The sequence below is a fragment of the Capricornis sumatraensis genome, chromosome 7 (genome assembly GCF_032405125.1).
Source record: "Capricornis sumatraensis isolate serow.1 chromosome 7, serow.2, whole genome shotgun sequence".
In the NCBI taxonomy this organism is placed as follows: domain Eukaryota; kingdom Metazoa; phylum Chordata; class Mammalia; order Artiodactyla; family Bovidae; genus Capricornis; species Capricornis sumatraensis.
The window spans coordinates 44740296-45028653 of NC_091075.1; the positions used below are offsets into that span (position 1 = coordinate 44740296).

The 288358-nt window shown below is 40.5% G+C and overlaps 1 protein-coding gene across 1 annotated transcript; it reads left to right on the forward strand.

Moving 5' to 3' along the window:
- Window positions 1-13105: 13105 nt before the first annotated feature.
- On the forward strand, window positions 13106-135343 carry LOC138082019 (cytosolic beta-glucosidase). Its single transcript, XM_068975230.1, has 5 exons — window positions 13106-13218; window positions 59347-59574; window positions 72711-73507; window positions 74749-74872; window positions 134351-135343. Exons 1-5 carry the CDS (start codon window positions 13161-13163, stop codon window positions 134551-134553), a joined length of 1410 nt encoding a protein of 469 aa, XP_068831331.1. The 5' UTR covers window positions 13106-13160; the 3' UTR covers window positions 134554-135343.
- The last annotated feature ends 153015 nt before the right edge of the window (window positions 135344-288358 follow it).

The following is a 288358-nucleotide window of genomic DNA, read 5'->3' on the forward strand; positions in this document are numbered from 1 at the left end:
GATCGTATATACACACACCTGATCCAGTTCCTGGTACAGAGCTCCTAAAGCCCTTGTAATTTCCTGAGTTTCAGGACCATCTTTTATTCTAAAGGAGTGACTCTTGGGGGGCTTCTGGGTGGGGGTTGATCATAAGAAAAACCCAATCATGAGTAGCAGCTTGGAATTTTCAGCCCCACCTCTCATCCTCTGGAGAGGAAATGGCCTGGAAGTGGAGATAATAATCGATCATGCTGGTGAGATGAAGCTTCCATAGAATCCCAACAAGTTTGGGGGCTTCCCTGGTGGCTCAGAAAATAAAGAATCTGCCTGCAATGCGGGAGACCCAGGTTTAATCCCTGGGTTGGGAAGATCCCCTGGAGAAGGGAATGGCTACCCACTCCAATATTCTTGTTTGGAGAATTCCGTGGACAGAGATGCCTGCTGGGCTATGGTCCATGAGGTCACACAGAGTCAGACATGACTGAGTGACTAACATGAAGTTTGGAGAGCTTCCAGGTTGGTGAGCACATCCTAGCTGGGGTGGTGACATGCCAAACTTCACGGGCACAGAAATTCCTGTACTTGAGACCCTTCTGAACCTTACTCTACATGTCTCTTCATTTGGCTGCTCATTTCTACTCTTGATCATACTCTTTATTATAGAGTACACTGACATAAAGAAAGTTTCTCTGAGTCTGTCACCTGCTCTAATAAACAATTAAGCACAAGGAAGGGGGTGTGGGAACCCCAACTTAGTCAGGAGTATGGGTAACAACTTGGGGCTTGCAACTGACCTCTGAAGTGGAGGTGGTCGGTGGGACTGAGCACTTGGCTCATGGGTCTGATGTTAACTCTAGGCAGATTGTCAGAACTGATTCATATTGGCAGCCACCCAGCTGGCATCAGAGAATTAGTCAATGAGGGAAAACCTCGCTTCTGATGTCAGAAGTCTTGTAAGAATCAAGGAAAAGTACATTTTTCCTAGACAAGTGAGACATTCATTTTCATAGTATTTCTTGGACTACACAGGGATTTGATTGGAATAACAAATGGCAAAAGGCCACAAGTCCAGTGAGAGAGGGGCCCCTAAGGTCCCATGCTAACTGGAGTTAGTGGAGGACATTTTCCCGTATGCCCATGTGACTTCTGTTCTGGCTCAATTCTTTGGTCGAATTTGTATAAACAAAAGCTGCTGCTGCTGCTAAGTTACTTCAGTTATGTCTGACTCTGTGCGACCCCATAGAAGGCAGCCTTCCAGGCTCCCCTGTCCCTGGGATTCTCCAGGCAAGAACACTGGAGTGGGTTGCCATTTCCTTCTCCAATGCATGAAAGTGAAAAGTGAAAGTGAAGTTGCTCAGTTGTGTCTGACTCTTAACAGGCCCATGGACTGCAACCCACCAGGTTCCTCCGTCCATGATAATTTCCAGGCAAGAGTACTGGAGTGGGGTGCCATTGCCTTCTCCAATAAACAAGAGCAGGTACTTGTAAAGCTGGGAGAATCCATTTCATAGAGGCCATGACTAATGAGAGAAGCCATTCATTCACAAGTGTGAGCCGTGGAAACAAATTGCTCCTATGCATCTCATAATTGTACATCTTCACACTTTCTTTAAGTCTGGAGGCTGGCCCCACCCCTCAGCCCCCTCCCACTGCCAAGTTTAATTGACAGAGGGAATTAGCTTCTTTAATACAGTATATCTGAAAAGATCCCTGCCCAACCCAGCTTGTTGCTATCTTTATGGCCTTCTGAAAGTCAAACTTTTACCTTTTTTTTTTTTTAACATTTTATTTTGAAATAGTTGTTAAGATCCATAGAAAGTTGCTCAGAGATGTACAAGTTATTCCTGTGCCCTCTTCACCAAGTATACTCCAATGTTACATCAGACATTATGGTACAATATTAAAACTAGGGAACTGACATCGTACAAATTCCATGTCATCAGTTAACACACGTGCTCTTCCTGAGTATGTGTGTAACTCTGTGCAGTAAACACCACCATAATTAGCTACTCTACCTTTACCCCAAGGATCCCTTCCGCTGTCCCTTTATAGCCAGCCTCCCATCCCTAATCCCAGGCAGCCCTTAGTCTCTTCTGCAATGTATAATTGTTATTTCACAGATGTGAAATAAGAATGGAGTTATATACTATTCAAATTGCTACCTTGAATATATATCAATGTGTTACCCATGACTGTTCTTGATGAAGCATCAGCTGTGGGCCTGGCACTTCTCACATATGTTGTCTCACATATGCTCTCCCCTCACAACAGGGTTATACTGAGAACCATCACTAGTTTACAGATGAGGAAAGTGTTATTCAGAGAGGTAAGTGCATCCAAGCCTACACACCTATGAAACAGCCAGGTCATCCTCACAGGGGGCCCTGTGGTTGACACCCAAGCTCACATACCTTTACTACTCACTGTTCTAGAAAAGAGAGGTCTGCCATGGTTTGAAAATACTCAATACTCCAATTTCCTTCCCAATAAAAACCACCAAAGGGAAAGCTAATCAGTATCTTCCTTATTGTCAGAGGTAAAATTATTGTTTGGGCATGGGTTTAAAATGGATGAAAATAATGGCCTAAGACAGAGCTACACAAATTTCAGACCTTTGGATATCACTTTTAACACTGCTTCCATTATTTTGCTGTAGCTTTGTGATTCTTGAGTTACCACTTAATTTATATGGACTCTGTGTTTTACTTAAAATTTTTATTAAGTTTAAAATTTATTAAAAAAACCTTATACCATGGTGGTATGTAGAAAACTAGACCATGTGTTACAAGAAACATCATGTAGAAGGTACCTAGAAAAGTATATAATGAAAGCATGGCGATTTTATTAAGTTTTAGCTCCCTCCTTTTTCAGATATCCTCCCTTCCAGCTCCTCTTCTCCCTCAAGTTCCATTCACTCCCACCAAGCTGCAAGGACAGAGAGATTTTTTGCTTGTTTTCCAAGGAGTGTCCTCAGGGTAAACATCTTTAAAAATGAGTGGCCCTGTGGTTCACTTCTGTCTTTCATGGTTTGAATCTTCCCCAGTTTCCACCTGGAGAAGGCAATAGAACCCCACTCCAGTACTCTTGCCTGGAAAATCCCATGGACGGAGGAGCCTGGTGGGCTGCAGTCCACGCGGTCGCTAAGAGTCGGATACGACTGAGCGACCTCACTTTCACTTTTCACTTTCCTGCATTGGAGAAGGAAATGGCAACCCACTCCAGTGTTCTTACCTGGAGAATCGCAGGGACGGGGGAGCCTGGTGGGCAGCTGTCTATGGGGTCGCACAGAGTCGGACACAACTGAAGTGACTTAGCAGCAGCAGCAGTTTCCACCCACTTTTGCATCATCTTCAGTTTCTTTAAAAAGTTGTCTCTGGTGTTACGTTAAGACTTTGCAATTGGAATTTGCAAAAGGATAATTCTGACAAGTGCTAGTCTGGCATGATCGGAGGCTAGAATTTTTGCTGTATCACAGTTAGAAATAGATTTTTGTGTTTTTGCTTGCTGGTTTGTGTGTATATTGTTTGTCTCTTCCATGAATCTCTAAGCACAGGGAATAAATGTTATAAAAAGGGGTCCCCAGGAAAAATTCTCATTTGTCACAAGCTCCTTCTCACTGACCTTAACTATTTTGGCATGTTTTAACAGGCTCACCCTGATTTCAAGAGTATTATTAATATATTGCTCACACTTTATGCATTTTGATTATATATGAAGGTTACAATGCAAGAAATCATTAGTCAGAATGAAACAACATGGAACACAGGAAATGAGAATAGAATAATAATATTTTATAATCATTTAAAATGAGCAGAGTACATTTTAACTCTAAACGTTATGAACAGAAATGTAAGTTGAGGGCTGGTATTCCCCAAGGAAGGGGATCCCAAATAAAAGGAATGTGAGTTCTGTATAGTGTTGCCTTTTGGAAGGCAGTGGGGAAGGCTCCCTGGCTTGTTCAGAGATGCCCCATACTGTTAGTGTATCACACTCACTGGAGGATCTTTGTGCCAGCTACTCTAAGACCCAGAAGTTTCACAGGCAACTTTTTGGATGGAGTTCTCTAAGGAGTAGCCTTACTGTCTGCTCCTTGAAACTAAATCCTAAACCTACTTCAGCCAGTGGTCCCAGAGGACCACTTCCTTTCTCCCTTGATGACCTCACAGGCAAACGGAGCAAAAGTGTCAGGTTATACTCTTTCCTCCTCCGTATCCATCTCCTTTCTCTTCTCTGAATCTATAAGGCATGCGGGTGGGGTTTGGGGTGAGTGTGTGTGTGTAAGTCACTTAGTCGTGTCCGACTCTTTGCGATTCCATGGACTGTAGCCCGCCAGGCTCCTCTGTCCATGGGATTTTCCAGGCAAGGATACTGGAGTGGATTGCCATTCCCTTCTCCAGAATAATACACCTAGGGAAACTACAAGTAACTCTCTACTTACTTTTTGATTCTTCTCTGAGTAATGTGGGATCAAAATCAGATGCTATTAAAATAAAGTTGGGAGCTTTAATTGCTAGATTGAAAGATGATTCAAACCTTGATGGCATATTCAGGAACTGATTTGGTTGGACTGGTTCTCTGCTTTCCACATAGGGTTTAGCATGATTCCTGGCTCACTGTAAATAACGACTCTACATTTGGTGAAGAGTCACTGAGTTTAGGGGAAAAATATACCAAATGAGCTTTGGTATATTAGCTTGCCTGATTAAGGCAATTCCTGCTCTCAGAGAAGTTATAAACTGATGGAGAAGCCAGGCAGCTAAACACATTTTACAAGGAAATAACTATGAGTGTTATGATTAAGAGGTGCACAAAGTGCAAGGAACACAGGGCAGGCAGACCTAGCGTGTTCTGGGGATTGTAAATTTCAACTTGCCAATTGAAGAGGAGGAAGAGGTGGTTTTTAAATAAAGGGAGAAAAAGTTCCAGCAGAGAAAGCACCGTTTTCCAAGAATCGCTGTGGAGAAAGAGCAAGAAGCATGGTCGACTTGGAAAGCTGAACAAAGTTAAAAGAGCTTATGTGTGGAACAGTGATGTGACTGTATGGGAAAGGGAGGTGGGAAGCAGGTCATGCGGGCTTTGCATAGATCAACAAGTTTGTACTTCTGGGACAGAGTATAATCTCCGAACAATTAATGTTTTAGAAAGATGGCTCAGGCTGCAGTAGAATCTGTTGGTAGGGAGCCCATTTGGAGGTTTCCAGGCTAGAGAGGATTTCCACTGACTTTGCACAAAGAGGCTGGAGGGATGAAGGGAATTTTACACATGTCAGACATGTCAAGGAATTAGAGTCAACAATGTTTGGATGTGGGCTGCACGTGACAGAAAGGAGGAGGACAAGAGGAAAGAATAGTGTCCAGGCTCTGCAGTGGTGCTTGGTTGAGGATCCAAGAGAGAGGTGTGGGCAGGTTCCTTTTGACCATCCATTACATGCCACAGAGAAAGCTGTGCTTGCTCTCCAGCATAGCTTGTCTAAAATAACTTGATGATCACTGAAATTATTGTTTCCACTCTGATTTTACATTTTATTTGGCTAGATTCCACCCTTTGATGTCTCCTTTCCAGACTGTGGGCCTCCAATGCATCATTCTTTTCACTTTGGGAAGAAAATCCTTTTGAAGTTCCAAACAAATCCCTGAAGCAAGACAGACAATCAAAGATGCTCTCAAACATGCAGACACTCGGGATTTAGGTGGATTAGCTATAGTCTAGTCCTGAGGCATATGGCACACCTGGGCATTGCCACAGTTTAGTAATAAAGCCTGTTGGTAATCATGGGGCTTCCCAGGTGGCTCAGTGGTAAAGAATCTGCCTGCCAATGCAAGAGATGCAGGAGACACGGGTTCGCTCCCTCAGTCAGAAAGATCCCCTAGAGGAGGAAATGGTTACCCGCTCCAGTATTCTTGCCTGGAGAATCCCATGGACAGAGGAGCCTGGTGGGTATGGTCCATGAGGTTGCAGAGTTGGACACGACTGGGCACACACTGCACACACACACACATGTGATCTTGAGCAAGGCCTTATGACCTGAATGTTCTCTTTCTGGTACTTAACACCAGAGCCCAGGTTGAGAGCGAGCACCTCCTTGAATTTTGCATCCTGGGCACTTCACTTGCTTCATGCTAATTCCAGCTTTAACACATCTCCAAATAGTCCCTAAGAAGGTAAGTGCAGTTTAGATTATTTTGATGGAGAGGTGTTTTTAGGAAGATAATCTGAATGGCTAAATCCAAGTTGATGGAATAACAATTCTGGTGAACTTAAATCATGTTGATGGACAGACAGACTCCCTGGCAGCTGGGCTATGAATGATGTCCCAAGTAGTGCAGCTAATAGAATCTGACACCACAGCTGTGGGTGTGCGCTGGAAGGCTCCCAAAAGGCCTTCTAAGGGCTCTGCCTCTACTGATTGCCTTTTGTTCTTAGTACTTCTAAGCTCAATGGTTGAGCTCTGAGTGATATTGAGTGGTTCCTGCGATTACTTGTATGCTGTTGCTAGTACCAGCCTGTCAGCACCTTGATGGGCAGACCATGTTTTTTTGATTTGTTTTGAAAATTACTCAATAGTAAATCCTTAATTATATAGCAGTATGGCTTTTCGAAATGTTGAGAGATCCACTGCTGCTGTTTCATATTGCTTTCGTGCTAAATCTAATGGCGTGTATGGCCTTCAATAAGTAAATGCAAATGATGTAATTGGATCCCATTTGAGCCTGCCATTAACTATCTCACAGATCTCTTCACTGCAGCACTGGTGACATGGGCCAACATTAAAAACAGGAGGAAAAAAATCCTGCAAAGTTCCTTTATTTGGAGGGGATTTATGATATACAAGAGGTACATATGAATCGCGTATGTATGTAAGGACATAATATACGTATATCGTGTCCCTGTATATAGGGACTTTCATGTCACTATGTCTACATTCACTGATACACATCTACATAAAACCACACATGTAGACAGACATAAACATGAAAATAAATATTATAGATATGGACACATATACATATATAGATACAGATACAAGCACACACACAGTGGAAATATATACATATACTGTACCTGAATCTTTTGGTTGCAATAACAGGAAACTCAACCCAATAGGCCTAAACCATAAAGGGAATTTATTGGTTCTCAAAGGTTCAGTTTCTTCCATCTTTCCTCCAGATCCCAAAGCTAGCCTTCTTTATGTTATTGAAATGGTTGCCAAGGCCTTCCAAATTAGCAGGAAGAGCATGTCTTTTTAAATACCTTCTATGAAAGAGTGAGACACTTCTTTCTCAGAAACCCTAACATACGTTTTCTTATGTCTCATTGTTTGATTGGATTTCAAGCCCAACTCAGATCTAATCCCTGTAACCAATGAGATGTGAAGATGGCCTTAAATTAATCCCTGGAAATGGTGGGTTGTTGGGTGCGGTGCAGTGCCAGTGTCTCCACAAGCAGACTGGCTGCATAGGGGAAAGATTCACTTACTGAGAGCACCCCGAGAACTGGCTGAGTTCTAGGTGGCCCAGATCAACAAACTGCCTCAACTGTAGGTGCACACACACACACGTCATAATTGTCAGAATCTTCACAATTGAAGATTTCTTTTATAACTGATTTGCTTTCTGCACCTCATGTTTTGACAGATTCTATCTGTGAAGAAACTGAGAGCATTGTTATAACTAATTCATTTTTGCATTTTCATGCATGAGAAGCTGGTATTACCACAATGAGTTTACGCAATTCCAGCCTAAAGCAATAAAGTGGATGTTTTAGATAGCCTGAGAGACGCGCTAGAAAGTAAATGTACAATTGCAATTAGACATACTGAAATATTAAAATAGCTTGCTGACTCTCAGGAGTCCAGGGCCCTGTTTGGGATGCACTTTTGTAAAATATGCACCCTTAGATCAAGATTTAAGATCTTTCTTGACAAAGGCAGAAAATCAAGATGCATAATCCACTGCACACACAACTGCGCATACACTTGCCCTGTGGTGTGCCTCATCCCACCCTGTCCTCCTTCAGTTTCTGTCTCACCTGCTTTTTCCTCCCATGATAGGATATCACAACAGAATCCCCTCCTGGAAAAGAGTATTTTGAAGTCACCAGACTTTTTCCTTGGGCTTTTGTTGTTGTTTAAAACATAGTCACTATTCAGTATTCAGAGAGTGTATTTATCAGTTTGTGTCTGATCTCAGTGGTTTAGCAAACATTTATTTCCAATTCACACCATAGTGCAGAGTGGATTGCTTGTGGGGTTGGCATTGAGACCTGCTTCCCTTGATGATACAGGGAACCAGGCATCTTCTATTGAAGGAATACCTAGGACATCGAAGTTTTTCAGTGGAGCCTCCATATCCGGTGGCTGGATGAAGGATGATAATGACATATGGATAAAACGTGGATGGTTATGTGGGCAGATTTCCTCCACCTAGTTTGGAAGCGATGCATGTTCTTTCTGCCCACATTCCACTGGCCAGGCCATGGTCATATAGCCACGTTTAACTGCAAGGGAGCCAACAAATATGGTCTAATTGTGTGCCCAGATGGAAAAGGAACCAGGATTCGGCTAACTCGTAGCAATCTCTGCTGCAGATAGAAAAATGCTTATGTAGAACCTCACTTTTCTCCTGACACAGCTACACAGGCACATGGTGAATGCCAGGGTTTTTGAATCTTGGTCTTGCAGATTGGGAGGGTCAAAGTCTGACTGATGGTGCTGAATCTCTACTGAGTAACAGCTTGTTAGCAAAGAATTTCTGTGAGATCTACTTTTACCTCAGAAGGTACAGCATTTATAGTCTTTGAGCACTCCAGGATTTTTAGAAAGAGCACAGCTGCAGACAAACCCATAATGCAAGTCATTTATTCATTTCTCTTCAGTTTTGAATGTGGACAGAGGTCAGTGGCTGCCCTGAATGGCAGGATTTGGTGTGCTGTTGTTCCAAGGTGGGACACTGGGATGGTGGTAGGATCTCAAAGGGATTATTGTGTGGTTTTGAAAGTGAGTTGAACCTGAGGGCTCAGATTTACACCCTTAAAGGGTTCCTATGTCTCAAAAGCTGAGAGTAGTGGACTGAAGGGGGCAATGACAGGTGTAGAGACTAGACAGTCGACGTATTAGCATCAACTGCTGCTACTGCTAAGTCACTTCAGTCATGTTCGACTCTGTGCAACCCCATAGACGGCAGCCCACCAGGCTCCCCCATCCCTGGGATTCTCCAGGCAAGAACACTGGAGTGGGTTGCCATTTCCTTCTCCAATGCATGAAAGTGAAAAGTGAAAGTGAAGTCGCTCAGTTGTATCTGACTCTTAGCGACCCCATGGACTGCAGCCCACCAGGCTCCTCCATCCATGGGATTTTCCAGGCAAGAGTACTGGAGTGGGATGCCATTGCCTTCTCTGTAGCATCAACTAGTAGGGATTAAAATTTGGAGGTGGGAGGATAGGGACATCAAGCATTTAAAAAAATCATCTTCATAAGACCTGAATTTTCTTATTTGGCCCTAAAACGGAGTGGAGGGGACTCTAACAAGTTAAATTACTAGACAGTCTTGCTAGATGGGGCCATGAAATCAGAATTCTCTCGTATAAAGAAAACTAAGAAATAACTTTTTTTCTTACTGAAGATGGGGGCTGCAAATTCACAGGTCTTATAGCCAGGAGGGTTTTAGTGTGGGAAGTGTTAGTGGAATGAGCTCTCTCTAAGGCAAGAATACAGAGAGATTGTGGGAAGCAAAGGGAGGTATTAAAGAGGGTGCCAGTAGAGCAAAGGTACCCCTGGGGCCTGAAGACCCCTTTGGGGGGCCCATACGTATACTGAGACATGATTTGTCTTTTCCACTCTCATCTTTCTTTCCTCCATGAGTGTATAGAGGAGTTTTCCAGAGGCAACAGATCAAATGAAAGCAGATATAAACATCCAGCTGTCTTCTCTTAAGCCAGGCCTAAAAGAGATTTGCAAAGATGCAAAACACTCTTCTCACTAAATACTCTTTGTTTATATGATTACTTTTCAGAAAATCTTTATGCTCACATGCTTTTTATTGCTATTTAGATGAATTCATCAGTAAATATTTAAAAAATCTCAGTGTTAATTTCAAATAGAATAAATATTAATAAATACAAATCATATGTAAAAAAAGGCTCTTTAGGGCTTCAGTTCTTTTTAAGGATGTAAAGAGGTTCTGACACCAAGATACTTAAGAATGCTAGCTTTGCAGAATGCCACCAGAGCTGAGAAAAATTAGATTCCGCCATTTGTGTCTAATAATTTCAGAGAATGTGAAGCACTGAGAAGGTAGATTTTTCTTTCTGGAGAAAAATCATTAGAAGCTAGGGGTTATGGTGTAGATGGCCATTGGTGGGATAAGTAAATGTTAGTAACACTTCACACAGCAATTTGTAAACCTAAAAAATTGCAATACTGCCATCTAGTGTTCTATAGTGAAAATATTTTAATATATATATATTTTTCATTCAGCTTATGATTGCTTCAGACTGAAAGACTAGAGAGACTTTAATAGCACGCCCTGTGTTTTTTATGTTTATTTCACCAAACACATACCCTTTAAAAGTCTTCCCTCATTTCCTTTGATAGTTAAACTCTTCTTTTTTCCCAGGATTAGGATAACTAGAGAGGGTAGGATTTCAACCTAGCTATACTTTGATCCAATCTTATGTTCCTGTCTTACGCAGTGTAGGATGCATTATTGCTGTCTTGGAGGAACTGTGGGCTTCCCTGGTGACTCAGATGGTAAAGAATCTGCCTGCAATGCGAGAGACCCAGGTTTGATCCCCGGTTTGGGAAGATCTCCTGGAGAAGGGAATGGCTACCTACTCCAGTATTCTTGCCTGGAGAAGCCCAGGGATAGAGGAGCCTGGCGGCCTACAGTCCTTGGGGTTGCAAAGAGTCAGACATGACTGTGCGACTAATACTTGAACTGAAGAAATAACTTTCCTCACTTTGATTTTTCCTAACTCCTCTCTTCCCAGGCATTAAAAAACCCAACTTAATTTTGGATCCCTTTTAGATGTACAGGAAAGGTGCCTAGATAGTAGAGAATGTCCCTGGGTACGCTTCGCCCAGCTTCCCCTATTGTCAGCACCCTCGTGACTGCGGGCCACACGCTGTCTCTGGCACAGTGGGTGAGAAGTTCCACAGGAGGCATGTGACTGTGATATTCCAGAAACAGAAGCTCGGGGAGCAGTGAGAGTGAGCTGAGGCACAAAATGGGTGATGTATGAAAGATTAGGACTTGGCTTGTCATCAGACTTCTCAATCGCCACACCAGAAGCTAGAAAGCCATAAACTGATGCTTTCCAAAAAAAAAAGTGAAAATTATCTGTGTCATAAAATTCCAGAGTAGCCAAACTACATATCAGGTGTGACATTAGAATGAAGATAATTGTAGGACTATGGGGTTTCAAAAAATATGTCTCCTATGCCCTTTGTTGGAGAAGGAAATGGCAACCCACTCCAGTATTCTTGCCTGGAGAATCCCAGAGACAGAGGGGCCTGGTAGGCTGCTGTCTATGGGGTTGCACAGAGTTGGACACGACTGAATCGACTTAGCAGCAGCAGCAGCAGCATGCCCTTTGCATCAGAGTTATTCAGGGGCTTGCTTCTCTAACAAGGGAAAAGAAACAAAGAGGGAGAAATCCTAGAGCTGATGAAGGGGGCTGCAGACCAGGTACATCTGGGGCTGCCTAAGAAATAAACAGTGCAGCGTGGAGCAGGAAAACAGCAGTGTCTGAACATAGATTCATAGCCCGGGCAGACTGTTTGGGGATACATTAGTGACAAGTAAAGGGAAATTAAATATCAAAACCAGACAGTTAATGAACCCTAGAGAAAATAAAAACTTTCACACAAGTGTGGTATGCTACATGGTTTAGCTTTGAGCCATACTTGGTCAAATTCATGTAAATAGTGAATATTTATTTAAACAGAAATAGCAATCTAACCACATTGGGGGGAATGGAGGAAGGGGAGAGAAAGAGAGAACACACACATGCTGAAATCTTCCACCCTTCTATCCAGAAGTCAATAGTTACTATGGAAAAGTGAAAAACAAATTAAGAAGCACCAGCATCAGCCTATTGCTTAGACATATATATATATATGCTGGGCAGGCTTCAGTCGTGTGGCCTGAATCCCAGGCTCCTCTGTCCATGGGATTCTCCAGGCAAGAATCCTGGAGTGGGTTGCCATGCTTCCTCCAGGGGATCATCCATACCCAGGGATCGAACCGCCTTCCTTATGCCTCTTGCCTTGGCAGGCAGGTTCTTTACCACTAGCGCCACCTGGGAAGCAACATGAAAATAAAAACCAGCAGAAACAGCTGAGAATAGTTACCCCTAGGGCATGGGGATAAGGAATTGTGAGGAAATGGTCAAGGGAAAGTTCTAGGAGGATTAAAGAAAGAAAGTGAAGTCGCTCAGTCGTGTCTGACTCTTTGTGACCCTAAGGACTGTAGCCTACTAGGCTCCTCCGTCTATGGAATTTTCCAGGCAAGAGTACTGGAGTGGGTTGCCATTTCCTTCGCCAGGGGATCTTCTGGACTCGGGGATCGAACCTGGATCTCCCGCATTGCAGGCAGACGCTTTATCGACTAAGCCACCAGGAAAGCCCAAAGTGAAAGTGAAAGTCGCTCAGTCGTGTCTGACTCTTTGTGACCCCATGGACTATTACAGTCCATGGAATTCTCTAGGCCAGAATACTGGGGTAAGTAGCCTTTCCCTTCTCCAGGGGATCTTCCCAACCCAGGGATCAAACCCTGGTCTCTCGCATTGCAGGCGAATTCTTTACCAGCTGAGCCACAAGGGTTTACGTGACTTTTAAAAGCAATGTCCATGTATTTCATTAAAAGGGGAAAGATTAGAAGGACGGGTACCCTGCCAAAGTAGGGACTAGGTCTGTGCCCAGGCTGGCCCAACTCTGTTAAGAATCAGGGAGTGTCCGCAGAAGAAACTATAGACACTCCCCCTGAACCCAGTGACTTGACTTCCTATCAAGGCTGTGGCCATTCAAGCAGAGCCGTTTAATCAGGCTCCCTTCTTGTTTGCATATTCGCTCACGATCCGAGATTTCAGTCAGGATGAGAGTTCACTCACTGTTTGCGCAACCGCGGGACTTTGCCTGAAAGGTGCCTCTCCGTTGTCCGGGCCGGCTGTCTCTGAAACACATGGCGTTCCCTGCAGGATTTGGATGGGGGGCAGCCACCTCAGCTTATCAAGTGGAAGGTAGGAGAAACTCCTTGCCCTTCTCTAGGGCTGGGCTGGATGCCTTCTCATAGATTCTGTATGTTTGCGGAAGAAGGTGGGGATAAGGAGGCAAAAAAAAAAAAAAAAAAAAAGAAGAAGAAGGAGAAGAAGGGAAAGCAGTGTGCTTGCGTGCTAAGTCGCTGCAGTTGTGTCCGACTCTGTGCGACCCCATGGACTATAGCCCGCCAGGCTCCTCTGTCCGTGGGAATTCTCCCGGCAAGAATACTGGAGTGGGTTGCCATGCCCTCCTCCAGAGGATCTTCCCAACTCAGGAATCGAACCTGCATCTCTTACGCCTTTTGCATGGGCAGGCGGGTTCTTACCACTAGCGCCACCTGGGAAGCCCCAGAAAAGCACTGAAGAGGCCATAACTGTTTAAATGAAACTACCCCTTTGCTCATTGAAGAGGCTCGCTTCCCATGTCCCTTTCCTTAGGCACAAAGGTGGGAGAGGTGACGGGCTGAAGACCCAGCAACAGCTGTATTTTTGGTCGGTTTCAGCTTATCTGAGACATCAGTGTACATTGAACGTGTTGCTTTCATCGTTTGTTTCTTGAACACATTGGCCATAACCTCCCTAAAAATGAAAACAGTTGCTCCTATTGGTTGGAAAATATTGACTAAGTACCTTCAAAGATTTCAAGAGACGTTGAAATTTGAAAGAACATTTCAAGGGATGTTCTTCAGTTGGGAGAGGTGCCCTGTTCTATTTCTATTGAGCACACCCCATCTCCCCCATTTCCTGGGTGGCTGAGAAGTAAAGGGAAGCAACTGTGAGAGGTCAAAGAAGATCCAGAATGAAGTTGGTCTCCATTCACATCCATGGAACTGTCAGGTAGAAGCCATCTTCCATGGGGCCTCTGTTTTGACACATATATGCTCTGCTGGCTCAGATGGTAAAGAGTCAGCGTGCAATGTGGGAGACCCGGCTTCGATCCCTGGGTTGGGAAGATCCCCTGGAGGAGGGCATGGCAACTAACTCCATTATTCTTGCCTGGAGAATCCCATGGACAGAGGAGCCTGGCAGGGCTGCAGTGCATGGGGTTGCAAAGAGTCGGACACAACTGAGCAACCAATACTTTCATACTTTCATACTCTGATACAAGGCATGCTCAAAAGGTCTGGGAATGTCCAGTTCAGCAAGATCCCCCATCACTTTTCTCTCTCTCTCTGCAGTACCATCTTCACATTTTGGGTGACTTGACAGGGATGACCCTCGGAGTAAAAATGAGAAATACCACATTGGCTACTTTCCTTCTCAGAAGAGAGGTCAGACAGAACTGAGAGGGGGTTGCAGAGTGCTGGAATGGAGTGAACAGAATCAGGTTCTAGAAGGAGCATAGCATGGAGACTAGGAAATCAGGCTGTCGAGCCAGACTCCCTGGACCTGGGGTCCATCTCTACTTTTTCCTAACTCTGTGTGACTTTGGGCAAGTTACTCAACTTCTCTGTGTCTTCTCATGTAAATGGGGATAATGATGGTACTATCAACCTTATATTGTTGCTGTGAGGTTTAAATATGATATATGTTAAATGCTGAATGATTAGTAAGTGATCCCTGAATGGTACTTATATTTAGATGGGGGTCAGTCACAAAGGGATTACTGAGAATGACTTGCTTTAGAACTCTACAGTAAACTTGGCTGAAACATGCAATCAGTTACCCAAGACAGCACAGTGGATTTCAGTTCCCAGCTCCAGATCCTGCTCACTCAGGTGCCGGGGGTAAGCATACGGCTCCCTTCTGAGCTTCTCCCTTCACAGGGCTTCCTCATGGCCAGACCTCTTCTGTCTACACCTGGCTTGCTGCTGCCTTACTGTAAGCTCTTTATTTGTGATCCCTAGCCCGCTATTGGAGAAGGAAATGGCAACCCACTCCGGTGTTCTTGCCTGGAGAATCCCAGGGACGGAGGAGCCTGGTGGGCTGCCATCTATGGGATCGCACAGAGTCGGACACGACTGAAGTGACTTAGCTGCAGCAGCAGCAGCCCGCTGTTGTGCTGTTCACTGTCTAATAACAGCTTTCAGAAGGGAAATTGATCTTCCCTTCTCTTTCTGTCAATGCACAGATGCCTTTTATCTGTTTTTTTTTTTTCTTTTCATACTGTTCATGGTGACCTGCCTCTTGAGAAACCTGTATGCAGGTCAGGAAGCAACAGTTAGAACTGGACATGGAACAACAGACTGGTTCCAAATAGGAAAAGGAGTACGTCAAGGCTGTATATTGTCACCCTGCTTATTTAACTTATATTCAGAGTACGTCATGAGAAATGCTGGGCTAGAAGAAGCACAAGCTGGAATCAAGATTGCTGGGAGAAATATCAGTAACCTCAGATATGCTAATGACACTACCCTTATGGCAGAAAGTGAAGAGGAACTAAAAAGCCTCTTGATGAAAGTGAAAGAGGAAAGTGAAAAAGTTGGCTTAACGCTCAACATTCAGCAAACGAAGATCATGGCATCCAGACCCATCACTTCATGGCAAATAGATGGGGAAACAGTGGAAACAGTGTCAGACTTTATTTTTTTGGGCTCCAAAATCACTGCAGATGGTGACTGCAGCCGTGAAATTAAAAGACACTTACCCCTTGGAAGGAAAGTTATGACCAACCTAGATAGCATATTAAAAAGCAGAGACATTACTTTGTCAACAAAGGTCTGTCTAGTCAAGGCTATGGTTTTTTCCAGCAGTCATGTATGGATGTGAAAGTTGGACTATAAAGAAAGCTAAGTGCCAGAGAATTGATGCTTTTGGACTGTGGTGTTGGAGAAGACTCTTGAGAGTCCCTTGGACTGCAAGGAGGTCCAACTAGTCCATTCTAAAGGAGATCAGTCCTGGCTGTTCATTGGAAGGGCTGATGTTAAAGCTGAAACTCCAATACATTGGCCACCTGATGTGAAGGGCTGACTCATTTGAAGAGACCCTGATACTGGGGAAGATTGAGGGCAGGAGGAGAAGGGGACAACAGTGGGTAAGATGGTTGGATGGCGTCATTGACTCAGTGGACATGAGTTTGGGTGGACTCCGGGAGTTGGTGATGGACAGGGAGGCCTGGCGTGCTGTGGTGCATGGGGTCACAAAGAGTTGGACATGACTGAGTGACTGAACTGACTGCCTGACTTTCTTTTCTTACCTATCCGTTTATGCTGGGTTTGAATCCTAGCTTGAGCACTTACTAGGTGAGTGACTTTGGACAAATAACTTGTTTAAGTCTCAGGTTCCTTATTTGTAAAATTAAGAAAATGGTCATACCCACCCTGTAGCTTTGTTCTGAGAATTAAAGAGGTCTGCATATATGACTGGAGCACAAGAATACCTGGTGCATAGTATCCACTAAATAAAAATAGCACTACTATGCTACTACTGCTGGTAATGATGATGAATGTTATTCTTTCTCCTGGTTTGATTCTGTCTCACTATGTCATCTGCTCCATTTACTGGGAATGGTCCTTTCTTCTTTGGACCCTAAATAAGAATACACTCTGTTCTTGCTCGTTCTTGTGCAGTTACTGGGAGAGTTACTGTTTAGCTACCCCTTCCACCGTTGTAGGGATCACACGTGCAGGATGTCAGCATGTGGCTTTGTCAGATCAATGTGGCCTGGAATTTAAAAGCTGAAGTCACCTCGTCACTTTCTAATTTTGATAATCTTTGAACTTTTGAGCTTCCCTGGCCTCTGAAAGTTCACAGAGTCTTTGGAAGTCACTGAGGACTGAGCAGCAACTGTATTTGTAAAAACAAAAAATCTAGCTTGGTCATTTATTCTAAAACATCATGATGTTTCTTTTTATATTGATTTTCAAAACACATTGTCTGTGTAGGTATCTTTGTTTTCAGACACCCTCTCCTGAGTCTGGAGAGACAGCCATCATACTCCATGGCCCCCGCCATGCTCTACAGATCCATGCCCACCCCCACACAGAAACAGTGATATTTTGGCTCTGTTACTTGGAATGAAAGTCACTGTCAGGGTCTTTGCAAGTAGAGTAACCAGAAAGGGCAAAACAGGCCTTTCAGTCACTGGGCTTCCTAAGGTACTGCTTGCTTGTGCATTTCACCAGACCTGTGGCTCTTCCTTCTTTCTGTCCTTGTCCGCGTCTCTCTCACCTTCATGTTGGCCACTTCCTTGGCTATGGTTTTTAAGAAGAGTTTAATGTTTGTTATACCAGAGTTGGCTTCATGGTGCCTAGAGCTTTTTGGAGGAAAGCACCATATAAATCTAATAAATAAATAATAAACAAGTGATATAAGCAGGAGGAAAATTATGTGTTTTAGGTGAGTTGTAAATAACACTGTAAAACCTGTAAAAATGTATTCGTTAGACAAAGAGGCAGGGAAGAAAATGAAGATGATCATCATTTGTACAGAAGTGAATCTCATGCAATATTTTAAAGCACGAAAAAATCCCCATGATTTTTAACCCTTTATGAATCTCTTTGCCTGTGTTTCTGGCTTGGGAACATGAGGCACAAAACAGCAGATAGCTCAGTGCCACTGTTTACTTCGTTGGTAAGCCATGAGGGCCTTTGAAAATAACTTTTAGGACCTGATTCTACAGCTCTTATGAGCTTGTAACTCCCAGTAATTTCAGGGAAGGCTCTACAGGGGTGAATGTACTCTGCAAAAATCCTACGGGTCCTAAGTGAAGTCTAAACTACTCCACTAAGGCCTCCTGGTGGAATCCAAGTTTGTGGTTTTTAAGGAGGTGAAACCCTCAGTTTTACGAATGCGATTACCAACCCTCCATGATACACTGGATATCAGTGTGATGTTCAGACTGTGATTTAACTTGGACTTTGACTTTATGTTGGCAGATATTGAGGCTGGCCTCAACATTTGGCCCTCTGTTTGCCTTGGTGTATCAAAGGTGAACTCCTGTAGTTGAGAAACTTGGGTTTCTTTTGTGCTTACAGAAGTGGGAGAATGCATGAATTCTTTGGTTTTAGGTCCAGTTTTAAGTGATTCGATTTTTTTTTTTTTTCAATTGATCAGTGTTTGGCTGCTCTGGGTCTTTGTTGCTGTGAGCAGGCTTTCTCTGGCTACAGTGAGCTGAGCGGGGGCTTACTCTCTAGTTTGCAGTGCATGGGCTTTCCATGTGACCTCTCCTGTTGCAGAGCCTGGGCTCTGCGGTACAGGGGCTTCCGTAGTTGCAGCACATGGACTCAGTGGTTGCCGCTCTCAGGCTCTGGAGTGGGGGCTCAGTAGTTTCGATGCCCCAGCTTAGTTGTTCCCAGGCCTGTGGGATCTTCCTGGCGCAGGAATCAAACCCATGTTTCCTGCAGTTCTTAAACACTGGGCCACCAGGGAGGGCCTGTAGTGATTCTATCCAGGCTGTTTCTTCTCTGTACCTTTTAAAAACTGAACTCAACTATACAAACTCAGCTAGATGCCCATTTTATCTACCTGCTGTAGATGTCAGCACAGGCCCCATATTTCTTTAGACCACTTCCTGTTTGCTTCCTCCACTCAACCAGTTTTGGCTGTGTGTCTGGCTTTCTAATTTCTACTAAACTCCTTGGCGCAAACATTTCAGCTGGGGATTTGATCTTCTGGCTACCCTTGGTAGTCTTCTGGTACAGTGTTCACCAAACTGATCTGCCCTTTGTATGAACCATCTAAGAAAGGAGTGGAAGCAGACTTAAAAGCATGGACATTTGTAAAAAGGAGGAGAGAGGTGAGAATTTGTCCATGAAATTTCTCATACCTTGAGGTTGAGGTGGGAGAAACCACGCTTATTTTTTTCCCCCAGTTTCAAATTTGAGATCCACAAAAACTCAGTAGTTGCCCCCCGCTTTTGATTGTACCATGAAATTATGTAGGCATCATCAAACAAGTATGGGCTTTGGCCGGGATGGTATTCAGATATTCATCAGCTGATACACTGACCAATCAGATGCTAACTGTAAAAAAAAATTGGCATAGACTGGACTCGCACCTACATTGACTAATGAGAGGGAATTCCAACCATCAGCCGCTGGTATGGGACAGACTACTGGCAGCATCTTCATTGACCATTAAGAGTCGGCCAGCTGTCAACAACTGACTTGACTAGCCTGGCACTCACTTAACTAATCAGAGTGGGTACCAGCTGTAATCAACCACTGAGGCCACAATTTCATGTACTGATTGATTTTTAGCTTTAGGCTTATGAGTGGGACATATGAAGACTATATCAGACTATTTGAGAACTACTGGACAGTTAAATCTCTTAATTTCTCCAAGCCTCAGATTTTTCACCTGCAAAATCCCATATGTTCATTGCTCTCTCTCTTTTTAAATTAAATTTCACTGGGTAAGTATTGGAGAGCTCTTTTTTACATTGTGTGCTTCTCTGGATCTGGGTTGATTTCCCCAATTTTTTCTTTCAGATTACTGATTTGGGCATTAGCTTTGTTCATTCTATCTTTCAACCTCTCTATGAAGTATTTAATTATGGCAATCATATTTTTAAGTTTTAGGAACACATTCTTATTCTTTGATTGTCTAATTTCCAGGAAGTCATGTTTTGTTTTTTGGATGTAGTCATTCTTTAAATCTTTGTAAGAATGCTAGTTTTAAAATTGTCTTTTTTTCCCTTTTTTGTATCACTTTCAAATCTTTGGGTTATTTATTTATTTGGGTCCTCATCTTTCATGCTATTTGTCTTTGTCAAGTGGTTTGGTGATCCTGGAATACCCATTTATGATTTTGAATGAAAGAATACATTGATATGAGTAGCTGAGTTAGGCTTCCTTTGAAGTTAAGTGGTTTTGTTCAACTGAAACAGTCCTGACCCTGTAAGAAGCAGGGTTCTATGTGAGTGAGTGGGACCCATTGACGGTCAGTCTACTCATAAAGGACTATGTGTGTGAGGGAAGGAAGCCAACGTTTAGACCTCAATAATGGCCAGATAATGAGGACTTTAAAAAAGAATGTTTTCGTTTGCCTTTTAAAAGTGTTTTTATCAAGTCTTTCTTTTTTCATCAGTTTAACTGAGGTATAATTGTCATACAGCACTGTATAAGTTTAAAGGGTACAGCTTAATGACTTGACTTACATATATTGTCAATTGATTACCACAATAAGAAAAAAAGCAAATTTCTAGGATCTATTCTCTTAGCAATTTTCAAATATGGCATACAACAAAGTTTACTCTAGTCATCATGTTGTACATTACCTCCTCAGTACTAATTTATCTTATAACCAGTGTTTGTACCTTCTGACCATTTTCATCCAATTTGTCCTCCCCTCACCCCCCATCTCTGGAGGATATAGATCTGATTATTTTTTCTCTATGAGTTTGTTTTTTTCTGTTTCCTTAGATTCCACTGTGAGATCATGCCATGTTCATCTTTCTCTGTCTGATTGTTCACTTTTGACTTTTGTTTCCCATCTGTACTACCCTTCAAGTTCATATTTAGTTCTAGAGTTTAGTTTGCCTTTCTGGACTGTCTCAGTACCCTTGATAGCAATCTTTTCCTGTCACATATCTCACTTTTATTAAGCATATCTTGTAACTTCGAGGTGGGGTAAAGGCAGCACCAACTGCTCTGTTTGAAGGAACCAAATTGCTCTGTGGGAGAGGAACCAGTCAGGCCGGCAGCATGTTAGATAATCCTTTAGTTAATTACTCTGATGATTGCTCTGAGTCTGTTCTGCTCTCTGCAGTGGCTGACCCGTAGATTCTCTAGGGCAACCCCTCTTAATCCTTACCAGCCGTCGTGTGAGTGTGTGTGTCTGTGTGTGTGTGTCTCTGTGTGTTGTAATCCTTTGCTTTAGTTTCTCAGACAATTCCATTCTAGTTACTTTCTGTTTTCCACAAATACTTTAGTCAATGTGGCATTCTTTAGGGGCTTTTTTGGTTTTCAGTAATGTCATGGATTTTTTTTTTTTTTTAATTGGTTGTCATTTCAGTGGGGTTGTGAGAGGAGAGGAATTAAATATGTCCATTCCACTCTCCATCCTTAACTGGAAGTCCTTATTAACATGCCTTTATAGAACAAAAGTGTCTTATAAACCATACAGGATTATTCAAAGTTTAGCAAATGAATTCCCCCATCTTCTTTTTACCCTTATCTTCCTCCTCTCTATCACTAACACATCCAAGCTCTGGAAATTTTCTAGGCTTATGCTTTTAGAAAGAGGATGAGATAACATGGGATTGATGGCATTTCAGGCAATGAGAGGAAGTGAAATATTGAGAGAATGTGAGGAAACGCATAGTGGAGGATGGGTGCTATGACCAAGAAAAGTGCCTGCTTCTGGGGTCAGCTGCTCTTAGCCGCTTGTACTTTTCATCCTTCCTTACATCCCTTCGTTCTGGACACAGATTCCCCATGTACCCAGTTTCCTGATAACGAGTTGGCTTCATGGGCAGTGATGAAAGGTATCCGTTGCCTTCGCTGTTGGTATGTGTCGGGTATTTGCTGCTAACAGTCTGCCTAATTATGTATTCTTTTCTATCAATGATGTTCTTCATATAGAATGAATGCTTATCACATATGTTTAGGAAAAAGCATTTTTATCTGTATGATGAAATTACTACAAAATAATTGTAGAGTCTTTAAAGTATACAAACAAGCAAACAAAAAATCAGCCAGAGAGGTGTCTTCCAATTTTGAGTACGTACTTCAGTCTCTTTGTATACATTCACAGATTTTCATGCACTCATCTATTTTGTTCACCCTAATAGGAGCATTCTATAGATGGTTTTGGTTTCTGTAAGATACTTAAAAATATCCTGATAGACTGTAACACATTTGCCTCTTTTTCTCCCCTCTCTCTCTATACACATGGATGTTGCATAGAAAGCAAAGGTGATCTGTCTATCTTTTTCGATTACGGTTTCCTCGGGGTATATACCAAATTGTGGGTTTGCTGGATCATATTCTAGTTTCATTCCTAATTTTTTCAGGAATCTCCATGTTGTTCTCCATAGTGGCTATATCAGTTTGCATTCCCACCAACAGTGCCAGAAGGTTTCCTTTTCTCCACACCTTCAGCATTTACTGTTTGTGTACTTTTTGATGGTGGCCAGTCTGACTGGTGTGAGATGATACCTCATTGTGGTTTTGATGTGCATTTCTCTAATAATGAGTGATGTTGAACATCTTTTCATGTGTTTATTAGCCATCTGTATATCTTCTTTGGAGAAATGTCTGTTTAGGTCTTCTGCCCACTTTTTGATTGGGTTGTTTGTTTTTCTGCTGTTGAACTGCACGAGCTGCTTGTATTGCAGAAACCATCACAATATTGTAATTATCCCCTAATTAAAAATAAAAAGAAGCAAAAAAAAAAACCAAAACAAAACAAATGTGAATCAATATGCATCTTTGAAACTAAAAGAAAATTTGCTGTATCTCAGTAAATCTGCTACATCTCCTGTTTGGAGTAGAGTTCTATATCGTGTCCTACATATCTGTACATAAATTAATTTGTCACCACCAAATTCATCAGTTAAGCTGGGACATTTGTTTATTTGGATGAATGTGTGCCAGCATCATACTGAAAAAAAGACTGTTCTTTCTGAGGCCTGCCCATCTGGCAGGGGTTGCTTTCCAGGTAAGTTCACTGGTGCAAAGCTTAAGCGATTCTTCAAGAATTATTGGGTCATCACATAGTGTCCCAGACAGAAATATGGGACTCATGCTAGACTGTTCCTCTTGCCCTTCTTTATTTCATTAATTATTTTTTGTTCTATCTCTTTTAAACCCCTTGATTACACCCATCTTCCCCATTACTGCTTCCTTTCTTTTAGTTCCAGAACTCATCATCTTTTGTTTTAAATTCTTCTTGCCTCCCTCCACTTTCCTCCAATCTCTCTAACACCCTGCTTCTAGCATGGTCTTCAAATTCTGACCACTTCATTCCATTTCTTTTCTTTTTTTTTTTTTTAATGATTTTCTTTTTTTTTTGGTAAGAGAAGCTAAGTGGTCCTCAGTTTTTAGTTTTTACTTTTTGGTTGCCTTGTGCAGCGTATAGGATCTTAGTTCCCCAATCAGGGATCAAACCTGAGCCCCCTGCATCGGAAGTATAGAGTCTTAACCACTGGACCTCCAGGGGAATCCCTCCATTTCTTGAGAGATAGCATGAGCTCTGAAATCAAACAGACCAAGTTTGAACTCTAACTTCATCTGTTACCAGTTGTGTGACCTTCAGAGACAACTAAGCTTTATACCTCATTTCCTCATGTGTAAAATGGGAATAGTAGGGGTACGTGTCTTGGTTGTTGTAAATATGTTTTTGAACATCAGCTGTTTAGATTTGCATTGGGCAAACTGCATGTGTTCAATAAAATTTAACAATTATTTAATTGTCTTCTTGCCTTCTATAGAACTATTTCTGAATCCATGCATGGCATTAAAAAAAAAAAACAAAACTGTTTGTAATTTTACCTCTTACTACATCCCCAGTTTCATCTCTTGTTTTCTTTTCATTTGTATCTTATTCTTTGACCAAAATGAAGCACAAGTAATTCTTTAAATGTGCCATGACCTTCATGTACTGTTGCACGCACTGTTCCTCTGCTTGAATGCATACCTGACTTCTGGCATGTGCAGAGACCAACAAAGGACAAAGATCCAGGCTTCTTAACTTCCAGCCTGGGTCTCCTTTCCTACTGCAGCATACTGCCTCTTTCGCCTTCATCCTTTTTGCTACTCATCTGAGTATATTATGGGAGCTTGGTAGAGATAGTAAGGAGCTGGGAATGGCATATGGCAAAGGAAGCCTCCCAAAGAAGTTTTTAGTACCTATAACAATCTATTGTATTAACTCTTTGGAACGACATGGATAATATGTCTTTTTCCCTGAGAGCATTTGGACATAACTCCATGCTTTTAAGAATTTTTAATATCATGAGAGGGGCTTCTCCAGTGGCTCAGCAGTAAAGAATCCGCCTGCAATGCAGAAGCTGCAGGAGACGCGGGTTTCATCCCTGGGTGCGAAAGATCCCCTGGAGGGGAACATGGCAACCCACCTCAGTATTCTTGCTTGGAGGATCCCATGGACAGAGGAGCCTGGTGGGCAACAGTCCAAAAGGTTGCAAAAAGTCAGACATGACTGAAGCAACTTAGCATGCATGCAATATCATGAGAAGTATTGATATGGATTGATATGATATTAACATGGCTATTACACTGAGTGCTGGTATTTCAGATGGCAAGGCAGCGGTTGCAGCCCTGTTATTTTCCTTCTCCTGTGCTGTGTGGTGTGCTGCCTTGAGCTGAGCAGATCTGTATTGGCTTTGGATCTGTCTCAAGGTGCCTGCTCTTCCTTTCATTAGTGTGGATAATCAGAGTTTGATTGTAAAGTATGCCTAGGCCAAGTGCAAGGGCTTTTAAAATTGTCTGCTGTTTTAGATTATCCAGGCCACTGATCCTCCTTCCTTAGCATGGATAATTGAGAGTGGACTGGGCTGCAGAGTGCTAAGCAGAACCAATTGACAAAATAAATGAGATTTTAAAAATCCTTTACATTTTAATAATAGAAAAAAAACCAAGCTAGAATTTCTTCTCCTTTTTTTAATCAAAAAGAGCCTATTTTATATTTTGAAACAGTAACTGTTGATATATTTGGCTTTAAGTTGATTCAAAATAGGAGACTATTTCCTATGATGCACCAATTTAAAATGTATACTAATCATAATAGGTACTTAATGGAGTTAGGGGAAAAATTGAAAATATAGGCAAGAGTTTGGATGGTTTCATATTCAATGTCAGATTCACTTATAACCCTGTTTATGTTTCAACGTAGCAAGGAGTGGGTGGGAGTTACTTCAGAGTCTGAAAAGCTTTCTCTTGAAAATGGAAGCTATAGTTCCTTGTCCCTAATGAGCAGTAACCATGTGGAGAAAGGCATTTCATGAATGTTTGTGTAAGATTAACAGGATTCTGTTTTCTGGAAATATCTGATCTCATTTGCTTCTCAGTTTCATCCTTTCATCCTTCCCCATGCATGTCCACATGCAGAGAGAAATGTATTTACATGTCACTTGACTGGGAATTTAGAGGACGTGTTCGCAAAGGAATGATGTTGTAAATAGGGATTGGTGTCACTGAATGCCCTTCAGGTGTGTAATGATATAAATAGATTTTGGGGGTTGACCTGGGATTTGGAATGTAATGTAAGAAGCAATGGTGAGTTTCTGGGCAGGTGACTCATAAAGATGGTTTTTGAAACATGACCCATTTTTATGTTGGGAATTGCCAAGCTAAGGCTTAAAGACTCCCATAATACCCATGAATAATCATTTAAATGCAGGCTTTGAGACTTGGGGAAAAAAGTGCATTATTTACTCTAAAGACAATAATCTTCCTTCAGAGTTATTGTAGTCCATCATACAGATGCATACTGGGGGATCTTTGAAAGAGCAGCATTTTCTCTTGATGGTCCATTCCTTCATATATCTTGCAAATTATTATCCAGGTTTGGGTGGCAGGCTCTGGTTAGGGAAGCACGGCAGCCATTCTGCACCAGAGTATAAGAGACTAAGGCTCTTTCACAGAATGAAATATTACAAAAGGCCTTTGGTCACTGTCTATTGTGTTTATGTGAAGAGCAAGACATGGGGATGGAGGTGCTGTATCCTCTGGTTCTTTTTTTTTTTTTTTTTAAATGCAACATGATTATATTTTAATATACAAGCAGGGAGGGAGGTGGGAGGAGGGTTCAGGATGGGGAACACGTGTACACCTGTGGTGGATTCATGTTGATGTATGGCAAAACCAATACAATATTGTAAAGTAATTAGCCTCCAATTAAAATAAATAAGTTTAAATTAAAAAAATATACAAGCAAAATAGAAAACACCATAGTAAATTACTGACAATAAAATACAGTATTTCATTTGCATTGCATGACAAACACTTAATATCCTTAACCATAAATGAATTCTTAGAAACTAGTAACAAAGACATTGCTATAACAAGGGAAATGAAGAAAAAAAAAACACACACACAACAGAAGACATGAAATAACACAAGTGACTCATAAGGGTTAAGCATGTATAAAAATGACTGAGCTGAACAACAACAGAAGAAAAGCAATTTTTTTGTAATATTTTATTACCAAAGATTAAAAATCTAACATTCGTACACTTTTAGGAAACATATCCACTTAAACACTAGGGAACAAGATTGATGAAGTCCCATTTATGTAATAGGGGAAAATTTGGTTTGGACCCAAACTATAAATTTTGGATATTTTTAGTCCTAGCAGTTCCAATTCATTGGAATTATTTCAACAAATTAGTTGGCTAAATTTACAATGTACATATAAACCATGTTTACTGCATAGAAAATTTGTAACTAGTACATAGATCTCCCTACCTCCCTCCCCCATCCTCTGATTCTTTGTGGTGGCAAGAGCCTGTCAAATGTAGGCACACAATATACTCTTGTGGCTCAACTGATTAGATGAAGGGAAAACAGAAGAGTTCTCAGCATAGAAACAATACAGCTGGGCCAGACATCCCCTAGGGCCATGCTAGTACATGCTGTGTGGCTCAAAGAAAGATCAGCTACAACTATACTAAGCCTACAATATGATTGACTTAGATGATGATTTTTCTCTTGGTTGTAGAGAAATTAGGCAAGAAGATTCCAAAGATTCCAAAGAAGTCTATCTCCAGGTTGTACTTGGAGGGTTCCTGGGGATGAATTAGTAATTAAAGTAAACTGAATGAATGTTTACTTGAATTACTATTGCATAGTTCTTCCTAGATATTTATTTACTGTAGGTACTAGAGTCTGGAGTTTAAAAGTTCAGTAGAATGATCATTTGAATCCAAGATTCTAGTGAGGTAGAGGCAAACACATGACTATGATAGCATATGACAACTCTAAACCAGAAGAAACAAAACGCTAATGCTTTAGAATGTACGAGCATCACTTGAAGTTCTTGTTTCAAGATTTGGGGGCCTATACCAGGTTAGTTAATAGTGATATTTATAGATGGGGCCCAGGAATTTATATTTTTAAAAAATAAATGCTCTGTGTGGTTGTGTTGTAGATGGCTGATGATTCAAGAAATTCTGCCATAGGCTATGTTTTCTGATGACAGAGTAAATGGTAGGACCTAAAGCCAGAGAGGGCTTCCCTGGTGGCTCAGGGGTTAAAGCGTCTGCCTCCAATGCGGGAGACCTGGGTTCAATCCCTGGGTCGGGAAGATCCCATGGAGAAGAAATGATAACCCACTCCAGTATTCTTGCCCGGAAAATCCCATGGATGGAGAAGCCTGGTAGGCTACAGTCCACGGGGTCGCAAAGAGTCAGACATGACTGAGTGACTTCACCTTCACCTTCACCTTCAAAGCCAGAGAGGTAGGTAGGGGCTCGTCATGATGTATATAAGGTGCCAAGCTAGGGAGTTGGTGTCAGGATCTTGTGCTCTGGTTCTTGGGACCCACAAAATATTAAGCACAGGAAGTGCTACAGTCAAGTCCATGTACTAGAAGAGTTTTGACATCAGAGTGGAGGAGGAACTGAAGGAAGAAAACATGGAAGCAAAGGAACAGTTATTCGGCTGTTGCAATAGATGAGGAAGATGGTAACAGGGGCCTGAATTTGGGTAGAGGGGACAAGATGGAGAAAAAAACAGAAAGAGGCGTCACTGAGAGAGAACCAAAAGGAAATGTCCATGAACATAATGTAGTGAAAGTCGCTCAGCCGTGTACGACTCTTTGTGACCCCACGGGCTATACAGTCCATGGAATTCTCCAGGCCAGAATACCGAAGTGGGTAGCCTTTCCCTTCTCCAGGGGATCTTCCCAACCCAGGGATAGAATCCAGGTCTCCCACATTGTAGGTGATTCTTCACGAACTGAGCCACAAGGGGAGCCCAAGAATACTGGACTGGGTAGCCTATCCCTTCTCCAGCGGATCTTCCTGACCCAGGAATTGAATCAAGGTCTCTTGCATTGCAGGCAGATTCTTTACCAACTGAGCTATCAGGGAAGCCCATGAATATAATGTATGGTGTGAAGGAAATAGAAGGAAGACTAAGGTGACTCTTGTGATAACAGTTTAGGTAACTTTCTGGCTGATGATTCTATGAACAGAAATACAATACACTGGAGAAGGAGAGGGATTGGAATTTGCTTGGTAGATATGTAATTTGGTAGATTCAATTTGGGGTTGAAATTTCCTTAAGGTGTTTAAATGGAAATGCCTAGGAAGTAACTGGAAATTCATATCTCCATTTTGGATGGGATTTGCTGATAGTTATCAGTGTGTAGCTGATAGTTCAAGTCATAAAAGAAGAGAATCTTTGAGTTAGGATTATAGAGGGAAAAAGAAAATGAGCAGGTTGCAAAGTCTGGATTAAGTGCTGTAAAAGAGTTCAGAAGATTCAGAAGAGCCCACAAGAATGTGGCATTCTTCCAGAAGATGAGAATGATTAGAAAGAACTTGAGGCATCGTCTAGACCAGTGATTTTATAACAGTTTTTAATGCAGCAGAACTCGGTTTTCAAGGGAAATCTAACTTAGAACTTTAATAAAACAGATCCAGATAGAGCATCTCTAGTTGAAGGGAAGAGAGGGAAAATGTGTGCCTATCCACCCATGTTCCTTTCTTTACTGCTTCTTCCCCACTTGGCAACTCCTGACTCCTCTCCAGGGAACAGGGCTTTTAAAACATCCATGTGTATTCCTTATTTTATAGAGGCTGGGTGATGGATTACATGATCATTGTCATGAAACTCATTTGTGACTGAGGGACAACATGATGTGATAAAGCCCACAAGAAACAAAGCAACAAAAGGCAGCATGGAACTTGGAGCCTGCCCAATGGTGAAGACAACGCAGGGTTTTAAGGAACAGATGAGGGGTGTGTGTGTGTGTGTGTGTGTGAACATTCTAAGTTGTAACATTCCGGGAAGGAGTTGCAAAGGTGGTAGATTTGTGAGTCCATGAAGACATTCAGGGATTCAGTTTCTTGCCCATTTAAGAGTCAGAGCTAAAGGTTTGTGCTGGGTTGGAGAAACAAAGAGAGTCTTTCCAGTTTCTATGAAATTGAGGCAGTTGTCATGGACATTGCATTGCAATTATAGTCCAGACTCCATCCAAATTCTGGTAGAAGTGGAACCTTAATGGTAAGATGAACTAGAGAGTCAGTGAAGGGTAGCCGTAGCTTTCCTTTACGTAAGAGGGTCTTTGGGAGAGACGATCTATTTGGGCAGTGAATTCTTGAAAATTTGTCAGAGTGAAATCTTGATGACTTGTCTTAAAATTCTATTTGCAGGAGAAGTGTGCTTTCCTTATTAAAATGCATAGTTATTTAAGAAGACCCTTTTGGAAGGTTACTGATGAAATACCACTTTATGCTGCCAACTGGAATACAGTAGAAACTATTTATAGCAACTGCAATCATTCTTTAACATGCAAACTCCAGAATACTCAGTATGAAGGGAGTTATTTTGAGGTATCAGTGGAAATCTGCCAAGACTGAAGACTGACCCAGTGATTCCTAGGTGACCTTGAGGAAATTCAATTAGTTTATGAGTCAAAGGAACCTCAAATTATTCTAGATGGCATCTACCGCCATTGGAAAGTTCTGTTCTGGAATTGGCAACCTGCAACAAGTTCCAAGCTGGTCTTTCTTCTTAGGAAGACACTTATGGGATATAAATCCTCTTAAGTACATTTTATTGTACCAATTGTTTTCTTCAGAAAAAGCCTATTGGTTTGTTATTTAAAGTGGTCTATTTAATAGCGTTAATAAATTCTAAAATTGGAGACTGGGTATTGTTATTTTGGATGTTCTAACAATCTTGGTTGTCTGAGTTACTTGACCTTGGCTTGTTTGCTTGAGCTTTGTTTTCATAACTTGGGGAAAATTCCTCCACCGCACAGAGTTGATACAGTGGTTCTACATATATGTGGTGCAAATATGGAAAATATGCGAATATGTTAACAGTATTTGAATAATTGGATCAGGTCTATGTAACCCAGTGAAACAGATTAACAGTGAAAATTTTAGGCGAATCAGAAAGTTCAAGTGGAAATTCAATTTCTTATAAAAAAAGACTTAACTTCTTATATTTATTATTTTGAGTATAATTATAACTGTGTAATAACTATCCAGAAGAAGGACTGGAAGATTGTACTGCAAAATTTTAATACAGAGAAGTAATATAACGTAGTAGTTACTGGCAACAGTGCTTCTATACTCCACTAGCTTAGGAAAAACAAGAGTTCAAATTTAATTTTCTTAAGAAATGTGGTCTTTGTTATTTAACCTTTTTAAGACTTACTTCCCTCAGGTGAGTAATATCTATGTTTTGGAGGTTATTGGGAGTAGTACGTGAAATAATTTAGGCAATTTCTTGGGCACAGGACCTGATATTTTTAAATGGCTCACTAAATGCTGATAATTGTCATCATCTTCATTACCATCGTGACTACCACCACCATCATCACCATCATCACCATCAGATGATGGGGTTAGTCTGGGTCCTCCAAGAAGCAGATGCCAGGATGGCACTGAACATGCAAGAAATTGATTAGGGGAAATGCCCATGAGAGAAACTGGAGTAGGAGCCCAGAGAGTCTGGGATGCAGGAGTGAAGGAGTAAGGGAAGAAAGAAAGGAAGATTGTGTGAATCACTTAAACATAAGTGCAGTTCCAAGAAAGTTCACCAGGATCTTTGGGAGTCCTGGATCCAAAGCCACCTGTCAGAAGATCCCCACATCTTCTGTGCACACGTGCTAAGTCACTTCAGTTGTGTCCAACTCTTTGCGACCCTTTGGACTATAGCCAGCCAGGCTCCTCTGTCCATGGGGTTTCTCCAGTGAGAATACTGGAGTGGGTTGCCATGCCCTCCCCCAGGGGATCTTCCTAACCCAGGGATGGAACTGTGTCTCCTGCACTGCAGGTGGATTCTTTACCGCTGAGCAGCCAGGGAAGCCCTCCCACATCTTCCAAGTCCAGGATTTTCATAATAGCCTTTCCATGCTCATCAGTGGCTGGGACCAACCTGGAGAAGAGTGCCTCAGTGCCAATTCCAGCACAGATGATGGATTTCAGAGCTCAGTCCTCAGTCACGTATACTCCCTGAAGTTAGGGGTTTGTAAAATGTGTTCTTATGGTGGTCACAGTGGTGATTGATTTAAAAAAATTTCCCATTTTTTTTGGTATTTTATTTTTTAATATTTAGCATGCATTACTTAACATTTGGGAGAAGAAGTAAAAAAAAAGAAAAATTAAATTATTTCCTTTTGCTTAGGTAACCTGAACCCTGAGATTTGCCCAGATCTCACAGTAATTCCCACCTTTTTACTTTGCTTGACTATTTTGGTACAGTTATGTTATTACTTCAACTGGATCTTTTCATGAAAAGTTTTATTTTTGTGCTCCAACTTTAATTTCTGTTTAGAAAACTGATTTGATTAAAGAGTTAAAGTGTAAGTGTTTGTAACAGGATTCAATTAAAATAGGTCATTCTTGGGGCTCTGAAAATGGTAACTGGCCTTGGGCAAATTGGAAGAAGAGTTATAAAATTCAGTTGGATGCATCACAACATTTAACATCTTTAAGGAGGATGTTTTTGCCTAATAGATTCAATTTAGAAATATTTAGTGTAGGTCATCAGCTTAAGCATCTAAAAAATGTGTTTATCTGTTTTTTTTTTTTTTCCTTTTAGTTATAGGTAGGAACAGGATACCTGGACTCTATAAAATAAACAATTTCTGGTGGGACCTTGAAGAAAGTCAGTTAGTTTCTGTGACTTTACCAGTAGGTTAAAAAGGAGATTGTAATATTGGTGAATAATGTGCTTAGAGATGTTTGCATAAAAGATGCTTTGTCATTGTAAAGTATTATTGAATATTTATGCTCTACCAGACTGAGCCAAATGGCCCAGAGGAAAAAACAGTCAGATTTATGTAAACCTTGTTCAGTGTCCCAGATACTTCAGGATGGGTGCTCTATATATGAATGAATAAGTAAATGGTATAAACATTATTTTAAATTTTGAAAGTACATCAATATTATCTGGGGTGTTAGCCAATGTGCCTGACCTTTGACATTGAAATGAAAAGTCTGTCTCCAGGTAACTATTTCAATCTCATAAATATTTTTAAAGCCAGAGGAATTGACAGCAAGTAATGTTTTCTTAGAATTTTGTGTCTGCAAATAAAGGTAAATTATATCTTTACCTAAAACCTACAAGAAATGATTGTCTCTCACCCACAGAGTTGCTCTGAGGATTCCCAGACTGAAATTGCATATCTTATACTTCTTTTCTTTCCTTTCTTTTAAAAAGTGTTGTACTCACTGTCTGCACTGTAGATTTCTATCACTTTATTGTGATAAATTTGAGCCTCAAAGAAAAAAAAAAAATTAGCCGTAAACACTGCCCAAGGACTTAATGGATCTTACTGAGCTACGCAATGCAGATGTATTGGGACATAAATAGGTAATAGGAGATAAGAGGCACAGAAGCAATTTGTTTGGATTGGGTCACTGCTTAATCCAAATGGGTTCAGCACAAGAATTCATGAAACGTGACAGTGGGCCAAAAGGAACTTGCTGTGACATTTCAGACTCCCCTACCTTTCCTAATTAACCATTTCAAGTATAACAAAACTTAGATCACATAAAGATTTAGTAACACTCACCAGTACCAAGTATAGACCTGTCTGTGGGGGATGAATGGTTTTACTCATCTCAGGCAATGGACTATAACTCAACCATACCTCAAGCCGGGCTTTTAATTTCTATGATACATTGACTCTGAACAGCATTTTTCTAAAAGACAGAAACCATAGCAGAGTTAGCTTATGACATATTCTGTCATTAAATGCATCTGAATATATTGCATGGATCTAAATATACCTTTGCAAGTTTAATGAGATATTTGAAAACATAAAATCACCTGTAGAAAGAGCTTCCTAGGATGGGAATGATAATAATAATAATAAAAAATGCCTTTTTAAAATAACTGTTATTTGTCACCATGCCAGACATTTTGTACATTTCCTATATAATCAATAGCTTTTTAAAGATGAGGACACAGATTCAAAGAAACTGAATTGTCCAGGGTAAATTATTATGTGGGAATTTGATATATATATATATTTTAATGTAGACAAAAAGTAATAAACCCACATTCCTATTTAGACAGGTTGTCAGGAATTCTTGCCTCATCTGTTTGTGGGCTTGGCATTCTTTAGGTGGTACTATCTGGATATGCAGAGAAGGCAATGGCACCCCACTCCAGTACTCTTGCCTGGAAAATCCCATGGATGGAGGAGCCGCGTGGGCTGCAGTCCATGGAGTCACTAAGAGTCGGACACGACTGAGCAACATCACTTTCACTTTTCGCTTTCATGCACTGGAGAAGGAAATGGCAACCCACTCCAGTGTTCTTGCCTGGAGAATCCCAGGGACAGGGGAGCCTGGTGGGCTGCCGTCTATGGGGTTGCACAGAGTCGTTCACGACTGAAGTGACTTAGCAGCAGCAGCAGCATCTGGATATGATCTACCTCTCTTTGGGTTAAGCTCTCCAAGTCTACGTACCCCCAGCTCTTCTCTCTTCTCCTGGGAAACAGGAACTAGGATTGAAACCCCAGAGTCATGTGTCAGTATTTACAGCATTGTACGATTCATAAATAGTTGTTAATATGGTGAAAAAAGAGGCAGCTGACTCCGAAGCTTGTGACTTTTTTTTCACTAGTTAAAAAAGGATACCTATAGCCCATTTTCATGAATGCCAGGTTTATATAGGTATTCTTAAAACATAAATCAAAATGGAATTCATCGAAATAAGACATTTTTGAATTTAACTGACAAGCAGAATTGATTTACTTGGCTCAATTTATGGAATCAATTTAAGGAGCCCATTATTTTGATTAGTTATGTTGTACAATGAAACCCTTTAATTCATGGTTGATAAGAAAATAATGAAAATCAAATGACTGTTTCTACAATACTTGGGTTGATTTGCTTCTGGAATTTGGCCAGAATTCCCAGGAGTTGAGGCTTCTTGGGGTATTTTATGTCTCCCTTGATGTCGCTAGGAAACCACAGATAAAGACACAGTGCTTTTTGTAATTTTCATGCATCAGAGGCAGGTAAGAGTTAAAGGGTTTATTTAAGTCTTGCAAAGGGTGTTTCTTCTGGGCAACAGTGGTTTGAATGTAGGGCACTTTTTGCATTTTAAGCACTGTCTGATCCCTTGTCCCGTAGTTATATAATAAGAGAACTTTATTAAAGGGAAACAGAAAGAGGGCCACTGGAAAAAAAATGCTTGCCTCTAGGGGGGCAGCTTTTATAGTGCATTGTGTCCAGGAGCCATTCAGCTCTGTAGTTGTCAAGGAGGGCAGGAAGTCAAGGTGGGTTCCTAAAAGGACTAGTTACTCTGAGATCTTTTCTTAGGTGAGAGTGTAGCCTGGAGTCTTAGGTATAAAAACTGTTTATCAACAGCAACAGGAAACACTGCCTCCCAACAAGTTTAAATGCCTCAACTCCCATAATGCATCCAAGAAATTTTCTCAACAGCGTTGTTAAATAGGAAGACCCAGGTGTTATTATCTTTCTTATTTTGATTTAAAAAACTGGGCATAGAGAGGCAAAGAAAGGTTGAATGAATTATCAAGAAAGGTTGTTATTTAATTACTTCAGTCATGTTCAACTCTGTGTGCCCTATGAACTGTGGCCTGCCAGGCTCCTCTGTCCATGGGATTCTCCAGGCAAGAATACTGGAGTGGGTTGCCACTTCCTTCTCCAGGGCACCTTCCCGATCTAGGGATTGAACCCGAATCTCTTTCTTGGGAGGCAGATTCTTTACCACTGAGCCAGTTGGGGTGAGGTGCAGAGATGAGTTAGTCTATAGAAAATATGAATTGAAGAACCATTCAATGTAGCAGGAGCACGGTCTTTGATGAGTTTCGGCTGGCTTACAGTTTTAGCTTCACTCAGTGCCAGCTCTCTGATTGTCTCCAAATCCTTCAACTCAAGGAAACCTCAGATTCTTCATGTCTAAAAGGGGTAGAATCAGAAGGTAGAGAGGATGTGATGGGGCTCAGGACACATTCTCACTCTCCCAAAACATGGCAGCTTGGAAACTGAAGCCGTTTGAGAAACTGGCAGAAATAAGAAGGTCTCTCTGATCATCTGCCCCTGAGACAGGTCATAAAAGCTTCATGTGAGAGGTGCTCTCCCCATATATGGAGGAAAGGAACACCCTTATCTCAGAAGACAGAGAGACACTGAGAAGAATCTGAATAAGCAGACCTTGCTAAGTTTCCCTCAACTTAGCACATACCCATTGACATATTTTACTCCTTCACAACTGTCCACTCTTCATCGATCCATCATAAAAATGCTCAGGTTCAACCATTTCGTCTGGTCTCCATTTCCTTATGGTGGCTCCTATGTCATGTCAGACTTAGATAAATTCATATGCTTTTCTCCTATTAATCTGTCTTTGTCAGTTTAATTTTCAGGCCCAGCCAGGGAACCTTAGAGGGTCAAGGAAGATTTTTTTCCTTCCCTACACATGTAAAGTGCTTAGCAGAGTGCCTACCCCCTGCGAAGTCTTAATACATGATAGCCATTATTATCATCATGATGCTTTCTCCGGTACACCATTCCTGTCCTCCCAAATAGGGCTCAGATTAGCATAGTGACAATCAGAAGCTGAAGTCAGCCTAGATGAATGCAGGACTCTGATGGATGAAAAGAAGGGGAGGGGTTTTCTTTCAAAGACTGAGAAAAGTGTCTTTCACTAGATGGAAGAATTCTGTGCACAAGTGGCTGAATGCAAAGAGACTTAATTGAAAGATAAAAGAGTAATTGCGGTAGAATAGCAGAGGCAAAGGCAGTTAAGACAAAAAGCACATGTGTTAAACAGGACTACAGTGAATGAAGAGGGTCTCAGGAGTCTTTGCAGCTGAAGACATTGGGATCATCAGGAAATAAGCAACACAAGCCCAGCGTTGGAGCCCAGAAGGTCGAGTCCCAGAGCCAGGGTTAAATTTCCTCTCACTCTTTCTTCCTAGAAGAATTTATCACTTTCCTGAATTACTAAATCAGAAATTAACTTATAATCATGTTCTGTTATACATTATATTTGTGTAGCCTGAAAGTACATCTCTCAGGGCACACTCATAAAAGTGACTTCTTTTTTCCCCTCACTGTCCCTTTACACTTAGCATAGTGGGGGTGTTCTTCCTTTCTCTTTAGAAGAAAGCACAGGTGGGCTCTGTTTGTCTGTTGGTCTTAAGGTTTTTTGTTTTGACCATGCCACACAACACTTGGGGTCTCAGCTCCCTGACCAGGAGCTTCCCCTGCAGTGGAAGCACAGAGTCTTAAGCACTGGACCAACAGGGAAGTCTTTTAAATCTTACTGTGTAGCAGAAATTTTCTTTTTTAAAAAATTGAAGTATAGTTAATTTACAATGTTGTCTTAGTTTCTGGTGCACAGCAAACTGATTTGGTTCTACATGTGCATACAGGCATTCCCTTTCATATTCTTTTCCATTAGCGTTTATTACAAGATATTGAATATAGTTTCCTGTGCTCTACAGTAGGCCCTTGCTGTTTATCTATTGTACTGGACATTTTCTAGGTGTCCATTGAGATCTACTCTTCACCTTTCCCTGCTCTTGGCTCTGGGAACCAACCTATATGTAAGGTGCTGTCCTTTGGCTTCAGTTTGGACTTGATCAACAAGAAGCATTAGCAGGAGATGGTAGAGTCTGCATGGGAGGAGTGAGAAGGCAAAATATTTATTCTTCCTGTTCCCCCCTCTGCTGGGTTGCATTGAGTTGGCTCTACCAAAGGCCTCGTCTCTTGCCAGAGGCCCTCAGCAAATCACTACTCTCTTCAGGCTTTGGAGGCCCTTCTGCCCCCAGGTCCTTCCGGGGCACTGACAATAGGGAGGGAGCCTGGAGGCACTGCTCCCTCCGTGGCGCTTTCCCCAAACTCTGCTCACATACAGTAAACAGCCATTGTAGGAAACTCTCCTCTTTCACCCAGTTTGAGTGCCATCTGTTTCTTGCTAGGACCTTGGCTAATTCCTGTGCCCATTTGCAATACATAGTCTCATTTTGGTATTTGGCATAATTAATCTATGAAATAGTTAAAAGTCCAAATGGGATTTAAGGTTAAGGCTCTCTCTTAGCTCTATTGGAAGAGAGGTTGTGGTCATCTACTTTTTTTGCCTGCTTCTCTTCTGAATCAATCAAACAATTGATTTTCAATTGTTTACCAAAGCTGCTGACCGGGTTGAGCCCAGTTGACCTGATTGAAGGCAAGGCAATGAAAAGGAAAGTTCTTAAGTTGGTTTCGCAACATCTGATTTTAGCAGATACTTAGAGCTGAGTCTTTTTCTCATGGATGCGTCTGTGGCTTCCAGAGACCCTATGCCAGGCAGTATCTGAGCACCCCAGATGCATGTGAAACTGTCTCCCCAGCCCATCACTTTCTCTATTCAGCCTCAGCTCCCATCTGTTGAGGAAAAGTCTGTTTGAAAGCACTTAGCTACATTAAAGATGTTTGTTTTCAGGTTTTTCCCTTTTCTTAAGATAATTTTAATAACACATTTTCCCTCAAAAATCATTCTGCTTTAGTTTCTGTTTACTCCAAGATTTAGTTAGAATTTTAAATAAAGTCCAAGTGGATAGATTGGCTTATTCTTTGGTTGTTAACAACTTTCCTCCCTTCCTTCCTCTCTCCTTCCCTCCCTCCCTCCCTTCCGTCCTTTCCTTTTTTTTTTTTTTAAATTGTTAGAGAATGTAGCCTTCATGAGTTCTGTTATTTGTGAGTACTTCAAGGGTATTTGAAAATATTTTCTATTGTTGAGTATCAGTCTTTGAAATACCCTTGAAGTAGTCACAAATAATAGAATTCAGTGGCTCAGGGGGTAAAGCATCTGCCTGTAGTACGGGAGACATGGGTTTGATCCCTGGGTTGGGAAGATCCCCTGGAGAAGGAAATGGCAACCCACTCCAGTACTCTTGCCTGGAAAATTCCATGGACTGAGAAGCCCTGTAGGCTATAGTCTATGGGGTCGCAAAGAGTCGACATGACTGAGTGTCTTTACTTACTTACTTTACACATATGATATATACCTATATGTGTAAGGTCATATATAGATGTCTATCCATAAGAGAATAAGCTTATAAACTATGTTAACCAAATTCTAGCTTTGTCAATTTCTGAGGGAGTTTCTCACTCTCTTAATTAAGTTTTCAGCATATCCTTGCATTTGTAGTAGATTTTTTTCTTGTATATTTAAAAAAAAATCTATATTAGATGCACAGAGGTTCATAATTGCTATACAGTTTTGGTAGGCTACATAAGTTTTATTAACATGCGCTTATTATTCTTAGTCTTATTTGACTTTTTAATTTATATTCATTTTTATTATATTAATATTACTATATATGTTTTATTTTTATCAGTACTTTCATGTGAATATGTGTTTCCACTTAATCTTTACCTTTGTTGAAACAGGACTATTTTAATGGATGTATAATTTTTATAAATCCCAGTTATTGAAAATCCTAAAAGATGATGGTGTTAAAGTGCTGCCCTCAATATGTCCGCAAATTTGGAAAACTCAGCAGGGGCCACAGGACTGGAAAAGGTCAGTTTTTCTTCCAGTTCCAAAGAAGGGCAAGATTTGTTGGATCATGGAAAAAGCAAATGTGTTCCAGAAAAACATCTACTTCTGCTTCATTGACCACACTAAAGCCCTTGATTCTGTGGATCACAACAAACTGTGGAAAATTCTTGAAGAGATGGGACTACCAGACCATCTTACCTGTCTCCTGAGAAACTGGTGTGTGGGTCAAGAAGCAACAGTTAGAACTGGACATGGAACAATGGACTGGTTCAAAATCAGGAAAGGAGTATGATAAGGCGATATATTGTTACCCTGCTCTTTAACTGATATGCTGAGTGCATCATGTGAAATGCCAGACTGGATGAATCACAAGCTGGAATGAAGATTGCTGGGAGAAATATCAAGCACCTCAGATATGCAGATGATACCACTCTAAGGGTAGAAAGTGAAGAGGAGCTAAAGAGACTGTTGATGAAGGTGAAAGAAGAGAGTGAAAAAGCTGGCTTGAAACTCAACATTCGGAAAACTAACTCATGGGATCCAGTACCATTACTTCATGGCAAAAAGAAGGGGAAAAATTGGAAACAGTGACAGATTTTCTTTTCGTGGACTCCAAAATCACTATGGATAGTAACTGCAGCCATGAAATTAAAAGATGCTTGCTTCTTGGAAGGAAACCCCTGACAAACCTAGACAGCATGTTAAAAAGCAGAGACATCACTTTGCTGACAAAGGTCCATATAGTGACAGCTATGGTGGTTTTTCTAGTAGTCATGTACGGATGTAAGGATTGAACAATTGCCAATACATTTCAACTTTTTCCTGCCATTTTATTATTTTATATATTCTAATGTGATAGTTCCTTTTTGCTCTGTACTCCCTCTCTTCCCTTCTCAGTATAATTTTCTTCACTATTTTCCCCATCTCTGTGTGTGTGGGTGTGCGTACATGCTCAATTGCTTAGGCGTCATGACTCTGTGGCCCCCATGAACTGTAGCCTGCCAGGCTCCTCTGCCTGTGGAATTTTCCAGGCGAGAACACTAGAGTGAGGTGCCATTTCCTCCGTGGATCTTCCCGACCCAGGGATTGAACCTGCATCTCTTGTGTCTCCTGTATTAGCAGGCGGGTTCTTTACCACCAGTGCCATCTGGGAAACCCCTTTTCCCATCTACTGCAGTGTATCCCAGCGGAGGTGCTGTTGGCAGTTGGTCTGGCCATTCCTTAGCATGTGTGGCTACTCTGTATTTGGCAGAACCTCTTACTGGTCTTGTCACTAAATATTAGCAGCATCCTAGTCCCTGGGACAATCAAAAACACGCATGCATGTTTCTGCCTGCTTCCTTCTGTTGTACACCCTCCTACCTGCGAACCAGTGCTGACTAGTTTGGGACCTAGGTCTACCATTTTCCTTCTCTTGTGGTTATCTTTATTTCTAACATTACTTTTAGATTTATCTTAGTAAAATATATGCATAGTACAGAAACAATACTGTGAGCGTTATAACGTGCTTGTGCTTAGACCCTCCGTTGTGTCTGACTCTTCGTGACCCCATGGACAGTAGCTTGCCAGGCTCCTCTGTCCATGGACTTCTCCAGGCCAGAATACCGGAGTGGGTTGCCATGCACTCCTCCAGGGGATCTTCCCGACCCAGAGATGGAACCCACGTGTCCTGCAACCCCTGCATTGGAAGACGGATTCTTTACCACTGAGCCATCTGGAAAGCCTGAAGAGTTATAATATTCAAACAACAAAAAAGCTGTTTTATATCACTTCTCTTTGCTTCTTGTTTGTTGTTGTTCAGATACTAAGTTGTGTTTAACTCTTTGAAACCCTGTGAGCTCCATCATGCCAGGCTTCTTTGTCCTTTGCTATCTCCCTGAATTTGTTCAAATGCATGTCCACTGAGTCAGTGATGCTATCCAACCATTAGATTCTCTGTTGCCCCCTTCTTTTGGCCTCAATCTTTCCCAACATCAGGGTCTTTTCTGATGAGTCAGCTCTTCACATCAGGTGGCCAAAGTATTGGAACTTCAGCTTCAGCATCAGTCCTTCCAATGAATTTCAGGATTGATTTCCTTTAGCATTGACTGGTTTGATCTCCTTGCTGTCCAAGGGACTCTCAAGAGTCTTCTCCAACACCACATTTCGAGAGCATCAATTCTTTGGTGTTCAGCCTTCTTTATGGTCCAACTCTGACAGCCATACATGACTACTGGAAAAACTGAAGCTTTGACTAAACAGACCTTTGTTGGCAAAGTGATGTCTCTGCTTTTTAATATGTTATCTAGGTTTGTCACAGCTTTTCTTCCAAGGAGAAAATGTCTTTTAATTTAGTGGCTGCAGTCATGGTTTGCATTGATTTTGGAGCCCAAGAAAATGAAATCTGACACTGTTTCCACATTTTCCCCATCTATTTGCCATGAAGTGATAGGACCAGATGTCACGATCTTAGTTTTTTGAATCTTGAGTTTTAAGTTGGCTTTTTCACTCTCCTCTTTCACCTTCATCAAGAGGTTCTTTAGTTCCTCTTCACTTTCAGCCATTAAATTAGTATCATCTACACATCTGAGGTTGTTGATATTTCTCCCAGCAATTTTGATTCTAGCTTGTGCTTTGTCCAGCCCAGCATTTCACATTATCTACTCTGCATGTAAGTTCAATCAGCAGGGTGACAATAAACAGCTTTGATGTACTCCTTTCCAAATTTTGAACCAGTCTGTTGTTCTGTGTCCAGTTCTAACTATTGCTTCTTGTTCTGCATACAGGTTTCTCAGGAAGCAGGTAATGTGGTCTTGTATTCCCATCTCTTTAAGAATATTCCACAGTTTGTTGTGATCCACACAGTCAAAGGCTTTAGTGTAGTCAATAAAGCAGAAGTAGATTTTTTTTTTTGAATTCCCTTGCTTTTCCTATGATCCAGCATATGCTGGCAATTTGATCTCTGATTTCTTTGCCTTTTCTAAATCCAGCTTGTACATCTGAAAGTTCTCGGTTCACATATTCTTGAAGCCTAGCTTGAAGGATTTTGAGCATAATCTTGCTGGCATGTGAAATGAGTACAATCGTATAGTAATTTGAACATTCCTTGGTATTACCTTTCTTTGAGATTGGAATGAAAATTGACCTTTTCCAGTCCTATGGCCACTGCTGAGTTTTCCAAATTTGATGGCATAATGAATGCAGCACTTTAACAGCATCATCTTTTAAGATTTGAAATAGCTAAGCTGGAATTTCATCATCTCCACTAGCTTTGTTTGTAGTGATGCTTCCTAAGGCCCACTTGACTTCGCACTCTAGGATGTCTGGTCTAGGTGAATGATTACAGCATCGTGGTTATCTGGGTTATCAAGAGCTTTTTTTAAAATACAGTTCTTCTATGTATTCTTAACACCTTTACTTAATCTTTTCTGTTTTTTTAGGTCCTTGCCATTTTTCTTCTTTATCGAGCCCATCTTTGCATGAAATGTTCCCTTGGTATCTCTAATTTTCTTGAAGAGATCTCTATTCCTTCCCATCCTTTGTTTTCCTCTATTCCTTTGGATTGGTCTCTTAAGAAGGCTTTCTTACCTCTCCTTGCTATTCTCTGTAACTCTGTGTCCAATTGGGTATATCTTTCCCTTTCTCCATTGCCTTTCGCTTCTTTTCTTTTCTCAGTTATTTGTAAGGCCTCCTCAAACAACCACTTTGCCTTCTTGCACTTCTTTTTCTTGGGTATGGTTTTGGTCATCACCTCCTGTACAATGTTATAAACCACCAACCCTAGTCCTTCAGGCACGGTGTCTACCAGATCTAGTTCCTTGAATCTATTCATCACCTCTACTGTATAATCATAATGGGTTTGATTTAGGTCATACCTGAATGGCTTATATAACTTATATGCAGAGTGCATCATGTGAAATGCCAGGCTGGATGAAGCACAAGCTGGAATCAAGATTTCCAGGAGAAATATCAATAACCTCAGATATGCAGATGACACCACCCTTATGGCAGAAAGTGAAGAGGAACTGAAGAGCTTCTTGATGAAGGTGAAAGAGGAGTGTGAAAAAGTTGGCTTAAAACTCAACATTAAGAAAACTAAGATCATGGTATCAGGTCCCATCACTTCATGGCAAATAGATGGGGAAACAGTGGAAACAGTGTCACACTTTATTTTGGGGGGCTTCAAAATCACTGCAGATGGTGATTGCACCCATGAAATAAAAAGACACTCCTTGGAAGAAAAGCTATGACCCACCTAGACAGCATATTAAAAAGCAGAGACATTACTTTACCAACACAAGTCCATCTAGTCAAAGCTATGGTTTTTCCAGTAGTCATGTATGGATGTAAGAGTTGAGAAAGCTGAGCACAGAATTGATGCTTTTGAACTGTGATGTTGGAGAAGACTCTTGAGAGTCCCTTGGACTGCAAGGAGATCCAACCAGTCAATCCTAAAGGAAATTAGTCCTGAATGTTCATTGGAAGGACTGATATTGAAGCTGAAACTCCAATACTTTGGCCACCTGATGCAAAAACTGACTCTTTGGAAAAGACCCTGATGCTGGGAATGATTGAAGGTGGGAGGAGAAGGGATCAACAGAAGATGAGATGATTGGATGGAATCACCGACTCAATGGACATGAGTTTGAATAGGCTCTGGAAGTTGGTGATGGACAGGGGAGCCTGGCATGCTGCAGTCCATGGGGTCACAAAGAGTCAGACACAACTGAGTGTTTGAACTGAACTGAATGACCTACTGGTTTTCTCTACTTTCTTCAATTTGAGTCTGAGTTTTGCAATAAGGAGCTGATGATCTGAGCCACAGTCAGCTCCAGGTCTTGTTTTTGTTGACTATATAGAGCTTCTCCATCTTCGGCTGCAAAGAATATAATCAATCTAATTTCAGTACCGACCATCTGGTGATGTCCATGTATAGAGGAAGACGGTGTTTGCTATGACTAGTGCGTTCTCTTGGAAAAAACTCTGTAAGCCTTTGCCCTGCTTCATTTTGTATTCCAAGGCCAAACTTGCCTATTATTCCATGTATCTCTTGACTCCCTGCTTTTGCATTCCAGTCCCCTGTGATGGAAAGGACATCATTTTTTGGTGTTAGTTCTAGGAGATCTTGTTTATTTTACCCAAATCCAACACTTTTGAGACTTTTTAGTCTTTCTAGGTTTTACTTCTGTGTTTCTAAAGAGCATACCATTATGGCTGTTATTTGATGTTCTAGTTGAAAATATAATGTATTGACATCTGTTATGTTAGGTTAGATTTTTTTTTTTCAGCCTTCTTTATGGTATCTGCTCACAAAGCAAACTTTCTCTTCCCCATTTTCCAATGTGGGTATTTGGATATTTAATAAATTTTGTTTAAATTATCATTTAATTTTTGTATTACAAAAAAAGTATTTACAGAGTTTTATGTAAATATTGTGCACAAGTGAGTCTAACACCTTATGATTGTCTTTTCTTGCATGGTTTTTATTTTGCTTGAGAGTTAATACTTGTCTTTGTTGTTGTTGGTTTCCTTTTTGTGGTTCTTTCATGAATTCATCTTCACACTCCCTACTAAAAATGTAAATTACTTCTTGATACGTTCAAGCACATCACATACTTCCTCGATTTCTTTTATTTTGTTGTTTTGAAGACACCCCTTCTGGATTGCTCCATCCTCCTGTGCTATGATAGTGAAATGTGGTATGGTGGTTTTTCTTATCGCTTTTGGGGCCCTCATCCCTTCTGGATTAGTTTCTGGCACAGGGCACTGTTTGTAGGTCAAGGAATGTTTGCTCTTCACAACCTCAGTGTTTCACATAGAATAGTTACATCTAATATGCTTAATGAATGTTAGCTGTAAAAATAAATGTTTTCATTTGAAAATACATCAGATCATATTTTATAAATGGCAATTACTTGAATTTTTTCCTCTTTCAAGTAAAGAATTTACAGTCATTTACAAACATGGAGACAGCTTTTCTGTATTTCTGTGAAGCAATGACACAGCAGACGTCAGTATTCTTATTTTATGTTACCCATATCACACAAAATCATTTTACTTAATACATACTGTTTCCATGTCCCGTTCTTGCTACCCAAGAAACACAGATAAGGGAGTGAAACCTATGGACTCTGCCTTGACAAATTGGAGGATAATTGCTTTACAATGTTGTGTTGGTTTCTGCCATACACGAATGTGAATCAACCATAAATATACATATGCCCGCTTCCCTCTTAAGCCTCCTTTCCCCCTCCCATCCCACCCCTTTAGGTCATTACCGGGTACCAGGCTGGGCTTCCTGTGCTATACAGCAGCTTCCCACTAGCTAGCTATTTTATACATGGTAGTGTATATACATATAGGGCTGCTTTCTCAATTCATCCTTCCCTCTCCTTCCCCTGCTGTGTCCACGAGCCCATTTTCTATGTCTGTGTCTCCATTCCTTCCCTACAAATAGGTTCAGCAGTACCATTTTTCTAGATTCCGTATACATGCATATACTGGCAGCAACCCAGAAGTCCATCAGCATATGGAATGGATAAAGATGTGGTTCATATATACAATGGAATATCAGTCAGAAAGAGAAAAGCTACTTTTAATGACTCTATGCTTTGAGTTATTTATCCAGTGTGTACACTGAGGAGGGTGTGGTCATGGTGGAGAGTTAGAGAGTGCTACTGAGAAGCGGTTGTAAAGTAACATCATTTGGGCGTTTTAAAGGAGAAGTATATATACATACACACACATTCACACTCTTACTTAGCATTTACTTGCCATGATTTCCTTTGTGTAGAAACTGAGGCCTATAGATCTGTGCCCTCACAAAGGGCACTGTCATGGTGAAAGTGAAACTGACATGATACTGTTTATAATGATAACTTCTAAACCAGGAAGCTAAAGACCCTGTAGGCCCAAGCATGTAGGTCCAGACACTGAATCTTCATCACCGGCAAGTTTACAAATAGTATGAGTTAGACTGCTTCCTACATGTGCACTCTGGCGTCAAGAGACGGTCACAGAAAGAAGGAAAGAGAGCAACTGGTCACCTTTTGTGTAACGTTTTAGTTAGCATTTATGGTTTCTCGGGTGGCTCAGTGGTAAGGAATCTGCCTGCAATGCAGGAGACCCAGGATTGATGCCTGGGTCTGGAAGAACCGCTGGAGAAGGGAGCGATTACCTACTCTAGTATTCTTGCCTAGAAAATTCCATGGACAGAGGAAGCTGGAGGGCTACAGGCCATGGGGTTGCAAAGAGTTAGACTCTTTCACTTTGTCAGACTAACACTTTGACTTTTTTTCCCTTGCTATTGCATTCAGCCTCGAAGAGGAGGAAACTAACACTGGCTGGATACATACTGTCTGCCACATGCCCTGCTAGACATGTTTGCTTTGGCTCAGTTGACTTTGTGAGAACCCTACAAAGTGGATATTATCCTCTGATTTTTACATATAGAGAAGTCAAGTAACGGGTAGAGATGGAACTGAAATTCTTCTATGCCAGCTTTAGAAACCTGTGCTCTTTCCATAATCCCTTGCAGCCTTAGAAGTTTCTGATGTTTAGTTTTTGTAGGTAATATTAATATTTTACATTTTTATGGGATTCCCTTCTATGTCCTCATATGGTAAGAATTTCAGAAACATTGTTATTTTCTTCCAAATTACTAAAAAAATACAGGAATTTATAATTTCTTACCAAAAACGTTGCAGTAAACTGCTAACTGGTTTATGGAATTCTGGTGCCTTCTGTCTTCAATTCACCCTGGATTCAATTCCACTGAATTACGCATTTGCTTTTCCCTTATCAGAGCCACTGCCATAACTCCTACTCATCTTTCAACACCTGCCTTGAAAATGGTTTCTCATGGGCAAGTCTATCTGCCTCCCAGTGATGGAGTAACTCTTGAGTGCGTGTTTCTTGGTTCTCTTGTAGTGTTTTCCATGATTTTAATGCAGCGTTTACCTTAACATAGTCTAAGACTTTACTTGTCTGATATCACTCAGACTGTGACATCCTCAAAGGAGAGTGGATACTGCAATTATTATTTGGGAAATTAGAGAGGTGGAATGAAACATGACTTCATAAAAAAAGATTTCCTTTTGTGAAAGACTCATCTAAGTTGATTTTTATAATGGTAGGACTGGGGTATCATGTTTGATAGTCACAGTCATTAATTAAATGATCTTGGAAAGTTATTCAATCTTTGTACATTTATTCTTATTAATAATCATAGTACACCTAAGGGTTATTGTGAGGGTAAGAATAGGTTGGTTGATGTAAGTTGCCGGTATAGGAGAGAGACAGAGAGCAATGCTCAGTAAATGGCCTGCCTTTACTATAAACAATAAAATGTATTGCAAACTTTAAAAACAATAGATAAAACATTTATAATTTACCTATTGAATAAAAATCAAAATAGCTATATACTGACCATATTTCTAGGACCCCTTTCCAGTACTGTCTCCTTATCTCTTTTCCCAAAGGTACCCACTAAGATGAATTTTGCATTTGTCCATTTCCTGCTTTTCTTTATGACTCTAGCACGTGGCACTATATAGCTAAACAGTTTCTTACTTAACTTTACATATTTTAGACATTATATAAATGGAAATAACATTGTGTGTATTTTTCTTTTTTTAAACAATTCGCTTCTTCCCTCTCAGTGTTATATTTGGGAAATTTATGCATGTGCGTCCATACAGAATTAGTTCGTTTGTTTTCACTCTCGTGAAACATTGTATGACTATTCTGTGGTTTATTTTATTCCTTCATTGATTTATTGTCCTGACAGAGGAAATTTAGGCTGTTTCCAGTGAGAGGTTTTGTTGTTGCAATCATGATTATATACGTACCCAGCTCTATGTTTGTAGAAACAGGGTATACGATGGTATGTAAATTATGGGATTTTGATTTTCACACTTCTTCAGCTTTGCTAGATATTTCCTTGTTGTTGTCCTACCAGCAGTGTATAAACATTTCTGCTTTGTAACAATTTCTCTGATGCTTGATATTATCCAGCTTTTAAATTTGAGCCACTTGTGTGGTTGTAGAATGGTATCTCATTGTGGCTTTTATTTGCATTTCCCTATTTTGTTTTTTAATGATCCCCTATGTGTTTTTAAATGTTTACTAGCACTGCTTCTCCTTCTGTGAATGAACTATTCATACATTTTGTCCATTTTTTATAGTCTTGTTGGCCTTTTATTAATAATTGGAATATCCAAAAACAAATGTGGATTTGTCTTTTTTTTGCAATTTTTTGCCTATTTTTTTGCAGTCTATCTTCTGTCAGTTTTTGCTGCATGTATTTTGAATCTGTTATTGGGTAAATAAATATTTACAGTTATAAATCCTCTGGATAGATTGGCCCCCTTTTATGTATGAAATGTCTTTCCTTATACTTGGTAATGTTCTTGCTCTGAAATCTACAGTTATTTGTAAAGCTACTTTGGTTTTCTTTGATTAGTGTTAGCATGGTACCTCTTTTCCATTCTGTCACTTTTAAGCTTCTTTGTTTTCATATTTAAAAAGGGTTTCTTTTAGGTACTATATAGCTGAGTCTGGTGTTTTTACCATTCTGATAATATCCGCCATTCAACTGGGTCATTTAGACTCATTTACATTTAATGATATTGATATAGTTAGGTTTAAATATACCATTGTGCTATTTGTTTTCTCTTTGTTCCATCTGTCTTTATTCTCTTTCTCCTCTTTTTCTGTCTTTTTCAGATTAATTATTTAAAAAATAATTCTATTATATATTCTTTTGGCTTATTAGCTATGTCTTATATTAATTTATTAGCTGTAACTCTTGCTTTTTCTTCATTAAGGCTTTTTCTCTAAATACCACTTAAGCTAGATATCAATGTTTTGATTTTTTTGTTATTTAGTCTCTAATATTTTCTGGTGACCACCATTATACCTTCTTTACTCCCAAACTATTGAGATGTTCCTTTTCAGATTTCTGAAAGAATGTATTAATGTACTGTAGTTCAATCATTCTAACATGATTGATCAGGGATTTCTGTCTGTATCTCTCCAGTCCTTTGGGATTTATGGTCACTTTATTTATGAACCAATTTGGGCTCAACTTTTATGTTTCTGTCTGCATTAAAAAAATGTGTATTTTTAAAATTGAAGCATTTATTATTATGCAGTGTCATATATATCAATCAGATCAAGCTTGTTAATATCTGCTATCCTTACTTTCTCTTGTTTCAATTGCTGAGAGAGGTTTTGGTGTTAAGGTTATTCTAGGCACATAAAATGAGTTGAGTAATTTTTTCTTATTTTTGGAATAATTCCTATGTGTGGAGTCTTTTGGTTTTATTTGTTAAATGTTTGGTAAGACTTGGGTAACTAAAATCTCTTATTATGGAGGTGGATTTGTCAACTTTACCTTTCAGTTGTATCAATTTTTGCTTCACATATTTTGAAACTAGATTCTTAGATGCATGCAACAGTGTTGTCACTATGTGGTGACCCATGGTATCTCAAGTAATGCTGTTTTTCCCTCCTTGAAATCCTCTGCTTTTTTTTTTTTTTTTTTTTAGGGGAAAGAGGAATCTCTCCCTCTATATTTTGACTTTCTATTTTTAACAGTCTTAGGTGTGTTGGTAAACAGTGTACCCCAGGATTAAAAAGAAAATTACAGTCTGACAATTTTTGTCTTTTGTCTGGGGAATTTAGTCCATTGACATATTGTTATAAGTAATCATTTATATCTTGTCATGCCACTTAACTTTATGTTTTTTTCCTTTATCACTTTTATGTATTAAAAAAATTATTTTCCTGCCCTCTTTTAAATTTATTTAGTTTTTCCTATTTAGTACAATGATTAAGAGCATGGGCTCTGGAATTCATCTCTCAGCTTTAGTACAAACTGAAATGGGGAATTTAATTAACCTCTTAATTTCTCAGTTTCCTTTTCTGAAAATGAGGCTAATAATGGCAGTTACTTAATAATTTTATTGTGAGGAGTTAATATATATAAACTGATTAGAGTAGAGCCTGGCACAGACTTGCTATAGATGTGTTGGACTCATCTTTAAAACTATAAATTACATTTTTTCCTTAAGTGCTTACCTTAGAAATTTTAATTTGAATATTATATATATATATAGTGGTGGTTTAGTGGCTAAGTCGTGTCTGACTCTTGCAACCCCATGGACTGGCAGGCTCCTCTGTCCATGGAATTTTCCAGGGAAGAATACTGGAATGGGTTGCCATGTCCTTCTCGAATATATATCTATACATACATATATTTATAGTCTTTGGTCCAGGATTTTAATTCTATCTAGTTAGTCTTTTTAATTCTCACGAAACAGACATTTTGTTATTGTTCTTCATGTTAATAGCTTGTTTAGATTATCCACATAGTCTGTATTTAAAATATCCATATTTAATAGTATATTTGCAATGCCATATTTTCTCATGTTTACTAGTACTTAAATTCATTTTCAAGCTAATCAAAGTTAATATAATAAAATAATTTAAAGAGTCAAAACAAAACTGTTTTAGAAACTATCGACCCCCTGTTGTCTTCTATGTACTTCTTTAGAGGAAACCTCTTTAAATTCTGTTGGTTAATCCTTTTGGCATTGACTTCTGTATCTTAAATGGTATGCTTATATTCCTAGGTTTTGAGTTTTTTGCCTGTTGTAGGCATAACCTACATGACCTCCCCATGAAAGATGAAGATTTACCCATTTGTCCACTTTCTCTCCCTCTTCCTTCTCAATTTCACCACCCCCCAACACAATTCCAGCACTGTGGAGAATGGGAATTATTGCTGAGTTGGTACAAAGTTTCACTTTGGCACAATAAAGGGAGTTCTAGAGATGGATGTTAATGATTACACAACAATGTGAGTGCACTCTATGCCACTGAACTGTACTCCTTAAACATAGTTAAGGTGGCAAGCTTTATATTATGTGTATTTTACCCCAATTTAAAATACTATCAGAGAGTATACTGAAATGTTTACAGATTAAATGAAAAAGCATGGGTGGGATAGATATGAAATAAGATTAGTAAAAGGTGGGAAACTGTGAAGCCCCATGTACATGTGTGGGACTTCGACGTACTATTCTGCCTACTTTTGTGCATGTTGGCAATTCAGTAGGAAATATTTTAAAATTTGAAGAATATCAAACTAAATATTCTAGTAGATTGATATTTTTAAAGAAGTATTTCCCATAGCCTATGACATGTGCAAATTGTCCAGTTACTCCTTGAATTTGCTGCACAGCTACATCATTCTGGAGATTTATCCTGCTGAATTTTTCATTTCCTGAATCCTAGATCTTTCTCTTTCTTGGTTAACTTCATTGTTTTAGAGAAATTTATCCTCTAGTAATATCCAATGAGAGATAAATTTTTTCCAATATCCTGTGAGAGCTTATATGTCTGCTAAAATCTTTCTCCATTCTCTTAATTAATGGAGAGATGAGTTGTGGTTACAAATGTGCACATGTTCAGTCTCTCAATTGAGGAGTAATTTCTCCCCCACAGGCTAGTTGCTTTGTTGTCTGTTTCTTAGGCAGAACTTGTTTCTTGTTTATTCTGGCTCAGTAGTGGAGTCCTTGCATCATCAGACTTGTGTGAACATCTTATCATCAGTTTCCCATCGTTGGTGAGCTTTAGAACTTTTTTTATTCCCTTGTCCCACAGGCCATTAAAATGGAAGCTCACAACATCTGGGCTTCTCAGATGCTCTGAAGATAAAATCCTGCATCACTACTCATTTATGCTTCAGAATTTCTCTTGCTTTGATTTTGGGTTGCCTAACATCTTGCAAGATGGATGGCACATTTAACAATACATTTTCCATATTCTATCAGGCACTTGTTGTTTGAAGGAGAGCTCAATATGTAATCTGCCTGGAAACAGTAGTCTTGTTCCTCATACAGAATGGTCAGAACTTTTAAAGAGTAGGCATAATCACATCTTGAGAAAATGCCTGATGAGGAAATGAATTATTAATATCATTCATTCAGGAAAATTTACATTCAAGTACTAGTGAGTGGGCTTCCCAGGTGGCTCAGTGGTAAAGAATCCACCTGCCAGTGCAGGAGATGCAGGTTTGATCCCTGGGTCAGAAAGGTCCCCTGGAATAGCAAATGGCAACCCACTCTAATATTCTTGCCTGGAAAATTCCATGGACAGAGGAACCTAGTGAGCTATGGTCCATGGGGTAACAAAGAGTTGGACATGACTGAGTGACTGAACACTGAGCACACTAATGAATACTGGCTACTATATATATTTTTTTTTTCTTTTTTTTTTATTGAAGGATAATTGCTTTACAGAATTTTGTTGTTTTCTGTCAAACCTCAACATGAATCAGCCATAGGTATACATATATCCCCTCCCGTTTGAACCTCCCTCCCATCTCCCGCCCCATCCCACCCCTCTAGATGGATACAGAGCCCCTGTTTGAGTTTCCTGAGCCATACAGCAAATTCCTGTTGGCAATCTATTTTACATATGGTAATGTAAGTTTCCGTGTTACTCTTTCCATACATCTCACCCTCTCCTCCCCTCTCCCCATGTCCATAAGTCTGTTCTCTGTCTGTTTCTCCATTGCTGCCCTGTAAATAAATTCTTCAGTACCATTTTTCTAGATTCCGTATATATGCATTAGAATACAATACTTACCTTTCTCTTTGTGACTCCCTTCACTCTGTATAATAGGTTCTAGGTTCATCCACCTCATCAGAACTGGACTCAAATGTGTTCCTTTTTATAGCTGAGTAATATTCTATTGCATATATGTACCACAGCTTCTTTATCCATTCATCTGTCTGTGGACATCTAGGTTGCTTCCATGTTCTAGCTATTGTAAATAGTGGTGCAGTGAACAATTAGATACATGTATCTTTTTCAGTTTTGGTTTCCCCCAGGGTATATGCCTAGGAGTGGGATTGCTGGGTCATATGGTGGTTTAGCATATTCAAAAGCAGAGACATTACTTTGCCGACTAAGGTCCGTCTAGTCAAGGCTATGGTTTTTCCTGTGGTCATGTATGGATGTGAGAGTTGGACTGTGAAGAAGGCTAAACGCCGAAGAATTGATGCTTTTGAACTGTGGTGTTGGAGAAGACTCTAGAGAGTCCCTTGGACTGCAAGGAGATCCAACCAGTCCATTCTAAAGGAGATAAGCCCTGGGATTCCTTTGGAAGGAATGATGCTAAAGCTGAAACTCCAGTACTTTGGCCACCTCATACGAAGAGTTGACTCACTGGAAAAGACTCTGATGCTGGGAGGGATTGGGGGCAGGAGGAGAAGGGGATGACAGAGGATAAGATGGCTGGATGGCATCACTGACTTAATGGACGTGAGTCTGAGTGAACTCCAGGAGTTGGTGATGGACAGGGAAGCCTGGTGTGCTGCAATTCATGGGGTCACAAAGAGTCGGACACGACTGAGCGACTGAACTGAACTGAACTGATGGTGGTTTTATTCCTAGTTTTTTAAGGAATCTCCATACCGTCTTCAATAGGGGCTGTATCAATTTACATTCCCACCAACAGTGCAAGAGTTCCCTTTTTTCCACACCCTCTCCAGCATTTATTGTTTGTAAACTTTTTGATGATGGCTGTTCTGACCAGTGTGAGGTGATATCTCACTGTAGTTTTAATTTGCATTTCTTTAATAATGAGCGATGTTGAGGATCTTTTCATGTGTTTGTTAGCCATCTGTATGTCTTCATTGGATAAATGTCTGTTTAGATCTTTTTCCCACTTTTTGATTGGGTTGTTTGTTTTTCTGGCATTGAGTTGTATGAGCTGCTTACATATTTTGGAAATTAATCCTTTGTCAGTTGTTTCATTTGCTATTATTTTCTCCCATTTTAATGGTTGTCTTTCCTTATAGTTTCCTTTGCTATGTAAAAGGTTTTAAGTTTAATCAGGTCCCACTTGTATATTTCTGTTTTTATTTCCATTACTCTAGGAGGTGGGTCATAGAGGATCTTGCTTTGATTTACGTCATCAAGTGTTCTGCATATGTTTTCCTCTAAGACTTTTATAGTTTCTGGTCTTACATTTAGGTCTTTAATCCATTTTGAGTTTATCTTTGTGTATGATATTAGGAAGTGTTCTAATTTCATTCTTTTACATGTAGTTGTCCAATTTTCCCAGCACCATTTACTGAACAGGCTGTCTTTCCCCCATTGTATATTCTTGCCTCCTTTGTCAAAAGTAAGCTACCCATAGGTGCATGGGTTTATTTCTGGGCTTTCTATCTTGTTCCATTGGTCTATATTTTTGTTTTTGTGCCAGTACCATAATGTCTTGATGTCTGTAGTATACTCTGAAATCAGGAAGGTTGATTCCTCCAGCGCCATTCTTCTTTCTCAAGACTGCTTTGGCTGTTTGGGGTCTTTTGTGTTTCCATATGAATTGTGAAATTTTTTGTTCTAGTTCTGTGAAAAATGCCATTGGTAATTTGATAGGGATCACATTGAATCTGTATATTGCATTTGGTAGTATAGTCATTTTCACAATATTGATTCTTCCTACTCAGGAACATGGAATATCTCTCCATCTGTTTATGTTGTCTTTTATTTCTTTCATCAGTATCTTATAATTTTCTATGTACAGTTCTTTTGTCTCCTTAGGTGAGCTTATTCCTAGATATTTAATTCTTTTTGTTGCAATGATGAATGGAAAGTGAAAGAAAGTGAAGTTGCTCAGTCATGTCCGACTCTTTGTGACCGCAAGGATGGTAGCCTACGAGGCTCCTCTGTACATGGAATTTTCCAGGCAAGAGTACTAGAGTGGGTTGATATTTCCTTCACCAGGCGATCTTCCGGACCCGGGGATCAAACCTGAGTCTCCTGTATTGCAGGCAGATGCATGGTGAATGGAATTGATTCCTTAATTTGTCTTTCTGATTTTTCATTGTTTGTATACTATATATATTTTTAAAAGGCCACTATACATATTTTCTTTTATCAAAATTTCAACTATAATGGTTAAGTTTTGATTCATGTTCTGGTTCTCATAGGAACAATGTTGCTTATACATGCTTCATCTAGTATACACCTAGAATAAACTACTCCACATAAGTGCATTTTCCTGCTGACGTTGACCTCTTAAAATTGTCAAAATTTATTGCAAGCACTTAAGAAGGACTGTGTTCCAAAATGCATGTCAAGTTATTCACATCTAATGCTTCTTACATTGAGTATTATGGGTGTCAGTTGACTCATCAGTCAGGCTTTATTACTAACAGCAGTGTGGTCCAGTGGAAGGACTTGAACTTCAGTATCAGGCAGATCTGAAACACATCTTGGTTCTGCGCATGATGAGTTGCCTCAGTCATGTCCAACTCTTTGCAACCCTCTGGACTGTAGCCCGCCAGGCTCCTCTGTCTGTGGGATTCTCCAGGCAAGAATACTGGAGTGAGTTGCCATGCCCTCCTCCAGGGGATCTTCCCAACCTAGGGATCAAACCTGCATCTCCTGCGGCTCCTGCATTGCAGGTGGATTCTTTATCAATGAGCCACCAGAGAAGTCCCCATATCTTGGTTCTACCACTTAATGAAAAAAGTGTTGTCTTAGGGAAGTCACTTATTGGTGATATGTGAGGCCAGCTTGTACTGGCTCACCAGTGCCTACTAGTAAATGTTCATTAATTTTACAAGCTGATTCTTTTTTAGTGTCTGTTTATTTGGCTGCATGAGGTCTTAGTTGCAGCACGTAGGATTTTTGTTGTGGCATGTAGGATCTTTTGTTGCAGTGTGTGGGTTCTTCATTGTGGTGCTTGGGCTTCTCGCCAGTGGCTCTGGGCCTCTAGAATACACAGGCTAAGCAGTTGCAGTGCTCAGGTTTAGTTGCCTTGCGGCATGTGGAATCTTATTTCCCTGACCAAGGATTGAACCTGTGTCCCTTACGTTGAAAAGTGGATTCTTAACGGCTGGACGACCAGGAAAATCCCCTATGAGCTGATTCTTAAATATATAGCCAGTATTAAAGATTCAATTATATAAACATAAATAAATAATTTACATTAAAAACAAAGATAATAAATATTCAAATCCTTATCTCCTAGTTATTTTAACACATTTTATTATTAGCTATACCCTTGAGGCTACTTGTTCCTGTATAGAACAAATACTGTCTAATGATGGGCCATTGTTCCTCTTGCAACTCTGCCTTCAGTGCTGTCCTATGGGGGGCTTGAAATTGGTCATGTGTAAGTATTTACACCACAGAAATTGACAAGTGCTACAAGTCAGCATTTGATTTATTGTTTTGTTGGTTGCCTGGACTCAAGAAAGTGACAGATAAAATATAAATAATGCAGAGTAAATGAATGTGTAGAATGCCTGCAACTGTTACATTGTGAGTAGGACCAAAAAAAAAAAAAAAAAAAATCAAGGAAATATTCTTCCAGAGTTTGAAAACTATTACCAATTTAGCAAGAAAATTGCTCATGTCACTGATGAACAAGTGAAATTCTGATATATTATCATTTTCCTTTCATTGTACATGTTAATTTAAGCAAAGATACCGGTCAACAGTCACATGAGATCTTCTCCCATTTGTCAGGTTGTGTATTGTAGATCGGCTCCCCATATAAGAGTTTGGCAAACATCTAAACAAGTATTCTATGAGAATCAATGGGCTATAAGGAATATGCAGTAAAGAGCATTGCATATTGTTATTTGGAAATTGTGTATTATACGTCCTTTATCCCAATATACCTCTATGCCAATATAATTTGTAATAAATATGTATACCCAATGGTATATATGTTTTTAAATATACAACCAATTGTTAATATTTACCAGCACACAACTGCCTAAACTCTCTGAGATTAAGCTCTTTCATTTATTGTAAATCAATTATTCAAACTATGAATACCATGCTTGACTGAAGTTGTATTTTAGTATTCATACCTATTTCATTCTAAGATTGAATATCAGTATTCTTTTTCTTTTTCCCTCCAAACCCCATATATAGACATAACTTGAGAGCCATTGGGATGTATAAAGCTTTTTGCCTGTATATGATATGGCCCCAAAGTATAATAATTCGTAATATTCATAATTTCTTTGTATAGATCTTTACTACCCTGCCTTGATATCAGAGCTCCTCCTTTAAGTAGTCTTCCTGTGTCCCCATGGTTCTCTCTTATAAATTATAGCGCTTGTTGTCTTTTTGTTGGTCTGGAGACTATGTCTAATCCTATCAGAATTGTGCACGAAATATGAGAAAATTAATGCTAGATGTAGACCTAAAAAACTTTCCTATAATTGCTTTAGTCTATTTACTCTAGCTGTGACTTCCTTTCTTGAGTGAAAGTCGTTTTGAACTATTTCAGGTATATAAAAATGGTAGTGGATAATGTAATCAATAGCCTCTTAGATACCTGTTAGCCAGCTTAAGGAGTGAAATATAAGAGATGCAAAGGGCCCTCAGGCTCCTGCTTGTTCCCATTTCCCTCCCTGTCTACCCAAAGGCAGCCACCAGCTTGAACTGACCATCTCCAGGCATGCAGTTATGTGTTTACCTCAAAGGTATATGTTCAGAAAATCCATCTTTGGTTTTATATATTTTGTATAAAACATGATACAGTACTGTATATAATCTTTTTAAAATTAATAACCTTTATATTTTAGAGCAATTTTAGAGTTATAGAAAAATTGAGCACAAAGTACAGAATTCTCATGTATCCCATTCCCCCAATTTCCCCTACCTAGCATTAGTGTGGGTCGTTGGTTACAAAGGGTGGGTGAATATTGATACATTATTATTCAATAAAGTTTGCAGTGTGTGGGTTTTGACAAATGTGTAATGTCAGGTATCCACTATTATAGTATCACACAGAATAGAGTCCACCCTTGAACAACATGGGGTTAGGGGAACAGACTCACTGCCCAGAGGAAAAGGCACGCACAATTTTAGTAGTCTCACTGCCATAAAAATCTGCGGTGCTCCATGTATTCATTCCTTTATATATATTTCAAATCTTGATTTTTTCTTTAGTTTAACTTTATAGTTTTGAGGGTGTCTTAGCCTATTTGGACTGCTCTAACAAAAGACCTTACACTAGGGGATTTGTAAGTAACACGCGTCTATTCCTCACAGTTCTGGGTGCTGTAAGTTGGGGTTAGGGCACCAGCGCGGCCAGGTGAGGACCTTCTTCCTCATCACAGGCTTCTTGTATCCTCACTGGCAGAGGAGGTAGGGAGTGCTGTGGGGTCTCCTTTTAGAATCAGTAATCTCATTCATGAACGCTCCACTATCCTAACTTAAGCTCCTCCCCAAATCATCACATTGGGTGTTAGGATTTCCACCTCTGAATTTGGCGGGGGGGGGGGGGGGGGGGCGGGGCACAAACAGTCAGAGCAGAGTAGAGGGTTATCTATGCTCTGATGCATTCACTGTAACAACTTATCTGTGTTTCTTCTCTATGAATATGCCTAAAGTTAATTATCTGTTCTGTTGTTAGGACATAGGTTGTTTCCAGGATTTTGCTGTGACAGAAAACTCTGCCTCAATAATCTCATATAATCTTTTTTGTGAAAATATATGAGCACACGTTCAGGGTATGCCCTTAGAAGTGGAATTAAAGAGTCATGAGATTTTAAAAAATTAATCATTTGTACCATAAAATGGATTCTAACTACCATTTTAGACAAAATTTCTGTATGAACAGATATTTCAAATCTAATGTGATTTTTGCTTTCTGTCCCTCTAATGTGTGATGTTCTTTCTTACCTCTGGGCTTATTCTGATTCTAGCTCCTCTTTTTTTTTTCTATTTTCTCTCACCCCTACCTCCTAGCATTTCACTTTGGTGAGTCAACATCTCCTCTAGAATTCAGTCTAGGAGTGTCTTCTCCAAGAATTTTCTGACTCTTGCCCACATCTGGATAAACACCTCTTCCTGGCTTTCTTGCAGGAACCATTATGTTGGCTGTTTTATAATCTCATGTAATTGACAAGGACAAGAATTGCAGCAGAGTTCACCCTGGTATCCACTAAGCTTAGCTTGGAGCCTGATACAGAGCATGTGTTGAAATAAGGGATGAGTGAATGAATGAATGTAGGATACTTTTATCATCTCAACAATGGCAGGAACTAACACCCTTCCCACAATCACTGACTGGACCATCTCAGGCTCCATGGTTAGATGACAGGAAGATAGGGTTCAGGTGTCAAGGGTCAAAGATAGAGTCCCGAGACTGCTTTATGCACAGTGAGGACAAGGTGTGTCTGTCAGGGCCAGGAGAAATGTTCACAAGAAGGAGATGTTTTCAACTCAGACGCTCATAAGCTGAGCCCTGCCTCTGTCTACCAGCTGGGAGATCTTCAGATAATGAACCGTGAAAGCCTGCTATGCAGTGGCATTATGCAATAATTTTTCATTTGCCACCAGTCAGCTTCAGGGATCAAGGACAGCTGAACACATAACCCGCTCATGCATGTTATTTTAAAGACATATTTCAAAGTTATCAATATGGTACACTGAGTTAATGAGGGATGTTCTTTTGGTGACAAATATTTACATTCCACATATGCCTCTTGATGTCAAGAGTGTAACGGTTTCATTTTCTTCTTTTTCTCAGGAGGCTGGGATGCAGATGGAAAAGGCCCTTGTGTCTGGGACACATTCACCCATCAGGGAGGAGAGAGAGTTTTCAAGAACCAGACTGGCGATGTAGCTTGTGGCAGCTACACTCTGTGGGAGGAAGATTTGAAATGTATCAAACAGCTTGGATTGACTCATTACCGCTTCTCTCTTTCCTGGTCACGTCTGTTACCTGATGGGACGACAGGTTTCATCAACCAGAAAGGCAAGTGTTTCTTAAAAATAGAAGGTTGCAGCTTTAATTCAAGGTTATTGCTGCAGTCTGGCATAATTAATCCAGGATGCTATTCTGCAGCATAGCTTCGAGATTGCAAGTTTTTAGAGTGATTATAGGATAAATTTTTTGAAATGGGTTTCCATTAACTTTTCCAGTATTATTCTGGTTTCCCTCAACTGGAGATTTTTGTTGGGAGGGGTGGAAATAGATGGGCAGGAAGTGGGTTGGAAAAAGTGTTTTATTTATGTAAAATGTTACTTGAGTATTGACCTGAAGGTGAATTTCCAAAGGTTATGTATAACCTATTTTCAGTTGTGTTATGCTATGGTAAGTCATGAGAAGCCCTGCAGAACTTGAGAAGATTCCGAGTATTTCAACTGGAACTGAATTAGTGGAGTTAATTAGCTAGCACAGAGGTTGGCCCCAGAGGCCCTGGAATCTGTTCGCTTTGGAGTAAGTGCCAGAGATTTCACTTACTATCTTTGTGAGCATCTTGTGGACCTCGCTTGGTGCCTCAGTTTCCCCACGAGGAGAGAGGGATACTGTAATAGCTTCTACTTCCAAGTGTTGGAAGAGTTAATGCAACAGTCTTTTAAAGTACTTTACACAGTAGCTGGTATAGCATAAAAGCATTCAATATGTGTTAGTTATTATTCGTCTTATGCCTTGTAATGAAAAAGACTGTTGCCCTATTTGAAAGCCTATTATTTATGAAGCATTTTGCATACATTTTCTCTAAACCCCACAAATCAACGAGGAAGGTATAAGTATCACATTTTACATAGGTGCATGTTCAAATCCAGATATTTTGTAAATTTGTATTTTTGGGTGGATCTGGAATTTAAGCCTAAGGTTTGGCTAACTCCTTCCACACAACAGGAGTTGGCAAACTATGACTTGAGACCCAAACTTGCCATGATCCCTATTTTTATACATAAAGTTTTATTTGTAATACAACTGTACCCCTTCATTATGTGTAGTCTGAGGTTGCTTTCCCACTACTATGGTAGCATTGAATAGTTGGGGCAAAGACTGTACAGCCTGCAAAGCCTGAAATGTTTACCACATGGTCCTTTATGGAAAAAGTTTTGTAACCCCTGCATGACAATGTAACGACTTCTTCATAAAGAACCTTTATTGCTCCTTTGTTCTGGGTAAGATTTCCCAAGACTCCTAGGGTTGGGACAGGGTGAGGCAAGGGGGTGCTTAATGTGCAGGATTTGGGAGGCATGTTCTCTCAGCATCTCACAACTGTGAGGTTGCCTCACCACACCTGTGCTTCAAAGAGACAGCACTGAAACTGAGAGGTTCTCCTTGATTAAGTTATCTGCTTTCCTGTGTACAGCAACAACAAACGTAGTGAGAACAGCCTGTGCTAACAGCTCCTAGGAGGACCTGTGCACTTGCTTTCAGTGTAGAGGTGGGCGGAAACCTGTGCCTTGTGAAATGGAAGCACAATTTATGGAGGCACCACACCGTGGCTTTCAAGTGGCTTCCCCCAGATAAGGAAAATACAAGTTTAGCAGGCCCATGACTTGATTCTAAAGACATTAGGCCCTGTTTTTAACTGTGCTTGGTTAAAGGTCTCCTTTCTAGGCATCAGCGGCCAGTTTTACTTTTTGACTTTGAACAGGAGGTAATTTGTGGCTCAGTTTAAAAATTAACTTGTAATTTTCCACCATCTTAATCCATCATCTGTACCCTCTCTTTTCTTTGGCACCCTCATAACCTTCAAGGTTTAAAAGCTACGAGTAATCTCTGAATCTTCTCTTTTCTTTTCTTCTTACATCTAACTAGTTGCCAAATCTGATCCATTCTTCTCATGCCTCTTTAACTTCTTCCCCCTGCCCGCTCCAGTCATCTTCTCTCTCCCTTCCCTGGTTCAGATGTTTATCATCCTCATCAAGGGCCTTTTGATATGCCCTTGATGGATATACCTACTCTCACTCTCTTTCTTTGTCCTTTAATCCTTCGTTCAAAATGCCACCACAGCAATTTTCTGAAAGCTTGGCCCAAGACATGCTGGCTTGCATCATCTCCTGCTAAAACAAAGCAACATAAAATTTTTTTAGTCATCTAAACTCCTTCATATATCATTTCAGGTTTTACTTGACTTAGTCTTGACTCACCTCTGAGGCATTCCGGGCTGAAATTCCCCCATGCATGTGGTCTATGCAGTTCCTCCACACAATGCCCTAAGCACATAACCTACTACGTATTGAACATGCTATGTAATTTTCCACTTTTGAAGAAAAACTTTTAAGTTTTTCCTCCTGCCTGGAATGGCTTTTTAGAAAAAGTTCCCAACTATACCTGTGAAATGTTTTGTATACTTTTAAGGTCTAGCATTGGTGGTTCAGATGATAAAGAATCTGCATGCAGTGCGGGAGACCTGGGTTTGATCCCTGGGTTGGGAAGATCCCCGGAGGAGAACATGGCAACCCACTCCAATATTCTTGCCTGGAGAATCCCCATGGACAGAGGAGCCTGGTGGGCTACAGTCCATGGAATTGTAAGGAGTCGGACGTGACTAAAGGACTAAGCACAGCACACAGTGCAAGCTCCAGCACAAACGTGTTCTCTTCTTTAGAGTCCCTACTTCAGGACAAAAAATATTTTTTTTTCTTTAAATTCTCATAGTGCTTTGAAAACCTCTTAAAATGTTTCGTACATTCTTCACTCTTGGCATTATTAAACCCCCTGCTTGATTGTGAGCACTTTGTGTTTAATTCAACCCAGCAAACATACATCAAGTGTCTACTTTGTATCAGGGACAGTGCTCCATACTCTTAACAGAAATATGAGAGAATCCCTGAAATTGTTTACAGGGTAATGGGCAGATATGTCCGCCTTGTTTGTGATCTAGTACAGTTCCCTGCAGGGAAGAATTCAGTAAACACTTAACTGAACTAGACCAATAACCATCATAAAGATCACTCTAAGGGTAGTTAGTTAGTTGCACAGCCGTGTCTGACTCTTTGTGATCCCATGGACTGTAGCCCGCCAGGCTCCTCTGTCTTTGGGATTCTACAAGCAAGAGTCCTGGAGTGGGTTGCCGTGGTAGCGGTTGATTTTTATCGAGTATATAGTATGTGCAGCTCCGTGTACCAAGCACTGCACCTGCCTTTGCTGAGTCAATGCTTCTAACAGCCCTGTGAGTGAGGAGGACTTTCCCTGAACAGAGGGGATCATGGCAATCTGAGGTGTAAGGCTGGGCATAAATTTGCCAAGACAACACATTGAGTTAGAGCTGAGTTCAACCTAGTTCTGTCTCATGTCAAAAACGTAAGGTTCCAGAGACATTTACAACATGAAACCACATGCTGGGCTTCCCTGTGGCTGTGCTGGGCTTCCCTGGTGGCTGAGATGGTAAAGAATCTCCCTGCAATGCAGGAGACCTGGGTTCAATCCCTGGGTCGGGAAGATCCCCTGGAGAAGGGAATGGCAACCCACTCTAGTATTCTTGCTTGGAGAATCCCATGGGCAGAGGAACGTGGAAGGCTACAGTCCATGGGGTCGCAAATAGTCGGATACGACTGAGTGACTAACACACACACACACACACACACACACACACACTCTCACACATGCTTTGTGCTACACTATCCCTGATAGTAACATGAGGTGGAGGCCCTACATTACTAAAACTCATGCCACTGCTCTAGCCTATGATTCTAGGAGTTTGGAGTTTTTACTAAGTTTCCATTTGGGTGGTAAACAACAACAACAAAAAACCCACCACCTTGTAATGTGGGTCCATAATTCTTTATCTGAAATTCTAAAATCCAAAAGGTTCTAATATTGAATCCTTTTTTTTACTAGTTAAATTCTAAAACAAAGTAGGCAGCAAAAGCTGACCTGAGTTGATAACAAAGTTTTAATGTTATCTTAGTTCATTTTGCTTAGAATATTTATCTGTTTTACTACAGAAATATTAAGGGATACTGACCCACCCCCAGTGGGGGTATTAAACTTAATATACAATATTTACTGTGTTTCTTTTCTAAAAATCCTCAAATTCTGAAAACATGGCTGCCAAGATTTTCAGATAAAGGATTATGGACCGGTGGCAATACCTCAACATGTCTAGGTACTTAACACCAACTCCAGATACACAGAGGTTCATGGAACTCACTGTAGGTTAGACGTCTAAGAACAGGGCAGCAGAGAAGGTAGAGAGTGGTGGTGGAAGGAGGCTGGAGTCACTGAGGCCACCCAGACAATGTGAGGGACTCACTGGTGCAGTTCTCACGTGGGGATCACACTGTCTCAGCACTGAGCTTTTTATGTTTGGCACTAGCTTTTGTAAAGCCAAAGCTGATTAATATTACAGACTTTTCCATGAGCAAGAGGGCACTGGAGGTGCTTCCAGTAGGCAGAATTTCAATAAGTGGTTGCTCATTCTTGTGCAGTGATCTGTTGAAGCAGTTGGAACTGTTTTAACTCAGAAAGGCCATCATTTGTTTTTTCTCTTTAAACATTTTCTCAAAGAGCATGTAAAGAATTAGAGAATCCTTGTCACTGTCTTTTCCAAGAAACTCAAGTTTTTTTATTCGACTTCCTATTTTAAAGCTTGATAAGAGGACATTTGGAAATGTGTAAATAAAATCCCATGTTCCCAAACTGGAAGAATATTTTACAAAGTGGAATTGTTACACAGCTTTTCTCTTTCAAATGTCAAGTTTTTGAGGCTTAACAAGAAGAGATTGAGCTGACAACTGAAATCACATATTTCTGTATTTCTCAACTGTTCAAGTGCGTTTTCATATCTGTCTCAAATGTAAGTTTCAAGTGATTAGCAAAAGACCCAATTATTGGAAATAGAAAGGGAAAAGGAAAAGAAATGGTTATGCAGAATTTCTTTCACACTTTAAGATTTAAAATATTAGCACACTTAGAGGAATGTTAGCTAAGTAAACTAAAGGCGCACTTATTAATCTCCTACTCTATATTGGGCAGCGTGGTAGACTGAATAATGCCCCCTCAAAGATGTCCATGTCTTCATTCTTAGAAACTGAATACATTATCTTACATGATAAAAGGGACTTTATAGATGTGCTTAAGTTAAGGATCTTTAGATGGGGAGATTATCCTGGTTTATCTGGATGGATGTCATCATACAGATCCTTAAAAAAGGTAAGTAAGAGGATCACAGTCAGAGAGAGAAGGTATAAGAACTGAAGCAGAGGTCAGACAGGAGACAGGAGTTTCAGTGCTGGCTCTGATGATGGAGGAAGGGGTCATGATCCTCTAGAAGCTGGGAAAGGCAAGGAAATGGATTCTCTTTGGGAAATCCCAGAAGGAATGAAGCTCTGCTGACATCTTGATTTTAGCTCAGTGAGAACCATTTTGGACATCTGATGCCTAGAATGCTAAGATAATAACTTGGTATTGGTTTAAGCCACTAAGTTTGTAGTAATTTGTTACTGCAGCAATTGGAAACTAGCACAGGAAGTATGCCATCAGAAATTGGTGGTTGGGTCTAAGGAGGAGTGAACCTAGAGAATTATACGTATGACACAAGTAGGCACTAGGTCAAAGTTCATTCTTCATTAAGACATTTACAGTTTGACTAGAAGAATTCCAGTATAGTTATTTTATGAACTGAGACATTATCTTTGAAAGTTTCAGCCAGATGCTCTTTTAAGGGAATTTTCCCATTTCTTTGTTCAATATAACCCTGCTCCGCTCTTGGCCACAGCTGACTGGATGGGGGAAAACTTATTTCCTTGTGACATATAAATTTTGTAACTTCATTAGAAAAGATAATCCTTTTCAACTGCCTCCCTGTCTCAGGGATGTTTGGAATTGAGGAGTTGAAGCCTGTTTTGGTGGGTGGTTGGCACTAGGGTTGTGAGGTAGTCTTGGCAGATAGGATGCCCATTTTGAGACCATAACAAATTGGCTACACAAAGGAAACTGGTTTTTTGAGCAGGAGAGGAATGGAGTGGATGTGTTGAGGGAAGTTAGGGTAGGAGACATCAGTCTTTTCGAGAGGTTAAGATTTTCTCAGCTCCCAGCTTTAAGTTCCAGTTGTGATTATTTCCTGTCGTTTGGTATCTGATATCTCTCTGTCATTTCAAATAATGCTCACTGCATTCCCTACCAGTCAGCCTCCTGCCTCTAGTGCCACCTTTACATTTGAGTTAATCTGAGTGGGCTTTTCCCTATTTCCAAAAGACCTTTGACTTAAACATGCTTCATATTTTCAAAGATCAAATAAGAAGGAATGGGTTTAATTAAAACAAAGGTGATGATAGTAACTGTGAAAGAAGGTTATGAAAGTTTTAATACTTACAATAACCCTGCCCTAAATATCAAGACAGAACAGAGTCCATATGACTTCTTGGGGTTTCAGGCTCCCTAGGTTGGTAACTGATGATCATTTAAAAATACATATTTATGGGGACTTCTCTGGCAGTCCAGTGGTTAAGACTTCTGCTTTCAATGCAGAGGGTTCAGTCCCTGGTTTGGGAACTAAGAGCCTACATGCCATGCGACCAGGAAATAATAATAATAATAAAAAGTATTTATGGATAGAATGAGTTACCCTGAATTGTATGAGTTTGGTAAAGCTAGAGAACTCTCTGACTATTTGCTCTCAATGCTTAAATACTCCTGAGGTGACGCTATTACTGTTCCTCTTTTAGAGATGAGGAAATGTGGGTGTAGAGAGGCAGTCATGTAATTTGTCCATGATCCCTGTCTGAATTGTCCGACTCTGGAGCTCTGCTCTTCATTGCCTCACTCCATTGCATCATGGAAAGATTTCACTGGAGGACTGAATAAACCAGAGGTAGAGTTCTGGAAAGATAAATATTAAGTATGCAATGCTTTGTTGCTCTGCCATGTTGATGAGTTAGAAAAAATTTTACTTAAATTTTTGAAATCTTCAATTCAATTGCACATCATCATGTTGTTTGAATTATATTGATTGCCATCATTAATGAGTGCATCATATTAAATGATGCTTATAAATCACTGATTCCTCCAGAAATAAGAAAAAACCATGATATTATGAATCAGATCCAAAGTAGGTGATTATTAAGGCTAGGAAAACAGTATCACTCTGATTTTGTTTCAGAAACATTAGTGTAAGAAGGGGAATGTCACAGTGGGAACAGCTCAGTCTTTACAGTGAGACAAACTGGCTTTAAATGTTGGCTTTGCTATCTGAAAGCATTGTCACTTGAAGTCTGGAAGTCACTTTCTGAATCTCTGTTTTTTCATATATTTACTGAAACTAAAAATGCCTACCTCTTGGACTTAGTGCAGGGATTAAACAAAATGTGTGACATCATGTACATATAGTATGAATACAAAAAACAAAAACTGATATTATTTTTATATTCAAAGCCAGTGGAAGGCATTGACTATGAAAACCTTAACACAGTCCAATATCAAGATGATTCCATCATACAGATCTTTAAGGAGGAAATATGGGCTTACAGAGGCCCAGAGATGGAATGGTGGAATGATCTTTTACAGAGAGAGCAAAGCTTTATAAACTTTGGTGAGTGGATTAGTATTCCATGGCTGCTACAACAAATTATTACAAGCTTACTTGCCTAAAGTCACACAAATTTACTACCTTAGAATTATGTGGGTTAGAAGTCTGACACAGTTCTCTCCAGAATAAAAACCTCTGTGCTTACAGGCTGCATGTCTTTTACAAAGATCTAAGGGAGACTCTGTTTCTCGGTTCATTCATGTTGTTAGAAGAAGTCAGTTTCTTGGGGTTGTAGGACTGGAGTCTCCTTTTCTTGGATGACTGAGCCGAGGGCTGTTTTCAGCCTCTGTAGGCCACCTGCACTTCTCAGATGCTGGCTCCCTTCTTCCATCTTCAAAACCAGCAATAGTTGGCTGAATCTCTCTCATGCTGCCACCTCTTGTGCCTCTTTTTTCTGTTGTTGCATCTTTTTGACCCATTCTTCTGCCATCCTCTTTCACTTCTAAGGACTCATGTGGCAGAGTGGGTCCACCTGAACAATCTAGAAACATCTTCCCAACTCAGGATCCTTAATCAGAATGATATCTGCAAAGTCCCTTGAAGTAACATAAGAAGTAAAGTAACATATTCACATGATCTGTGGATTACAACTTGGACATCTTCTGGGTGGTGTAACTTATTATGTCTACCCAGTGAGTAATGGCATGCAAAAGGGGCTTCCAAGTATGGAGTTGCTATGCATGACCCACATGATGTTCATGCTTGCAAAATAAGTGAGCTGTTGTTAAAAATTACCCATTCTTACAGACAGACAGATAACCCGTGACCTTGCATAATCTGGCTTCTGCTTATGCTGCTTACCTCTCAGTATTCTTATTTCCCTTCTGCTGAGCTATACATTCTCCTTATTGTGAGCTTTCAGTTACCAGAAAGAGCCATATTGTCCTAAGAGAAAGAATTTACAAATAAAGGCCATGCCATATATGATGGTAAAACTCTGACCCTCATAAAAAGTCCAGGCAGCCAAACCACAATTTCTGTATCAGTTGACCCAGAAAAGTCAGAATATGGTCAACAACTGCCCCTTCTTTGTTTCTGTTCCTCTGTCCTCTTTGAACTTAGGACCAATCAGAAAAAGGCAAATTTGCTCCCCAACCCAATTACCCAAGATGCCCTGGTTCCAGTTAGCCCACCTCCAGCCTCCCTGTGCCAACAGCTTTCAATCAAAAGGTACCTGGATCCTCCCCTCATTGTTTTTATTGTGAAACTTTCCTGCCTCCCTGATAGCCTTTGAGTATATGCCAAGTGCTAGTGATAATGGCTGGCTCCTTGTTGCAAACTTGGAATAAGCAGACTATTCACATTTGGGAGGTCTTTGTTGATTTCCATTCTTCTTTTGGCCTTTTGCACAGTTATTTCCCTTTTTTCTCTTCCTGGATCTCTCCTCCTTGCCTTATGTGGGTCATTTGTATCCATCTTTTAAGGATCAGTTTAGAAGTCACTCAGGACAACAATAACAATAATAATCATTATTAGAATCATAGTTATCTGTGCCAAGAACTGTACTAAGCATGTTCAACTTATCAACTCATTAAACTCTCAGAACAATTATTGGAATAGGTTTCTATTATTGCCTACATTTTACAGACAAGAAAAGATAACTCAGAGAGATAAAGTAACTCTCCTGAGGTCACTGAACTAGTAGGTGAAGGTTTGGGGATAGAACTTAGGTAGCCTGTCACCATAGTTCACTTTTGAAACCATGCTGCTACTCTGCTTTCAGAGTAGATTTTCATATGCCCTCAGTTTGGGATGGGGACTTACCTTTAATAATAATACTGTATGATAATTATTTATGAATTTATTTGTAGTCCCTACTAACATTTACGGGGCTTCCCTGATAGCTCAGTGAGTAAAGAATCTGCCTGCAATGCAGGAGGCATAGGAGATGCAGGTTTTATCCCTGGGTTGGGAAGATCCCTGGAGAAGCAAATGGCAACCCACTCCAGTATTCTTGATTGGGAAATCCCATGGAGAGAGGAGCATTGGCAGGCTGCAGTCCAAAGAGTAAAGGGTCGGGCACTACTGAGCAACTAAACATGCCTGGTTACTACTACAATTAAAGTTTTCTTAGTACAAGAAGAGTGTTTATAATGTTTGTAATCAAGCATATAGTAGTGTCTCTCTAAAGGCATATTTGAGGAATGAACAAATTAATGATTGAATAAGTGAAATGTACACAAAAATCTCAATTATTATTTAAAATTGGAAGATAATAACTTCAAGAAGAGATAAAGGGACCCTGCTTCTATGCAAACTTTGAATGCAACACAAGTTCTGCGTATGAATTTACAATTATTATTCAGGAAATCATCTCTTAAAACAGGAATGCTTCTCTCCTCTTTGCTTAGTTTCTTTCCAAACTCTTATTTTTTTTTTAATTAAAAAAATTTTTTTTATTGTTTTAAGTGTTTACTGGAGTGTAAGTGTGAAAACATTAGTTGCTCAGTCATGTGTGACTCTTTGTGACCCCATGGACTGTAGCCCAACAGGCTCCTCTGTCCGTTGGTATTCTCCAGGCAAGTATATGGGAGTAAGTAGCCTCCTCCAGGGGATCTTCGCAACCCAGTCATTGAACCTGGATCTCCTGCACTGCAGGCACAGCCATCAGGAAATAGTTGCTTTGCAGTGTTTTCTTAGTTTCTACTGTACAGGAAAGTGCATCAGCTATACATATACGTATATCTCCTCTTTTTCCCTCCATACTCTTAAACATATAATCATGTGCTGTGCTGTGCTTAGTCACTCAATGATGTCTGACTCTTTGTGACCCCATGGACTGTAGCCCACCAGTCTCCTCTGTTCATGGAATTCTCCAGGCAAGAATACTGGAGTGGGTTGCCATTCTCTTCTCCAGGGGATCTTCCCAACCCAAGGATCGAACCTGGGTGTCCTGCATTGTAGCCAGATTCCTTACCATCTGAGCCAACAGAGAAGCCCAGGTATTCCAATGGATTATGTCAGAAATTTACAGCAAACTCTCCAGTGGAAAGTTCTTTAATGTGTCAAGGCCCTGGCTTTCTGTCTTTGTACCTCACATCCTGGGACTGATGCTGAGCCCTTGTCCATGCTCAGTGAGTCTCTTTTCTTAGACTTGTAAGACTGACCTGTCTGGAGAAGCACCAAGGCAGTCATTGCATTCATCTTCTTTACTTTATGTTGACTATTGTTGAAATTTATTCATTCACTCAAGAGCTATTTATTGAGTCTCTACTAGGTTTCTGCTATTGTCCCAGGATTTGGGGGATCCAGAGGTAAATTAGACAAGTCTCATGACCTAACCGAAGCAGAAGATATTAAGAAGAGATGGCAAGAATACACAGAAGAACTATATAAAAAAGATTTTAATGACCCAGATAATGATGGGTCATACGATCACATGACTGTGTGATCACTCACCTAGAGCCAGACGTCTTGGAGTGCAGTCAAGTGGGCCTTAGGAAGCATCACTGCCAACAAAGCTAGTGGAGGTGATGGAATTCCAGCTGAGCTATTTCAAATCCTAAAAGATGATGCTGTTAAAGTGCTGCACTCAATAGGCCAGCAAATTTGGAAAACTCAGCAGTGGCCACAGAACTGGAAAAGGTCAGTTTTCATTCCAGCCCCAAAGAAAGGCAGTGCCAAAGAATATTCAAACTGTCACGCAATTGCACTCATTTTGCATGGTAGCAAAGTAATGCTCAAAAGTTTCCAAGCTAGGCTTCTATAGTACGTGAATTGAGAACTTCCAGATGTTCAAGCTGGATTTAGAAAAGGCAGATGAACCAGAGATCAAATTGCCAACATCTGTTGGATCATTGAAAATGCAAGAGATTTCCAGAAAAACATCTACTTTTGCTTCATTGACTATGCTAAAGCCTTTGTGTGGATCACAACAGACTGAAAAATTCTTCAAGTGATGGGAATGCCAGACCACCTTATCTGTTTCCTGAGGAACCTGTATGCAGATCAAGAAACAACAGTTAGAACAGGACATAAAACAATGGACTGGTTCAAAATTGGGAAAGGAGTACATCAAGAGTCTTTATTGTAACCCTGCTTATTTAACTTTAATGCAGAGTACATCATGTGAAATGCCGGGCTAGGTGAAGCACAAGCCGGAATCAAGATTGTTGGGAGAAGTGTCAATAACCTTATATATGCAGATGATACCGCTCTTATGGCAGAAAGCTAAGAGGAACTAAAGAGCCTCTTGATGAAGGTGAAAAGAAAAGGAGAAAGCTACCTTAAAACTCAACATTCAAAAATTGAAGATCACAGCATCTGGTCCTATCGCTTCATGGCAAACAGATGGGGAAACAGTGGAAACAGTGACAGACTTTATTTTTTTGGTCTCCAAAATAACTGCAGATGGTGACTGCAGTCATGAAATTAAAAGACACTTGCTCCTTGGAAGAAAAGCTATGACCAACCTAGACAGTGTATTAAAAAGCAGAGGCATCACTTTGCCAATTAAAGCTCATCTAGTCAAAGCTATGGCTTTTCCAGTAGTCATGTATGGATGTGAGAGTTGGACCATAAAGAAGGTTGAGCACCACTGAAGAACTGATGCTTTCAAACAGTGGTGTTGGAGAAGACTCTTGAGAGTCACTTGTACTGCAAGGAGATCAAACCAGCAATCCTAAAGGAAATCAATCCTGAATATTCATTTTAAGGAGTGAGGCTGAAGCTGAAGCCCCAGTACTTTGGCTACCTGATGCAAAGAGCTTACTCACTGGAATAGATGCTGATGCTGGGGAAGATTGAAGGCAGAAGGAGAAGGGTATGACAGAGGATGCGATGGTTGGATGGCATCACACACTTGATAGACAAGAGTTTGAGCAAGTTCCAGGAGATGGTGAAGGAAATGGAAGCCTGGTGTGCTGCAGTCCATGTGGTGGCAAAGAGTTGGACATGACCGAGTGAGTGAACAACAGCAACAACCACAACAGCAATTCTAGTGGAACTGAGTAAAAAGTCAAACATGCAAACAAGCAAAGAATAATTTCTTTTTAAAATGTGAATATGTAAATTTAAAATGTTAATTTAAGTATAGTTGATTTACAATGCAATGTTAGTTTCAGATGTATGGCAAAGTGATTCAGTTATATATACATATATGTATTATATATGTATATAGGAATATATATATGTATTTTATATATATATAAGAATATGTATATTCTTTTTCAGATTCTTTTTCCTTAGAGACTATTGTTTCCTGGACTCTACAATAGGTCCTTTCTGGTTATCTGTTTTATATAGAGTAGTATGTATATGTTAATCCCAAACTCCAAATTTATCCCCCCACCCAACAAATAAAATAATTTCAGTAAGTGTCCCATTGGGACAAAGTTACATGATAGCAATCTGTCCAAATGAATCCCTTTCAGAATGTAACAGCTTCCGTAATTGTGTTACCCCATCACATTCTCTTGTCTCTGATCAGCCAGTCTTCCTTGGACTTCATGTTTTCTTCCAACCTTTAATTGATTATAGGTAGGAAGTTATGAACATTATTTTGGATTAAAGTTTTTTAGGAAATTGTTATTCCCGATCCTCTCCCAACCCTTATTTATTGTCAGCATAATGAAGATGACTTTTATTCTCATACTTTCTTTTCTTTTTCTCCTAGGAATCGGCTATTATAATAAGATCATTGACGATTTGTTAGCAAATGGGGTCACACCCATCGTGACCCTCTACCACTTTGATTTGCCTCAGGCCTTGGAAGACCAAGGAGGTTGGCTCTCAGAGGCAATCATCGAATCCTTCGACAAATATGCCCGTTTTTGCTTCAGTACGTTTGGGGATCGAGTCAAGCAGTGGATCACCATAAATGAGCCTAATATTTTTGCTGTGATGGCATATGAGCTTGGTGTATTTCCTCCTGGTGTGCCTCATGTTGGAACTAAGGCTTATCAGGCAGCTCATAATTTGATTAAAGCTCATGCCAGATCCTGGCACAGCTATGATTCCTTATTCCGAAAAGAGCAGAAGGGCATGGTATCTCTATCAATTTTTGCTGGCTGGGCAGAACCAGCAGAGCCCTCCTCAGTGTCTGACCAGGAAGCAGTTAAAAGAGCCATGGCATTCCAGTTGGACTTCTTTGCTAAACCCATATTTATTGATGGCGATTATCCTGAAGTTGTCAAGTCTCAGGTTGCCCTCATGAGTAAAAAGCAGGGCTACTCATCATCACGGCTTCCAGAATTTACAGAAGAAGAGAAGAGGATGATCAAAGGCACTGCTGATTTCTTTGCTGTGCAGTATTACACAACTCGCTTAGTCAAGAACCAGGAGAACAGGAAAGGAGAACTGGGTTTACTCCAGGATGTGGAGGTTGAAGTTTTTCCAGACCCATCTTGGATAAGTTTGAATTGGGTCTGTGTGGTGCCATGGGGAATACGTAAGCTACTGAAATACATTAAGGTAAATGCACTATTTGTTTGCATCCATGTGTACCCAAACGTGGAAAGAGGGGAAGATGGGCCTATGACCATGTGTAGAAAGACCTGAACAATGAATGCTTTAGGTAATAGCATATACATTTTTTGGCCTGGGAAGAGGTGGTTAGGATTTACGTCAATGAAGGATAATTAGCTGATAGTAGTGTTAGTTGCTCAGTTGCCAACTCTGTGACCCCATGGGCTGTATGTAGCCTGCTGGGCTTCTCTGTCCATAGAATTCTCCAGGCAAGAATACTGGAGTGGGGTTGCCATTCCCTTCTCCAGGGATTCTTCCTGACCCAGGGATCAAACCTGGGTCTCCTGAATTGCAGGCAGATTCTTCATGGTCTGAGCCACTAGGGATAAAGGACTTCAAAGCCATAATTAGACTTAGGATTTGCTGTTAAATTCAATTGTAGCTATAGTAGTACCTTGGACATATTTTTCAGGCTGGGGTCACAATTGAGTTACTAAAAGGCATAATAGGGATTTGAAATAGCTGAATCCTTTCTGGGTCTCTGTTACACTGAATGGCATCTAGGTAGCTGAAATGAAAATTTTAAGTTATCAGTTTTTTAGGATTCCCGCTATCAGGCAGGGGGTGGGGAGAGGGCAATGGCACCCCACTCCAGTACTCTTGCCTGGAAAATCCCATGGATGGAGGAGCCTTGTGGGCTGCGGTCCATTGGGTCACTAGGAATTGGACACGATTGAGTGACTTCACTTTCACTTTTCACTTTCATGCATTGGAGAAGGAAATGGCAACCCACTCCAATGATCTTGCCTGGAGAATCCCAGGGACAGGGGAGCCTGGTGGGCTGCTGTCTATGAGGTCACACAGAGTCGGACACGACTGAAGCGACTTAGCAGCAGCAGCAGCTATCAGGGGAATAGAGAATACAGCTACTGGGGAGGGGAGTACCAAGGGGTTAAGGAGCAATGACAATCAGCAGATGCTGATGGAAGAAAGATATTTCTGTCTTCTCATTATAACAAGAGTCATTTGACTGTCTTCATGGATATTTGCACAGTTTTTCTTTTCCATTGTTCGTTATAAAAGGTCAGTGCGCGGAAAATTAAGTTAATAGGGTCAGTGCAATTTGATGAAAACTAGTTTTGGGGTTGTATCTTAGAGAAGATAGAGGGTAATGCACCTGATTTTATGAGATTTTTTTTTTTTCTCTTATATCTGTTTGGAATAAAACTTCTGCTTTCTCATTCCAGGATACGTATAATAACCCTGTAATTTACATCACTGAGAATGGGTTTCCCCAGGGTGACCCCTCATCTTTTGATGACACTCAGCGCTGGGAGTATTTCAGACAGACATTTCAGGAACTGTTCAAAGGTACCATTTGAAATGATGAAAGATCAATTGTGCAAACTTGATATGGTTTTCCCATGTGCCTATTTGCATTCAGCAAAGACCAATGATTTTGAAAGCTGAAATTCATGTAAATCAGTGTAAAGCTATGTAATTAACAGAGGGGGGAGAAAAAAGTATTTAGGAAAGAGGAAGGTGAAAATTTTGGCCTAGCTTCAACCTGCTGAAATTTAATCAAGTAAAAAGCGACAGTCTTCAGCATTTTGTGACTCCTGGGTGAAGGTGACATGAATAGAAGGAGTGGTGGCTGTTGGGAGAGAGCATTAGTTATTACACGTAGATCAGCATTGACCAACTAGAGCCTGCTTATTTGCATATTTCAATATCCTAACTATCAAGAAATGAATTGGCAGAATTCTTAAAGGACCGAAATCAAGCATTTGTGTAATAAACTTTCAAGTGGTATGTGTCTTCAATCAATGCATGTTTCATCTAAAGGGTAACCAAACAGCAGACATTCTTTTTGCCATATAGAATCTGTGGATTTTATTTCAAGACAATATTGATATTCTGGTAACTCCTTTTACCCAAAGGAATTCTTTTCATATTTGAAAACAAATGTGAAGGAATAATCTTTAGCTGGTAACACATATTTCTGCCTCAGTTAATTTCTCCCTTTTAGCTACCACTTGGAACACTGTTGCTTCATAAATTTAATTTCTCCTCCCTATAAAGAAATCATATCATAGCAACAAAATTCAATGAAAATGAGACTTTCAATTTCCTTTTTTTCAAAACCATGATAGGCAGTTATTTCTCCTCATTCTGTTTGAGAGGTCCAGGAATTATTCTTTCCAAACTAAATCAGTAATATACTGGAATCAGTGCGAAGGAATTCTGGAAAGTGACACAAAGTGGTTTCTTTCCAAAACCTCAAATATATTGACTCAATTCCTCACCCAGCCCTGGGGTTTATTGACAGAGGGCAATTGGATTTCTACAATTTTACACGGCAAAATCATTCTTTTGTGTTACACACAAAAAAGATTCATCCTTTGTGTGGGAATTCACCTTCTGATAAGAAAAGAAAATCTCTAGTTTTCTGAGATTCTTCCCCATTTCTCCCTGTAAATGACCCTGCTGTTGCTATTTAATCATTAAGTCATGTCTGACTTTTTGCGACCCCCGTGGACTATAGTGCACCAAACTCTACTGTTCATGGAATTTCCCAGGCAAGAATACTGGAATGGGTTATAAATGACCCTGGTCATAGTTAACACACCGATGTTCCCAACTTCACCTCAAGAGACAAGTAGGCTAGTTATGATCATCAGATTTATGGATGCCCTAGGGACCACAAAGGACTTGTTCAAAACTGTTCAGTGTATTTTAGCGAAAAAAGAGAAAAAGTAGAAATTGTCTTTCTTCATTCCCATCTTGGTGCTCTGTTTAGTGCTAACATATAAGGACATTTCTTTGTTCTCTGAAGTCATTTTTAGTACTTTGTACAGTGCCTTAGATCTGAAACACTAAAAATTCACCAGTGGATCCTCAAACTAAGATAACTTAAAGATAGAAAAGTAATTGAAGGCAAGAGAAGAAAATGTGAGAAGATTTGGGTTTGTGATGGATAGGAGAGAAGATAAAGTTAGGAACAAAATCCTGCTTTTGAACTTATTGAATTTCTATTGTACTGTTGAATTAATGTAAAAAGTGTGAACTGACACCATTAGTTATTCACAGCATCTACATTCTCCTCTGATTCTTAACATTATGATTTCTATTCTTGGTAATTAACAAATAATATTGTATTTTTTGAAAATATAGTTTTTCAAAATGTGTAGAAATCTACACATTGACCAAAAATGCTGTAGTAAGTGTATCTATTCTGGACTGGATATAGTGATAGCTGTTTTTTTCATATGTTGTTGTAGTGAACACCAGTTCTCTCTTCTGCAGTGCAACTCTTTTCTAATAACTAGTCCCTTTTCTTTCTAGGAAATACCCACCTTGCCCCTATTCTTAGACTTACCATAGGGATAGCTACGTAAGCAGAATAAACAACTGCTCTTTGTCAACAGATAATTGATTGATCTAGACGTAGGCACATGACGTGAGGTGGATCAACCCCAATTCTTCCCTGGGATTTAGAATTTGGACCAATCAGTTTGCTTGTCTCACAGCATGGATTGGCAAGGTGATGTAACTTTGTGGGCCCTTGGTGGCTATGCTTTTCGATGTAAAGCTTACGGGTAGTAAGAAGGTGGGTGGGGAACAGCTACCAGTGCACCCAGGGAAATGGAGACAAGAAACCAGGGAGAGATCAGGGGGACAGTTGTGCTTCTAATTCCAGTTTGTCTCAGACTCAGCTGCAAACATGTTTTTGAGAGACATTACTTTTACTTATAGTTAAGTGCTCTTTCTGGTTCACCTGATTCTGATTGGATTTCTATCACTTGGAACAAAAAGAGTCTTAATTGATGCCATCACATTATTTTATTTTCAAGACAGTGAGATGAGGTCATTGCTCCTATCTTACAGATGAGAAAACTGAGTTTCAAAGAGGCTAAGTCATTTGCTCGCGATCACAAAGTTACTAAGTAGTATTTGCTGGAACAAGGCAGAATGTGTATAGTATTATTATTACTACCACTATTTTGGTGTTTGATAGGATCCCTGAGTCCAGGGCTTTCTGACTCAGAGCACTTGCTTGTCCCACCACACTTTTAGAAACTTTGCCTCACGTTTGGGGGTCCTGGGCTTGCATAAATTCTTTGAAAGGGTTTCATGCTACCTCTGCAGGAGCCAGCAGGTCCTATGACCTTGGACAAAGCTCAGATGCCGCATATCCTGCCTCTCAGCAGAGGAAGGGAGCTGAAGTAACTGATCAATTTCCTGAGACTCCTCCAAGGTAATGCCGATGATCTTGACTGGCGAGCACTTTACTGGGAAGAACCACCCTGTGAGCGATTAAAAGCAATAACAAGCCGAGGAAGGTATTTGTGGGAAGCTCGGCAGGTGAGAGGCCACCAGAACCCAGGGAGTCAGATGGATGATGGCTTTGTGATTCTCAGGAACAAAGCCTTCCCTCCCACATCATGTGTATGGACAGGCACATAATGACGCTATAGTTGGATCAATGGTGTCTGCCTGAAGGTCTTACTAATCTCATCAGGTAAAATCCCACAGCAATTAATTGAGCTGTAAAAAGAAAGCTAATGTTTCTATTTCCTTATGAGAAAAGGAGAGAAAAAAAAAAGAGGAAAATGTCATTTCAGGGAAAAAAAGGGAGAAATCAGTGAATGCCTTTTTAATCACTGCATTATTTAAATGCCTTTAAACAGGTTTTGTTTTAATTAATGTAGATATGGATAAGAGAAAAGCAACACAGTAGAAACACAAAAACTTGAAATGATATATAACTGGGCTTGTAGTCCAGGTCCAGTTATTCAACTAGGGGCACATGATTCAACCTCCCAAACTCTCAGTTTGTTCATCAAAGAAATGGGATAATGCTTTCCCTGGCAGAGTTGTAAAAATTTCATTTAATAAGCTATTGTGCTAAACACCCCAAGCAATTGCCTGGCACATAGTAAGCCCTCAACCAATGGTAATAACTGTTATCATTGCCAAATGTGCACTTTTAAGAATATATCTATCAACGCAAGTTATTTTCCTTATTATTTAAAAAACAGAATCTCAGGACACTGAAAAAAAATTTCTATCCCCCTTCATGTCTCTAAGTTATGACAGAACATCCCCTGCCATGTCTGCAATTTTTCCATTAGTTTTTCTGGGAAACTTCCTGATGAATGCTGGTAGCATTGGCCCTCTGGCTATTTATGATTGAATCTTATGGAGGACCTAGCTGCCAGGACCTCCCTCCATTCATTACTTCCTTTGGAGAGGTTGCCACATTAAGTGAAATATCAAATAATTGGCAACAGAAACAACTATTAAATAACTGGGTAGTTGGAATTGTTCTGTCAGGGATTTTTGTAAAAACTCAAGAAGCAGTGATCTTCAAAGCGTTAGGCTATGATCACATGATTTGAATCTATTATATTCATAAAATTTATACCAGTCTTGGCTGCTCTGGTGCCAGCAGGCAAGTTTAAGTCTATATATTGTTATTGTTCAGTTACTCAGTTGTGTCTGACCCTTTGTGACCCCATGAACTGCAGCACACCAGTCTTCCGTGTCCTTCACTATCTCCCAGAATTTGCTCAAACTCATGTCCATTGAGTCAGTGATGCCATCCAATCATCTCATCCTCTGTGTACCTTTCTCCTCCTGCCTTCAATCTTTCCCAGCATCAGGGTCTTTTCCAATGGGTTGGCTCTTTGCATCAGTTAGCCAAAGTAGTAGAGCTTCAGCTTCAGCACCAATGAATATTGAGGGTTAATTTCCTTTAGGATTGACTAGTTTGATCTCCTTGCTGTCCAATGGACTCTCAAGAGTCTTCTGCAACACCATAGTTTGAAAGCATCAATTCTTTGGTGGCACTCAGCCTTCTTTATGGTCCAACTGTCACATTCATAGGCCTTCCCTGGTGGCTCAGAAGATGTCACATTCATACATGACTACTGGAAAAATCATAGCTTTGACTATATAGACCTTTATTGGCAAAGTGATGTGTTTGCTTTTTAATACATTATCTAGGTTTGTCATAGCTTTTTTTCTAAGGAGCAAGCGTCTTTTAATTTCTTGTATATAAAGTCTATATATCAGTTCAGTTCACTTCAGTCGCTCAGTTATGTCCGACTCTTTGCGACCCCATGAATCGCAGTACGCCAGGCCTCCCTGTTCATCACCAACTCCTGGAGTTCACTCACACTCACGTTCATCGAATCAGTGATGCCATCCAGCCATCTCATCCTCTGTCGTCCCCTTCTCCTCCTGCCCTCAATCCCTCCTAGCATCAGAGTCTCTTCCAATGAGTCAACTCTTTGCATGAGGTGGCCAAAGTACTGGAGTTTCAGCTTTAGCATCATTCCTTCCAAAGAAATCCCAGGGCTGATCTCCTTCAGAATGGACTGGTTGGATCTCTTTGCAGTCCAAGGGACTCTCAAGAGTCTTCTCCAGCACCACAGTTCAAAAGCATCAATTCTTCGGCGCTTAGCCTTCTTCACAGTCCAACTCTCACATCCATACGTGACTACTGGTGTAAGCACACATAAATGAAAGTGAAAGTCGCTCAGTTGTGTCCGACTCTTTGTGACCCCATGGACTATACAGTCCATGGAATTCTCCAGGCCAGAATACTGGAATGGGTAGCCTTTGCCTTCTCCAGGGGATTTTCCTAACCCAGGGATTGAACCCAGGTCTCCCTCCTTGCAGGAGGATTCTTTACCAACTGAGCCACAAGGGAAGCCCAAGAATACATAAAGGGACACCTTAATAATCTGGATGTTGAGGGGGTGAGAAAGTGTGAGAAACCAGGCAAGTTATTCTCAATGGGTGATACTGGACCCATGCTGTAAACTCTCCTAAAAGCGGATTTCAGTTGAGTTCAACCTCTTCCTCACACCTACTGAACCTGTGCCTCCCTGTGGCTTGGCTCTCAGTCTTTCCTCAATTGAAATGTCATGGTCTTCACCTTCTTCCTGGCCCAATCCTGTTGTTTGGAGAAGATCAGCTAGCTTGAAGTCAGGCAAGATGCAGGTTTGAAACTTGGTTCTTCCACTTCATGTTCAGTGATTTTGGGGGGAATTCTTAAACAAACAACACTTCAGTCATTTAATCTTTAAATGAGGATAATAAAAATATCTGTCTTCTAAAGCATGATGAAAAATGAACACAATAATGCTTATGAAGCCTAAATACAGAGTCTGGCATGTTATGAAAGATTCCATAAGTGACAGTTAATTTTGGGAGGGGAATATCTCTGCACCCTTCGAGAGTTGGAGCTGTGTCTTTTTTATAATTATATCTTCAGCCCCAAGCACTGTTTCTGTCATGAAGTAGCTTTCTACACGTTTGTCGAATTTGGTTGTGTCTTTCAGAGAAGAGTTAGTCAATGGATAATGAGAAATAAATAATGAAATGAAATGATTGGGAACTGTATTTCCTTTTTTTAAAGAAATATACCCCACATGGGAAAAAAATGCAGCCTTCTGGAAAGTTTCTGAGCCAGCCCAACTTTCCAATGAGATCCATGCCTGAGTTAGCACAGCGGTAGATGATTGCAGAGAAGGTTTGTTAATGACCAGCTTTAGGCTTTTAATGACAAAACCCCTCAGCAAGATGTCATCGAAGTTATTGAAGACTTCACTGAAAGTGTTGAAGCTGATGCATTGTAACAAGAAGGTTATAAATCTTGCAGCTTGGGTATACCACCAAGATAGGATGCTGAGCTCAGAATCACCCTGCTGTTGTCTGTCAGCATTCTCCCTCCCTCCCTTCCAGCGGAGAGCCGGGAAGGGAGAAATACATCCATTTCCCAAAGTGGTACAGACCTGGCAGCCACCTGCCTATGTCAATTTCAGATTGCAGAGGCCCATTTAACTGGACAAAATGTGTTAAGCACCTGTGTTTTTCTAAATGTGTGTTAAAAAATATCCTAAGAATTAAGGAAAGGGCTCAAAGTTTGACACATTGACCTTTTGGAAAAACGAACCAATTAAAAATCCATTGCAAGCTCAGAATAGAGACTCAATTACCTGAATATAGAGTCCCACTTCACTTTTATTGTTTTATTGCTTCTCAAGATAAACCTTTGTCAACTCAGCCCCATGGAGCAGTTCATCTCATAGCTCATGGAGAACTCACAGCTTTGGGTACGTGGAGGCTGGGATGTCAGATGCACTTGGTACTGTTACTCCTGGCAGGACTGAATGGAGCCTGTGAAGAGGAGTCAAGGTCAGAATAGAGAAGGAAGAATGAGATTCAAAGGCTGTTCACAGAATTATTTGAGCATGCTAGTGTATAGACTTGTGGAATTTGAAAAGTCATGAAGAAAACAATTTCCACTATATTTGTATCCCACCAACCTACAAGGCTACAGGGCTTCCCTGGTGAGTCAGAGGTAAATAATCTGCCCGCAGTGCAGAAGATGCAGGTTTGCTAACTGGACTGGGAAGATCCCCTGGAGAAAGAAATGACAGCCTGCTCCAGTGTTCTTGCCTGGAAAATCCCATGGACAAAGGAGCCTGGAGGGCTGCAGTCCGTGGGATCACAAGAGTTGGATATGACTTAACGACTAAACCACCACCAATCTACATACTCAGACTACTCATCAACTCAGAAAATCAAAGATTATAGAGTAAACCTTAAAGAGAAACAGATGATTGTCCCCTATATCTTCTCCCCTACTTCTGTTCAGTAGCCTGCTTGTCGTCCCTCTCCCATATGAAGGGTAGAAGAGTAGAAAGTCTGCGGAGTCTGAAGAGAGAAGACTAAGTCTTGTGTTCTAGGGGTGTGCCTTTGGGAAGTCCTCATTAGGACTCTCTGAATGTCAACTTCTTCATCTGTTAAATGAGACTGATGCTAATTGCCATTCTGCCTAACTCAAAGTCAGTTGTGAAAATAAATTTATGTATCCATATGCCCAGAACACCTTAAAATGTTAGATATTAGTTTCATATTTGATACAGTTACTTTATACCTTTAAGGATATCAACCACTCTGGCTAAAATACATAATCTGGACCTTCATACTCTCCACTGCAAAGGGAAGGGTTTGGTGCTCATTATCCATATCCTGTCTCAGAATCTATGGTTTTTATTTTCTTGCATGTTTCTGAAGGGCTATGATAGTAGGATCAGTTCAGGGATTTGAGAGAACATGTTCTATGACCAAGTGACTGGTGTGGTGCTTGACAGAGTTCAAAATCACTCAGACACACACACACACACACACACACTGCCATTGTTGAGCTACTTCATCAGACTTAATCCAAGTGAGACCATACTGATATGATGAGGGACATACACGACTTAGCAGGCACACCCTCTTTGAGACTTAGAACCTGGGACATCTGCTTCCTGGAAGCAGGTTTCAAGGAGTTTCCCTGTGAGCAGCAGCTCAGTCACACATCAGAGAATCTGCCCTTGTGCTTCCTGATTAGAAACCATTCTTTATCTTCTGTCCCCATAGCATTCTCTGCCCCTACAGAGAAGTCCCTTGGACTTCTTTTTAATTCAGTTCCAGCTGCTTCAAGGGGATGATTACTTAAGGTCCTCCACTACCTCATACCCAGTGAATTTTATACTACTATACAGTCTTTAAAAATTTTTATTTAGATGATTCTAAACTCACGCTCCATTGTTAGGGCAGCCTGTCCAGTAGTTTTTATACTGATGTAGCAGCAAACAGAAGTGCAATTGCATTTTTATAGCTGTAAAAGATCTATAAAATAAAGTATAATTTGCCTGAAGAAGACTTATGTTTCCAAAATAAGGAATAGAGAGTCAATAGACTCTCAAAAGGGGGACAAAAGGAAGGATTTGGTAATACTTTTAAAATGAAAACCCAGTGGCTCAAGCAGTAAAGCATCTGCTTGCAATGCGGGAGATACAGGAGATGTGCGTGCTATCCCTGAGTTGGGAAGATCCCCTGGAGAGGAATGTAGCAAGCCATTCTAGTGTTCTTATCTGGAGACTCCTGTGGACAGAGGAGTCTGGAGGGCTACTACAGTCTGTAGGGTCTCAGAGTCAGACATGACTGAGCACACACATGCTTTAAATGAAACATAACTGAGATATAACATTGTTTAAGGTTATACCACGTTGATTTGGTGGCTCAGAGGTTAAAGCGTTTGCCTGCAATGCAGGAGACCTGGGTTTGATCCCTGGGTCAGGGAAGATCCCCTGGAGAAGGAAATGACAACCCACTCCAGTATTCTTGCCTGGAGAATCCCACGGATGGAGGAGCCTGGTGGGCTACAGTCCACGGGGTCGCACGACTGAGCAACTTCACTTTCACTTTCATATATTATAGTATCATTACAAGCTTAGCGTTAGCTAACACGTCTATTATGTTACAGAATTATCATTTCCTTTTTTTTGGTAGTAGAAACAATTAAGATCTAGTCTCTTAACAACTTTAAGGTTTATAATACTATATTGTTGACTATAATCATTATACTGTGCATTAGTTCCTCAGAACTTCTTTATCTTTTAGTTGGCAGTTTGTACCCTTAAGCAACATCTCTCTTAACTCCCAGACTCTGGTAACCACCATTCTACTCCCTGTTTTTACAAGTTTGGCTTTTTTTAGATTCCATAAGAAAGTGATTTTATACAATATTTGTATTTTCCTAACTTTTCACTTAGCTTCATGCCCTCAAATTCCATCCATGTTGTTACAAATGGCAGGATTTCTTTTCCTTCATCTCATAGTTCATTGTGTGTGTGTGTGTGTATACCGCAACTTCACTATTATTCACTCATCTGTTGATCATTTTCTGATGGACATTTAGGTTGTCTCCATATCTTGGTTATTGTGTATAATGCTGCAACAAACAAATAAACATAGGAGTTCATATATCTCTTGGTTATCCTCAAGGAAACAGGGGATAAGCCTTGAGGAGGATGTGGAGATAAGAGAACTCTTGTACACTGTTGGTAGGAATGTAAATTGATTCAGCCACCATGGAAAACAGTAGGGAGGCTCCTGAAAAAGTTAAAAATAGAACCGTATGATCCAGCAAAATCCACGTCAGAGTATATATCCAAAGGAAATGGAAATGAGTTTGAAGAGATGATGACTTTTCTCACCTGTTCAGGGAGAGAGCAGTGCTGGAATATTCAGGTGCCGAGCGGAGTCTTGAAAGCGGGAGAAGGTGCAAGTCTCAGGTTTTCCCCGGGGCCCAGGTGATGTGGACCTCCGCGTGTCTGCCTGCATGAGCTCTTGTTTCCTGACCTGCAAAATAACCTGATTGCTACCTGGCTTCTTAGTTATCTAAGAACTTACTTTGGAACATGGTAAGTAGAATTTCTTAGTGTGACTGGCAGGGAATGTCTTGGTAACTGTGTTAAGAGGCATTCCGTCGGACAGCTGTGGGCTCTTGGAAAGAAGAGAAGGAAGTGCACAGCCAGGTGTTAGCCATTCCTACTCAGGGAACTTTCGGAGTTTTCCAAATCTTGGAAGAGGATATTCCTCACTATGAATTACTATTCTGACATTATGTCTTGTAAATCAAAGTCTTGCAAGTTCAGCAGTGGGTATTAACTCTGGGTACACTGAGAAAATGAGTCTCTGGATTTGAAGCATTGCTAATTAGACCTTAAGCAGTGTTAATCTCACCTATGGTCTGGTCTTACCTGTTTATAACTTCAACTTATGCTGGGCAGTTGCTCTATATTTATTATATAACTTTGAGATTGCTTATGCTGGAAATGTGCTCTATAGTGACATAAATATGGTTTCTGACAACTTTCCCAGGCTTGTAATTGGATAAATTATTGATTAACTACATCATATATATATATATATACACACACATTCCAATAGAGAGCTTGACACTGTATGTAAGAAAATCAACAATATTATGAAAGAAATATTAAGCATTGATACTGTAACTGATTCATAGGATCCTTGCACAACCGTAGCCCTATAACAATTAAATATTTGGTAAGTAAGATGATTGAATAGGTGGAACTTGAGAAACACTTTGATTCTTGAAGACAGTGCCTACTATAATCCTTGAAGGAAGAAAGCCAGTTTTATAAGAAAATGGAAGTTTTTAAAAGGTATAAACACTCAGAGGCAGGAACAGGAACAGGAACGTCGCTCAGTCGTGTCCGACTCTTTGCGACCCCATGGACTGTAGCCCACCAGGCTCCTCTGTCCATGGGATTTTCCAGGCAATAGTACTGGAGTGGATTGCCATGTCCTTCTCCAGTGGATCTTCCCGACCCAGGGATCGAACCTGGGTCTCCTGCATTGTAGACAGACGCTTTACAGTCTGAGCCACCAGGGAAGTCAGAGGCAGGAAGAGTATAGAGTAAACTTTAAATCACCATTTTTTTTACAGACAAATTTCTGACCAGAACGCAGTTTTGGAGTTTTGAGCTCCATACTTAGCATTCTGTAAATGCTCAGTAAACATTTAATGAGTGACTAGGAGATTGAGTCTAGATTAGTAGGAGAAATGAATTACTCCTGGGAATTACAATGAAGTATTAGATTTATTCCACCATTTTGCTTTTTAAGAAAATTTTAAAGAAATAATAGATTGTTTTTACTGTTATAAGACAATTTTCATGCATTGGTATTGTGCATGGGTGCTAATTATACCCCTTTGATATTAAAACTTGAGTTTGTTGTGACAGTAATTGAAATCTATGCTAAATTTTTTTTGACCTTTCTTTTCTATAAGTATACTTCACCTCACTGTGCCTCAGTTTCTTCATTTGAAGAACAAAAGGGGTGAACTAGCTATTCATTTGGGATCCTTTCAGTTTAAGAATTATGTGACCCTCCAAATATTCTTTCTAAGCGTGTATGTCAAGGATCATATTTTATAAGAACTCTTGGTAATTTCTTAGGCTATAAAATTAAGTCTAAGGAATTATAATTAATAGTCTTTAAAAAAGAACTTTCTTCATTCTTCTTATCCAGCTACTTAATTTGAAATGTGAGCACCTTTTTTATCTGGACATAAAATTAGCCCTTGCTCTTCAGTGAACTGTTTCTATTGATATTGATTCAGTTCCAGGTAACATTTTCTTGACCTTCAGTCTGGGTGTTTCCTCTTTTATTCATTCATATTGAAAATGAACCTTACTTTACTTCCCCTGAGAAAGTTATCCCTTGGAGTTCAGAATCAGAAGGGTGACCTCAGATTGAAGTTTAACAAAGTTACTGTGGAGGGTATAAAATCTCAGAGAGGAAATTGAATGAGCAAATCAGTTCAAAGCATTAGAGTAAAATTCCCAACTGAACAGCTCCACGGCAGTTACAATCGCGAGCAGTGAAATCACCTTTCAAAACACGATCATGGCAAGCACCACCTAATCTATCAAGTTTTAAGACAGTTAAGTATGATTTTCAAGCTTCACTATAAATGTGTAATTTAATTCAGTTAGGCAGTGCAGTAATTTTAACTTTCTTTAAATTTTACTTGAGCATGAAACTTTTGTCTCTGGGCAAGATCCTGATTTAGAAGGAAGGATCAAATTTCAGAATTACCTTCCCACCATAATTCTGTGTGCTACTTCATATATGTGAAGTCTGTTTTGCTATTCTGAACTTTTGAGCAAAGAGCTAACTCCGGTCAGGGATCCTCTGACCCCAAGTTACTGTTTAAGTAGGATTTTCTTCAACATGATGGAAATATCAGTGTGGTGCAAGAGATGAAAATAGTTTCTTTTGGAATAGAAAGTAACTTTTAAGGCTTATCTGGAAATGCTATGTGGAGAGGAGGGGAGGAAGGCCAGCCTCTTTGATGAGGGTCATCTCAGAACTGCCAAGTCTCCTGGGTGTGAATGGGATTAGCTAATGAAACAGTATCATGGCCAGAGATGATTCCCTCCACTTCCAAAGTTCAGCCACTTTCCCCCCTTGTTTGTGAAATTCCATTATGGGAGTTACTGCCTGTTTTAGAGATAAGTGAAACCATTGTGGGTGGAGGAACAGAAGGCATTTGAACCCAGCAGAATTTTAATTGGTGCTTGTGTATACAGGTGAACGAGAAGCCATAAATGTCTCAGGTGAAATTGTGAACGTTTGGGATGCAAAAGTAGATGATGGGAGAAGGGATGTATCACATCTGTTGATGAAATAACTCTTTTCTTCCATCACTGATTGAATTCATTTCCTTTATAGATGTAAATTCAGCCCAAAGACTTTAAATAATTTTAAATGTTCTTTTATGAAAGTGAAAGTCACTCAGTCATGTCTGACTCTTTGTGACCCCATGGACTGTAGCCTGCTAGGCTCCTCTGTCCATGGAATTCTCCAGGCAAGAATACTGGAGCAGGTAGCCATACCCTTCTGCAGGGAATCTTCCCAACCCAGGGATCAAACCCAGGTCTCTCACATTGCAGGTGGATTCTTTACCATCTCAGTCAAGTCAAATATATTTCACAGTTAAATATGTGTGGATTAACACAGAAGTTAGGTCATTGCATAATATGTGAGTAAATGAGTGTATATTAAGTATATACATTTATTGGTAAATCATTTTGTTCTGTGGCTGAGGCTATGCTAATTTAGTTCAAAGATGTTTGAGCTATATTCTTGAGCAGTTGACCTTTTATTAAAAAAAAAATCTACAAAAATATTTCATGGCCAGAGTTTTCTGCCATTATGAATACATGATAGCAATCTCAAGAATGGTTCAGAAGAATTCTTCAGCATGTCTGGAAAAATGAACAATCTGACCCACTGACTATGCTTAAGTTTTATGCATACTAACCCTAACCCTAATTTTATGAATACTTTTATGCAATACCTTGCTTGAAATAGTGAAAGAGCATATTCCTTAAAGACACAGTTCTGCCCTCAAAAGCTGGATCTGACACTCTTTCCTGTTGTGTACCCTTGGACAAGTTATTCTAACTCTTATGAATTTCAGTTCATCATCTGTGAAATTTTATTTTTGGTGAGGATTAATGATATACTTCATATCCTAGAAAAATGCTTGGCACATAACTCCCCCAAATCATAATGAATGCAGTGAATTCTTTTTACCCAGCATCTATTAACCAGGATTTTAGAAAAACTGTGACTTCCTGCACAGTCATCAAGCACTGATAATTTATGCTTTTCTTGATGACCCTGAAATGCATTCTGAATAATTAGAGAAAGATTAAATTATAATCAGTTTAGTTTCAGTGTTAAGTGTATTTTAATTTATTCTCATTCTTTAAAAATTTGTAATCCTTCTGCATGTGGTAACAATTAACAGAAAATATTTGATTAGCTGGAGCACTCTATTTCCTGACTATCTAACTAATAACAAATTTATTGTATGTTGCTGGAACCCAAACTCTTTATGGATCAACTGGGCATTTGCTGTGTGGGTTCACTTTGCACAGGCCTTATATCCATTCTCAAAGTCAGTGTGTTGATGTTACTCCCTGGTGGAAATTATAGAACTAACCTTTAAATATTCTCAAACAATAGTCTGAGTCTACACAAGGCTCTTTGTGTGTTTTTGATCACAAGCTCATAATACTGGTCATCCAATCTGATTTTGTGCAGATGAGTAACTAAATCTTCTCACCTGGAGGACTGTCCATTCTTTTTCTATGGATTTCTAGAGATGGGCACCTCAACTGACATTAGTATTCAACCTGTCTTGGTGTTTCATCAGCCTTTACTTTTATCCAATTATGTTTTAGACTTAATTCACCTGACTTTTTTAGGCTATATAACCCTTCTGCAGCCATGAAATTAAAAGACGCTTACTCTTTGGAAGAAAAGTTATGACCAACCTAGACAGCATATCAAAAAGCAGAGACATTACTTTGCCAACAAAGGTCCATCTAGTCAAGGCTATGGTTTTCCAGTGGTCATGTATGGATGTGAGAGTTGGACTGTGAAGAAAGCTGAGTGCCAAAGAATTGATGCTTTTGAACTGTGGTGTTGGAGAAGACTCTTGAGAGTCTCATGGACTGCAAGGAGATCCAACCAGTCCATTTGAAAGGAGATCAATCCTAGGTGTTCTTTGGAAGAAATGATGCTAAAGCTGAAGCTCCAGTACTTTGGGCACCTCATGTGAAGAGTTGACTCATTGGAAAAGACTGATGCTGGGAGGGATTGGGGGCAGGAGGAAAAGGATGAGATGGCTGGATGGCATCACCGACTTGATGGATGTGAGTTTGAGTGAACTCTGGGAGTTGGTGATGGACAGGGAGGCCTGGCGTGCTGTGATTCATGGGGTCGCAAAGAGTCGGACACAACTGAGCGACTGAACTGAACTGAACTGAGCTTTCCTGATGAAAACTTTACTATGCATTTAATCATTTTTGTGGTTATTCTTTGAACTTTTCACATTTCTTCCATTTTTATCTTCCCCCATGTAATGTCACGTGCGGCTTTAAAAGATGGCCTAACAACTGTCTTAAGAATTTATCAATGTATTGTTTCTTTGTGATCTTGTTAAGGTAGATTTACAGGCAAGCAGACTGATTTTAGAGATTTAGTTGATCACCGTAGAACATAATATTCATCTGTCCTCTGTCTGGCCTCATATTGCCTTACGTTAAGTATCTGCCTTGGCCTGAAATTGCCTCTTCCAATTGACAGTCTTTTCCCCCACAGTATCCTCTACATCCCAGCTGACACTCCCAGGGCTATCAGTGACACTCCCAGGGCTGTGAGTACACTGGCGGCTGCAGAAGGAGGTGGATTGTTTCCTTTAAATGAGGAACAAGGACAGGGTAGCTGGTGAAGAGATGATTTTGTTTTCCAAGATCAGGCAACTCTTGGCCCTGGTGGAAAGCCAGGACTGGTGAGGGTGCTCCTGTCAACGTATAGGATCTTCCTTGATGCTGTCTGGGTACATGCTCGGTGAAGACAGGGAGCCTGGGTGCATAACCAGGAAGCAACAGTTAGCACTCTAACCCTGCGCTGTCTCTGAGACTACTCTCAGTAGGTAACATTTTTTCCTTGTTATATAGACATGTGTTAAAAGCAGGCAATTTGATGGGAATGCTGTCATTGTTTCTCTAGCCACAGCAGTTATATCTGTTTGACTATTGCAAACATGTTTCATGTTTGACAGACCGTACTTACATGACTGGGCTATGTTGAATCTTCTGGGAGCAACAGTTTTGAACTTTGGTATATTAGAATGATCAGCTGCAATGTTTTATTGAGGAGACTTCTTTAAGAAATGTGAAATCTTCAGAAGAACAGTATCCGATCTCCTTGTCAGAACAAATAAATTTATCTTAATATAAAAAGTTAAAGCCGAAGAAATATCTTTACTAGATTTTTGTACCATAAATGTCATATTGAGTATCTGTATATTGGTCAGTAGTTGAGGGAAATTTATATTATGTTTCTTATTCTTTAATTTAGAATTTTTCTGTTCAATTATAATTGACATGTAACATTATATTAGTCCCAGGTATACAATATAGTGATTCAATATTTGTATATATTGTGAAAATGAGTCTATTGTTTTATAACTTTTGACATTCCTAATGCTGGATTCTCTTATAAATATGGGTAATTGCATCCAATCTGAGTCATTTATTGCTTTCACTTTATTTAAGGGAGATTTGCTTCTTTAGAAAATCATCTTTTTTTTGTATTTCTATTTTAAAAAGTATTTTTGAATAATATAAACACTGTTAAATCTTGGTTATTCAGAGAATAACGGTAGGGAGGACAGTTAGATGTCAGTTTAACTTGTTGAGAGGTATTAATTTTTGTCAATTATTGAAGATAGGCCATTTTATTACATTCAGGTTCTTGATGAAAAGAAATGCCAGCTAGCAAGTCAGAAACAGGAGGGAAAGGGAGACTACAAATGTTCTGAACATAGATGTTGACTAGAAAGCTTGAAAACTGGCCCATAGCTTTCTGACATCAGGGTTAAAGGGGATTCACCATTCGTTGTATAAGTAGTGTTCAGATTGTGTGCTCTGGAGCCCTGGGTACTGTGGAGATATCTTTGGGGACTCTGTTAGGTTGCATTGAGAGAAGGTGAGAAATTAGGGCTCTGGGGCACCTCAGCTTTCATTGGGTATATATATTAGAAATCCATAAAAATTTTCATTTGAAAGGAAGACTCTGTTGCTAAAAAAAGAAAAAGTGGAAAGCCACTGACTAATAGGGATCTCATTATCAGAGGGGAAGAAGCATAGTAGCTCCTTTGGGGAAATGAAGCCTCACTTCTTTTCTCTTTCACCTAAAAAAAAAAAGATATTTCAAGCATACCGAAAAAAATACAAGTATCCATACAACTATGACCTAGATTTAACAAATATTAATATTTTGCCACATATATTTTACATGAAAAAGATATGATTGACCCAGGTGAGGCCCTTTTGTGCCCTTCCTAAATTGCCTTTCTTCCATACCTCACCTGGGATAACCCTGATCCTGAAAATGATAGACATCAAATTTTACATTAGATGTACATTTTGCTACAAAATGCATGGACCCATAACCTATTTGTATACTGTTTGTGCATCTTAGTATTTATATAACTGGTGTCACAATAGCTGCTTTCAACATTACATTTTTTAAGGTTTATCCATGTTGATACTTTTAGCTTGAATTCATCTTTTAAATGGCACTATGATATTCTGATATGTGATCAGACCACATTTAATATCCATTTGCTTGTTGATAGATCTTTGGGGTCAAAATGATGGATTTTTTCTCACTTTTATAAACAGTGCTGCACTGAATGTCACTGAGTAGCTCATTTGTTGTTGTTGTTTTTTTTTTTAATTAATTTATTTTTGGAGTAGCTCATATGTTTGAAAGGCATTTCCGACATGAGGGTTTATGAAGCAGTCCCACATTTAGCCCCTGTGGTATCTTTGTACCATATAGAATGAGGCTCCCTTCCCTCAAAACATTGTTTGGAAAACGTTGATCACAAAGACTAAACAAATCTACAGTGGCTTTCTGTCAAGGGTGTTTTCTAGAGCTGTGCGCAGTACAATCTGCATAATCGTAAGCAGCAGTCTTGAATGTTGGGGATGCTCTAGGTATGAAAAAGGGTATACAGAGTTGGGTGAATTCATGCCCTTGCAGGTTAGCAACTGGAATCTAAATAGATTCATGCTTGATATTTACTCAAGGTAATTCCAACTAAAGGTAGCGGCTGGGGAATTGTGTCTTCTTTGGAGATTTTTGTTGTTGTTGCTCAGTCACCAAGTCTGATTCTTCATGACCGTGGACTGCTGCATGCCAGGCTTCCCGGTCCCTTACCATCGCCTAGAGTTTGCCCAAGTTCATGTCCAGTGAATTGGTAACGCCATCCAACCATCTCATCCTCTATCACCCTCTTCTCCTCTTTGGAGATAATATGTGGAAAATGGAGAACACCAGGAAGATGTACAAGGCTTTTGCTGGGCTGGTGGTTGGGCCAAGCAATAATGTGAGGAGTCATTATCCATATTTCCCCCTTTCCAGAATAATGCCCTCAAGCCCCTTCTATGTACACACATATACAGTGCAGGCTTCATCTGCTAAGTCAATGGTATGCTACTAAGGAAGGCAAGTTGTGCAGGGAAGGTGTATCTGTGGTTGCTTCTGGAAAGGAAGTTTGACTTGTATTGGGCTGAAGGTACCAAGCTGTGAAGCTCCCACTGGGGCTGGTGCTACAAGTATCAATACACTGCAATGCGTTCATCTAGAGTCCCTTTGGTTCTCACTAGGTAGCTTTGCCTGGAGAGGAAAACAGCCCCACAACAGGCAGTATGATGTCCTCTCTGTTATTGATGGGAGTTTAGTAGGGGAGGAATTCTGCCCAGCTTTGGAAACCTTGCAAGTGTGTTATTTGCTTTGCAAAGTCCTTGTAATTATTCTTTTTTCCTTTTTTTTTTTTTTAAATTAGAGGCTAATTAACAGTATTGTGATGATTTTTGCTGTACATCAACATGAATCAGTCATATTCATCATCGACACGTATCTTCTCCCTCTTGAACCCCCCTCCCACCTCCCTCCCATCCCAGCCCTCTGAGTTGTCACAGAGTGCTGGCTTTGGGTTCCCTGTGTCTTACATCAGATTCCCATTGGCTATCTATTTTACATATGGTTATGTATATGTTTCAGCTCTATTCTCTCAAATCATCCACCCTCTCCTTCCCCCACTGTGTCCAAAAGTCTCTATGTCTGTGTCTCCTTTGCTGCCCTGCAAATAGGTTATCAGTACCATCTTTTGAGATTCCATATATTTGCATTAATATATGATATTTATCTTTCTCTTTCTGACTTACTTCACTCTGTGGAGAAAAGAGAACCCTCCTACACTGTTGGTGGGAATGCAAATTGATGCAGCCACTAGGGAGAACAGATTCCTTAAAAAACAAGGAATAAAACTACCATATAACCCAGCAACTCCACTATTGGGCATATATCCTGAGGAAACCGTAAATGAAAAAGATACATGTACCCCAGTGCTCATTGCAGCACTAGAAAATCCCATGGACGGAGGAGCCTGGTGGGCTGCAGTCCATGGGGTTGCTAAGAGTTGGACACGACTTCACTTTCACTTTCACTTTTCACTTTCATTCATTGGAGAAGGAAATGGCAACCCTCTCCAGTGTTCTTGCCTGGAGAATCCCAGGGACGGGGCAGCCTGGTGGGCCGCCGTCTATGGGGTCGCACAGAGTCGGACACGACTGAAGCGACTTAGCAGCAGCAGCAGCAGCAGGTGTGGAAGCAACCTAGGATGTTCATCGACAGATGAATGGATATGGAAGTTGTGGGACTTGCACAATGGAATATTACTTAGCTAAAAAAGCTACTGTATTTGAGTCAGTTCTAATGAGGTGGTTGAACCTGCAGCCTATTGTACACAGTCTTTGTAATTAGATATTGCTACAAGAGGGGCTAGCAGGAAACTTCTAGGTGCCTCAAGTTTGTCTCCTTGTGACCCTGCCCCAGGTAACATTGTAACCAATGATCTGGGTAAAAAGCTGAGTGAATTCATTTCAAATGTCATCAAAAAGATGACAAAAATCTCACTAGGAGAGAACAAAAACATGCTGCTCCTTTTGTGATGGTTTGTTTCTTTTTATCAAGTAGGTCTTAGCTTAAATTTCACCTGTTCCCAGAGGTTTTCCCTGTGCATCTAATATATGGCCTCCCATTTCCAATCAATTTTTACCTGTTTCCTTCATCTGAAATTGTATTTCTTAGTTGTTTACTGGTTTCTTGACGTGTTGTCCTAGACTGTGAGCTGAATGACAGAAGGGAGAGGGCTTCTCTGCTCATTTCTGGCACCCCAGGACATAGGATAGTTCCTGGTACATAACAGAATTGGAGAAGGAAGTGGCAACTCACTCTAGTATTCTTGCCTGGAAAATTCCACGGACAGAGGCGACTTATGGACTATAGTCCATGGGGTCGCAAAGAGTTGGGCGTGAGTGAATGACTGAGCACATACACACATAATAGGAACTTAATAAATTTCAGTTGATTGAAAGAAAGTTGTGGGAACCATTGACGAATATTAGGCAATGCAATGACGTGATCAGATTTCTGATTTAGAAATGAAACTTGGAAGAAGTCAAGCTAGAAACTTGATAGAAATTGATGAATATACTCCATGGAAGCAGACATGTATATTTTAGTCATTTAAAACTTTGCTTTGCTTACATCCATAGTGTCAGATTGCCTGATTATAAGATATAATAGCATCACACTCAGTTTATATCTGGAATATTATCTTTTATCCATGGCACCATTAAGCATTAACAGTAATAATCTAAATCATATCCAGAAGAGAACAGCCAGGATAATCTCATATAGGGAGAGGCCTGTAAATTTTGTTAAAGCTGTTGAAGAGCTATCATGCAAAAGAAGACTCATTTTGTGTTGTTGGGGAGGGCAGAGCTCAGGCCAGTGGGGACCCATTACAAGAAAGCAAGTTTCAGTTCAAACTATGCCAGAGCTTTCTAACAATTAGTGAGGCTGAGGAAGGGAATGGATGTCCTCAGGAGGTCATTAGATACCTGTCAATAGATGGCATGGAAGCAGACGCCAGATGCCCATCTGTCAAAGACACGGTTCAGAGGATGTCTGCCCATGTGGGATGGTCATTCCACAAGTGTGTGCAATCACCTAATATTTATTGAGTACCCACGGTGTGCCTGTTTCTGTGGGGGATACAGAAATATATAAGGCACAGCTGCTGTCTGGACGTGATCACCTTCCAGTCCTGAATTCCATCAGTCTCAGGGAGTTTTAGCCAAAGCTCTGATATAATTCTCACAAATTCCTCATTAGAGCAGTCTGAAGTTATGAGGTCTCAAAACACTGCCAACCTACCAGTGACACTTAACTTTATGCCCAGCAGGGAAGAACATGGTTCAGAAAACCACTTCATAGCCAACTTCTACTTTTGTACCCCAGATGAAGAAAATTGAAGTCTGTGTGACATATAACATCGTGTAAATTTAATGTGTACAACATGTTGATTTGATACATTTATATATTATATTATGGTTGCCATGGTAGTGATAATTAGCACCTCTATCATCTCACATAACTATTTCTTTTAAGTTTTTGGAAAAATTAAGATCTAGTAGCTTTGCTTTCATGACATGAAAGATTATAACATATAAAAAAAAGAGTTTCTTTTCTTTGGTTCATATCTCTTCTGGTCTTTAAAATTAATATGAATTCCGAGCTCAGGATAATGTGTGTTGGCTTTATTTAATCAAACTCTGTCGAGATAAATATTTTTGCATTAGAATTGGATCTCAGGAATTCTCATTGATAGTGAAAACATGAATTATAAAGTAGAGACTTTGCAGAATTATAAGTAAGCACACTTAATTCTTTAAACTCAAGTCTGCCCCAATCAATCACAGTGTGTTTGACTTGGAAACCTCCTTCAGTGCACTAGAGAACATTAATAAGTAAATGTCTGGTTGGAACAGTTTGGTGGGTTAGATTTGGATATCACATTATGAATCTAACATTTTGGTCTGAATTCTCTGGACTGTGCCAAAGACATGACCTTGGTCACTGTGTGGACCCAGCCTTTCGGTCCTTCATACACTTCAGAAAGGAGTGTTAGAATATCATTAACTTGTTTCCTATAGTCACTGGTCCTCACGGCATCACAGTGACCTAAGAGATGAACATACTTCCTCAGGGTACTTGTAACATTGGAGGCCACTCTGACCCTGAGTAGATTACAGCGCCAGATTTTTAATGTTTGCTTTCATTTCTACATTAGTAAATACGCAAGATACTTGGGCAGCCTTTAAAAATATTCCTTTGCCATATAGTTTGGCCCATGTTAATTCCTCTACTGGCCCATGTCCCTTTCTATGTGTCTCCTTTCCATTTGTTGATCTTGAAATTAATCCAGTTTTAAGTTATGTTTTCCAAATGTGGTTTAGATTAATATGCTGTGAGTAAGGGCTATCGTACAGAGGGAGTGAGTGATGGAGACATCTTTCCCAAGTCTTTGTTTTGGAGCCACTAAGAATGTTCAGTCAACAGGGCCTAAAGTTTCCATTGAGGCTGACATGCCAGTATTTTGAAAGGATCTCAGATGGAAAAGCAAAAAAATCTGGGAAATTGAAAATATTAATATGGAAGTTTGCATATTCTGACATTACTCTTCCTTTAATACTCTAATTTTTGCTGTATACAGAGCAAACATTTGCAGTACTACTTCTCAATCGCGGCTGCATGTTGGAATAGCCGGGCAGGTTTGAAAAATACTTGGTTCTATCTGGGCTCTCCTCTGTCCTTTTGTAGACAGGTTGTTTCCATTTCTAAGCTACTGTGAATAATGCTGCAATAAACATGAGAGGGCAGAAACAGATTCTAATTTAAATGCAGGGGGTGTGACCTGGGCATTAGGGATTTTTACAAGTTCCCCAGGAGACTCTAATGTGCAGATAATGCTGAGAATCACTGATTTAGGGGCTTTGATCTCCTAATATTAAAGAGAAATCTAAAAATGTCCATGTTATTATTTGTGGAGCATCGTTTGCATAGAACATAGACTCTCTGCGGATCTGAGAATTTAAAAAAGACCTAGTTTCTAAGAGACACTTTAGACCAGTGTTCTCATTTATGCTGAGCTATTGTGAAATGGTAGGAGTTTTTGAAAATTACTCAGGAAGAGTTTTATACAGGTGTAATGTTTTCAGAGCCTTCCTGACAGGTATGTTGGAAAGTGCATTTCTGTTGCCCTTGCAGGTAAGTAGCAATGTGAATGCCTCTAAAACTCTCCTCTTCTTTTCCTTTAAGTTATAATTTTTTAAAATTTTGCTCACTTATTTTGGGCTGTGCTGGGTCTTCGTTGCTACACTGGCTTCTCTGTGGTTGCAGTGAAGAGGGGCTACCCTGCAGTTGCGGCGTGCGTGCTCCTCATTGCCGTGGTTTCTCTTGTTGAGGAGTACAGGCTCTAGGGCCCCTAGGCTTCAGCATGCTGTGTCTCTAGGGCACAAGGGCTCAGTAGCTGTGGTTCCTGGGCTCTAGAGCACAGGCTCAATAGCTGTGGCTCACGAGCTTAGTTGCTCCATGGCAGGTGGGATCTTCCTGGATCAGGGATCAAACCTTTGTCTCCTGCATTAGCAGGCAGATTCTTTACCACTGAGCCACCAGAGAAAGCCCTCTTTATGGAATTAAGAGTCTGATCTGTATTCTTCTGGATGTTACTGTTGTGGAAGTAAAGTCTCTGTTTCTTTGTAGGTAATCAAGTATCCACAAGAATGCTTATGAGAATAGCTGTTTATCTTGAGTTATGTAATCCATGCTTCCTGTCTTTTCTTTATTTAGCCTGCCAATAAGCTATTTGCAACAATTGTTCCATTCTTTATTAAGCTCACAAAAATTTTATGCTATTATATCTTTGAGAGTTAGGTGTGTCTCATCTGTACTGTAGCCTCTGAGTATTCTAATTTTTACAGAATCTGTTCTCCATGTCTTTAGTGTTTCTCTTATACTTAAATCTTCTTGCCCTTCTGTGAGATTTAGACAGATTTCCGATCATGTCTTCCACTGTACTGATTTTGTGATTGTGCTTGGTTATCTGATTTCTACCACCATGGTGATTTTTGGTTCCGTAGTTTCACGTGTTCTTTCCTGATCTCATGACTACTTACTTTAGTTTCACAGATACAATAAACCCTCATATAATTTTGAGACAAAAGGGCAGAAACATTTTAAACATGCCTACTTTTCTTAAAATAAGCCTCTTTTAGAGTAAGACATTTTCTATAGTTTTTCGGAGTGTTTCTTATGAGAGGCAGTAGCTTTTCAAGGGTCTAATTGTTTTCCTCCTCATTTGGGTGGAATCCAGCCTGTGGTCTTCATGCTGGGTGCCCATCTTCCACAGGGGTGTTCTGTATTTACTTCTCATCTACCCCTGTCTACCTTCTGTTCTTCCTTCAGTCTGGTGCCATCTGCCCCCTCTCTACAACAGACAAACCAGAGACCTTACATTTTTTGGCAAATCCTTTATGGTTTCCAGAATTAATGCAGGTTTTATCTACTGTATATTTTGAAATGTTTATAGGAATATGGAAATTGAGACAATTGGATGCTTGGGCTTACACTGACTCATTACCTAAAATCATGATAAGTCATTGGGAAATAATTTTTTGATTAAGCTTCTGTTTATGTCCTTAAAATAAAATTCTAGATGAAAAACTGAGTCAAAAAGTATGCACTTTTAAAAGTGTTTAAATACATTTTTTCAAATTGACTTCTAGAAATTAATTTTTTTCTTGATACTTATTAAAATCCCCATTTTGCCACTTGTTCATCAATAGTAGATATTGTGTTTAAAGTGCACATATACCCACAACATACAGCTTGCTCAAGTTGATATGATATTTACATTTGCATGTATATTTCTCTTGTTTTCACCTACATTCATTTAATTTTAGAGAACATAATGTTTTATGTACTTATCTGAATTTCTTCTGTAAGGCATCTGTTCAAGTCTTCTAAAAGTTCTATTGTGGTTTTCACATTTAGCATATGTTTTAAGAAAATACTAGCCATTATAATAGCTGATTGTCATTTCCAGTAACAGTTCCCAGAAAGTATATAGAGAATGGGACAGCAATCCCACTACTGGGCATACACACCTAGGAAACCAGAATTGAAAGAGACATGTGTACCCCAATGTTCATTGCAGCACTATTTATAATAGCCAGGACATGGAAGCAACCTAGATGTCCATCAACAGACGAATGGATAAGAAAGCTGTGGTACATATACACAATGGAGTATTACTCAGCCATTAAAAAGAATACATTTGAATCAGTTCTAATGAGGTGGATGAAACTGGAGCCTATTATACAGAGTGAAGTAAGTCAGAAAGAAAAACACCAATACAATATACTAATGCATATACATGGAATTTAGAAAGATGGTCATGATAACCCTGTATGTGAGACAGCAAAAGAGACACAGATGACTCTGTGGGAGAGGGCGAGGGTGGGATGATTTGGGAGAATGGCATTGAAACATGTATATTATCATATACGAAACGAATCACCAGTCCCCATGTTCAATGCATCAGACAGGGTGCTCAGGGCTGGTGCACTGGGATGACCCAGAGGGATGGTATAGGGAGGGAGGTGGGAGGGGGGTTCAGGATGGGGAACACATGTACACCCGTGGTGGATTCAGGTCAACATATGGCAAAACCACTACAATATTGTAAAGTAATTAGCCTCCAATTAAAATAAATTTATATTAAAAAATAAATAAATAAAGTAAAATATGGGATAGTGTTCAATTTTCTTTATTTTAAACTCTCATTATATTCCATTCATTCCATTCCATTCCATATATTCATTATATTCTTAGATGCAATGTTACATGGTTTTTAAAGCTTCAAATGAGATTTTAAAATGTAATTATATTAGTGACATCCTATGAAAGTGTCCAAAAGGGGGTAAAGTGAGGGGGAGAGAGAAGGAGAAGGAGAGATTTACCCATGACTATGATACCATAGTTCCATGAAGCATATTTTACAAAGCAGAGTTTAGAAATTTTCCTTTTCTGTTTATGCTAATCGGACACTCTGGTATCATTTTACTATAACTTCTTTTGCCTTCAGTGTTAGCAAATCAAGTGATATACCCACTAGCCTCCTTGTGCTGCAGAGATTCCTACATTATCGACGCCCATTATAAACTTAGTGATGATGAGGAAGAAAAACACGTGGCTTGTTACATTCCAGTTAAACCCAAAGTTAATTTTATGATTCCTTAAATCTAGGCAAAATTTTAGTTTAATCTCACAGACATATCTCATATTGAAGGCGAACTTAAATATACTACATTATCTTTTTCTGGCTGTTTATGATTTATGTCCCTTCTGAGTAAAAATATGCTTATATGATTTTGCTATTGTGAGAAATTGAAGATGTGATACTACAGACTAGGATTTGGTGCAACAAACACTCTGAAAATTAAAGTTTCTGTTAACACGCAAGATACTTCTTTAGTTGTCACTGAACTTTTTAGTCAACAATCAAGATGTCTCACTATAAACGATATAAAAGTCCTTCAGTTTTCTGGAAAACAATAATTTTCCAAGCCTCATTTTTATTTCCCTTGCTTATTTTATGACAAGGCCTTTATTTCCGTGATGTGCCTTGTCCTTTTCCTCATTTACCCTTCTGTGTTCAGTGTTATTCTTCCACCCTTAATGGTTTTCTATTTCAAAATAGGCAAACTGTAAGGCTTGAGGCTCAGTTCAGCCCAGCTGGAATAGGTTTGTGTAAATAAGAGAATTATGTTATATGCTGTTCAGTCTTAAGGAATAAAAATGACTTTCACTTGACTGAAAAGAAGCATCACTATGTTTTTAAATTATAGGCTTTTAGAGCTGAGAGGAACCATGGAAATCGTTGAGTCTAACCTTCTTGTTTTATGGATTAAATGCAATTGTGCAATCATTCTGTCATAGGTAAACTGCTACCTTTTCTCGTGGACTTGCATCATATAGCCTGCCTATCTTGTTTGCTCAGATTAGGTTGAGTCAGAATCAGGCTCAGGTATATAAGAGGTACGTAAGAGGCTCCCCAGGTAGAGCTTGTTGTAAAGAACCCACCTGCCATTGCAGGAGACATAAGAGATGCAGGTTTGATCCCTGGGTCAGGAAGATTCCCCTGGAGGAGGACACGGCAACCCACTCCAAGATACTTGCCTGGAGAGTCCCATGGAGCCTCCAAGATACTGTGCCTGCAACAGTCCATGGGGTCGCAAAGATCCAGACATGACTGAAGCGACTTAGCACACATGCATAGTACGTAAGTTTGAGGATAAGCAGATATAGGTTTAAACCAATTCTTCATCTTTCAGCTCTGAACTCATTTCACTCTGCTGAGTTTCAGTTTTCTCATCTATAACATAGGGCAATTACATCAACCACATGAAGTCATTACAAGGACTGAATTATGTCATATTTATAGAATGTTTACTTCAGTGCCCAGTACAAAGTAAGCTTCTAAAATATGGGATTACTTTTATTGACATCTTTTTTTTTTTCTTGCCCATCTCCTCATTTAGACTGTGGATTCTCAATACCACTGTGTCTTGTTCATCCCTACATCCCCAATGTCTTGGCGCAGCATTTCGTTTAAGCTCCAAATCATGGAGCCATTTTTGTCTCCTCTCTTCTTTTTGTGTCCTCTTAGCCAATAAATCTCCTAACATCTAGTTTTAAGCCACTGTCTCTTTGCCTGAACTAATGAACCAGGCTCTTACCTGGTTTCTCATTTCTCCATCTTACAGAAGCCAGAGTTATCCTTTTAAAGTGTAAGTCAGATCATATGAATAATCTGCTTAGAGCTCTTCAGTGGCTTTCCACATCACACAGAATAATGGTGAAAACACTTAACTGATTGACAGTCTCCTGCACAACCACCTTATTCAGACTGTTGGATCTCATCTCCCATTACTCTCTCTGCCTCATTCTACTCCAGCCACACTTGCCTTTTTCCTGTTTTTCAACACTCCAGACTCATGACTGCCCAAGTGAGGTTCAGCATCATATTTTTAAAGAAAGGTGGCTGCTAACATATCCACATATAGTGTGTGCAATACCAGTTAGCTCCTGTGGGGCTTCCCCGGCGGCTCAGCAATGAAGAGCCTGCCTGCAGTGCAGGAGATGCAGGAGACAAGGCTTGGGTCCTTGGATCGGGAAGATCCTCTGAAGGAGGGTGTGGCAACCCACTCCAGTATTCTTGCTTGGAGAATCCCATGGTCAGGGCAGCCTAGTGGGTTACAGTCCATAGCGTAGCAAACAGATACAACTGAAGTGACTGAGTGTGTGCACGCATACACACACAGAGTTTCTGTAACCATCAGGGGTATTTTATTTTTAAAATTTTTTTATTTTTTTAAATAAATTTATTTATTTTAATTGCAGGTTAATTACTTTACAATATTGTATTGGTTTTGCCACACATCAACATGAATCTGCCACAGTTATACATGTGTTCCCCATCCTGAACACCCTTCCCACCTCCCTCCCCATACCATCCCTCTGGGTCATCCCAGTTTAAATGGGTAGTTTACTTTGTCTGCTTGCTTTCATACAGGAATGGATAGGGTTTAAAACAAAATTTACATATACAATTAGATTAGTAACAAAAGTGTAAAACTAAAGGAAGATAACTCTTGAGGAATCTAAACTGGGCTGGGAAACCAATCAAGATAATGACAAGGAAGATGGCAGCATGCTTGTGATGAAGGCATAAGAGATGTGCTCTGACTAGTTCGTTTCTTCTCTGGATGTAGCCACACTTTCATTATGGCTTGGTCAGCCTTGTTCTGTACCAGGGTTGGGGAGAGACCTAATCTGAGGAAATAAGATAGGCAGGCTCTATGAAGTGGGTCCTTGAGTCCATGACAAGATGATTGCACGATCACTTTTTGTCCATAAAACAAGAACATTTCTGCAGCTGTCTTTACTCACCCCTATTTACCCAGTGGTGCTTTTCTAGCTCACTGAGCACTGGGCATGCCTTTTGCACCCCCTGTGTTCTGCCCACCTCATATTGTGTGGTTCTCCCTTCAGTCTATTTTGGCAGAAACAAGAGGAATTCTCTCCAGGATCTGCATTCCCATGGTATGAGATATCTCTAGGCCTAAATGCAAGGGGAGGGGCAAGAAAATTAGATGGAAGGGGATGGTGGGAAGGATGAGGGGAGGAGTGGTTACTGCCACTCAAAGCCAGATAATTTGGCTTTGCTTTGTCCTTGCTGGGCTCCAACCCTGCAGTTTGAACGCTTGGTACTCGTTAACACTCACAGTTGTAAGGGACTCTCTTTTTGCAGACCTTGAATATTTTCCCCCCTCAGGGAAAACTGGATTCTCAAGAGTAAAATGAATTATCTACTTGGCTAATTAGCTGGGACATAACAGAATTCTCGGGAGGATCATCCCAACTGAGAATTTCTGTAACGTATGCTTGTTTTTGCAGAGTCAATTTCTTCTCCTTTGGTAGCCTGCCTGTCCAATAGTTCATGCCTCACAGAGAGGGAAAAAATTGTCAAGTAGGCAAAACTTCATTTTCTTTCCTGCACCTATCTGCCTTCCTGTTCTTGCGCTGCCTTGTAGCTTCTGGTGCTCACTGCTAACCTAAGGCACTCCATCCTCTCAATTTGACTTGGTTCTTGCATTTGCTTGCTCTGCCAGTTTCCTGCTGCAGGAGATGAAATGCATTGTCCCCCCAACCTCGACCCCTAACTCCCACACAGACTGACACCCCCTGTACACTCTTCTTTCCATGTACCAGGCAAAATGCCACAATTGACAATCAGTGAATATACCAATATCCTGATTAAGTATTAACAACTTAAAATGGTTTTATAGCTTACTCTTTCCTAGTAGGGTTTTCCCAGGCAGCTCAGTGGTAAGAATCTGTCTGCCAATGCAGGAGACGTGGGTTCAATCTCTGCCTCGGGAAGATTCCCTGAAGTAGGAAATGAACCCAATCCAGTATTCTTGCCTGGGAAATCCCATGGGCAGAGGAGCCTGGTGGGCTATAGTCCATGGGGTCTCAGAAGAATCAGACATGACTGAGCAACTGAGCATGCATACACACACTTTCCTAGTGGACATAAGCTACATCTTCTGATATTGTCCCACAGTTTCTCTGAGCAGTTTGTTTCCCATTACAACTCTCTAGTTTTGGGAAGAATGGTTCCACCCTAGCTTCAGAGAAGACCACGAGCTCTAATTAATTAAAGTCCGTAAGAGAATCTCATTCCTGAGACACTCTGATTGGAACATGGAAAAGGATGTTACCCAAACAGAGATAAAGGGATGCAGGAAGATATTGATTGGCATTTCTGAAAGATGGTTTCAGTCCCTTTCATTGGAGTAGTTAAAGGAGCAGCTTCATCTTTCTCTTGTGGTGTGAGAAGAGGAGGCCGGAAGTTCTGGCTGTTGTATTACATTCACAAGGGTAGAGCCTGGAGCTCTGGGGACACCGAGGGAATCCTGAATTTGAAACAGATATTATGGATGTCAAAACAGACAGATAGAGAGAACCAAGATCCTTGGAGCATAGAATAGTAGAGATAAAGATTTTGGAGAGTAGACGGGAATTCTCTCATTTGCTGTGTTACCCAATGTCTCCTAAAAGGTCTTTCCCACAGTTCAATGAAGGGGACCATGCTGACTTCAGAAATTGTTTGGCAATTAAATGAAATAATGTGCCAAAAGTGTGCACTGGGCTGTGGGCTGTGCCTGTTGCATGGCCCACTCAGAAAGTAGGGTTTCCTGTGGTCATCATATCATAATATGTAGATATATCATATCATTACACTGTACATCTTAAAGTTATGCAATGGTCTATATCAGTTATATCTCGATAAAGCTGGGAAAACATCACATTTCCTTCTGTCCTCCCAAACAGCTAGACACAGTCTAATTGAGTAAGTATGGGTTTGGAGTTAGGGAAGACTGCTTGGTTTCAAATTCTGAGGTCTCTCCACTTTGAGGATTCATGGGAAGGGCAAAGTAATGAAACCGTTCCTCAGTTTCTTCATCTGTAAAATGGGGGTAATAAAAGCATGTACTTCATGGGGTTCCTGAGAGAATCAATGAGGTAAAGCAGGGGCAGGGGGACCAGATATACTGGGGCTAGAAGTTGGGCTGTGTTGTGTGTTGTCGCTTCCATAGTGTTCAACTCTTTGTGACCCAGTGGACAGTAGTCCACCAGGCTCCTCTGTCCATGGGATTCTCCAGGCAAGAATGCTGGAGTGAGTTGCCATGTCCTCCTCCAGGGGATCTTCCCAACCCAGGAATCGAACCTGCATCTCTCATGGGTCCTGCATTGGCAGATGGGTTCTTTACCACGAGTTCTACCTGGGAAGCTACCTGCGAAGAGGATGGGGGGCGGAGGAGGTCAAAGGCTGTTTGCAGTCTATGTCTCATTGAGGAAAAGTCTTGTGAGGGCTGGCTTGGAGGAGATGAGCGAATAAACAGCTGCCAGGCAGCAGGGAGATCCAGCATAGAATCTCTGAGTTGGGATCTGGACTGCCACAGCCCAGGGGCAGAAAGGGGGGTGCCAATGGGATTGGAATGACATGGTTGAGGGGAAAGAAGTCAATGAGGGAGAGAGGAAACCTCCATGAACAGTTTAAGTCTTTAGTGGCGTTGGCTTCTACTTTGATGGAAATCAGAGTCCTTGTAAGGTTTTGTGCAGAGCATGGACAGAATCTGATGCCTGTTCTCTTGGGTCCCTGACTCCTCCAAGTCCCAGTCTGAATTGCATGGCTTCAGAACCACTTCCATAGCTGTCTGACTTTGTGTACATATTGGCAGCTGTACTACCTGTTTTAGAACACCTCGGAAAAACAGATCCAATACGATGTGTGTGTGTGTTGGAAGGAAGGGTGGATGTAGAGAAACAGATTTATTTTGAGGAGGAACTGGCTTACATGATTATGGGGACTTGAGCCCAACCAAAATCCACATTGGGACTTGGAACAATGATCTGTTAACTGAGATCACACACATGGTCTTAGGACCTCATGAAGCTCAGACTCTTGATGTCTTATCACAGAAAGAATTCAGAGAGAGACAAAATGATAGGTAAGAAGTAGATTTATTCAGAGAAACGCCCTCCACAGACAGAGTATGGGTCATCTCAGAAGGTGAGCGTGGCCCCAGGGTACGTAGCTGTCAGTTTTTATAGGGATGGGTAATTTCATAGGCTAATGAGTAGAAGGAGTATTCCAGCTATTTGGGGGAAAGGGTGGAGATTTCTAGGAATTGGGCCTCCACCCACCTTTTGACCTTAAAGGTTGGCCTGATGGATGTGTCATTTAGCTTGCTGATAAGTTACAGTGAGTGTATATCCAGGCTGAATGTCTTGTGGAAGTCAACTCGTCAGCCATCTGTACCTGTTTGGTTTTCTTCAGCTTATGTTTTGACATGTGGCTATGTCGCTCTTTTGAAGACTATACCCTGCCCCTTCCCTCCTGTTTCAGTTCATATAGACCAGGGTCAAGTGAGATGTTTTACAACACTATACTGAGCTAATATGTATGACTTCTTATGTAAAATAATATGTCTAGATTTGGATTAGTTATTATAATGTATAATTATATAAATATGATATTGTAATATGCATATCATATTATAGTCTGGGATATTTACATCTGCTATGGAAGATGTTTTATAATGTTCATACTATAGTATACAAAAGCAGTAGGATTCCCAACAGGAGAGAACCAGTGGTCCATTTCATCACAGATGGCATGCACAGGCTTAAAGACATTCTGTTTTGAAACTTGTCCTATCTGAGAGGTTTTAAAGTAGACTATGCTTGTAGCTGAGCATTATACAGTGAGCTCATAGTAGGTGCTCAATACATAACACATAATATTATACGTAAATGGTGGTATCAAGTGCTGGTTAGAAATTAATCTCAGGGTACTAAGAGCTGCTGGTGATGTCTCCTTGGCCCATTGTATGTGGTCTCTTCAGGATAGGTAGGGGATCTGGTCTATTTTATTGTTTTTTGGGTCCCCATGGCACACCATTTAGCCACTCTCTAATCCCTGTATTCATAGCACGTTTATTCTTTAAGTAACTGTTTCAAATCCACATAGCTTAATTGTTTTCAGGCAGGAGAGAAAATCCCAACTCAATTATTCTTACCAGTGAGAACTTGGACAAGTAATTTCCCCTCTTTTAAGACTGGATTTTCTATTTGCAGTAGGAGTGATACAGAGATAGATGAAGACTGGTGAATGCCAGGGGCTGGGAGGAAGGGGGCAAGGGGAGAAACTGCTTAATGAATGTGGTTTCCCTTTGGGGTGATGAAAATATTTTGAGACTAAGTAGAGGTGGCAGTTGTTCAACATAGTAAATGTACTAAATGCTTCTTCACTTTAAAATGGTTAATTTTACATTATGTGAAACTCACTTCAGTGGAAAACACTGGAGATGAAAATAATACACCCCTCATGGGGTTATAATGAGACTATAGATACTTAGTACAATCGCTGGTACTCAGCACCTGGTAACCAACCGAAGAATGTGAACCTCTCCTTCCTCTTTATTTTCGTGTTCTTTTCCATCATCCTTGTTCTCATCATCATCATAGCCCTTCTAGAACCAATTCCTTCTCAGACAAAATGCTAATTTATGTCCAAGTCACTCAAAGGGGAATACTGAGAGATAAGGCTAGAAGCTTAGGATGTCTAATCTTGGTGCCCACCTGCGACATCCAGAATGTATTTCAAAGGCATTTGGGAGCCACTGAAGATCCTTGAGCTGGACAGTGAAATGAATCAGACTGTGCTTTGAGTCCATCAGCCTGGGAGCCACATGGATAACGATTTGGTAGGATGAGGCTTAAAGAGTGGGACACAGTTAGCAGGTTACTCTCTACAGAGTCCTTAGATTTCACATTCTTATTTCCTCCTCAATCACATTGGATTTGGCTGGCTACATAGCAAACACTTAATAAATACTTGTAGATTAGTTATTTTACACTTGTTTAATGCCTTCCTTTGAAGTACTTCCAGTGGAGATTACTTCTACAAATCACATAATGCAAGATAAAATACCCCATATATCTGTCAGTTTTCTCTAAGACTGTTTTCTAAGTATTATATGTGCACAGTTCATGGACTGGGTGTTCAGTTGCTGGAAAAATAGAAATCACCCCATTAGTCATGCCTCTGCAAATTTCACATTTTATATTTCAGGTTTTGTGGTGAGTGATATTTAAAGCCTTATTTTTTGCTGGCTATTGTATCACTACAACTGTATATAGCTCGTGGACATTTTGTGATCTGAGATCTAAGGGAAATGATGATGTTCCATTTGTTATCACTTTGAGGGAAGCACAAAAAGACCTTAAAGTGAGAAACACAGCTTAATTAGCACGTTGGTGATTTATATTACCCAGTGTGAAATCTCCACTGGCACCAAAAGAAAGATCAAAACAAAAGGCATCTTTTTGGATTTAAAAAATTTCTTGGTCTTACTCAGGATCCACAACCTTATTTCCATGTGTCTAACCAGCAAAACCCACAATGTAACATCATTGTCTCAAACTTCTCACATGTCACATAACCAGGAAAGGTGCTTATTGATTAATCTCTGAGGACTAATGTCCTGTACCACTTTATGAATGTTTATACTTTAACTTATGTAATACAAAGACTTCTAAATATTATAGGGTTTTAGAACTCAAAGGACTGTTGAAATTTTCTGATGATAGCTTTACTATGTATTAATTGAGAAAATGGTAATAAAACATGTAGAAAGTGATTCTATGCTGATTTATATTTTATTTGGTTCATAATCTATGTGTATTATAAAATATTTGTGTACTACTAAATTATAATGGATAAATAATTCAGTTTATAGACTATGTACATCAGATACCTCTCTTTCAGTTACAGAGAGATATTGGTTTCAGTTACAAAAAAACTTAATAGAAATAAGGGGATTTACTTGCTCAAGTGACTGAAAGGTGCAAGGACAGTTTTTCAAATTAATTGGACTTAGAGGCTTAAAGAGATCTGTTTCTTCTCCACCTCTTGGCTCTGCTTTTTTGTGGACTGTCTTCATCTCCCAGGCTCTCTCCATGTGGTGGTTGCTAGCAGACTCAGGCTTGCATCCTACAGGTTCAAGATTAAAGGGAGGAGAATGACATCCTCTTGTTTCTCTAGCCAATGCTTAGCTTATCTCTGATCACAGAACTTGAATCAGGATTTCACCTGTGGGCCAGAATCACTATGACTTAAGTTTGGGAAAATGTTGACTGGCCAGAAATAGATCTTGTGTTCAGACTTGGATCTAGGAGACAGGGCCAGTCACATCTGAAGCATGTGCACTGAATATTGACAGTACTTCTCCAGAAAAAAGTGAGGTTTTTTTTTTTTTTTTACCAGTGGCTGGTGGGTGATAGATGAAAGGTAGTCTCGGTGAAACTAACAGGCTCTGTGAGAAGTTCATGGTGGATTCCTGGCTACCTTGCAGTAAGAACAGGATGGGAGGTAAGAGATATCAGGGGGAACCCTCCCCAAAGGGCTGAAAATGTATGCAATTGGAACACTTTCTATATACCAAGTCTTTAAAGAGGATGTCATCTCTGCAAAAGGAAGTGACTTGTCCATAGAATCACAATTTAAAAGGTAGAGTCAGGCTGACACCATTCTAATGCTCTACCTGCAGACCAGGCTACTTCTTAATCATACACATGATTTAAAAAGTCAGATTTTGGAAATTATTTTTTTACTTAATTTCAAAAATTTGGAAAACTCAAGAGCTAGCGAATACCACTTTAGGAGAGAACTATTAAACTTTTCTGTGTTGAGTTGTTTTGAATGTAATACTGTAAAAGGAGACTATATGTATAAGCTCTATTTAATCAGCCTGTTGTGATGGAATTTTTTTAATATGTAAAATTTTCACTGGAGTGTTTCCAAAATTTAAACTGTGTGCGTTTGCAAATTCCTCAATGAGTTACCATCAGAATCACAGTGTTATCACACAAAAGGCAACAGTTTGAGGGCAAGGGGCTTTTCAGGCTTCCTTAGAGCCCTTTAGTCCGCTTTCCTGTATCAGCTGGCTTTCACTCTTCTGTGTGACAGTTTCCCCAAGAGTTACCTCGTTTGGGTGCTCATGGGAGAGCTCTTGTCATACTTGTCATACTCTACACAGTCACCTGGCCCAGGAGACCTTTCTTAGCTTTGATGTCTTCCCGCCAGCTTCAGTCCAGACCATGGGCAGGCCACTCACCCCATTAACTCTTGCACAGGGTGCCCTCATTTAATGAGTGGCCCTTTCAGAAGTGCTTAAATCCCTCTGTCTTCTGGCATCTGGTCTACCCATAGGAGTTTTCTATATTTTTGCTTTGGTAAACTGTGGTGATGCAGGCTGCTCCCCAACCAGCAGCCTTGTCTTTCTTACCTCTACCATCCTGCTCTTGCCTTTGCCTTTAGTTGCGAGCAAAGAAACAGTCACCAGTTCCTGACTTACCAGGGGTGAGGGAGAACATTTGGACCCCATCAGTATCATACAAAGGGATGATAGGTCTAAGAAGAGAGGATGAACTTCTCTATGAACTGTAATAAGATGACGTCTTTCCCTTTTGGTTCTACTCGTATCTACTGGGTCTGGTGGAGTGATGGTAGTGATTGTGGTCATGGGTGATGAACTGAAGTCTTGAATGAAGCCAGCTCCATGGGGAAGGGGCTGATAATGCTTAGAGGCATTATGCTGTAATACTCTGTCCTTGCTTTCTAGTAGTCTGTGTTTCACATAAGAGCCAAGTCATATAATGTCACTTCTTTCCTCAAAACACTGATGACTTTCCATCTCACTTAGGATTAGACCCAGTGTCCTTATTGTGGCTGCTAAGACCCTACCTGACAGTCTTCACTTCTCTCCCTCCTGCTCCACTCGCCCTCTGCACATTCCAGTCTAGCCTGGTCTTCTTCTTCCGTGTATGTGTCGATGCCTTCTCCTGAGAAACTTGTACTTGCTGTTTCATTAGTCTGGAATGCTCTTATCAAATACTCTCAGATTTGTTCCATTTTTTTGTAAATCTTGTCTCAAATATCACCTTATTAGTGAGGTTTTCCTTGACCATTCTATATAAAATAGCATCTTCTGATGGTCTTAGCTCTTACCCTGATATCATTTTCCTTATATCACCTATTACCAGTTGATATATACATGTGTGTACTAGTTTATTGACAGCTCTCTCCCAGGGACTTTCTCTGCTTGGTTCATTGTTCCACCCCTTGCAGCCAGGGCAGTGACACTCAGGAGCTCTCGGTAAATATTTGTTGACTTAATAAGTGAAGCCTAATGAATTAATTAGGATGTATAAGATAAGATTGAGACAAAATAAAGAAATGTACTTTGATGTTTCAGCTGACTGGTTTTAACTAAATGCAGATTTCAAATCCCTGGCTGAAAAGCCAACTCCTCTCTTAATTTTGACACGATAGTTTTGACTGTTTCCATTTTCGTGAAGAATAACTAGATACCTGTACAAATGTAGAGAAGCCCTATGGGCATTTGGCACTGTTTGTTCATTTGTTCTTTGCCAGTGGGGAAAGTTTTTGCATCCCACATTTTCACTCCCACACTCTCATGTGATAGAAATTATAAGACCAGACTAGGTAATTGGGAAGGTCTCTTTCTGCTCTAAAATATACACCTTTTGCCTTTCTTTTCCTTCTTTTCCATTCTGCATGCACTTTAGAGTGGCTGCTGTTCCTCCACTCATAGCTTGCAAGTAAGGCTGTTCTGGTCCATGATTTGGAAGATGGGTCCTGACTCTGTCTTTCAAATGTGAGCTCATCAGCACATCAGTGGCTGTGAAGGATGCTAATTTAGGAATATTATTCAGGTAATGTGGATATGCAGTTATTGTTCAAAGTGGGGCTCTGCTTGAGGCTATCCATTTCCATCTGTAGAGCTATGTAGAGTGTAGCATTTTAACGGCCATTAAAAATGGCTTCTCTCTCGTTAGTCAGGAAGATTTGCTGGTGTGATTTTATACTTCGTTTCTGAAGCTGTTGATGAGAAACATTTCTTTTTCTATAAACACTTCTCACCAGAGTTTTCAAACTCATTCTTGGCATAGGATTTGAGTCCCACTTTTGCCTGAAATCAATACAGTTAAATTTTTCTGGTTCTAGTAGGATTATATGTCTCTATGTGTTTGTGTGTGTGTGTGTGTTTTCTCCTTTTAATTCATGCCAGTGGGAGAGAAAGGATTTTGTGGCAAGATTGACAGAATGTGTTGTGTACATTCCCAGCAAAGAAAAGAATGTAAAACAAAAGCCCAACTTGGAAGGAGAAAGTTTGTTTAGAACTGGAATTAACCTGTCTTGAACATGATGAATGCCGTACTTTACAACAGTTTGTTATAGAATTGATTTCTTTCCATATGTTGCTGGTGGTTTAATTTGATTGGCATAATGAAATATTGCTATTTGACATGAGAGAAGTTATTTTTAATGCACAGGACCGTAGGTGTAAATTTTATTTGTGTTAATAATGTTGAATAAACTGTATTCATGTGTTGGGTTTATTTCTGGCTACTGTGCTACTACATAATTTGATTGTCCAATGTTCAGACATGGATTTAAAGCTTTATACAGCTGGGAATTAGCTGGTCACATTGTATTTGCTTCCGCTTTGTGGGATCAGGAAAATGACCATACTAAAGAAAAGAAGCTATTTCAAGGTTTTCTTCTCTTTTTTAGAGTACAAAGTTATTTCCATAGAAACTTGATAATTAAGAGTAATTTAACTCTTTACCTAAGTCTGAATGACAAATTTGCAGGTAAACGGTTCTTACTTTTCCACTCAGCAGCTACTTATACTTATCAAAAGATGTGACATACTTTTTCTTATTTTTCCTTTAAACAAATCAGCATAGTATTTTTATGCTTTTAAAAGAGATTAAATTAAAAACATAAAAGACATTGAATACCAATAATTGGCTTTTACCACATTATGAAGTTATTATTTTTAATGCTTACCTCGATAACTATAATTTTCAATAAGTAATAATCAGGTATTCAAGCCATGAAATGGTTACTGGGTTAATGTTGTTTCAATAGGACCAAGCATATTATTTTCATGTATACTGAAATGGACTTCAGATTTTGCAGACAATAAAATTATCTGATCAGGTTTGCACAGCTTCAGTGACAATTACAGTTAATTCATGCAGAACTTCAGTCTACTTTTTAGTCTTCTACTTCTTAGGCTAACGGTTGTCCAGCTCCAGTGGCATTAAGACCATGAAGACTTTTGCATTCATCTAGTTGCACTTTAATATGAAGTCTTCATAAAATAAACTACCTGTGACTCAGAAATATAAGTTCTTGCCCTGGCTTATTTTATTACCATTTTATTCTTTGGGTCTTAGTATATGCATGTCTAATTTGACACCAAAACATGGTGGTTTGGTTAAATAGAATAGAGGTTAAATTGATTGGAATCTTTCAGTCTTAAAGAATTAAATATTCATGGTAATAAAGCAAACATACCAGTATTCGATTTTTTATAAGGAAGGACAGAAATTTACTCAAGAACATAAATCAGCAAGCAAATAAATATCTATTGAATATTTGAATGATACTGGCAGATATGAAAGTATATAGAACCTGTCTTCAAGGAACATAAAATCAAATTGATGAGATAATTAATACTTAGGTAGAAGAAAAGTCACTTAGCAACACAGTGATACAAACTAATCATCAAGTATATTTTACTGCCAAATGAGGGCTGTAGCAACACCACAGTTTGCATTAGTAACTTTACTTACTCAAACCTGAGTCATCAAACTGCAATGAATTTACCCTCTCTCTTATCACTTTTTAATATTGCATCCTTTGGAATAAAGTGGGCTTTTCCCACACAAGTAAACAAGTGCAATAAATACCAGCTGACATTGATTGAAATGGTTTTTATGTGTTGAGCACAAGGGCATCATCACATTTGAGAGCTCCAGATCCACTGAAATGGGTTCCAAGATCCTCGTTTTACAAATGGGGAAACTGAGACCAGAATACCTTGCTGGAGGGCACACCTGGGCCAGACCTGGGATTTGACTCTGAGCATCCCAGGCTGCTTCCCCAATAGCTCAGCAGTAAAGAGCCTGCCTGCAATGCAGGCAACACAGGAGATGAGGGTTCCATCCCTGGGTTGGAAAGATTCCCCTGCAGGAGGAAATGGCAACCTGCTCCAGTACTCTTGCCTGGAGAATCCCATGAGGGATCGGTGGGCTACAGTCCATGGGATTGCAAAGAGTTGGACATGACTAAGCAACTGAACACACAACACAGCCCAGGCTGAGAGTGTGTGGCTGCGGCACTACACCATCTGCTCTCTAGGACCCCTGAATCTGGGGTGCATGGAGAGAGATCTTGCTACAGAGAGCTAACTTCTCATTGCAGGTTCGCTTTCACAGCACTCCAGTTAGTCCATAGAAAGCTCATTTACTAAACCGGCTCTGAGTAATTGGCTAATGGGTTTTTGGTGAGCAGGGTCCTCCAGAGGACTGTTTCCACAGCCTGACGCATGGGGCAGTCAAGCCTGGGTTGTTAATTCTGCTCCAGGAGAGCACAGCCCCGTGCACTAAAGCTGCTGGAAAATTGTTCCCTACTGAAGATGCAAATTGGATCAACAGAGCCTGGCTCTGGCTTCTGAAAGGCAACGCTGGCAGCCTGGCAAGGAAGGCCTGGATATTTGTGCTGGTAGACTCAAGAAATTGGTGGCAGAGGGAGCGGAGCGATGGCTGTCCACTTTCCTATGTGGATTGAAACAATGAGGACCTGTGTCTGGATTTGCTCCTAGTTCACAGGCTTTGAAGAAACCATGGTTTCTGTTGAGGAACATGAAGATGGTCCCTGACTTACTGCTGTGTAGTTCTGTTCGCTGTGGCACAAGACCCGTTCATAGGGGAGATGGCAACAGGCAGATTTTTGTCCCAATTGATACCGCTTATTGCTGACACTTCTTAGTGCCTCATTTGCTCCAGCTATAAAATGGAGCTAGCACATGGAACTCTGCTCAATGTCACGTGGCAGTCTGGATGGGTGGGGAGTTTAGGGAGAATGCATATGTATGGCTTGAGGCCCTTCGCTTTAGACCTGAAACTATCAAAACATTGTGAATTGGTTATACCCCAACACAAAGTAAAAATTTAAAAATAAAATAAAATGGAGCTAACAATAATACCTACTGGGTGGAATTTTCATGGGAACTAAATGAGTTATGAAGTTAAAAAAATTTAAAAAATTAAATATGAAGTTCTCAGAAGAGGGCCTGGGCATTCGACATACGTTCCGTATCCTCATTATTATTTTGCTACTGTTATTGCATGGATCAGACTTTGTAGTGGAGAGAAAATGCGATTTAGAAAGGGTTCGACTTCTAGTTCTTCCCTCTGCTATTTGTGGGAGCTTGAGCAAATCACTTGATCTCTCTGTTCAGGGCTCTCATCTGAGATGAGGATGGATAAGACCAACCTCATAGGGTTGTTTAAAGAAATGATAAAACACTATCGTCAGTTTTATTTTATACTGTAAAGCCTCAGGTACATTATAATGTTTAATTCTCAAATCTGATTCTTCTCTTAAATTCTTTCTTTTTAAAAAAATTGAGTTATAATTCATATACCGTACAATTCACTTCCTTTACTTGCACAGTTCAGTGCATATGGAATCTTAGTTCCCCGACCAAGGATTGAATCCATCCCCCCTGCATTGGAAGCAAGGAGTCTTAACGGCTGGACCACCAGGGAAGTCCCAGATTTTCCTTCTTTTTTAAATCCAATTGACATATCTATAGAACTGGGAGTCATATTAAACCCTTCATCTCAATGAATTGACTGTAAGATTTGATTCTTTCTTAATATCTCTAGTATCATGCCCCTCCCTCTGAGCCACTGCAATTTCCTCAAATAGAAGGCTTTAGCAGCCACCTCCCTGGCCTCCCAGACTCCAGTCTTTGGTCTACTACCAAAATGATTGTCCTAAAGTGCAATTCATTCTTCCCACTCTCCTACTTTAAAATCCCTAGTGGTTTCTCATTGCCTTCAGCATAAAATTCCAATTTATTAGCATGGCGAGCAAGGTCTCTCATGACATGGCTTTTTACATACTCCTTACATACTCCCCCAGGTCATTCTTGCCCTTTTGTCTTTATTGATGCCTTGTGTCACATCGAATTAGATATAGTTCCCCAGAACTTGTCCATGTCTTTTTCTTGTGCTTTCTGGCCTTTTCCTCCCCATTATATTCTATCTGCCCTTCAAGGTTATTCATTCTAGCATCAGCTAGTCTAAAGAAACCTTATCTGACATCGTTTTGCTGATGCCTTGAGTTAACAGTTTCTCTTTTATGCCCCCTCCATGCCCAGTGTTTGCCCTGATTGCGTCTATCCCAATTACTCCTTTATGTATTTCTCTTCCTTAAAAGAAAGAGAAACACTTGAGGATTAGGATCTCATCATATTTGTTTCTGTATTCCCATTGGCTTGAAAAAAGAAGCCAATAAATTGAAAGATAGAATTTGAATGAAAGAATAAATATTATGCCCAATGAAGATAAGATCATGTAATTGTCCTTTAAGAATCATCTCCAAGTTGCTATCCGCTTCACTCTACCAGAGGTTTACAAAGATCATCCTTGATGTGTGTTATTAGATGCAATGACCTTGGGGCAAATGACACAGCATCTCTCAGTCATTTTCCTCATTTTGTAAAGTAGGAATAATGAGTATCTACCTTATATAATGGTATTGTTGGAAAGAGTAAATTAAACATGCATATAAAGTGTGCTGGTATTCGGTAAATGGGAATTACTACTATCTTATTAGCTTCCAATGCAAGTGAATTCACCCCATCCTGCATTCAAGAAAGTTGCACTTAGAGGTCGTTAATGAAAGTTTAGGTGAAAGAGGTGGTCCATAGGTTTTCTTGACCTCAGTGAAGTAGCTAAAATAAGAGTGGACTTCTTATCATCTCAACAAAAACACCATCAAGAGAAACAATAGAGTTAAAAAACTTGTAGAATTCTGGCATAAGCATGAGAAAAACAAAAATCTGTTGACCCCATTCTCCTTGGGTTGGTGATTTTCTTTGCCATGCAGTTCACAGGGAAAGGTTTTCCATTCCCAATGCACATGCTCTGCTCTGTCTGTTTCTGCTGATGTCTCTTAGGACCTTTGTTTTTTTTTTAATACTCAGAACCAGAGAAGATTAACTTATACTCGAGAGACAGCAAGGTCAAATGAAGAGATACTGGTTAGACTGGTCCTTGCCAGTCACATGCTTGGTATCAGGCACCTGTCCAGAATTCCTTTGACGCTTCATCTGTTATGGCCACCTACATGGCTTTGATCAGCAGTCTTTCAAAGCATAAGTAAAATGGAGAAAAAATGGATACCTTCCTAAGCAGGAATGTGAATGTTCATTAACAGGAATCAGGAAAAAGGTAGGATAGGATCTTGGGAAGAACATGAATTTTGGAGGCAGATAGCTGGGTTTTAATCCTTTCTCTGTTACTTGTTGTCCTGATCACCTTAACATGTTTACTTTCTTTGAGATTCATTTCCTGTGTCCATATAATGGACAGAATAGCATCAGTCTTTAAGAACTGTTGTGAACAGCATGGTTTTTAGCAATAAATCATAGCTGTTCCTTTTCCTATGTGTCTAGACAGTATCAGGTGTCATCTTTGGTAATCCTTTGCTCTTCTCCTTGATTCTAAAGAGGCTTGAAAGCTAATGTCCTGGCTACATATTTGTGAAATCATTCTTGAGAGTCGAGATAAAAGCAGTTTAGAGATGCCATTGATTGTAGAAAGCAAATGTTTATTCCTGCCCTCCTGACTCCTTCCCTCTTTCCCTCCCTTCCTTTTGCCTCTTCCTTTTTCCTTTGCCTCCTCTATCCGTTATTCTCATTCTCCCTCCCTTCCTCCTTTTGTGTATTTCTCTCACCAGGATCTCCTGCATTGCAGGTGGATTCTTTACCAACTGAGCAATGAGGGAAGTCCATGAAGTAACAACCCCTGGTCCAAGAAGCTCATGTATGATGGCATCATTACACCCCTGCTGCTGCTGCTGCTAAGTTGCTTCAGTCGTGTCTGACTCTGTGCGACCCCATAGACAGCAGCCCACCAGGCTCTCCCATCCCTGGCATTCTCCAGGCAAGAATACTGGAGTGGGTTGCCATTTCCTTCTCCAATGCATGAAAGCGAAAAGTCAAAGTGAAGTTGCTCAGTCGTGTCCAACTCTCAGCGACCCCATGGACTGCAGCCCACTAGGCTCTTCCATCCATGGGATTTTCCAGGCAAGAGTACTAGGAAGACACAATTACTTTTTTTCATATGTCTCCAGGTTTACCACATAATCTCATAGTGAAGTATTTGTATCATCTACCACTATTGGTCCTACATTCTTCACATTGATGTTTGTATAATATAATACTTCTATGATGTAAATCCAGTGATATAATTCCCCATGGGTTCAAGGGGAATAAGAAACGATCTTAGAAAGATGCGACCATGCTAACACTCTGCAAAATGATTAGGCTAAGCCATCTTACATGAAATCCGTTTCTAAAATCCTAATATGTCTCAAGTGTACTATTTTAGGGTAGAGGAATAAAAGAGCTTTGCATTTCATGTAGACTTTTGGTTTGTCCTACCAGTGTTTCTTCGTATTCTCCAGCCAGTTCTTTTTGGATCTGTCTTCCCAATGACACCATCATTTCTTTTTCTTTTTTTAAATTAATTTATTTATTTCTGGCTGTGCTGGGTCTTCGTTGCTGAGCATGGGCTTTCTCCAGTTGTGCTGAGCAGGGGCTACTGTCTCGTGGTGCGTGGGCTTCTCTCGTTGCAGAGCTTAGGCTCTGGGGTACAGGCTCAGCAGTTACGGCACATGGGCTTATTCTCTCGATGGCATGTGAAATCTTCCCAGACCAGGGATCGAACCTGTGTCTCATGCATTGGCAGGCAGATTCTTAATCACTGGATCACCAGGGAAGCCCTGTTATTTCTTGAGGGCAGAAACTATGTACCGTTGATCTTTGAATCTGTATACCTGACCTGGATTCTGACATATAAGAGCTGCTGAGTCGATATTTGTTGAGTGAATAATGAACAAGCCGGACTTCTCAAATGTTTGGATCAAATGTGGAATCACAGGGCTCACTTTGTGAAGGGAAACTGTTCATGTCTCCTCTGCCCTGGCCATTGCTGATGAAGGACGCCTTGCCTCAATTCATGTCATATGCTCTCCTGTGCTTGATTAAACTGCTGCTTTTCTTTTCAGACAGACTAGAGGGTTCTATGGACAGTAATGCTGGAGTCCCCAAAATTTTAAGAGAGATATTTCACGGCTCTCACTGTGAGGTCTATAAGAAGTTTTATTTTCTGAATAAGTATCGATCGCAGCTTATAAAATACTGCAAACCTATATAATTAAAAAGAATGAGACCAGTCATTGGTGGGCAGTACATGGCTAGGTGTAAGAGAAGACAAATTCTTCAGGTTCCTGGGTTTTATAATTGTACTTGCTAGGGAAGCTTATTAAAGCCTTGCAGGTGCAATGTTTCATCACAGAGTAGTGAACCTTTGAAAGATATGCATAATAAACAGAGTTTGAAATATGTTTTTATTCCGGCCATATGGTCCTGTCTGGAGCTTTCCTGGATCTTTGGGTCAGTTCATTGTTGAAAGATGGGCTCGCAAGCACCCACCTCTCGGAGCAGCTGTCAGAGCCCTATCAGAACGAATCTGCCTTTGCATGATTATTTATTTTATGTGGCTCTCTGAAATGAACCCAGCCTTGCTCAGGAGCTGAAATGTGCTGAGCACAGTCTCTTCCCTGAACAGCTTGTGGCCACATCACCAAGCAGTGTCCTTCCTTGTCCTTAAAAAGCAGACTAGCGAGACTTGTGCAGTAGGCCAGGGCAGGCAGTCTGGGTGAGGTGTACCCACCTGAGCTTGAACTTGGTGCCAATATGAGAACGTACATGGTAGTGTTTTAAAGACATGTCACTGTTCTGTCTTCCCAACTCTCTGTTGCTCACTTTCCTGTATCTCTGAACTCTGTGCAATTACAGTGGTCATCAAATGCAAGCACTTGAAATGTTTTTGTGGTATCATTGTGATGAGGAGAAGGCTAATGCTTACTTTCTTTTCCTTTGTCATTAACAAAAGGAGATATTAACTCCTCTGAGAATGGCATTTTAAGGGGTTGTTGTTGTTGTTTAGTTGCTAAGTTGTATTTGACTCTTTAGTGACCCTAGGGACTATAGCGTGCTAGACTCCTCTGTCCATGGAGTTCTTCAGACAAGAATATTGGAGTGATGTGCCATTTCCTCCTCCAGAGGATGTTCCTGACCCAGGGATCGAAATCGCATCTCCTGCACTGGCAGGTGGATTCTTTACAACTGAGCCCCCAGGGAAGCCCTTTTAAGGCGTACTTAGTATAATTTGTTCAACATGTACTGTATAGGTATAGAAATACCAGTAACTGACAAGAGACATGTTCCTGAAGCCAAGTGATCATAGAAAAATATTTCAGCATACAAAATGCCCAATGAGTTGATCAGATTGTAAGGAGATATTTCTTCCTCTTTATTTGGACAAGCTGAATTTGGAGTTGAAATTGGTCATCTTGGTCAAGAAGATGCTCTTGCCCTCTTGAGAATGACCTTTGGTCTACTCTTACCTTGCAAACTTGTTGTTCCGTGTTCTATATCTGTTTGTAGTCATTCACTCATTTAAGCGATATTATCCTTCGCTTGGACGTGGGGTGTGTCCTGTCTACCACTGCTCCTGTGTTGCTCAACTGCCGCTTCACCTCTTTATTGCTTTGTCAGTCAAGGTCAGCTTCTATGACTTAAAAGTAAGGAATAACCTTGGAGAAGGCAATGGCAACCCACTCCAGTGATCTTGCCTGGAGAATCCCAGGGATGGGGGAGCCTGGTGGGCTGCCGTCTCTGGGGTCGCACAGAGTCGGACACGACTGCAGCGACTTAGCAGCAGCAGCAGCAAGAAAGAACCTGACTGGTAGCATTTGATAAGTCTGGCTAGTCTTTGAGCTCTCAGCTCTAGTTCATTCCAAGAAACTGTTTCCATTTCCCTCTGTCCTGTTCTCCCACCCTTCCTGACTAAGATAGATCTTCCACTATAGCGTATTGTCAAGACGTAGGACAGTAGTTCTATTTTTAGTTTTCTGAGAAACCTCCATACTGTTTTCCACAGTGGCTGCACCAAGATACATTCCCACAAACAATGAAAGAGTGTTCCCTTTTATCCACATGCTTGCTGCCATGTGACCCAGCAATTCCACTCCTGGCTATATATCAGAAAAAAGTGAAAACCACTAATTTGAAAAGATATATGCACCCCAATGGTCATAGCAACATTATTTTCAATTGCCAAAGAATTACCAAAGTATGGAATCAATCTAGTGTCCATTAATTGATGAATGGATAGAGAGGAATGGATAGAGAAGATGTGGTATGTAATACACACACACACACACACACACCCCATGGAATACTACTTAGCCATAAGAAAGAAGGAAATTTTGCCATTTACAGCAGCATGGATGGACTTGGAGGGCATTATACTAATAATTCAGACAGAAGCAAATATATACTACTAATTTATATGTAGAATCTAATTTTACAACAAGCCAGTGAATATAACAAAAAAGAAACAAGACTCACAGATATATAGGGAACAAATTAGTGGTTAGCCGTGGTGAGGGAGGGGCAGTATAAGAGTGGCGGAGTGGGAGGTACAAACTACTGGGAGTAAGATAGGCTCCGGGATGGGAACATGGGAAATAGAGCCAGTATTTTGTAACATCTGTAAATGGAAAGTAACCTTTAAAAAGTATATACAAATTTAAAAGCTAAAAAAAAAAAAAAAAGAAACTTGGCATTTTAAACAAAACAAGCACAGACTCAGTATAGTGTTAGAGCTCCATCGGTTTCCTGCCTGAGTTCCAGTCTCAACTCCCCTAGTTACCTGATATTTGAGTTTTGCAAAGGTTACCAAACTTCTCTGTGCATCACTTCCCTTCTGTGTAAAATGAAGACAATGGTGATATCCATCTAACTCACAGGTTTACTGTAAAGATTGAATGAATTAATGCATACCTGAAACCCTTACAGTGGTACCCAAATGCTCAATAAATGTTAGCTATGCTGTTCTTTCCCATAGTTCCCATGTCTTTCCTTTCATAATGCTTTTCACAGATTGTAATTAAAGGCTCACAGGGTGGTAATTTGATTAAGATATGTCTTCCATATAGGCTGTTAAGCTCTTTAAAAAGAGAGGCTGATTATTTTGTTCACTCTTATGGTTCCAATTCCTAACACAATATATATTTATTGAATAAATGTGGGATGAATGTGTTGTTGCTGTTTAATCACTAAGTTGGGTCTGACTCTTAGGACCCCACAGACTGCAGCCCACTAGGCTCCTCTGGCCATGGGACTGACTTTTAGGACCCCGCAGACTGCAGCCCACTAGGCTCCTCTGTCCATGGGATTGTCCAGGCAAGAATACCGGAGTGGGTTGCATTTCCCACTCCACGGGATCTTCCCAACCCAGGATCGAACCTGCATCTCCTGTGGCTCCTGCATTGGCAGGTGAGTTCTTTACCACTGAGCCACTGAGGAAGCCCCAAGGATGGATGTGGATCCCTGAACCCTAAAGTGATGCTGTTCCCGCCTCCAAGTGTACTGCAGGGAGGCTTCAGCAACATCCGGTGTTTCTGGCAGCTTCACCCTAAGGCCCCTGTCTTTAGTGATTTATTTTTCATGACCCACAACTGACCCTTTCCACCAGGCACAAACCCGGCCCCAGATGCTGCACTTCCCTTGATGCCCTGCTTTCTCTGGTTCTCAGCATTGAACAGTTTTGTGCTGACTCTACATGCTCTGAAAGCTGTTTGGAGCCAGATGGGAGGAAGAGAATAAACAGATTTCATTCACTGCCCTTCCAGACTCTGAGAAAAATAACAAGAATAACAGTACCAACAAGTAGTGTATATTGAGTATTTACTATAAACTAGGCATTATGCATAGAGCTTTATATTGATTTAATACCCACCACAATCCTTGGAAGAAAATGCTATCATCCTCATTTTACAGAAAAGGAAAATAAATCCCAGAAAGAAAGCAAAGAAGGCAGCAAGAAAGAAAGGGAGGGAGTGGGACATGGAAGGCAGCTTTTCTAATAGAAGACAATTTTATGTGCTGAGAACTTTGGTTCTTACAATTTATGTACTGTAGCGGAGGTAACTGTAAAAGTAATATTGATGGAGAAACTACAGAAGGTGACTCCAAATGTGTACCTATCCACCCATCCACTTTATAAATAAATAAAAATACAGCTTTAAATGATACCTTTCATCTGCTTGCTATTTACTTCCACCCCCACCCTAATCTAATCTAAGTAATAGGAACAATGCAGATAATTAAGAAATCTTTAAGCTCATTTCTGGTTAATTGTCATTTTCCTATAAAATATTTATAAATTAGCCTTTGCTTTTCAAAGACTGTTTTTTCGGAGAGTCATAGTTTTTGCTTCGAAGAGTTCCCATGTTCAGGTGGGGCCTCCAGCTTCAGGATTATTTGGGCATTTTCACAGATGCTGTCCGGCCACTGATACTCACCTGGAGTTGGGGGTGGGAGGGGACGGCTTATTATGCATTTTCTATGTTTAGATCTTCCTGATGTTTTATTTTACTCTTTTAAGGAAAGGGGAAGCGGCTGGCGTGCCAGTTCTCTCGGGAACTGTTTAACAGCTGAAGCTGTCCTCCAGCTGTAGTGCTCTTGTGCACATCCACCAAACTCTGAGAGACACATTTTCAAAGTTAGTGTGTGGGACGAATGTCAGAAAATCTGCTTTCAATTGTGTCCCGGGAAGCCTTACTCTTTCCAGTTTTGTGGGCCTTGAGAGGGATTCTCATAAGCACTCAGCAGAATCAGGTGGGTGGTTTGGGACTTGGAACCCAGTTGGCATCTGGGAGTCTGTTGTGTCAGAGAGTCTGTTGTGTCTGTTTCCTGTCCCTGCTGAAACAAATTACTACAAACTTGGTGGCTTAAACAGCACAAATGTCTTCTCTTAGAGGTCTGGAGGCCAGAAGTCTGAAATGAAGGTTTATCAGTAACATCAGCAACTTCTGGAGGTTCCGAGGGAGAATCATGCTTCTCCTGCATTGGCAGGCAGATTCATTACCACTAGCGCCACCTGGGAAACCCCTGGGTACAAGCTGCTCTACCAGCTTTTCTACTGGTGGCTGCCTTGGCGTTCCTTGGCTTGCAGGAGATCCCTCCAGTGTCTGCCTCTCTTCCATGTATATTGCCCTTTTCCTTGTATAACTTCTGTGTTTCTCTTTTAAGGGCACATGTCACTGTATTTAGGACTCACCATTATGCATGACAGAGGCTTCCCAGGTGGCTCAGTGGAAGGAATCCACCTGCAAATACAGGAGAGCCAGGAGACATGGCTTTGATCCCTGAGTTGGGAAGATCTCCTGGAATAGGAAGTGGCAACCCATGCCAGTATTCTTGCCTGGAAAATTCCATGGACAGAGGCACCTGGCGGGGCACAGTCCATGGGATCGCAAAGTGGAACATGACTGAGCATGCACAGACACATTATGCATGGTGATCTCATCTTAAGCTCCTTCATTTACATTTGCAAAGGCCCTTTTTTCCAAGTAAGGACACACTCATGGGCTTTGGATGCACACATCTATTGTATGAGCATCCAATCAACCCACCCCACGTGGTGAATTGAGATGATTTCCCACAATCTGCTGGGATAAGGCTGCTGCTGCTGCTGCTAAGTCGCTTCAGTCATCCGACTCTGTGCAACCCCATAGACAGCAGCCGACCAGGCTCCCCCGTCCTTGGGATTCTCCAGGCAAGAACACTGGAGTGGGCTGCCATTTCCGTCTCCAGTGCATGAAAGTGAAAAATGAAAGTCAAGTCGCTCAGTCGTCTCCGACTCTTAGCGACCTCATGGACTGCAGCCTACCAGGCTCCTCCGTCCATGGGATTTTCCAGGCAAGAGTACTGGAGTGGGGTGCCATTGCCTTCTCCGGGGATAAGGCTAGGTATGGGTAAGCAGTGGTATGAATAGGCATTTGACGCTCCTAAGCATGCAGCATTTTCCCCTCAGTCTCGCAGTGGTTCTCCATGTCAGAAGCTATGGCCCACACATGGCTGTGTCTCTCCACAGAGCTCCTCCAGCTATGACTGTTGAGGAGAGGGGCCGATGAAGATTGTCTAACATATGCCTCTAGAGGATGGCTCTGGGGTTGGAAGCTGGGTTTCAAAAATTGTAGTTACCCATCAGAGCTTATGAGCCTCAAACTTGATTAAATATAAAAATCACTCAGGGAATTTATTAAGAACAGAAATTCTCCATCCTCAACCTATATTAGTTTGCTAAGGGCTGCTGTAACAAAATGCTATAGGCTGGGCACCTTAAACAACAGAAATTTGTTTTCTCACAGTTCTGGAAGTTGGAAGTCCAAAGTTCAGATATCAGCAGGTTTGACTTCTCCTGAGGTCTCTGTTTGGCTTTTGGATAAGTGCTTTCTCACTGTGCCCTCTCTGGTTTTTCCTTTGTGGTCATGCACCCCTGGTGACTCTCTCTCTTCTTATAAGGACATCAGTCATATTGCTTGACATTTTCTGAACCACCAGGTGACTTGTGATTTTCCAGTGACCGGTTTCCTTCTGGGTCACCCTCACCCTGAAGTTTTAGTCTTTTGGGATCTTAGCTTTCTGTGTGAGAGTTCTCAAACTACAATTCTTTGACACCTATTCTCACTCCAGAAAAGAGAAAAAGTTTCTGATTTTCTAAGACTGGAAAATTTCATCGTGCAAAAGTAGCTGCCATGCCCACCAATCTCAGTTCTCACTTCCTGCTTTGTCCTGGTAAGTCACTATGAAACTGTCAGCTTTCCATTGTTTTGAAGATTTGTTTAAAAAAAAAAATGTATCCAGCATGTTTACTTATTTTCACTACTTTCTTGGGGAGCGTAGATTACCATTACTTGACACATGGAAATCTAGAAGCCTATTATTTTTTCTTCTCATCCATTCTTGGGCTTTATCTCTTTTTTCCCTGTGAAGTTGCTGTCTTTTGCACTGTTGTGGACCTGTCCACCGATTCTTTCCCTGGCAGCTTGGCTTTGTGGATTAGTTTGTTTTGTAGCTTAATAACTGTGTCACATTCATGGATGTCTTACAGAAGTCCTAGGCAATCTTGAAAACAAAGATTATCTCTTTATAAACTGTGGGGAAATAAATCCCATTGATTCTGAGTGCCCGATTTCTAGTCCTTTGTAACATGAGATACACAAGCATGGGCTTCCCAGGTGGCTCAGCAGATAGAAGAATCTGCCTTGCCAATTCAGGAGACCTGGGTTCTATCCCTGGATTGGGAAGATCCTCTGGAGAAGGAAATGGCAACCCATTCCAGTATTCTTGCCTGGGAAATCCCCTGGAAAGAGGAGCCTGGCGAGCTACAGTCCATGGGGTCACAAAGAGTTGGACACAACTTAGCAAATAAATAGCAACAGCAGCAGTTTAGTTCAGTTCAGTTGCTCAGGCAATTCTGACTCTTTGTGACCCCATGGAGTGCAGCATGCCAGGCCACCCTGTCCATCGCCAACTTCTGGAGCTTACTCAAACTCATGTCCATTGAGTCTGTAGTGCATCCAACCATCTCATCCTCTGTCATCCCCTTCTCCTCTTGCCTTCAGTCTTTCTCAGCATCAGGGTCTTTTTCAGTGAGTCAGTTCTTCCCATTAGGTGGCCAGAGTGTTGGAGTTTCAGCTTCAGCATCAGTCCTTCCAATGAATATTCAGGACTGATTTCTTTTAGGATGGACTGGTTGGATCTCCTTGCAGTCCAAGGGACTCTCAAGAGTCTTCTCCAACACCACAGTTCAAAAGCATCAATTCTTCTGCGCTCAGCATTCTTCATAGTCCAACTGTCACATCCACACATGACTGTTGGAAAAACCATAGCTTTGTCTAGATGGACCTTTCTTGGCAAAATAATGTCTCTGCTTTAAATATGCTGTCTAGGTTGGTCATAATTTTTCTTCAAAGGAGCAAGCATCTTTTAATTTCACGGCTGCAGTCACCATCTGCAGTGATTTTGGAGCCCAAAAAAATAAAGTCAGCCACTGTTTCCCCATCTATTTGCCATGAAGTGATGGGACCAGATGCCATGATCTTAGTTTTCTGAACGATGAGTTTTAAGCCAACTTTTTCACTCTCCTCATTCACTTTCATCAGAGGCTCTTTAGTTCTTCTTTGCTTTCTGCCATAAGGGTGGTGTCATCTGCACATCTTAGGTTATTGATATTTCTCTCGGCAATCTTGATTCCAGCTTGTATTTCATCCAGTCCAGCATTTCTCATGATGTACTCTGCATATAAGTTAAGTAAGCAGGGTGACAAAATACAGCCTTGATGTACTTTCCTGATTTGGAACCAGTCTGTTGTTCCATGTCCAGTTCTAACGGTTGCTTCCTGACCTGCATACATGTTTCTCAAGAGGCAGGTCAGGTGGTCTGGTATTCCCGTCTCGTTCAGAATTTTCCACAGTTTGTTGTGATCCACATAGTCAAAGGCTTTGGCATAATCAATAAAACAAAAGTAGATGTTTTCCTCAAACTCTCTTGTTTTTTTGATGATCCAATGGATGTTGGCAATCTGATCTCTGGTTCCTCTGCCTTTTCTAAATCTAGCTTGAACAATTGGAAATTCATGGTTCATGTACTGCTAAAGCCTGGCTTGGAAAATTTTGAGCATTACTTTCAGTTCAGTTCAGTTCAGTTCAGTTCAGTTCAGTTCAGTCGCTCAGTCATGTCCGACTCTTTGCGACCCCATGAACTACAGCACGCCAGGCCTCCCTGTCCATCATCAAGTCCTGGAGTCCACGAGTCGGTGACGCCATCAAACCCATGTCCATCGAATCGGTGACGCCATCCTCTGTCATCCCCTTCTCCTCCTGCCCTCAATCTTACCCAGCATCAGGGTCTTTTCCAATGAGTCAGCTATTCGCATCAGGTGGCCAAAGTATTGGAGTTTCAGCTTCAACATCAGTCCTCCAATGAATACCCAGGACTCATCTCCCTTAGGATGGACTGGTTGGATCTCCTTGCAGTCCAAGGGACTCTCAAGACTCTTCTCCAACACCACAGTTCAAAAGCATCAATTCTTTGGCGCTCAGCTTTCTTTATAGTCCAATTGTCACATCTATACATGCTTTACTAGCATGTGAGATCAGTGCAATTGTGCAGTAGTTTGAGCATTCTTTGGCATTGCCTTTCTTTGGGTTTGGAAAGAAAACCGACCTTTTCCAGTCCTGTGGCCACTGCTGTGTTTTCCAAATTTGCTGACATATTGAGTGCAGCACTTTACCAGCATCATCATTTAGGATTTGAAATAGCTCAACTGGAATTCCATCACTTCCACTAGCTTTATTGGTAGGGTGCTTCCTAAGGCCCACTTGACTTCACATTCCAGAATGTCTGGCTCTAGGTTGGTGACCACACTGTCGTGATTATCTGGGTCATGAAGATCTTTTTTGTATAGCTGTTCTGTGTATTCTTGCCACTTCTTCTTAATATCTTCTGCGTCTGTTAGGTCTCTACCATTTCTGTCCTTTATTGTGCCCATCTTTGCATGAAATGTTCCCTTGGTATCTCTAATTTCCTTGAAGAGGTCTCCAGAGTTTCCCAGTCTATTGTTTTCGTCTATTTCTTTGCATTGATCACTGAGGAGGAATTTCTTATCTCTCCTTTCTATTCTCTCTGCTGTGAACAGCAGCAGTACACAGGCATAATCATGGCGCCACTTAGGTCAATAAATTGAGGAGAATCTGCACAATACCATGAAATGGTCAGCTTCTAAAATAGGTTTGTGTGTGTAGTAAAGAATTTGATTTTGCCCAAAGAGTAGATTGCCCTTTGTCCTCAGATTCTGGGTGAAAAATCTATTGCTATATGACAGAATGTCTTTGTTTAGGGTAAGGGCTAGTCTCACTGGAAGACTGACTGTGTGCCTGAGTGGGGGGCTTTGGGTCATACAGCGTCACTTGACCTGGGGACTGAGTTCATTCACATGAACAATCAGTCAATCATGCCAATATGTTAATAACACAGTTACGGTGAAAACTCTGGACACTGATGCTCAGGTGAGCCTCTCTGGCTGGCAGTCCTCTGTATGTATTGTCACATGTCAGCACCAAGAGGAAAAGTTGTCCTGACTCCTAGGGAAAAAGACAATGAAATTTTCTGTTTGAAGCCCATCGGTTTCTGATCTGTGTGCCTCTTCCTTTGGCTTATATTAGTATGTATCCTTTGCTGAATAAACCATAACCTTGACTATAAGAGGTTTCTGTGAGTTCTGGTGAGTTCTTGTAGCAACTTACTGAACCTGAGCTTGGTTTGGGGAACACTTTGAACTTGAAGTTGTGTAGAGAGAGCAGTCTGGTGAAGGACCGCCTCCTCAACCTTTTCATTTTGGTCAATACTGGGCAGTGAGTGTGTGTGTGCGTGTGTGTGTGTGTATGTGTGTGCGTGTGCATGTGTAGGTGTGTGCATATAACCCTGGAGTTATAATGAGAACAGCCGGAGGCTATAATATATTAATAAACCTTAGATATTTTTCTCCTTGCCTCTTTTTTTAATTGGGGTATAGTTATTTTACAATATTGTGTTAGTTTCTGTTGTACAATGAAGTGAATCAGCTACATGTATACATATATCCCTTCCCTCTTGAGCCTTCCCCACATCTCACCCATCTAGGTCATCACAGAGCATCAAGCTGAGCTCCCCGCGCTATGCAGCAGGTTCCCATTAGCTATCTGTTTTATACACGGCAGTGCATACACATCAATCCCAATCTCCAACTCATCCCCCCACCACCAGTGTCCACCCATCATTTTCTACATCTGTGTCTCTATTCCTGCCCTGCAAATAGGTTCTCCTATACCATTTTTTAGCTTCTATATATATAAGTGTGTTAGTATACGGTATTTGTTTTTCTTTTCCTGACTTCCTTCACTCTGTATGACACACTCTCAGTCCATCTCCATCTCTGTAAATGACTCAACATCATTCCAATGCTATGAGATAAGAAATCCTTTCATCTTTATATTCACCCTGCTGACCGTGACACCTTTCCTACTGGTCTTTTAGTTCAAAACCAAACTCTGGTTATTCCGGGATGGGTGTCTTTTTCACATCCCCAGGTACTCGGTACTCATCTGCAGTTCTTGTCAGTCTGTGTTTACTTGGCCTGAAACTCTGCTTAAAGAAAGAGTGGATTCACAGGAGTATTTTTTTCCTGCATAGATTTGGGACTTCATAAATCACAGTGACAAGAAATGCGATGATGGTTTCTTTCTGTTCTTGAGGAGATTGAAACAGGAGAGGCATGCAGGTTCCAGTACGGTGTTGTAATTTTTCCCAGTGGTAGCACCATGAGAAGGATTCCAGCAGGGTGGCTCCTCAGCCCTAACTAGGTAATTCTCTACTTGAGCGTCCCTGCAATGAAAACGGAGAGATATCCACCAGTGTCACTTGGGCCGTTTAGTGCCTGCTGCGGATCTCCTGGCAGATAATGATGAAATTGTCAAGATTTCCTTTTTGTTCCCTTCCAAGCAGGCAGGGCATCGTTTTTATCCCCCAGCTTAGTGCATGAATCAGTCCTTTTGTACATGATGAGTGGGACTGTGCATGCTTTCAGAAACTGTCTGGCTTCATACCTGGCAGACTGGCTTGTAGAACAGTAGATCTGCAAATGAGAAAGAAAAAGTGCTGATTTTCACATGTCCCCACATTGAATTATAAAGTAGTCAAAAAAGATTGCTACATTCTTGCCTGGTGTTTGGTTTTGGTCATTTTCGTTCTTAGATATATTCCATCCAGAAATTAAATATAAAAAGATTATTTAACAATGTGGTATTTGCAGATTGTGGTTGACAGGGGAGGAGACACATGTGGCAAGGTGGACGGGTAGAAGGAAAAGGAATACCTAGTAAATGTTTTAATTCCTGTAAAGCTTGCTGTGCTTGAATGGTATATATTTCATTTTCCAACAATACTTCATTGCAAAAGAATCTGTCCAGTTTGGTTTTATTCCTGCCTTGAGGCAATTCACAGGGCACTTTCTAGGTAAAGCCCCTTGCATTCTTCCATGCATAAAGGTCAAAGGGTTATGCATCAGTTAACCTGTCAGAAAATGTTTGTCAAAGGAATATCTATAGAAAAAACAATTCCATTTGTCTATGGAATATCTACAGTGAAAAAAAATTTCAAGATTTGGAGATCACCACATGTTCATGGGTATAGTACTTTCGAGAGACCAGAAAAATACAGAAATATGACAGGAAAAATTAAAAGTAGATCTTATTTTGCTGAAGTTAGGAGAGTCATTTGGGTTGAAAGCAATCTCTGGTGCATCAAAATAAAAATTTGAACAATTACTTAGTTCTTAACTGAAAAAAAAAAAAGAAAGCAATCCCTGGTAAAATTAAAATTTGATTTATTATATAAATGCTCATTTTCATCTAACTTATTTAGGAAGAAATTGTGTTAGTAGCTCAATCGTGTCCAACCTGTTGCAACCCTATGGACTGTAGCCTGCCAGGCTCCTCTGTGGGATTCTCCAGGCAAGAATACTGGAGTGGGTTACCCTTTCCTTCTCCAAACTTATTTAGGAATATGTCTATCTTATAAAGAAAACCTGCCCTTTAATTTCTGCACCATAAAACAAATATTAGTGAATCCCACAAATAAGGTTTGTTTGTTATTGTTTTAAGGAAATAAAATGCTCAATGCAAAGATTCATATAACCGGAAAAAAAAAAATTCATATAACCTAAAAAGTTGGCTTAAAACTCAACATTCAGAAAATGAAGATCATGGCATCTGGTCCCATCACTTCATGGCAAATAGATGGGGAAACAGTGGAAACAGTGTCAGACTTTATTTTTGGGGGCTCCAAAATCACTGCAGATGGTGACTGCAGCCATGAAATTAAAAGACGCTTACTCCTTGGAAGAAAAGTTATGACCAACCTAGATAGCATATTCAAAAGCAGAGACATTACGTTGCCGACTAAGGTCCATCTAGTCAAGGCTATGGTTTTTCCAGTAGTCATGTATGGATGTGAGAGTTGGACTGTGAGGAAAGCTGAGCGCCGAAGAATTGATGCTTTTGAACTGTGGTGTTGGAGAAGACTCTTGAGAGTCCCTTGGACTGCAAGGAGATCCAACCAGTCCATTCTGAAGGAGATCAGCCCTGGGATTTCTTTGGAAGGAATAATGCTAAAGCTGAAACTCCAGTACTTTGGCCACCTCATGCGAAGAGTTGACTCATTGGAAAAGACTCTGATGCTGGGAGGGATTGGGGGCAGGAGGAGAAGGGGACGACCCAGGATGAGATGGCTGGATGGCATCACGGACTCGATGGACGTGAGTCTGAGTGAACTCCGGGAGCTGGTGATGGACAGGGAGGCCTGGCGTGCTGCAATTCATGGGGTCGCAAAGAGTCGGACATGACTGAGCGACTGAATTGAACTGAACTGAAGAGTTTTCCAAACTTAAGATGCCAATTAAAAATGAACTTAATTCGCTGATTAAAAGATAGAAATTAGTGTACTTAGAGAATTCTCCACCCTTTGTTATCTTGCTGTGGAGTCCATGGATGGGCTCTGGAGCATCTGCAGATGAAATGATATAGGATGTTTTGCTTGTACATATGTGCATTTGGAGCGGAGGTGGTCTAGGTCTTTGGCACCACTCTGAGTTTAGACATGGGGCAGAGAGAATGCCCTAACATTTCTGTACCTTCTTAGTCTGGGGTAAAAGCACAGCCAGAACCCTGTCCTGGTCATTTTCATCTTGGAGGTTCTACTTCCAGAATTATAAAATATATATTAATTTGGTCATAAGGACACAAAGTAAGACCTGGGGCCTCCTCAGCTATGTTATCACTTTTTTCCAGTTTATCATTGAGCTTTCTAGATTATCTTGGAGTTGAATTTAGAAGTTAGTAGTGTTTTTACTGAGTGCAGTTCTAGGGTACTAAGGAGAAACTCTGTATATGTGTGTTTCATATCTGAAAAATAGTAGGTATTGAAAAGACATGCATTGAGTAAATGGATGAATGAATAAAATGCATTTCAAAATGAATGAATAACCAAATATTTATTTTAATTTTTAATTTTTAAAAGTTACTGTATTAAAAAAATATTTTATTTTATTTATTTATTTTTGGCTGCACTGGGTCTTTGTTGCTTTACCCAGCCCTCTCCAGCTGCAGCAAGCAGGCTCAAGAGTGCAGGCTCAGTAGTTGTGGCACATGGGCTTATTAATCGTCGCTTTCCAGCATGCGGAATCCTCCTGGGCCAGGGATCGAACCTGAGCCCCCTGCATTTCACCACCCTGCAGGTGGTCTCCTATCCACTGTGCTACCAGAGAAGTCCCCAGATGTTTAGAATTATGTAATTTAACTTTTTTTAGTGTCATAATTTCTTTATTCATTTATTTACACTTTCAATAAAAATTGGGTCTTTTATATACTTGGACTTGGCTGAAATTCAGAGATTAAAGAGCTCCCCCATGTGATGCAGGGGGGCTGACAAATAACAAGGTGTGTAATCTAACTTCCTAAATGAAGCCCATGCTTGTTTAAAACAGGAAATTGGAAAAGAGGATTGAAACAAGGCTTCTTCTGTTTCCACTATGAGCTTCAGCAGGAGAAGGCTAGCTACCCACCCATACTGGTCATCAATGATTTTGTCTATGTTTCCATAAAATCTTTGAGTAATTGGTAAATTTTTGTTTTTGTAATTTTAGCTATCCAACTTGACAAAGTCAATCTTCAAGTATACTGTGCCTGGTCTCTCCTGGATAACTTTGAGTGGAACCAGGGATACAACAGCCGGTTTGGTCTCTTCCACGTTGATTTTGAAGATCCAGCAAGACCCCGAGTCCCTTACACATCAGCCAAGGAGTATGCTAAGATCATCCGAAACAATGGCCTGGAGGGGCCTCCATAGAAATTACCCACAGCTGGGTAATTTCACCTGGAGAAGGAGAAGGACTCTGTCCTTGGAAACGGAATCTGCTTTGGTGATCCTGCAGACATCCTCAAGTTGCCTTGGTAATCAATATGTCCTACCAGCTGATCTGTGATTGTGAAGTCTGAATATGTAGTGCCTGGAAATTATTTAATGATGGCTTTTACTCTATTTGTATTTGATCAATGAGGCTTTTGAAAAAGTGGAAAACCACTGCAATTGATTTTTGTATTAAGAAATCAAATGGACTTGGTAGCTTCAATTTAAATCCTTAGATTTTTTTTCTAGAAAAAGTAATGCAAAATTTATAAACAGGGTGTGCTTATGATTTGCAACCCTCTAAGAACAGATCGCTTAATTTAAGAAGGCTTGTTTATGAATCTATTTTTTTTGTTTACATAAATTGTTATTTGCCTTAGCAGGTCCACTGTCCATAACTTTCTGCTATTTAATCTAGTGTAGATATAAAAATTAAAAGTTAGACACATTATCAGAGAACTTCAGGAGAGAGTTCTGCAGAGCTGAAAAGAGAAAGAATTGGCAGAGTATTTGAAATTGTATTTGAACATTTGGAAAACTTATGAATAGACTTGATAGAGCTGATGAAGCATTTAAAAAAATTAATAAAGGGCACATTAAAAAAGTCACATTATATCTTTATACATGCTGTTCACCAAAGGAATTAATTAATAACCTACTTAATAAAGGTGATTGGTTCATGTGTTTGGCACATAGCTATGCATGAGCAAGTACATGTCTCTCTTGCTTGATAAACTTTTGGAAAATAATAAATGAATAACAAATTAGAATGTGAATAGCAAAGAAGTATTTGAGCATTGTCGTTTAATAGCAATTGGATTCCTACACTCTTACTTACTTAGTTCAGTAGCTTAGTCGTGTCCGACTCTACGATGCCATGCACTGCAGCGTGCCAGGCTTCCCTGTATATCACCAACTCCTGGAGCTTGCTCAAACTCATGTCCGTCAAGTCAGTGATGCCATCCAACCATCTGATCCTCTGTTGTCCCCTTCTCCTCCTGCCTTCAATCTTTCCAGCATCAGGGTCAATAAGTCAGTTCTTCACATCAAGTGGCCAAAGTATTGGAGTTTCAGCTTCAGTATCAGTCCTTCCCATGAATATTTAGGACTAATTTCCTTTAGGATTGACTGCTTGTATCTCTTTTCAGTCCAAAGTACTCTCAAGAGTCTTCTCCATCACTACAGTTTAAAAGCATCAATTCTTTGGTGCTCAGCTTTCTTTATAGTCCAACTCTCACATTCATACATGACTATTGGTAAAACCATGGCTTTAAATAGATGGACCTTTTTTGGTAAAGTAATGTCTCTACTTTTTAATATGCTCTCTAGGTTGGTCATAGCTTTTGTTCCAAGGAGCAAGAGTCTTTTAATTTCATGGCTGCAGTCACCATCTGCAGTGATTTTGGAGCCCCCCAAAATAAAGTCTCTCACTGTTTCCATTGTTTCCCATATGTTTGCCATGAAGTGATGGGACTGGATGCCATGATCTTAGTTTTTGGAATGCTGAGTTTTAAGCCAGCTTTTTCACTCTCTTCTTTCACTTTCATCAAGAGGCTCTTTAGTTCCTCTTAGCTTTCTGCCATAAGGGTGGTGTCATCTGCATATGAGGTTATTGATATTTCTCCCAGAAATCATGATTCCAACTTGTGCTTCATCCAGCCTGGTATTTTGCATGATGTACTCTGAATATAAGTTAAATAAGCAGGGTGACAATATACAGCCTTGAAGTACTCCTTTCCCAGTTTGGAACCAGTTTGTTGTTCCATGGCCAGTTCTAACTGTTGCTTCTTGACCTGCACACAGATTTCTCAGGAGGCAGGTAAGGTGGTGTGGTATTGCTGTCTCTTGAAGACTTTTCCAGTTTGTTGTGATCCACACTGTCAAAGGCTTTGGCATAATAGTGACACCACATTAAAAACAACAGAATGGCACGTGTGTACCTGTGGTGGACTCGTGTTGATGTGTGGCAAAACCAGTACAATACTGTAAAGTAATTAACCTCCAATTAAAATAAATAAATTTATTAAAAACATAAAAACAAAAGAATGAGCAGGGTATAGTCTCTGCTTTGGGGTATTTTTAAAAACTGAGGATCCCTCAGAACACTGATGACAACCAGGAAATAAATATGAGTTAACTGACTAACATGAGCATAAGCGAAGGAGGGTATAGTTTGCTACCTTGGTGTTTGAATTGTCTAAGATGTATGTGAGGTTGGTTGGACTTGGATATTTTACTGAGCTTCCTCAGTAAAGCCTGAAGGAGATGTAGGGCCCCCTCTGGACTTCATGGCTTCACTCCTGTGAATCGTTTACATATGTACAGTTTGTGCCTTCACATCCATGTTCAAGTAATACTTACTAAACATTCATGTATCAGGCTTGAAGTGGTGAGATAAGTATTATTATCCCATTTTGCAGACTGAGAAACTGAGGCCACACCAATGGTCATCTTCCTTAAGCCACATCAATGTTTACTGGCCCTGGCTCTTCCTTGGCATCAGCTCTGTTTCTATCCAGCACAGTCTAGATCAGTTCAGTTCAGTCACTCAGTTGTGTCCAGCTCTTTGTGACCCCACAGACTGCAGCATGCCAGGCCTCCCTGTCCATCACCAATTCCCAGAGTTTGCTCATACTCATGTCCATTGAGCTGGTGATGCCATCCAACCATCTCATCCTCTGTCGTCTCCTTCTCCTCCTGCCTTCAATCTTTCCCAGCATCAGGGTCTTTTCAAATGAGTCAGTTCTTTGCCATCAGTCAGGCCATCAGTCTAGATCAGGGTGTCGTAGAAGCGGTCTCTGCATATTTAAAAAAAGAAAGTAAGAAAGAAACAAATGTGTGGAGTTACTTTATGCAGCAGGAAATGGGAAAGTTGGTTTTCTGTACTCTCCTTCTGCTTCCTTGAGGTAATGGCAGCTATTTTGTGATTCTCCTAAGGCTTGAGGCCTGAGCAGACATCCTGTCATTCTTAAAAAACACCATGGTCACTGCTATATTTAAAATGTATAACCAACAAGGACCTACTACTGTATACCACATGGAACTCTGCTCTACGTTATGTGGTAGCCTGGATGCAAGGGGGGGTTTGGGGGAGAATGGATACATGTATATGTATGGCTGAGTCCCTTTGCTGTTCATCTGAAACTACCACAGCATTGTTAAATGGCTATGCTGCTGCTGCTGCTAAGTTGCTTCAATCGGGTCCGACTCTGTGCGACCCCATAGATGGCAGCCCACCAGGCTCCGCCGTCCCTGGGATTCTCCAGGCAAGAATGCTGGAGTGGGTTGCTATTTCCTTCTCCAATGCATGAAAGTGAAAAGTGAAAGTGAAGTTGCTCAGTCGTGTCCAACTCTTCAAAATAAGAGTTAGTAACAACAAAACACTGTGGTCAATTTCTGGACTGTTTTCATGTTCATAATCAGGAAATTATTTATATCAAAGTACATTCTCTCAGTAACTGGTCAGAGTGAGAAAGAAATGGTCGTAGCAGTTCAATAAATGTGGATGCACTAGGGAAAATTATATTAAGATTAAAATGGTATACATAGGAAATTCTATTACATCTCTGCCACTGGTTTGTTATTTTTATTGTTCAATGAGACATAATCTCACAATTTGTGTTCATTTAGACAGCAGGTTTCCAAATCTTATTTTATTCCTTTCCTATCCAGCCTGTCTTTTTCATTTTTACCATGTATCTTGTTTACAATTTATGTGCCTTCCTTATATTATCTTGCAAGATAACTGAGCTTTCCTTTTAATTAGGACATTGCTTTGAATATTACTTATCCTATAGGACATATTTATAAATTTTACAACAATGCAGATGAGCATTGTATTTTCGTTACCAAAACCAGAAAATTGTTACTCGCACTGTGATAAAATGATCTGTCACTTTTGGTCTGCCAGGAGAAACAAACGGTCTAGCTGCAATGGCCGTGTAGCCTGGCAGTGCGGTGGCCTCACAGATTTCTGCTGTATTTGAAAGACCAGCTCTTTGTCCCAGAGATGGATCAACCAAAGTGTTTCCCTCATTACCCCTGTAAGTAAAAATTACAACAGGTTAAAAAGAGGGGAAAAAAATCCCCCAGCACAAACCGTAATAGCCTTGGTAATATTTTAATTAATGTTATTTTAAAATTGCTTGTATTAGCATTTGGGAACAAAATTGATTGGCTTTTGCCTGTCAGAGAAACAGAACTTGGATTCTTTAGATGGAAAAACAGGAGTTGTTAATTATACTTACAAATCCATAGATACTGGACTTCAGATGTCTTGAAGGTCATCTGAGGCTTGTAAAGCACATGTTTTATGTCTGTTTTATCTAAGGAGAAACTTGAATATCGCAATGATGGATTGGATTCACTTGTATTTCTCTTTACCCTCCTTTGATTTTTTTTTTTAAGAGATTGTGAACACATTATTAGCATCCTGGGGATCACTTTTAGAGTTTTTTTGGATAGTTTTAGGGTAATTAATTTCTGAGTTCCTAAAAACATGCAGAAAGTAATAGGATTCCCTTTTCATTTTGTTATATGGGGCTTGTTTTAGAACTCCTGTGAACACTAGGCAATGTCCACTTAAGTCCTTTATTGAATGAGCAGTACAAGTTCTCATTAAGAAACCCATAAACTAAGACACTTGCAACCTTGGTATTTGGCAGTGGAGTGCCAGTCAGGCTTTCGTGGTCTGGGAATTTGTGTTCGGCCTGTTCGTTTTAATTATTTTTGTAAATGAGAGAATAATGAATACATTTGTAATATATTGAAAAAATTCCCCAGCACTGGCTGACCAAAAAGTAGATTTATATGGTAATCCTTAAACACCAACTCTATTGTGCAGTGCTAGGCAGAAAGAAGACAGAAGATTGAGCTTCATTATTGAGAGAGAAGAATAAATCAAAGCTGATGGAATTAATGCTGTTTAATTACTAGCAGTGTTCCCTACCTGGAGAACACATACTCATCACTGATCATGATATTTTAGGCTCTAGTTGTCCTGGGAGGGATACAGTACAGAGCACAAAGCAGGATGAACCACAAAGAATGAAATTAGAAGACATTTTGATGTAGAGGCACTCATGGTGGCCTTATAGTTATGGGTTGTGGCAGCAGGAAGGGAGAAGAAACCTTATAGATGGTGGCAGTAGGTGAGAGCATTGCTTTGCTAGCATGTGAGATGAGTGCAGTTGTGCAGTAGTTTGAACATTCTTTGGCACAAACTACTGCATAATTGCACTCATCTCACACGCTAGCAAAGTAAAGCTCAAAATTTTCCAAGCCAGGCTTTAACAATATGTGAACCATGAATTTCCAGATGTTCAAGCTGGATTTAAGGCAGAGGAACCAGAGATCAAATTGCCAACATCCACTGGCTCATTGAAAAAGCAAGAGAGTTCTAGAAAAACATCTACTTTTGCTTTATTGACTGTGGAATACTACAAACCATGGAAAATTCTGAAAGAGATGAGAATACCAGACCACCTGACCTGCTTCCTGAGAAATCTGTATGCAGATCAAGAAGCAACAGTTAAAACTGGACATGGAACAACAGACTGATTCCAAATTGGGAAAGGAGTATGTCAAGGCTGTATATTGTCACCCTGCTTATTTAACTTACTTGCAGCGTAAATCATGCAAAATGCTGGGCTGGAGGAAGCACAAGCTGGAATCAAGATTGCCGGGAGAAATATCAATAACCTCAGATACGCAGATGACACCACCCTTATGGCAGAAAGCTAAGAGGAACTAAAGAGCCTCCTGATGGAAGTGAAAGGAGAGTGAAAGGAGATGTTAAAGCTTAACATTCAAAAAACTAAGATCATGGCATCCAGTCCCATCATTTCATGGCAAATAGATGGGGAAACAGTGGAAACAGTGACAGACTTTATTTTGGGGGGCTTCAAAATCACTGCAGATGGTGACTGCAGCCATGAAATTAAAGGACACTTGCTCCTTGGAAGAAAAGCTATGACCAACCTAGAGAGCATATTAAAAAACAGAGACATTACTTTACGGAAAAGGTCTGTCTAGTCAAAGCTATGGTTTTTCCAGTAGTCATGTATGGATGCGAGAGTTGGAACTATAAAGAAAGCTGAGTGCCGAAGAATTGATGCTTTTGAACTGTGGTGTTGGAGAAGGACTGCAAGGAGATCCAACCAGTCAGTCCTAAAGGAAATTAGTCCTGAATATATTCATTGGAAGGACTGATGCTTAAGCTGAAACTCCGATACTTTGGCCACCTGATGCGAAGAACCGATTCATTGGAAAAGAACCTGATGCTGGGAAAGATTGAAGGCAGAAGGAGAAGGGGATGATAGAGGATGAGACAGCTGGATGGCATCATTGACACGATGGACAGGAGTTTGTGTAGGCTCCAGTAGTTGGTGATAGACAGGGAAGCGTGGCGTGATGCAGTTCATGGGATCGCAAAGAGTAGGACATGACTGAGCAATTGAACTGAACTGAACTGAGTAGGTGAGATGGGGAGATGGCAGAAGCTCTGGGTTAGATTCCCAGTTGTGAGAGTTAATGTCTCCTGTGGAGAGTAAATGGAGCCCAGTTTTCCAGGATTTCCCAAGGTCTCTAGGTAACACCTGACCCATAACTGGTTTATGTGACCTTGCCTGAGTGGTGGTATTGGTCCCTGATACCAGGCCAGTATAGGCATTTCAGGTGGCTCAGTGGTAAAGAACTCACCTGCCAATGCAAGAGATGTGAGTTTGATCCCTAGATTGGGAAGATACCCTAGAGTAGGAAATCACAACCTGCTCCAGTATTCTTGCCTAGAAAATTCCACGGACAGAGGAGCCTGGTGGGCTACTGTCCATGGGGGTCACAAAAAGTCAAACATGACTTAGAGATTGAGCACACACAGAAACACCAGGCCAATAGAGTGTAATCATTAAGAATCTTTAGGAACCAATTCACCTGCATTTAAATCCTATCTCTGACATGGGATATCTGGGTTTGATCTCTACGTAGGGAAGATCCCCTAAAGAAGGGGATGACAACCCACTCTATTATTCCTGTCTGAAAAATTCTACAAAGGAGCCTGGTGGGCTACAGTCCATATTGTTGCAAAGAGTCAGACACGACTGAATGACTAGCACTTTCACTATCTGATATGTGACATGAAGTACCTTACTGAGTGTCCCTGAGCCTCAGTTTCCCTGTCTGTAAAATGGACTCCTCCTAAAGCTGTTGTGGAGGTTAAACAAACTGATAGATGTCGCATGTTCAGAGATGTTGGACATGATGAGTGTGAACCATTATGTTTACTTCCTCTGGTGCCTGCAAAGGTTTTTGCTCTGGAAACTTGTGATTCACTGTCTCTCTAATTCTTGTGACAGCATTTTTCTCCTGTGACCTCAATTCTCTGACAGATCTATGAAGAACTGTTCATTTTCAGTTTGTTTGGCTTTCTTCTTGTCCTTAGGACCGGAGCAACGACTTACAAGCTCCTTACACATTGGACTGGCAACTGAAAGTTGCCATTACTTTTATAGTAATTAGAAGTGGTTTCCAGCAGCCTAATCAGTACATATTTATCAAACTAAACTGTGCAATGCATTGTAGAGATGCAAGACTCAGGCATCTCATGGTCTGGTTTGAGAACTAGAAGAGAGACATGAAATGATGACAAATGATGCTGGGTGAATTTTCCAGATGCTAAGAGGGGGAGAAAATCAACCCTGAGTATACATTGGAAGGGCTGATGCTTAAGCTGAAGCTCCAATACTTTAGCCACCTGATGCAAAGAGCTGACTCATTTGAAAAGACCCTGATGCTAGGCATGATTGAGGGCAGGAGGAGAAGGGGGTGACAGAGGATGAGATGATTGGATGGCATCATCAACTCAATGGACATGAGTTTGAACAAACTCTGGGAAATAGTGAAGGGCAGGGAAGCCTGGCATGCTGCAGTCCATGGGGTCACAAAAAGTTGGACATGAATGAGCAACTGAACAACACCACTGCCAAAGAGGGGAGAGAGTTCTCCGCTAGGTAGGGTGGTCAGATATGACCCCAGAGGCAAGGGAAAATAATGTAATATAAACATAATATATTAAAAATATGAAAGTAGAAAGTATAAATTTTGCTGGGGGTAGGAGGCAGGGTCTAGGCCAGTTCTCCTTAGGATAGAAGATGGGCAGATTAGGACCAATTTATTATCTCTGTCACAGTAATGTTTTTTGTTTGCCCTTCTTGATGGCAGTCAACTTTGAGGTCTTAATATTTCTAGTATGTAGTGTGATATCTGGCATAACTAAGCAACTTATAACTGTGTATTAAATATTTGACCTCTGATTTTTCTTTCCCTCATCTGTATTTAAGAATTAAAATGAAACTACCTATTGGGAATTCCCTGGCAGTCCAGTGGTTAGGATTCCAAGAGTCTACTGCAGGGGGCACTGTTTCTATCTCTGGTAGAGGAACCAAGATCCCAAGCACAAAAAAACCACCATAAAACTAACACAAAAAAGTCCTACCTTATAGGACTATAGTGAGAACTTATTTATTTATTTTGCCACCCTGCATGGTATGTGGGATTTTAATTCCCTGACCTTGGATTGAACTTGTATCCCTCGTATTACAAGTGCTGTCTTAACCACTGGGCTGCCAGGGAAATCCTCATAGTGAAAATTTAGATGAGATGGTACAGTTAACATAACTTAGAACACTCTTCACTTAGTGATCATTACAGTGTCCTTTAAAGTGTAGCTATTACTGTTTTTTCTATTAATATTAGTGCAAAGACTCTAAAATTAGGGAAATAATTTCAGGTAATCACCTCTTGCTACATGCTCACTTTGCTTCCTTATCCCTTTCATTGGTACTAAAGCAGTGATTGGTGAAGGGCATCCATTGCAGATCTAAGAAAGCAGCAGCTCGTCCTTTTGGCCATGGAGGGTTATTCTTTTCTGGACTAGAGTTCCAATCCAGTGCTCCATTTCTCCATTACTTTTCCATATCCACCCTGCCCAGGGGATGGAGGGCTGCCTTTCAGAGAGTGACTTGCTTTTCTAAAGCTGCTGCCTGCTGAGTGAAGATTTGGGAACCATCCTGCTTCCCAGAATCACTGCAGGTGGTGATTCTAGCAATGAAAAGACGCTTACTCCTTGGAAGGAAAGTAATGACCAACCTAGACAGCATATTAAAAAGCAGAGACATTACTTTGCCAACAAAGGTCCATCTAGTCAAGGCTATGGTTTTTCCAGTGGTCATGTATGGATGTGAGAGTTGGACTATAAAGAAAGCTGAGTGCCGAAGAATTGATTCTTTTGTACTGTGGTGTTGGAGAAGACTCTTGAGAGTCCCTTGGACTGCAAGGAGATCCAACCAGTCCATCCTAAGGGAGACAGTCCTGGGTGTTCATTGGAGGGACTGATGTTGAAGCTGAAACTCCAACAGTTTGTCCACCTGGTGTGAAAAGCTAACTCCTTGGAAAAGACCCCGATGCTGGGAAAGATTGAGGGCAGGAGGAGAAGGGGATGACAGAGGATGAGAAGGTTGGATGGCATCATTGACTTGATTGACATGGGTTTGGGTGGACTCTGGGAGTTGGTGATGGACAGGGAGGCCTGATATGCTGTGGTTCATTGGGTCACAAAGAGTCAGACACAACTGAGTGACTGAACTGAACTGAAGTGCTTCCCAGGTGGCTTAGCTGGTAAAGAACCTGCCTGCAATATGGGAAACCTGGGTTTGGTCCTTGGGTTCTAGAGAAGGGAACAGCTATCCACTCCAATAGCCTGACCTGGAGAATTCCATAGATGGAAGAGCCTCGTGGGCTACAATCCATGGGGTCACAAAGAGTCAGACACAACTGAGCAATTAACACTTTCACTGCTTCAAGTATGATTCTTTGTTGGGCTCCATGACCCTTTTGTGGGTTCAGTTCACATGTCAGGCAGAACCGAAAACATTTTATTTGCATAGCCACAGAGAAGACTGGTGTAGAAACCACACTTGTTTTCCACTCTCTCTCTCTCTCTTTTTCCTCCCCATAAATGACAATCTATGGCTCTTAGCACTTTAATAGACTGCGAATTGATTCGCGTGCAAGATGGAAATAGTGAAAGGGTTTGACTGAGAATAATTTTTTTCTTCTCTTTTCTGTGTTTCATTTTACAGTAGAATGGGCTCTGAACACCTTCCAGATTCTCTTCCTTCTGATCACACTGTCTATTATAATTCCGCCCGATGGCAAACTTCTCCTTATTGACTCTAAATTACATTTAATCCTGTTAGGATCACTTTTTATTGAAAGGCATGCATTGTGATGGCATTGACGGGAGTCCAGAAGCCAAGATGCCCAGCTAGAGGAAAATAAACTCTTGGAGTTTCCTAATGCTTGTCATTTTCATGCTGGGCCCAGCTGTGTAGCCTCTTGAAGGATGTAGAGGATTGGGGTGTTCAGTGCCGATAATGGTGGGCTCCTGGGTGGTGTGGAAAACTCTCCACCACAAGGAAATAATCTTTTGAGCCCAGTGGACTAAGAACCAAAGGCCATTTTGTGCTAAGATAGCATAATTCTATTAGTGAAAGGCCCTTGCAGGGGGAAATTGCCTGTGCTAAAATCTGTGCACAAATTAAAATAACTGGGCTAAGGAGGGGGGGGGGAATATCTCTATAAAAGGCTTTATAACTCTAGTGGATAATAATATCCTTGTCACTTTCAGAGTTGGGTACCTAAAGATACAGGAGCTTTTTTAAAACAACATATGGGCCTTCTCTACTAAACTTTAGATTGGACAATACATCCATTCTTGGGTGCTTATTTGACAAATTTGAATGCTATGCCAAAGTGTACTTTTATTCTTATCAAGAAAAAGGAAGAACAGAAATCTCTGAATATTCTTGCTGTGTGTTGATACCTTATGTCATCTAAAAGCCCTATTTTGGCTAAATGTTTTGTGTCTGTAAGTTCCCTGTAATTTTGCATAGGATTTTTTTTTTTTTTGGCAAGGAGTATTGTTAATATTTCTGTTTTGATATGGCTTGTAAAATTTATTTAAATGCACACCTCTGTTTGGAATAGCTTCATTAGGAAGAGGTGAATTGGGAAAAAGAAAAAGCTGTCAGCATAAATGCTGTTCCTTTTCCAGGGTGACAGAAATTGAAAGTCCAAAGGACTATAGCAGTTGAATAGCTAACTCCCATGTATCACAGGGCTGTCTGCACGGCAGGCCCTCGTCACTGATTGGACGACAGCTGCAGATTTAAAGTTTATGCTACATTTCTCTAATTCTATGACAAAGACAGTGTGATCAACAGACTGTCACATATTTGAAAATTATGTCGTGTAAGTAAATACACAGTTCATAATTCTATAAAAGGATGAAGGCAACATTTATTCTGGAATTAACCTGTAACAAAACAGATAATTCTTTGAGCTCTCGCAATGGACTACAGTATCTAGTCCTGGTACATCTTTTTCTTAAATTATTGCAAAATTAAGCTAGTAACCAACTGGTTTTACTTTCTCCTGCCCTTCTGTCTCCTTTCATTCTCTTCCTCCTCCCGACTTCCCCCTTTTCCTTCCCTCCTTTTCTCCCTTTCACTTTTTTCCCGTATCTCGTTCTCTTTCTAACTCTCCATCTACTCACGTATTCACTCACCCGCCTGTTCACTTAGTCCTCCTCTTATCCTTTCATGAGACATGCATTAAGGACCTGTTTTAGCTCAGGCATGGTATGACTACATTTCGATCAAGACACATACAGCTTTGGTCCTCATGAAGCGTACAATTTGTGTGGAAATGGTGCTGGATTCCCCAAAGAAAGGCCTACCTGCTTAGGCACCCACCAGAGATGTGCCCTCCCTCTCCTATTTAAAAATTGAACATGGTATATGATACCTGGAGTAAAGTGTTGGAGCAGTCATCATGGGAAATAAAATTTTGCTGGACATCTTAAACTTATTTAAAAGTTTTGATTTTCTTCTTAATTTCAAAATCCATATGGTGTTGGAAGAGACACCATTATCCTGTCAGAGCTTAGGGCCTCTAAAAGTCTTAATTGAGAACATGTGGGGAACAAGTAATTAGATAGTGACATTGAACAAGTAATTAGAAGTGTGGTGAGGACGGTAAAGCAGAAGCGCAGAGTGCTATGGAGCATGTGACGGGGGGCCTAACCTCCCTTCATTTTTCTTGATGAAATCCAAGACATGCACATTTCAAACTACAACGGCATCAAGCCCTTGAAAGGGTTTCTGTTTACAGTGCGCCTGCAGTGGGGAAGGGGTGGAGAGAAGTGATCACTCTTACTGACTGCCTATGAATTGGATACAAGCACAGTTCTGGGCAGACGAAGAAGGAATTGAAGACCCTTGAGAAAGGATTTGCAGGGCTGGGACCAAGATTTGTTACCCTGACAAAACTGAATGGTTGAACGACTTGACTTCAAAAAGTAAAAATCATTTTCTTTATCTGCAAATGGTAAGGAAAAAGGTAAAAGGAAGGTACATGTAGCGGATACATCACTGGCGTTGCATGGATAAACTTTCAACATTCTGCTCCTCGTGGCTTTGAGGTCTTCTGGAGGCCTAATATAAAATCTGTTGACATAAAGACTAATTCCTGGGGTGGCTTTACAATAAACCGGAAGTAGGAACATATTACATGGTCCTTACAATGTCTGATGGAAAATTGTATGGGAATCATAGGAAGAACGCAGTGCAGTCTATTGATAGGCTACAAATCAGACGTTGCAGAAAAATTGGATGACAGCAGTCCGTGGTGTTTCTGGAAGTTCCCGTTTCTGTGGCTTTTGGCAATCTGTCATTTTTGGGGGGGAATCAGAGCTGCCGGTTTTCTCAGTTCCAATTCTGGCTGGATGGATGAAGTCTTTTGGTCAAGAGTGGCTGTACCTCCTTCAAGAGTAATAGAGTCTCAGGAAAAAATGGTATAGTTTAAGTATTTAATTCTGTAAACAAAAGAGAAACAGGAAACGAGATATCTTCCTACGAAGCAACCCATTCCTGTTAGGGAATCCCACTCATCATTTTTATTTTCTGGTATTTCCCCACTGTACAGTTCTTATTATTCAAATTTATTAAGGCTTTAAAAATTTAGACCTTAAACAAAAAAACCTTTCTGTCCCCATAAGCTTAAAACTGAGGACGCGTATTATATTGATTGTTCACTTCCTAAGATGCTTTATCTTTAGTCTCATCTGAGCTCCACCAGTGTGAGCTGTTCTAAGAGAAATAGAGTATGCTGAGCCCTGGTGAAAATTTGAACGTCGATGTGTCCTCGAAGCATACCTAGGAGATATACTGAGAGCACAGTAAAATTGAGAATCCCCACTGTGGGGTATCCAGAAATCCTTTATTTGGCTGTTAAACTGTTCATAGAGCTTATTACTTTCAAGTGGTGACAGAAAATCATTGAGAAAGGTCCTTCCTGTCCAGCAATGAATGACAAAGAAAACATCCCTGAGTATCAATTGCCCTGGTGGTGGTTGCTCTGAGCTCTGGGCACATGCAAAACGGCTTGCCAGGCAGCCCTGAAGGTTTTACTTGAAAATATCATTTTCCCTAAAGTTTGGGGGGGTATGGGTTTACTTGTGTTTTAATAATTATTATTGGAAGATTTCCCTTATGAGGCTGAACTGTCCCTCCATAATGCTTCTAAGGGAGAATCATAGATAAGGGCAGAAAGCATACTAAAAAGAGGCCAAGACTGAAGGACTAGCAGGAGATCACTGAGGGCATTCCTTAGCTCTCAGAAGAGTGAAACATGAGCAGCTGAAAGATGCAAATCCTAGTTAATAGCCTGGCTTCCAGAGCCAGACAGACAGGGCTGAATTCTTTGCTCCACACTTTTCTAGATCTCTGAGCTTGGCTGGGCAAATTACCTTTTCAGAACCTCAGTTCCCTCATTTACAAAATTAGCTGCAAAATATTTCCTTCCTTACAGATATTAGCAACATCATTAGTTGAGAGAATGTTTGTTAATCCCAATTAGATTGTATGTTTCTTTAGGTAAAAGAATAAGGACTTTACAGAGCTAGTTTAAAAATACTATATGAACAGCTACTGTATGCTGGTCACGTCTTTCTCCAGTGTGTTACCCCCTCCCACTGTGGTCCGTTTCATGTTCACAATGCAGTTAACACTTAAATATACTTTCTTAAGTATATACTTAAATACACTCTCAATAAATTTATTGAATTAAAGTGACCTACTTAGTGTGAGTCAACCTTTCTTCACCTGTCACACCCTCCTTAAAATAATGGGACTTTTAATTTGGACAACCTATTATTAAAAAGATGGAATGATAAAATGTCTTCACAGTCTCCCATGGCATAGTTTTTCCTAGGGACATGCTTGATTAAAATTTGACACAGGGAAGTTTTTTTTTTTATACAGGATGAAATATATGCAAAAGACCATGACTATGTTACTATCATAGTTTGTATTCTTGAAGTTTGGATCTAATTTTTGATTTAGGCATTTTGCCCCCAATGAAATATTATATGTTATAATGTAGCAGCTAATAAGATCTGATACAGTGACTTTAAATTGAATTTCATTAAAAAAATAAGAGCATAAAATGTCTTCCTAATAGTCTTAATTAGGGAAAATGGAAGATCATAGTATTTCTGTATTAATGCACCAACTTAGATAATTGGGGTAATATGAAATGTGCAGTGAGAAAAATAGGAAGTTTGGAAGCCAAGGGAAAAATAACCCACTACTTTCCAGTTTCTAGGGTTTTTTGTTTTGGACCAAGGAAGCTCACCAGATGTCAAACACAATGTCTGAAAGTAATTATTCTTTTTCATGCATACGAGTCAGTATCGTACTACCGCAGCCCTTGTTTCATAGTGCCTACTTCCCTGGGAAAGGCATTGTTCCCAGCTCACTGCTTCACAACTGCCTCTCGTCTCTTGATTAGGACATTGTATGAAAACAGTGCATTCGGCGCAGGGTTCTCACTAATCTCTCTCCTTTCATCCGAGCCTTCCCGTTTTTCAGAGAGCTCTGCCTTTGCATTTTTAATTGAACGCTCCTAAAAGTTGATATTCATGAATTCTGCTTTCCTGAAATCTCTGTTCACACCTCACTATGAAGGTCTTATCTGTGTCTTTTATATTTCAGTCTGGCTGGAGAGTAAAATTAGTTGTGATTTCCTAATTGGAAGCTACATGGGGCATCCACATGATGATAACTGTACTGAGAACTCAATCTACCCAAGCACTCTGAAACAGAAGGTCGCCATTTTGTAAAACCATAGAAAATGCTACCAGGCATTTTACAGAATTGTCAATCAGGATAGAATGGACACTAATTGCTTCTCCCACAGCTGTTAACATTCCTCTTCAGTGGCCAAGCAACCCTGAAGACAGGAACAAACTCTTCTAGATGTCTGAAAATTTTCTACAAACTGAAGTACAGGTTTCCAAGGTGACTTCTGTGCCCAGCTGTCCATTGATTAACATGAATGAAGAGCTAACATTTCTGAACAAATAAAGTATTTTAGAGAGAATGATCTGATTCTCCCGAAAGGATGTAGTGATCAAATAAATTTCTAGTTTATAATTTTGAGGAGTGTTTGTGATGTTATGGTATTATACTTTACTTTTAACAGTGTTCTCCAAAGTCGATGTAAAAAGTGAGCATATCAAAGGATGGGTAGATCAATCCAATAGGGTCCATACTCATAATGAGTTATTAAGACTTTCTTGTATATTTTTATCTAAAAATTTTAAAAAAGTAAGCTTTGCTAGTATTAAAGTAAAATTTTGCAGTAGGGAAAAATTTGCAGTAGGACAAGTTTATAGTTCATAAATAGATATAAATATATTGTGATTGCATGCTCTGAAAAATTAATGGGAGTGTATGTTAGTTATTTATATTGGTGTATAACAATTATTCCATAACATAACATCTTAAAACAGCAAGCATTTACAATCTCACAGTTTTTATGGGTCAGGAATCTGGGTATAATTCAGCTGGCTGCCTGTAGCTCAAGGTCTCTTATGAATTTGAAATAAAGCTGTTGACTAGGGCTGTGGTCACATTTTAGGCTGAACTAGAGGAGATTCTGTTTTAGGTTCACTCACCTATTTTATCGGTAAAATTCAGTCCCTGTCAGACTGTTTGAAGGCTTAAGTCCTGCACTGGCTGTTGGCTGGAGGCCTTTCTCCTTTCCTTGCCTTTTTATAGGGTAGCTCACAATATGGCAGCTGATTTTCCTTAGAGGAGATGAATGAGAGAGGTAAAGTATCCAAGTCAGAAGCCAGACTCTTTTACAACTTAGTCTGAGATGAGGCATTCCATCATGTTTTCCATATTCTGTTTAGTGAGATTCCAGGTTCTAGTCAGTGTTCTGTGCTTAGTTAACTACTCAGTCATGTTTGACTCTTTGTGACTCTTTCGACTGTGAGCCGCCAGGCTCCTCTGTTCATGGGATTCTTCAGGCAAGAAAACTGGAGTGGATTGCCATGCCTTCCTGCAGGGGTTCTTACCAACCCAGGGATCGAACCCATGTCTCCTGTATCTCCTGCACTGGCGGGTGGGTTCTTTACCACTGTTCAGTAGAATAGAATGATAGAATCAAGTCAAACAGAAATGAGTTGCTGAACCTAGCAACTCAACAGGAGCAGGTTATTTGCTTGCTTGCTTGCTTTACTTCAGTTGTGTCTGACTCTTCGCAACCCCATGGACTGTAGCCTGCCGGGCTCCTCTGTCCATGGGATTTCCCAGGCAAGAACACTGGAGTGGGTTGCTATATAAGGATTTAAATACAAGGAGGTAGAGATTTGGGGGAACTACCTTAGAGACTACTTACCACAGAGCACGTGATAAAATATTCTGGAGACTTTTTTTTAGAATACAGGTCTGTAGATGCTTTTGTAAAAATTCAGGTTGCAAATAGTTTAGGTAGCATCGGCCAAATCTGATCAGCACTGTATATTCATCTTCTTTTTACTCTTTAAAAATATAGAATTTTTCTTAGCTTGAGGGTCATGCAAAAGTAGACCATGAGGCAGATTACTCCTTCTGACTATTGTTTGCTAGGAGGTACTCTAGTAGGCTTTGAGGTAGATTTTGGCTCAAAGCTCGAGATTTCTAATGATTAAAGCTATCCAATGATGGACAGGAAAGCCTGGCATGCTGTAGTCCATGGGATCACAAAGAGCCAGGCATGACTGAGTGACTGAACTGAACTGAACTGAACTGAATGATAGAATGGATTTGCTCAAAAAATTGGATGAATCACTTACTCATTGAATTCTTTAGACAGAACTAAACCGTTGTCTCTCACTAGGTTAAGAGAGGTTGGGATTGGGAGGGAAAGCAAGGAAAATGGATCAGTTCAGCCCTTATCAAAGTCAGAACATTAATTTAACAATAAAAGAGCCCCTGAATGAATAAAGTTGGAAATGATATGTAGTCTTTGCAATTTTGAAAGAAATACAAAATTTTAGCACATCCAAGTCTCTGAGAAGTAAAGAAACTTGTGTTTTTCTGTTTCCTTTGAAATTATTTGACTCAAGAATCTCCTATCCCCTTTAATTTTAATAATATTTGTTACTTTTATTCCATAGAACAAACCTAGGAAACATAAGATTAAATGACTTATACTATCTCTTCCAACTTTTTAATTTTATTTTTAAATTTTCATATATCTTTATTTTTTATTAAAGTATAGTTGATGTACAATATTGTATATATTACAGGTATACTATATAGTGGTTCACAATTTTTACAGGTTTTATTACATATATAGTTATTATAAAATATTGGCTATTATACAGAAACATTGTATTATATAGTCTTATAGCTCAATTTGCACCTGATAGTTTGTACTTCTTAATCCCCTACTCCCACATTGCTCCTCCTCTCTTCCTTCTCCCCACTGGTAACCACTAGTTTATTCTATATCTGTGAATCTGCTTCTTTTCTGTTATATTCACTAGTTACATTCACCAGTTTTATTATATTCACTATATTTGTTAGTTTTGTATGTCTTAGACTTTGCATGTAAGTGAGATTATACAATATTAGTCTTTATCTGTCTTATTTCTGTCTTATTGATTTGACTTATTTCACTTAGCATAATGTTTTCCAAGTCCATCCATGTTGCTGCAAGGGACAAAATTTCATTCTTTTCTATAGTTTAGTAGTATTCCATTGTGTGTATGTGTGTGTATCTGTATTGATGTCTGTCTAGCTATATATATGCCACATCTTCTTTAATTCATCTGTTGATGCGCATGTAGGTTGCTTTCATATCTTCCTCCAGCTTTTTAAGTTCATGTTTGTATACATTGTTAAGATATTGTTTGTTTTTCTTTTTTTAGCTTATAGTTTTACGTAAATCTGTCTTCCTAAGAGGATTAGGTCATTTTAACATTTATCAATGCCTTATATCAGGCCTGGTCCTCTTGTTAGGCATGGAAAGGTAAAAATAACATAGCTCTTGTCCTCAAAAAGCATTAGTTTCTTCTAAGCTCTGAACGTTAGCACAGTGCTTTTCACACAGAAGCTACTTTAGAAAGGTTTGTTGAATGGATGAAGAATGAATAAAATCTTTTGAGCCATCTGGGATTATGGACATAGAAAAACTCAATAAATGTATACAAAATAAATCAGTGAATTCTGGTCTAAATGTTGCAGCGCATTCAGTTATCCTGATGTTGCCATATACCTGCCATATATGTTCCTGAACAATCAAACTATGTTTATCACCATTATAAATTAAGATGCTTAAAGGAAACTTGGACTCCAGAAATTTGGATTCATATTACAAACTGCCACTTTATAAATAATTCTTGCAGATTCAGTTGACGTCTTTTCTACTAGATGGTTTGATACGACTGTGGCTTTCATCTTTGTATAATAGAGTATTATCTGGTTACAACACATAATTCAATTAACATTATCTCTGTCGATATGCCTAAATTTATTCCCCTTTATCCTTGCCTCTCCCATTTCAACCTTAGAAACTACTGTCATTAATCTATATCTTTTGAGGCTATCATTCCACTTTAGCTAGGAACCATTTCATTCTTATCATCCACAGTGCATCATCTGGGCTGTTCTTCTCTATCCTGCGTATTGCCATCAATATTCCATCCTTATATATTTTTAATCTCAGCCAAGAATATTGTATCATCTTCAATTCTGGTCAGATAAAATAAATGTTCCATTGGATATGTAAATGATCCTCTAAGCCAGATAAATTAGGAGGTTTTGCTTTCAGTGTTGAAAAAAGATCTTTATCCTTAAATCAGACGTTAGGGAAACAAACGGAATGTTACATGCTGGCATATTTTAAATGCTAATTTTTTTACTTCCCTATGAAGGAAAAAAATGGCATTTGCAACTCAAGATTTGCTCTGGAAAAAAAAGTTTTTTCATTTATTTACCAAAAAATAAGAAAAGGAGGAGCAGGAGCATCTAGGGAAACTTTTTTTCTTTGCCTGTCTCTCCAGCTGTCAGGTTATAATAGCATTGGCCTCTGTTGCTGGGCTGGAAGCAAATGGATGCCCCTCAAATTAGCCTGGGAAATCAAATTTCATAATGTTTTAACTGGAAGTAATCTAAAATTATACCTGATCCAACTCCGTTTTTATAGTTGAGGAAGCTGGGAGGAAATATAGTTGAGGAAGCTAAAGGAAATTGCATGTATTATTAAAGGCCACATAATTCTCAAGAGTAGACTGGAGGCCAAGTTTCGTGGCTCCCAACTCAGTGCTCTTTCTACACTCGGCACATTGACTGAAACAAAGCAAAATGATGAGTTTGTTGCAAAACTTCCCATCAGCAAGTCAGAAACCTTAAGATGAAAGGAGGAATGTCTTCCAAGTTGCTCACAGACTGGGGGATTTTTATGGGGTAAATGCAGAAGTCTTTTTTTTTTTTTTTTCAGTTTATTGGCTGCCTAGGGGTCTTCTTGCCTATGAATCAAGGACTCTGAGTCAGGGGAACAAGGAAGCCCACTGAGATGGCATGGACATACTTGGCATTTGGCGAGTGGCTGGCATCCTCTGCTGGTTTTGAGATGAGCTGTTAAGTTCCTGTGCATGTGCCCTCAGTTGAGACCCCATGAACTATGTCTTACCAGGCTTCTCTGTGTCTGGAATTTTCCAGGCAAGAATACTGGAGTAAGTTGCCATTTCCTACTCCAGGGGATCTTCCCTACCCAGGGATCGAACCCAGGTCTCCTGTGTCTCCTGCATTTGGCAGGCAGATTCTTTACCACTGAGCCACCTGGGAAGCCCTTTTGGCAGTAAAGAATCCTCCTGCAATGTGGGAGACCTGGGTTCTGTCCCTGGGTTGGGAAGATCCCCTGGAGGAGGGCATGGCAATCCACTCTAGTATTCTTGTCTGGAGAATCCCCATGGATAGAGGAGCCTGGTAGGCTACAGGTCATGAGGTTGCATAGAGTTGGACCCAACGGAGTGGCTAAGAACAACACACAGGGTTAGTTTAAGCTTTCATTATACCCCTGCACTGCCATCTCCATTTTGTCCCTGACATAATTGACTTCGTTAGTTTGTCTCTGTATACTTCATCGTATCATACTTCATCAACTTTGATGAATATTTAAGTGAAGACTTCATGAGCAAATCAGAGCCCTGAACAATAGGAAATATTTTTATAGTCTGGTCCCTGAATTTTCACTAGCCTTTTCTCTGGTCTTTCTCATAGAATACACAAAAGATTTTCTTTGTTTAGGGATTTTTGCAGTCCTCCCCACTGCCCTGCTTTTATAACTGTGTGTCTCTGTTTGAAATGCCCTTCTGCTTTTTTTCCTGTCTGGCTAATTATTTCTACGTGCAGCTTGGGATATAGAGGAAAAAGTCATGTATATCTCACCGGATTTTCCAGTTTTCCTGAAGAAAATGGTATGCAGTACCATGTACCTACAAAATTACCTTCCAATACAGCAATTGGTTCCATTAAAATAGCCCCTCTTAGCCCTAAGAGGAGACTGTACAAATATTTCAAAGACAGGGTCTGTAGTTGGTAGGCAATACAGTGCAAGCCAGCTCTTCTTTGTAAATGTTATGCCCAGAAGAGATCTTTGAAATTTATAAACAGATGGATTCTTTTTGCTTGATTCACTAATGTTTTACAATTAACTAATTAACAGGTTTATTGCCAAAATTAGCAATAAAAAGTGTTCGGGAGCTTCGACCAAAGCAGTCTTTTGCAATTACATAGATACCAAAACAATCTGCATGATAGTTTGAGGCTAAACGTTGCTCAAATCAGAATTTCACCTGCTGTTTTCAAATAAAAGTTGACAAATACAAAAATGAACCCTGCAGATTTCCACACTCCTTTCATATACACCAGTCTCTGCCTTAATTAATAATAATTACAGGTAACACAAGCTATAGTTGGAAGGTCTAAATGGACCCAGATTGCTTTCAAGTGTGCAAAATTGCTTAACCAACACAGTGCTGCAGGACTATTAGGAAGCATTTTTATGTGAAGTCCATCTGCTCTCTTCTAGCTGGCAGGACCTTATTTGACCTATTCATCTTCATCTCCTACTGTTCCTCACCACCAGCCAGGTCAGTGTCCTGTCCTGTGAGTCATCATTGCATGGCTCCTCAAATCCCACCCCTCATCACTCTCTAGCACATCCCAAGCTTTGGCTATATTGAAATCTTTGTATTTCCTTGAATATGCCACGCTCTGTCTTTTGCTTGGTGTGAACTATTTTTCTGCCTTGGGTACCTTCTGGACTCTTTGTGATTTAGTTTGGGCATCGCCTCTTTGGGGATGTATTCCCTACCAACCCCTTATTCCTGACTTTGGAAGATGGAATTAGATTTAAGAGGGGAAGGAGGGCAGGCTATCTTCACTTTTTTTGATGTCCTTTCACTGAACTGTAAGCAATTTACAGCAAAGAAATACTGGAAATTTTTAAAATTTGATTTTTAAAATAATTCTAGATTAGATAGATAAATATCTATTGGAAGAAGGAAAGAAAGAAAGGAAAAAAGAGTGAGGGGGGAATAAAGGGTGGGAGGAAAGAAAGTGGGGAAGGAAAGAGAAAAGAAAAGGAAGGAAGGAAGGAAGAAAAGAAAAAGAGAAAGCCATATTTTTGTTTATTCCCAGGCATTGTGTTTAGAATACTCCCTGTCTGGAATTTCTCAGTTCATCTCTTAGAATCCCCATGAAAGCTGCAGTTTGTACCATACCACTTTTTCCTACATTTTTGTAAGGTTTGTTTTAGACCTTTATTTTTTCTGGCATGAAAAAAAATCTGCTTCATCAGTTAGGTTATAAACTTCATGGTGGCAGAAATGGAACCTCAGTATTCAAAGGGACTTCGTGAAATGTGACCTATTCTAAGGTCACATTCTAAATGTGATCTAGTTTTTCCCATTGTGAGAATCCCATTGGTCACAGTTCTGGTACTTCTGAAAATTCTCCTGAAGCTTTTTTAGTGCCTAACTCTTGATAAACACTCTCTGCGCATGATTAATCAATGAAACATTCTTTGTGCGTAATAAGATTAAACAGTGCCCTTATTATTTTATTGATTTATTACATTAATTTCTTTTATATTTCTACCCTGCCATGTTCCCCAAAATACACACGATGGGATAAGAATTAGTTATGGTGTCTTAACCTTACGCCACACTGAGCAGTGAGTTAAAGTACAGCTTATGTGCCTTTATTTCCTGATTTTCTAGCCTCAGCTCAGCTGACACTTCCTCCTGGAAGCCTTCCCTGACTTCACCATAAGATAGGTAGTCCTGGATATGCCAAAACACAACCGAGGATAAATTCATCATAGCGCTTAGCCTTTGAATAAAAATTTTCTTGTCCCCTGATTTTACTTCCCTTGTTCACTAGGCATCCACCACCTGGTAGGCAATGACAGCATCTTCTTTATCTTCATGTGGTCACTAACGCAGGGCCTAGGACATGGCATTCCTCTCCTAATCCATCCTCTGTTCTGCATTAGGAGATCTCTTTACAGGGACAAGTCTGCATGTACCCTCCCCTGCAGAAAAGCCTCTGAAGTCTCCTTTTTTGTAGCAGAAAGCACAAGCTTTATTAAATGTCATTTTTTTTATATGGCTCACTCTACCTCCCTATACTTCTGTTCCAGGCTTCCTCTGAATCTTTCAGGGCTTGCATGTCCATTTACCCCCGCATTACTTACATTTTGAATGGAAAAAGCAATCTTTCTTTTTATTGTGCTCTTCCATCTGAATATTTCTCTTCTTAGAATGCCCTGTCCTTTCTTAAAGATTCAGCTCCAACCTCACCTACTCTTTGGTATTCCGAAAGCACTTTGACCCAACGTACTACATAGCCATCATTCATATAATATTTCAATAAGCACCTGATAAGAGATGGAGAACCAGGAGCCAGAGACTCGCCACGTGAGCATGGAATCTCTTGACCTGTTGCCTTCATTCATCCCGTTAGGCAGGAATCCTGATTGTTTTGTCTTTGTATTTTTAACTTTGGCTTTGTTTTCCTAAGAGTCTCTGGCCAATGATGACAGTTTGAATGAATATGTTTTCAGGCATTTCTTGGTTGTTGACTCTTTATCAATCTAAAGTCAGTATTACATTTTAACTAGTCATTTTACATACCATTTATGAAAATGTAAATGACTGTAGGTAGAACTTCCAGGAATAATTTTTTTCAGAGTGCTACATTAGAAAACTTTATGTCTTAATTCTAGAAGCTGAGACATCTTAATGCTACCATCTCTTTTAATCTGTTCATTTAGAATTTTGTTCTTTCGCTTTTGTGCTTTCCTGTAGTTAATTTTTGCATTAATGTTGTCTTTGACATTGTGTTAGATATAATGCTTTAATTTTTTGGTATAATGTATGGAGAATTAGGTATACAACTTCTCTACTGATAATGGTAATACTGATAACGACAGTTTTAATGTTCAAACTCCTTGCATATTTTATTAAAATGTGTTTTATTATTTCATCCCAGTTTCTTCAGGAAGCTGAGCAGGCATTATTTAAGCAACTTTATAAGAAATACAAAGCTTATTAACTATTATCTTTTTGTTGTTGTTGATCAGTAACCTATTGCTGTGCTTTTCATGGAAGAAAAATATGCAGTATAGAAAGATATAGCCCATTAAAATGCAGTTAACACATACAGAGTCTTACCAAAACAAGCATCACAGTCAGTTAAGTCCACATCCAAGATCCAGAACAATTTCCAAGAAATCAAACCAGGAGCAATAAATTCTGCTAGGTTTTCTCTCCTCTTCTCTTCTCCCCTGGGAACGCACATCCAAACAGTTGTATTTACCCAGAGTGGAATCACTCTTATCTGATCTCTACTTAATCACATTGCTGGATTAGAGCTTTTCTGGATTGATTTATTGCTTTAATTGGCACTCCATTCCTTCTCTAAAACATATGTGCTGACAACTCATACTGACTAAAAGCTCATGGCACTTTGAATACTCAGAGTCAGTAGTCCACATTTTCTAACATATATTTAATTTTTGATGAAATATACATGTAGAAGAATATTTGAAACACTTATGACTCTTTTGAAAAAGGATAATAAGATAAATTCCTGGGTACCCATCCTCTAGTTTAAAAAACCAAAATGTATGTGCCCCTCCCTCACAGCATCCCTCTAGCACTCTTCTTCCTCTTGCACTCTCTAAACAGTAGTCAACCTTTGAATTTTCTCTAAATTACTCTCTGAATTTCCTCTGTGATTTTATATGTACCCCTGAAAATATATTGTTTTATTTTTATCTATATGTAAGTAAAATAATATGATTCTATATTCTATATTGATTCTATATTGATATATCTTCTGTGACATACTTATTTGGCTAAATATTATTTTCTTTCCCTTGTTTTATTTTTTTTCCTTTTGTATCTTTGGATACTATGTGCTCAATGTATTTTTTTGTTGTTGTTACCCAAACACTTTTGACACATTTATTTAACCACCCCCACCACCTTATTGTCCTATAAGATATTCGAAGGCCTTAAATATTTTAAATTTAATCACCTCTCTTTCCAATTTAAATCTTAATATTATTCTGTATTTTAATTCCCTGGTGGCTCAGAGGATAAAGGGTCTCCCTGCAATGCAGGAGACCTGGATTTGATCCCTGGGTTGGGAAGATCTCTTGGAGAAGGAAATGGCAACCCACTCCAGTACTCTTGCCTGGAGAATCCCATGGACAAAGGAGCCTGGCGGGCTACAGTCCACGGGTCGCAGAGAGTTGGACACAACTGAGCGACTTCACACACACTCATACTTTTCTGGACGGTCAGTGTTGATTTAAATTTACCCACATTTCCCATCTTTTTTAAATCTTTGTGTCTCAGATACTCTATCTGTGATTGTTTTTCTTCTCTTTAAACTACATGCCATAGATTTTACTCCAAGGAGAAGCTAGGTTGAGCTTCTCATATATTATTTGTCTGAGAATGTCATTACTTTCTTTCTTGAACAATAGTTCAATTTTTTTCTCATAACATTGAAGATATTATTCCAATACTATCTGGCTTTCATTGTTGTTGATAAATCATAAATTGGTCTAATATCCATTTCTTGGTAGATAATTTATGTTTTAAGATGTTCTTTTTTCATTTTTTGTGTTCTTCAGGATTATTATTATGATTGATGTATCTATTTCTTTTTTACTTATTCCCCTTGGGATTTATTGTAGCTCCTAGTCCTGAATGTTGATATCTTTAAATAGTTCTGGAAAATTCTCAACAATTTTTGAACATTATCTTTTCTTTATTTTCTATTATCTCCGTGGCAGAGACAAAGCTTTGAACATTCCAGACAGAATACTCTTAGCTTGTCTGCTGCTGCTGCTGCTGCTAAGTCACTTCAGTCGTGTCCGACTCTGTGTGACCCCGGAGATGGCAGCCCACCAGGCTCCCCCGTCCCTGGGATTCTCCAGGCAAGAACACTGGAGTGGGTTGCCATTTCCTTCTCAAATCCGTGGAAGTGAAAAGTGAAAGTGAAGTCGCTCAGTCATGTCCTACTCTTAGCGACCCCATGGACTGCAGCCTACCTGGCTCCTCCATCCATGGATTTTCCAGGCAAGAGTACTGGAGTGGGTTGCCATTTCCTTCTCCGTTAGATGTGGCAAGGGATAGTAAGTAAAAGGAATAATTTTATAGTGTAACACCAGCAGGGCATAAAACCTGTGGAAAGGATTCTTCCAAAAGAGAAAATCAGGGCTTAATTGAAGAAAATCTCTCTTGAGTAAGGAGCATGCATGCGGTCTGCCCCCTGTACTTCAGTGAATATTATATTATGTTATATTATGTTATATATCTTCCCTTCATTTCCTTTCAGAATGGGAATATTTATTGCCATTATTCTTTCCTCTTTCACCATTATTGATATTTTTTGGATGGAACATAATGCTGTCTTTTTAGTTCACAGATCTCATGAAAACAGAGGCCAGGTTTAAAGAGATTAATATGATTATCAAGATCCAAGGATTGTGAGGTAAAGATAGTAACTAAATGGGACTTTGGGTTGAGGCTGAGTGTGTTCTCTGTGTAGGTAGAAGAATGGAATGGTTTGATGACTAAAGGGGAATCAGAGGCAGAGATAATGCTGTGCATTTACCTCATACTTGTTGATTATTTTGTGACCTTCTAGCTTTCTCTTCTGCTTTGGCAGAAACTGTGGAGACCACTCATGGAGACGGAAGATCCGCAGTACCCCTGGGGCTCTGCAGGGGAGAATGTTTCCCTGAACAGCTGCCTGATTCACACTGGACTTTATGTGAATGAGACATACACTTGTTTTTTAAGCCACTAACAGTGGCTATGTCATAGATTAGCCTATTTTGACAAATGCATCCTCTGTCTGGACCACTAATTAGGATTATGCTAGACATTTCCCCTCTATTCTCTATAACTCTTAGCCCTTTTTATGTTTCCAATCATTCTTCTCTCTGGATATATTCTAGACAACTTATTTGGATCTGTCTTTCAGTTCATTAACACTCATGTCAGTTGTCTCCAATTTGCTGTTGAATTTACCCATTGTATTTTTAATTTTAATTTATTTATTTTCATGTCTAAGAGTGAAATTTAGGTCTTTCCAAATCAATTTAGTTGCTCTTTATAATTTCCTTTCTGTTTTACTTTCAAGCTTCTCTTTTATTTCTTTAAATATACTGAATTTGTACATTTTATACTCGGCATCTGATATTAGAATTGCTGAAGACTTCCAGTTCTAATTTGCCATCTCTTTGTTCCTGCTGGCTGTTACTTTTGCATTTTGTGATTTTTGGCGGTGGTCTGCTCATTTCCCTTGGCACTTTATCTGTGAGAATTTTTTGAGGCCTAAGTTATAGTTGATTCCTCCAAATTACATTTGTGTTTGTTTAGGCTTTTCAGCAGAGAAGGCAATGGCACCCCACTCCAGTACTCTTGCCTGGAAAATCCCATGGACGGAGGAGCCTGGTAGGCTGCAGTCCATGGGGTCGCTAAGAGTAGGACACGACCGAGCGACTTCACTTTCACTTTTCACTTTCATGCATTGCAGAAGGAAATGGCAACCCACTCCAGTGTTCTTGCCTGGAGAATCCCAGGGACGGGGGAGCCTGGTGGGCTGCCATCTCCGGGGTCACACAGAGTCGGACACGACTAAAGTGACTTAGCAGCAGCAGCAGCAGCAGGCTATTCAGTAGCATTACTGACACAGATGACTTTACTATTTTGGGCATTTATTATTATTCAGTGGGAGCATGGATTTGGATTGTAAACTTCTATCAGTTCAGTTCAGTCGCTCAGTCGTGTCTGACTCATAATGATGGTCTATTGACAACAAATTCTTTTTTTAAAATTTTATTTATTATTATTATTATTTTTACTTTACAATATTGTATTGGTTTTGCCACACATTCTTGAATGAGCTTTTTTTCTCTCTCTTGATTCAGCATAGGATCAATAAATGCAATGAATCAATAAATGAAATTTTCCTTGTGTCCCTTTTTATCTTGAGTAGGCAGTCCTTGGAAGCTGAACCTAGTGAAGTTTGTCTTCACAGCTTCCATCTTTGGGTAAATCCTAGATTTTAACTCCAGTCCTCTGTACCTTTCATAGCATAAAAGTGGAGCTCAGGAACTCCAGGCTCTACCAGAAACCTCTACATGTAATCTGATTTTGGTATCTTTTATCTTTCAAGGTTCCTGTTTCCACTTTTACCTTGACCTCTGTGAATTACTTCCTTTATGCCAACTCAGCAGTTCTTTTTAAAAGACTGAATATATATATTTATATATATATATATATATAAATATATATATATACCTTATCCAACACTTTAGCTATTTTAGTCAGGAAGGTTGTTCAGAAAGATCTAGTCTATCATACTGCTAAAATAGAAACCATTATAGGCTATCCTCTAGAACTTCACTCATGCACAGGCACCAGTCAGGTGGTATGCTTAGTAATATTAGAGATGTCTGTTACCAAACTGGCTTACTACATACATCTTTTAGTATAACTAATTAATTTATAGAAATATTATCCTAACTGATTAAAAAATTAAGTAAAAGCTTTTGTCCATTATGAAATAATAATGGCAAGTCTCAATAAAGATGAGCTGTTTAAAAACAGTTAAATTAAACCTGGGAAAAATAACAGTAAAAGATTTGTAAAAAAATTGGAAGACTCCAGAATGATTCTGTTCTCAGATTATTTCACAAGTGTCTTTAAGTTCTTGTTCCACTTTCACAAAATAAAAATGGAAATTAATGCTGTATTATAGGTATGATTTATGCAAGAAAGATGGCTTGGAAGCCAGCTGAGAGAATTTTACTTGAACAGAAGGTATTAGATTCACACGCAAAAATTAGTGGATAAAAATATTTTAGGTATATATGTAACATCTTTTGTAATTCCTATATCTAATATACTTTTTCCATAAACAGGTCCTGAGTGTGGGAGAAAAGAGAGCTGCTAGCAATCGTAAACCCTCATATGCATATTAATTAACACACTTTGGTACTAGACTATGTGTGTAGCAAAGTTTTTTGGAGGTATATTTTTTTATTCCCCAACTTTGCCTGTTTAGTTCTCAGTCGTGTCTGACTCTTTGCAACTGCATGAACTGTATGTAGCTTGCCAAGCTCCTCTGTCCATGGGATTCTCCAGGTAAGAATACTGGTAGTGGAATACCTAAAGTGTTTATTAAATAAAATAATTTAACAGATCTTAATGCCAAAATTCAAAGATTTAAAGCATCCAATTTTAGTGAGTAGAAAAGTCACTTTTTCCCCACTTCATTGAGGTATAATTGATTATAAACATTATACATATTTAAGATGAATAGTATAATGATCTGATACACATATACTTTGTACAATGATTGCCACAGTCAATTTAATGAACACATTCATCATCTCACATAGTTCTTTTTTTGTGTGTATGAGTATTGAGTACATGGAAGACTCTCAGCAAATTTCATTACACTCTTAGCAAATTTCAAGTGTTATGAACTGTAGTCACCAGACAACAAACAGTTTTTAACTGGCTGTTTCATATCCTTCATTGTTAAAAAAGTTGTTGAGACTGTTTATTTCAAAGCACTTGTTTTTTGGTTACTACTTTTTACTTTCCTCTAGTTTCTATCTTCTAGAGCCTTTCCTTCATTTTTATTCTCTTGTTTTAGGTCTATCTTTTTTTTTCACAGTTTACTGTGACATTGATGTATTTTACATGACAAAAGTATACTTCTTATCCTCAGAGGAATTTTGTCTTTGACTTTAAAAAAGCATTAACTTTTTTTGCTTTATGATTTTTATCAGTTTTCTGCTTTGTACCATTGAGTTTGTTAGACTATGCCATACCCTGTTTAATTTAAAGTCACATAACAAGTGTTTCTTATAATATCATATTATCATTTACTCCACTTGGTATCACTTGAGCTTAATCCAGTTATGTCTAGTTCTAAACCACTGGCTTTGTTTATTTTCTTTCATAGCCAAACTAAATGCAGTCCAAACAACGTACTTTTCTTAATCTAAAATGTGAGAATTTGACGTGAGTTTTCTCTTTCCAGTCAAGCCCTTGTCTAGGATGACTGTAGTTCAGCCATTGAGTTTCCCCTTTAGCATGGTCACTAGAGTACTAGCTCCAAGATGAACCTTTCTACCTTTTTCTTCTTTGGCTCTTCAGTATTTTCTAACGTGCCAGCATGTAGTAGGCACCATATTTGTTTAATTGAAATGTCCTTTTGTCTTCTTCTTCCAACTCAGAACTTCTCATAGATCTCCTCTCCAACCTCATTAACCTAGTGGTCATCTCCTAGTGTGATCTGGCTTGTGGCATAGGGTATGTGTAACAGAATTCCATAAAATTCTGAACAGTGCTGTTCTTCCATAAGACACAGTTTCCAAAAGATGAAATGCTTCAAATAAAAGAAATGCAAATTAAAATAAAAACATGTTCAACTTCCCAAATTATCAGAAATACAAGTGAAGATAATATTGAGTGCTGGCAAGGTTGCCGTGAAAGAACAAGTTCATAAGGCTATAATTTTCAGACAGAAACTGGCCGATATGGTCAAAACTTAAAAAAAAAAAATTCTTATGTTTGAATCACCAATTCCATTTCTTAAATGAAGAAAAAGCTTTACATGTGAAGACTGACATAGTTTTATTTGTAAGATTAAAAGGGATAAACCACCTGAAAGTCCAATAATATTAAAATTATTCTATATCTGTAGTAATTCATGTTGATAGAATATTATACAGCCATTAAAATTGTTTTAAATAATTTATAATAATGTATAAAAGTTACATTTTTCTTAGGGTGAATTTCCATGATGCAGAATCCTAGATGAAGGCTTTTTGAATCTTTAGGACGGGTTTCCCTGCGGGTGGCTTGCAGAGCAAAAGGGAAGGAAGAAGGGAGAACCAGAACAAAATGTGTTTTCATGTTGTCCTTGGCTGATGAACTCAAACCCATCTGGACCTTCAGAGGGGTTAAGATTTCTCCACTGGCTCCTGACTGTCATTGGTCGAGGGCACACCTCCAGGTTGTGCACAGGTTTCCCATGAGTGTCTCTAGGGAATGAGAAATGCCTTCAGGCTGGAAGCAAAAGTCTGTGGGAGGCATTCACCAGCTGCATTAGGGCATACAGGTATCTGCCTCTTCGGTAGTACTTGGATAAGTAGAGAGATTGGAGGGATTGTGTCATAATGATCAAGATTTGCTTCTTACTCTGTTGTAGTGTTGGGAGAGAAATATAAGATCTGAAGTTCCATGTTCAGTAGGATCTCAGTGAATTGGTGCACTCACTAATCTGTTGGGTGCATTCACTAATCTGTTGGGCTCGAGAGATCCTGGGTTCCGTGAAAGTAAAAATAGGACAAAACTCTTTTCCTTTCAGAAGCATACTTTTCAGGGCAGAAGGAACATTTCAGGATGGGGGAATTACAGATAATAAACAAAATTTGGAATTAGGTCAAGGTTAGAAATGAAGAAGTATAAAACAAAGAGACAATGCAATATAAAAAATGCTTATAAAGATTCAGTTAAAAATATACCAAAATCATATTAGTGGCAGTCCCTGAGTGGTAGAATTTATTCCATAACATTTCTGTATTTTCCAAATTTCCTATAGTGGGCATAGATTTCTCTCAATTACTGCAAAAAAATGCAGTAAAGTACTATTCATCATGCGAAATGCTGGGCTGGATGAATCAAAAGCTGGAATCAAGACTCCCAGGAGAAATATCAATAACCTCAGATATGCAGATGACACCACCCTTATGGCAGAAAGTAAAGAAGAACTAGAGTCTCTTGATAAAGGTAAAAGAAGAGAGTGAACAGGCTGGCTTAAAACAGCATTCAAAACACAAAGATCAAGGCATCTGGTTCCAACACTTCATGCAAATAGATGGGGAAATATGAAACAATGACAGACTTAATTTTCTTGGGCTCCAAAATCACCGCAGATGGTGATTGCAGTCACAAAGTTAAAAGACGCTTGCTCCTTGGAAGAAAAGCTATGACAAACCTCAGTTCAGTTCAGTTCAGTCGCTCAGTCATGTCCGACTCTTTGCAACCTCATGAATCGCAGCACGCCAGGCCTCCCTGTCCATCACCAACTCCCCAACCTAGACAGCATATTAAAAAGCAGAGACTTTACTTTACCAAAGAAGGTCCATCTAGTCAAAGCTATGTTTTTTCCAATAGTCATGTATGGATGTGAGAGTTGGACTATAAAGAAAGCTGAGCACCAAAGAATTGATGCTTTTGAACTGTGGTGTTGGAGAAGACTCTTGAGAGTCCCTTGGACTGCAAGGAGATGAAACCAGTCAATCCTAAGGAAATCAGTCCTGAATATTCATGGAAAGGATTGGTGCTAAAACTGAAACTCCAATAGTTTGGCCATCTGATATGAACAACCGATTCATTGGAAAGGATCCTGATGATGGGAAAGGTTGAAGGCAGAAGGAGAAGGGGACAACAGAGGATGAGATGGTTGGATGGCATCACCGACTCAATGGACATGAGTTTGAGCAACCCCTGGGAGATGGTGAAGGATAGGGAAGCCTGGCGTGCTGCAGTTTATGGGGATGCAAAGAGTCAGACACGACTGAGAGACTGAACAACAATAACAAAAAGTACTACTAAAAATTATTAACAGGAGGGATGGGGGATGACTTAATCACCTAGGTGGTTCCTGGAAGTCACCCCATTGCCCATTCTGTACTTGGTCTTCCTTCTGATGGCTTTGGGCTTTGGATTCCCTTTCTGCTTATTTTTCACAGCGTTTCTGAAATTTCACATAGGGGAAACAGATGTATGGGTCTGTGTGGGTGGGTATGTGTGTAAATGAAAAGAAAATTGCTGAAAACAAGGAGATTTCCAAAATTGCCATGCCCTTAGCAAGAATTTGGTGAGCCAGTGCTTCCAAAATATAACTTACCCACTCGCTACTTGTTAACAAGGCCAGCCATCCATGAACTTGATTTCCTTTTTGGAGTTTGGGTGTCTGAACATTGTAATGGATGGATTGGGAGTACAGTCTAATACTGTAGGCAACATAGCCAGCAATTGTTTAAGTTTGGGATAAACTATGGGTAGACCTAGGTTTTCAATTTTCAAGGTGCCTACTTAACATTGCGATGGGCAACTCAACGTTGCTTTCCTGTTCCCCATTACACGGTATTGCCAGAAACACAAATCTATAAGGGGCTGTGCTGCTGACCATCTGCTTGGTACTCAGGTCTCCAAATGGCCCCCAAAGGTGGTGGCTGTTTGCAAAGCTCAGACGTTTGAACTGCATTAAGTATCTGTCTGAATTTTGTTTGGCTGACCTCTAAAGAATGGCAGAGGAGACCAATGCAGACGTCAAGTGCCCAGCAAAGGTACCTTCTGGGACAGTCTTGCTCCCGTCCCGGATGCCAGTGTGACCATTTCAGCAATTGTGCCTTTCCCCAGGATAAAATGAATATTATGTCAGTGAAGCCAGAATCAGAGAGTGATGATCTGAGAATCAGTGAGAAGGAAGATGCTGACCTTGGAGAGGTTTAAGAATGCCTTACGAATAGCTATCCGGAACATAATTAAAGGCATTTTAACATTATAAGCCTTGAAGAATGCGAACCATCACCACTGCACACTGGGGAGTAAAAGATATTGCTTTTATAGCTGCAGAGCTTATGGTCAGAAGTGATATGAAATATTAGAAATGTGACAGTTTTATAATAATTTTATTCTTGCTCATTGTGATAATTTTCATTTGCAGCTTTTTACCTTTGCATATCTTGAATTGCATTAAGCCTTTCTCACTCCATCCTTGTCCTGTAATATTAGAAGCTGAGGTTTTCATCTGAGGAATTACAGTAAATGCTACAGGCACAAGCAAACAGATAATGGTGTTTATGATGCCTGTTATTTGAAGAATTAAAAGTTCTGAGTGAATCTGTCTCACAGTGAATAAAAGCAATAGAGCCCTGAGTGAAATATTGCCTCTTCATTCTTTTTATAGTGTCACTATCTCTTCTTGTATCCTGTTCCTCCTCTCAGCTGCTTTTATTTTGGGTGTGAGAAGGGGAGGCAGGATGCTTTCTGTCAAATAATTTACTCTGCTTGGTTTCTTTTTTCTTTGTCTATATTTTTCTTCCCATTACCTTGTGCATTTTCTTTTCTGAAAAGAAGAATATGAATAATGTGAATATAATCACTCAGGTTAGAATTAGCACTAGAGATCATTTGGTTTAAATACTTAAATATTTCCATTTCTCAGACAAGGAAATAGAATCAAAGGGTGCAATAGCGGCAGAGCTAGGACTACCGTCTCCTGACGCCACAAAAACAATAGCTAGGATTCACTGAGCATTGGCTAGAGGGCAGGGAAGCTCTAAGCATTCACATGCATTAACTCTTGCGTATGCGTTCCAAGAAAACTTTATTTATATTAAAAAAAAAAAAAAAACAGGTAGTAAGCCAGATTTCAGGTATGGGAGGTAGTTTCTTTGTGCTGTGCTAAGTTGCTTCAGTTGTGTCTGACTCTTTTGACCCTATGGACTATAGTCTGCCAGGATCCTCTGTCCATGGGATTCTCCAGACAAGAATACTGGAGTGGGTTGATATGCCCTCCTCCCGGGGATCTCCCTGACCCAGGGATCAAACCCACGTCTCTTACGTCTCCTTCATTGGCAGCCAAGTTTTTTCCTACTAGTGCCACCTGGAAAGCTCCACCGGTGTTAGTTTGCCAACCTCTAATTCTTTTTAGCTTCAGACTGATTCTATAAGATAGGTCCTGCTATTATTGTCACCTCCGTTTTACAGAAGAGTACACTGAGGCACAGAATGAGTGGGCAATGTACCCAAAGTTGAATACTCAACGAGTGCTTCCATGTGAAGAAGGTCATTTGACCTGGACCTACATCCTCTGCGGCACACAAGTATCTGAAAATCTCCACTTTCTTTCCTTTTTCCTTTCCTTCCCTGGGATGTTTTCTTGGAGGAAAAATATCCATGTTAGTGTGTAGAATCTTACACACAAGTATGTACTGTGGGCCTATTTTGGATGATGGTTTTAAAATTTGTTCTCTTTCTATGGTTGGCAGTGCTATTTAGCACCGTGTTTGGTCTTCGGAGGCGAATGCAAAAGGAGCAGCTGATAAGGTGCTTGCCTTTGAAAAGGTTAAAAATTTAGTTGTGAAGTCAAAGAAATTAAAATCAGATAAAAATTTACTGAATAATTCCTACATGCCAGTCCAAAATCTTCTTTAACTTATGATCAAGTCAAGATTCCAAAGGCTGTTCATTAGCTTATTTGTTCAGAAGTCCCAGGATACCTGACAAGCAATCTCTGTCAGCATATTTCTGTCAAGTTTTGTAAAAGAACTGTGATTATTTGACAGTTATGATTTTTAAAAACTTCTTAAACATTTTCCCCCAATATGCTTGCATTTTAATTTTCTTAAATAAAAAATAAGTTGATAGCATGGTACTGCTTCAGACATGCCATTAATTAATGAAAGACTTGATCCCCACATCTCAAGGGACCATGCCCAACCATCTGTTGATGGCCAGCAGATTGCTTCCCTTTCACCTGAGTGAAAATCTTTGTTACAATGCAAGTTTGTAAATTGACTGTTCATAAGTGAGGGGATTTCTAGATTATACATTACAGGTGATACAAAAGATTACAAAAATATTTGAAACAAAAATTCTGTTTCAGGAACAGAGAATCTAGTTACAGAGAGGAGGCATGATCACACTTCTGAGACACCTCCCAATTATTCTATGAATTCATACAAGGGTTAGCTTACTTTCTTATAAGTGAAGTCATTCACAATCTGTCCATAAGTGAGCTGGTAATTATCGGATGGTATAGATGTGTGCCATTTGATTGCAGAGAAAGAGTTACCTTCTTGGGTGTCAGGCAGAAGAATGTATTTGAGCTGAACCCTAAAAGTTGAGTAAGATTTAGGAAGGTAGGTAGGATTGAGGAAACAGATTGGCCAATCCATTTCAAGGTCAAAATCAATTATGGAGAGAATCACCGCTGGAGCAAACTCGAACTTTCCTTCCACTGCCCCTGCCCTGTCCCTCTGTATTTGCTGTGAGGTGGTGGTGGTGGTTGTTCAATTGCTCTGTCGTGTCTGACTCTTTGCGACCCCGTGGACTGCAGCATGCCAGGCTTTCCTGTCCTTCACCATCTCCCGGAGTTTGCTTAAACTCATATTCACTGAGTCGATGATGCCATCCAACAATCTCATCCTCTTTTGCCTCCTTCTCCTCCTGCCCTCAATATGTCCCAGGATCAGGGTCTTTTTCAATGAGTTGGCTCTTCACATTAGGTGGCCAGAGTATCGGAGCTTCAGCTTCAGCATCAGTCCTTCCAAGGAATATTCAGGGTTGATTTACTTTGGGATTGACTGGTTTGATCTCCTTGCTGTCCAAGGGGACTCCCAAGAGTATTCTCCAGGACCCATGGGAAAGGAGCAGTGACCCCACAAGAGTCTGAGCCAGACTTGCTAATATGATTGTTCAGATGAAAGCACAGCTTAGAGCCATACCATTGTTACAGGCAGGCTTATGGTCCTTAAAGGTGGGAGTGGCTTCTTTCCTTTGCCGTGTTGATGTCTCTTGGTTTGATAAGCAGATCTTGGCAGAGCCTGCCATTCTAGTGACTCCTGGTTTCCCAGTTAATTATTTTCAATCTCTCAGTGTTTTATAAGGTAGGCAACTCAGGCCAGGGCCTCTGGATTTCCTCCTCATTCCTGGTCTCATTCTCTCTTCTCTGTATCCTGCCACCTCTCTTCCATCCCTCTCCATACAGATTTGACAGTGTATAACTGCCGCAGAATTTAGACTTACAGGAAGAGAGCAGGAGTCTTAGACCCTGCCTAGGTCTCAAGACAAAAGCAAACTTGCTCCAGTTCTGCCATGTAACAGAGTAAAGTAGGAGGAGGATCTGTGCTCTATTAATTTAGTGTTCTTTTATTCTAAACATCCTGCTTCTGTATTTTGCATAAATGTCTCCTGGGAACCTAATGGGGAAATAAGGATATTTGTTAGACTAAGATTTAATGTGTCTTAATTCCTGGACTATCAAATCTTTACTCTTACTCCCTAAAATGAATATAACTGTTTATCCTGGAAGAGGACACCTCAGGTTGAACCTTGGTGCCAATAGATTTAAAACTATTAGATAACTTAATTACAGCAGTTTGTGGTAGTCTTAAAATAATTATGTTCTTTACATTCTATTTCTGATAAATTTGATAGTTTATTTCCTAAGTGATGGAGATTAGATGTTTTAATAGCTCTGATTCTGTTAGTCACTGGACTATGCATGCATGTGTGTACATCCAAATCTCACTCAGTGAACACGGTAATGCCACGTTGATTTTTATGGTGTCTAATCATTGCACACTTGACCTATGTGATTTCAGTTTTAAAGGGATCCTACTTTAGGCCAAATTCATAAAGACTAAGTTGTATAAGTCAAAGTTGGAAGAGTCGATGCCAACCAAACAGCATCTAGACCATGTTTCTCAAATTATGGTCTGTGATCCAGTCTACCAGGTGTATCAGAGCCACCTGGAACTAATGTCAAATAAGCAGATTCACCTACTTTAGCCCTGATCCACTCATACAGTTTAGAATAAGATATAAGAATCTATGGGCTTCCCCAGTGTTTCAGCAGTAAAGAATCTGCCTGCTATGCAGGAGATGGGGGTTTGGTCCCTGGGTCAGGAAGGTCCCCTGGAGGTCCTTCTCCAGGGTAGGTCAACAATAGAGATGAATAATGGCAACCAAGGCCAGTATTCTTGCCTGGATAATCCCAGTATTCTTGCCTGGATAATCCCATGGAGAGAGGAGCCTGGCGGGCTCCATAGGGTGGCAAAGAGTTGGACACGATTCAAGCGACTTAGTACATATAATCTATATTTTAATACACTCCTTAGCTCCAAAATCACTGCAGATAGTAATTGCAGCCATGAAATTAAAAGATGCTTACTCTTTGGAAGAAAAGTTATGACCAACCTAGATAGCATATTCAAAAGCAGAGACATTACTTTGCTGAATAAGGTCCTTCTAGTCAAGGCTATGGTTTTTCCTGTGGTCATGTATGGATGTGAGAGTTGGACTGTGAAGAAAGCTGAGTGCCGAAGAATTGATGCTTTGGAACTGTGGTGTTGGAGAAGACTCTTGAGAGTCCCTTGGACTGCAAGGAGATCCAACCAGTCCATTCTGAAGGAGATCAGCCCTGGGATTTCTTTGGAGGGAATGATGCTAAAGCTGAAACTCCAGTACTTCGGCCACCTCATGTGAAGAGTTGACTCATTGGAAAAGACTCTGATGCTGGGAGGGATTGGGGGCAGGAGGAGAAGGGGACGACCGAGGATGAGATGGCTGGATGGCATCACTGACTCGATGGGCGTGAGTCTGAGTGAACTCCGGGAGCTGGTGATGGACAGGGAGGCCTGGCGTGCTGCGATTCATGGGGTTGCAAAGAATCGGACACGACTGAGCGACTGAACTGAACTGAATGTGATTATTATGACCATACAAATCTGAGAACCAATTATTCCAGGCTCTGTTTGTGTTGATGCTGCACATATAGAAGTCTCGATGTTGTCAAGACATCAAATTCTGCACAGCTCGCTAAACTGCAGTCCTGACTCCACCCTTGAGCTGTGCTCTGTGATGACGAGCCTGTCTAGTCTAGTCTCATTGGACAACTCTTTCTACAAGTTTCTTCACTGCATCTACCATATCTGCAATCTGACCGTTTGTTTGAAGGTGATGGGATGTGAGAGTGGCAGTTTTAATAAAGTCTCTGAGCATTAATTTCTTAAATTCAGCAGATTTAAAGGCAAGTCCACAGTCTACATGGGAATGTATAGAAATTTATGCATTGCAAGTAACTAGCAGAGTGCACAACTGTGGCAAATATTTAAGCAGATTAGAAGAACTTTGAGACTTTTTGATAAGTCCTGGAATAACCCTGGTGAGTCAATCTAAATTCTTGACCAATGTCTCATTTCCCAGGGAGTGGTTGGTTTATTTGACAGGAAAATGCCAGATATGTTTTAGTTTTCACCGTGTTTTCTGTCACCATTATCAGAATCGATTTGAAACCATAGCTAAAAGCTAAGCCAACACTTTATGTAGTTTGGCCAAGATAATAAGATGTCTGCTTTCTGCAATGTTGATTCTTGAGCATATTGAAAATTGATTCACAGTACCTTCTATCATCCAGCTTTATTTTATTCATACAAAAACGCAGTGCTTTGGAAGGTAACAAGCAGATGACCAGCAATTTTCAGAAACCACACTTTATTAAATGATATAATGTGTTTCAGATATTCAGCACAAAGCCTGATGCATGGCATAATTGAATTAAATAATAATACAGAAAAAAATTTGGATTAATTAACCTTACTTTATTTCCTATATAAGATGGCAACTCAACAAGACAGTAAGGTATAAATAAACACATTTGGAGAAGAATTTCAGCACTAACCTATCCACATGAAAGTTACAAAAAGCAAAGAATGGTTCCTAAAAAGATTGGTGCCTAACAATACTATGAGCCTACTTCTTCCTTTCCTGAGAAGTCCACCTTCCAAAGCCTGTAAAAGCTAAGAATGCCGGTTCCTTGCTGGCCTGGCCTCTCTAGCTGTTATGGCATCGGCATGTGTTCCAATACTAACCGGTGGAATCTGAGACCAAAACTGATAAGGACATTTGTTAAAGACTTTCCATTCTGATGGAAGAGAAGGACAAACAGGGACCATTTTTCTTGCTTTACATATTTTTGTGTGTGAGGATGTGATGTTTGGTGCTATGGCAGCTCTCTTTACACCATGAGGACAGGTCCAACAGCATTACAGAGAAGCTGACACAGAATCCTGTTATTGTGAGCTACTGAATGAACCTCAGAGCCACTCGAATTCCTTCTTCTGTGAGACAAACAAACCTTTATTTCAAAACCTCCTAAGTTCTGATTATTCTGTTTCTTGAAATCAAAAGTCTGCTCTCAGATACATGTTTATAACAGCTATACTTTCCTTTTAGAATGAAAGCTCCATGAATACATGGATCAAGTCTATTTCACTCCAGATTACAGTGACTTTAATACAATGGAAGTTTATTTCTCTCTTACACAAAGTCTGAGCTACTGTGATGGTTGTGTGATATTGTCATGTGAACAGGCTCCTTTTATGCTGTTGCTCTGCCTTCCCTAAGGTGCTGCCTTCATCCAAAGAGTCAAGAGGGCTCCTTGGGATGTCTACATTCCAGCCAGGAGTAAGGTAGCAAAGAAAGAGGAAGACAGTGCCCTATTCTTTTAAAAACAGCACTCAGAAGTTGCACCATCACTTCTCTTATTATCCTATCGGTCAGAACTTAACCTATGAGGCACAGGTACAGAGATAGCTGAGAAAGAAGTTGTTACTCTGTGTATCCAGGTGCCCAGACAAAAATTCCACTATTATGCTGAAATAAAAAGTGAGTATTAGGACACAAAGAGCAGTTTCTTTCATAACATCACAAAAGAGAATAGCGAGTGTGAATAGATTTGAAATATGTTTAAAAAAAAGCTACACAATACAATGAGATCTTGGTTTATGCCATTCACTCTATTAAGCCCTTTTACAAAATTATCTCATCCACCGTTCACAGTAACGTTACAACATAGCTAGTGTTATTATTCCTACTTTGCAGATGTAGACAAAGAAACTCAGAGTCTGAGCAAGTTGTCCAGGGTCCCAGTCTAAATAACTGATGTAACTTGTATTTAAATCAGAGTTCATGCTCTGATGTTAAGATCTGTCTGGCTCACTGCCACCTGTCCCTGCCCAACAGCCTTGCCTAACCTTACGTTCTGTGTTATGTTTACTGCCTCTTTATATTTTTCTTGTGAATTCCAAAGGCTTACATTTTCTACTGATTACTTTTGTTCCAGTTTTTCGCTTCTCTCGTCTTACTCTCTACCTTTTGTCTTTATAGCACCAACCCCCAGATGGTACATATCTCTTTCTCTCCCTATTTATTCCCTAAGGCCAGTTATTAAGGAATTGTCTTCCCACTCCAAACTGACCCTTCTCTTTTCCCTCATGTGATGCAGGCACTGGGACTCTACACCCACCTATCTGCTTTGCCCACTGCTCTCTGTTAATTCTTGCTGAAAGGAAACACTAGAGGGACACTGTGAGCAAGACAGGAGGGGAGAAGGTAACTATTCCTGTTTTTCCCTTCTTGCTTTATTCAATCTCCAGTTCCTGTCCTTGTTACTTAGGGGCTGCTTCTTCACCCCAGCAGCTGAAAGCATGTTGAAGTTTTTCAGACTTTTGTAGGACCAGTCCCAACACATCCCCAGCTTCAGCCATGCAGCACACCCTCTTGGGAAGCCCGAGTTGAGTTTCAGCCTTATGGGGTCTTTCCTCTGTTTTAATGATGCGTGTCTGTCCCCTTAGTTTTCTCAGCCCTATGGGTGGTAGCTACATGGTGCAATGGCTACCTTCCTAACACTTTACAGTTGTTAAGTTATGCTAAGTCAGTTTTGGTGTAACTTTTTTCCTTCTCGGTTATTTATTGGCTTAGTCTAATTTTTCTGATTAGACCTATGTTTCTGTTTTCAGGAAAAAGAAGAAGCTTCATAGACAGTCCTTGATTGAGGGCGGGATTCCATTCCTATGTCTTCATGCAGAGGTGGGGCCGTTCTAGGGAACAGAGTGGGAAGCTGAACATGGGGAGTGAGTGGTGCTCTTTTTGTGCGTTCCTCTTAGAACAGAGTGGGGCTTCCCAGGTGGTGCAGTGGTAAAGGACCCGCCTGCCAGTCAGGAGACATGGGTTCGATCCCTAGGTTGGGAAGATCCCCTGGAGGAGGAAATGGCAACCCACTCCAGTATTCTTGCCTGGAAAATTCCACGGCCAGAGGACCCTGGACGGCTACAGTCCATGGGGTTGCAAAGAGTCGGACACGACTGAGCGCACGGGCACACAGACCTCAGAAGCAAGCCCAGTTTTTTCTGACTGAGTTGCTGTCACACTTATGCTCCGGTGAACTCAGAAGCACTTCAAACCTGAAAGCACCTTTGTCTTCAAGTATTTCTCTGAGGAAGAAAAATCTGACTGACTCTACTCACTCAATGGAGAGGAAAACCAAGGTGGAGCAAGGAAGCTGGGCAAGCTTTCCGATTAGACTGAAGCCAGGACAAGAATCCTCTATTTGGATGGTTTTCTTCTAACCCCTCCTAAAGGGGATGGGGCGGGGGGTGGTGGCAGGAAAATTGACCATTGAGAGCAAGGTTGTTCCTCTTCTTTGACCTTTCTCGCTGGCAAGTACAACCCTACATTTTCCTGGCCTGCTAATCTGGTACTTTCCACAGGCAACAAAATTCACTTCAGAGAAAGAAAATAAAGTGAGATCAAAGGCTTGTATAATAATTTCACTTCTCAGGGAGGAGAGAAAAACCTCACCTAGCAGCCTGCTTCTCAGGAGTTATCCGAACCACCCTGTCTCTGTGGTCCACAGTGATTTGGAAGCAGCAGCGTGGTGTTGGCGCTTCTTTCAGCAGTCACTAATGACACCGGCGGTGGCTTAGGCAGCCAAGGTAAATACCCACTTGGAGGATCCAGGAGGCGAGAGTAAGCCACGGGACTCCCACCAAGACCATGGGAGCTGCGCATCTAGGTTCTTTCACGTTGTGAAGAATCGCAGCCCCGTGTTTATTTGGTGCAGAGTACTTATTTGGATATTGCTGGCCAAATGGCTGTGTGAGCCTGTCACCAGGTGATGTTTCTTTGATGATGCCCAGCACTATGGCCACCGTGGCTCGGTAACTGACTGACTGCATCTCTAAGCAACTGTGTTTTCTTTTTCTTTTCTGATAAGAGTTGATCTTGCACAGAAGAGGCTGGATGATATGATAAGTTGCTTGGAAGATGGAGTGATATTTAATATTTTGAGTGACTGCTTCTTGTTGAAGCAATTGGGTTCTTCAAGGACATGCTATACATGTTTAAAATGAGATGACTGGGGCTGCCACAGGATAATCGACTGTGAAATAAGCCTGTAGGAAAGGACAATTACTCCCGGGGCCTCAAATGCAAGAAAGGCCTCCCGAGGCAGAAAGGGGAGGGTCCTGTCGAGTTCTAGTCAGGAGTGAAAATGACAGTTGCTTCACTGCTCAGCATGGGCTGGAGTCTGCACTATAAACACACTCCCTGGCATTACAGAGATGTAGGTACAGCCCAGTCAACCAATGGTTGTTCATGGTATGAGTGACCGTTGTAAACAACCCACTTGTCCATCCTCACATTTACTAATTATCCAGAAACCAGTTGTCAAGAACCTACTATGTACCAGGTGTATACATAGGTACTAGAAACAAGGGAACACCCAGTGTTACGCTCTTTAAGCACATAATTAAGCAGCAAAGGAGAGAAAGACAGAATGCACTGATATTTATTAAAGCTATAACTACACTTGTATATAAACTATGTATGCATGCGTGCATGCTAAGTCTCTTCAATTATGTGACCCTATGGTTACATAGGGTCTCTTTGTGACCCTACGGACTGTAGCTCGCCAGGCTCCTCTGTCCATGGGGATTCTCCAGGCAAGAATACTGGAGTGAATGGTCATGCCCTTCTCCAGGGGATCTTCCCAATCCAGGGATCGAACCTGTTTCTCTCATATCTCCCGCATTGGCAGATGGGTTCTTTACCCACTAGCACCACCTGGGAAGCCCAAACTATGTATTATAGGCCAGAAATTACTATCTTTTTAATCTCCTCAACCATTTTATAAAATAAGTGTCATGTCTATTTTACAGAAGATAAAACTGAGACTTGGGGCAGTGAAATAACTAGCGGGTAGAACGCAGCGTTGAGATTCAGCCTAGGCTGCCCACATGTGTCCCCACTGCCCAGCGGTGCAATGGAGAGCAGCCTGGAAGGTAGCTGTGACTGGGACTTTTTTCTCTCACAGTCACATGGCTCGAAAGCCTCATGACTGATGTGGCCATTTTTATTTCTTTCTTTTAATGGAGAAACTTTTTTTTTTTCTTTTCCTAAACTAATCAAGGATTCTAAAAGCTGCTCAGGAGGTTTTAGTGAGAGGTACATACTGAAGTCACATCAAATTAAATGCACAATTACAATGACAGTTCGCCAATACCCAAACCCGAGGCACCATATTGAACAAACCCCATAGAAATTTAAGCCAACGCTTGACCTAAAACTGCAGCTGATATTTGAAATGCCAAATGAATTCAAGAAATCCTGTGGATGGCTCCAGGATTCAGCAGGCTACAGGGTAAGATGACAACAGTAGGCAGTCCTTCTGAGCTGAGGGATGCTTTTTCTTTATCAGTATTTCATTGTTCCCTACTGATAAATGCCCTTATCAGTCATAAAACAGTTTCCTTAAAACACACACACACACACTCACCCATGCACGCATGCCAGCACACACACACACACACACACACATTCTCCAAAGCAGGAAAGATATTTTCTTTAAAAAGATTTTTGTCATCAATAAAATCTCTGAGTAATATTTAGTACATGTTATAAAATAAATTTTTCATTTGTTTCTGTTCATTTCTCTGTGTTCAGACTGTTTAATCCTGGAAAAGCTTCTCAAACCATCACTTTTACCATCAGCACTTTAATCCTGTAACAGGTTTTCTGAATGCTGTGGTTTGGATCACTCAAACCACCAACTTCATTCTAGTTGAAGTTAAAAAGGTGAAAACTACATGAAAATTACATTTCCTAGAATTCTTTATGGATATTGTTGTTCATTTGCTAAGTTGTGTCTGACTCTTTGTGACCCCATGGATTGCAGCACGCCAGGCTTCCCTGTCCTTTACTCTCTCTCAGAGTTTGCTCAAACTTATGTCCACTGAATCAGTAATTTCATCCTCTGTCACCTCTTCTGCTCTTACCCTCAATCATTCCCAGCGTTGGGGTCTTTTCCAATGAGTGGTGGCTCAGATGGTAAAGAATTTGCCTGCAACGCAGCAGACCTGGGTTCCATCCCTGAGTTAAAAAGATCCTCTGGAGAAGGGAATGACTACCCACTCTAGTATTCTTGCTTGGAGAATTCCATGGACAGAGGAAACTGGGAGGCTAACAGTCCATGGGGTCACAAAAAGTCGGACACGACTGAGTGACTAACACATCTTTATGGATAGGGCTTTGGGTTTGAGTTAGAGGCTACCAATGAGTGATTTTGTGTGGTATTTGGAAGGTGCTGTCTTCCTGACCTTCTTGGACAAGAGCCTGGATTGGGGGTATTTCTGCAGAAGTTTTCCATTGGCCACCACCAGCTTCTGGGGGCATTTGGAGGCAATCATGGTGCTCCAGCTTCCTGATTCTGGGCTAGCTCCAGGGGTCTCAGATATAGTAGCTCTCCTGATGGCTCATTCTGTGTAGATTGGGAGATGTTCCCAGAGGTACAGTCCATCAGCTCCAAGTATCCTATACACTCCCCATTCTCTAGGCTAAACCACTTCCTGACTGAGACACCTAGGGTGGTTTGTGTTTCTGGATTGAACCCCAGCTGACACTGAAGTCTGGAAAGATAGTCTGGGATCAGTTGCATGTGGCCACTGTGTGTCTCCAGCTAATTTTTTGGTTTTAACTTCAAATTTTCCATCTACCAATTGTCACATTGTGATTTCCTCCTTCCATGCCTATGTTCATCTCATTTTCTCTGCTTGGAATGTCCTTTTATTCTTTCTTCAAACCTAAGTTTGAAGGTCATGTTTCCCAAGAGCTTTCTCTCCTAGAATTAGGGCTAAGTGAGATATTTGTAAATTAGGTAAATTCATTCTTTGAGTTTTGATTAAACACTGGTCCAGGCATGTGGATATGAAAGACATCCCTGGCTTTTAGGAGACTTTCAGTCTAGAGTGGGAGATAAATGGGTAAATATATAACACAGAGACATACAACTACACCAGCATATTGAATCTCTCTCAGAGGGTGGTACAGTGTTGGTGCTTCTAAATGTCTGCTAATGTGGTTTGATATGACATACGTGGGTGAATTATGTATAGTGAAATTCACATGACAGTACTTGATGCCGTGGAAGAAACACCGTCGGTTCCACTTTATGGATTCAAAGTGCACATTTCATCTCACGAGCACTAGTATAATGATTTGCCTGCAGCTTTGATCCCTGAAAGCCACTGTGATTTCTTGTGGAAAGAGAACATTCCAGTTCTTTCCTTTCCACACAAAATTCGACATTCCTTGAATTCATTTCTTTCAGAAGACATCCCATGAAGCTCCATTTGAATATTTCTTAATGTACCCAGTTAATTCCAGAATTAAAACCTCTCTCCCCCAGCTGAGAAAGGAAAACTATTAATAAGTTGAGATTATTGCTTACTTTTTCAGTTTAGTGGAATTAAGCATATATTCATGAACAGTTTAGAATTAAATATTAAAACAAAAATCCAAAAGGAAACTGATAAAGGACAATTTTAAAAAATTCTCTCTTGTCTGCCTAGGAACATGGCTTCCTGCCAGGCTGAGCCACCATCTAACACATATACAGTTCAGAGTGACTTCCAGTCTAATTTCTTTAGGGCTTCCACCTGTGCTCAATTAGTGACCTGCAGAACCTGAAACCTACTTTCTTTGAATCATTCTCTTTGTTTCTTATTGGGTAACACTCTTTGCCTGAAAAAAATCGGATGCTTTGGCCATGTCCCTTGTGTGCGGCAACTGTGTCCTCCACCCCAGTTGTACCAGTTTAACTCTTTCTTTTCCCATAACAATGCTGGCTTATTCTCTAGACCCTTTTCCTTAGTTCTTCCAACTTGACAACCCTCCTTAGGGCCACCAGATGGCTCCAGTTTAATTTTTAACCATAACATCAAGCATCCCATTTTATCCCCTCTGCTCATGGCCCTATATCCTGGATTTTTCATTTTGCCTTTTTGCAAAGCTATGTCTTGCAACTCTAAACTGGACATTACTCTCTTGTTTAGCAAGATACCAGGATGGTTCAAATCTGCACATTTTCTTTTTTGTGGTCCTTGGAGGGATACGTTAAAGTCCCAATCTCTGCAACCTGGTCCCTTTGTTTAAAAATAGGGTATTTGCAGAAGTAAGGAGAAGGCAATGGCACCCTACTCTAGTACTCTTTCCTGGAAAATCCCATGGACGGAGGAGCCTGGTGGGCTGCAGTCCATGGGGTCGCTAAGAGTCGGGCACAACTTCACTTTCACATTTCACTTTCATGCATTGGAGGAGGACATGGCAACACACTCCAGTGTTCTTGCCTGGAGAATCCCAGGGACAGAGGAGCCTGGTGGGCTGCCGTCTATGGGGTCGCACAGAGTTGGACACGACTGAAGCGACTTAGCAGCAGCAACCAAATTAAAGATGTGGTCATATTTGATTAAGGTGGGCCCTAATCTAATATGACTGTGTCGTTAGGAGAAGAGAAAACAGCCACATAGGGAGGATGCCTTGTGAAGACAGAGATACGCAGACATGTAGGAGAGAGGCCATGTGAAGATGGAGGCAAAGAAGGGAATAATGGTGTTACAAACCATGGAACACTCGGAGCTACCAGAAGCTTAAAGAAGCAAGGAAGGGCACTTCCCTAGAGTCTTTCGAGAGAGCATGGCCATGCCAGCACCTTGCTTTTGGATTTCTAGCTTCTGGAACTGTGAGAGAATACATTTGTCTTATCTTAAGCCACCCAGTTTGTGTTAATTTGTTACTGCAGGCGTAGGAAACTAATATAGAAACTCAAACAAGATGCGGCCCAGTTGGCCCTGTGGTTGGGCACTGAACATCAAGAAAAGCAGAAACCATCTGTTCCAGCTCTCTGTTTGGAAATACTTTCTTACATTTTAATACCACATTAAAGTTCACAAAGCAGTTTCTACATACATTATCCTCACCAGTCCATGAGTTTGGAATTCCCCTTCACTTTGCAGATGAGGCAGCAGCTGAGGCTGGATGTTGACTGTCTTGATCAAAGTGACACATCTGGTAGGTGGTCAAGTCCAGCTCATTCTGGGCTTTTTTGACAAAACCCCAGGGCACTTTCTACTACCCCATCCCTACTTGGTGTAGTGGAAAAGTCCCCTGAATACACCTTCTTCCAACCCTCTTCACTGTCTATGTGACTGCTACTGGACAGGTGATCTCAGGACTGAAATTCAGAAACTCAGCTTAATCAGATCAGTGAAAGTAAGTGCGTGCCAGGCTGATGGAATATAGCTCAAATACCGTCTACCCCTCTCCATCTTGCTTCTTCCACCAATGAGATCACAGCACCAGTCTGCTATTGGCCTGCTCCTGCTTAAGCTCATGACAGTGTTCCCCAGGCAGCCAGACTGAGCATTTAAACGCGAAAAATTACATGACTCTAGTTACTTACAGAACCTTCCACAGTGTACAAAAGAATACTTACCTTGAACTACAGGGTCCTGCCAAGTCCTCTGATTTCATCTCACATCTCTCTCGCCCCTTGTTCACTGTGTTCCAGCCTCACTGGTCTCCTTTTTCCTCTTGAACATGTCAGGGTCATTCCCACTACTGACCTTCGCCCTAGCTCTTTTCTATGCCTGAGCTTTCAAGTTGCGATTCAGATATTTCCTCTTTAGGGAAGTGAAAGTGAAAGGGAAAGTGTTAGTCATCAGTCGTGTCTGATGCTTTGAGACCCCACGGACTGAAGCCCGTCAGGCTGTTCTGTCCATGGGATTTCCCAGGCAAGACTACCAGAGTGGGTTGCCATTTCCTCCTCCAGGGGCATCTTCCTGACCCAGGGATTGAACCCGGGTCTCCTGCATTGCAGGCAGATTCTTTTCTGTCTGAGCCACCAAAGAAGCTCCCCTGTTTGGGGAGGCTTTTCCTAAATTCTATCCAAGCATATAGTCCCTATATTAGTCTTTCTCTACTTCTCTTGTTTTCTTTTCTCTTTTTTTGAAGTACAGTTGATTTATAACCTCATGTTAGTTTCAGGTATACAACATAGTGATTCAGTTATATATGCTCTTTTTTGGATTTTTTTAAATATTCAGTATAGTTCCCTGTGGCTTCCCTTGTGGCTGAGCTGGTAAAGAATCTGCCTGCAATGCGGGAGACCTGGGTTCAATCCCTGGGTTGGGAAGATCCCCTGGAGAAGGGAAAGGCTACCCACTCCAGTATTCTTGCCTGGAGAATTCCATGGACAGAGGATTCTGGTGGGCTACAGTCCATGGGGTCGCAAAAAGCTGGACATGACTGAGTGAATAAGCACAGCACAGCGCCACATCTTCTTTATTCATTCAAATGTCAGTGGACATTTAGGTTGTTTTATTTTCATCATAGAAATTGTAACTATTTCAAACAATCTCATTTACTAATTTATTTCCTTGCTTTACTGCCTGCTTCCCTTACAAGTCTCTAAGATTCATGACTGCCAAACATTGTCTTTTTCTATGTTGTATATCCAGAACACAAAAAAGTGCCTGATAGTAAATACTCAATACCGGTTTGTTGAATGAACACCAAATATAATAAGTAATAATAACCAAGTGATACAGAGCTTACTATGCTTCAGATACTGATGTAGCTCTTACACGAACCATCTCGTTCACAGCAACCCAATGAGTTAGAAATGATTCTTCATCCCCATATTAGAGATGAGACCCCGAGGCTGAGATTAAAGGACGTGCACAAGGTCATACAGTTTGTGAGTATCAAGACTCAAATCCAGGTGTGCGAATGACTAGTTTTTTCCTCTCATACTCCCTGCTTGGAGTACGCACAAACTTGCGAGGCTTATTTCACGGCGTCAAGGACTGTTTCAGAAAGCAAATGTTAGGTATTAAGGCAATGATTTTTTCTTTTTTTATGAAAGCCGTCCGGCTCACTACTCATATCCAGAACCACAGTTTAGTACGTGGAGTCAGGTAAATAGCCCTATTCTTGGCAGTACCATTGTTTTTAGGGCTCCATCCTGATGTCATTTACTTTGTGCTTTATGGACTGGGGGGGACACTTTCCAGACAAATCAATGGCTCCCTTGACAGCAAAGAATTCTTAGAAACAAAGAGGTCATGGTAGAATATTGTTCAATGCTTCCCTCCTCTTCATATGGCTCCCATTAATTTCTCCTTCTGCGTTAGCAAAGCTGGCTGGGACACAGGCTCCATTTAGCAAAACGATGAAACACAAACGTTTATTGAGCCCGTGCTTCGAATCAACAGGGTTTTCCTCAGATTGAGTTGCCGCCAATTATCCTCCATGCAATTATGGCGATCCCAGAAGCAAGCAGATGGGGAAGAGTTTTGTTTTCAAATGGAGGAGAAACCAATATGTAGGAAGAAAAGGCAGCTTGTTCATTTGAACAGACTCCAGGTGGCTGGTCGCCAAAAGGCAGAGAGCTGGGGAGCCAGGTCTGGCCCTGGATCAGTCCGGCTGCCCGCAGACCAGAGGAACCAGCGAGGCGACAGGCTCCGCCCCCCACATCACACTCGTCTGCCGGCGGCCAGCTTGGCTGGGAGAGTGGAGGCCGAGGGAGAGGCAGCCCGCAGAGGCCCTCGCAGGCCAGACATCCGACCTTGATGCCACTGGAACATCAAGTCCTGCTATTTTGTTGTCGTTCAACAGTAACATGTTGATGTGTTTTATTAGAGAAGAAAATTCAAGAAAAGACATGCAAAAGCTCAAGCCATATGGCAAACCTCCTGGGAAAGATTTGATCATTTGGAGTTTCACAAAACCTAGAAGATATTTCCCCTTTCTGAAAGATCACATTGTCCTAAACTTCTTGCTGGACTCTGCCTCTTGGGGGTACCATTCACAAGAGAACCAAGGACACTGTTGAGTGATTACTGTAATTATTTCTGTCTGGGTTTTTATTTACAATTACATAGGGTGCCTAGGGCTACATTAAAAAGAGTCAATATTGTCAGTTCCATGATCATCAGTGCTTAGAGGGGATTTGTTCCCCCTTTGACCAGAAGGGACTACACTCAAACTGAAACAAATCCAGGTCACATGACATGAACTGTGGGAATGATTTACTCAGTACATTAATTGAGGTGGAAAAAAGTATAATTAAATGAGGGAAATTTCCCTGCAAACATCAGCCCAACCTATCAGTCAAATAAAGGTAGTTTGAATTTTAGTTATCATCCACATAGCGAATAAGGACTTGTGATCCTGTTTCAAAAGAATCGGCTTCCCAAGGGGTACAGTAGTAAAGAATCTGCCTGCCAATGCATGAGACTCAGGTTCGATCCCTGGATCAGGAAGATACCCTGGAGGAGGAAATGGCAATAAACTCCAGTATTCTTGCCTGGAGAATTCCAGGGACAGAAGAGTTTGGCAGGTACAGTCCATGAGGCTGCAAAGAGTTAGACATGAGTGAGCACACAAGAAAAATAATAAGATCCTGTTTCAAAGAGGAGCTTATTTTTCTAGATTAAATAGGTAAGAAAGCACTGTATATGACCTCAGTTTTAACCCCTGTTCAGCCACATATAGCTGCGTAGCTTTGGTCAAGTCATTTATACTGTCTGGAACTCAGTTTCTTCCTCTAGATGAAGGTAGCACTCTCAAATTCTGAGGTGAGTTTCGCTCATGGATCCTGAAGTGTGCATTTTTGACTAGAGGAAAAAAATAGCCTGATAAACTTTGAGCTTTTTAAAAGGTAGATTCAGTCTGTAAGGACCTAAATAATATTACCAGAGAGCATGCTGATGGTTTCACAAATGATCACAACAATTGCACGTCTTTCACCTGACTGAATATCATGGCAAAACGCAGGGGTATACGAAACCAATTCTGCCCATACAACATGTACGAGATGGATGGTGTCTATTTTGAGGGTAAGGGGAAAAAAGCCCAGGAAACCTCTCAGAGGCAGGAAGCAATTTTGGAAGTGCTGCAAAAGACAGTGATATTGTTCTTGGTTTAATAGGTGATCTGCCCCATGAAATAAAGCTGCAGGGCCACGTTTGTCTTGGTTAATAATGTCAGCAGAATGAGGAGGTTTAGCTGTAATAACAGTAATAACTGTGTCGATGTAACTGCTGGGGCTGAATTTCCATCTGCAGCCTCATAATATATGACCTTTGTTATGCCTCTACCTGTTGATTTTTTAAAGCAAAATTGGCCTGTCTGTTCTGCTCAGGGAAGGGAGGCTGAAATAGTCCATTTTCCCTGGATAAATCAAGGTCTTGTGGGTGGTGATTTAATCTCACAAGTGTCTTTTAGGGCTTGATTAAAATTGCAGAGAAAAGAAGTCGGACATTAACAAATACATTGTGACCCTGATAGTGAATCAGGTGGGTTTAAAGCTAGACTGGACATTTTTATTTACTTCTTGTCTTTCCTTTCATCACCTTCCATTTTTTTTTTTCATAAAACAAGTACTGATACCTGTATTATCTTCTATGATGTCTTCCCTGCCCTCCCCTGATAGAGTTAACCGTTCCCTACTCTTGGGATGTATTTTCTTATTACACTTGTAATGTGTGTGCTCAGTCATTTAGTCGTGTCCTACTCTTTGTGGTCCCATGGACTGTAGCCTGCCAGGCTCCTTGGCCCATGGAGTTTTCAAGGCAAGGATACTGGAGTGGGTTGCCATTTCCTCCTCCAGGGGATCCTCCCCATCCAGGGATCGAACCCATGTCTCTGGTGTCTTCTGCATTGGCATGTGAGTTCTTTATCACTAGTGCCACCTGGGAAGCCCTACACTTGTCATGAAAGTGAAAGTCACTCAGTCATGTCCGACTCTTTTTGACCCCATGGTCTGTAGCCTGACAGGCTCTTCTGTCCATGGAATTCTCCAGGCCAGAATGCTGGAGTGGGTAGCCATTCCCTTCTCCAGTGGATCTTCCCAACCCAAGGATCGAACCCAGGGGTCCTGCACTGTAGGTAGATTCTTACTCTCTGAGCCACCAGAGAAGCCCAAAAGAAAGGCAGCTACCAGGGTAACTCTAATGCCATCCTCGCATTGTAAGTGCAGAGTCTTAACCACTGCACCACCAGGGATGTCCTAACACTTGTTGGAATTCATTTGTTAATCCATCTTGTCTCCATCCCTGGCCTGTGGGTTCTTTGAGGGTGAGGTGAGGTATTGCTCATCTTTGGATCTCTAACATTCATCATGAAAACTTCTACAATATTTTCTGGAAGTGCAATGTAATATTCTGCCAAATACATTTTCCCCTCCAAATGTTTTCACACAATGTGAAGTCACTGAGTTCTTCCAGTCATCTCATGCAGTGGTCAGGAGAGGTGTGAAATGTGTTGACTGGAAACTGGCTGAATGGTTCAAGATTTTCCAACTAATTAGTAGTGAACACAGGGTCAGAGCTCTTGTTTTCTAATGACTAGCCTTGAGCTTGGGCCAGCCCATGTGAGATGGGTAACCCATGGGATATACATGGTAACAGACACCTTTCTCATTGTTGTTTTCTCTCTAACACACCCAGGCTAATACACCACTTGTATTTATTTTTCTTTCTAACCCATCTTCCTTTCCCTCTACTAACTTTATTATTGTTATTTTAAAAAATCTTTTTCCATTTTTTTCCCCTTACTACCATTTTATTTTATCTCTTCTCCCTCACTGGAGGCCTTCAGGCTGTGACACAGGAGGAAGCCTATTATTATTGTTCAGTCACTTAGTCATGTACAGCTCTTTGTGATCCCATGGACTGCAGCATGCCAAGCTTCCCTGTCCTTAACTACCTCCTGGAGTTTGCTCAAACTCATACACACTGTCCATTGAGTCAGTGATGTTATCTAACCATCTCATCCTCTGCCATCCCCTTCTCCTCCTGCCCTCAGTCTTTCCTAGCATCAGGGTGGTTTTCAATGAGTCAGCTCCTCAAATCAGGTGGCCAAAATACTGCAGCTTTAGCTTCAGCAACAGTCCTTCTAATGAATATTCAGGATTGACTTCCTCTAAGATTGGCTAGTTTGATCCATCAAGGGATTCTCAAGAGTCTTCTCCAGCAGCAAAATTCAAAAGCATCAATTCTTCAGTGCTCAACCTTCTTTATGGTCCAACTCTCAAATCCATACATGACTACTGGAAAACCCATTGCTTAGCTTAGACAGTTTTAAGACTTCCCTGACAGGTCTAATCATGTAGATCCGTCCTTCGCAAACTTAAGTTCTTAGGATTGGGAGTTCTGGAAGCCCCAGTGTAAGCACACTGTAATAAATATGAATGCCAATATACCTGATAACCTAAGGAGGATATGATTACAGAAGGGGATGGATGGTAAATGCCATGACTTCAGGGGACACTTAGCTCATAACGGGGCACATGGAGAGATGCGTACAGGAGGAGAAACTTTGGATGGTTCTTGAAGGATCTAACTGAGCTCTGGAGTCAGCCAGCTTGGATTTCAATCTTGCCTTCAGCACTGATTGGTTGAATGCACTTGGGCAAAGTATTATTTCCAAGTCCTAGTTTTTCCACCTGTAAAAGGGGGGCAATGGCAATATAATCACACTGTTGAATATTTAAAAAAATAATGAAAGTAGAGGGCATAGACCACTGCCTGACTCATGATCAGTGTTCGTATAGTATTCTTAAAATGTTTATTTATGTTAATTTTTGTTGCACATGTAGGTGCAGGTCCATTACGGAGTGGAACATAACATTTGCCCAAGTATGGATCTCTGTGATAAAACATAGACCCTCAAGGAAGCTTTGAACCTTGATGATAGGCAGCTTCAGGCAATCTTCAGACCTGGACGTTCCTCTGCTTTGATGGGCACTGGCTCCATGGGATGGTTTAGAAGCAGAGACCACGATGGGCAAATGACAGCTGAAGATGCTGAAAGGAGACTGCAGAGTTCCTGAGCCCTAACTGGAGAGTTAACTAGGTTTTCAGGAAGAAGGCAGTCATGCTGAATAATTTCTATTGGCTGTAACAGACACTTTCCACAAAGCTACGTACAGCGGTCCTTCTCTTAAAGACAAAGTAGTGAACACCAGAAGCTTGAGCTCAATGGTCCCCTCCTTGGTTCCTTTTAGAGTCTCTCATATTGGGAATCTCAAACACCCAATTCTCTCTAGCTACTCTAACTGATGCCATCTTCCTCACTATTGTGCTAGCCCACCGGTGCTTGTCCTAGTTCTAAACCCTCTCTGTCTTTCCCATTCTACACCTCTGTCCCTGCCTCCAACTTTACTTCCCATTCCCAAGAGGGGTGAGCAAACCCCATAAATGAATTTGTGATATGTAACCAGTGAGAGATACTGCAAGCCACAGGCTGTGTTTTCAAGGAAATAGACTTGATTCCTGTTATTTGTGGTAGTTACGTTCCATAAAGTTGCTGTGAACATTGAGTTAGAGGATATTGAACCATTACTCCCAGGGGAAAAACAGAGTTAGGTCCTTGTGAGTCTCAGGTCACATTTTTGTCAACCGTTCAGTACATAAACTTGTTTTATGTGTGTTTCTGTCTAAAGACCCCCTTATTTAGTATCTATTGTTGATTCATTAACATTGAACTCAAGGCCTACAGCACTATAACTCATGCATGAGTGAAGCTGGTCTAACACATTCTTTCCCACATCATAGCTTTCTTGCGCTTCAGAACACTAGACAGAATTTTAGTACTACACTCTGGGGCCATTTTCAGTGGTGAAATCACCAACTAAAAGCACAAAAAATGTGGAAAGGATGGCACTAAATAGATTCTGAAAAGGACACTCATTTATAGGATGAGAGCTAAAGCAGAAAGCAAAGCATTGCCTTGTTGGACCTCAGCTGGGAGCATGCATGTCCAGTAGCTCAAAAGTTTTTGTCACTCCGCCCATGTTTTGCAAAGGACCACAAAAGCTCGGCAAATATTGATTTTGTCCAACAAACTTTAGCAAGTAGGTAAATTCACAAATATGGAATCTGCAAATACTCAAGGTTGGTTCTCTTTGCATTTTCACAGAGCTCAGACTACAAAAGAGGATCCTTTCTAGGATGTCAAGACTAAACATCCTCCAAGGGTTCAAGAACATCTTCCTGTCAAGTGAATAATGGTCTTCAGTTTCCAAACTGTGTGCACATCTGCTTTGCAGTGTGGTTAAGGCTAGAGTGTTTGGCGTCAGTCATACTGGCCTCCCCATGATTAGCTATGCAGTTTCAGGCAACATTTTTGAATCACGGTTCATCTATGAAATAGAACTTACTGGAAACTTATACTAATATTTACATTAATCCCTCAGAAAGTTTTTGGAAAGACTAAAGAGTACATCTAAAGGGCTACCAGACCATCATATCTGGATGTATCATAAGAATCGGATTAATTTGCCAATTATAGTTTTCTCCTACCTTTGGATATCTTCTCTTCACCAGTTATCTAAATCTGATCTATACTTCAAAGCTCAACTAAAGTTTCTTCTCCACAATTTTACTCCAGAATCCTTCTGGTGGGTCCCATATCCTCTGAAATTATAGCATTGACTATTGATACCCCTTGCTAACATATGGCTAATACCTTATGGAATTATATTATCATTTATGTTATTGTGTGTTTTTACCTTATTTTCTCTGTGAGGTATGCATAAAGCACATTTGAATATCCACAATGTGCAATGCTCCATGCAATGGTCTCTGGGGTCTTTAAAGACCTCCCAACCTAGAAATCTTTCTCATTAGTTTCATATTTGCTTCGTGCTTTCTCATGGCTTTCTTACGCATTTCGTCTCACTTCTTTATCCATATTTATCTCTCTTTACAAGGTGGGCAGGGCCATGTTCAATGTTTCCATTTTATAGATGGACAGGCTGATCTAGAGAAGTGAAATAAGTCCTCGGTCATACGGCAACCCAAGTGAAGTGTTATTGTTGATGATGATGATAACACATTACTTCCAGGGTGATTCTTGTTGGTACCCTGATGTTTGTGTGAATTCTTTTGATCAATGAACTTCAATTTCCCTGAGAAAGAGTTTGAAACATTCTTCTCTGTTCCAGGTTAGCCACCAGCTGAAGAGTTGACTCATTGGAAAAGACTTTGATGCTGGGAGGGATTGGGGGCCAGGAGGAGAAGAGGACGACAAAGGATGAGATGGCTGGATGGCGTCACTGACTTGATGGACGTGAGTCTGAGTGAACTTCGGGAGTTGGTGGTGGACAGGGAGGCCTGGCGTGCTGCAATTCATGGGGTCACAAAGAGTCGGACACGACTGAGCGACTGACCTGAACTGAACTGATATGTTTCTAGTTTATCACCACCCCCTGATATGACAGTTATCACTCCAGAAGGAGGATCTGCCAAAGATGCCACCCAAAACGTGATGGTAACTGTTTGAAATTCCAATTTTGATGCTGATTTTAGCTGTAAAACAACTCCAACATCATGGACCATCACACATAAAGAAAGAAGGAGGCTGGAGAAAGAGAACAGGAGACATAGCAGGAAACAGTTATGATGTAAAATACTTGTATCCGATGCTTCTGGTCATCCCTTTTGGAGTTCACATTGACAGGGCTCTCTCTGTCTCTGTGTTCAGAATTTTGTACTCTTCTAATATCAGACATTTAAACCTTTGTTCCAATTTAGGTCAGAATCACTCAAGCAGAACCCTGAGTTAATGTGTAAATGTCTCCCTAGGGTAGCCTTCATTTTGGAATAAAAGGCTTAGTCCCATCTTTAAAGAATTTCAGGTTTTAGTGAGCAGGTTTGGAGGTATGAGTTAGCAAGGAGAATTTTCCAAGTATTATTCCAAGAAAATATAAACATCAATAGACTATTGATAATCCCTGGTTTGTCCTTTTTGCATCTCAGTGTTTGTGATGTTCTGTATTATTATTCAACCATCTGTCTCTTAGTCTGTTGTTTGGAAAGGAGGTGAGGAGGGGAAAGACCGCTCTCCTGGGTGTCTTTTAGTCCTGACATTCTAGGATTCCAGGCTCCCCTTTCCTGCTCAGTATTCTTTTCAAACTCTTGACATCTTTGTGTTCATATTATGATTAATTTTAAGTCATCACACAGATGGGTTAATAAAAAAAGACAATTCTCTGTCTTTGCCCCTTCACCCCTTCCCCCATGTCTACTCCTTGTATCCATTGTTGATCAATTTCCTGAACTACAGTCTGGAGCAATATCTCTTGCTGTCTCCTTCCCAGCACCTTTGGAAAGGTGAGACATTAGTTCATTATCCACTCCCTCTGCACTTCTCTTCCCAGTTTTAAATTTGTAAGATATTAAATCTCCAGTTTGTCTATTGGTTACCTTTGTAAATTTACGTATGTGTGCGTGCTAAGTCACTTCTGTCTGGCTCTTTGAGACCCTATGGAATATAGCCCGCCAGGCTCCTCTGTCAATGGGATTCTCCAGGCAAGAATACTGGAGTGAGTTGACATGTCCTTCTCCAGGGGATCTTCCTGACCCAGGGATTGAACCTGCGTCTCCTGACGGTCCTGACTTGCAGAAGGATTCTTTACCTCTGAGCCACCAGGGAAGCCCAGATTTACATAATGTGCTTAAATTTTTACTTCTTGGTCCACCCACTCTAGTGAGATAGAGATCTTATTATTATTTTTTTAGATGCCACTGAAAGAGACTTGTCCCTACTAGGGTCTTCTTGGTGAAAGATTCAGCCTCATTTTTGCACCTTAAGAGCGGCACATCCAGGAAAACTACCTGCCACCAGGTTGCAGATAAAAACTTTGGTACCAAGATGCATTGGAATCCAATATCATAGAAGGTTTAGTAAAGTTAAAACTGATAAACTCAGTGTCAAAAAAAATCAACATGATAAACAGTAATTGGGAAAATCGCTCACTTAAAAAAGAAACACTATCCAACAATTAGCCGAATTAGCACCTCTATTGATTCTCCGAAGTATTTTCTCCCATTTAACCTACTCAGATCAATTAGCTTGGCATCTGCCTCCAACTTCATATATCAATATAACTGTTTTCTCCCCAGCCTAACTGCTACTTAGGAGATAATGGGAGGGATGGACCATTTTACAAGACAATAACACAGTTCCTGGAGAAAGAAATCCAGAGGCTGGAGAAAAAAATCGAGAGGCTGAAGAAATCAGATTTATTTCCAAAGAAAGTGGTACATCCCTCCCATGGTGCCTAATACACTGGTGGTTAAACAATTAAGTTTATTTTTGGATACAAAGTTAATTACTTTGAAAAGTCAGTGAGACTACCATTGACAAATACTACCCGTAAAACCCTCAGAAATAACAACGCAGTCATTCAGAACTGCTAAAATGGCAGCATTTGACATTTGTTATTGCAGGAATTATGGTCTTCCTGTGAAGTTACCTGATCATTCTCATCTTAATTGAACCTCAGCAGGGCAGGCTTTTGAAGTTACCTGGAGGTGGAGACTGAGAACCCCTCTATTTTCCTTGTGAGATCCAGTGAGTATTCCCCAAATGCCTCCATTAGCTGTCAAGCACCATTCTCTCAATTCTTAAATCCTTTGATTTTAAATTCTATTTAGGACTGAGGCTGGCCCTAAATGTCAAAGAACACCATCGTGATGGCCAAAGAGTGAATTGAAACTTGGTTTGCTTTCTGCAAAATATAGCTCGGATTGTAGTTAGAAGCCACAGATCACAAACAATAGGGAAGTAGGTGAACACATGTACTATACAGTGTAAGGCTTATATGGCCGCTAAAAAGACTCTGTGAATATTTAATGCTAATGGAACTGCTGCAATATATAATTAAGTGCAAAAAGGCAGAAAATCAAACTGTCCTATTTCTTTAAAACAGTTGCATAAAGCTGTTCTTTAAAATGGCTCCCCTTAGTTCCCCTGGTGAGGTGGAGGGAGAGAAGACTTAGGTTACATTTATCTCAAGAAAGTGGATTTATGAATGGTTTCAATTTTTTCCTTATATTTTTATTTGATATCCATATTTTTTAGACTATTTTAAAAGAATTAAATAGACACTGAGGTTTAGAAATTCAAGGGCACCAGACTCTTTTGCCCCCACTTGTTTCTACCTACTATCTCACGACCTACTACAGGCAAGGAGCTGGGTATCTCCACACTCCTCTTCTCTTTGCAGTTACAAAGGCTGACATCTACTTTTATATTTGCCATAGAGGGACACAATGAAGATGATAAAATGATGTCTCTTGAAATGTTCACCACTTGAGAGAACAGAAGTTTACATACTATTTTTTCACTTAAAAATTGAAGTGTAAGTTGACTTGAAACATATTCAGTTATAAATATATATATGTGTGTGTATATATATATATATTCTTTTTCAGGTTCCTTTCCCTTATGGGTTACTATAAAATATTGAGCATAGCTCCCTGTGCTACACAGTAAGTCCTGTTCATCTGTTTTATATATTGTAATGTGTGTCTGTTAATCCCAAACTCCTAAGATATTCCCCCCTCCCACCTTTCCCCTTTGGTAACCGTAAGTTTGTTTTCTACATCAGTGAGTCTGCTGCTTTTTTGTAAATAAGTTCATTTGTATTATTCTTTTTTAGATTCCACACATAGTTCAGTTCAGTCACTCAGTTGTGTCCGACTCTTTGCGACCCCATGAATCGCAGCACGCCAGGCCTCCCTGTCCATCACCATCTCCCGGAGCTCACTCAGACTCGCGTCCATCGAGTCCGTGATGCCATCCAGCCATCTCATCCTCGGTCGTCCCCTTCTCCTCCTGCCCCCAATCTCTCCCAGCATCCGAGTCTTTTCCAATGAGTCAACTCTTCGCATGAGGTGGCCAAAGTACTGGAGCTTCAGCTTTAGCATCATTCCCTCCAAAGAAATCCCAGGGCTGATCTCCTTCAGAATGGACTGGTTGGATCTCCTTAGAGGAAAACAACAGAATGGGAAAGACTAGAGATCTCTTCAAGAAAATTAGAGATACCAAGGGAATAGTTCATGCACAGATGGGCTCGATAAAGGACAGAAATGGTATGGACCTAACAGAAGCAGAAGATATTAAGAAGAGGTGGCAAGAATACACAGAAGAACTGTACAAAAAAGATCTTCATGACCCAGATAATCATGATGATGTGATCACTAATCTAGAGCCAGACATCTTGGAATGTGAAGTCAAGTGGGCCTTAGAAAGCATCACTACGAACAAAGCTAGTGGAGGTGATGGAATTCCAGTTGAGCTGTTTCAAATCCTGAAAGATGATGCTGTGAAAGTGCTGCACTCAATATGCCAGCAAATTTGGAAAACTCAGCAATGGCCACAGGACTGGAAAAGGTCAGTTTTCATTCCAATCCCAAAGAAAGGCAATGCAAAAGAATGCTCAAACTACCGCACAATTGCACTCATCTCACATGCTAGTAAAGTAATGCTCAAAATTCTCCAAGCCAGATTTCAGCAATACATGAACTGTGAACTCCCTGATGTTCAAGGTGGTTTTAGAAAAGGCAGAGGAACCAGAGATCAAATTGCCAACATCTGCTGGATCATGGAAAAAGCAAGAGAGTTCCAGAAAAACATCTATTTCTGCTTTATTGACTATGCCAAAGCCTTTGACTGTGTGGATCACAATAAACTGTGGAAAATTCTGAAAGAGATGGGAATACCAGACCACCTACCCTGCCTCTTGAGAAATCTGTATGCAGGTCAGGAAGCAACAGTTAGAACGGGACATGGGACAACAGACTGGTTCCAAATAGGAAAAGGAGTGTGTCAAGATTCCACACATAAGTGATATGATATTTGTCTTTCTCCGATTTTCTTCGCTTAGTGTAGTAGTCTCTAGGTCCATCCATGTTGCTGCAACTTCATTATTTCATTCTTTTTATGGCCAAGTAATATTCCATTGTGTATGTGTACCACATCCTCCTTATCCACTCATCTGTCAAAGGACGTCTAAGTTGCTTTCATGTCTTGCCTATTTATTGTAAACAGTGCTGCAATGAACATTGTACATACTCTTTCCGTATTGTGTTTACTAAGTGATGTTGGGGCAGTTAGAGGCCCAGCAGGAGACAGATGGCATATCCACAGGGGATCATGAAGACAGTGTCATCAGGGAGCTCTTAACAAAAATGGAAAAGACTTAAGGGAAACCAACAAGCATAGTGGAACTAGGGAAAATGTCAGTTGCAGGAAAGCCTGTAAAAAAGTAGCCACTGTCTGTCTTTGTCCATGGGATTTTCCAGGAGAGAATACTGGAGTGGGTTGCGGTGCCCTCCTCCAGGGCATCTTCCCAACTCAGGGATCAAATCCAGGCCTCCCACATTGCAGGAGGATTCTTTACTGTCTGAACCGCCAGGGAAGCCTATGTCTTAGGTACAAGGAAGTACTATGCTGCAGGGACTGCTATGGAAGTATTACGCTCTGTGGACTATAGATAAACTCAACAACAGAGACGAATCTCAAAATAATTAAATTGAACAAAAGAATTCATACCCTGTGATTCCATTTGTATTAAATTTTATTCAAGGTAAAACTAACCTGTACTGATGAAGACAGATCTGTGGTGGCCTGGGCTGGGAAAGCAAGGGTTGACTGCAAGTGCGTGCATAAGTGCTAAGCCACTTCAGTCATGTCTGACTGTGCGACCCTGTGGACTGTAGCCTGCCAGGCTCCTCTGTCATATCACCTTCTGCGGTGATGGAATGCTTTCTGAATTCTTGGCTGTGGTACTGATTACACAAGTGTACACATTTTAAAAAATGCATCGAACAGTACAAGTAAAAGTGGTTTTATGACAGGCAAATAAAAGTTGATGAAAAGAAGGAGAGAGAGAGAAACAGGGAGAGACCGAAGGAGAAGGAAAAAGAGAGAAGGGAAGAGAGAGTGAGGGAAGAAGGAAGGAAGCCACATCTAACAGTTAGTCTGGCAGAAAGGAAACTAGGGAAGTAAAATGAAATGTTCTCCCTTCCTACTGTCTCTCATAGATACGGTAGCTACCCAGAAGCCAGAGAACCAGGGGTTCTGTCAGGCAGGCCTTAGAGGTCAGCCCTTTGGGGCCCAGAGCAGAATGGAGAGAGGGATCGTAGGAGCAACTGTTGAATATAGAGCACAGAGCATTTTCACTCCACGTGAGGTCCTCGAAAAACCGCTGGGGAGAAAAATGTTAGGTAGGAAAATAGCTCTTGGCTAAATGACTTGCAAATGGGACAATTGACAACACAGGGCAAATTGATGGAGGGGCCCTGTCGATACTGGAAAGTATAGTGTGATGTTGTAAAAGGGTCATCACTGCCCAGAGAGTGAGAAGTCCAGGCACTGCAGTTGACCGTCTTTCTCAAGCGGTTATCTGCTCACCTGCTGAACCCTCTGCTGATAGCCCCAGGTGACACGGGGACATGGATGTGCCCCTCGTTCTGGATGTCAGAAGCAAAGATGAAGGGCTGCTTTCCACAGCCCAGTGTCCCTCAGTGATTCATTAGGTGTCTGAGATCCTTCTCTGTGCATTTATTCCGTATTTTTATTTACCTGCTGTCACTAAGTTAGGGGGATTTATACTTGAATTCAATGGATGACTGAGATGTGACATCATATATAATTTTTAATGCCAAATAGCAATAAAAATTTATGAAGTTACGGCACACTTTCATGGTTAGAGAGAGAAAATGTAAAGTATAATTTTCTGCATCTTTGGAAAGATTTGGTTTAATCAGAATACTTAGTATGTCTATAAAATAGGAATGCACTGACGCCGCCGCACTATGTAGGACTGCCTTCCTCTTCATTAAAAGGCCTCGGGGAGTTCTTATCATTGTTTTTCAGGTTTCGTCTAATTTTTCTGTTATTTATCTTCTTTCTGTCAAGCTAGCGCTTGTTCAATAACTGAGCCTAATCTAGAGGAAGTAGGAAAATTAAATTTCCATACTTGTTAGAATTGTGTGTAAACAAAAGGTGAATAGACACTAAGAGACTAAAAGACACACGTTTTGATAAATAAATGTTGTAACAATGATTTTGCCTTTTCCTGGACTTTTCTTCTCTTTTTAAGAAAGATTTTCAGGTAAGCTCTGGGTTTTAAATCCCCTTTCACTCCTATATTTCTGTGTTTCCATTTCATCTCATACTATATCTCAGGTTTACTGGTTTCTTATGTGTATTACCTACTTTATGCAGTCATTTTTTAAGTTTATTTTCCTCAATAAGTGATTCCTGCTTCCATGTGGGCTTTGAGGATGTAGAGAAAAAACCTGAGATCTAAGCGTGCCCTTACTGGTTTTACAGGTTTAGTTATAATTATGTTCCAACAGGCATTCCTGCCAGTTGGTTTTCAGTCTTCCAACATGAGCACTTGCTTATCTGTGGAATCTTCATAGTTGACCCTTTCTATATTTCTCCTGTTTGATAATCCTGTTTTTATTTATGGCAAATGAGACCATAAATTTTTTTAAAAAGTTTTTTTTGGATTAAAAATTCTGAACCTGGTGTTTGGACAATATAAATCCTTAACAAGGTAGATATCATGGTATCTGTTTTACTATGAAAGAAACTGAGGTCTTGGAGAGATTTCTTCACTTCCTCCAGATATTTCTGCTAGTCAGTGGAGACTACATAGAAGACTTATATACAGTGTTTTTTCCTTTTATTTGTTCAATACTTTTATCCAAATAAAAATGTTTCTGGATCTGTTTTAAGGCCTTGGAGATACAGCGATGACCAAGGTAGGAGAGTGTCCTGATGTCTAACAGTTTACATTCTAGTGGGAAGGGCAGTGGACTGGGCAGACAATTAGCCAGAGTAAACCAGAAAAACATCAGGTAAGGATAAGTCACTCATCTGTCTTTCCCCATTGGAAGGTAAACTTGAGAACAACGACTGTCATTCCACCACTGTATTCCGTAATACCCGGAAGCGTTCTCAACACAGAGTAAGGGTTCAATCAATATTTTCAGTTAATGAAACATGTTTCCAAGTAATAGAATGTGCCTGGTAGAAAATAAACTGAAGATGTGATCAGGGGGAACTAAGGGACTCTTTCAGATTGGCTAGTCAGGGAGTGCTTCACTGAAGCGTTCAACAGTAGAGCTGAGGTCTGGCTGAGAAGAGGAAGCCAGTCAGGTAAATATCTGGATGAAGAACATTCTATACAGAAATGAACAGCCAGTGCAAAGGCCCTGAGGTAGGCCTAGGCTTGGTGAATTTTAGTAATAGAAAAAGGTGAGTGTGTTGAAGCATAAGAAGAAGATGGGGAAGAGAAGAGGCCTGCACAATGAGCAAGACAAGGTCATGTGAGAGCCAGGAGGCCCCTAGGTGGAGTTTGGGTTTTACTTTAAATGTAATGGAAGTCATTGGAAGGTTTTAGCTTCCCTGGTGGCTCAGATGGTAAAAAAAAAAAAAAAAAAAAAATCTGCCTGCGATGCAGGAGACCTGGGTTCAATCTCTGGGTCGTGTCGGGAAGATTGCTTGGAGAAGCGAATGGCTACCTACTACAGTATTCTTGCCTGGAGATTTCCACGGACAGAGGAGCCTGGTGGGCTACAGTCTATTGGGTTGCAAAGAGACGGACACAACTAAGTGACTAACACTAACAAACAGGGAACCAGGAGAATAACAACCTTTTGCAACAACCCAGGCAAAGAAGTGGTGCAAGTTTAGATCAGAGGATAGCTGTGCAAATGGAGGGAGGAGCCAGTGTTACTCATTGACAGACTGCTTGTTGATGGTTGGAATATGGGAGGGTGGTGGATATTGAAGAAGATGGACAAATCAAGCATGACTCAACTTTGTGACCTTGGATTTTTGGAAAATAGGGGTGATGTTTCTTCAGATATGGAAGACTGAGACCAAAAGCTGCATGAGTTTGCTAGGGCTGCCCTAACAAGGTGCTGCACACCAAGTGCCTTAAAGAGCAGAAGCTTATTGTCTGGAGACTAGAAGGGCTAGGTCAAGGTCAGAAATGGTGGGTCCTTCTGATGGCTGCAAGGGAGAATTGGTTCTGGGCCTCTCTCTTGACTTCTGGTGGTTTGCTGACAACCCTTGGCTTGTAGGTGCATCATCCTCATCTCTATGTGTGTGTCCACATGGTGAGCAGGCTAGGGACAGGGAAGAGATCTCACAGTTTCTCTTTGGACCATGTTAACTAAGGGTTGACTATTCAGTTCCATAGTGATGTCAGTTACTATAAGAGAGCAGAGAAAGAAGGGGCAGATCACAGCTGGCAGGGTTTCATGAAAAAGTGTCTCGAGGACAGGTAGAATTTTGGCAACATTAAATCCCAGATTCTCTGGTACTCCCTTGCCATTGGGTAAGTAATCAGATTAGCAAATGTACTGTAACCACAGAGAAGCGTCTCTACTTTTTCCTTTCACAGAGGGGAAGATCGCTGAGGAACCATGACACTTGTGTTTCCAACAGTGCTTCAGTCATTTCCAGGTGAAGCTGACATCTCCCCAGGAGGAAATGCTGACTTACAAATATCCCTTACTTACCAGTGAGACCATCCCTCCTACAGTCTCATTAAAGGAGCAGGTCTCTTCTGCTATTGGTTTAGTCAAGCCCCTGTCCAGGAATATGAAATGAGGATAATGGGGAAAACAAACCCCCTGTATTGGAAAGGACTCCCAGTTCCAGCATGGGGTAGATAGGATTTAAGGGACTGGCTAAAAATTCTAGTCTGATCATGCCATTTCCCTGACTAAAGACATTTAAGTGCTGCCTATTGCTATTAGACAACAGCACCGCTCCACCCCCACCCCCTGCCCAGTCCTAAACTTGCATGTGCTGGTCTTGCTAATTCTTTCTCTTCCGTGAATTCTAGCCTCACTGGTTTTTCTTTTAGTTCTCCCACCTTCCCCACACAGCTTACTCCCTTTTGCATCAGGGACTCCCTTTTGCATCAGGGACTTCGAATGCACCTCTTCCCAGGTGGCTCTGAGATAAAAGATCTGCCTGCCAATGCAGGAGACACAGAAGACTCAGGTTCAGACCCTGGGTCAGAAAGATCCTCTGGAGAAGGAAATGGCAATCCATTTCAGCATTCTTGCCTGGAAAATCCCATGGACAGAGGAGCCGGGTGGGCTACAGTTCGTGGCGTCACAAAGAGTCGGACATGACTGAGCACGCCCACACACACTTTGAATGCACTTCCCTGGTCTCCCCTGTAAATCTGAGTTTTCTTATTCTCCCTTCAGGCTTCCCAGTTGGCGCTTGTGGTAAAGAAACCACCTGCCAGTGAAGGAGACGCAAGAAACGCTGATTAGTTCCTGGAGTAGGAACTGGCACCCCACTCCAGTATTCTTGCCTGGAAAATTCTTGCCAGGGCCGAGGAGCCTGGAGGGCTACAGTCCACGGGGTTGCAAAGAGTCAGACGCGACTGAGTATACACACAGCAGCCTCCCTCTACTCCAACTTATTAATTCCACGTAGCCTCCAGATGACTGAAGTACCTGAGTTTTCAGGGCACCTCAGAAATCCTCATTTGACAGGCTACACTTGTCTACTGCTTCTTTTTGTAATATCTTTCAAAGAAGTAGGTAGGTTTTTAACAAAAGTTATTCATTTGTAATGCAAGCAAATTGAAGATATTCCCTGCATCACCACTAGGGGGAGGGCTGCACTGCCCAAGTTTACTTCCGAACTTCGGTTATAGGTTATTTGATGGAATCAAGTACAAAAGAGAAAGTTCAGGGCATATGCCCAGCTGCAGTGTGAAAGTGGGGAATGAAGGCAATACTTGTGCTAGAGGAGAATAAAACAGGACAACACAAGACAAAAATCCAAGAGAAATGGTTGACAGTTACTGGTGTTGAAGAGATGCGGCACTCGGTGCTACGGACTTCATACTGACTTGCACGCGAGAGGAGAAAATGGCTTTGTAGAGGGCACTGCTAAGGAATTTGGTGCTTAGGGGCTCTTTGCTTACTATCCCTCGTTGCCCCCACTATGCAAGAACTGGAGATAATCAAGTAGAAGCCTCAAATGGGAATTTTATAAGACTCTTGCTAGATAATCAGCAGATATGAATTTTATTGCATACAAGTCAAAAGTGCAAGTTGAAAGCTTGAGTTGTGGTATCTCTGACTCTCAATCCCTTGCCTGTCACCTGCTTGTTGGGTTATCCTGGACAAGTGACATTACTTCTATGGGCCTTGGTTTCCTCATCTGCAAGTTGACAATAATGTTAGTCCTAGGAGGGTAACTGTGAAAATTATTAGCAATTCAAACAATAGTGTGCTTGTTATGTGTCTGGTGTTAGTCTAAGTCCTTCATGTATGAATCCTTTGGTGCCCAGGGAAACCTATGACAGAGGCACTATTGTTATTATGATTAGTGTGATCCTTATTTCAGAGCTGAAGAATCGGAGGCATAGAGGAGTTTAGAAATATGCCTAAAGTCACACAGCCACAGTCAGGATTTGAACCCACCAGCTGCTTAAAACAATTCCTGGCTTACATCAAATGCTTGGAAAGAGTGAGTTGTTCTACGTCTTGGGAAGCCCCTGCCTGGCTGTAGTTGTGCAGGAACTGTTTTTCATAACCTGATTTTGCGTGAGGGGAGCTGGGAGGGAAAGATGGGTGGTGGGGAAAGCGCTCAGTGGCTGGTGGGCTCGACTTTGTGGACTATTTTTTGTTGATTTGTGAGACTGCTCTGGATGTCAGGGTTCCCAGCAGCACTTGTGTGGACCTGGCTGGGGGATGCTTCTCTTCGTTTCTGTGCGCAACATGGCATGGTGTCTCCTCCCAGGTGAGGCCTGAGAGGGGGCAGTGCTGTTTCGGGACCCCTCAGCTCCTTGGCTCACTATGTAGGGAGGATGGACATTCTGATTCAGACCCCTACGTGGACATCTTTGATCTTACTGAGGACCCTGGAGGAAGCAGAAATGGGAGAAGCTTCTAGAATAGGTTTTCAACTCATGGGCTGGAGTAAAGCAAGAAAACACTTCAGAGGGCATGTCACACTGCCAGGAGACCTCGAGATATAATCAAGAGAGACTTTAGGGGAAGGAACGTGAAATACCTTTAACACGTAGGTCAGGTCATCAGGCATCCAAGAATGATCACTCTCAAAGGGAACACACTTAATCTGTTATGTCCGGGGTTAAGGGAGAAATAGGGATCTATTTCCTTTCAGCTAAACAATTCTCTCTACATTATAAAAAGGGTATGTCTGATGTATTGTATAGTATTTATTCCCTGGGACATCCACCCCACATCTCTCAGAAATCTGCATCTTTGTACCACAGTTTGATTGATGTGAGAGGAAGAGGCTGTAGACAGGCACTGAGTTATAATTCAAGTTCAATTTATGGCTCCGTCTTGAAGCAAAATGGTAGTCAACACAAGTTTTAAAAATATACTCTCTTAGGAAACTTAGTTCCATTCTACAGGATTTGCTTCATGAATAGAGACCACAGTAATAAGTGCTGTTAAAACCCAATATTTGTATATTATATAACTGAGTGCTGTGTCCACCACATAGAAGCAGAAATGTATGCTTGATGCCTCTACGTATCCACAGAATGGATATATATTGAAGCTCCTGGAGGGCAGGGCAGCCTCTACTTATCTGGTTTTATAAGCTACCCAGACCTCTGCTGGGGATAGAAAGCTACTCCACTGATGCTGTTTAAAGATACTGGTTCTGATGATTTCTCTCTGTTCATTCACCAAAGCGCATAATTGGAAAATATATCTAACTCTCCTAAGAACTAATGACCCCATCAGATGGGAAGGATTTAGATTCCTCTGCTAGAGATATGGATCAGAAGGACTGGTAACCAGCCTCAGAGATTAGAGAGATGTCAACGTGTACAGAGGTTGCTACAAATTAACATTATTTCCATCAAATTTATTACTCTCTGGTCAAGGTTAATAAATTTGTAGTTCATTTCTCATCAGTGAATTAAAGATGTAGAACAATAAACGATCATTTCTGCCACCTTCTTTAGAAGATATAATCACAATAATTGATTTTGGAAGGTGACAAGAAATAGAGATGGTGAGGAAATTGTATGAAACATGGTGGGAGTAAGCTGCCACAAAGATGAGTTTGTAAATATTCTTTCAAATTGAAATGACTTTACTGGGGAAGGCATTTTAAAATGCATGGAGGGGTAGAAGGGAGGGGATATATGTATACATATAGCCGATTCACTTTGTTGTACAGCAGAAACTAATGCAACATGGTAAAGCAGTTCTAGTCCAATTTTAAAAAAGGAAAAAAAAAAAAAATCACTCCTCCCGTAGTGTTGCACAGTGGCTCACTGTTACTGAGAGTGGATAAACAGGAAGTGATGCTCCCAAGTTTGAAAAGCTTTATTAGAGATATACAGATGTTTGGTAAAGTTTGATCCAAAATGCTTAGAGGGTTTCACTCAGCTTACATGTTTTCCCAGAGTGGTTTTTAAAATGGTAAAGTCCAGTCCTAAGTACAACGATAATACCTAACGTGGACCAAGGGCTTAGATTTGTGAAAGGAGACAAGTGTGACTGAGAAATTAGCCAGACTCGATAACTTTGTTGTTTGATTTGTATAACACTAGGCAGGTGGATTTGCAGCTCTGAAATAAAGTGACCAGTTTTCCATTGGATGCTGAAAGGTCAAGCCTTGGGGAAAGGCAATTTGCTCTTTTCTGCTCTAAAGTTTGGAGCAAAGGAAGGCTTGGCTATGGGACAAGGGTACTATTTAAAATAGGGTTAGGAGATATACATAAAGAGTAATATAGATAATTAGTAATATAGATATAGTAATATAGCAATGTAGGCAAAAAAGTAATAATGGGTTTCAGCCACAAAAATTTTAATATTGCTTTGCTTTCCCTGGATTTTCTTTTCTTGAATGGAACTTTCAATTTAAAAATAGGATTTTAGCTATTTATTAAAGATAATTAAGCTTGGAGTATAGACTAGTGTAATATAAAGAACATAGGATTAACTGTACACCTTAATGGCCAAATAGTTATATGAAAGTGAAAATCAGGTCAAAATCTTTCTGGGGCAGAATTATTTTATTTATAAAATGTAGAAATGATGATGATGGTGGTGGTGTAAAACATAGAAGTTAGATGATGCCCAATATGCTGTTTAATGCTGGATTCTCTGTCTTTTGCTGTAAGATGATGCATATTACTGTCAGTTTGGAGTCCGGCAGCAGCGCTCTGTGACTGTTTTGCCTGGACATCTGACAGTCAGTGACTGCAACTTCAGAGGCACCTCTATGGCAGCACAAAGCCCCTGTAATATGTTAGAGAAACAGTAACACACCACATCTTAATTTACGACTAAAAGTACAACACCACCACAGACAGAGATGGTTTTGATAGATGCTTAAGAAAAGTTAAAGTTATTTGATCCACTGAACTAGACATTGCTGGAAGAAAAAAAAAGTATTCACGTCTGAAGAGGCACCTTGAAAGTGATTGGAGAGAAGAGAGAATAAAAGAAAAGGAGACAGAGAAAAGAAGAATAGGATGGGAAGGAGGAAGGGAAAGACAGCAGGAAGGAAAGGAAAAAGGCAGGAAGGAACAAAGCCATGAAAGGATAGAGGACGCTGGCAGACTCAGTGTTGTCGTAATCAAGAGAACAACTGAAAACGAACACACTTGACGCTCAGCTCTGTCTCCTACTTTGGGGCTTTGGGAGATGACTTAGCCTCTCTGAGTCTCAATATTCTCGTCCGTAAAGTGTGTCTAATGATGCTTTTTGTCTCCATTTTCCTTACCAGTGAGGCTGTAAGGTGACACAGTGAGGCACTTTGCTTAGTGCCTGGGCAAGTCTCTACAAGCTGCAGATGCTGTTGCCATCTTTGTGGTCACGGTGGAGGACTGAATTGTACAATGCATCTGAAATTCGTTAAAACCATCCCTGGCACCTGCTAAGCAGCAAACTGCAGAAAGCAAAAGGAATATGGTTGTGTTTATGGAGACTGTTAATAATGACCTCTATTCGTTGAGCCCTGTGCTGTCACCATGACGACCTGGCAAGGCTGTGTCATCACTTTCTTTTGTGGGTGAAAAAAATTGATGCTGGGAGGTTACCTGACCCAAAACCATGGTGCTGGGAAGAGGCACATATTCCAAGGTGTTATTCTGTCCAGTGAGACAAATTCAAACTCTTTCTTCTACAACATTGCCAGGCATTACCTTTGACCCTTTGAGAGCTTATTTATTTATTGTTTACAGTAACTCTGAGAAGTGAGTATTCTGATTTTCATTGATAGAAAATCCAAGAAAGAGGGTCTAAATCCTTGATTCTCAGATTCCTAGGTCTACTTTCTTTCTGTACTAAGAACATACAGAGGTGGAGTTTGTAAAATATTGAGTGTATAGCTCTCTGCATACCATTATTGTCCGATAGAAATAGGATGTGAACCCTCAAAATAAGAGACTGGTGTGATTTAATGTTATCTAGTAGTCACTTTAAAACAAGTTAAAAAAAAAAAATAGAAGTGAGGATTTCCTGGTGATCTAGTGTTTAAGAATCCGCCTGCCAAGGCAAAGAAAATTTCACATACCTCGGGGCAACCGTGCCTGTGCACAGCTACCGAGCCTGTGTACCTAGAGCCTGGGCTCTGTGGCATGAGAAGGCACTGCGGTAAGAACCTCCCACGCAGCTAGAGAGTAGCTCCCACTTGCCACAACTAGAGAAGCTGGCACAGCAGTGAAGACCCAGCATAGCCAAAAATAAATAAGTAAATAATAAAATTATTTTCCTTTAAATGTTGGTGTTTTTTAAAAAAAGGTGAAATTCATTTTATTTTTCAAACTTGATATATCTAAAATATTTTTTACTCAACCATGTATAGGAGATAACTAATGAGTTTATATACTGTTTTTTCCTCTTGTGCTTGGTCTTTGAAATTCATTATGCATTTTATACTTCTAGCACATCTCAATGGTGGCCGGTGGTGGCAGTTTAGTTGCTAAATCATGTCTGAATCTTTGCCACCCTATAGACTGTAGCCCGCCAGGCTCCTATATCCACAGGATTTCTCAGGCAAGAATACTGGAGTGGGTTGCCATTTCCTACTCCAGGGGATCTTCTCTGGCTCAGGGACTGAACCTGGGTCTCCCACACTGCAAGAGGTCTTTTAGAGAGTGAGCTACCAGGGAGGCCCCTAAAGGGAGCTGGCCACATTTCAAAGAGTGATTGAAATCCACAAGAGGCTAGAGGCTACCACATTGGATTGAGGAGCTTTAGACAACAGCTCTGTCAATTTGGATAATTCTCCAAGCTATGGAAGGCATTGAAGTTGCTAGCCACAGCAAGACTGCCACAGTATAACTAACAAAAAGGGAAATGTGATCAAAGATTTTATGAATCAATCCTGTCAGTGAAATTCTGGACTACATTGGCTAAATCTGCAAAGAAAAGAAGGGTCTATATTATTTTGCTTTTAAGAAAAAAAAAAAAAAACTGACTTGTTCACTCAAAATAGGAACTCGGTTGCTTTTACCTTTTTCAAAGCAAACTTTTAAAAGGTAGTGAGGATTTTATGGAGAACAGGAGGAGATATTTAGATTTCATTTACTACATATTTAGGAAATATGAAACTGAGAGATGGGGGAGTGAAAAGTGTGAGGATGCCATCAAAGTGTTTTATCAGCAAAGCTGTCACTTTATAGAGACGTAATCTGACAGGCACTACCCTGAGTTTGCTTCGGTTGAAAGCTTCCACTTGTAGGGTAATTTTATGAACTCTACTCAGAGATTCACAGGAAAAGGCAGGAGGCTGTATCACATGCTTCTGCCTCTTAAGTCACACGAACCAGATGTCAGAACTCTTAAATTTGGAGATTTTAAAGTCCCATGATGAACTAGATAATAGTCAAAGCTGACAGCAAGGGCCAAGGAGGTTCAAGGAAATGCTAAATCTCTGACATTCAGAAGCCACAGTTACATAATACTTCACTGGGGTGCCAGGGAGTTACAATGGTGTTCTCAGAGCTTTCTCTCCAAACCTAGACCACAATTGGCACCATCGTTTTGTTTGTAGTTCACGCAACCAAACTACCTGTTTGTGCCTGCTGAGTATATAATAATTTAAAGTGTGTCCACATTTAAATGTTGTTTTTTAATTTCCTAGCCCTTGCTTGATTTTTCTCATTGACACCATTGCTTTATCTGGAGAAGGAAATGGCAACCCACTCCAGTATTCTTGCCTGGAGAATTCCTTGGATAGAGGAGCCTGGTGGGCTACAATCCATGGGGTCGCAAAGAGATGGACACGACTGAGCAACTAGCACTATTGTTTTATCAAACTCTCTTTATTTTTATTATAATTCTAGAACAATTAGAAATACTAGTAATTAAATGGCTGAAATCTGCATAGGTAGAGTAAGAACATTTCAATTCTATCAGTATGAGTGTTAATTATTTTAGGCAAGCTGTCATTTAGGCCTTCTAAAGTGGATTTTGTTCTTGCAGTCAAGAACATTGCTTAGTGCAGAATTAATTAATCATTATAAATATAAAACCTGCAGTATCAGCTCCTGTGTTCAGAAAGGTTTCAAGAGGCAAGGTTGAAAGAGTCAATAGGCTGCTGAAGGGAATCTTATCAGGCACACCCACCCCCAATCTGATAAAAGGACAATTAAACTATGTACTTCATTTTTATATGGGCTTTTACTTCAAGACTCATTCCAGAAACTGGAAATGTCTACTTTTTCTAACACAAAGTTGTTTTTTTTTTTTTCTCCTAAATATCTTCTTTTAAAGAGATTTTTAAGAGCAAGATTGACAAGGTGATGTCTGAAAATTGAAATTTCCTTTGGTTGAAGGAAGATTTCTCCCATTCCCTCACAAAAATCATTTTTGTAGCACTATGCTGGGTAGAAGATACATCTTCTGTGGGCTCTGAATTTTCTCAGATACCCCGTGGCTACTTAAATGTTCTACACAATGATCATAATAATTGTATTCCTCACATTAAGGCTCACAGTCATCTGCTACAAGAGAAAAAGTTTGTGTTTCCATTGCCTTTTCCACTGGTTTTTAAAATAATGATTCTGCAATATTGTGTCATTTCCCTCCTTTTAAAATGAAAGCAAAATTCAACCAAGTTATATTGGAATACATCGACCAAAATAGGGAGATCATGCCTATATGGGTAAAGAAACCAATTGGCAAAAGAGTCCAGATAATGATGTTATTAAGTAACATTTAATAAGCTCAATGATAGGCACTCTAAATGCTTTAAATGTAATTGCCTTGTATAAGCACATTATATGTAATTGTCTCATTTAATTCTTACCACTCAGAAGCAAAGGATGCCCTTAATATAGGAAAAAATGGGCTCAATTTTTTAATGTAATTTTGCTAATACATCAGAATTTAAAAAGAATTTATTTAAAATTGTACATTGAGAATTAGTTCTTTCCAAGGCACTCCGCTAAGGACAAGGCAAAGTATACTACTGCTTCTTGAACTTTAATGTCTAGACAAACCACCTGAGCATCTTGTCACACTGCTGTTCTGATCCAGGAGAGCTGAGTGGGGCCTGAGACTGCGCATTTCTGGCAAGCTCCCAGGTGCTGCTGCTGCTGCTGGTGTGGGACCACCCTTTGAGAACAAGGACTAAGTCTTTGTTAAAGAGAATTTTGAAGTGATAAAAGCCAAAGGACTGTATCATCCTTGTTCTAAAGAGCCAACTGATAACTGCAGCTGAGGAAAGCGGCTTAGCTTTGTTGAAAGAACAGGATGTGAGTTGGATCTTGAATAATGGGTAGAAGTGAGTAGTAGAGGGTGTTGCTCAGTATGTTCTTACTGGTTAATTAGTTGATAGAAAGGATGTAGAATGTGTCCAAAACCATGATGAAATATCTACAAGGTTTTGGATTTTCTTACACGTGAACCAGTGGGGATCTATACATTTTATTGGTGCCCACATCTACAGCTGACACACTTTTCCAACTTTTCCTTCTGCAGTAATGGAAACATCTACCTGCATCTGGGCAGGTGGTGACTGAAAAGTATGATGTATCAAGCCGTAATTACACCAGAACCCCCGGATTTTAGTTTATTTTAAAAGATATCATTTTATGATTTGTATCTCTACAATTATGTTCCTAATGGGATTTTAATTGATTTGGAATCCAATTAAAGAAAATCTATTTTTAAAGCACATCTCAGCTGCTGCCACTCGGAAGTCACGCCAGGCTGTCAGAGTGTAAGTCATCGAAGCATAACTTGAACACATTTGGTGTGATCAGTCAGGGGAATTTGTGAATGACCTATATTTAATATTCTTAAAAAAAAAAGTCTTGATGTGTCTTGTACTTCTCAAGACTATGTGTATGCCTAATGATATAAATAACAGTTTTTACTTGAGAGAGTTCTATGGTCTTTTGGGTAAAATTTATTAGTTCAGGTTTTGGAAAAGGATATTTTCTAGATTGCAGTACTCCTTTGTCCATATAGTATTTCTGTAAATTATGATTTTTTTCCCCCAAAGTCACATCTATTCTGAGTTCCTATGGGGGACTGTTTCAGTAAGTTTTTTTCCTCCAGACTTGGTTCAGTTACATTGCTCACAAAGCTAAACATTTTAATAGTTCCTCCTAGTTTATTGAATAAACTCTATAATCATGGCTCTTCATAGTGTTATTTAAACCTAAACTGAAGTCAAACTCTAGTTCTTACTCTCCCTTCATCCCACCCGCAGACAGTAAATGCTGAAGAGGGTGTGGAGAAAAGGCAATCTTCCTACATTGCAGGTGGGAATGTAAATTGGTACAGCTACTATGGAGAAAAATACAGAGGTTCCTTAAAAAATGAAAAATAGAGCTACCATATGACCCAGCAATCCCACTCCTAGGCCTATACCCAGAGAAAACCATAATTTGAAAAGATCCATGCATCCCAATGTTCACTGCAGCACTATTTACAATAACCAAGATATGGAAGCGACCTACATGTCCATCAACAGGTGAACGGATAAAGAAGATATGGTACATTTATACAGTAGAATATTACTCAGCCATTAAAAAGGATGAATGCTATTTGCAGCAACATGGATGGACCTGGAGATGATCAAATTGAATCCATTGCTGCCCAAAAGGTAGGAATTGGGGCTTTTGAGCAAAATAAGTTGAATTATAGAGAAATAGTTACATGAGTCAAAGAATACAAACTTCAATCCACCCTGTCCTATTTCAAATGGCCCTTTCTCCCTAATGTCTTGTCCACACCTCCAGTTGAATGAGTTCTCTTACTTTTAGAGAAATTTCCAAGATAACCTAATTGTTGTTGTCTTGGTTCAGAGAAATTGATAACCTTAGATTCATATATTCTCAGAACCAAAAAGGGCCATCATTTAGAACTATTCTCCTTCCTGCAAGATAAATCTTGAGGGAAGAAAAAGCCTTCCTTTGTTCTTGTTTATCTCTACGTACCAGTGCAGATCTTTGCTCATCCTCAGTAAAATCAGTGTGGTTCAGCCTGTGATGCAAAGGCACGTGGTTTTCTCACCTGTAAAACCACAAGAGACATTGTCATGACGTAAGTGGACAATGCTGACTATTTCTTAAACCTCTCTTTATTTCTTTGGAAGGAACTGAACACACCCCACCCGCCACCCCTTCTGCCACCACACCTCTTTTTCTTTGTGTGTGAGAGTAAGGACCAGAGAGAACAATGAGCAACGTTTTAAAATTGTGTATCTTTATTGTTGTTTTTGTTGTTGAAACTCACCTGGGCCGTGCTGAGCCTAGTCACCTGGGCATTGAATGAACTGACTTTTAAAACTGGCTTTGACCTTTCAGGCTTAACTGAGAAAGTGATTAGATTGTAAGGAAAAGGCTATGTTTATTTCTCCTTAAAGCTCCCTTCAAATGAGCAGATCTGCAGCATGCTGACTTTTTCTCTATCAGTATTTGTCTCAATATCTTCATTGTCGTCGCTTTTATTGTGTTCTCACCTAGAACTTCAGAACAGGACTCGAAAATGCAAAGGGCAGCTAAGTTCTCCTGGAACAGGCAAAAGACTGATTTTTAGATTTGAGCCTATAAAGCATAATAAATTAGCTGGCCCTCTTCCGTTTCTTTTCTCTCTCACTCTCTTTTCTATGAACTACCTGTAAAGAGGGTTGATTGGGACTCTGAAAGACACACATCTTGGTTGTGTGTGGATTTTTCACAGAGTCATAGAGCAATTAATTCTCCCCACCTTTCCATCACATTACTCCTCTTTGGCTCTAGGCTTGTCAATTATGAAAACTCTGACACTGGTTTTTATTCAAGATGCCTAGACACTTGCTTCAATCCTGGAAGAGTAGTGTGTTTTATTGATAAACAGGTCGAGATTAGTGGTGTTCTTGATCCATGGGAAAAGTTTCTGTGAACAAAGAGGGAAAAAAGTTGCCATCACAAATCTAAGGCCACAAATGTACCAAAGATGGATTTTATCTAGACTGTCTTCTCTCAGGAGGCAAGTGAACGTGGGAAGAGTGCAAAGACCTGAAAGAGCAAATTAACCAAACTGAAGATATTTTAGATAAATTGGAACCAGAACTCAGGCGAAGTGTGTAGTAGCTCTGGAAACAGAGGGACTGAGGTAGATCCAAAAACTGAAAATAAATTAGAGGGAACTGCTGAGACTGACTCCATGATCACAGGGTACAGGAGAAAAGGGATGCCCTGGGGTCTAATGCTCTTAAAAAGATGATTAGAATAAGAATACGGAAGAGTCTGAGAGTTCTAAATTCTAATTTGACTTCCAGGTTATATTTTTGTCTAGGTAGGAGGATGGAACATATTGTATTTCATAGCTTCTTAATTTGATCTATAATTTGTGAACGTTTAAACAATGGTATGAAGGCCTCCATGTATATGTCTTCTTGCTCCAGGTCCCATAGTTATAAGTAGTGGACCTGCTGGAAAGCATCAAACATAGACATAATCTACCACTCACTCTCCTCCTTCACTTGGATGTCTTCACTTATTAGGATTTTTGCTTCTTTATTAGGATTATACCCATGCTGAGTTGGGAGAATTAACCTTGCTTCTGGTACTGGGGTTTGTCTTGTTCTCTAAATTATGTGGACTTGGGGGTATTGTAATTATCTGTGTGTCCTACAAACTCTTCAGACTTTTGAGAAAGGAAAACATGAAAAAAACTGTACTGAACTAATTCTTTGTTGTGAACAATTCAATGGAGGATCACCTTCATTCCTGGTTGTGCTGGAGGACTCCTGGAGGAACACAACATAGATGTTCTGGTGGAGTCAGAATGTCTACGATCCAAAAATCTGCAAGCAATAAATGCTGGAGAGGGTGTGGAGAAAAGGGAACCCTCCTACACTGTTGGTGGGAATGCAAACTAGTACAGCCATTATGGAGAACAGTGTAGAGATCCCTTAAAAAATTGCAAATAGAACTGCCTTATGACCCAGCAATCCCACTGCTGGGCATACACACCGCGGAAACCAGAATAGAAAGAGACACATGTACCCCAATGTTCATCGCAGCACTGTTTATAATAGCCAGGACATGGAAACAACCTAGATGGCCATCAGCAGATGAATGGATAAGAAAGCTTTGGTACATCTACACAATGGAGTATTACTCAGCCATTAAAAAGAATACATTTGATTCAGTTCTGATGAGATGGATGAAACTGGAGCTGATTATACAGAGTGAAGTAAGCCAGAAAGAAAAACACCAATACAGTATACTAACACATATATATGGAATTTAGAAAGATGGTAATGACCCTGTATGCAAGACAGCAAAAGAGACACAGATGTGTATAGCGGACTTTTGGACTCAGAGGGAGAGGGAGAGGGTGGGATGATTTGGGAGAATGGCATTGAAACATGTATACTATCATGTAAGAATCAAATCACCAGTCTATGTCTGATGCAGGATACAGCATACTTGGGGCTGGTGCATGGGGATGACCCACTGAGATGTTATGGGGAGGGAGGTGGGAGGGGGGTTCATGTTTGGAAACGCATGTACACCCGTGGTGGATTCATGTCAATGTATGGTAAAACCAATACAGTATTGTAAAGTAAAATAAAGTAAAAATAAAAATTAAAAAAAAAAAAAAGATGTTCTGGTGGAGATGCAGCAGAATGAGATAAATTTGGGACCCTAATTTCAGGAGTTTTGCATTGTCATATCATTGAACAAAACAAGAACATTGTCATATCACTGAACAAAGCAAGAACATTTTATTTTGAAGCCTTAATTTTTCTCTAGGAATGTAAATATTTGTTCACATCGGGATCTTTTGGATGGGTTGCTGATGTTGTATTGTCTTCACTCCAGTACTCTTGCCTGGAAAATCCCATGGATGGAGGATCCTGGTGGGCTGCAGTCCATGGGGTCGCTAAGAGTCGGACACGACTGCGCGACTTCACTTTCACTTTTCACTTTCACACATTGGAGAAGGAAATGGCAACCCACTCCAGTGTTCTTGCCTGGAGAATCCCAGGGACAGCAGATCCCGGTGGGCTGCCGTCTATGGGGTTGCACAGAGTCGGACACGACTGAAGCGACGCAGCAGCGGCAGCAGCAGCAGCAGCAGCAGCAGCAGCAGCAGCACCTTTAGGTATTCATGCGATGACTTTGTATTATGGGCTGAATTGGATCCCTCCAAAATAACTTTAGAGTTAAAGTTCTAACTCTCAGTACTCAGAACACAAAACGTATTTGGAAATACGGTCAGTGCAGATATGGCTGGTTAAGCTAAGAAGAGGTATAATACAGTGAAAGAAAGTAAAAGTGAAAGAAAGCATTAGTCACTCAGTCACATCAGACTCGTTGCAACCCACCATGCTCTGTAGCCTGCCAGGCTCCTCTGTCCATGGGATTCTCCAGGCAAGTATACTGAAATGAGTTGCCATTTCCTTCTCAGGGGATCTTCCACACCCAGGGATTGAACCCAGGTCTCATGCATTTCAGGCAAATTCATTACCATCTGAGCCACATGGAAAAGAAATGCAAAAAAGCAAAATGACTGTCTGGGGAGGCCTTACAAATAGCTGTGAAAAGAAGAGAGGAGAAGAGCAAAGGAGAAAAGGAAAGATATAAGCATCAGAATGCAGAGTTCCAAAGAATAGCAAGAAGACATAAGAAAGCCTTCTTCAGCGATCAATGCAAAGAAATAGAGGAAAACAATAGAATGGGAAAGACTACAGATCTCTTCAAGAAAATTAGAGATACCAAGGGAACATTTCATGCAAAGATGGGCTCGATAAAGGACAGAAATGGCCTGGACCTAACAGAAGCAGAAGCTATTAAGAAGAGATGGCAAGAATACACAGAAGAACTGTACAAAAAAGATCTTCACGACCCGGATAATCACAACGGTGTGATCACTCATCTAGAGCCAGACATCTTGGAATGTGAAGTCAAGTGGGCCTTAGAAAGCATCACTACAAACAAAGCTAGTGGAGGTGATGGAATTCCAGTAGAGCTATTTCAAATCCTGAGAGATGATGCTGTGAAAGTGCTGCACTCAATATGCCAGCAAATTTGGAAAAAAACAGCAGTGGCCACAAGACTGGAAAAGGTCAGTTTTCACTCCAATCGCAAAGAAAGGCAGTGCCAAAGAATGCTCAAATTACCACACAATTGCTCTCATCTCACAAGCTAGTAAAGTAATGCTCAAAATTCTCCAAGCGAGGCTTCAGCAATACATGAACCATGAACTTCCAGATGTTCAAGCTGGTTTTAGAAAAGGCAGAGGAACCAGAGATCAAATTGCCAACATCTGCTGGATCATGGAAAAAGCAAGAGAGTTCCAGAAAAACATCTATTTCTGCTTTATTGACTATGCCAAAGCCTTTGACTGTGTGGATCACAATCAACTGTGGAAAATTCTGAGAGAGATGGGAATCCCAGACCACCTGACCTGCCTCTTGAGAAATCTGTATGCAGGCCAGGAAGCAACAATTAGAACTGGACATGGAACAACAGACTGGTTCCAAATAGGGAAAGGAGTACGTCAAGGCTGTATATTGTCACCCTGCTTATTTAACTTCTATGCAGAGTACATCATGAGAAACGCTGGACTGGAAGAAACACAAGCTGGAATCAAGATTGCCGGGAGAAATATCAATAACCTCAGATATGCAGATGACACCATCCTTATGGCAGAAAGTGAAGAGGAGCTAAAAGCCTCTTGATGAAAGTGAAAGAGGAGAGTGAAAAAGTTGGCTTAAAGCTCAACATTCAGAAAACGAAGATCATGGCAACTGGTCCCATCACTTCATGGGAAATAGATGGGGAAACAGTGGAAACAGTGTCAGACTTTATTTTTTGGGGGCTCCAAAATCACTGCAGATGGTGACTGCAGCCATGAAATTAAAAGACGCTTACTCCTTGGAAGAAAAGTTATGACGAATCTAGATAGCATATTCAAAAGCAGAGACATTACTTTGCTGACTAAGGTCTGTCTCGTCCAGGCTACGGTTTTCCCAGTGGTCATGTATGGATGTGAGAGTTGGACTGTGAAGAAGGCTGAGCGCCGGAGAATTGATGCTTTTGAATTGTGTTGTTGGGGAAGACTCTTGAGAGTCCCTTGGACTGCAAGGAGATCCAACCAGTCCATTATGAAGGAGCTCAGCCCTGGGATTTCTTGGAAGGAATGATGCTAAAGCTGAAACTCCAGTACTTTGGGCACCTCATGCGAAGAGTTGACTCATTGGAAAAGACTCTGATGCTGGGAGGGATTGGGGGCAGGAGGAGAAGGGGACGACCCAGGATGAGATGGCTGGATGGCATCACAGACTTGATGGACGTGAGTGTGAGTGAGCTCCGGGAGATGGTGATGGACAGGGAGGCCTGGCGTGCTGCGATTCATGGGGTCGCAAAGAGTTGGACATGACTGAGTGACTGAACTGAGCTGATATCCTTATAACAAGAAGAAAAGACTAAAGGAGAGAGATCACCTACCTACAAGTTGAGAAGACAGGTATGTAGTGATGGAGAGAGTGATTGGGGTTGAGTATCTGTAAGCCAAGGAACTCAAAGGATTGTCAGCAGAGACCAGAAGCTAGAAGAAGCAAAGAAGGATTCCCTGCATAGGTTTCAGATGGAGCAAGGCTCTGATTGTCTTCAGACTCCCATCATCAAAACTTTGAGAAAAAAAAATTATTTTTTTAAAATCACCCAGTCTGTCTGTGGTTACTTGTTTTGGCAGCCTTAGGAAACTAATATACATTGTATAGTTCTGGGAAGCCATGTAGAATAATTTACTGGGCAAAATTTTGGGTGATAAATAGACTAAGAAATGAATTTGCAACCATGGGTGGCACTTGACTTTCGTGCTTAACTAATCAATTTTTTAAAAAAATATGTAATTTCAGAGACTTCTTTAAGGAAAAGCTTAGCTGTCCTCTTGCTCTTCCAAAGAGGAAGTGGTAAGGAGAACCACCTCATAAAAGTGGGAGTAAGATTGTCCCAGATGAAATGCTGCTCCTCCACTGCTCTCTTATCTGCATCCAGTAAGGTGGCTACATTTGATTGACATGGTTGAAAGATATTAGAAAGGGTCTTAACTCTCACTGCTTACATTTCTGTAACTAGCAAGGTGAGAAGTGCTGGTGGAGTGGGGCTCCACCACTCTTACCCGAGGGGACATTTCAGAAGGTATGCTTCTGATCTTTAAGACTCACTCACGCCTCTCGTGTGGAGAAGTGTGACTTTGACTGCTGAAATTGGAAAGAGGGTGGATATTCAGAGCTGAATCTATTTCCGGTTTCTCCCTTTGGCTCTGCCTGCCAACAGGATGACTGTTTCTGCTTTGCTCTTCCATTGGGCTAGCACATGTGAATCAGAGGCTAAGCCTGGTTTCTGAGGGATGGGCTGGAGTTCTGAATCTATCTGCTAATAAAGCAGAAGGCATGAGGTCCACAAGTTCTGCATAACAGTGTCTGATCTGCTCGTCTACATTATCCCTTATGTGGTCTTCCCACATCCAGATTTGGGGGTCAGAATTGGGAAACCCTAACGTGGATGTCCATTTCAGCTGGTTTCTCTCTTCCATTTTTACTTATAATAAAAGGGATACTTGTTCTCCATCTAACTTATTTTTCTCTTTTCTTAAGAGATGGGCATGGGAAATAGTGTGTGGTTTTTTTGTAACCCCTAATCCACATTCCCCAGTGGCTAAACAGTAAAAAGAAAAAATCCACCTGCAATGCTGGAGACCCAGAAGACACAAGTTCTATCCTTGGGTCAGGAAGACCCCCTAGAGGAGGGCCTGGCAACCCACTCCAGTATTTTTGTCTGGAGAATCCCATGAACAGAGGTGCCTGGCAGGCTATGGTCCATGGGGTCACAAAGAGTCAGACATGACTGAAGTGACTGGGCATGCATGAGTCTGCAACGCAAGCATATTTTAAGGAGTTTATCAAGTATAAAGTGCAATGAAATGCAAGGAAAACATTTACACAGTGAAAAGAGCATCAACCTCAGAGTCAGCCCTGAATTCACATCTTGCCTTTTTAACTAACTGGTGGTTGTTGTTCAGTAACTAAGTCGTGTCTGACTCTGTGATTATCGTCCCAATAATTCAACCTATCTAAGCCTCATCTGGGAAATACCACAAGCAAAACCTATCTCATGGGACTGTAAAGATTACATGAATAAAATGCATAACTTATTTCATTCTCTCTCAATATCACCAAGGTTGTCATATAGTAGAACTCTACTGTGAATTATTTTCCTCATTTCTCTTTTCTTGAACAACATTTATTTATCTTCCACACCCTCACACACACATCTTCTGCACATTCATAAGCCTATTTCACTTTATCACAATCACTTGACCTCTTGTTGAAGGAGGATATTTTTGTTGTGAATGCAAGCCAATCCAGGGCAGCATCTATGACATACACATTCGATGGAAATTATACTATTTTTCTTTCTTTCTTACCAACACAGTCCCTTTGAAACTCTAGGTTTTCCCCTGACGATACACCTGCATTTTAGAGTGTGATAAGAAATTAGTCTTATTTACAAAATTATGAATTTTTATCATACAGTTGGAAAGAAAGCTTTCTGCTGCAAAAGTATATAGTTATATAAAATGTCACAGTGTTATTACCCTTGAAACTATTTTGTTTGTTGTGCTTGCTCCATGTAATTTCCCTAATAATTAGCTGAGGCTTGTGTTTATAGTACTTTTATATTTTTCTTTCATTCCACAGAAAGATAGAGAAAAATAGAATTATTTTCCTTTATCAGCAAAACCACAAAAATATGACCTCAGTGGGTTATTATAAAACCATACAGAGGCACAGAAAAGCCTATTTCAATGTCTTTGCCATGGGTTTGGCCTATGTTGATTAATTACTTCATTCAGCAATATATTTACTGAGCTCTAGTCTGCCAAGTCCCATGAGTACTGGGCCATCAAGATGAATGAGACTTGCTCCCTGCCCTTCAAAGTCTCCTGATCAAAAAAGGCAAAATAAAGTGTAGGGTGGCGGTCATAGAAGACGCATTACCTTGGTATCAATCAGTGCTTATTCAGAGAAGCAGAATTGGTAGGAGATACATACTAAAAGATTTATTGCAAAGAACTGGCTTATGCAATTGTGGGGACTGTCTAGGCAAGTCTCAAGTCCATAAGATGGGCCATCAGGAAGGCCCTGCTGGAACCCATGGGCTCAAGTGGAAGCTGATGACACAGGTACAACTTGCACTTTATCAGGGAGGCCTCAGCTGCAATTAAAATCTTTCAATGGATTAAATCAGGTCCACCCAGATTATCTAAGACAAAGTCTCTTACTTAAAGTCAACTGATTATGGATGTCTATCTCATCTACAAAATACTTTCAGAGCAACACCTAGATTAGTGTTTGATTGAATAACCTGGGGCTAGAGCCAGTCAAATTGACAGTCAAAATTGATTATCACAATCATCATTTGCAAAATTCTCATGAGTCAGAGATCTAATGTAAAGCTCTTCCAAAATCACAATGTCTGCTGAGCAAATATTACGAGAATCTGTTACCTAACGTGCTAACAATTTTACCTTGAAATTATAATCACCAATTTTACCTTGTCTTCAGAAGTTCAGGACTCTTGCTGTTATATCTTTAAGGAGGAATTAGGTGGAGAAATGAGTTTTATATTACTCCCTTGAATCCATGTATGTGTATACTGGGGGAAAAAGATAAGCATATAGTATTAAAAAAGAAATATAAATGACTACTTGTAATAAAACAGCCTTTTTTTTTTATTATTAAAGTCAATAACTGTTGTTGGGTCCACTTTTCCTAAAGTTGGCTTCACAGACACTAGTTTCTTGTGATGAAATGCCTATTTACAATATTTCTATCTATATATCTATCTGCATTTATCCCTATATTTACATACAAAACATGCATTTTATACTATATGTAAATACACATACATATTTACATGCAAATAAACACGTTATACTGTGGAAAATTCTGAAACAGATGGGAATACCAGACCACCTGACCTGCCTCTTGAGAAACCTATATGCAGGTCAGGAAGTAACAGTTAGAACTGGACATGGAACAACAGACTGGTTCCAAACAGGAAAAGGAGTATGTCAAGGCTGTATATTGTCACCCTGCTTATTTAACTTCTTTGCAGAGTATATCATGAGAAACTCTGGGCTGGAGGAAGCGCAAGCTGGAGTCAAGACTTCTGGGAGAAATATCACTAACCTCAGATATGCAGATGACACCACCCTTATGGCAGAAAGTGAAGAGGAACTAAAGAGCTTCTTGATGAAAGTGAAAGAGACGACTGAAAAAGTTGGCTTAGAGCTCAACATTCAGAAAACGAAGATCATGGCATCCGGTCCCATCACTTCATGGAAAATAGATGGGGAAACAGTGGAAACAGTGTCAGATTTTATTTTGGAGGGCTCCAAAATCACTGCAGATAGTGATTGCAGCCATGAAATTAAAAGACGCTTACTCCTTGGAAGAAAAGTTATGACCAACCTAGATAGCATATTAAAAAACAGACGTTACTTTGTCAACAAAGGTCCGTCTAGTCAAGGCTATGGTTTTTCCAGTGGTCATGTATGGATGTGAGAGTTGGACTATAAAGAAAGCTGAGTGCTGAAGAACTGATGCTTTTGAACTGTGGTGTTGGAGAAGACTCTTGAGATCCATTGGACTGCAAGGAGATCCAACCAGTCCATCCTAAAGGAGATCAATCCTGGGTGTTCGCTGGTGGGACTGATGTTGAAGCTGAAATTCCAATACTTTGGTCACCTGATGCAAAGAGCTGACTCATTCTAAAAGACCCTGATGCTGGGAAAGATTGAGGGCAGGAGGAGAAGGGGATGACAGAGGATAAGATGGTTGGATGGCATCACCGACTCGATGAACATGGGTTTGAGTGGACTCTGGGCGTTGGTGATGGACAGGGAGGCCTGGCATGCTGCTGTTCATGGGGTCGCAAAGAGTTGGACACGACTGAGTGACTGAACTGAACTGAACTGAAACACTATATATTTATTCATTATTTATTTGTATATATATAATTTTATATAATCAAATACGTGAGAAAAATATTGGAACACATTTAAAAAGTCTTTGCTGCTGGATTTTTCAGTCTTTAATATATTGACATCATTGTCGTCTTCAAGAGGGAGATTTGTAATTTAGCTTTAGTCAAACTCATTTGACCACAGGGTACCTTTATTCATTGGTTAATGCTTTGGATTATTATTCATTGCATCTTTAAAAGCTAGGTAATAAAGTATTGTTTATGGGAGGTCTGGGATGGGTTAGTAATTAAACAGATATTCAAATCCAACTGAAAATTCTATTATAACATGTTGGGGGTGGAGAAGAGAGCTTAAAGGTTGTCAAGTCCAACCACTCATCCAATAGATAATACTTTTATTTTTCTCAATCACACAGCTGGTCAATACCTCATATATAAAAGAAACTGTAGAGTCTGACACTTGATCCATCACACTGTCTCCATCATTATTTTGATAATGCCATTTGTCACTGTCAAAAGTCTCCAACAAAAATGTTTCTAAAGAGAAAACCAAGGGAGTAAGAGTAAAAGCAATGCGATGCAGTGTGGTCTGTTAAGCATTTATTGATGATTTATTACATAGACGGCATGGAGCAGCTCACCACACTCTATCTGGGGAGATGGATGCACCCCAAACTAATTAATACAATGCATCACAAGTCATGTCTGGCTATGAACCAATCGGTACAAAAACACAAGCGGGAGAGGCCATTTCTTCCAACTGTAGAAATGTGTGCAGTGTGGGGAAGATAAGGATAGAGGTCATAACTTTTGAGACTGGCTTATTTTGGTGAGTAAGTTTTCACCATATTGAATAAGATATGAAAGATGTTCCATATGCAGAAAGAAAAGAGTCAAGAGACCCCTGGTAGTATCAAAGAATATAGGATGATTTGGGAACCTGAATGTTAAATGGGAGCAGAGCGTAGGATGAAAAAATATTGGTTGGGAGATGGGAGGTGTTATGGGTTGAACTGTGTTTTCCCCCAAATACATATGTAGAAGTTGTAACCCTCAGTAGTTTAGAAAGTGGCTTAGAGTGAGAGTCCTTACAGAAGTAACCAAGTTAAAACTAGTTCATTAGGCTGGGCCCTAGTCCAGTATGACTGGTGTCCTTCTAAGAAGAGATTTGGACACAGACACACAGAGAGCGAAAGTGATGTAAAGAAACTCGGTGAGAAGACAGCCAGCTATATGTCAAGGAAAGAGGTTGGAACAGATCCTTCTCCCACAGCCCTCAAAAGGAACCAACTCTTCCACAGACTTGCGGTACAATAAAATTTGTTGTTAAAGTCAGCCTGTCGGTTGTACTTTGTTAGTGCTGTCCTAGGAGACTAATGCAGGAGGTGAAGCAGGAAATGCAAATTGGGGCTAGATTGTGAGAGTCCTTTCATTGTAGGTCCAGCAGTCTGAGCATCTGGGAGCTTCTGAGGTTGTCTGAGTTCGAGTGGCCTGGTCAGAGGTACCTTAACGAGCTAACTTTGCAGCAGACTGGAAAAACTTGAGTCTGAAGGACTAAAGAAACAGCAGGACTCCAGAGCTCAGAGTTTCTTCAACAGGCCAGGTGAAAAATGGTGAAGGCCTAAATTAGGCCAGGAGCTTTGGGTGGGATTTGAAAAACATTGCATAGGTAAACTCAGTCAGCCATAGGACAGAGGCAACAAAAAAGGAGAAATCAAATCAGCCACCAGATTGTCGTAGCTTTCTCCTCAGATTGCTCACAAGCGGGTAATGTGAAAATTAAGACACAAAAATCTTATTTACGTATTTATTTTTGTGGATACAATTTTTTTAAATTGAAGTACAAAGGACTTATAATATTGTATTGGTTTTAGGTATATAGCATAGTGATTCAATACTTTTATAGATTATACTCCACTTAAAGTTATTTATTATGAAATATTGGCTATATTCCCTGGGTTATACAATATATCCCTGTAGCTCATTTATTTCATCCATAGTATTTTGTACCTCTTAATCCTCTACCTCCCCTTTCTCTCTCCTCACTCGTAACTACTAGTTGGTTCTCTGTGAGTCATTTTGATTTTGTTATGTTCATTCTTTTACTTTCTGGATTCCACATACAAGTGATAACATACAGTATTTGTATTTATCTGTCTGACTTACTGCCATAAGAAAAATACTCTTGATCCACATTGTTGCAAATAGCAAAATTTCATCCCTTTTTATGGCTGAGAAAAAAGGTAAGGTAAGATGAAGTCACTCAGTCGTGTCCGACTCTGCAACCCCGTGGACTGTAACCTACTAGGCTTCTCCGTCCATGGGATTCTCCAAGCAAGAATACTGGAGTGGATTGCCATTTATTGCATTTATACATGGCATATCTTCTGTATCTGTTGATGTTGATCTGTTGATTACGTCCATATGTTGGCTATTATAAATAATGCTGCTATGAAAATTGAGATACATGTATCTTTTCCAGTTGGTGTTTTTTGTTTCATAGAAACCTTATATAAAATGGAGGTAGGAAGACAGAAGGGGGAACAATCATTCCCTACAGCTCCACCTCACTAGCAGACCCAACAGGAAGAGACACATTTTGCATCTCCAACAGAAAGAAGGTTACTCTTACTACTCAGCAGGAGGAAGAAAGAATTTTCCTTGCCTGGCAACACCCCCGGCCAATGAGGGTCTGTCACAACTTAGTCGAAAAGTCACTGCGAACTCCCAATTTCCTCCAATGGACTCCTTATAACACCCCTTCTCAGCTCCCTTTTCTCCTCTGTAGAGAATGGTCCTTTCCTTTGTTCTCCAGACTTGCCTGTGGTGCACCATAAATTGCGTATCCTGAGTTGTAGTTCTTTGCTGTTGCTGAGTAAACTCATTTTGCTGGTGAAAATAACGAGCTGTTTTATTGTTTTAGGTCAGTAGTAAGAATCTTGTGTCGAAAGGTACTGGATTGGTTAGCTTTAGAAATGCACTGTTGCATTCATTTCTTTCCTTTAAATAACCCAACCACTGACTTACTTTGTGATCTGTGAACATGCCAAGTGTTTTCCCAGCCAGAGCCTTTACATTTCCAAATCTCACTGCCTGGAAGAGTAATTCCTCACCCCCATTATCACCTGAATGGCTCATTCTCATCCTTCTGGGATGTCTATACCACTTCATTTAGAGGGGTTGCCCCTTTTCCTGAACACTCTATCCCTATGTCCTTTGAGTCCCCACTCTGTTTATTTTTGTTTCAAAGCACTTGTCATGCTCTGTAATTGAATTGATTCTTTGTTTATACTTATTGTCAGTCTTTCCCATTTCAGCTCCCTGCCCCGCAATTATAATACAAACTCTTTAAAAAGAGTATAGAGATCCTGTCTATTTCGTTCTATTGCTTCTCCCTGGAGTCTATAACAGTCTTTAGCACTGAGTAGTTGTTCATTAAATAAGTGAAAGTGAATAATGCATAAATGAATGAATTATGTTTGAAACTGAAGTAGAGCATTGCAGTTTCCTGAGAGTTAAAACCACTTCAATATTTTATAGTATTTTTCTTTTACTTGAAAGGAATGATGTTTTTGGTTAACATATTTATAATTGAAGAGATTATTCCTAATAATGACAATTTTAGAAAATATTTAAATTTCAGAACTACATTGCTGTGAGCTTCGAAAAAAGGTGAGCTTTTAATTTCACATTTTTCACGAAAAAGTATTGCATTATTAGTATTTTGAAAATTTGCATGAAAATATGGACAAGAAAAAGGAGAAGAAGGAGTTTCATGATGATATCTGTTGTTTACTCTCCCTCCCTTGGCTCTAGGAGGCTGTAATTTGCATTAGGTTTTGCAACAGCAGATAAAGGCATACTCTGACCTTTGGGTCACTAAAGCATTTAGACACCTGATGGCAATCTTTCATTAAATTTGGTATGGCAACAATCATTCTGGCAGGTAGGAGAGAGCACAATTTGTTTTTCTTCAACAATCTTCATACCAGATTTCTAAAAATGTTTCCCAGTGACAGACAAAACTGAGAGCTTAATGTTTATTTGTAGATGAGTATGGTGACTTTCATGGAGAGACAATGATGTGGGTGGATGAGCTCAATGAAAAGTGAAGAAAAGAGGAAGGGAAAATGAAGCTTATGCATGATTCAGATACATTTAGGGACTTGGGCAGCCTACTCAGACAGAGAGCAGGATGTGATGCTAATAGGCAAGAAATATGTTGTTTTAAAATGCAATATAATCTGGTGAGCCAGTGTTCCCTTCCTCCTTCCTTCTTCCTTGGTTTCTCTGCCCTGCTTTCCACTTTCCTTAGGCTGGGAATAAAAGATATAGTTTTGGTAAAAGAGTGGATATTTCTTCCCCAGCAAGAATGAAAAGGGCAGAATTGTATAGCAAGTCTTCTGGACTTCCCAGGTTGCAAGTCTTCTGGACTTCCCAGGTAGCTCAGTGGTAAATAATTTGCCTGTCAAAGCAAGAGACACAGATTTGATCCCTCTGTAGGGACAGTCTTGAAGAAGGAAATGGTAATGTGCTCCAGTATGCTTGCATGGGAAATCTCATGGACAGAGGAGCCTGATGGGCTACAATCCATGGGGTCACAAACAGTTGGACACAACTAAGTGACTAAACCACCACCACCATCAAGTCTTCTTCCCACTCATTGGGTCAACATTTTCTGTGACCTTGATGATGTAATAATATTAATTAAGTGCTACCTTTCATCAAGCACCATCTTCATGGTCATCTTCATGGTCATCTTCATGTTAATGACTCCTGATTGAGTTCTCCAGTCCCCGTCTCTCTTCTGAACAAGACCTACACACTCAGATGCCTAAAGCCATCTCCTATCAGGTTATCTCAGGCACTACAAACTTACTCAGGACCAAATTCTGCCTCACTTCACTCAAGTCCTTTCATTTTAAGAAATAATGCCTAGTGTTGTGTCCCCTCAGTCTTTATGCCAAATCCTTAGGAGTCATCCCTGACACTCCCACCCCCAACACTCACATGCAAACAGTCGCAGGGTCCTGCCCCTTTTGCCTCTAAGATATATTTACCAATCTGGCCCAGTATCTTAGTCCCCACTCACTTGGACCAAGCCACCGACACCTGGATCAAGACAATGTGTGTTCGTTACTCAGTCACTTCCAACGCTTTGCGACCTCCCATGGACTGTAGCCCACCAGGCTCCTCTGGCCATGGAACTCTCCAGCAAGAATTCTCTGAGGGATCTTCCCCACCCAGGGGTCAAACCCTGGTCTCCTGCATTGGTGGCAGAATCCCTACCAACTGAGCCACCAGGGAATCCTGGACCAAGAGAATAGACTCTTTTAAATCTTTGTTTTTATTGTGAAATGTAGCTTACACACATTCTATTTTATGTAACAGAAGAGTTTAGAGGACCTAAATGTATTGTTTAAAAGATAATAATGAAATGACATCCTTCTATCCACTGACCAGTTTAAGGTTTAAAAATCACCAACATCCTTAAAGCATGTGCCCCTGCCTACCAAGAAAATCTCTATCCTGCATTTTGTTAACAATCCTCTGTTTTTCCTCTATAGTCCTGCCACATATATATGTATCTTTACAATATATTATACAGTCATCCCTCTGTATTGGTTCAGCAATCCACTGCTGCTGCTGCTGCTGCTGCTGCTGCTAAGTCACTTCAGTCGTGTCCGACTCTGTGTGACTCCATGGACTGCAGCCTACCAGGCTCCTCAGTCCCTGGGATTTTCCAGGCAAGAGTACTGGAGTGGGTTGCCATTTCCTTTTCCAATGCATGAAAGTGAAAAGTGAAAGTGAAGTTGCCCAGTCGTGCCTGACTCTTAGCGACCCCATGGACTGCAGCCCACCAGGCTCCTCAGTCCATGGGATTTTCCAGGCAAGAGTACTGGAGTGGTTGCCATTGCCTTCTCCACCAGTAACCCACTATGGTTACCAAAATCCCTGGAGGGTCAAAACACATAGTCTGCCCTTCCTATCCAGGACTTCACATCCAGAGATTCAGCCAACTATAGATATAGTAGTATATGTTTTGAAAAAAATTCACTTGTAAGTGAACTCACACTGTTCAAACCCTTGTTTTTCAAAGGTTAACTGTATTATAAAGTTAGCCTTCGCTGTCAGCTATTCTATTAATACATCCATGGATTTAGCTAACTGTAAATTGTAAAAAGTGCTATACTTACAATCTCTTCCAGGTTGGTTGAACCCTTGAATGTGGAATCAACAGACATGGAGAGAGAGGAGGACAGACTGTGGGACTTGAGTATCTGTGGATTTAAATATAACATAGCAAGTCTTTGAACCAATCCTCAGTGGATACCAAGGATTGGCTCTATTAAAGTTAACTTGGTTTTGAAATGTGAACAAATTTAGAACAATAAAACAAATAACAAGTTTTATTGTCACTTATTCTTTTCATCAAGAGTTGTGACAGTCTCTCCTTGGCTGGGCTGTTGCCAGGCAGGAAATTCTTCCTTCTGCTGAGTAGTAAAGTCATAACCGTCTTTCTGTTGCAGGTGCAAGGTATCTCTTCCTGATGAATCTGCAATCGAGGTGGAATGGTAGGGCATGACAGCTCCTCTTGACTCCATTTTAAATAAGGTTTATGTGAAACAGAAACACTAATTGGAAGAGATTCATGTACCACAATGTTCATAGCATTATTTACAATTGCCAAGATATGGAAGCAACCTAAGTATCCATCAACAGATGATTGGATAAAGATGTTTTATATATATATATGTATATAGTTATATATCGATAAAGATGTTATATATATATATACAGTATTAAGTTGCTTCAGTCATATCCCACTCTTTGTGACATTATGGACTGAAGCCTGCCAGGCTTCTCTGTCCATGGGATTCTCTAGGAAAGAGTACTGAGTGGGTTGGCATTGCCTCCTCCAGAGTATCTTCAACCCAGAGATTGAAACCACATCTCTTATGTCTTCTGCACTGGCAGGCAGGTTCTTTACCAACTGCACCACATATATATATATGGTATTATTCAGCCATAAAAGTGGAATTTTGCCATTTGCATCAACATGGATAGATCCTGAGGTTATTCTGGTTAATGAAATAAGAAAGAGAAAGACAGATACTGTATATTATTACTTACATGTGGATTCTAAAAAAATAGAAAAACATATATAATAGAAACACACTCATTGGTATAAAAAACTAGATCAGAATAGCTGAGAATGATGCTTAATTTCTTCTTTCTCAATCCTCACATTCAGACTGTCATCTAGTTCTATTGATTTCACCTCAATCTCACACACAGTTAAAGAGAAACAACTCTAGGAACTGAAATCTGCTGATTTCTGGACAATGCTTGATGTCCATCTCACTGTAACATGAGTTCCCCTCCCCCAAGTGCTGTCCAGGACATCAGAAAGTCATTGTTCTGTGCTAATCGGGGCCAGTTCCTCTGCAGATCAACAAAATAGCTTTGTATCCTTAAAGTTACAAGACAGGGAGGAAAATATGAGGAAAGGGTAAATGTTTTCTGCAGGGTAAAGATTTTCCTAATGGCTCTGATCACACTGTTTAGCTGTGTAACAGTGGCCATCCTAAGGGGGCAGCAGGTAAACAATACTTTTTAGGTAATGCCGACTGAAGTCTTTCAACGCTTCAAGCATAATTGGATTCTCTGTAGCTTATTCAGTTCTTATAACAACTCCATGATGTAGATGGTATTATCATTCCCATTTTACAGATGAGGCAAATGAGGCATACGGAGTTTAAGAAAATTGCCCAAAGTCTCAAAGGAAGTGAAGGAACTCAGATACTAACAAACACGGGAAGTTTGTCTTTAAAGCCAACAGTTTTAATCATGACACCCTAGAGCTCTCAACTGGAATAAGATACAATCCCTTTTTATAGGGGTTTTATGGTTGGTGTGGAAGAGAGATCCATAAATATCAGACAGTGTGATAAGTGTTATGATTCATTCAAAATACCTTTCGGGTGACTGCCATGTAGTGAATATTTTGTAATGTGCTTTCATTTACATAGTATAGAGTAAAGAATATGAACTCAGAAGTTAGAGGGTTTGGTGAGAGTTATTTAACACCTCAGAACAGTTTCCTCATAAATAAAACATGGATACCAGTATCTATTTCAAAGTTTTGCCATTAGTGTTAAATATGTTAACATATATCAAATAGTCAGCATACAATAGGCCAACATGAAAACTTTTATGAGTTGTAGGAGTACTAATAAATAGGAAAGAGCTATGTATAATGTGTCAGATGAGCATTAAGGAAGAAACTATTAGCTTAGCCTGGGGCATAGGGGGTTTCCACAGAGCTGATAAGCTGGGACTTGAAAGATACACTTAATTTCTCTGTTTCTCCTTTTAGCATCCAGATTTTTCTCTGGGGAGCCACCCTTTGCTCAAGATGTGTATCCTCCATCCCATGTAGACCTGATTGCTGCTGATATTCATCCTGTTACCCCAAGATGAATTTTCCTGGCACTGAAATAGGTACTGTAAAAAGGCAGAGGAAAGGGATGGTAAGTGGTGAACCTTTAATAATGCTGGTGACCCACTGGTTCAACCAACTTTGAATCCTGTCAACCTCTTGACTTTCCGATCTGTGAGCTGATACATACACTTCATTATTGAAGCCTGTTTGAGCTGAGTTTTCTGTTACTTGCAACTAATCTATCCCAAACTGCAGGGAATTCTAGATAGGAGGGCTGCATGTGCAAAGGCTCGCAGAGAAGAGGGCATGATGGGTTTGGAAATGTTACACTGAGAAATGAGGCCAGAAGGTGGGTCAGCGCCAGCTTTTCAAGGCATTGACTTCCATTTTAATGAGTTTGGACTCTAGCCTGTAGGCAGTGGGGAGCAACATTTTGAGCAGAGAAGTGACATGATCAGATTTGCATTTTAGAAATATGACTCTGGCTGTGAATTTGAGTGTGGATAAGAATAGGAAGGCTGAAAGGAGAGAAGAGACTTAGGACTAACTGCAGTGAAATGAAGTCTAGATGGTAGTGGGGCGAGAGAGAAGAGAACTGGGTATCCTTTTCTTTCTACATCCACCTTACTGTTATATACTTACCGTTATAGATTCTCTTCGGCTTTTATTTATGAGTTCACGGATGCCTCACCAGTTACAGCTTCATCCTAGCAGACAGGGGACTCTGCTTTCCAGGGGCTCTGAAAAGCCTTCAAAATCTAAGGCATGAGGCATAAGAGCTTTCTAACTTTTAATACCATCGCTTCTTGGCCTTTTGGCTAAGATCAAGTGGTGGCTCAGACGGAAAGCATCTGTCCACAATGTGGGAGACCTGGGTTCGATCCCTGGGTTGGGAAGTTCCCTGGAGAAGGAAACGGCAACCCACTCCAGTACTCTTGCCTAGAAAATCCCATGGACGGAGGAGCCTGGTGTCCATGGGGTCACAAAGAGTTGGAGACGACTGAGCGACTTCACTTTTCACTTTTTTTGCTTTCCTTATTCCTTCTCTTCAACTGGTGATGCTCTTCAACTGGACATTAACAGAACATGCCCAAAGTCTGTGATCATCAAAGATCACAGTTCATGAAGCCAATTTAAGTGACTTCTTGAATGCATAATGAAGTTCTTCAGTTTCTTCTCTTTCAGGTAGGAGATGCCCCAGTAGCAAATATCAAAATATTGTCGTAAAATTCACATTTATTGCATCTTTTTTCCTGTGTCAGAAAACCTCCAACTAGTTACAGAGTTAATTTTGGTTCCCACTCTCTGATATCTTTTCAATAGACGGATGTTGGAACTCTATGGGGGCGGAGATGCATAAACAGTTGGGAGTTTGGTTGTCAGTATATACATTTTTAAAAAAAGCAGGTCTTCATATCTAGTGTCTCTGGCACTATGCTTTCATTTGCTTCAGGCAGTTTGGTGCAAGTGTGAACGGTCAATTAAACATCTGTTACTAGGACCTGGGAAGAGTTATAACTCCATGGTTCCATGAGGAATACCATCTATGCTATGTTGGTCTTCTGCTGAGCTACAAAGTCATAGCAAGAATCACACTGGGGGACCTCTCGGGATTTAGACCAGGAAAATCCTTCTCCAATCTTCTACTGTGTCACCACAACTTTAACCCATTCCTATTCCTCCCCTTGGTGGATGGAAGAGTGATATCATTTAAAAAATTTAAATTATAGGTATGGGGAAGAATACTAGAAATTATCCACTCTAGAATTATTAGTAAATGAGTTCAGTTGTTTTGGTAAGGCTAGACATACTAGGAATCATGCTCCAAAGCTAGACTCTTTCATGTAGGACTTGCCACAGAGAAGATGACTTCTGTTCCTCATCTGTAAAATAGAAATGATTATAATATCTACCTCTAATGACTATAGAGGATTAAATAAATTAATACACTTAAAGTACTTCGAAGGCTGCTGACATATATTAAGTACCAAATTGTTAGTTATTATGACATGGTTATTTGGAGATTCAGGTTTGCTATTAAGTTCCAGCAAGAATGGGCTGGCCGGCTGAATGATCATTTTGGTAAAATAAAGGCAAGTTTGCTGCATTAGGCAGTAGGCACTTTTGAGTTTGTAAGGGTAAAGGAAGAATGAATAATTCATGTGCCTATACACAATAAACATCTGCAAGGAGGGGTCTTAAATCTTGTCCAAAAGAGGTGAGCAGATCTAAGCAGAGAGGAATTGGAGATGCTGCTGGATTCCTAGGATCTGGGGAAAGGAGTAAGAATCAGTAGAAACATGTTTACCCTGTTCTATGGAACTGCAGGTGAGGCAAGTGAGAGTCTCAGTGATGGAAGGATACTAACACTTCACAAGCGAGTCAGTTGTCAACATCTGACAACTACAGAAAGAGTCAATGACAAGTCAACATGACAATGTCAGCTAAAAAGAGATGTCCTCCCTTTACTTTCTCCTCTTACTTCCCTCAGTGTTGGGTTTGGGTGGGGAGCCATCAGAAAGCCTGTATAGCAAATTAGGGAAAAGGGAAAAGAAGAGAAAAGGTGATGAGGAAAAGGATAAGACTGAGCCAGAAGGAGGGAGAAGCTTTCGTTTTAAATGAAGATATATTGTTACATGGAACTACACATTTTAATTACTGAACAGAAGTGGTGTTTGGTTACTTAAAGAAATAAAAAAACTGGTTGTAAGCTGAAAGGTGGCCAAAGCAACATCATGAACCCTGCAGAGTTTCCTGGCAGGACTAGAAACCGTGAGAGTGGGCTTAAAAGGACAATGGGAGACACAGCCAGGTTGCTGGTGACTGAACACATGAATTGTGCCTGTTTAACATAATGGCTACACAATTAGCAAATATTTATTGACCACTACTATATGCCAGGCATTGCTCTGGTGCTCAGGATATAGCAATGAACAAAGACACATCTCTGCTATCTTGGGAATATGATTTTACAGGGGGAAATGGATGGCAAAGCAATAAAGAAATGGTGACATAAATAATCATTCTGTAAATATCTGGTGTGGGGTGGGACAACATGGGAGTAAGAGAGGAGGGGGTGAATGTAATAGCGGGGCAGAGGAAGTTCTCTTCCGATGCTTCCATTTTCTCAGTGCACTTGGAAGTGACGTCATGGTGGGGAGTAAGGTAGAGGCAGGAGGTGCTGAAATTTTAAAGGGAAGATATAAAATTGTCACCTAGAATCATGGGAGAGAAGATTGCATTGGGAACTCTCAGGTAGCTTTCAGGACCCTCTCGAGGGCCATGGTAATGGTTGTAAGTGACATGAGTGAGAATTTGTATACGTTTTTTTCTCTGGCTAAGTTCAGTTACCCTGGTGTAGGCATAAAGAAAGTGGGGAATCACATTTATTCAAGATTGGGGCTTGACCAGGGAATCATGATGGAGGAAGAGAGGTGAAGGGACTTGAGCCTGTTTGCCAAGGATCGTGGAATCTACGTTGGGGACAGTGGGGAAGTGAGGACAAAGGTAGAGTGGTGCTGGGGTGGATGGTCTACTGGTTCCTGTGGGGTTTCTTCATTATTTAAGTTGTGCAAAAAGAGTGAGTAAGCTGCACAGAGAGGATGTGTGTTATGAAAAGAGCATACTTGAAATAGAGATGATGGTGATGACAAAGTTCAGGAAATAGCCCAAGGACTGGGTGGCTGAAGTTGAATAGACAACAGCATGAAGAAGGGAGGTCAAGAAACATCTTAACCGAGAGGCTAGAGTAACAAAGACTAAGTGGATATGGGAGTTATCAAGAATCATAACAGGAGGAATACTGCAAACTAATAATCAGCCCGGTACTAAAACTGTTAAAAGATAAGTGACTAAGGGCTAGTGATGAAGAAGGAGGGTGGCAATGGTGATATTGTCTGGCCGAGTTAAGTTCAAAGCTGGAAATTACTGTGAGAGGATGAGACAATGATCTAGAAATGGCTAAGAGGTGCAAAGACAGCACCCTTCCCTGAGGTTCAATGGTGTAAGGGGTATGGGAGAGGAAGGAAAAAGTACTCAAGAATGCTATGGGGCAGCCAGGGTTTTCAGCAGTATTTCCGTTAAAATAAATAAGAGAAGTGGAAGGAAAATGGAGCATGAATTCTAGAAGGCTCATGGGGAGGAGTGGGAGACGGGGTCAGATGAGAAGATATGCATAATTATCAGATGGTGAAGGATGACCTGGGGGATGAGGCTTCTGGTGTGAACTGACTTACTTATGGAAATAGGGTAAGATCAGTTCATCTGGATGTCCTGGTTTCAACTGATTATAGTGGTGAGGATGCTGAGCAGGAAGGAATGGAGGTCTTGCTTGAGGAGCCCACTGCTCTGGGTAGTGCCAAGGTCAAAAGAAGTGATGATTTAGTCATGGGCTGGGCTGGCTGCAATAGACCTACACACTGAGGCAAGTGTTTCATCATTTACATATATATATACACACACACACACACACACACACATATGCTGACGTGCTCAGTCGTGGCCTACTCTTTGTGACCCCATGGACTGTAGCCCACCAGGCTTCTCGTTCATGGCATTCTCCAGGCAAGAATACTGGAGCGGGTTGCCATGCCCTCCTCCAGGGTATCTTCCCGACCCAGGGACTGAATTCGTGTCTCTTTGTCTTCTGCAATGGCAGGTGGATTCTTTACCACTAGCACCACCTGGGAAGCCCCATCTATACCCAGCTCTAATCAATTAGAATAGCTGCCTGGAGCCTCAGTGTGAGAAAAGGCTGAGGATGGATTAATGAGCTCAGCCATGGACACCTAAGGGAGAAGTGGTTTATAAGTTGTAAGTGGGCGACCTTTTCATTTTTACATTAAAAAAAAAAAAACAAAAACAAAACCAGAGACACAGAAAGGCAAGCAGTTTGCTACAATTCACAGCTATTTAATGAGAGAATCAAAACCATTCCACCAGGAATACATGAAAACCCTACTGAGTTAGCTCTCATCATCAAATACATCTTATTTTTTAAAATTTTTGTTCAGTTGACGAAGATTTGTCCTGTATTTAGATATAGCGTCTTGCTTTGCCACCAGCTATCTGTGTAACTATGGGCAGCTTACTTGCCGTGTCAGTTTGGGCTCTCTAAGAAGCAGACACTGAGATGGGCCAAAGATTTGTTGTGGGGAAATGTCCTTGATGGGTAAGTGATGAGGAGCAGGAGGAGGCAGAGGAGCAAAGTGCACATCAGATATGTTACAGAGGAGAGGAAGTGGAAGTGAGTGGAGGGAACCTCAGCTCACAGCTCAGCTGTAAGCAAAGCCCACCTGTGAGAGTGCCTGCACTGGGCAGCCCTGGTGCAGCTCCAGACTCCCTGCTGTGCTCCATCATGGACTGGAGACAACCCGCAGAGAGCATGGCGTTGGGGCAGAAGTGCTGAGGCGGCTGGAGGCTGTCAGCCAACGACCTCCCGTGCAGCAAGTCCTCTTCCAGCAAGAGCTGAGGGGAGAGCCTCCGTGGCCACACAGACTCCAGGTCTCATTTAGAAACTTCTGCTATTTTTAAAGTGGAGGCGAAATTCAAATAACATGAAATTAACCATTTAAAAGTATATAATTCAGTGACATTTTAGTACATTTGCAACACGTGTACAACCATCAGCTCTAGCTACTCCCAAAACATTTTCTTCATCCACAAATGAAATCCTGTATCCAGGAAGCAGATACACCCTGTTTCCCTCTCCCTCAGCCCCTGGCAACCACAAATGTACTTTCTGTCTTTATGGATTTACTTATAATAGATGTTTCGTATAAATGGTATAATACAACATGTGGTGTTTTGTAACTGGTTTCTTTCACTTGGCACAATGTTCTTGATATTCATTCGTATTGTATTCATTTGTTATCAGTCCTTTGTTCCTTTTTCTGGTTGAATAACATTCTGTTATATGGTTACATCACACTTTGTTTATCCATTCATCCTTTGATGACCACTTGGGTTGTTCCACCTTTTAGCTACTGTGAATAATGCCGTTATAAACATTTGTGTAGGTACCCCCAAAAATATTTGTTTGGGTACCCATTTTTAATTCATTTGGGTATACACCTATGAGTGGAATTGCTGGGTCAAACAGTGACTTTATATTTAACATTTTTAGGAACCACTGAACTGTTTTCTATAGTTCATAAGCCTCATTATTCTTATCTGTAACATGGGGTACACAAAAGACCCCACCTCCTAAGGCTGTGGAGAGACCCAACGAGAAAACACTGCTTACAGGACCCTGAGCACAGTGGCAGCAACAGGCAGGATAAATACTTTATAAACAGTGGCTATTATTTGTAATGGATACAACATATTTATCCAAGAGATTGACTTATTTACAGAAAAGAAAAAGTCGTAATAGCTTCATTTTGTTTTCTTTCCTAAAGAGTGAAGGTATGAAGCTAAGAATATTCTTTACTCTTAAAAGAGAGATGAACCATACTTAAACTTGGCTCACTGGGGTTTGTGAAAGTGAAGAGCCCTCAGGATTAAAAGCGTGATCACATCCTGTGACTAAGGGGTTCTATTAAGGATGCGTTTGTGGGCCTTTCTCTCACTAGAGACCACACTCTCTGCAGATGATTCCCTCCTGACAGAGCCGTCCTTGAAATACCATTCTGGTTTGTCATGCTGGTAACTGCCTCTCACAACTTACCAAATTTGGGCAAGCCCTTACCGACTGTCATTTTGACACCTGTTTCTTAAGGGGGAAGAGGAAAGGAAATGTTAGGGGATTAAAAAAAAAAAAATCAGACACCACTCAGGGAGGGAAAGAAAAGGAACAAAATGAATTGTTCTACAAGCAGTTTGGGAAGAGCAGGGGGAAAGAGTCTCTGGTGGTGAGATTTCTCAGTGACCAGGGGGCTTACTGAGGAATGTGGTCTAATTTTTTGTCTGCAAGTATTTGAAATACTTAAAGCAATACTGAAACATCTCCCTTGTTCCCCTCATAGAACATTTGCCTTTGCCAGTGATCACTGATACTGTAACATTGTAAGTGATGGCCACTCTGATGGACAGGTTTCCTTTCTCCCTTTCTATTTTTGTTGATTTGTTTTCTGATGGAGTTGTTTGTATCCCAACCAATGTTGGCATTCAGAAGGAGTTTCGTGAACAGTGTTTGGACAAACTTTCCATGGCTTTCATCTCTGACAGCCTGTTTAGGAATCCATGGTCTCTAGTATTGGACTAAGTGTGTTTGAATCCTGGCAACCACTTAGGAGTTCTATGATTTGGGGGCACTTTACCTATGGTACAAATGAAGATAATAGTAATCATTATCCCAAGAGATTGGTTTTAGGAATAAATGAGATACTTCATGTGATATGCTTGAAAAATGTCTGGCACATACAAGTTAGATTAGTAGATGTTAGCTAGTATTATCGGAGAAGGCAATGGCACCCCACTCCAGTACTCTTGCCTGGAAAATCCCGTGGACAAAGGAGCCTGGTGGGCTGCAGTCCATGGGGTCGCTAAGAGTCAGGCACGACTGACCGACTTCACTTTCACTTTTCACTTTCATGCATTGGAGAAGGAAATGGCAACCCACTCCAGTATTCTTGCCTGGAGAATACCAGGGACGGGGGAGCCTGGTGGGCTGCCATCTCTGGGGTCACACAGAGTCGGACACAACTGAAGCGACTTAGCAGCAGCAGCAGCAGCAGCAGTTATTATTGTCTGTAGATATTAGCTAGTGTTATTGTCTGTTGGCTCTTATGGATTTGTTTTTATTCATTCAAGTCTTCTCTCTCCCAGTAAAAATCTTGATTCTTGAAAATGGACTGTGGTTTAGAGATAGTCATTGCCTATTGATACATAACAACACACGCACATACTTGCAAATCCTATTTGATCAATGGCTCTAATGCTAAAACTGTGCCACGGAAAGTTGTGAAACCCAGATTTCTCTTAAGACAAAAAGTCAACAAAAAGATATAGAGAGATAAAAACAAGAGTGCTTGGGCAAGCAAAAGTAATGCTTCTGTAGAGAGTAATCTGCATAAGGGTAGGGTCATATCCTCCACACTAAGAATGGTGCCTGACCCAGAGGAGGCATTTCATAAATTCTGAGTGAATAGATGAATAACATGATTGCACAAAGAAATTCCAGAAATTCTGCTCATGTTCAAGTCTCACAAGACTTTACTGTTGTTCAGTTGCTAAGTTGTATCTGACTCTGAAGTGCAGCATGACCCCATGGACTGCAGCACACCAGGACTCCCTGTCCTCCACCATCTCCCAGAGTTTCCTCAAACTCATGTCCATGGAGTTGGTGATGCCATCAATCATCTCATCCTCTGTCATCTCTTCTCCTGCCTTCAATCTTTCACAAGACTTTAAGGTATAAGTATCCCTATATTTGTTAAGAATTGAGTTTGGCTGCAGGTTGGGGAGACCTACCTGACTATAATGATGTCAACAACAAAGGCTTAATGTTGTCAGGAGTCCAATTGTCACTGGCTATAGTTTATGAACTCATAGTTCAGGACTAAGATTTCTGCAGTCCTTTGTGCTTTTATCTGTGGTCCTGAGATGGTTGCTGTAGTCCAGCATCAGGCCCTTGTTCTAAATGAAAAGCATAAAGAAGAAGAGTAGTTTTCCCACCTGAGGACTGTCCTTGAAAACTTGATCTTCAAGGACTTCTCCTTACCCACCACTGGCCACCACCATCTGCAAGCAAATGGGAGAACAGAGGGCTCCTCTTTCTCCTTTTCTTCTCATTCCTCTTCTCCTTTTTCTTTTTTCCCCCCTGCTTTCATCCTATTCCTTTTCTTGTTCTTGGACTTTCCCTCCCTTTTCTCCTCCCTACCTGTGCTCATTGTTGCCTCCAGTAACTATGGTTCTTTTGCTAAGGAGCAAGGTGACACTGGTTGTGGGGCAGGTATTACTCATCTCTGCCATGGTCCCCACTTTGTAGGTATAGGTGGGAAACAGAGACTCCACCCTATAGAGCTCCTTATTATTCTTCCTGTAGTTCTAAGGATTTTTTTTTTCATCACATCACATAATGATCTCTTTGTAAACTCCAGAACAAAACCCTATTGCTTGTGGTTCTCTGAGCCATCAGTGGCTTACAAGAGCTATAGATTGTGCAAGTGATTGTGCGTCCCTCTCTACTTATACTCACTGCTAAAAAGGTCTAGGAAGTGTGGAGATCTATCTAAAATAACTGTTAGGGAATATTCTACTCTTGCTTCATTTTCCTTCCCTCAAACCACCTTGCTGTGCTACATGTATTTCTTTAAGACAGCTGGAGCTACTTTGAAGACAAAAGGGTACAAGTGAATAATAACATACATATACTTAGATATGTTAGTGCATAAAATGGAGGATCTGAGAGTTTGTGTAATAAGCTTATGTTAGAGATGAGCCAAGAGTCCACTCTATCTCCTTGAATCCAAAATCTGTCCTGTTTTAAATATCTTGGCCCAATTTATTTATTTATTTTTAGCTTACTTTTGGCCACTCAGCATGTGAGATCTTAGTTCCCTGACCAGGGATCTAACCCATGCTTCCTGCAGTGGAAGCATGGAGTCTTAATCACTGGATCACCAGGAAAGTCCCTCCTGTAGGAATTCTTAATCTTGGCTGCACGTTGGAATCTTCTGGGAACTTTAAAAAACCTCAGTACTTAGGTCACACCCCAGACAAGTTAAAAAATCAGAATCTCTGGAGCTTAAACCTAGATGTCAGTGTTTTTAAAAATCTCCCTAGATGATTTTAATGCAGATCTAAGGTTGAGGATCACTACTCTTCAACTTCACTTAAGCAAAATAAATGAAGTGTGGGGTTCTCTAAAGAGAGCACTCTTAGAAAAATTATTTTAACTTATCCCAGTGGTTTTCTCATCCACTTCATTTTCTCCTAGTGGAGTCACCAATATGTAAAATAGATGAAAACAGAGCTTCGTTTACCAAAGAAGAAGGTACTGGTAGGGGAGCCTGCCTCCCATATATCACCCCTTCCTTAGGCCACCCATTCCCTGCAGATGGCCCTTATGCCCACCCACAGGACAATGACCAACCTATTTCAGTACCTCCCATAGATTAGCTTTTTAAACTCTCCAATAGACAATCTGACCGTTACAATAATATGCATGATTGGGAAAAGTCTCAGCTCGATGGGTGATGGAGGGCCATCCTTTCTTCCTGTGCTGCTAAGCTTCAATTTCTACCACTTTACCTATGGCTGTTATGAGGACAATTTGCTAAAAGAAGCATCAGGATGAATGGTAGAAACATATAAGTGTTGTGAAGTTTATGCTTTCTCTCTGCTCATGTTGCCTTCTGTGTGTGTGTGTGTCTTCATCCCCGTACCTCCAGAGGTGTAATTAACTATGTGGATTCATAAAGCAGATTGCACAAACTCAAATGCCTACAGAGACCAAGCAGAAAACTGAGTTTTCACATTTAGGTAGATCCCATGGAGAAGAGGAGTACATATGTCCTCCCTGAAGGCATTTGTATTAAAAAAAAGTCTAAACATTGCATTGGCAAACAGACAGATACATACACATATTTTTTGGGCATAAGTAATTTTGCTAAGGTTCCTGGCAAGGTGAAATTTATTTTATTTTACTTAACTTTAGATTATAGCTATAAGGGCTATGAATTGCTTTGTTAGGTGAACCCAGTCAGTGAGTTTAGAGAATCATTTTATTTTCAGAAGACTTAGTTTTGCGACTGTGAGATGAGTGTGGACACACTGAGTCCTGATTAAGGCTACCCCCTCCTAATGCAGATGTGATCAGACAAGTGTGGGGCAGCAAGTTTGCATAGGGGCCAAGGTATTTCCTAGAAAAACTGATTGCAACTAGAATCTCTTTGACGGATTGAGATGGTCATAACTGATTGGCAGAAAAGAACCCCACGACCCTTAAAGGGACCACCTTTTCCACAAGTAAAGAGGAGGGATAAGTGATGGAAATCATCTGATGCCTAAATGTTGCCTTGTGACTGACAAGATCTTGCATTTCTCTCTCTGCTACTTGGAAGAAGAACCTACCCACCCCACAGAGGAGTGAATCCCTCTAAACTGAAGAGGGTGGTAGAGAGCCTCCAGAGGAGACCCCCAGACTCATTGCTGGTATAGGCAAAGGGATTTGAATAGTTGATTGGATCTGTGAAGATATTTATTCCTTGAAATTGGGGAAGCAGGACACAGGGGTATTGTCTCTGACTTGTTGCAAACTGATGTATTGTAGCCCGCCAGGCTCTTCTGTTGATGTGATTCTCCAGGCAAGAATTCTGGAGTGTATAGCCATGTACTCCTACAGAAGATCTTCCCCACCAGGGATTGAACCCAGGTCTCCCGCATTGCTGGTAGATTCTTTACCATCTGAGCCACCAGGGAAGTTCACCAGAATAAAGAGTCTTCATGAAATGAGCAGTACATTCCAAGTATACTTCCTTTCAACAAACCATGCCACAGGTGGCCTAAGACCTGCTAAGTTAGTCTGAGTTCCCGTCATTTCTGAACTTGAAGCTCAGTTGTGTGAAGAAGGGGATGAGGATGGAGCTGACAACACGGTGGTGTGTGGGTAGAGTTTAGCAGGGCAGAGAAAATCAGTTCTTAAAAAACTGCATCTCAGGGTAGAATGGAAAGTGCCGCAGAGTCATATTCACGATGCGCCACAGTGATCAGTGGAAGAGGAGAGCCCATGTGGTTGGACACAATTTCCCAGCATTAAAAAGAGCTGAAATGTGTTTCATAATGGAAACCTGGCAGGGAGGGCTGCAGAGTTAAGGAGATAAAGAGAGGCATGGAGGAATCCCAGTGGACAGTGCAGAAGTGAGTCAGCAAGCTGTGAATGTCTGAGGCATTGATAAATCACACTTGATAGATATTTTCCTTCCTGAGTTTGGAATCAACTGAGGAGGAAATGCAGAAGTCAGAAAAATTGTGAGCATAGGATCAGCTTTGTGGCTGATAAAGGTGATTGGAGGTGCAGCTTGAGTGTCTGTGCCTCAACTGAATTCCTAAGACTGACTTTTACTGAATTACGGTTCCCCACTGAGTGAAAGGCAAGGGCATCCCTGTCTTCCTCTGCTCACTAGGGTCGGGTTTCTTATAGAAGTGCAGCTTAAAGAAAGATGGTTCTGAAAAACAGGACAGGAAGGGCTAAGCCACACTTGCCTTGTGTCTTTGCCCACTTGTATGAATCCTCTGTCTGTCCTCTGGTGGATCCATAAGAATACAGACAAGAGTCCAGCATTTTCACTCTAACTGAATTTCTCTCGTAAGAATATAAGGACAGGAGAATGGAGGTTCTCTTCCAACACTTTTACAAACTTCTCACCCCCAAACAAAACAAAGAAGCGTCAGAAATTCATTACTTAATTGTCATTCAAGAGTGCCCCCCCATCTCTCCTTTTCTTTCTCATTTTCACTAAAGTGGATTTTTGCTATTTATCTATGGTCCATTATGGCATATTCTAAAATCTCCATTTTCTACAATGACAATATTTGAATAGGTAACTTGGTTTCTCTGAAATTCCATGTCTGTCGGTGTTTTGGAACTTCTAGAAGCACAAGACAAGTAATATGGCTTTTCAGCTCACACTAAAGTTTTATCTCTCACTTGAGGATCATTTCTCTCAAAGAAAGAAAGGTTTTATCACTCACTGGAGTAACTATGTACACAAGATGAATAGAGAACAGTGAACCTGTGTTGAGATGCTGATGTTGGCCAGTTAGCCAGACTCATCTGCCAAAGAGTCAAAGCTGACAATCCAGATTTGTGTAAAAAGCATCTTCAGCTCTTCCTGAATATTTGAAATTTCAGTGAAGTCTAAGAATTCCCAGAGCCCGGGTCCTAGCATTTACCTCCATGTATTACAAATGAGTGTTTGTGTTTCTTCCTTCTTAACCATACCTTGAGTCCTATGTCTTTCTTTAAAAAAAAAAAAAAAATTAAGTCTTCAATACTGTGCTCATAATATGCACTGAAAAACATTTGTCAAAGAGATGAATGGAGTCACTTATAAGAGCAGCATATCTTGTGTTCGTCTCATGTAACAATTCTTGGACCAGGTCGTTTAAGGAGATGCCCACGTGGCAGAGCAGCATCTGGACTCTAGGCCAGAGTGCACTTGTTGTCTATCTGCAGGGCATGGAGCGCTCACATGTGAGTTCGTGGACGGTGACAGTTCTATCATCTGTGTTTTCAAGTATAAATGAAGTTTGCCACGTTGTACTTACTGCCTGTTAACATGACTGGGCTGTTGACTTCCTGTAGTGATTTTATCACTCGGGAGCCTAAACCTCTGAAGAGTCTTGAGTTATTATTACAGTGAGAATCAGAAAGGGTTGTGATAGAAAAAATATGTCTTATGGTTTTCCTTGTCAGGATCTTAGAAAAAAAAACTAACTGTGTTCTGTGGGGATTTCCACTGAATCCCTTTACTTTTCAGGGTAGATTCAGCTAGAACTGGGCTCTGGGGCTGGGACAGAGGGAGAGTGTTTCACTGAGTATTGGGGGATGCCAAAACCTCAGTCAGAAAATTAAGCCTCTATTGTTTCCTAGGGTGGCTCCAAGTCAGTGGCTGACAACTGGAATGTATTCTTTCATGGTTCTGGAAATCAGATGTCTAAAATCAGGATGCTGGCAGGTTTTATTCCTTTTGGAAATGCTGAGGGAGAATCTATTCTCTGCTTTTTTCCTACCTTCTGAGAGTTGCTGGCAATCTTGGCATTGCTTGGTTTGTAGACACACTACTTCTATCTTTGCCTCCATCGTTAAACAGAACTCTCCCTGAGTGTCTGTGCTCAGGTTTCTCTCTTCTTACAAGGATGTCAGTCACTGGTTAGGGCGCACCCTAATCCAGCATGACCTCCTCTTTCCTTGATTTCATCTACAAACATCTTGCTTCCAAATAAGGTCACATTCTGAGGTTCATGTTGGATACCAGTATTTGGAAGACCCCCTTTCTATGCCTTTCAACAGAGCCTAGGAAGCTAAAAGGGAATTCCACCAAAACAATGGGGTCCAGAGTCCAGCAGTGGCCATGTGATAAAGGAGCAGGAAGCCCAAGCCAGGGAGAAGAGAGCAAGTGCTGCACCTAAAGAGTGGGCGCGACAGGGCACAGATCTTCTGATCATCTTGAATGGCGCCTGTTCTCTTTACTCTTACCTTTGGTGGATGTATCCGGTCCCTCCAGCCTTCATGGTGTCCCTGGACTGTACTGCTTTAACACAGATGCAAAATTAAGCCTGTTTTTATTTCCCAGAGATCTTCCCTGTAGCTCAGACAGTAAAGAATCTGCTTGCAATGTGCAGGAGATTTGTGTTCGATTCCTGGGTTGGGAAGATCCCCTGGAGGAGGGACTGGCCATCCACTCCAGTGTTCTTGCCTGGAGAATCCCATGGACAGAGGAGCCTGGGGGTCTACAGTCTGTAGGGTCGCAAAGAGCTGGACATGGCTGAGTGACTGACAGTGCTACTACTTGTTTCCCAGAAAAGTTCACTCACATAAAGTTATGGGTGATCAGCACTAAACCCTGAGTTTCCCAGGTGGCGCTAGTGGTAAAGAATCCACCTGTCAAAGCAGGAGTCACAGGAGACACACTGGATCCCTGGGTCAGGTAGATCCTCTGAAATAGAAAATGGCAACCCACTGCAGTATTCTTGCCTAGAGAATTCCAAGGACAGAAGAGGCTGGCTGCAGTCCACGGGGCTGCTGAGGAGTTGGATATGACCGAGCGATGGAGCACACACACACACAACATTAAACCATACTGAAGATTTCATGGGGGAAGGCACACACCACGTACCACTTGGCAAACAATTTGAAATTCACAGCTAACATTTTTGTTTTCCTTGTAAAACATTGCTATTGACAGTTTCTGTTTCTTGCCTTTTTCTCAACTTAGTCCAGAGTTTATTTGGAATTCTACTGTTATTGTAACAACTGTGTTCTCCCTCTGGTTTCTGCTCCAAATGCACACACACACATGTATTCATCTAAATAAGATCTAGAACAAAAACTCTGGTTTTATCATCATCTAACATTTTCAGAAGACAATCTGGATTAGTAAAAGCAAACACTGTTTTGCTTTGTTGTGCCCCTAACCTAGGTAGTTAACTACTTTAATGGCAAGAACAGTTATGCCCATCTTCATGTCCTTTTCAGCACCTAGCATGCTGTTTCCCATATGTTATGTCCATAATAACTGCTGTCTAATAATGGTGCTATTAATGCACAAGCCTGTACTTTTATCTTTTCATTAAAAATTTGCTATGGTGCTGTATGGGCATCAGTTTGTTGATCTTATTTAAGTGCCAAATTTCTAAAGATGTTGGGAAGTGGAGAAATAATTTTTTAAAAGTCACTTATTCTCCCTCATGAGCAAGTTTCTAAATATATTTGCATTTGTTCTAAGAGAGAATTATCCAACCCTCAAATATTTATTAAATGACAACTTGGTGAATGTTAGAAAATTCAAAAAAATAGGAGATATAAGTTTCTTGCACAAGCTTACATTATAATGGGGATTATTTTTATGCATGTAGAAGGAATATGAATCTTCGTGGTTTGCTGTGATAGAACCGACATTCAAATTATCTGCCACTAAATAGTTACTTCATTTTGATGTGTATGAGACTCAGTTTCCTCATCTATAAAATGAGGATGAAATAGTATACAATAGAATTGTTGGGAAGATAGAGTAAGGTAATGTTTCCTATGTACCAATATAGCATGCATTCAATGAATGCTAATTATCATTGTGATTACCATTTGATATTGATGATGATAATAAGTACTCTGGGATTTCCAGAGGGTCATTTTTATTGTGAGGGATCAAAAAAAGCTGCACAGGAGATGGAGTTATTTTATTTTTTTTGGCTGTGTCAGGTCTTCGTTGCAGCATACAGGATTTTCGTTGTGGTATTTATTCTTCTCTCTAGTTGAGGCACCTAGGTCCAGTAGTTGCAGTACACAGACTTAGTCGCCCATGGCATATGGTCTCCATAGTTCCCCAACCGGGGATCAAACATGTGTCCCCTGCCTTGGAAGATGAATTCTTAACCACTGGACCACGAGGGAAATCCCAGAAGATGGAGTTTTTGAGGTGGCCTTATAAGAATGGTTAGGATTTACAAAACCTGAATTAAGATATTTCTTGAAGGGTTGGTGGTAACAGTGCTGAAACTCAGAGAAGTCTTGAGGTGGCCTCAGACCAAACTGCGGGAAGAAAAGAGTATTAGAGAAAGAGCAGCTCTTCTCAAATGATGAAAGTAAAGTTCGGTGGTCACACAATTGCATCTTGTTTCCAATCTCCCCACTTCGTAGGTCATATTGCAGTCATTAGTGATGTATTTCACATTCTCTAGGTGCAATCACCTGTTAGATATAAAATGGTAGGAAGTGTGAGGCTCTAAACTAGCTGGCCACCTCTAATTAAATAGTCCTAGAGCTTGTTGTGTTTCCTGTGAGCTGTTGCAAGCACAGATTTGACTCCCTTCTAAAAGTTCTGATTAAAAGGAAGCAAACTTCCAAAATTAGACTCGTAATTAAAATTTGACTTTGATCAGTAGCTGCTGAGAGGGTCATTAAGAGCCGTGAATGTGCTGACACAGGGGGTTGTTGGGTGGATGAGGTGAGGAGGGAACCAGAGAGATTGGAAACAAATAAAAAATTGTTCAGAAGCATTATCGAATTGCAAATATCAATTATTATGGGTCTATGGATGAGCGATTATTACATTAAAAACATTCTTGGCAGACAGCCCGTATGGGCATAGAAAGCTGCGACTCCATCAGAGCTTGGCTTTAATTTGATTTTTGCAAACATGTTTTTGGTTTCTTTTCCTTTGATTGGTTTCAGAGAACTCTGGACAACAGCTGGGTAGAAACTGCATCTAACTCTCCGTAAAACTTGTTGAAAGATGATTTCTACCTCCTACAAAGCTAGGAGCATGTCATCTCTGAAGAAGTTGCATGAGGGAGGGAGGATGGGGAGACTGATGGAGGTGGAGGGGTTCTCACACTGAATGTGGAAGAAATGAAGCTGTGTTTTCCAGAACCAAGGAGCGGTGATCAGGAGGGGCAGATGAAGGAGCTCAGGGCTTGCTTTTATTTCCTTGATTAAGAGTAATGACTCACTGGCATGAACGATGAGGGGCAATGTGGCAAAACAATGCAAGAAAGATAGTGGCTTTAGCCCTCTGTGAGCCAGCTGTGCGTTGTGGCTGCCAAAAACACTAATATGATCCTAGGCTGCAATTATAGAGGATAGAAGAAAATGATCATTCCCCTTTTTCCACACACCTGGTGTGACACATTCACTTTTAAGTGCATGGCATGCCCCCTCATCTGCCTGGTGTATTCCTATTTATCTTTCCAAAGCCAGCTCAAGGTCACCTCTTGTCTTCTATGACACTTCTCTTGACCCCACACTCACCAGATTTAATCACTGCCGTCTTGTGCAGGCTCAGTTGTTCTGTCACGTTAATCATTTTTCATTGCCATGTTGTTTATGTGTCCATCTGCCCTGGAGGGCAGGATCAATGCCTAATTGGACTTTTTACCTACAGAACCTGGCACTCAGGAGGGGCTCAGTACATATTTATGGAATTGAGAGAAACAGATCACTGGAGCATGTTTGGCGAAGATCAAGTAGAAAGGTAGAAGGACTTGAAGTCATAGTGAAACCCAGCTGAAATCAGGTCAAGCTAAGTTAGCAAGCTGCGGTAGTGGGCTTCTTCCTTAGAGGGGAGAAGGGGCTCATCTCCTCATAGGAAGTGCCATGGAAAGGGTCTGTGAACCAACTGGGAAGAGAGACTCTAGGGGAAGCCAGAAGCTACTCTTTACCTTGTTTCAAGAGGAAGAATGAGGAAGCTACATGTAAAGGGATAAAGCAATTGTGTCTTGCAAAAAAAGAAGTTACAAGTTTTCTTCCTTCTTCCCAGCCATTTGGCAACATGTTTCCATGTGTTTTCAAAAGAATTCCGGTATCCAAACATATGGCTGAATTTATGCCAGAAATGGAAGCATTTTCTTGAGTCTTAGACTCAAGACCAATGACTGAAGCTCCAAGGATGATGAAAGCCAGAAACATCACATCATATATAATGAAAGTCAGAGTATAAATTGATTAAGGAAACTTGAGATACCTTGGTTATCAAGAGTAAAAAAAAAAAAAAAGAAAAGATGTGCAGAACAGTTAAATTTTGTGGTGTGGGGAATTCTAGCTTCCACTCACCATATGCAAACTCATTGGTTATTGTATTTATAGTTTTAGAGTTCTTCCTGTACAACCTTTACAAACCATTGCAAAAGTGCTGGAATAAAAATTGGAAAGCATTTATCATCTCATATTTCAGATATTTTTTAGAAATATCTGACAGTGGGGGAGAAAACAAGAATGAGAAGGGAAAGAAAACTTATGACACATAGCAGAAGTTGAAAAAAGGTGAGCTGGACTCTTAAAAAGTCATATAAGGAAATAAAAATACTTGAAGAACATGCTCACGAGTCACTTATAGAAAGGGCTGTGATATTAAAGAGGGAGAATGCCTGTATATGAGCCTCCCCAGTTGCTCAGCTGTAAAGAATCCACCTGCAATGCAAGAGGCATAGGAGACATGGGTTCTGTCCCTGGGTCCGGAAGATCCCCTGGAGGAGGAAATGGCAACCCACTTCAGTATTCTTGCCTGGAGAATCCCGTGGACAGAGGAGCCTGGTGGGCTACAGTCCATGGGGTCACAGAGTCAGATATGACTGAAGTGACTGAGCATGCACACACATGCCTGTCTACATTTCTCCATGTGAATAAATACAAGACCAATAGGGTAGCCAATAATACTTTTGGTTAAAAATAATACAAATCAACCTCAGTTTTAGGCAAATTTATGAGAAACTGTTGTATGCTCACTGATCTGAAATTTAAGTTGAAGAATTTGGTCTTTCAGGGAACCAGGCTTTTCAAGGTACTACCATCAGGGCATATTAGTTCCAACTATTTTTATTTCCTACCCCCTTACACTCAGAATTTAAATTCCTGGGAGATAGATATGGATCATATGAACACTTCTTGGTTAATGAAGAAGAGGACACTTCAACTGATGGTATCATTAAGACAGCATTAAAGAAGGAAGACTCTGGAGAAGGAAATGGCAGCTCACTCCAGTATTCTTTCCTGGAGAATCCCATGGACAGAGCAGCCTGGCAGGCTACAGTCCATAAGGTCTTGAAGATTCGGACACGACTGAAGTGACTCAGCGCCAAACAAGGAAGACCAATTTCCCAAAGGAAAACCAAAGGTGTCTCCTTCAGAAAAGGAAATATAAGATGCAGAGCTAAAATATTAGTCATCTGCTTCAAATTCATAGACTGTTCCAGAAATTCTTTTTGACTCAAGGCACGTGGATGGGGGTTGAATGACTACTGTCAAGCATTTTGTAGGAAGAATAATTGAGTAAGTAATTGGATGGTATCACCTCCTCTCTACCCCCTGAAATTTTACATCTCTGTGATTTTTGGAAAAAGGAACAAATCATGAGACTCCCTTTAGGAGGAATAACAAAACCATCTTTACTATTCCTGTTCACAAGTTTATGTGCAAATATCTGGGATCAACCTGTATACACACAAACAAAACTACATCTATAAGCAACCCACAGTGCAAACAGATTGTAATTAAAGAATCAGACTAATGCAACATTTTCCCACTTACAACTCTTCCCCACTGCTTGCATTCTTTAAGCCTTCTGTTATCAGGCAATTTAGTTATACACAATAAATATATACATATGTGTGAAGAGATTTAAATATATTTTTCCAAATGTAAATTAAGGATCTTTATCCAACTGCTTTGAGTTTTGAGCCTGGTTTATAGTAGCTAAAAAATATAGCTGAAAACAATTTCCCTAGATAAGGTCATTTCTTCTCATTTGAGAAGTACTAGGAAGGCTATAATAGGATTCTTTTAAGTTTTGAGATATTTGGGTTCAGTTACTTGACAGGTATTAATGATGGTTTCTATTCTGATTATATTACAAGATCATAGATATCTCAAGGTGGAGGACATGTTGAGACATCTTCCTATATAAGTCTCTAGGACACCAAGAAAATTACTTTAGATGAAATGGAGAGGCACATAAAATTTTGAGAGCTGGGCTCCACTCACAGAAAGACAGAGAGAAAAATATGCTCTGAAAAAATTTCCCTCCTATTTCTAGTTGTAAGGAGCAATCTTAGACATGTAACCCAGGTCTCTGAAATGTAACATCTTCAGAGGCCTTTTAAGATCAAGATATTGAAAAGGGTTCTCAACTTACCTGCAGAATTTACCTAAAGAATATTTTAAGCTGTCCTTAGTAACAACAATTTACTAAGACAATGCTTCTCAATGGAGGGGAAAGGGAACACTTGGGGACATCAGAACCTTGGGGATTCAGGAGAGTGTATTATAGCCTCCGTAGGATCTTGATGTAACTCCCTCACTATACCTCTTCACTCCCATGATGGATGTTTGAAATTAAGATAGTTCCTGAAGCTGCAGTTTGCTGACTCCGCTGGCTTGCCACTAGGGAGAAAAATTGGACTAAGATAGCTTCATATTCTTCTGCTAGTCTTCAAAGAGTTGAGAGAAACAAATGAACTAATCTTTATAATCTGCATACACATGACTAGAACACGCCCTTTTATCCCCATCATCAACTTGATTTCCTCAGCTATCTCTGAATGTGTCTCATTGCCACATTTGAATTTGTGTCTCACTATTGAGAAATGGAATATCTCCTGCCATATCAGTGAACAAGGATGTCACAGTCATCAGTGATTGCAGCCACCAGGGATGATGAGCTCATGCGCCCTGATGGAACTCAGGGAGGGAAAGAATCCCTCCATCTAACAGCCGTCACACTGTAGCCACTCTCTATAGTGAGCCCCAAGGAAACTCAGGATGTGAAAAACCAGGATATTGGCCCCAGATAGCTGAGGTGCATATCAAAGGAATGATTTCAGTGAGCTCAGACTCTTGCATCTTTCCATACAAAGAAAAAAGCTAAATTCTTTAACTTAGGTTATCTGGTTTTCTTTAGGTAACAATCACTTTTGACCTGTCCTTTGTCGAAAAACTTCTATATAACTTGATTCTTTCCCTCCTCGCACCTCCTCAGAGCAGTTCTCTCAGGGTTACCTGAGATGCTGCTTCCCAGGCTTGAAGTCCTAAACATTCCCACCAATTAAAACATAACTCTCAACTTTTAGGTTGCAAACACTTTTTAAATCTACACCATAATAACATATATTTTAAGTTAAACTTTGACCTCTGTTGGTAAGAAATTGTACATCTAGCCTTTATATCCTTGTGTAGGAGAGGGCAAAACTTCTTTTCTCTTTACCCCATCTTAGGTTCATTGGCTAGGGCCTGGTAAATTAGATTGTCAGAAGACAGATTAATAGGAGAAAAACAAAGAGTAGCTTTTTTTAACACATAGGTCACACATACATGTCATGCATACTCAGTGATGAGTAACTCAAAGGTGGGGGTGGTCATTAGAACTTGAGCTTGTGTAGCATCTTAGCAAAGAATAATAACTTTGTAGAGCAGTGACAAGACAAAGAATTTCAAGCTTCTAGGGGTGGCACATTGTGGGTTGCCAAATGTATGGGGAAACTAAGGGCAGATAAGGTCTACTTTTAGGGAGATTTGTTTGTGGATTCCTCTGATGCGTGTCTTGCTGAGAAGGTCCTAGAGTTTTCTCTAGTGATTTACTTCTGTCCTTCCTGTTAGGGTAGAAGAGACATCTTTAAAAACTATGTCCTGCTTTTAGGTAAATAGAGGGAGAGCAAAGTGTTTTCTAGTATCTGCTCCTTCTCAGTTGCATTCAACTGAGAATAATTCTATGTCACAGTGACATATTTTGGGGTGGAGCATCTTGACACACTTCTCTTGCATTGTCTAGTCTATCGGCGGCCATCTAGTTCCATTGTTTCAGTTTTATTTCAGAGCATTGAAGTCTTCCCCTTTTATAGCCCTGATGACTAGCAATAGCTGGATGCCATTTGAGGAGACAGACTGGCTGCCACAACTATTTTCATGCTTCATGACTGTCTGTTTCTAAAAGGAAAATGTTTTCCTAGAGTGCAGCATAAGTTTAGGAATATCAAAGGCAGTCAGATACTCAGCATAATTATAGGTTAGGTTTCCCGACCAGATATTCAAATCATCTTCTTTTCATGGGAGGAGTGTGGTTGATTAAAACATTTGAGGCAGCATCTGACACAAACACTCTGGAGAGCATGTCAAGGAGATCTGGTAGTGGAAAACAGCCCTCTGAAGTCAGGAAGTCAAACTTCATCCAAATAACACCTGGGGAGGGAAAGATGGTTCAGATTTGAGGCCCATGGGTATGGATGACTAATGTTTTGTGACAGTTTTTCCCCCTAATTCACAGCTGAGACAATGGCTGGATTTAAGACAGGGACCCCTTTTCCCCTCTAGATACAGATGGGTGATGATGTTTACAACCCATGGCATTGGCAAGATTATTAGAATTTCTGTGTGCTAACTATAACTTCACCTCCCTGCCCCCTGGCCCCCATGAAAGCATATCCATGTACAAATGAGAAGTGGCATTTTCCTATGGGCCGGTTTCCATGAAGAGTGCTTTTAGATAGTTCATAGATAAGAATCAAATAACACTGAGGCACATAGTCACTTAATCCTATTTAAATTTTCTATCAGTTCTTAGATAACATCAAGGGAAACTACTCAATTTGTTGCCCCGTTTCTTTAAACATCTCAGCTTTTACTGTCTCCCTTTTGAACAGATCAGAAACCAACTCTGACAGGCTTCTCAGCTAGCAACAGTCTCTAGTAAGTAACAGGATTTAAGAAAAAATTAACAACCCTATCTGGTAATTTTATTCATTTTAAATTTCATTGTCTATTTTGGCAAGTGATACTGGTTTTCCATTTATAGCAGTGACATAAACTTTCCTTCATAAATAAATTTATTTAAGTAAAAAATGAATCTATTTAAAGAAAAAAGGTTTTAAGTAAATAACAGGAAAGCTATGTCTCATAATGCATAGTAATACAGAAAATTCTGATAGTACTAATTGAATAATGAGAGTTTAGGAAATATTGCGGTAGCAATAATCTTGAGTTGGCCTTAATTTTTCAAAAATAAATTATCTTCAACTGTTAATACTTTGAAGATTATTACTAATGAATTCCTTATGACAGATTGCACAAATACTTAATATGTTACTGTGTATTATTTCACCCTGGTTTAGAACTGCTGACCCATGTAAACTTATTACACAGAAAACAGAATTTTGGACTATCTCTAGTTTAATATTTTGGAACACATTTCATGTTTATGACCTATGTCTGTGCTCTTAAAAAACACAGTAGCAGCAAGTGGCTCTACAAAGCTCTTCTCAGGGAGACAGCTAGTTTTCTAGTCCATTCTCCCTTTCCCTTGTTCATTGTAACTAAGTTGTATCTGAGAATATGGGTGACCAGTTACTTACATTTTTTCATGTGGCAAAGTTCTTACCCTTGGAATGTAAGCATGCCTCCTCTCTGTTCTCCATCTGCTTCCTGATGGCTGGAAACTGGGTTTGGTAGAAACCCAGCTTCAATCATATAAATAACAAGATGCCTAAGGAAAGATGGAACAGCAAGAGGTAGAAGCCTGGGTGTTTGACCAAGTGGAGCAGCTCAGCTCACCCTACCTAGATCGTCCACAGTGGAACTACTGTGAGACAGAGGAATAAAGTCCTTTATCCATGAGGCCCCCGTATTGCTTTCCATCCCCTTGTCATAGCAACTTAGCTTTTAATCTAATATAGTACTCCTCCACCACCCAAACCACTCTCTATTAATATTAGATGTAATTAGTTGGCATAATGAGAAAAGGTGGGAAAGAAGTTGTGTCACCTTGTGCCTTTGTCTCTAAATTACACTTGACTCCTTCCACACCATCTCCTTCATTTTAAGACTCAGAATGAAGAAGAGGGTTGTGGAGCAACTATTTAAATACACATTATCCCAAACTAATAAACATCGAATCCTTTGCTTTACTCCTCCCCTAAAGCAGAGATTGACTCTAGGCAGAATAAGGGGAAATGAATTTATTAGAAGGATTTCAAAAAGCTCATAGAACCATGGAGAAACCTGGAAAGTCCACGTTTCATAAATTAGATGGACTAGAGCTTGGGCACTGGGTGAGGGCTGGGTTTGGATCACAAGAACTGTTCGGGATTTCTTCTAAGCAGTTGCTCCTTGCTGTGTTCTGCTCAAGATTCAGATTTTTCAGAAAGTGAAAAGTGAAAGTATTAGTTGCTTCGTCCTGTACAACTCTGTGTGACCCTAAGGACTGTATGTAGTTTTCCCACCAGGCTCCTCTGTCTATGGAATTCCCCAGGCAAGAATAATGGAGTGTGTAGCTTTGACCCATCTCGGTTCTTACGATTACTCCTCAAGGCAGGGTGGGACGCCTTCACTGTCATGTGCCATGGAGGATGGGTTAATTCTTTAAAGAAAACTTGAAGCTCCCTTACTCTGCCCTCAGTGTTGTGCTGGAACCAACTTACATTGGCTCATGATAGCTGATGATACAGCTTGCCCACTCAGTGTTCAGTGGACATATCCCTGGGAGCTTGAAAACAGCTCTGCTGGTAATATTTACACCATGGAAGTGGGCAAGTGACTCCACGTCAGAGAGTAAGTCAGAGAGCCTTTCTCTTCTGAGGGCTGGTTGTTAAACATTTGCATGCTTTCCTTTGCCTATACCCTTTCCATCTTTCCACTTGGTATTTTCTGTAGTATCCCATATCAGGTAGGAGGGCCTTGCATCATAAAATTTTTCAATTGACTTATGAAAACTAGCTGATGAAAATAAAAATTTTATTTTATAAACATGCAACTAAGTCAACATATTATATTACTTTATTTGAAAATTAATTTCATCCATGTAGAGCAAACATCTAATTAAAATGAGGTTTGGGGGTGTTATTATATCTTGTACACTTCTGAAAAAGATTCCAGAAAGGCATTCTGTTTCAGTTTGGGAACAAAGACAGCACTGTTTAGTATCTGAGTAGTTCTTTTTTCATATTCTTAATTATTTATTATGTGTAAGTATTAAAAAGCAGAGACATTACTTTGCCAACAAAGGTCCGTCTAGTCAAGGCTATGGTTTTTCCTGTGGTCATGCGTGGATGTGAGAGTTGGACTATAAAGAAAGCTGAGCACTGAAGAATTGATGCTTTTGAACTGTAGTGTTGGAGAAGACTCTTGAGAGTGCTTTGGACTGCAAGGAGATCCAACCAGTCCATCCTAAAGGAGATCAGTCCTGGGTGTTCTTTGGAAGGAGTGATGCTAAAGCTGAAACTCCAATACTTTGGCCACCTGATGCGAACAGCTGACTCATTTGAAAAGACCCTGATGCTGGGAGGGATAGAGGGCAGGAGGAGAAGGGGACGACAGAGGACTAGATGGTTGGATGGCATCACTGACACAATGGACATGGGTTTGGGTAGACTCTGGGAGTTGGTGATGGACAGGAAGGCCTGGTGTGCTGCGGTTCATGGGGTCACAAAGAGTCAGACACAACTGAGCGACTAAACTAACTGAACTGATAGCTTTCAACTGAGTAGAATCCAATAGACAATCAATAAATGTAGGTTGAATGAATGAATACCACAATTGCAAGCATCTGAAGGAAAATATGGTATATTATACTCCTGTGTTCTTTCAAGGAGTTTATCACAGTACTGAGAACATGATTTAATAAATACATACTTGGTTTTTAACTTGGATTTCTCAGGTAGTATAACAAACTGTGGTTAAATGAAAAAGCTAGCTATTTTGTTAATTGATTTTAATTTCAAGACTACAATGATAAGAATTTTTTATTCCTTTTTTTGAGTGGGGGACAGTATTTATTTCATTTATTCAATAAGTTTGTTTTGAGAACCTATCAGTTGCCTGACTTTTCATTTGTATATTGAGATAGAGTATGTAAAGAATGTATCCCTAGACAAAAATTTGAGGGTATGGTAATTTGTGTATGTGTGTGTTTAATTTGATTCCAACTTATGAACCATTAGATAAAAAAAAAAATAAGTCCCAAATAGAAGAAAGTAGTTAACCTGTATCATGTAAACTGTTTGAGCCAAAGGCATCTTTCTAAACGCAGAATTGTTTCCACATAGCTATTTATTTATTGAAGAAATACATATATGCCACTTGTTATGTGTGAAACACTGTCTATGTAGTTTACAAATATGAACTCAATTCTAATGATTCTGATTTTACAGATATGAAAATCAAGATGTAGAAAAGGTAGGTAATTTATTCAAGATCACATAGGTAGTAATGGGAGACCCAGATTTGCACCCAGGTGGTCTAGCTCCAAACTCAGAGCTCTTAACTTCACACTGTTTTTTCTCCCGGAGATGATTCTAGGATCTGTAACTGCAGAGAAGGAGGCGACCAGAATGAGTGGTGAAATAGTGATCTTGATCAGAGATGCCTTTAAAATGCATATACAAGAGCATTTAATGCAGAACTATTCACATTAATCCCAAGTCAGAAAGACACACTGATGTCTACCAACAATGAAATAAGTTGAAAAGGGAAACAAGATGAACAAACAGTGGAGTACGATACAGTAAGGAAAATGAACAGACTATAATCAAGTAGAAAAGTATCACAAATCTAGTACTGAGCAAAAAACTGAGGTATGAAATAATGGTTACATGCTGAATTACTCCATTTATACAAAAATAAAAAATACATAAATGGCAAAAACACTATAAGGCCAAAAGTAATGGATATGGCTACTTTTTAAGAAAAGAGAATAATGATTAGGAAGGGGTGTGCTGCTGCTGTGGCTAAGTCGCTTCAGTCGTATCCAACTCTGTGTGACCCCATAGACGGCAGCCCACCAAGCTCCTCTGTCCCTGGGATTCTCCAGGCAAGAACACTGGAGTGGGGTTGCCATTTCCTTCTCCAATGCATGAAAGTGAAAAGTGAAAGTGAAATTACTCAGTTCTGTCCTACTTTTTGTGACCCCATGGACTGCAGCCCACCAGGCTCTTCCATCCACGGGATTGTCCAGGCAAGAGTACTGGAGTGGGGTGCCATTGCCTTCTCTGAGAAAGAGGTATAGATCTTCTAATTTGTTGGCAATCTTCTGTTCTTTGACCAGGGTGGTAATCACACAGGTGTGCCCACTTAGTGATAATTCTTTGAACTCTACAAAGTTATGATTTTTACCTCTTTTGTATGCGTGTTATAGTTCAATAATCGATTAAGAAATATTGACCAGAGGGATAACAGGAAAAAAATGGCAAAATTGAAGACAGAAACAGGGTTGAGTGAAAAATAAGAAAGAGTTAAGAAGATAAATTATTTGTACATAGTATATTTATGAAATCAAACAATTAATCTTGATTGTTTGATTTAGATATTGAGGTTTGCAAATGTTTCTACAAGGAACCAGTAAGTACTCAATAACAAATATTTTAGGTTTTGCTGGTCGTGTACAGTAGAATCTTTCACTTAATATTTCTCTTCTGTGCCTTAAAAAATGTAAACACCATTCTTAGCCTGCTGGCTATATAAAACAGGTCACTTTGGGTAATTGTAATTTTTCCATGCATGACTAATGTACTCACTCTGGTGGAAGACGTTGATAATGGGGGGTGGTATGCATGTGTAGGTGCAGGACTATATAGGAAATATCTATACCTTCCCCTCAATTTTGTTGTGAGCTCAAACTGCTCTAAAAAATAAATTCATAATTAAAAAAAAAAAAAACAAAAAACAAGCTGCAGACAAGATTTGGTCCAAGAGCCATAGTTTGTTTACCCCTCAGCAAGTTCATGGTAATTCTAAAATGATTAAAATACAGTTTTTGCCCTCCACACTCCATGCATTTATTCACTCGCCATGGTAAATAGATGGGGAAACAGTGGAAACAGTGGCTGACTTTATTTTTCTGGGCTCCAAAATCACTGCAGATGGTGATTGCAGCCATGAAATTAAAAGATGCTTGCTCCTTGGAAGGAAAGTTATGACCAACATAGACAGCATATTAAAAAGCAGAGACATTACTTTGCCAACAACGGCTCCTCTAGTCAAGGCTATGGTTTTTCCAGTGGTCGTGTATGGATGTGAGAGTTGGACTGTGAAGAAAGCTGAGCACCAAATTGATACTTTTGAACTGTGGTGTTGGAGAAGACTCTTGAGAGTCCCTGGGACTGCAAGGAGGTCCAACCAGTCCATCCTAAAGGTGATCAGTCCTGGGTATTGGAAGGACAGATGTTGAAGCTGAAACTCCAGTACTTTGGCCACCTCATGCGAAGAGTTGACTCATTGGAAAAGACTCTGATGCTTAGAGGGATTGGGGGCAGGGGGAGAAGGGGACGACAGAGGATGAGATGGCTGGATGGCATCACCGACTCGATGGACATGAGTTTTAGTGAACTCTGGTAGTTGGTGCTGGACAGGGAGGCCAGGCGTGCTGCAGTTTATGGGGTTGCAAAAAGTAGGATACTACTGAGAGACTGAACTGAACTGAACTGATATCTTTACTGAATATCTCCTATGTGCTTTAAGTGGATGAGACAGCTGTATAAACCAGTAAATTACCCTACAATGTGATGAGTACCCTAACTGAGGTACAAAGTGCTTGAGAAAAAAGAACATGTAACTTTCTCTTTTTGAAGTCAATTTTCAACAGCTTTTGAAGTAAGTCGGGACTTACCGGGCAGAGAAAAAGGGGCAGGCATCCAGCAGAATGGGCATACCAATAAATAAATCCATGCAGGTGTGATATAAACATACATTTATAAGTTTACTATATTACTTCGTGTTACTGGAGCATCACGTGTGTAGGGTAACAGAAGACAAGGCTAGAGCACTGTTTCCTAAACCTTTTCACATCATGGCACATATATACCTTACATGTTTGGAACACTGCGTTAAACAGATGAAGCTACATGTGGACCCAGGGACTTTTGCTTCTCCAGGGCCCACTATGCTTCTCTGAGATCTTAGTGTATCACTCCACTCACTGACAACCCTTGGCATCCAGAAGAAAGTTCTGGAGTAACTGGGGAAGCCCTGATTCAGCGTGTGGGTTCTAGGTCAGGAGGAATTTTGGTGGCTTTGCATAGTACAAGGCTGAGATTCAAATTCTAGTTTTGCCACTTATTTATTGGATGACCTAAGCAGCATATTTGAAATCCCTCTGCTTCCATTTCCTCTTCTTTCTAAAATGCTGACAGTATCTGGAAGGGATCCTGTCAACCTTAAAATTAATGAGATATTGCCTATAAAGCTTTCGCTGCAGAGTCGACACTCAACAAATAATTTTTTCTCCACATCCTTCTAACCTCCCTAAGTACAATTTAAACATCCCTTGAGAAGAAAACCCATGACTTTTCTGTTCTTTACACCTACTGGCTGGAGATAGTGGTAGGACTATTCTAGCATGGAGGTAAGAATGATAAGTGAAGGGAAAACATAAACTTATCAATAAATCTATTGCTTTGGCACTCTTACTCCAAATGGAGACTCTTCTTTAGAAAGAGAAATGTCATCAACTCTTAGAACACATATTAATAGATACAAGTTGTGCTCTCTGTGTTAGCTGATACTTTTTCCTCCTTCCTCCTACCTCCCTTCCTCTCTTTCTCTCTCTCTCTGTCTCTTTTTTTTTTTTTTTTATAATCCAAAGGTGCAGAGACTGAGTGGGCTGTGCCCTGGAGGTGAACTGAGGACTCCGCTTAACCATGGCTTTGAAGGAAACTCATCAGCTGACTTCAACAGGAACATCTGTGAGTTCATATTGGCCAAGTCCCTAGAGATTTTTTTCACTGCTGAACATGCTACTTTCCAACTGTTCAAGATAGTGGCTCAGAGCTGTGCACATATTTTGAGATGTATTCTGCTGATTGGATTATTTTTAAAGCCTATTTCTTATCTAAAGTATTTCCTTTAATTGCTTCTTCTTGGCCCAATGGTAGGTCTCCGTGAGGTTGTTCCAAGTCTAAAATCATAGAATACTCATCTCCAAAGTTGGAAATTGCCACCCCATCACTTTCCAGATGAGGAAATTGATGCCCATTGGGGTGAAAAATTGCTCTAGTCACGCAGTGCATTCTTTTTTCCTTCCTTTCTTCCTCTCTTCCTCCATTTCCTATTTGCTGAATAACTCCCTGATGCCATGCACTATTTTCATTGTTAATGATACAAAGAGACATATGACAAGACTGCTGAACTCCTCATCTTGTGCAGCTGGAGCGATGTAAACCAATTATTACTCTAGACATGATAAATGATTGCATAGATGGGCACAAAGGATTCCAACAACCCAGAAGAGGACCAGGTAAATTGGACTTGGAGAGTCAGGGGAATCATCGTGAGTGTAGTCTCCAGTATCCTGGAGTATCCTGTTAGACATGAGTGGGCTGTATAAGGAGTGGAGTGTGAGAACACAGATGAGAGAAACGATCTCCCAGATAGAGGAAAGAGTATAGTGTAATAGCATTGGATGTTCATAAATTTCTTTCTTTATTGAGAGAGAGAGAGAGAGAGAGAGAGAGAGAGAGTGGAAGGAAGGGAGGAAAAGAATTAGCAAGAAAATAAATTTCCAAATGGAATGTGACTCTTCTTACTCTCCCAGACTGGGCTTGTGTGATATCCATCACTCTCCAGCCCAAGGGGGTCATAACTGAGTCTCGCATTCATGGAGTAAGAGGGGCAACCTCACAGCCCTCAGTATCTCTCACAGGCATGTGTTAGCATCTCACCAAGCCAGGGAAACCAGAACTGTTTTGATTATACATGATTTTATAAGTGTAGAACCTAAACCCCTGTAAGACGCTCTTCCACTTATAAAGACATTCCTTCCACGTACTTATCCATAGGAGTTTCTGTTAAGGTGAGCTGGTTGCCTGGGTTGGCTTTAAGAAGCGCAATTCTTTCTATTGATTCGACGAAGATAAATTTTATGGCTGCCGTGCACCATCTTCTCTGATCTCTTTTATTGGAGGCGGTGTTGTTGAAAGCGCTGTGAAGTCAATAAACAAAGTTAACTAACTGCACAACTTTTACTTCCCAAGCTCCGCGTGGAAGCCAGAGCCTGTGTGATCCTGAGATATATCCTCCCCATAGGTCATGCCCAGGGGCTTCCATTATCTCTAAGCAGCACACACTCCAGAGCATCTTATTAATGATATTTAATTACATTGAAATTAATGATGTTTTTCATCTGATCCTGGGCTTTTTTTTACAGCTGAGAGACAGGCTGGGGCGACTTTGGCTTTTCTGTTTCTCCATCTCAGCAGTCAAGTGCCCCGTTTTATCTCTGTTGACTCTGCTTTTTCCAGGTGTCCCGTTTTTTCACCTGCACTTCTTTCTCTGACTACCACCCCTCCCTTTCCCAGGAATAATTAGCTACCCCAAGCTGAAGACATGATACATTTCCACATGAGGGTTTCTGATCATGTGGACTATGCAGTATTTCTCAACAGAGTTTAATTTGCATATATTCTGGCCACAACTTCATTAGGTTTAAAACACAGAGATTGTCAAATGAGCGCTATCTGAAAGCTCCAACAATGCAATAGTTTCAGCAGACTCTAATCTCATCATTGTATACTTGAGTGCTCTGGGTTTTGCTGATGAAAATCTTTACAGAAGTGGAATGGAGTATTCAATTCTCAGGTTCAGGAATTGTTATTATTTCCCAATGAAAATAATGGGGATTGTAGATAGGATTTACCGAACTTGAACTATATTGATGGTTTTTGTTTTGTTTGAGCAAAAACAGGTGTTTGGGGGAATTAAACATTTCTGTTGTGAACTGTAATACAATAGCATTGAGAATGAAGTGTTTAAACACTGAATATAGGGCCTGATGATGAAAGTGAATTGGATTGTAGAAATTCTTTCAGAGTTCAAAGTCATGCTATTTAAAGGATTTGAAGAGTAAATTAGAAATACACTTTATTTGGATTTTTTGTTCTGGGTAAATGGTAAGGAATGCAATCCTTGAATAGTATTTCATTGTACTGACAACCTATCAATTTATTAGGACAGAAATCCAGAAGTATTACATCAAATAATTTCCCTTTTTATTTCTTTCTCTACTCACTCAAACTTTCCTTCTACCCTACTCCCTAAAAAACAAAAAGAACTATAAAATTATGTCAACATGGTAATATAATAATAACAACTAAAATAATTCTCTGCATTCACTCAGGTAAGCTTCAAATTACTGTATAATTGAAAATTCTTCAGTTAGCTTTATATCTGACCCTAGGATGCACACCTTTTTCTTCTTCCATATTCTCTTGGTTCATTCATTCATTCATTCACTGAATGTATCAGCATATATTTATAGACATCTGCTATATACCAGATATTATAATAGACACTAGAGAAACACATGGGTCTCTGATGGATACTGTAATCCAGGAGAGAAAGCTGACATTAATCTGTAAATCACATCAGTAGAAATGTAAAATTATAATCATGACAAGTGCCAGGAAGACAGGTGTACGGTGTCAGGAGAGCTTAGAGAAGTGAGGTTTGACCAACCATGGCAGACCAGGAAAGGCTTTTCTGTAGAAATTGCTATGGAGCTGAGATCTAAAGAATCCATAGGTATTTGTCGGCCCGGAGAAGGTGGTGAAGGTGAGCATTTCCCAAATGGAAGCTGGTACCTGTTCAAGGATCCTGTGGTGAGAGGGGGAAATGGCACCAGAGCACAACAACCTCACCTTCTTTAGACAAAAGGTTGGGTCTTTGGTTATTTACTTTTTCCTTTGTAGGTGGTTTCATCTTTTGTGCTTCAGATTCCTAAGGATGAAATCTCTCACCCTAAGAACTTGGTCCTAAAGGTGAAGAAGAAAGGGGGAAGGTTTCCTTCCTGATGCCAATCCTCTTACCCTCTCATTTTCCTTCCTCTGCCTCGTCAGAATTGATGAAGGAAGAAGTAAGTGGTAGACTAAAGAAGTCCTGTCTGGGTGCAAGCTGTGGGGAGGTCTGTGAGGGCCTTGAATGTCCAGTTGTAACATTATAGTTGGTAACAGGCTCAGGGGAAAGAGTCCTAGACTTAGATTCAAACAATTGGACTTTGCAGGGTGACTCATTTAACTTCTCTGAATCTCAGTTTTCTTCAGCTAAATGGTTCAAATGAGACAGCAGTGCCAGAGAACATAACACATTTATTCATATAGGTAACAAACAATTTTATTGTTATTACTTATTCAGAAGTTCTGGGAAGGTTCAGCATACTTTTCAAATAGAGTCTGAGAAGGAAAAATTTTTCTCAGTGACCAGAATGTATATTTTTAGATGTATGTTCTAAAATAGTATAATGATACACTATCTCCTCAAGTAAGAATAGGACTAAAGGGTGGTGTTGACCGCTTGAGCCAGGATGCATTTCACTGCTGTGTTTACTGGTGCAGTGAATCATTTGGGCAGTTCGGCTCACCAACTTGACTCTATTTAAAGTCTTAGTTCAATTCGGTCACCATATGTGGACACAGCTGGTGCTTGCTGAAACAGAATTGGATCACTTTCTGAGATGATTCAGATCTTCAAAGTACTTTAGCTGAAATATCAGATAAGTGAAGCAAAAGGTCATCCATGCTCTAAACAGAGACTGTCAGGATGGGTTTCCTTTAGACCTGACACGAACAGGTTTTAAGATCTTCTGGTCCTCACTCTTTCCTATCACTAAAATGACTAGAAAGAAGGGATGCCAAAAATTCATTTTACCTCTTCTTTAACCAGTATCAGGAGGTGTTAGAGTCCAGGAGATTTGAATTCTTTTTTTTTTGGAGATAAAATACTTTGGGGGGCATATTACCTACAGGAAGAAGAGCAAATTATAAGCACCTGCCCAGAAACATTAGGAGAACTTTTGCATTGAGCAAGAAAGGATGAACAGGCATTACTTCTACAGTACCCATTTTTTTAAATTTGAGATTTATGAGAGGTCATTGTTAACACATTTATTTGATGTGTCATACTATTGTTTTTTTAGACAACTTAAAAATAAAGAGCTTTTTTGGTTTGTTTACAGAGATAACTTTTAAGGAAAAATGACTTGTGCAAAACAAAAAATATTTAGTGAAAATGATATAATTGTCATATGCTAAAAATACCTTATTGAGTTATGATTGACATACAAAAAGCTGTAATGCTTAATATATGCAATTTGATGCCTTTGGAGGTAAGTATGCTTCCCTGAAATCATAATCATGATTTATGCTGTAGTAATTTATAAATAAATAATGTAATTTATTCATTACCTTCCAAAATTTTCTTCTGCCCACCTATAAATTAGTATTAACATTTTTTGTGATAAGAGCACAAGATAAGATTTAGCCTCTTAGCAAAATTATAAGTATATAATGGTAACTTGTTAACTGTATGCTCTATGCTATACGTTAGTTCTCTAGGACTTATTCACTATACAAGATAAGGCCCAGAGATCTACTGTATCTCTACAGTACAGATACAGTTGCTTCATACCCTTTGAATAATACCTCTCCTTTCCCTCTTCCCCCACCCTAGCCACTGGCAATAACTATTCCATTCTCTGCATCAATGTTAACAGAGTTGAATTATTATTCCGGCTTTCTTATTATTATTCTGTGTGACCTTAGGCAAGTTACCTAGCCTCTCTAAGCCTATTCTCTCTTTTGTTAAACCAAAAGAAGTCTTACAGGGTTTCCATGAAGATAAATTGACATAAATATGAGATACATTCATGAGAGTCTTTCATGAATATTGAACACTAAACAAATGTTGTGATCTTCCATTTGGTTTTCTTTTCCATTGAAGTTTGTAGGAGTGAATTTAGTCTATATTAGCTTTTGTAATTCAACTAGCCTCGTCTAATTGAGGACTTCTTGAGTGGAATGCAGACCTGCCAAATTTTACATGGCTCAAAACCAGTAACTGTTCACCACATAGAAAATGCTTGAATTCCCTCAACACTCTGAGAGAGAAATGTTTCCATTACTTCCAATTATGTCATTTGTAATCATTAGATATCAACCTTATGACTCATGATATTGCCTTATATTGACATATAAAGGAGACAAATACATGAGAAGGTAAGGAAAAAACGAGTGTGAGATATTAAAAAGTTCCCTATGTGTTTCTAAAATAAATGTAGTGTGCTTGTTTTTGAAAGAATTGCTGCTTTAGGGGAGAAAGGTGAAAATCTATTCAAGGGATAAAAGTTTCCAAAGAAGTTAAGAGGTTTCTTTTTATTTTCTTCAACAAATTCTTACTGCTATGTATTGGCTCTTGGAAAACATGGTTAGCCAGCTATAAAGTCATAACAGAAAATAGTAAAAGCAATGAAATGTGCAATTAAGGATTACACACCCCAGATATCTTCTAGTTCATTAGTCATCCTCCTACCTCGGCCCAGGAGTTTTCTCAATCTCTTGCTTTTTACTCCCAGACTCAACTACAGTGAAACTGATGATAAGGTTCACTCTTCTTTATAGTTTTCCTTGCACAAAGCAATGATCTCTTAAAGATGAAGTTTAATGCTCCTTCAGGAAATGCTGTCCATTTTAGACTTTTTTCCCTGCATGGTAGCGTTCTTTTCTCAGTAAGTGCTGTAAGGTACATCAGGAGTCACAGGGATTTTTACTCTCTTCACCAGTAGAGGGAGTTCAAACCAAGTTGTGTGAAATACTGGGGAAGGGGTTCTAGAAATTTTGAGGGTGCTATATATCATGGGCTCAACCCAGAAGACTGAGGGAATTGGTAACGAAATGTAGATGAAAGCATTCATTGATTTTTTTCAACAAAGGATTACTGAAATAGGCTAGGTGCTGGAGGTATTAAAATAAAAGACCAAACAATAACAAAACAACTAGGAGAGAATCTATACTGTCCTTTAAGAGTTTGTGTTTGTAGTTTGGTGAAGGAATGTCTACCTTAGTCCATCTACCTACAGACTTATGCCCTATTCTTGGTATAATTACAAAATGTAGGCACTCCTCAGCTATCCAGACTGAAGTGAGGGCTGAGAAAAAGACATGTGTTCAGTGTGAGTCCCAGAGTGATGAAAAATCACCCTCTCCTCAAAGAGTCTGTTGAGCCAGGAAGTTAGGGCCATGGATTCCATAAGCCTGGGAGCAGGATATTTATCAGAGACCCCAGAGACTCAGAGGCTTCTAATTTTTTTCTCCCACTGAATTGATCTTAACCAGTCAATTATTTAGAGCCTTATTCATCTATAAATGAACTGGGACTGATGAGTAAGTGCTTTAAATTCTCTTCTGTGATGGATGCCTAAAAGCATGGCAAGGGGAAATGGGGATACAGAACGTGGGACTCTAGCTTATTGCAACTTCATTGGTGGAGTCACCTCCTTCTTGTCTTTTCCTTACCTCCTTAAGCCACTGTCCAAAATTGTGTTGCTCACAAACCAAATTCCCCTTAAATCACTCTACCTCATTTGATGTCCTGAGAAGTCAAGACTGTTCAGTTCAGTTCAGTGCAGTTCAGTCGCTCAGTCGTGTCCGACCCTTTGTAACCCCATGAACTGCAGAACGCCAGGCCTCCCTGTCCATCACCAACAGCCGGAGTTCACTCAAACTCACATCCATTGAGTCGGTGATGTCATACAGCCATCTCATCCTCTGTCGTCCCCTTCTCTTCCTGCCTCCAATTCCTCCCAGCATCAGAGTCTTTTCCAATTTGTCAACTCTTCGCATGAGGTGGCCAAAGTACTGGAGTTTCAGCTTTAGCATTATTCCTTCCAAAGAACACCCAGGACTGATCTCCTTTAGAATGGACTGGTTGGATCTCCTTGCAGTCCAAGGGACTCTCAAGAGTCTTCTCCAACACCACAGTTCAAAAGTATCAATTCTTCGGCACTCAGCTTTCTTCACAGTCCAACTCTCACATCCATACATGACCACTGGAAAAACCATAGCCTTAACTAGATGGACCTTTGTTGGCTAAGTAATGTCTCTGCTTTTGAATATGCCATCTAGGTTTGTCATAACTTTTCTTCCAAGGAGTAAACATCTTTTAATTTCATGGCTGCAATCACCATCTGCAGTGATTTTGGAGCCCCCCAAAATAAAGTCTGACACTATTTGCACTGTTTCCCCGTCTATTTCCCATGAAGTGATGGGACCGGATGCCATGAGCTTCGTTTTCTGAATGTTGAGCTTTAAGCCAAGTTTTTTACTCTCCTCTTTCACTTGTGGGTTAGGAATAGCCCACACAAAAACAAATATTCCCAACTGGGACAGATTCATTCTGGTTGAGGGGGCTTCCCTTTGTGTTTTCTCAGGTATCTATGCTTACCTCTGGGGCATCACAGGTGGCAGCAGTGGTAAAGAATCCACCTGCCAGTGCAAGAGATGCAAGAGACCTGGGTTTGATCCCTCAGTTGGGAAGATCCCTTGGAATAAGAAATGGCAACCCACTCCAGTATTCTTGCCTGGGAAACTGCATAGAGAGAGGAGCCTGGCGGGCTACAGGCAGTGGGGTCGCAAAGAGTCAGACATGACTGAGTGCACCCACATGCACAATGATTACCTCTCGTGTAAGAAGTGTAACTGTGCATTACAATAGGGTAGTTGTCTAGTCAGTTTTTTTTGAGAGAGGAGGAAGGAAGTCTCAATAATCTCTCCATCACCAGCAGTCAGCACAGAACTAGAAACATAGTAAATGCTTAATATATGTTTGCTGGATGAATGGATGAATGAATGAGTCAATGAGCGAATGAATTCACATTTTGCTGAAAGTCTGATGGTTATAGATAGTCTACGATATCCCCCAGGTTATGATAATATTGAGCAGCCAGAAAGGTTAAGCTCCAGGCATAACTATGATCTTTATTTCAAGTGCAAATAGCCTTCATTTTGTAGAATTTTGTAGAAAAGTTTAGTATTATAAAAACCTTCTCCTGAGATTGATTTTTCCTTCATATCTGTATCTGTGTCAAAATACCACAAACAAAGTTCAACAGAAAATGCAGTGAAAATTATTCATTGTGGCCAAGGAGAAAATATCAAAGCAGGATGACTAGGATATGTGAAGTCTAATGACCTTAGAATTTCCTTGTAAAGCTGGATAAGTTGACTCAGGTAGAAAGGTAACTTAATGCTTTAAGTAAAATCTTCTCTCCTTGCCCATCTTGAAAGATTTTCACTGCCTTTTTCTCCACTTCCAATCCTTTCTAATTTGCACCATATTCTAAGAGAGAAAGTGAAAGTCGCTCAGTCATGTCCAACTCTTTGTGACCTCACGGCCTATCAAGTCCATGGAATTCTCCAGGCCAGAATACTGAAGTGGGTAGCCTTTCCCTTCTTCAGGGGATCTTCCCAACCCAGGGATCAACCCAGATCTCTTGCATTGCAGGTGGATTCTTTACCAGCTGAGCCACAAAGGAAGCCCTAGGGACATATACACATTGATCTGCAGCATCCAAATTGTATTTGCATGAATAACTTTAGTATTAGTGATAATAATAACTGATATACTTGAATGCCAGGCTAAGTGCTTTCAATGATATTATTACACTGAAGTTCTATAATCTTGTGAAGAAAATATTGTTATCCCTATTTTTTAACTTGCCCCAGGTTTTGTGCCTGGTAAGCTATAGAGTTAGAACTCACACCAGATTCATTATCTGTATTCTTTCAATTATTTTCATGTTGTCTCTTATGATATTAAATTCTTGATAGATGGAACTGATTTGGCCTAATAATCAGAAAATCAAATGAAATAAAAAGACAATTGTAAATGGTAACTACATGGAAAAATCAATTAGCTGCCTTCATTCTTCACCTATGAAAATCTTGTGAAGTGTTTATGGTATATCACCAAATATTATATTCTTCCATAATAAAATTAGAGATTCAAAGAATTCAGAAATTCTTTTTTTTTCAGAGAACATTTATTGATCACCTACTGTGTATCTGTTTCTGGGAGCTTGGGCATAGTAGAACTGAACAAAATCTATGCTCTCAGGAAACTTGAGATATGTGAGTGAGCAACACAGACAAATTCCATGATCTTCTGGAACTCTCATTCCCATTCTTGTCTCAATTACAATTCAGGTGAAAGCAAATTATTCCAAATTACACAGATAATCACCTCTATACTCCATTTCATGGTTCCTGTAGACTTAACCACCCTTAAACACCTATTGGGACCCCATGTAAACATTCCTTTGAAAAATAATTAAAGTACTTCCCTGGCAGTGCAGTGGATAAGAATTTGTCTGACATTGCAGGGGATATGAGTTCAACCCCTGGTCTGGGAAGATTCCATATGCCGCAGAGCAGTCAAGCCCACGAGGCACAACTACTGAGCCTGAGTGCCACAAACACTGAAGCCTGATTATCCTAAAGCCACACACCATGGCTACTGAGCCAACGTGCTGCAACTGCTGAAGCCCATGTGTCTAGAGGCTGTGATCTACAAGAGAAGCCACTACAGTGAGAAGCCCACACACCACAAGGAAGAGTAGTGCCCACTTGCCACAGCTAGAGAAGGCCTGCATGCAGCAATGAAGACCCAGTGCAGGCAAAAGAAAAATATTAGCTTGCCGAATGGAGAATAAAGCTAAATATTTAAAACTGTTTTTTAAAATTTATTTATTTTAATTGGAGGTTAATTACTTTACAATATTGTATTGGTTTTGCCATACATCAACATGAATCCACCACGGCTGTACATGTGTTCCCCATCCTGAAGCCTCCTCCCTCCTCCTCCGTACCATCCCTCTGGGTCATCTCAGTGCACCAGCCCCAAGCATCCAGTATCATGCATCAAACCTGGACTGGCGATTTGTTTCACATATGATATTATACATGTTTCAATGCCATTCTCCCAAATCATCCCACCCTCGCCCTCTCCCACAGAGTCCAAAAGACTGTTCTATACAGCTGTGTCTCTTTGGCTGTCTCACATACAGGGTTGTCATTACCATCTTTCTAAATTCCATATAAATGTGTTAGTATACTGTATTGGTGTTTTTCTTTCTGGCTGACTTCACTCTGTATAATCAGCTCCAGTTTCATCCACCTCATTAGAACTGATTCAAATGTATTCTTTTTAATGGCTGAGTAATACTCCATGTGCTCTGTTTCTCAGTGGACAATATTGAAGTAATATAATTTCTGCTTTGGTAAAATGGTAATGAGCCTCTTGTTGTGCTTAGTTGCTCAGTGGTGTCTGACTCTTTGTGATCCCATGGAATGTAGCCCACCAGGCTCCTCTGTCCATGGGGATTCTTCAGGCAAGAATATTGGAGTGGGTTGCCATGCCCTCCTCCAGGGAATCTTCCCAACCCAGGGATTGAACCTGGGTCTCCTGCATTGCAAGTGGATTCTTTACCACCTGAGCCACCAGGGAAGCCCAAGAATGCTGGAGTGGGTAGCCTATCCCTTCTCTAGGGGATCTTCCTGACTGAGGAATTGAACCAGTGTCTCCTGCATTGCAGGCGGATTCTTTGTCACCTGAGTCACTAGGGAAGCCCTAATGAGCTCCTACGCTCCAATTTTATATGGAGTCTGACTCTTTTTGTGACTCATGAACTGTAGCCCACCAGGCTCCTCTGTCCATGGGATTTCCTAGGTAAGAATGCTGGAGTGCATACTCCAGGAGACCTTCTCCATCCAGGGATCAAACCCAGGTCTCCTGCATTGTAGGCAGATTCTTTACTACTGAGCCACCTGGAATACTTTGGCCACCTGATGTGAAGAGCCAATTCTTTGGAAAAGACTCAGATGCTGGGTAAGATTGAAGGCAAAAGGAGAAGGGGGCTGTAGAGAATGAGATGGTTGGATATCGTCACTGACTCAATGGACATGAATTTGAGCAAATTTTGGAAGATAGTAGAGGACTGAAGAGCCTAGTGTACTATAGTCCACTGGGTCACAAACAGTTGGGCATGCCTTAGCAACTAAACAACAAGAGGATTGCTGACAATAATTGTGCCTCAAAAGTGTGAATTATTTAGTGAATTAAAATTCACTTCAGTAACTCATTCTGATTGTACAGGTATGGACAATAGTGTTAAAAATGTGTGTAGAAATTGAACCTCTCTGGACACAGTAGGTCAGTGACTCACCAAAACATGCCATGATCTTCATTTGGGTAAAAACCTTTTATTTTCAAAGCGCAACCTGGCCATCTGTACAGCCTGCACTCACCAGCTAGGAGCTCCTTCTTCTTCACATGGCTCTAGGTGCTCATAGATGAGTTATTCCCAGAAGATTAAAGAATTTTTAATCTTTGAATCTAAGACTAGCCCCTGTGTGTTTTTTTTTTTTTTCCCAAGCAGAACCACTTGGAGACCTGGTACTTATCTACCTCATTACTGGTAGTGACTGCATGTTTTCGGTATATATTCCATTACCTACAACCTTTGGGAATCCTGGGACTTAAGCTTTGACATGTTGGCTGTGATCTTGGGTATCTCTGAATATAGTAATAGCTGAATGCAGTAATAACTTTTTTTTTTTTCTGGTGTTGACTTCAAATCAGCTATCACTGAAGGCAAATGGGTAGGGTTGAGGCAGTTATGTTAGTGACTTACATTTACTCTATACATACATCACCGAAGGATTTTATGAAAATTCATATCCTGACTCACTAGGTCCACAGAGAGGCCTGGGATTCTGCATTTTCTCAAGGGATACTGATGATACTGGTCCTTAGAGCATACTTTAAATGGTGAGGATTAGTTGGCGAGTGAGCCTGATGGACTACCCATAAATCACAGCTCAAGGTAGCTCTGTTGTTTTCCTTTTATTGTTACATGCCCAGTAATTTTAATTAAGGTTTTAAAGAAGCAACTTAAATTTATAGTTGTAATTGAATGCATTTTATGTAGAAATATATGCTACAGAGATGTTCACAATTTGGGATAAAGAAGCTCCCATTTCAGCTAAAACCCTCATCCATGTCAGGGGTTCATTGCATACACATTTAGGGAACTCCTTCACATATGTTGTATTTGCACCTTAATTACCTCTGTGAGGCTGACCAGCTGAATATTTTGCTAACACCTTTTTACAGATAATTCAAATGAGAAACATAGCAGTGAGTGACAGCATCCAAGATCACACAAAGCATTGTGACAAAGCAGGGATCTGAAACAAGGATCCCAGCTCTTAGTTTGGTGGTAGAGCCGTCTAACAAAATTGTTTTCATTCTATCCTTCCAAAACCCACTGGATTGCTTGTCTTGCCTCATATAAACTAAAATTGTTATACATGCTTATAATATGCTTAGCTATCATCAATGTCATTACCATTGTCACCCAAAACATGATGTGACAGTGCTTATGACATTTATGTTTGAGGACTATTTTGCATGATACACTGGATATACAAAGGCACATAGGAGTCAAGGCCTGCCGCTCAAATACCATAGAAATGATTTTCATGATAATATAAAAGAGGAGATTTGAAATATCAAATTACAAATATCAAATTAAATGAGCTAATACAGTTTTGTTAGATGCTTAATAGTTCATGAAAACTCAAATAACGTCACTATCAAACAGGTGTCTAAACAGTAAAAGCTATCTAATATTGAAGCCTTTAGTGGTCAAGAAATCTCGATAGAGGGAGCAAGATTTTTTTGTGGCTCTTGGAAGAAATAAAGTCACAGTGGTTAAAAGCCAAGCTCTGGAACTTTGTTGCCTGGATTTGAATTACAGCTCAACCACTTCCATGCTGTGTGAATTTGGATTAAGTAACCTGATTCAGTTACTCTCAGAAGTAACTCTGAGCCTAAACTTTCTCATTGGTAAGCTGGGGAGAAAATAATTAGTTCTACCTCAGGTCTTTTTGACAAAATTAAGTAAGACATTAAAAAAAAAAAAACACAGTATACTGCCTGATATATGTTAAATGCTCTGTGAATGGAGATAATTTGGTTGTGGGTTTACCATGTCCTGAGTGCTATTTACACGTGTCTACTCTTTTTGTCTTGACAGCAACACTGTGATGTCACGTATTATTATTCTCATTTTAAAGATATGAATACAAAGTCCAGAGTGATTAAATGACTTGCCTTAACTCCCACAATTTGGAATTGTGATTAAAACCCAGGCATCTGGCCTTAAACCTGTGTTCTTCATTCATCTGTACTAACTACAGACATCAGTTCTACTACTGCGACTATCAGTACCACCACCACCACTATTTTTGTTGTTATTCTTGTGATCGCTGTTGTTGCTATTATTTGTATTGTATGCCATTGAGGTTTTAGGAAAGCTGAACAAAGTAAGGTGAAGTGGGGTGCATTGGGGAGTGAGGTAAAGTTAGAAAGGCGGAGATTCATATGGCCTGATAGAGAGCTGTTGGGCTAGTTTGACTGAGTTGGAGAACTTTTGTGGGGAAAACATAGGGAATTAAGTTGAAGAAGGTGGTTGACCCCCAACCAAAGATGACCTTTAATATCATTATAACATGATAGAGCTTTGTTCTGAGAAGAATGAGGGATTTTAAATCTGTTTTAATAAGGGCATGATTAAGTTGCATCACTGTTTAGAAGACAGTGGAGGGGAAGGAAAGAGAGACAAGGAGACTGATTAGTAATACGCATTTAATGTTGAGTCATTCATTCAATTACTTATCACCCATCTGTACACCCCATCCACTTTGAGACTCATTGCTGCTGCTGCTGCTAAGTCGTTTCAGTCGTGTCCGACTCCATGCGACCCCATAGATGGCAGCCCATCAGGCTCCTCTCTCCTTGGGATTCTCCAGGCAAGAATACTGGAGTGGGTTGCCATTTCCTTCTCCAATGCATGCATGCATGCTAAGTCACTTCAGTCATGTCTGATTAGGAATATAGGTAAAAAGGTCTTAGCTATTCCAGGACAACAGACACAATCACAGACTCACACACACACACATATACTGTGCCCAAAGAAACACATATAAAATGTGGCTATAAAGTAAGGAGGCTAATTGCACAAGGCTCTTGTGAAATCTCTTATTACTCTCTAGCCTTGGCTCCTATATAAGAAATATGTCAGAAAATAAAGTCTGGAAATCAGTCACACTGCTTAGAAGTTCTTCATCCATGTGGCTCACTTAGTGGATATGTGGTGGAAGGAACTTCTATGGTGGGGAAGTTCCCATCAGTCAGTTTTATAACTGCCTATTGATATACACAGCTCTACAGTGGCAGTGCTGAAATTGGCTTTTACTTCCTTAAACCATCATTGTATTGAACCATGTAACCAGAAAATCACACTGTGGTAATCTTTCTCTACACTAATCCATCCATGAGTGCCTAATGACTTATCTGTTCATCTTGGAGATAATAAACCTTACATTAAAGCAATAGCTGTCTTGGTGACTTTGCATAAATCATTATTTGTAAAAGTGAAGGAAAACCTATGGATAGGAACCAAGGGCTGGGATTGCTCAACTTTCCAGAATTAACTCTGGTAATCGCTATGACGACATTAGAAATGCACTGAACAAATGAATATGGACCAAAAAGTAAATATTGTCTCTTGAAGTGATCAATATAACAACTTCTAACACAGGAAAGGCAATTATTAAATAGCCTAGCAAGGTTTGTCAGAGTAGAACAACATTTTGATGAAATGCCTACTAGGTAGAAAATAGGAAACAGATAAAAACCTATAGAAACATGGAGAGTTATTTATCTTCTGTAGCTAAAAATCAAGTTGGTGTCTTACAAGAAAGTGTATGTAGAAAATAGTTATGTTATTAAAATAGTACAACTTACAATTTTAAAACAAGCTTTTGCCAATGATTTAAAAATATTACTTCAATTAAAATAGTTTTCTCAAGGCAGGAGACCAATTTTCTTCCCAAATGAGATTTGTACCATCCTGTTTTTCAGCTCCTCCTGTCATACCTTGAGTCACTGTTGAATCACTCCATTTCTCAGCATCCTACTAAGCTAAGAGAACATAAACATTTTCCTGAAGCAAAGACAGATAGAATTTTCCTCCAGACACAGATTCACAAGAAAACAAGGCAAAGATAAATTGAAGAGAGAAGCAGGACACTATATTTAGGCCAGGTGCTTGATTTCCACAAGACTTTATCCTAATTCCTTTTAGACTATTGTCCCAGAGGCTGATTTCGTTGTTCAAGAAGCAGACACCCCTACAGGTGGATAGCTCAGCCAGCAGGAAATACCCTTGGATTAGTAACAGACCAGTAAACAGCACACTCCTGAGTCTGAAGTGATAGAATATCATACTGATAGATTAGCCAATGGTTCAGAGTTTGCACATGGAGGCTTTGTTTCTTTCTTTCTGTTTCCATTTAGTTATTTCTCCTCTTCATAACTTTTTATACACTTTCTGCAGTCTCTACCCCTCTTCCTTTGTTTATGCTTTCTTTGACTCCCCCTACCTAGATTGCTGCAGTTATCTCCTAACTTGTTGCTCTAATTTTACTCTCGCTCCTAAAGATGTCTGCACAGAGAGACATCTTTTTAGGACACAAGTCACACCATATCCCTCCTCTGCAAAATACTCTGCCTTGGCTTCTCATTTTGCCCAAGTCTAGACTAAGGCCCATGCAGAGGATATAAGGTCCTATAAGGCCCGGTTCTCTGTTTGCTGGCAGAGTCTATCTCTTCCTTCTTTCTCCCGGACAGTACAACTCCACTCCCAACTTTGTGCTCTTTTGTTGGCTCTTTCCTCAATATCTGAACAACTGACTCTCACCTTCTTCAAGACTTTTCTTGTTGTCGTTCAGTCACTCAATCATGTCTGACTCTTCGCAATCCCACGGACTACAGCACGCCAGGCCTTCCTGTCCAGCACCAGCTCCTGGAGTTTACTCACCCCGTGTCCATCAAGTCGGTGATGCCATCCAGCCATCTCATCCTCTGTCGTCCCCTTCTCCTCCTACCCTCAATCTTTCCCAGCATCAGGGTCTTTTCCAATGAATTGGCTCTTTGCGTCAGGTGGCCAAAGAATTGGAACTTTAGCTTTGGCATCAGTCCTTCCAATGAATATTCAGGGTTGATTTCCTTTAGCATTGACTGGTTTGACCTCCTTAGTGTCCAAGGGACTCTCAAGAGCCTTTAGGGCAAAAAGGCTTTGCTTAAATCTCACCTTCTTAATGACCACTGACTCTCTTGTTTAAGATTGAAATCAGTTTTTCTCCTCTCCCTTAACCCTGACATTCTTTTCTTTAATGAATTTTTATTGAACTATAGTTGATTTACAGTGTTGCAGTAGCTAACTTTAGTATTCTTGATTTCCTTTACCTCGTACTTTTTAGCATATTACAAAATTTATATATTTATTATGTTTATTGTGTCTTCTTACACTAGAGTATAAGCTCTAGTAGAAAGGGATCTTTGCTTATTAAAAGATATAGTCTGAGAAAATCAGGCACCTAATAAATATATTTGTCAAAAATTGAAAGTAACCTATCTTCCAAGTGGGAGATAGAGAAGATAGTCAAATGTAACAACATTGGTGGGCTTCCCAGGTGGCGCTAGTGATAAAGAACATGCCTGCCAATGCAGGAGATGCAGGTTTGACCCCAAGGTCAAGAAGATCCCCTGGAGGAGGGCATGGAAACCCACTGCAGTATTCTTGCCTGGATAATCAAATGGACAGAGGAGCCAGGCTGGTTATAGTCCATAGGGTTGCAAAGGGTCGGACACAGTGAAGCAACTTAGTATGCACCCACGCAACACCATTGGTAAGTGTGAAGATGGAGATCTGTAGTTATTTTTAAAGTAGATATAGAATTTTTTTCTTCTCTGTTAGCATGGGTGTGAAGACAAAATTGAGGAAATGGTCAGAGAAATGGTCACATCAGTGTAGGATTTGGGAGCAGGATGGGAAGTTCACCAGCTAGACAAGAATATGGGTAATGGAAAGCATTCCAAGTAGGTTTTGAAAAGAAACTGATGTGTGAAAGAACAAGATACTTTGTGTATATATTGGTGGGAAGAAAGTGCCAAAAATATTGCCAGGTGTATTATAGGGAACATACAAGGTCGAGGTTAGAAATGAGGTTGTATAGGTGGAGCAATGGAGGAGCTAGATGATGATGGGTCTCACTTGCAAAGCTAAAGAGATTACATTTGTCTTAAAGACTACAAGTACTGGATTTCCCTGGTGGCTCAGTGGTAAAGAATCTTCATGCCAACACAATAGACACAGGTTCGAACCCTGGCCCAGGAAGATCCCACCTGCCATGGATCCACTAAGCCTGTGCACTGCAACTGCTGAGCCTGCGCTCTAGAGCCTGCGAGCTGCAAATACTGAGCCCGCATGCCCTGGAGCCCGTGCTCTGCAGTAAGAGAAGCCATTGCCGTGAGAAGCCCTCACACTGCAACTAGAGAGTGGCACCCAGTTGCTGCAACTAGAGGAAAGCCCGTGCAGCAGTGAAGACCCCGTGAGCCAAAAAGTAAACAAATAAAACACAACAGGTATTCACTGAAGGACTGAGCAAGACCAAATCTATCTGCCCAACAAGTCTTTCTTGTATGAGAAATAACCTTCTCCAACTTCAATCTCTCCCTTATTTGTATGTTACCCTTCATATCTGATTTCTCGAAGACTCATCTGAAAACATAATCTTCTACCCGTCATATACCTTAGGTTTTCTCAAATGGCATAAAATAACAGATTTATTGCTTCTTATGGCCAGGAATTCAGACAAGTCCCAGAGGACAGTTCTTCTGGTGAAATGTCATCATTTAGGTTACTCATCTGACTACATTCCATTCAATCTGGACTGGGCTGGAAGGTCTATGCTTAATTCACTTACAAGTCTGGCACCTCTACATGGTCTCTCTTTGACTCTCTGTCCCTTTCTTTTCTCCTTTCCTTTCTTCTCTCTTTCTCTCTGTCCACATTGAGTGTTATCACTTAATAACCTTGCTGCCTTCTTTATGACATGGAGATTGGCTTCCCTTGAGAGCACAGAAGGGAAAGCTGCCAGACCTCTTCAAAGTGAGGACTGGGACTCAACAGACTCAGTTCTGCACATCCAAATAATTACAAGGCCAGCCCAGATTCAAAGAGAATGATTGAAATGGACTTTCCCTCCTGATGAAGGCATAGGCTGTGTATACAGGGAGAAGGGGAATTGATGAGAGCCATTTTTGGAGACTCTCTACCACAACAGGATAAAGGGGAGAAAATCCATGTTCCAGGTACGCAAAGGGAAAATCCAGGATTTCAGCTGCCGAGAGGCTATTGGCTGGAGCTTATTTTATGGGTGAAATTTTCATACCCACAGAAGGAAATATAGTATTTTTTCTAGAAGGCAGAAATTTTTTCATAGTGCCATGGATTTTCTAGCAAAAGTTTCAGGGCTCAAGGAAAGAAAAAAAAAAACCCCAACAACTAATGTATTTGAAATTTCATTTTGATGTTCAGACTCAGTTCACTCTGAGGAGTAAAAGTAGTTTGGACATGAAAGTGTCACACTAAATTAGGCTCTGCTTGGCCTTTTGGGAGATGGTAAAATTAGGATTTGCCATGAAAACATGTAAGAATTTGAATCTCACAGGTAAGGCTGCTGTTTGGGAACCATATGAGGCTGGGATAGTAGACACAAGATGCCTTCTCCTTCTGAGGGTTTTCTCCCTCTGTGACAGCACTCAGCTCCTTTTGGACCCAGGTTTATTCATTATTCAGGGCTTGTCATCTATGAACTCTCATCCTTTTAGGAAGTCCTGACTTTCCTTGGATTTTCTTACCAGAGTTGGTGCCTCCACTTTGACTCTCCATGAGGTTTCTCTGCTCGCTTTTAGGCTTTAAATTCTGGAGTGGATGTGCGTCTCCATCTCCTTTCTTGTTAGAGGAACAAAATATTTTTCATATCCTTTGATGTTAGAGCAACGGAAGTTTCTGCCTTTTGGGCTTTGACCTTTTCCTTTGGAAAATTGAGCTGCACATTCGCTTCCTGCGACCTCTTCCCTGAGGCTGTACCAAGGTTCGGGGGTCAGTACAAAGTCCCCATACACTGGTTCTGTTGAGAAGTGGATGGTCCTGGCTTCCACTGCCCACAGTCCATTTAAGGAATCTTTGGTAAGCTTGTGAGCCCTGGGCCGTAGCCTTCCTGAGAAACTATGTGGTCAATCACTGAATTTTTGCCTACCATCTGATGTCACAGGAAGTAGTGTGCATGTATCCCCAGTATGTAGAACCATGTGACTTTTTTTCCTGGCAATTCTCTTCCAGCCAGCAAAATCTCTTTTAATGATGGGTATCCCTCTTACCTCATGGCCTACTATTATTAATGAGTTTACACTCTTGGCTATAAAATCCAGGAGTCTTATCACAAATCTCTCTTGGTCTGAGCCTGTTGCCTGCTTGAGTGGGGTCAAAGGACATGGGAAAGACAGAAAACATAAATTAATAATGCAAAACTCTTTCTGCCACATTTTCATGTCACTTCCAATCAAAGATGATTTGTCCACATGTCTCTACCTCCCAAAGGGATCACTAGGTAGTCTGTTAAACAGTTTCAACTAAGTGAATATGATAACTCAGAACAGTGAGAGAAGCCGTTTGAGTTTCTACAATCTTCATCCTGGCATATGTGTCCATTTCAATAGTCACCTTCCGGAGAAAATGCCTAATTTTGTTGGTCATTCAAAGAAACGACATGCATTTCAACCTAGGTAGAAACAGAGGGATAGAATGAGAGTGGGCAAGGAATTTCAGGCTTATTTCATTATAATACTCAAGTATCAGATTATTCAGCCTGTGGTAGAATAGGGTCATTGATGTGCCCATGTTGGCACACGTAACAAAGATGCTAACATCCGAATATCACTTGACAATACCTGCAGCACTTTTCTATCCACAATTTCATTTGAACCTGGATTCTAAACTCAGGATATTGCCATTGACAGTAATTTACTTTCTCTTCCTATCCAACTAAGAGTCTCATTTAAAAACCTAATGGACACATGAAGTTACTTGCCCTTGGAGAATTCAGGCAACAGGGAGCCCATGACTTTAGGATGCCAAGTATTTTTAAAGCACATTTCTACTTGCTCAGGAGAGTTTTTGTTTTGAACAGAGCTGATAGCTATATCATCCATAAATTCCTTTCATTAGCCTCAGTGCGAGAAAGAGAGAGCCAGCTTTTGGAGTTAGGCATACATTCATCAAAAGGGCACTTAGTCACTGGTGATTTTGGGCAAGTGGCACAAGCACTATGAGCATCCACGAACTCACTTGTAAAGTCCTGAGAATCTACTGACCACACAGAATTGCTTTGCATATTGAAACTGGAGCTGATTATACAGAGTGAAGTAAGCCAGAAAGAAAAACACCAATACAGTATACTAACACATATATATGGAATTTAGAAAGATGGCAATGACGACCCTGTATGCAAGACAGGAAAAAAGACACAGATGTGTATAGCGGACTTTTGGACTCAGAGGGAGAGGGAGAGGGTGGGATGATTTGGGAGAATGGCATTCTAACATGTATACTATCATGTAAGAATCGAATCGCCAGTCTATGTCTGACACAGGATACAGCATGCTTGGGGCTGGTGCATGGGGATGACCCAGAGAGATGTTATGGGGAGGAAGGTGGGAGGGGGGTTCATGATTGGGAATGCAGGTAAGAATTAAAGATTTTAAAATTAAAAAAATTTAAAAATAAAAATAAAATAAAATAAAATAAAATAAAAGAAATGGTGAACTGTGATCCTTAAAGGTTCAAAATAATAATACCTCATTTGGTCCTCATCCAGTGCGGGGAACTTTACAATGAACATCATTTATTGTATCTTGTTATAATACGGCAGGTTTCCTTTCAGGCTCTAAGGCACTGCTTTAATTGTGAGTGTGTCAGTTTCATGAAGCCTTCTCCTCTTTCATGTACTGTTTCCAACATGCTGAAACCATGTAACATCATGCCTTCCACCTAAGGGTCAGTCAAGAGCCATTCTGAGCTGAGTGAACCTCACCAAAGTCTGTGTGTACTCAGCCATGAGTTTTGCAGACCTCATTTCTCTGGCTAAGGGACCTTTTTCCTTTATTTAAGAGTTCTATTAAGTTCTTGATTATTGACCTTATTGTACACTTGATATTTTTTCTTTATAATTTGTTCCTTCTTCTTCATATGACATCGTCATGCATAGCACACCCATCTTCTCAGTTATTTGTGCCAGAAACTGGGAATTGTAATTTGCCTTCACCCTTGGCGCAAATGCCACAATCAATCAATCACTAAGTTCTGTCAATTCTACCTCCAAATTACATCTCAAATCTGTTCCCTTCTCTTCATTGCCCCTGCCTGGGCCAGACTTGCACCATCCCTCTCTGGAACTGTTGCAAGAGTTTTCGCAAATGGGTGATGTCAAGTCAACTAAAAATCTTATAAAATTAAATGATAACCCCAAATTTATTTAAGGAAACCAAGGTCTACATAAAATATTTAGGAATATCTCTAGCCCACTGTCTCTTTTTATTTTATTTTATTTCTTTTTGAGTATTAAGGACATAACTTTTACGTCAACTGGAAAATTCAGTTTTGTGGAACCCCTCATTTCCTAACTGTGCCAAGTGAAAAAATAAATATAATATAATATATTTATTCAAGATTGATTTTTTCAAAAGATTGTCCCCATATGTAGATTGTACTTGTGACTCATGGAGCCTCTCTTTTTGTTCTGGCTGCTTTGAAAAGCCAAGCAAAAGTTCCTTCAAGCCCAGCAGTTAATTGTCACAGTGATGTCTGTTTGATGACTCCATATTTATTTTAAGAGGAACTGCATCCCGTTGGGCCTGCCAGGATGAGTTAGCTGCGAAATGCATTCCTAAATAGCTAAATGATTCAGCGCAGGATCCCATATATGAAATTGACTTTGTAATGTGGCTGCGTGTCTCTCTGTTGGAAAGTGTATCTATTTCGGCTCTATGCTTTATTTTATAATTCAATATTGCATATGAATAGGTAATGGAGGGAAGCTTTCCTGCCTCACAAAACCCATGTTGCAACCAATATGTCATTAAAACTTTGCCCAGGTACTTGGAAGCTTCCTCTGACGAGAACTCAGTTATATGGGGCCAATGTCTCTGAAAACATTCAGCCCTGCACACCACAGATTGCAAATAACAGCTAGGATGCTCTTGAACCGAGAAACCCCCAAGAGGGTACTTACCTCCTTTGCATCAATAAAGTACAACAGCTTCTTATCAGAGGCTGACTTTTGCTTACAGCTAGAAATCTGGCTAAACCCAGTTTCTAACCACTTAGAGACTTCAAATAATTCCCCAATTATACCTTTCTTCAAAGGGAATATGCTTTAAATCAAGTGTTTAATGTTAGGGAAATAATAATTCACACACCTGCACACCTTAGCAGCCTGTTTAAAGAGAAAGAGAATATAGAGAGGCCCAGATTGTGCCTTGGCCCCTGGCCTTTCCACTTCCCACCAAAGTGCTCAGGAAATGTGTGTGTGTGTGTGTGTGTGTGTGTGTGTGTGTGCGTGTGTGTGTGTTTTAAAGAGTAAGGATTCAATTGGCACTGAACCCCAGAGTGGCTCAACTGGGCATTCTGCTCAGCAAACAATATTGAGGATAAAAACGTCGGTGTTTTTCTGAGATAGCATGAGCCCTGGTGGAGTAAGGTTGCCTGCTTGTGGCAAAGGACCAGAGCACTAACTTGGTTTCCAGCAAATTCTCTAAGTGTGCTTTCCTCTATTTCTACTTAAGAACCCCAAGTCTTGTTTTTGCTGTTCAGTCACTCAGTCGTGTCTGAGTGACTTTTACAACCCCATGGACTGCAGCACGCCAGGCTTCTCAGTCCATCACCATCACCCAGAGTTTTCTCAAACTCATGTCCATTGAGTCAGTGATACCATCCAACCATTCATCCTCTGTTGTCCCCTTCTCCTCCTGCCTTCAATCTTTCCCAGCATCAGGGTCTTTTCTAATGAGTTAACTCTTAGCATCAGGAGGCCAAAGGATTAGAGTTTCAGCTTCAGCATCACTCCTCCTAATGAATATTCAGGATTTATTTCCTTTAGGATTGACAGATTTGATCTTCTTGCAGCCCAAGGGACTCTCAAGAGTCTTCTCAAACATCACAGTTCAAAAGCATCAATTCTCCAGCTTTCAGCCTTCTTTATGGGCCAATTCACACATCCATACATGACTACTGAAAAAAAAACATAGCTTTGACTATATGGACCTTTGTCAGCAAAGTAATATCTCTGCTTTTTAATATGCTGTCTAGGTTGGTCATAGCTTTTTTTCCAAGGAGCAAAGTCTACGACTATGTATTCCATCTGTGATTCACTGTGTTCTGTGGACTGCCTGATAATTCTGAGGGGAAAACAATTCTTCCTATTGACAAAAAGAGGGACTTGGGTGGGATAAGGGATGCAACATGTTTCCAGGGATTGCCATCTCCAGTGAGGGTCTGAGGGTAACACCCAGCACTTCAGGTATTCATCTACACATGACTCTGCCTTCTTCCCTTAGCCGCTGAAATGGTGTTAGGCACCATCTTTGGAAGAAGCAAGAATATAGTCATTCAAATGATTTTTCTGAATTCTGTGGATTAGATAAGGGACCCTCGACGAGAAAGTCTTGTTGAAAGTCATGCTCCTCAATTTCTAATTTTGCTTTGTCGTAGATCTATGAGATTTTGAGAAAGCCATTTAATTGCACTGGTTATCATTTTCTTTATCTGTCAGATAAAAGGAGCTGGTCGATTTCTACAATGCCTTGTTACTCAAAGAATTTCAGGTGAATGAGAAGGGTGGTATAAGGCAAAGGGTTATTTATATTGATGATGTGCTCAGGAGTTATAAAGTTTCATATTTTAAAATATTTGTGCACATTTTTATGTTGGAGTATTTTTTCCCTTAGATCAAAATTGAGGGAAAAATATCATAGACTCTAGTCCAGTCTTGCAGTCAACATTTGAATTTCTTCTAAAATTCTTTTACTAAATAACTATACATTCCATACTTGAGTGCCTCTAGTTACAGAACACCCACAATCAGCAAATTTACTCATCTCATCTTTGAAGTACTCTAACTGTTCCGCCTTATATATTTCCCTTACCCTAAAATAAGACTACAAAATGAGGTTATATTCTTCTTACACACACTCACACCCCCCTCCCCCACACACAAATCCATACCAAAATGGTCTGGTTACTGAAAGCTGACTGCTCTCAGCACATCCTGTCTTTCAGTACTCCATAGTAAGTACCCATGGAGAAGGCGATGGCACCCCATCCAGGACTCTTGCCTGGAAAATCCCATGGATGGAGGAGCCTGGTGGGCTGCAGCCCATGGGGTCACTAGGAGTCGGACATGACTGAGTGACTTCACTTTCACATTTCACTTTCAGGCATTGGAGTACACTCCAATGTACACTCTCCACCCACAGTGGAGAATCTTGCCTGGAGAATCCCAGGGACGGGGGAGCCTGGTGGGCTGCCATCTATGGGGCTGCACAGAGTCGGACACGACTGAAGTGACTTAGCAGCAGCAGCAGCAATAAGTACCCTGAGTACTCCCTCTGCTGACTTCCATGCCAATAGACTTAGCTTGTCATGGTGCAAGTGACTGTTTTGGGGAGCGAAGCAAATGAATACTTGGCTTCCATACAAGGAGAGTGCTGGAAGCATGCATAGGAGCATCCATGTTTGAAAGAAAGTGTTGTTTACAAACTTAAACTCCCTCAGTAAGTGGGGCCTTTGGCAGTTGGGGGACATAGGTGGACAGTGATTCCAACATGGCCCCCTGGACATCTAACAGAACTGAAGCTTCCCAGTTCAATTTGGATAATTGAGTCTAGTCCTTTTTCCTGAAGGGAATGCCCAAGACATAGTCCATCTAATCGGTTTTGTTTGTACAACCTCCTGTGTAAGAGTTATGGCAGTAGAAGTGGGGAAGATATTGGGACTTGATGATGGGGGTTATGAGTGAGAGACACAGGGACTGTGGAATCCCTGCTGCTTCTGATAGACTATCAATAAGGTTAATGAGGATGGTGATCACATTGTGTTCAGGCTGTCTGGCAGGGGATGTCAGGCCCAGTAGGTTGCTGAATCTGCTTGCAATACTTAAGGAGAGCTGTACCAGAGTATTTTCTCAGTGACAAAAGTTCTAAAGGTGCTGTGAAAGACAAAAGACCACGAGTGTTCCTCCTTCTCACATTCCTCACAGGGTCTAAGCTGCTGGGTACAGCAGTGTTGCTTCTCTCCACTGTGTCCCATTACAGTAGTCCCAACTTCACATTTTCCCCCAACCATCTTCTTTTCATATCTAGACCTTTTGTTTTGAACACACTGCTGCAAAAATGTTAAGGATAGCTTAAAATATACACTTACTATATATTTGACTCTTTGGCTTACTTGTACCAGTGCCCGTATAGAAAGACTCATCGAGCTGTGTACTTATTATCCTTATGATCTAGTTTCACATCAATCCAACAGGAGAATTCAGGAGACTGAACCAAAATTCATTGTCAGTCCTTTAAGCCTCTTTTTGGTCAGACAGCTTGATGATATATCTTCTAGGTCGTTCTGGGATTGTTGCTGAGGGAAAGAAGGTAGCTTCATGGCTAGGAATGGTCAGGATGAAATCCTGAATTTTCAAACTTTTCTAAATAATGCCCACTGCTTTCTTCCTGACCATTACCTCAGAAGCAGATAAGAGGAGATAATCCTTTCCTGTGGACAGCTGCAGGGAACAAATTGATTAGCTGAGGTGTGTGAACTAGGGGGAGTTGAAACAGGTGAAGTAAAAAAAGTGTTTGACTCAAGGTTTGAGGAGGCCATCAAAACTACCAATAATACCAGATGTGTCAGGATGGGATGGGGAGTCCACTGAATACCTTGACTGTGAGCCATTTTTGAGTAGCTCCTGCAGTAAGCGGTGCACTGTTATCAGATTGCAAATGGCCCAGAAACCTTAAAATACAACACAGATTAGTACTATAGCTTGCAATGGCATGGATAGAGCTGACTGATCATACTGACACAGTGACTTATAATCTGAGAAACTGTCCACAGTGGTGGGGCATCACCAGTAGTTCTGGGAGGGGTCAAAAGTCTAACATAATCAATAGCAAATGGGTGGTGGCCACACGCTTTGCAATGCAGCCTTCTTCTCTTTAAAACAAACTGGTCGACTTTTGGCAAGATTTACAGTCTACATATAGTGGTAGCTTCTGCTTCCGATACAGGGGAATTCTTAGTGCTGTGCCCAATTTGTGATGGTGGATGCATTGCCATGCCCAGTACTATGATGGTGTTCAGGAAGTTTCTATCAGTCTAGGAAATGCAGAACTAATTCCAGCTTTATTCCACTTGGTTTGACTGACCCTTATCATAAACATCTTTGTGAGTGACTCATGCTTTGATCATCTTCTGTGATTTGTCTCTGCAGTTTGTGGTTCCAAAGACAGTTGTCTTTAATCTGCTTACCTCTGGTTTTCCAAGTGGTAGATCAGTTAGCTCGGTTATTGGTATGAAGAGCCCCAAGCACAAGTTAGTGAGAGCTGAGAATGGCCTTGAGTTTTAGCCACTGAACTGAAGAATCACGTCTACTTTCTTTTCTGTAATGCTGATGCTGAACAACTGTAGTAGTCAGTAGACACTACTGGGTTTCACTTAAGTGATCCATCAATAAACTAGACTCAGGAATTTAAGGGGATTTTGTCCAAGCCAGGCTTCAGCAATATGTGAACCATGAACTTCCAGATATTCAAGCTGGTTTAGAAAAGGCAGAGGAACCAGAGATCAAATTGCCAGCATCAGCTGGATCATCAAAAAAGTGAGAGAGTTCCAGAAAAACATCTATTTCTGCTGTATTGACTATGCCAAAGCCTTTGACTGGGTGGATCACAATCAACTGTGGAAAATTCTGAAAGAGATGGGAATACCAGACCACCTAACCTGCCTCTTGAGAAACCTGTATGCAGGTCAGGAAGCAACAATTAGAACTGGACATGGAACAACAGACTGGTTCCAAATAGGATATGTAGTACGTCAAGGCTGTATACTGTCACCCTGCTTATTTAACTTCTAGGCAGAGTACATCATGAGAAACACTGGGCTGGAGGAAGCACAAGCTGGAATCAAGATTGCTGGGAGAAATATCAATAACCTCAGATATGCAGATGACTCCACCTTTATGGCAAAAAGTGAAGAAGAACTAAAGAGCCTCTTGATGAAAGTGAAAGAGGAGAGTGAAAAAGTTGGCTTAAAGCTCAACATTCAGAAAACGAAGATCATGGCATCTGGTCCCATCACTTCATGGGAAATAGATGGGGAAACATCTGACTTTATTTTTCTGGCTCCAAAATCACTGCAGATGGTGACTGCAGCCATGAAATTAAAAGATGCTTACTCCTTGGAAGGAAAGTTATGACCAACCTCTACAGCATATTAAAAAGCAGAGACATTACTTTGCCAGCAAAGGCCCGTCTAGTCAAGGCTATGGTTTTTCCAGTGGTCATGTATGGATGTGAGAGTTGGACTATAAAGAAAGCTGAGCACTGAAGAATTGATGCTTTTGAAGTATGGTGTTGGAGAAGACTCTTGGGAGTGCCTTGGACTGCAAGGAAATCCAACCAGTCCATCCTAAAGGAGATCAATCCTGGGTGTTCATTGGAGGGACTGATGTTGAAGCTGAAACTCCAATACTTTGGCCACCTGATGCTAAGAGTTGACTCATTGGAAAAGACTCTGATGCTGGGAGGGATTGGGGGCAGGAGGAGAAAGGGATGACCGAGGATGAGATGGTTGGATGGCATCACCGACTCAATGCACATGAGTTTGGGTAGACTCCGGGAGTTGGTGATGGACAGGGAGGCCTGGTGTGCTGCAGTTCATGGGGTCACAAAGAGTCGGACGCAACTGAGTGACTGAACTGAACTGACTGAATGTTAGTGCTCCACCTATGTTTTCTCACATGACTTTTTCATTCTCATGGAAATATCTCCTTGAGAGGGCCAAAGTTCTCTTGTAGCAGCTAGCAAAAATAATCTGAGAACTTTTACTGTCATTTCTGA

Bases quoted from the DNA above. Each gene is read 5' to 3' on its own strand.
- LOC138082019 (XM_068975230.1), top strand. From the start codon at position 13,161: ATGGCGTTCCCTGCAGGATTTGGATGGGGGGCAGCCACCTCAGCTTAT. The intron at 13,219-59,346 runs GTAGGAGAAACT...TCTTTTTCTCAG, and splicing joins CTCAGCTTATCAAGTGGAAG to GAGGCTGGGATGCAGATGGA. The intron at 74,873-134,350 runs GTACCATTTGAA...TTGTAATTTTAG, and splicing joins ATTTCAGGAACTGTTCAAAG to CTATCCAACTTGACAAAGTC.